The sequence below is a fragment of the Ruditapes philippinarum genome, unplaced genomic scaffold (assembly GCF_026571515.1).
Source record: "Ruditapes philippinarum isolate M1 unplaced genomic scaffold, ASM2657151v2 ctg589_1_1_1_1, whole genome shotgun sequence".
Classification (NCBI taxonomy): Eukaryota; Metazoa; Mollusca; class Bivalvia; order Venerida; family Veneridae; genus Ruditapes; species Ruditapes philippinarum.
This window is the reverse complement of record NW_026866516.1, coordinates 154,746-416,336: the sequence shown is the minus strand read 5'-3', so window position 1 is coordinate 416,336 and position 261,591 is coordinate 154,746. Positions and strand designations below refer to the sequence as shown.

At 31.3% G+C, this 261,591-nt stretch overlaps 4 protein-coding genes across 11 annotated transcripts; 2 read left to right on the top strand and 2 right to left on the bottom strand.

The window, feature by feature from the left end:
- Positions 1 to 18,175: 18,175 nt before the first annotated feature.
- Positions 18,176 to 19,858, bottom strand: LOC132732726 (uncharacterized). The gene has a single exon (XM_060719207.1). It carries the CDS (start codon positions 19,856 to 19,858, stop codon positions 18,176 to 18,178), a length of 1,683 nt encoding a protein of 560 aa, XP_060575190.1.
- Positions 19,859 to 27,540: 7,682 nt separating this feature from the next.
- LOC132732725 (uncharacterized) lies at positions 27,541 to 29,229 on the bottom strand. The gene has a single exon (XM_060719205.1). The coding sequence runs from the start codon at positions 29,227 to 29,229 to the stop codon at positions 27,541 to 27,543; it is 1,689 nt and encodes a 562-aa protein (XP_060575188.1).
- An 18,644-nt stretch (positions 29,230 to 47,873) lies between these two features.
- LOC132732723 (probable beta-tubulin polyglutamylase) lies at positions 47,874 to 165,068 on the top strand. Of its 5 annotated transcripts, XM_060719203.1 has the most exons (15): positions 47,874 to 49,092; positions 53,115 to 53,324; positions 121,253 to 121,403; positions 123,311 to 123,517; positions 124,237 to 124,426; positions 133,806 to 135,328; positions 151,780 to 151,939; positions 152,716 to 152,834; positions 155,243 to 155,443; positions 156,202 to 156,364; positions 157,220 to 157,391; positions 159,332 to 159,478; positions 160,597 to 160,713; positions 162,466 to 162,559; positions 164,449 to 165,068. In XM_060719203.1, the coding sequence occupies exons 3-15, from the start codon at positions 121,319 to 121,321 to the stop codon at positions 165,033 to 165,035; spliced, it is 3,765 nt and encodes a 1,254-aa protein (XP_060575186.1). In that variant the 5' UTR covers positions 47,874 to 49,092; positions 53,115 to 53,324; positions 121,253 to 121,318; the 3' UTR covers positions 165,036 to 165,068. The 5 variants fall into 5 exon arrangements, with proteins under 5 accessions (XP_060575186.1, XP_060575183.1, XP_060575184.1 ...); XM_060719200.1 differs by lacking the exons at positions 47,874 to 49,092; positions 53,115 to 53,324 and adding an exon at positions 60,158 to 60,494; XM_060719201.1 differs by lacking the exons at positions 47,874 to 49,092; positions 53,115 to 53,324; positions 162,466 to 162,559 and adding exons at positions 60,158 to 60,494; positions 161,553 to 161,646.
- A 4,340-nt stretch (positions 165,069 to 169,408) lies between these two features.
- LOC132732721 (protein polyglycylase TTLL10-like) lies at positions 169,409 to 215,498 on the top strand. Of its 4 annotated transcripts, none has more exons than XM_060719198.1 (10): positions 169,409 to 169,568; positions 201,162 to 201,336; positions 202,380 to 202,498; positions 203,580 to 203,780; positions 204,572 to 204,734; positions 205,869 to 206,040; positions 206,687 to 206,833; positions 208,478 to 208,594; positions 212,493 to 212,586; positions 213,862 to 215,498. In XM_060719198.1, the coding sequence occupies exons 1-10, from the start codon at positions 169,547 to 169,549 to the stop codon at positions 214,590 to 214,592; spliced, it is 1,941 nt and encodes a 646-aa protein (XP_060575181.1). In that variant the 5' UTR covers positions 169,409 to 169,546; the 3' UTR covers positions 214,593 to 215,498. The 4 variants fall into 4 exon arrangements, with proteins under 4 accessions (XP_060575181.1, XP_060575180.1, XP_060575179.1 ...); XM_060719197.1 differs by lacking the exon at positions 169,409 to 169,568 and adding an exon at positions 178,562 to 179,023; XM_060719196.1 differs by lacking the exons at positions 169,409 to 169,568; positions 212,493 to 212,586 and adding exons at positions 196,206 to 196,616; positions 211,136 to 211,229.
- Positions 215,499 to 261,591: the final 46,093 nt, after the last annotated feature.

The window sequence follows — 261,591 nt, the reverse complement described above, 5'->3', positions numbered from 1 at the left end:
TTTAAAATTAAAAAATTTTAAAAAGGGGAAATAAGCAAGAAGTCTACAAGTTACAATTCCAATTAGAGTTGTCTCTCTGAAAAAAATGTTGGAGCAGCACACTAAATGCCTTATCCCGGTATATACCGGTCAAGGCGCTGCTTAAATCTCGCCTTTTCATCCGTCGAAATGCAATTTCAAACCCCTAAATCATCTGTTCACGCCGATTTATATACGATGTAAATGTCGGCGAAAAAAGGCGATGTTTCGTGATTATGACTTCTCTGCAAGCGTCTGGAGGAACTGCACAAACACTGTAGTTAGTTAAAGCCATGATGCTGATTAGCAGCCAGTGTGCATCCCGCAGAAAGGCAGTTATAGAAGTTGACATTACATGTCGTTCTTCAACACTATTTATTGTTTAAACATGATCTATGTACAAACCATTATATAAACCAAATTCTTGAAAACTGAGAGGTCCAAAGCGGGGTATTAAGAAATTGTGAACTGAAACTGCGAATAAGGTAACAGATGACATTATAGAGAGTACAGCATTCTCACAACTTTGCACCGTCTTAAATGGTTTTGATTTTCATTTCAAATATTTGAATCAATGATCCTGTTGTACCAATTGTAATATTATCACTTATTAAAACATTAGTTCTAGTTATCTATCTATATTGTGTTCAGCGAAAAGGGAGGTGTGTGTATAGTTTTAGGGATAATGAAATGCGCAAGATCGTTTACTGAACGTAGAAGTAATTCTGGAAAAGAGAAATGAACGACTCGCATTTCTCTGAATTTTTATTATGTAATTACAGCAACGTGAAATTAAAGTACATCAATTTATTATTATTACTGATTATGTTGCAATAAAGAAATTATATCCTTTTCTGTACGAAATCTGCTGTGGTCATAGTATTATTTTTACAATAGGTTTATCTCTTAGATTTGGTTTGCTAAATTGCTAATCATGGTCATGCATGCGCAACTACATAGTTAGGTGAAGAAGCAGGCGCTTGTTTTGGTTGAGTCTATTATGTTTTGTTTAGGGGGTTGAGTTGTCATACACAAATTTACAATTTATATACATTTGTTTTTTCCAATGATTGTTATTATCTTAAATGCTTCTGGGATTGTTGTTTTATCAATTCATTTGTAAATAAGATTGTTATATGTCTATTAACGGAATAATTTTAATGAACACGAAATTAGTTCACACCTACATGTGTATTGATAACGTGATGGTTTAAGCCAATGAAAACACGTCAATATTATTATACTCAGACAGAGAAAAAGTGTGCAAAGAGTAAATCGATAATCTTTATGTAGCCAGCAAACTTTGAATTGAAAGTATTTTTGGCTTGCAGCCAAGCCATTTCATTTGGAAAACTTGTTCCGGTTAGGTGGTTTCCTGCTTATAAACTGTTGGTGCATGATTGAACGAGAAACCAGCTGCAATCGTGCCAATCGCAACTTTTCGGCCTTTTCCGTCACTCTTCTGATTAATGATAATAGCCGATGTAGTTCCGATTGCAATCGTGACAATTCGGGCGATTCAGTCATACTGCGGAATCAGACGAAGTAATATTACGGAAATCTAAGCTATTTCAAGGCCCAGTTACACAGACGGTCGGTCCCCAATCGGTCATTTAATTTTAAATTTACTCGCTGTTATGATCGGTTGTCATGCGTGATTTTATTTCTGGTCTTCTGTGTAAACGGCCATCGGTGACAGAAAGCAAACTCAAACGGGAATGGGTCGATGATTAAATGCTGAAATACTTTTGTTTTTTATCGTTTGTAAATCGGAGCTAAATCGGGCGTAACGCTGATTAATCGGTGTTTGATAGCTAGTCATCAGTTTCCGTCAGATATGGCCGGTGATTCACATTTGGTTATCTTTGTCCGATCGGCGATATCGGTGCTTAAGAGCTTGCATATCTCGTCATATAGGTTGCCGTCGGTTATTTTTAAAATATTTTCACCGATCGAGAATTTTAAACGTGTTTAAAAATCCCAATCGGTAATTTTTCACCAATGAAATTTATCTTTCCCCAATAGCAGTTGATAGGTGGAAAACAGGTGACCAATAGGTGATATCGGTGATAAATACGTTTTCATCGGTTCACTCCATAATTTGGCTAAAATATCTACCGATCAATCACCGATGGCTCTGTGTAACTGGGGTGTCAGTTACTTCGGTAATCCCAGTTTGTTATATAAATAGGATTTCTATTTTTACTTGATTTATCGGTATTAACCGTAATAAATTATAAACGAAATTGTTCCGTTTCAATTGTTTTTCAAGACGCAAAAGTTAGTTTCTTTTTTAATTGTTTTTTGTCTGTTTTAGTTTTATACAATAGAGAATGGTGACTGTATTAGTATTTCGTCTTCAAAGGGTGGTCCTGCTTACCAAATCACGCATGATCGAGTTATATTTAGATCTACTGAACGCAATTCAACTTCTTGGTGAGGTAATCTAAAAATAGCCCATGCATATCATTAACCTCTACAGATAGCGCATCGTCTATTTGTGATCGTGTAACATAGTTGATACATGCTTATTACTTGGTACCACGTAACGAAGTATTTTAGTGCATTTACTTGTCTATAAAGCAAAGGAATGATTTCGCTGCGAAAAAGGGGAAATGAAATGTGCACACTTGTTTCCCTTCAGTATCACGTTAGTTTTTTTACGATTGATCATTTTCTTTATTAGTTTTATACAATAGAGAATAGATTTCAAATCGTTTAGACAAAAAATATTCTGTTTTCCAAAAAAAAAAAAACAAATAAATAAACCCTTTATGATATACAGATACCGTAATTCAAAAAAACTGTGATAATAAATTGAAACCCAAAAAAATCAATTTTAAAGGGTTGGGATGAAGGCACAACTGTGCAAGCCTTTCCTTTTAAAAGGAAACTTTATTTCATATCTTTTCGGCAGGATAAACTGTCCGAGGATTCGTATCGTAAAATGGCTGCCATTTACAGTATCAAGTGATTATCCCAAGCACCACCGCGACTTGGCGCGGGAATTTTAATTATAGCTAACCTCGGCGCGTATACCTTTTTTCATATTTTATTGTAATAAATATTTACAAACTGTGTCTTTCGGGTTTTTTTATTAATATATAACCAATAATGATGTTAATATGAATAAATAATCATATCTCAAATCTTTGACTATGATTTACAATGAAATTCTACCTTAAGTGTATTAAAAAGGTTTTTAATTTCCTGTAATTTTATTTTGTGATTATGCTTTAAAGCAGTCAATTAACCGTGAATTTTCTTTTCATATTTTGATTTACTTGAAATCATTTTTCTCATCTGAAGGCATGCAACTTTAATATGGTGATACATTAATTACATTCCATGAAAATGTTTAAAGATATAAAATATCTCATGACATGTTTGTTCATTTTACATTACACCTTTAATTCAGCAAACATAAAGTCTTCACAAAAAGTAGTATGTAATCGTACCTATATAACATACGAATGTATGTAATATTTTTCTTGTTATAAACGTCTTGACATATAAGGAAAATATAACTAATTCTATTTACAAATCCCTTGAAAGATCTTCCTTTGGAGGTCGAGAAGGAACTGGAGTCTCTTAAATCACAAAGACACAGTCAGTAGCGACAGTTTTGCTTTAATGTAAGAAAAGGACGTCAGATGGCTCTTGCAATGCGACCCTGAGTAAAACAACTTACAATGTTCTATAAATAAACTATTCTGATTGTTATATCATATGAAAATTTATCACACACCCGTGCCGATTTTGCGACTCCGTAAATATGGTATTGCACGGCCGTGCATATATTTTGACGTGACGTCATTAGCGTTATACAAACATAGTGTAAAGACGCGCTAAATGTTAGCGTTATACTATAGGCGCGTCAATGAAAAATGGCTCTTATTTCTCTTGAAACGGTCTTTATTTTGGGTATGTGATAAATAGAATATTAATTCGTGTAAGTTCATTACTGAATTTATTGCACTCGTTGAATAAAATAATAATTATGCTCGCCAGAGGCTCGCTAATAATAATTTTATTCAACTCGTGCAATAAATTCAGTACTGAACTTACACTCAATCAATAATCCTCTATTTGTTTAACTCATAGTCTAGTCATCGTAGATTTAGACGTAGAAAAAATTGCAAAAGAAATGTTTTAATGTCTATCAAATACAACTGTCGCCAAAAAACACTGTATCAAAGTTGCATAAAAAAGTCCTTGCCCCTTCGCGGATAAACGCAAAATGAATTTATTTTTTAAATCGATATTTTGAAGATGTCCATTCCTTTCCACCATCGTGACGTATTTTTAGCAGAGCGCAGGTACAACGTCATCAAAATGGCGATTTCATGACGATATTACGGTCCGGATTTTTTTTAAACTACCCGTTTTGTAGAGAATGATTTTTTGAAAAGGTAAAAATTAATGTTTTAAATTGTTTTATTTATTTACTTTAAGCAGATATGTTTACTTGATTAGGGCCAGAGAACATTTTAAAACTTCAAAAATATGAAAAAATTTCGAGCAAACTTGGAATCATGAAGAGTCAACAGGATTTTGCTTGTTTTAGCTATTTTTGTTGTGTTTTTTAAAAGCTTTGAAAATAAAAAAACTTATCGCAACTCTTAAATTTAAGAAAAAAGAATGAGAAAACAATATTTAGAAATAAAATTCTGTCTGATTTTTTTTCCTACGGAAGCGCTTAAGGACCATAATTACAAGTATTTTTTTATAATATTTCAAACAATTTAGAAATCTATATCGAGAATTTTTTAGTTAAAAATAATTGTATACGTAATGTTTTAAATGTTAAACGTAAGAATTATTGTTTCAGGGTGATACATTAGACTGTTTTGTTTGGTACATCCAGAATTTATTGAAGGTGTGAGGCTTGATCTGTTGTTTTGTATGTTTGGGGAATAATGTGATATACACTGATTTCCAGAATTAAGATAGGTAAGATTTTAGCAATCTTTGGCAAAATGATTTAAGATAATTTAACATGTACATAATAGACGAAATGACCAAGACATTTATACCTCACTTTACTATCGAGCTGTCTAATTTGTTGTTCTTAAATTTAAAAGAATTACATAAAAAAGCGACACTTTATTATCAAAAGTAGATTTTTAAGCTAATAATTATTTATTCTTTATTGTTTTCTACACCAGGAAGGAGACTTACGAGGAGTTACCAGCTTTTATAAAGGACAATGACACACAAAGAAAGCCAGATTGGTGAGCATATAATACATGTTGTACTTATTATTGTAATACACAAATGCCAGTAACCATGAAATTGTAACAAAGTCACTGAAGTTTGCATTTGCATTATGTTTCGCAGCTTGTAGAATGCTCTAACAAAGCAATTATAATTATTATTATGGAATGAAGGGAAGCTGTTTTGTAATATTTATTTGTTTCTTGGGTTTTTAAAATTGATCTAATGTTTTCTATAGGCTTAACCTTTACTGCAAGTGGTAAAATTGGAAATACAATTAAATGACGTCAATGAACTACACCTTACTTAACTGTAACGTCTGTCCAAAACTGAAATATTTGTAAAATTCTGTCCTATTATTTCATTGATATAATAAATACTTTCAGATAACTTATACAATGGATACGGCATGTGCCATTTTTAAAAAAAGTATCGAAGACGGCCAAGACGTTTCATTAATCGGCGAGAAAGGGAGAGCAATGCAAATAAATCATTAGAGTAGCTTGAAAGGTGATAATATTACAACACAGGCTCCTGGTAAGCCCGTGCATAAAGTTTGTCGGAGGGATACATTAACAAGCGCCAAAGTGTTCTCACTCTACCTGGTAGTTTCAATCTCCAAGAAGTTTGCGCTCCAACAAATGGGGTTTCATTTGTTTAAATAAAAAACAAATCCCCTTTTTTGTTACTGAGGGAAAAAATTTTAAAAAAACAAAAAACGGGGCCAGGGTTTTATTTCAATAAGAACTTTTAGTTTTCCAAAAAGGAAAATATTTAAAAAAATTTTGAAGAAAGAAATAAAAACGGGTCTTGACTGGTTAGGTGAAAAATTATAGACTTCCCCATGTTGACCCTCAATTTTTTTATTTCAGAGGCTTAAAGCCCTTTAAAACCAAAAATTTCCCTTTAAATTATAAAATTATTAAAATATGAGTTATGCATTACGCCCCGTTTTCCCCCCTTTTTATTAAACAGGCCCTCCCAAGACAAACGCGAAATTTGGAAATTTAGCAGATGAAATTTTGGATTTAGGAGATTGTAGTTTTTTGCCCAAAAATTTCCCAAAGTACATTTTAAATACTATTAGATGGAGGGTATTTCTTGCAAGTATTTTTTTGGGCAAAAGAAAGTACATTGGGCTGATGAATGAAACCCAATTTTTATGAGGGGCCTTTAAACAACGGAAAAAAGGGGTTTACAGTTTTTTTCGTTTGGTTATTTTTTCGGGGCCCAAAATTTATCAAAGACGAAACCACATGGGACGGAAAGGAAAAAATTTAGTAAAACATTTAATTTTTTCATTTGAAACACCTTTCGGGCCCAAAAAAGGGAGAATTTTTAAGCAAAAAAGAGAAACAAAAAATTTTTTAACATTTATTTGCGTTTAAAAAAGTAAAATTTAATCTTTGAAGAGCCGCGGGTTTGTTTATAGTACTACAGCAAATTTCTGAGAGTTTAATTCAAGATACAGCAGTGATAGGTGAGGACACAGACTTACTGGTATTTATTTGTTGTCATGCTACTCTAGATTCCAACGACATATTTTTCCAGATCAGATATAAGACGTAGTGTTATCTCATATACCCAAACTATGGTGTATTCAGAAGACAAAACAAGTTTTGGACACGAAGTATGTCATTCTCTCCCATTTATCCATCTATCACAGGTTGCGATTCGACATCCCACATGTATGGCATCAGTAATTCTATCGGTATCCGTTTGTTCCAAAAGGATTCCAAATTTCGAGACTTTTGCAGGTAATATTCAGCAAAGAGATTCGTCGCGAGAAGATGTTATGACAAGTGGAGAAAATGCCTAAAGTTTTAATTATATGGAGGGTCGTATATGAAAAGGAAACTTGATATGTTGAGTTTTAGGAAAATTTTCCTAATAAAGGTTTTTTAAATACTTTCCAAACCACGTTCAAGTACATACCTTACCTCCAACCTCCGCTGCTGCCATGTATCATAGTTTACGGGTTTACTTACAAACACAAATTTGGATTGGAAACAAAAACAATTTCGCCACTGGAGTGGGATGGAAACTTAACAATATGGAAGCCTTGAACCAATTAAAACTGATCTACACAGCACCGGAACAGCATTGCTGAAGATTAATTAAGTGCAACTGCAAAAACAAAATTGCGATACAAATGCGGTGTACATGCCGGTAAACACGGATTAGAATGCTCTTCAGGATGCGGTGCATGCCATGGTGATAGTTGTTCAAATTCGCCCCCATTGACGAAAACGATATTGATGAAAGAGCAAGATGACGTTATTCCATGCTGGTGCTCCTTGTACAAATTTCTTACCACATAATTATTACGTACATACGCAATTTTATTTCGTAATATGTGTTGTCTTATTTGCTATAAAAGCACTATGTATAATATACACATGTACATGTACATTTTTTTCAGTTAGGCAGCCCGCCGTAATATATTTCTGTTGTTTTTTAAGAAAAAAAAAAGTGTATAATTCTATTTGATATTCTAAAAAGTTAAATGTCACTAATTTTTAAAGAATATGGTTAATTATAGCTTGCAGAACAAATTTTGTATTGTATAAATTATGTGTTGTTGTTCCGTCCTTTGAAATCAGTATACATGTATATTATATAGAGGAAATATTGAATTGTGTATTTTCAATTAAAGTTCCGATTTACTGAATTTATTGCACGGAGTTGAATAAAAATTATATTATGCCGGAGCTCCTGACGAGCAGAATATTAATTTATTTAACGAATGCAATAAATTCAGTATGGAACTTACACACGGAATTCAATATTCCATTTATCACATACCAAAATAAAGACCGTTTAAAGTGAAATAAGAGCCATTTTTCATTGACGGCGCCTATAGTATAACGCAAACATTTAGCGGCTCTTTACACTATGTTTGTACAACGCTAATGACGTCACGTCAAAAATATATGCACGGCCGTGCAATACCATATTTTGCGAAGTCGCAAAATCGGCACCGGTGTGTGATAAACATTTTTATGTTGAAAAACTACTTTATAGTTCTGTTGTTATAAATAAAGCACATGTTTATCATATGACGTAAATTTGTTAAGTTTGTGTATGCATTACTTTGGTTCATCGCTGTTCATTTAGAAGTCTTACTCTGAACCAAGAGTGGGTGGGGTAACGCCACCCCTCAAGTTACTATTAATGTTTTGTTATCTAAAATTGTTTAATTTTTACGGTAAAAATACAACTTAAACTCTTTATTAAACAATTTTTACTTCACATGTGGAAGGTGGAAATAAACTATGATATTTGATTAAGAATAATGTTGAGACTGAAAAGTTAATATATAATTTAAGGACCGTGATATAAATGAAAAAGATATTGAACTTCCTCTGCTTTTAATGTTAATTAGCAGTTATTCACTTATATAAGTAAGTTTGCGTATAATGTGTTTACTAAAAAGTTCAGCTGTAAATTTTTCACATGAAAAAAAATGTTAACTGGCAAAAACTTAAGATCTATATTGTAAAAAAGTGGGTGGGGTAAATTTTTGACCCCTCATTTTTAACGTAAAAATGATAAAGATTATTTTGTGTTCTTTTATTTAATAAAAGTGTTTCAGAATCACAACTACTATATTTTCTATGTGTATTATGTATACTGAATGATATCATTAACGATTATGTTTAAAGTTGTAAAACTAAGAAAATAAAGAAAATATAATAATTTGAAACGAGACACCTTCTTTTTATCCATTTTTCAGAATTTTCCCCTTTAAACAGCATTTACAACTTTTTCGCACACACCAATGAAGGATTCAAGAAAATAAAAATATAAGTTTCATTTCTTTTGCAATTACTTCTAGGTTCAGCTATTTTTTTTGCCAGATTGACTAGACTATCAATGCAGGGATTCAATCTGCATTGACGAGCAATTCATCCAAAATCAGCGAATTTGTCAGTCTCATAATATTTCATTGAATAAATATATACACAGAATTAACATTTAATAAAATATTACTTGTACATTCGTAGGTTTTGTGTGGTTGGCGGCCTGGCGGCCAAAAATTTTAATGTTGTAGAAATGTTATTTTAACAATAAAACGGCATTTAATGAAATTTTAAAGATAATTATTGTTATTTAAAGGATATATAAAAAGAAAAAATCACTTTCAGAGAACTTTTTTATTTTGTCATTTTTGTGAAGTTGGCGGCCTGGCGGCCAAAAATTTTAATGTTGTAGAAATGTTATTTTAACAATAAAACGGCATTAATGAAGTTTTAAAAGATAATCATTGTTATTTAAAGGATATATAAAAAAAGAAAAAATCACTTTCAGAGAATTTTTTATTGTCTTTTGTGAAGTTGGCGACCTGGCGGCCAAAAATTTTAATGTGGTAGAAATGTTTATTTTAACAATAAACGGCATTTAATGTAGTTTTAAAAGATAATTATTGTTATTTAAAAGGATATATAAAAAGAAAAAATCACTTTCAGAGAATTTTCTTATTTTGTCATTTTGTGAAGTTGGCGGCCCAGCGGCCTGGCGGCCAAAAATTCTAATGTGGTAAAATGTTATTTTAACAAATAAAACGGCATTTAATGAAGTTTTTAATATAATTATTGTTATTTAAAGGATATATAAAAAGAAAAAAATCACTTTCAGAGAACTTTTTTATTTTGTCATTTTTGTGAAGTTGGCGGTCCAGCGGCCTGGCGGCCAAACATTTTTAAATGTTGTAGAAAATGTTTTTAACAATAAAACGGCATTTAATGAAGTTTTAAAAGATAATTATTGTTATTTAAAGGATATATCAAAAGAAAAAATCACTTTCAGAGATTATTTTTATTTTGTCATTTTTGTGAAGTTGGGGGCCCAGCGGCCAAAAATTTTAATGTTGTAGAAATGATATTTTAACAATAAAACGGCATTTAATGAAGTTTTAAAGATAATAATTGTTGTAAAAGGATATATAAAAAGAAAAAATCACTTTCAGAGAACTTTTTAATTTTCTCATTTTCCATCGGGAACGAGCTTTTGCGTTGGGATTTCCCCATCATCTATTCAACCCATTGATTGATTATTTTTCTCACTCACCTGGACACACAAGAAATCAGTGAAACTACTTGCTACGCACATAACAAAAGCGGGGGCTTAGGCGCCTGACTTTCTATGATTAAAAAGCATTATGTACGTCCGCAGAAATTCTACTGACCAAGTTTATGTGTGATCCCTCATCAAAAAAGCAAGGTTATCATGATAAAACACATCAATATTAAAGTCGGAAAGTGTCATAATATAAGTGTTTTTATAAGGAATTCAGTCGGTTGACAAAAAGCGTTTACGTTTACAAAGCTTTTTCTACTTATTTGGTTAATTTGGCCGAATATTCAATTAAAATATATCAAAAATGAGATTCGTCATCAAGAACAATCTATTATTGAGAGATAATAAATTATAACCCCCCCCCCCCTTCATCATTTCCGAAAGAGGACGTTATCTGTTCTAATGTTGTTTGAAACCGGTTTGTACCTTAAAGATTAAAGTGATAGCGTTTGTGTAGATGAGCTACGCAATTCGCGGGTCAGTGATTTCCCGCAAATATTATGAAAATTTTCAAACAATGTTTTTTGTGTTTATTAGTTATATCAGATACATAGGTAAATGTGTTGAGTACGTTTAAGATAAGTATTTAGTGACACAGTGGTCAAGTCCACTATTAGGGTGTAAATCAGTTATCATATTGTATTTATCATCTTTTAACGATATAAATAAACAAAAACTACCAATTTGCCAACTGTCCACTTAACGCAGTAGGTAAGACTGTCAGTTAAATTTCTAGTTAAATATCAATGCAAGGCAGGTTCGATTCGCAAAAATTATTTCTGTATGAAGAATTTTTAAACGCACTACGATTACATAATATTTATAATTTGAATATATGGACCAATATATATGTACACAAGTGCATGTCAACCAGTGTCTAAAAAATTGTAACTATTGTGCATTTGTAACTATTTGAAACAAAACCGGTCAATACATTAGACAGCCAAATGTAATAGTACTTATATATATATATAACCATAATTCGACCATGAATATAACACTGAAACAGTCGCTCTGCCTACTGCGCTATCAAGGCACATACAAATCTCACGTTTTACTTTGTGTTTTATTCATAAGGCATCAGCTTGCCTTACCTTTTTTTATGAAAGCCATGGCTGTCTTATATTGTTCTTTTTCAATTTATTTAACCATTTGGATAATATATAAGTTCGCTTCGACTATATATGAATTGAAAACACCTTCTAATTTAACCGGAATCCATTATATTAATCCACAGCTACAATATATGAAACCATACCGTCAGTGTATGAAACAGAGTTAGCAATATATAAGTTGATTTTTTCGATATATGATTCCAGTTCTTCAATATATGGTACCAAAGTAGCTATGTATGGAATCAGATATCCTTATATGAAACCGAATTATCAATATATTAATTCATTTTTCATTATATGTAACCAACTATCAATTTATAAAACCAAAGTAGAAATATATAAGTTGGTTATCACATTGTACGATACCAATTCTTCAATATATGGTACCAAAATAGCCATATATGGAACCAGATATCCTGGTATTAAACCGAATTATCAATATATTAATTCATTTTTCAATATATGAAACCAGTGTATCAATTTATGATACCAATTCTTCAATATATTGTACCAAAGTAGCCATATATGGAACTAGATGTCCTGATATGAATCCGAATTTTCAATATATTAATTCATTTTTACAATTTATGAAACCAATTTATCAATGTACGGAACCAAAGTAGCAATATATGACTTGATTATCACTTTATATGATACCAGTTCTTCAATATATGGTACCAAAGTAGCCATATATGGAACCAGATGCCCTTATATGAAACTGAATTATTTATATATTATTTCATTTTTACAATATATGAAACCATTTTATTAATGTATGGAACCAAAGAAGCAGTACATAAGTTGATGTTACAACCTATGATAGCAATTTCTATTATATGGAACCAAAATAGCCTATTTTCAAGTCAACAAGTCAAAGGCCGAGGTCACTGGGTTCTGTTATTACAATGCATACACTTTTTCATGAAATTAATTATTCGACTGGTTATTTTTAAACTTTGTGAGTAGATTAACCTTGATGTGTCCTACTGGCCATGCCCATTTTTTATCAAAGGTAAAGGTCGAGATGAACTTATGTTTAAATATGTTCTTGTTTATGGTCAGTACGACTCAGTAGCTTAAATTATGACTTTGAAATTTTACATACACCGCGTACATATATAACGATAAGTTTTGCCTGCCCAGCCAATTTGAAGGCCAAAGTAATTGAATATGACGTTAAATTCAAATATTTCCTTATTTAGAAAATGTGCAGTTTGCCATTAGTGAAGAACGCTGGTCTTTTGACAGTTCAACAACGAATATTGGCGCGAAACTGTAATACCGGTGCGAGGATAGAATACAGCCTTTAAAAAAGTCCCGTCAGTATAATGACATTTTGGTTCCACGCATTGCTCATTTTGTTCCATATATTGGAAAAGTGGATTCATATTCGAGTAACCAATGACAATATATTGAGAAATTGGTGCCATATAATGTAAAAATCAAAATATATATGGGAACTTCAGTCCAATACATTGATAAAATGGTTTCATATATTGTAAAAACGATTTAATATATTGATAATTCGGTTTTATATAAGGACATCTGGTTTCATATATTGCTACTTTGGTATCATATATTGAAGAACTGGTATCATATAATGTGATAATCATCTTATATATTGCTACTTCGGGTACATACATTAATAAACTGGTTTCATATATTGTAAAAATGAATTAATATATTGATAATTCGGTTTCTTATCAGGACATCTGGTTCCATGTATTGCTACTTTGGTACAATATATTGAAGAATTGGTATCATATAATGTGATAACCAACTTATATATTTCTACTTTGGTTTCATAAATGATAAATTGGATTCATATATTGAAAAAATAATTGATATATTGATAATTCGGATTCATATAAGGATATCTGATTCCATACATGGCTACTTTGGTACCATATATTGAAGAACTGGAATCATAGATTGAGAAAATCAACTTATATATTGCTAACTCTGTTTCATACACTGACAGTATGGTTTCATATATTGTAACTGTGGATTAAAATAATGGATTTCGGTTAAAAAAGAAGGTGTTTTCAATTCATATATAGTCGAAGTGAACTTATATATTATCCAAATGGTTAAATAAATTGGAAAAGAACAATATAAGACAGCCATGGCTTTCTATATTTTTTTCGCATTGTTATCAATCTTTGTGTAAGGGAACACAGCGGATGTTGAATAACTGTAAGAACTATACTGTTGCTCTTCATTTACTGTAGAACACACTGTAGATTACGTGGGTGGCTGAGAGAGAACACGTTAATACGAGTGTTCACTTTGAGTAACAAAAAGATGCAATGCACGCGCTATATTTTCCACTTTTATTCCAGAAACAACACATAGTCTAAGGAGTATATAGTGTATCGTACAACGTATATAGCGTATATAGCGTATATAGCAGTTATCTGAAAGTTAAACAGTTATACTTTCATTAATAACAAATAAAACAACATACAAAGAATTCATACATACTTACAAATAAACAAGTCACATATATAATTCATCCTTAACAAATACTGTGGGAATCCTGCTGCTAGTAATGTTAACAAATTTATTTATTGATAGAATTACAGATTATTTACTTTTACATCAAAATTTTAACTAGGATACAGTCTTATCTATTTTAACATAAAATTGTTAATGTATTTACCTTAACAATAATAAATGTAATTATTTTAGAACAAAAAATTATTTAAACAATAATTTTCCCAAACGAAGACAAATAAAAAACAAAAATAAACTTACTGAACAATGGTATCTGTGCCCGAAACTTAATAAATAAAATACACAAGATTCGTACTTCACATTCCGAAATCTTATTTTCAACTGCGCCTTGCAAAGGCGGCAAATCTTGCATTTGCATATAATTATTATTTCTAGGGAAAGTTTTGACCAACCAAAATGCAGGAAGCGCCCTCTAAGAAAATAAAAGTAAAATTTGATTTTCTAAATATGGGGATCATTAATTACTAGGGAACGCTTAGTCTTGGCAGGGACCAAAGCGCACTAAAATAACACTGCGCTGGACAGTTGGCATGATTTATTGAAATCAAAACAATAATCTAAACATATTAAACCGGCCTCTGATAATTAAAACCAGCACCAACATTCGGAGTCTGGAACACTTTGTTATGTAAACAAAGGTTTAAGTCTAACTCGATAACGGGTCATACCATTATGATATAATGGGTTGTGCAAGTTATTCAGTTATTTCACTTTGCATTTTTATTGATATATAGAAGAATGAAAGTAGATATGGACACGTACAACTGAGCAGCGTAGTGGTTAGAGAGTTCTGATTATGAGGAGAAAGTTGGATGATATAATCTATTATTCATTTAGTGTTAAGTGTCTTGCTCAAGAAAATAACGGCTTGCCCCTGACTGGCTTTGTGCCCACACGGCGAGCGATACATAGATGACTAGTCCGACGCGCTAACCACTCGCCATAATAATACTTTAATTTATTTATTATAAATATACATGCATAATAAGTACTACAAGAAAAGCATTGATGCAAAGCATCAAAGGGCGTCCAAGCAAGAAATGCAGAAAGTGAAGATGAACTAGTAGACATATGATGACAAGATATTCTTATAAACTTTTCAATGGTAAATTGGTTTTTAGCAGAATGAACGGACGAAAGACATTGTTCATTATGAACTTTGATTGGCATGCTAGAGATTATAATATTATTTGTTATTTCTTTATTATCGTGATTATTAATAGCAACGGATATACATGTATACAATCATTTATAATCCATATGTGTAACGCATGATCAACACCACACTTGTGTAATTGTCCCTTATTATGTTATCGCTATTAGCAAAGACCCCCTCTTAAGGTATCTGTTCACACTTAGTAAAAATATGACACTGGTTATATTACCATGTTGATCATGTTGAGCATAATTGTTTATTATACAATAATTGTAATATCTATTTTAATATAAAAAAATACAGATTTTATGAATATTGTTTTCCTCTCTTTTTTTTCGTGTTTTATGTGCTATTTTAATACTTAATTTTCACGTTAAATCTTTTTTTATTAAAATTGTAAAATAAATTTTAAGAATTCAATTGTCATATTGACCGACGATTATAAGTCAAAACTTAACTGGAAAAAGTCAGTAAATTATGCTTAATCTTTCAATATATAATATTGCTTATTCTTAAACCATGTACATGTACATTTGTATTTTTCTTTATCATTTTTTTTAAATTATCAATCAATTGAATAATTCATAAAATCTAATTTGTAACTTTGAATAATTCCTGGGCATCTTTACTAAACACGAATAACAAAATAAATAAAATGTTTCAAAGTTGATAGTGTCATATTTATACCATAAAAATGTACCTTTTTCTCAATTATTGTACATATTTATTGTTTTTATCTCATATAGATAAAATGAAACATGCTATTGTTGTTGTTGTTGGGTTTTTTTTCGAATTGTATGTTTATGTATAATAATAATCAATAAATTTGAGAGTTGATCTATGTTTATTAATTATTGTAACCAAACTAAGTGACAAACATTCATTTTGGAAAAAAAGCTTATTTATCTGTAAAATATCTGTTCTGTTCTGTAACGATATCAAACATCTACTCCAAAACCGGGAGAGACCGGACAATAAACGTGTGATACTATTCGCCGGTCACTAGTAAATCCCGGTCAAAATAGACCGGGAGAGACCGGGAATTACCGATAGCAGTACATCCCTCTATAAATAGATTTTCGGAATGTTTAGGTCATCAACTCATCATTCTATTTTAACATACCATAATAACCCACTGTGTACTACAAAATGATAAATAAAAAAACCCGAAGAGACGGAAAAGGTTATTTCATGCATTGCGAAATTCTCCAGTTCGTTATTCATTGTACATATGGAGTCATTTTTTTTAATCAAGCATTCTCATACCGATCGGAATGATCGGCTTTTATTATGACCGACTATAAGGCTCGAGAAGTTGCTGTCGCCCTTTCTCATTCCATAAGGTCGCCGCGCTTTGGCGCGGACGCCAATAATTATAGTAATGATATGGTTATAAAGATATTTATTTCGTGTACAAGTTATGTTTTTATTTCTTAAATATGTTAGAGAATAATATGACCGTATGACCGTTATAAAATAAGATTCTATTCCAAATATTGGCATCATTGTAACAAAAATGTATTTTTACCATAATTCATGCGGTGTTGAGGTATAACTATTATGCGATGCAGATCGAAAATGGGTGCAAAACCTTAATAATTTTAATAAGAAAGCAAAGGTACTGTACATTTATTCTGGGAATATCCGTATATACAACACCATAAGAATGAAGTACTGCAATAGCAAGAACGATACATTGAAAACATGTGATGCATGATAATAATTTAACAATTACATACATTTACAAGCAACATACAACATATACAAATGTTGAAACAAATCAATGTTTAAAATTTACAAGTTCACGTATTGAACTTTAACAAATAATGGCGTTAAAATAACAACATGGAAACATTCAATACATTTTTCACCCGAATAACGACTAATTTACACTTGTGCTAGCAATCGGAATCCCGACCATTCAACCTTTCAGTTTCATTCAATAACAAGGAGGAAATCATTTAGGGTATGACCATAACCCCATGCTATAATCATGAGTTATTGTTAATAAATGTGTAAGCAAAAGTTATTTTGTAAAGTCAGTAAAGGATGATTACCTGACTTATACTCATGGTTGGGACGGGGAGAATAAATTGGATGGGACCCGAAAAAAAATGTTTTAAAACTTCATAAAGGACCATTCATATTTGTTACAGAAATTGTACACCATATATTAGCCTGCGTTCCAGTCTGTCATTCTTATGTGCTTCTGTTCGGCTGATCGATATTATCAAAAACACGAACAAGTATGAAATAACGCGTATGTATGTAATGAATAAGCAAAAAATATCAACGCCTGAATCCCAGGCGTACCATACATAAAACAAGTTTACGCCGCTACCTTCACAAAAATGATAAAAGATCTCTCAAAGTGATCCTTTGCTTATATATCTTTTAAATAACAAAAACTTCATTCAATAACATTTTTTTTATATCATTTCAATAACTGTAAAATTTTAAAAGGTCACCAACTTCAGAAAAATTATAAAAAAGAAGTGATCTGAAAGAGATTTTTTCTTTTTATATATCCTTTAAATAACAATAATTAAACTTCATTAAATGCCGTTTTATTGTTAAAATAACATTTCTACCACATTAAAAATTTTTGGCCGCCAAGCCGCCAGGCCGCTGGGCCGCCAACTTCACAAAAATGACAAAATAAAAAAATTCTCTGAAAGTGATTATCTTTAATACTTCATTAAATGCCGTTTTATTGTTAAAATAACATTTCTACAACATTAAAATTTTTGGCCGCCAGCACGCCAAATTCCCGCCGCCAGGCCGCTGGGCCGCAAACTTCACGCCGCCAGGCCGCTAACTTCATGCCGCCAGGCCGCTGGGCCGCCAACTTCACACATCTGTTTTTTGTTAGGTTTTGTTGTTTATTTTTATATATTTATTTGTGTGTTTTTGTTTGTTTTTTTTTAAAGTTTTTTTATAAACATTTTTTATTTGTTTGCGGAAGGTAGGGTATCACGATAATTTGTTTTTTTCAATTGTTTTGGTTTGCAATTAACCAATCAGCCAAAATGGCACCACAGAGCATTTTTTTCAGGATTTCGCATGTCTATTGTTAGGCAACAGTGTACACCTTTATTTTCCCTCCTGTTTTTCCAATGTAAAGTCTAAACGTTCTATCGCAAAAAGCAATACTTCGAGAATACGAGTTGAAGTCATATCCTTCCAGTTCTTCTAATTCGTTCGAATGAACTGTATTCTTGCTTATATCAATGTTGGATGTAACATAAACTGAGCGTTCATCACATAGGTATGCAGTACCGGTCTTGTCGGTTGCGATGCCTTGCACATTACGATATCGATTTGATATTTCACATACAACTTTAAGCTTGTCTTTGAATTCTAGTATTGAAAGTTGTCTTGCCTCTTTAGAAATGTATGCCAGTGTTGTATTTGGAATTACTGAAACCTTGTTCAGATTGTTAACGTTTAAGTCGACTTTCCGGTCAACAATTCCATCGAGGTGTAATATTTCGACTGTTCCTGGATTTGAATATGTAACGATAAGCTTTCTTTCATTTCGAATAAAATCTATACCATTGCATGCTCCAGAGACAGTGATGGATTTTTCAGACGTAACTGCATCAGCCTTTGGTAATGCAAGTGAAAGAAACTGAATCATTTTTTCTTCTGGAAGAGTAACAGCTAATTTGTCATCTGGTATCACTGTTATGTCATAAGGCGCTGAAGTAAGTAATACTTTTGACGTTATTTTGTCATTGTTTATGTCTATTATTTTCAAATTCTTGTTTTCCTTATCAACGATGGCAAGAAGTGATTCTGATATAACGCATAGCCCGGTTACCTCACATTTCTTCGAGTCATCGGTAGACATTCCATTGAGATATCTTATAAAATGAATTGTTTTTGATTTATTTTCGTTGAAAGAAAAGTTTCCAAAAGTATACGGTTGTGAAGTAAGTTTTTTGACTTCATTATCTGGTGTAAACGAGTATCTTTTTATTTTACTGTCCATTCTGATTTTATTTAGATCAACGTGGTCAGCTCTTATTTTGCTTTGTGCCCTTTTCATGGATATGAATTCATCCATTGTTCTGTTCCTTGATATCTTAGGTTGAACATAGGATTCGATAGTGTTTGCATCAAAATACATTGCCTCACATGTATTTTTATAAGACATGATTTTTCTTTCATCTTCATCTCTGATTGTTTTCAATTTCTTGTCAAGTTCGCTTTCGATCTTGTCAATGTGTTCCCTTACTTGCTGTCGAATAGATGACATCTCATGCCTAGCTTTGTCATGATTCATCGTAATTGCCTTAAGGCTTGACTGAACGACATATTGTGTGATGTTTATGTCATTTCTCAACAGTTCTGTGTTTCCTTGCAGCTTTTCAAATTCCTTATTTATATCTATTTCGGGCAAAATGTCATTGATACTCTTAACACTTTCACATTTTTCATGACTCGATCCTTTACATGAAGAGCAGCAGACCTCTTCATGTGCTTCGCAGTAATACTCAACAAGCTGCTCAGCATGGATTGGACAGGTATCGGGCTTGCACTCTTTCTTTTTTGGCATGTTGTCTTTCCCTTTTAGCACATGGTGTCTTGTTATAGAAGGACGGCAATGCACTTTATAGCAATCCTTGCACAAATATTCCTCGCAATCGACACAGTATCCTTCCACAGACAGACATTGTCCGTCGCTTTTACATGGATCACAAAATAGCTCTGCATGTTCAGTACATAGTCCAGCTTCATCATTTTTATTCATATTTTTATTTTGAAGATAAAACGTATAACTGGATGTCCTCCTTTATATCTTTACTACTATAACATCCAACTACTTGTAATGGATGTGAATGTTTCGATTTTTTTGTCAAATTCAAATCTTTCTTTTCATATATGGAGTAATTTTATATATCGTATATTTTTATACAACACAAAATACGACGCTATATTACATTATTAATCGACCAATGTCCCTGTTTAAGATAATTGGCAAGGCAACCGCATGTATATTCGTTAAATTGAACTTCGTTTTATCAGCTATCATATCCAAAGTATGTTATATGATATGTTATCTGTATTGTCAATGCAGATTTGTAACGTTTAGAATTACATAATTTTTTATAATGGAAATAGGGACATGGATGCATGATTTCATTATGTTATACAGTGTCCATAATTTCACCATGATTTCATTATGTTATACAGTGTCCATTATTTCACCAGAAACCGTACTAGTTTTGGTGTTTTAAGTGGATATGTTTATCTCTATTCTATTGTCACTTTTATTTTGTTTATGTCGTCCTTAAAATCATTGACATTGTTGTGTTTGTGGTGTTAAACGTTCTATTTTTGATATTTTTCTTGTTGGGTTGTTTCAGTATTTTCTATTTGAATACTTTTATAAAAACCTTATTTTGTAGGTATAAAATTAAAAAATGTTCATAAAAATAATTTACTGAAATCAGCATTATGATTGTTTGGTATGTAGTTTTATTATAACTCAATATATATGATTTAATGTAAAACCACCATAGGCCTATTATGTGTTCTTGCCTTCGAGGGATCTCCTCTTTTCCAGTTTTTTTCTAATAACCATGTATGCAAAGAGGAATGTTAAATGTCGATGATGATTCTGGACAAAAATGCGTTCATTAATGTATTTAAGTGGTTTTAAAGGATAATTATATAGAAACCAGCCAGCATTATTAAGTGTTGAGAATTGAGTACCGCTCAAGCCGGTGCTAGAGGGCGTAAGGGATGTTGCAGTAATTCGTTTTCCTTCATGTACAGACTCAATCAAACCGTGTCTGCAATTTTCATATAATTTAGTTGTGATTAATGCTTCCGAGGTATCATTTTGTTTCCAGATTTTTCTTATATTCCTACTGATTTAAAAGTATTCAGAATTGAAGTTTTCGTTCTTCGAAATATAAAGTTCCAATCCGAACAAAATGAAGAAAAGAATCAAAAATGACAAAAGAATAATAGACTAAATTAATAAGTAAATAAATAAAAAGTTTCCTTAATTGTCCGAATTTCTAAGATGGCACTTCCGGCCTAATTTGGTAAGTATGTCATAATAGATGGAGATAGGCTTCTTCATTCACAAAATTGTCTTATTTTAAAATTTTATTTTCTTCTGCTTAGCCAGTGTAATTTTGGTAAATTAGGTAATTTGGTTAGTATAATACGATACAATAAAATAGTCTTTATTTTGTAAAGATTGTCTTTATAACAGCAGTACTGTTTAGAATGTTTTAACCAATTAACTCAAAAGAATACATTTGACTCCATATATAACGAACTCGTTTATAACGCATTGTCGTTAAGAGCGAACTTAATCTGACATACCCGGTCGATTCCTTCTTTATTTTGTATTAAATCACATTTCACAAATCACAAATCACGCTTAATACGCACTCGCTTAAAACGAATTTTCGGCTATAGCGAACCATTTTTTGGAGCCCTAAACGACGAAAAACATGTAAATTTTCTCGGTTAATAAAACCTGTTCTAATGAAAATATCAGGATGCGCTCGATTAAGAGCAGTACATAAATACCGCTATCTTTGTCTGTTTCATTTTACGCGTTTTCCCCAACAGTATTGCAGTCATATAGGCGGGTAGGCAGGAACCATCGTACCTAAAGAGTTGAATGAATGAGTGAGTGAATGAATGAATGAATGAATTAATTAATAAATGAACGAACGAACGAATGATGCAATATACGTATATGTTTAAACAAATTGTTGAGTGTCTGTCGAGTTGAATTATCCTAAAAATTACATATTATACATTCATTTTTCTACCTATACATGTCCTGCTGTTGTTGTTTTTTATTTCAGAGGGCCGCATTGGAAATAAGATATATATTATTGTTATTGTATGTTCTTAATGTGTAATCTTTTTCAAATAAAGATATTATTATTATTATTATTATTATTATACACCAGTACTGGACTACCTTCCACCGTGCTAAACTACCAAACCAAGGGATCTAACCCACGCCAGAGAGGTAACTGGAGATTAGAAGTCATCGTCTCTAACCCCTCGGCCACGGAGGCGGTATACCGCTATCTGATAATCATTCAACAGGCTTCAGGGAATAAAGATTTTGATAAAATGCTTCCACAGCATAATTTCCTACTTGTTACAGAAAATTTGTATTTCGCACCCTCAAATGATAAACTGCAGTAAATACGCTATAATTACCAAATAATCGATTTTTTGTTTGCAATATTAACCAAACAATAATAAACAAATAGCAGAAGAAACGGTAAACACTTTAAAGACAAGTACTACATTTCTAAATACATGTACCATGTACATAATAAATTGTTCAATAAAATGCCCCGCATTAAATAACCGATACCGTAAAATACCGGTTACATTGGTAAGCAGTGACAGCTACGGCTTTTTCACGCAAATTTGGCCACCTAAATAAGTCAGAAAGTTGTAGCTTCTTCGTTTTTAGCGAACTTCAGATATAACGAACGATATATTTAAATGTCCGATTGAGTTCGTTATAAGCGGAGTCGCATATATTGGTGAAATATACAAACATTTGCATTTATGGGATCAAGATTATTTTATCATTCATTGCCTCATTTATTATAAAAAATTCCTTTTTTAAAAATGAATTAAGTACTTTTTTTGTTAATAAACTATTAACTTTGGAAAGAACAACCATAAAAAGACATTAAAATAACAATAGTTTTCAATCTAATATATGCAGTTTTCGTATTATCAGTATATAAAAAATGACATTTTTTGGTTAAATTTCACCCCAAAATTTATCTTCATTTCATATTTATTAGCACATAACATTTGAGCGTACAATATGACAATAACCAAGATGTGTAAGTTGAAATAATACTTTAAAAGAAAGTCCATCTTTTCCTTCTCCTTTAATTGGAGACAACCAAGGCAAGTCGGGCATTGTCCTTTGTTCATGGGTAATTTCCCTGATCCTGAACTTGAAATTGATTGAAAGGCTTCTGTCGTCGATGTTATCCGTATACGAATGTAAGAATATACATATATGTATAAAGTTGTTATTGAGTTTTTCGTTTTGTTTTTAAAAATGAACTTATATTTTTATTACATTTTTATTTTTAAGTATTAAAGAAAATTAATCCACAAAAATTGAAGACAATATTTTACTTTTATTTGCATTTTAATTTTTTACGAACATCAGCATGAATCTAAAACTATAACCTTTTGCACTCAGTATTATACTAGAATGCTAGTTAGTTGCAACAACGTGTGTTATGCGGAAAAGGAAGCGTAGAAGTTATTCTTACTGTACTTTAATTATGTTTCTTTATAATTTCTATTCATTCTTCTTTTTTCAAGGCTAAAGATGGTTGAAAAAAAAGTAATAAACGACTTGCATTTCTTTGTTTTTTTTATTATGTAACTAAAAAGACATTTTGGTACATTGAATTATAATTTTCAAATATATAGCTACTGATTTAAGTGCGAAACATTAAAGAGTCTAAGCAAAAAAGTGTTCCAGTTCCATGTGTTTCGAGTGGCTACTCGTTCCCTTATTTCAAATTTGAATAGTCGGAGACAATTTACTTTCCTAACAAAACACTCTCAGATATCAGATTGACGCACTTACTCAATCAAAATTAGCATAACAGGAATAAAGGACGTTTTCAGATCACTGTCGTATACAAACATTTCCATATGTATTAAAAGGTGAAATTATAGAATTAATATAAACGTCTTGAAATATACCAAAATATAACTAAATATATTTACAAATTCCTCAAAATCCTTCAGACACTATGAATGGCGACAGTTTAGTTTTACTGTTGGAATAGGACGTCAGATGGCCCTTGCATATTTCAGGTTAAAGTACGCACCTGAGTTAAAAAACTTACCTTCTATGTATCAACACTTCTGAGTGATATTTTATATGAAAAGATCATACGTCAATGAAAGGATGCAACATCGCTGCATTGAGGAGCAATTTATCCAAAATCAGCGGATTTGTCAGTCTCATAGAAATTCATTGAAATAGACATTTAATACTAAGAATAAACATTTTATAAGACATAATATGCATATGTGGTTTTATTATTGTTTTTCATTTTTATATATTTCTTTGGTTTTTATGTTGTTTTTTCCTTTATTTTCTAGTGTTTGTGAAATGAATGTTATTACGATAATTTTGTCAACACCCTTTATTTGCACTAAACCAGCCACGTAGTCACCAAAATGCATGTTTTTTCCGAAGGAAAATTTAACTTACTCATGCCACTTCGAGCTCTCAAGTTTTCAGGAGTACGCATGCGTATTGTTAGGCAATAGTGTAAATCTTTATTTTCTTTCTCTTTGTTCCAATGAAAAGTCTAAACGTTCTATCACAAAAAGCAATACTTCGAGCGTACAATGGATAGTTAAATACTTCTAGTTCCTCTGTTTTCACATTCTTTGATTGAAGTGTATTCGTGTCTAATAATCCAACATTGGATGTAACATAAACTGCGTGTTCATCACATATGTATGCAGTACCGGTCTTGTCGGTTGTGATGCCTTGTACATTGATATATCGTTTCGCATTTGATATTTTACATACAATTTTAATCTTGCCTCTGAATTCTAGTACATGTAGTGCAAACCTATGAGACATATTGCCATATTCATTCGGCTTTCCTTTTCAGAAATGTATGCCAGTGTTGTATTTGGAATCACTGAAATCTTGATCACATTGCTGGTGTTTAAGTCGACGGTCCAAACGACTTATCCATCGAGATTAAATATTTCGACTTTCCCCGGATTTGAATATGTAACGATAAGCTTTCTTTCATTATGAATAAAATCTATACCATCAAAATACATTGCCTAACATATTTTGTTGTGAGAGATGATATTTCTTTCATCTTCATCTCTTATTGTTTTCAATTTCTTGTCAAGTTCGTTTTCGATCTTGTCAATGTGTTCCCTTACACGTTTTCCAACAGATGACATCTCATGCCTAGCTTTGTCATGATTAATAGAAATGGCTTTAAGGCTGGACTGATCGACATATTTTGTTATGTTTATTTCATTCCTCAGCAGTTCTGTGTTTTCAGCTTTTCAAATTCCTTCTTTATATCTATGCCGGGCAAAATGTCATTGATACGCTTAACTTTTTCACATGTTTCATGACTTGATCCTTGGTAGGAAGAGCAGCAAACCTCTTCATGTGTTTTGCAATAAAACTCTATTAGCTTCCCAGCATGAATTGTACAGTTGGCAGGATTTGCATCTTTCTTTTTCGGCATGTTGTTCTTCTTTTTAGCACATGATGCCTTGTTATAGATGGACGGCAGTGAACGTTATAGCAATCCTTGCACAAATATTCTTAACAGTCGACACAGTATCCTTCCACGGACAGAGTATGTCCATTAATTTTACATGGATCACAAAATAGCTCCACAAGTTCAGTATATAATCCAGCTTCATCATCCTTATACATGGTTTTATTTTGAAGATGAAACGTATAACTGGATGTCCCCAATATTTAAAATAGTTGGTAGTACGTTTGTTAAATACACCTCAAAGTTTAATCAACATTTTATGTTAATTAACGCATAATACTTAAGGGTACAATGCGACAATTACCAAGAGTTGTAAGTTAAAAATATTTTAAATGCAATTCAATCTGTTTCTTCTGTTTTAATTGGAGATAACCATGATTAGTCGGGCAATGTGTTTTGTTCACAAGGTAACTTCCCTGAACCTGAAGATAGGTTTCTGTCTCCGATGTTATCCATATATGAATAATAGAATATATATAGTTGTTTTCATTGTCCAGTTTGTTGTTGAATTGAACTTATAGTTTTATGACATTATTATTCTTAGTTATTAAATATAATGAATCCACAAAATTGAACTTTAAGACCGAATTTTGTACTTATAATGGCACAAACGTCATGTTTGTCTTCTTCTGCATACTTAGAGAAATATTTGAGAAATTGTTTTTTTTGCTAGTATATTGCAATAATATATTTTGTATTTCGTATTACCTTTATAACAGCAGCAGTACTGTTGAGAAATAAGAAATCAATAAAAAAAGAATAGAAACACGGATACAAACATTTGAATTTTGTAATTCGTTCTTTTGCAATTATGAAAATCACTATTGAGCAATGAATAAAGTACCCGTTGGGTAATAATCTACGTGTAATTTAAAAAATCTTCTGTTTAAATGGGAGACAACAATGGCAAGTTGGACATTGTGTTTTGTTCATGAGTAAATTAACTGATCCTGAACTGAAAATTGAGTGATAGGCTTCTGTCGCCGATATAATAATGATAAAAATAATAAATAAATATATCTTTATTTAGAGGAGGTAACACTTTAAGAATGTACAACAGCAAGTATATTTATTTCCAAAGTGGCCTTCTGAAATGGAGAAATAACATCTTCAGAACATGCATATACGTACAAAAATGTATTAAACATGTATGATATTTAATTATTTGAATAAAATATCTCATATAATTTCAACAGACACTCAACTTAACAATTTATTTTAACATATACGTATTTTTATCATTCATTCATTCATTCATTCATTCATTCATTCATTCATTCATTCATTCAGTCGTTCGTTCGTTCATTCTGTATACTTATGTAAGATAATTATATAAAAAAAAATGTCTCAGTGTGTTGTTAATTTGTATTTATCTTTTTATTACATAAAAATTACAAAAATATGTGTTGTGTCATATTATCCGTAAATGTTTGTTATAATGAATCTTTTTGACTTCTCAATTTATGCCTTTCAATGGCTTGAGTCAACAAAACCCGTTCTCTAAATTCTTTAAATTAATCATAGTTTACTTATATCAATGTTAAATATTCGACCTGTGTTAAAAACGTTGGCTAATGATATGATGAATAAATATTTTATCGTGAAAAAAATATTTCTCATGCAACTATTTCTTCCCTTTTATATGATTCTTGTAATTGTAATTTAATCAAAATGGTAAAATTTTCCAAAGCTATTAGCCATGAAGTATAGAATTTAAACCAACAAAATATGATTAGTAATGGTAAGAAGACAAAAGTTTACTTTTAATTACATTTTAATTTTTTTAGGAACATTAGCATGAATTTTAAACAGTAAGCTTTTGTAATAATATAATATTATCCAAAATTTGTCAGTCTCATAATATTTCATTGGATATATATACACAGAATAAACATTTTATAAACATAACATACGTAGTTTTTTGTTTGGTTGTGTTGTTTTTCTATGTATATTTCTTTGTTTTTTATTATTGTTTTTTTTTCTTTCTTCTTATATTTTATATTTGTATCTGAAATGCAGGGTATCACGATAATTTTGTCAATTCGTTTGGTTTGCACTAAACCAATCAAGTACAAAAAATTACTCATGCCACTTCGAGCTCATAAGTTTTCCGGAGTCCGCATGCATATTGTTAGGCAACAGTGTACACCTTTATTTTCCCTTCTGTTGTTCCAATGTAGAGTCTAAACGTTCTATCGCAAAAAGCAATACTTCGAGGGTACGATGTGTAGTCATATCCTTCCAGTTCTTCTAATTTCACATCCTTCAAATGAACTGTATTCTTGCTTAAATCAACGTTGGATGTAACATAAACTGAGTGTTCACCACATAGGTATGCAGTACCGGTCTTGTCGGTTGCGATGCCTTGCACATTAAGATATCGAAACCCATATGATATTTCACATACAACTTTAAGCTTGTCTTTGAGTTCTAGTATTGAAAGTTTGCTTGCCATGTATGCCAGTGTTGTATTTGGAATTACTGAAACCTTGTTTACATGGCTATATTTTAAGTCGACTTTCCGGTCAACAATTCCATCGAGGTCCAATATTTCAACTGTCCCTGGATTTAGATATGTAACGATAAGCTTTTTTTCATTTCGAATAAAATCTATACCATAGCATGCCCCGGAGACAGTAAGGGTCTTTTCAGGCGTAACTGAATCAGCCTTTGGTAATGAAAGTGAAAGAAACTGAATCTTTTTTTCTTCAGGAAGAGTGACAGCTAATTTGTCGTCAGGTACCACTGTTATGTCATAAGGCGGTGAACTTAGTAATACATTTGCCGTTATTTTGTCATTGTTTATGTCTATTATTTTCACATTCTTGTTTTCCTTATCAACGATGGCAAGAAGTGATTCTGATATAAGGCATAGTCCGGTTACCTCACATTCCTTTGAATCATCGGGAGACATAGCATTAAGATCTCTGATAAAATGAATTGTTTTTGATTTTGTTTCGTTCAAAGAAATATTTCCAAAAGTATACGGTTGTGAAGTAAGCTTTGTGACCTCTTTATCTGGTGTAAACGAGTATCTTTTTATTTTGTTATCCATTCTAATTTTTTCTAGATTGACGTGGTCTGCTCTTATTTTGCTTTGTGCCCTTTTCATAGATATGAATGCATCCAGTGTTCTGTTTCTTGATATTTTAGGTTGAACATAGGATTCGATAGTGTTTGCATCAAAATACATTGCCTCACATGTATTTTTATGGGACATGATTTTTCTTTCATCTTCATCTCTGATTGTTTTCAATTTCTTGTCAAGTTCGCTTTCAATCTCGTCAATGTGTTTCCTAACTTGCTGTCGAACAGATGACATCTCATGCCTAGCTTTGTCATGATTCATCGTAATAGCCTTAAGGCTCGACTGAACGACATATTGTGTGATGTTTATATCATTCCTCAACAGTTCTGTGTTTCCTTGCAGCTTTTCAAATTCCTTCTTTATATCTATTTCGGGCAAAATGTCATTGATACGCTTAACACCTTCACATTTTTTATGACTCAATCCTTTGCAAGAAGAGCAGCAAACCTCTTCATGTGCTTCGCAATAATACTCTACCAGCTGCTCAGCATGGATTGGACAGGTGTCGGGCTTGCACTCTTTCTTTTTCGGCATGTTGTCTTTCCCTTTTAGCACATGGTGCCGTGTTATAGAGGGACGGCAATGAACTTTATAACAATCCTTGCACAAATATTCCTCACAGTCGACACAGTATCCTTCCACGGACAGACTTTGTCCATCGCTTTTACACGGATCACAAAGCAGCAGCTCTTCAAATTCAGTACATAATCTTGCTTCATCATTCTTATACATATTTTTATTTTGAAGACTTAACGTATAACTGGATGTCCTCCTTTATATCTTTACTACTATAATATCCAACTGCTTGTAATGGACATGAATGTTTAGTTGTTTGTCAAATTTTCATATATGGAGTAATTTGATATATCGTATATCCGTATACAATGCAATAATACTACGCTCTATAACAATTTAATCGAACAATGTCCCTGTTTAAGATAACCGTCAAGGCGACGGCTTGTACACTTGTTAAACGGGATCTTTTTATCAGCTTATCAACCAAAGCATGTTATTTGATATGTAATCTGTATTATATAAACACATTTGTTACGTTAAGCAAAACATAAATTATGAAAATAAGGACATGGATGCATGATTTACTTATGTTATACAATGTCCGTAATTTCACCAGTTTTTTTAAGTCTTAGCGAATCTGTTTTTCTCTATTCTATTGTCACTTTAGTTTTGTTTGAGCCGTCCTTGAAAATCATTAAGTATTGTTGTGGTTGTGGTATTTATAATTCCTATTAGTTGGTCTTTTTCTAGTTCGATTATTCTTGTATTCCTTTTTGAATACTGTATATAAATAACATTATGATAAGTATCCTTCTTTTAAGTCCCCTACCGGTTTAACCGGAGGGGACTTTAGGTTTACCCTCCGTCCGTCCGTCCGTCCGTCTGTCCGTCCGTCCGTCCGTCCGTCCGTCTGTCTGTCAGTCCGTCAGTCCGTCTGTCCACAAAACTGGATCCCGCGATAATGCAAAAAGTACTGAAAATATTTTTATGAAACTTGATATATGGATAGATGGCAGTATGGAGATTATGCACGTCTTTTTTTCTTCCTATGTTGAAAATTCTGGTTGCTATGGCAACAAAAAGCCTGAATTTCAAGATTTCTGATTTAAAATTTTCAGCTTTTTTACTATAAGTTCTTTATTTCTTAAGGTGTTTACTTCAAACTTTGAATATAAGTTTCTGGTCATCAACCACATCATATGTGACAAGGTTTACAACTCTAGCACACAAATTATCAGTATTACCTCCCTTGAACTCAGAATTTTTATGAAAAAAAATGTTGTCTTTTTTAAATAACTTCTTTATTTCCTAATGTATCTACTTCAAACTTCTCAAATATGTTTCTTATTATCACTCAACATTTTTGAGAAGGTTAAATACTCTAGCAAGACTATTTCGAGAATTATGTCCCCCTTGAACATTTTTGTATTTTTCACTCCAACTTCTTCATTCCTTATAGGATTTACTTTAAAATCCCACATCATAATAATATGACAAGGTTGTATAAACATACTTTCCTTACTGGGGAGGCAAACTAAACACATAACTGTGATATAGACAAACTTAGAACTCAAAAGATTTAAGTTCATTCATGTCATTCATTCACTGGTAAAATTGAATGGCCAATGGCCCATCAGAATGTTGCTTGGGTTCTAACCCCGGTAGTGGACTTATGGATTGCTTGCAATACTATAATAATTGCTTGTTAAATATGTCTTTCGACGCCTTGTCGTTTTGAGCATTCTTTTAGGAAGACGTAAGGTATAGAATAAAAATGTATTATTTTTCATAAAAATAATTGGCTGCAATCAGTATTATGCACTGTTTATTTTTCATAAAACTTACATTATTAACATGATTTAAGTTTGAATTTGTAATAATTATCTTCCTTGATACGCTTATTATTTTCGCATTTGTCAGGACTAAAAAGTTAATATTAATTCCTGGGGGCGGCCCTTGCCGATTGGTTAATTTCAAACCACTCGCCCCTAACTGCTGTGGGTTCGAATCTCGCCAGGGACTTTGAATACTTTTAACGCATCCGTGGTAGTCGTTTGTTTTTTCTATTTCCATAGTAGAAATAGATAGGAACCTTTTTTATAGCTTGCATTTAAAAGTGTCTAAATTTTAGCATGTCGTTCTTGTGGAAATAAAAGGTTCAATCAGACATTGTTTGAGGATCAAAAGAAAAATAGACTAAATGTGTTTCCAATATTGCCTGCATTTGTAAGATTGTGAACTATGGCACTTCCGACCGAATTTATGTACTTAAAATGTCAGAAAGAAAAGACATAGATTTTTTTCATTCACAAAATGTCTATTTTATCTACTACTGCATATTTAGTGAATTATTTGAGAAATTGGGTATTTAAGCTAGAATATTGCAAAAAAATTCTATATTTCGTACATTACAGCAGTACTGCTAAGAATTAAGAAATCAATTACTTAAGAATAAATAACATATAATGTTAAAATACAAATAAAGACATTTGAATTTAAGGGAGAAGACACATTTACATTGATTTTCTTACTTTTATTCTCTTATTTTTAATTTATTATTCTTATGTAATTATGAAAATCACAATTGAGCAATTAATAAAGTACCATTTTGTTAATAATCTAGATAAAACAATTGTAAATTTTAAAGCTTATTTTGGAAGGAACAATTACAACCACAAAAGACAGAAAATAAAAAAGAGTTTTCAAATTTTTTCTTTATCAATATTTAAAACAGATGGCATTTCGTTGGTAAAATTTCACCCCAAAATTTCTTCAATATTTTTATATTTTATTTTTATATTTTTATTAACACATATCATTTAAGGGTACACTGTGACAATTACCAAGTTGTGGACATTCAATCTCTTTCTTTTGTTTAAATGGGAGACAACCAGGGTAAGTCGGGCATTATGTTTTGTTCATGAGTAACTTCCCTGGTCCTGAACGGGAAATTGATTGATACTTATGTAAGATAATTATAAAGTTGTTTTTTATTTTCCCAGTTACTTGTTAAATTGAACTTATTTTTTAACATTAACATTCTTAGTTATTAAAGATAATGAATCCACAAAATTGAACTCAAGTATCACGTTGAAGCACTACATATACATTATATCGTTGACGCAAATCTGTTTTAAGCATTAACCTGATTAAATGATCATGCCAAATTGATTGATTACATAAAGAAGATTTTTTTACAGAGTAGAGGCATTTATAGTAGAGTTGACTATGCTCGTTAACAGCTTGATTAGATACCTAATTTATAAGCTTTATGTTAAGTTATTATACACTAGACATTATCAAAAAATTGGTCTTATATTATCTGTCAATGTTTGTTATATGGATTTGTTTGACTTCTCAATTCTTGAAGACACATTTACGCATTGCAATGGCTTAAGTCAACACAAACCTCAATCGCTTTTAAATTCCTTTTATTAATAATTGTTAATTCAATGTTTAATATTCGGCCTGCTTTAAATATAATCTAGCTGATGATATGAATAAATATGGTATCAGGAAAATAATATTTCACATATACAAGTATTTCTTCCCTTATTAAGGTCCTTGTAATTTTAATTTAATCAAAATGGTAATATTTTTCTAAACGATAAACCATTAAGTAATTAATGTGATTAGTAGGAAGTTAGGTAGGAAAACTCTGTCTATCCAAGCTTGCTGAGATTCTTGATCTTTGATATTAAGGGAAATTAATAAGTTAACATTTTTTCATAGTCTTCTTCCTGTTCAAGGAATGGAAATCCCCTTCCAGTTTCTTTTAACAAGTTAAGATTATTTAGCACCTAAATTGATAATGTTGAAATTACTTTAGAGAAGCTTCGAACTTGTTGTGGCCTAAAATCAAATGGTTCGCTAATCATATTAAGTTTTAAGCAATAAGATCACCAATGGATGATTGTTTGAATATATAGATATACATACCTTACTTCCAAACAAGCACGCACAATCATCATCAGTCTCAAAAGTCTGTCTGCCTTGTCAATAAATTGGTAGATAAGTCTAAACCGCACGATACTGACGCCTCCCTTGAGAGAAAAGGAGCAGGATTAATACCATTATAGCAATAATTAGAAGCTAATGAATGAGAGTAGATGTAAGATTGTAGAATGATAAGCAAACATAACGACCATAGATACTGAAATACATTGACAATGAAGTGCTTTATAGCAGTCTGGCAAAAGCTGAGCTTTTTGATCTTAAGAACGTTTTCACGATCAATATCTGGAAACTTTTAAGCCATTTACTTTTGATAATCATGTAAGGACTGTAAAAGTCAAACAGACATTAATGGTGTGCATGCTTGTTGTACCAAAAAACACCTACAGATTACGACAGAATATTCAGTTACTCAGTGGCCCATGTCAATACATGAAACGAACTTTATTTGCAAATAATCATGAAGCTTATATTTTCTAAGAAATCTTGTGAGTGCAGATTCCAGATGTAGCAGGTAGTCCAGTTCGTCATCCTAAAACCTTGGATGTGATGAACGTTGAAGTCATCACCATCTTCACCCCACCCCTGATATTCAAAGACATCTAAAAGATTGTTTTCTCACGCACAATGTAACTAAAACTTCGCAAAGATACTATTGCACTTTTAAATGTAAATGGTTTTATGACTCATTCTCTTGTCTTATATATTGTTTGTTAATTTTGTAGTTTAGATGTTTTTTTTATAAATGTACCTTGTATAACTTGTATTATCTGTAAAATTGTAATTTTATATATTATTATCTATGTTAAAATGAAAGACAAACGTATGTTTATTTCATTAATGTAAATAAATCTATTTTGTACTAAAAAAAACAAGAACTTACATGAACCAAATTAAATTTTAGGGGATTTTTATTTTTCAATTTCAGGATGATATGAGTTCTGATAATAATGACTTTGTTATGGATTGATTATTGAGACATATATGACGGCCAGCTCCGAATGCAGCTCCCATATCGTTATTTACTTTGTTTTATAAATTGACATATTTGATTCTTAAAAATATCTATTTCCATTGCTTTTGAAATAAGTAAAAAAATAAAATCTTCTGAATTTGCTTATTGTTACTTATTCATATTTATCTTAACATCTCAAAAGTCATTCACTTTTTTTTACAACGATGACGTCTTTGGACATAATTTGTTAAATGACGTTTAGTGTCGTTTTTTTCATGCCGACTTTCAATTATTATAATATAACACATCGTTTTGCAAAGGCACGTGTATATGGGCATTTAAATTTAAAAAAAAGTCATTTTTGAAAGTTCAGGTAAGCATAAGATACAGAAAGATGCAAATTCAATATGTTATGTAAATATAAATTGTGATTACAAAATTATGGAAGGCATCTTTTGTTTTTTATGCTCACATTATTTTTCATTTACAATTAAACTTTTGAAAAATTAGTAAGACCTTAATAGCATTCTTGCTCAATAAATATCTTTTGTAAAAATATGCAAAATTAAAACGTCTATAATGCAAACATGTTGGGGGGAATAATATACATGAGTGCATAAGTTTGCTAAAAGATAATTTTAAAAAAATCGGAATTATTATTTTAAAGAATAATCGCTGTTTTTAAAGATTAAGAAAAATTCCACGAAGCAAAGTTAAACATTTAAAGTATTTAAGAAAATGTAAGCAAAATAATTAAACTAGCATTATAAAAGTGTGGCTTGCTGATGATTTCAAATCTGAATAAAAGTTAACTGTATTATAACATCCACTTGATTAAAAAATTAACTTTACTATAACATTCACTGTGACTAAAAATTAACATTACTATAACATGCATTGTGACTAAAACTTAACATTACTATAACATTCACTGTGACAAAAACTTAACTTTACTATACCATTCACTGTGACTTAAAATTAACTTTACTATAACATTCACTGTGACTTAAAATTAACTTTACTATAACATTCACTGTGACTTAAAATTAACTTTACTATAACATTCACTGTGACTAAAAATTAACTTTACTATATCATTCACTGTGACTTAAAATTAACTTTACTATAACATTCACTGTGACTAAAAGTTAACTTTACTATATCATTCACTGTGACTAAAAATGAACTATAACATTCACTGTGACGAAAAATTAACTTTACTGTAACATTCATTGTGACTTAAAGTTAACTTTACTATAACATACACTGTGACTTAAAATTAGCTTTACTATATCATTCACTGTGACTAAAACTTAACTTTACTATAACATTCACTGTGACTAAAACTTAACATTACTATAACATTCACTGTGACCAAAAATTAACTATAACATGCCCTGTGACTTAAAATTAACTATAACATTCCCTGCGACTAAAACATAACTGTACTACAACACTCATTGTAACTAAAATTAACTACTATAACATTCACTGTGATTAAGAATTAACTTTACTATATCATTCACTGTGACTAAAAATGAACTATAACATTCACTGTGACCTCAAAAAATCACTATAACATTCACTGTGACTAAAAATGAACTATAACATTCACTGTGACTAAAAATCAACTTTACTATATCATTCACTGTGACTAAAAATGAACTATAACATTCACTGTGACTAAAAATTAACTTTACTATATCATTCACTGTGACTAAAAATGAACTATAACATTCACTGTGACTAAAAATTAACTTTACTATAACATTCACTGTGACTAAAAATGAACTATAACATTCACTGTGACTTAAAATTAACTTTACTATATCATTCACTGTGACTAAAAATGAACTATAACATTCACTGTGACTAAAAATGAACTATAACATTCACTGTGACTAAAAATTAACTTTACTATAACATTCACTGTGACTAAAAATTAACTTTACTATAACATTCACTGTGACTAAAACTTAACTTTACTATAACATTCACTGTGACTTAAAATTAACTTCACAATAACATTCACAAAGTGCCATTATGCTCTTTCCTTCGTTGCCGAGTTGGGCTTAATACGCAGTATGTATATCAAAAATATTGACTTTTTTAAAAGTCATTGACCATATATTGATAAAAATGGTTGAGATAAAATATAAAACTGCTTTAAACACGAAAAAGACATCCCCACTCTTTTTATAAAATGAATTTACAGATAAAGTCTGAAGATTTTTTTTTATAGATTTTTCAAAGAGTCACGCGGGTTATTGACTTTTCAGAATTCAATATAAAACAAATATGGCAAAATGTAAAGGCTTTTTTAAAACTTTTACCAGTGTACCTACCAATATGGGCATAATGTCACTTTAATGAAATGCAACATCATCATGGTAATTATGTAACTATAGGAATGGCAAAAGATAATCTTCGTAAATATTATATTAACTTGCTTTCATTGAGTAATTCACATGATCGCCCATGTAGGCGTAATTAATTATTTATCATTACTGGTCTTTTTTATTATGTATTTTCTGGATGCATACATTATAACTACATCATCATACTTCATTAACACCCAGTAGTAAATCTTTGTGGATCAAAGCAGCTGAATAACAATATAATGTTGTTTTGCATCATGGAAATTTGTAAGAGAGAGAAAAAAAGCAAGGCCAAGTTTCTGCATAGACGCGACATTAGATACAGAAAACCTCTTGATGAAGATTTATCAAATATTTATATGACTTCATTGCACTATCCAGTACCGTCCATGAACAGGCTCAATCAAACCGAGCCTGCAACATTGTCAATTTTGCCGTGTTGGGCTTTCTTTAGGGATTCTGTTTATCTCTATTTCATATCTAAAAACAACTTTTATTTCCCTCTTGTGCTTTGCGATGTTAAAAAATTTATGGCTTCTAATGGCTACTTTATACGTTTGTTAACATTGGCAGAAAACCAGGAAAATCAGATGTAACTCTCGATTTTTCCATGACCTTGCATCGTTGCTAAAACAAATAAAAGATTTTTTGTAATTAAACTTTTATAAAACCGAAGTACACGGTACATAAAATGTTTATTAATTCCCACCATGAGACAGCATATCTGGTTATACACGAAAGATTCCCCTAATTACAGAGCTATTGAATATGCAAATTGTAGGCGGAGTTACGCAGCTCGTAACAATATAGACAACGCTGTGATTGGTTCAGGAGAAACAAATCAATTTAGATTATTTCTTCCTATTCATGTTGTTGTGTCTGGTGTTGTTGTCTAGGATATATCTTATTTGTTTTGACTTGTTTTGATATGAAAGTATTGACAACGTAAGTTGCACAGTGGGTCCATAACAACGTGGGCGAATCGTACGAGCAAATATGCAAAAAAGATATAACAATGAAATACATTTAGAAACAAACAAATTTCAATAAAAATGTAAAATAATAAAGCCACAAACAAAATAAAATCACTAAAAATGAAAACAGTCTTCAGAAACAGATAACTGTATGCATAAATGGGTGTAAAACAAAAAAAACATAAACAATTTTTTACTAAATAAAAAATATGTTGTTCAAATTCAAATATTTCTTGATCATTATACTTTATCAAACTTGTGTGTGCTTTCCACGACAATTTTACAAACAACATCTTATATTTTAATTTCGTTATTTTTACAATTAATACGCGAGTGATGCAGTATTACTTCTAAACCAACAAATTATTTTTAATTGAGTCACATGACCTGAAATTACAATTTTAGATAATAAGTCCTTTACAAAAAAACCTTTCGAGCCATAAAAAATGTATTGGAATAACATATACAAAATAAACTTTTTTTGAAAACTTGCAAAGCATTGCGGTGGTATTTTTTTATATCTGGTTAAAATATTAGATACATTTTTAAAAAGGGTAAAAGAAGCTCTATTTTTATAAATGTGTATATTTAATAGTAATAATAGTAACATTTACAAATGTATATTTCTTTTTAACGTTTAATCTGATTGGTGTATTATTTGATATGAACATACAAAGTAGGAAAACATAATAAAGTTCAAATTATAAATTACGAAACTGTGCTTTCGTTCCCAATGTTCTATATAAGTGTATTTTCTATTTTGCGTTCATTCACCTTCAGGTACCTTTTACTCTTTTGTGTGTGTGTTTTTTCTCTATTTTTGCCACCGAACTTTACATCAAATTTCATAAATCGTTTTTGTTGGATTTTTTTTCACAATAATACATACTGTTAAGTAAATCAACGATTTTTACATAAATTTCATGTAATTCATGCCGGTTATGAATGTGATAATAAAACAATAACATGAAATTATTATAGAAAATAATAACAATAAATAATGTAAAGTTTTCATATATATTGTGTATTTTGCAATCTGTGATAACTGAAAAATAAAGTGATTTGTATTGTGTTGTATTGTTTTTTATAAGTCTCATCTCAAAACATTTTTATAAAATAATGTTATAAATAAATATTTATGTCCCGATTAAAAAATGCATCATTGAAATAACTGATATACCGAAATTAAGATAGGTATTGCCGTGAAATGTATATGAATAGATCCAAGTAATTATTATCATAATGGATAATAACAAATACGGTTGACAGGATATAAAACAGTTAACGTTTTTGCACAATTTATGGTTAAATGAACACTTTCATTACAAAATAATTTCAGGGAAAGTCACAGTAACATTATGAATCATATTACATTGATATAAAATGATAACTTACAATATTGATGTACATCGCAGAGTAAACGTAAAACATATTTTTTGTGATGTATTACTATTACTCTTAAAAGTAAACTCACTTTTTCGCATTCTTATAACATTTTAAAAGTAGTGTTTTAATTAAGAGCGCTCAACTTGTCGCCTTCTTATATCAACTTGAGCAATAGAGTTTTAGTAATTGTCGCATTCTTATAACACATTTTTAAAATGCTAATGTTCTTTCTTAAGCATTATTTTGACGAAAACAGACAACCGATTTAACGGCAATGAAATATAATGTATATTTTGATCTAGTCATGTTATGCAATTGAAAAATGTATCGTTCTTTATTTTTAATGTAATAACATATTTATAAATTATTATCCTTGAAACTTTAAAAAAATAAGTGAAAATATGAAATAGAAAATCACATGGTTCAATATTAAAATATCAATACAAAAAATATACATTTTGCATTACATCAAGGACGTTGGTTAAAGAAAAAACAATATTTTATATCCTAACATTTACATCAACGACAATAATTTTAATGAATCAAAATGCAAATTTTTTATATATGTAGATCTATTCAATATTTTCAAATACTTTCGATGAAATATAAACAGAGGTTATAATAAGTATCCACATTTGTATGTATCAATTTTAGACTCAACTACATCCCGTATTTGATTCATTTCATTTAATGTGAAAACTTCTGGTATTTCGAATAAAATCAATTGAAGATACATGTATCTCGATAGAAAGGCGGAAAATGTTGTAAAATTTGGGATTTATCTGTTGTTTTATTTTTTAAATATATTGATGATTTTGTGAAAATACATAAGTCGTGATTTCTTGATTTAACCACCATCAACAATTTTCTAAGTGCAAACAAATAAAAGAATGAGATATAAAATATAAATATCTTAAATAAAAATAGTTTATTTTATGAAAACTTTTCCCAGTTCAATATTAAAATAAATGATGAAAGTAACAAAGTAGTGTAACATTTTTTGTCAAAGTGATCACTTACTATTAATGTTATTTACACGTATAAATATTCATTAAATGCAACACAGTTATACATAATTATCATATGCTTAACGGTGACTTATAGGCCCAATGGATCGGATGTGTTTTATGTTATAAATAATTTATTTTTCTGTTACCATATTTGTTCATACACGTCACATTTATTAACAATTTTGTTTATTTTATATCTCAATACAGTAATAGCTCGCTAAAAGCGACAAATCTATTGGTGAATGTGCCATGCGTCATTTGAAAGCTCAAAATAAATTATATTCTACATGAGTAAGCAAATATTTTATTTCAGCAGCTTAATAAGCTTTATATGGGCGTTTTCTCTACTTATTTATTTAATGGCAATGTTTAAAATAACTCATACATGCATAGTACGTATTTACTGCCTAAACTTGCAATATTATTTAACTTTTGGAATAAATATAGGCTTGAACTACATCAATAAAAGTGGTAAGTCTTATTGGTTTCTGTGGATTAAAGCCACATAACCATGGTATAAAAATCATACCAAAATTATGAGAATTTCAGTTCGTTCGTCTGTACGAACGTCTGTTCGTCTATTCGTCTGTCAACTCAGGAAGAACGTCCGTCTTTAATCAGTCAAATCGTTGTCCGCTCCATAACTTGAAAACTTTTAGCTGTGCTGCTTTCCATTTGGTCGGTAGGTTCGGCATATAAAGAAAAACTATCTAAAGAATTCTAATGAATGTGAAACAAACAAAAATATACAATTTCTAAATTTAAAAAGAACTAACGAAATAATTGATTGGTACTAATTAATATAAGCAATCTTTTGAGGTTATTCTTGTAAAAAAAGTTTAAACCGGATGCCATATTTCTTTTTTTTTTCAAAGTGTTTTTAAAGTGGTGAAACAGCCAAGTTTCTGACTTGGCAAATGCTCCCTCTTTGAACGTAGACGTGCAGCTGTTCATTTGCCCTATGGCAAAGGCTTTAATGTGCATTTATCTAAATGCTGAGACTTATGGTCTATCCATACAGCAAAAAACATCATTTTGCTATTTTTCTTCCTGTTTAGTTCAGAAGGCATAAGAAACAACAAAATGATGATTTGAATAAAACAAATGCTTTGATTCATTAAAACGGTTCAATGTTTTAAAAAATCACTTTTTTCATGTTTGTTCATGTTCCAGTTTTAAAATCTTTCATAGATGTATTAACAAGTGCTCAAATGAAAAAGAAAACATCTTGCAAGAACATTCTTATCTTTTTTTTACAAAGATTTCATCGAGTTTTTGGTCATATCTCCATGTCTCGGCGGTCAGTCTACTCAACTAACCACTTCTCCGCAATGGGCGTAAAACTAATCCCACTTTAATCAGAAATAAATGATCACTGTCCAGGATCCATTGTCATGGAGAAATTTCGACTTCAGTGTTTTATATTTTTCTGGTCCATCGGGATCATTGATGCCAGCACTATTACGTGTTGAGAATTGAGAACCGCTCAAGCCGGCGCTAGGGGGCGTATGGGATGTTGCACTTATTCATAATCCCTCATGTACAGACTCAATCAAACCGAGTCTGCAATTTTCACGTAATTTTGTTGTGATTAATGCTTCCGAGGGATCACTTTGTTTGCAGATTTTATACTTCACAACTTCTCTTCAGTGTTGTTATATTTTTCTGGTCCTTCGGGATCATTGATGCCAACACTATTAAGTTTTGAGAATTGAGTAACGCTCAAGCTGGTGCTAGGGGCGTGTATCCCTCATGTACAGACTCAATCAAAACGAGTCTGCAATTTTCACGTAATTTTGTTGTGATTAATGCTTCCGAGGAATCACTTTGTTTGCAGATTTTATACTTCACAATAGCAGGTGTCAAGTGCTGTGTGGCAGCTGTAAAAAGGTGCTCGTACTTCTCTTCAGTGTTGTTATATTTTTCTGGTCCTTCGGGATCACTGATGCCAGCACTATTAAGTGTTGAGAATTGAATACCGCTCAAGCCGGTGCTAGGGAGCGTCAGGGATGTTGCACTTATTCATTATCCCTCATGTATACAATTTATTCTCTTTTTTATTCTTTTCTGATTGAGGTAAGCAAAGAAGAATACATGCGTGCTTACATCAAATGATCAAAACAGTGACCTTTTAATATTCTAATATAATTATATAAAATGTTTGAGTTTGATTTCCTTCTTAAGCAAATAAATGAAAATAATGATAAAGAATGTGTGCTTAAATTGCATCATACAATATAAATAAATATTATGTAGGTTATGTAGTAATAATTGATAGTAAACATACATTCTAACACTTGATATTCAAAGGATCAACATTTCAGTTTATAAGAATTAAGAAAACAATACACGTGGGGCTTCCATATTTGAAAAGATTTAATGTGTAAATTTGATTAAAGACTTGACTTTTCATTCCAGAATTTGAATACCTATTTAAACGGTACTTAATTATTATTCAAACTTTAAAATGAGATTTTGACAAACATAATTTATATAAAATTGTATTATTATACTTTGAACCATTGAATCATGTATAGTCATTTTATGGCAATGATACGCAATAGAAGTTTAATACTTTACTTCACCATTAACTTCTTTATGTATTTATTATAAGTAAAAAAGGTTAACATTTAAAATATTTAGGTATTTTCTTCTTTCTACAATAAATGGGCATTTCAATTGTCTTAGAAAATGAATATCAATTATATGTATATAGTTCTTTCGTAACGTTTTATTTTGTTTACTTTCTTCGCTAAACACTGATCAACATTTGCACTATGACAATGGTTGTTATAATTAAATTTACATAATTCGTCACTTACAATAGGCACATTCTTCTTAAATGGGCTTGCAGTTTAACCTTCACTCTTAAATTCATATTGAGACTTTCCAGCTTCTAATATAAGAGGAAAAAACTTGAAAAGGCGAGAAACCGAGAGAGCAATGACGAACAAAGTTTAAAATTGAAAATTGCAGACTCGGTTTAATTGAGTCTGTTCATGAGAGATAATTGAAGGTGTGACATTTCTCATATCCGCAGTACCGGCTTAAGCCATATCCAATCTTCAAGACATCAGGTACCAATCCGTGCGCCTTGCATTATTTCAGACAGGGAGCTGTTTTTAAACACTTGAATAAAGTCAATGGGAATAATATTAGAGTATGCATGAATTGGAAGATTAATATTATCAACAGTCATCATATTTTATAATTCAATTCATAAATAGTTGTCCAAATTGATTTCGTTTGAATTGCACTGTTTTGGGGATTGTTGTTATTGTTGTTGTTGTATTTTGTATTACTTTTTTGTCTTAAGAAAATAAAACAAGAAAAATACTCACGATTTAAGAAACGTTTCGAAAAAATTAATCATGATAACAAGTAATTATCAAACTAAAAAATCAGTGTCTCCAAAGATTGTACATGTATCACTAAAATGAACGTTCCAGAAAACATATATTGCTTTTCTGTTTTATGTAAACATTTGTTTTTTATCAATATGATTCGCTTTTAAAGTTTATGTAAATGTTTTTGGTTCGATTGTGTAAGAAGCCATACACTATAAATTTAAAGACTCACTCCCAAATCCGTTCTGTAAGATCTAGTCTTTTACAAACTAGTGTAAACAATGTGTCCGAACTGATCAGCATTAAACTGTTTTTCGGTGAGGTGAGTATAATGCTGAATTCCCTTACTTTAGACATGCCATTTACAAACAAAGATCAACACTTTCACAGGATTCCATTTTAATAATAATACATGTATAAGTTAATTATTCAGAAGAAAACTTATTCAGTGTTATTATATCATTTGTACTTGAGAAGACGAATAAGTATTACACTTTACATTTATATCGTAAATTGAATTTCTTTATAAAAGCACAATATTTTCTTCACATGTATTCAATGTAGTTTACCTAAATATCAATGATATGTTATTGATTATTAATGAAAGTACACCATTTAAGAATACTTAAATGTTTAAAATTATTTTATCAGATTTCAAAGAGGGTATTTATAACTATAACAAGAAAGCTTTTTCGACTTTTACTACGTGATCGACCTATAATCATAAATTTAAAGAAACTCCACACTAAATTGAATTTCTTACATAGCTGGGGCACTTAAAACAGACAAATATGCAAAAGATAATTAAAACAAATAGTTTGATAAAAATTGGAAATTGTATTTTCGTGATATGTTTTTCTTTGGCTTTTAAATATTTGGTAAGAATATATTTCCGGAAAAACGGAGTGAGCGAATTTTGGACACATTTTATTGGTCAAGACCTACATCAAATGAAACATTAATCTCGAAAAATTATTCACAGTCCTGCAATGCCAAACACTTTTAGTGGAGTCCCTTTAAATGTGATTTAAGATTGCTTTCAATTATACCTATACATGAACACCCGCTTCATATATTTGTAGTAAAATTATTTGAGATGTCATCACAAACATATTATGTCAAGTTGCAGATCAGCATGGATCCACAGACTAGCCTCGGATACGCAATTTGGTAGAGATCATGCTCGTCGCATGACAAACCTAAACAGTAATGAATGTGCGAACAGCATGGATCCTGACCAGCTGCGCCAATGCGCAGCTGTCAGGACTATTGCTGTCGTATCAGTATGTTTTTTGTAATAGAGGTCATTGTAAGCACCTATGACCTGATCAAGAGTTGCGCGGAATGCCAGGCTGTCTGTACCTGCCTTTCAGAAATCTTTTGGTTAGGTATTTGGTATGAACGCGGCTAAAGTTTGGTTCGAAGCAATAACCCTTGGTTGCGAGGTAGACACCCTTATCATCGTTCATACTTAAATGTGACAAAAGCTAGATTTATACTCTTTCCATATTTCACCTATTTTACTTGTGCAAAAAAATAAAACAAACATAGTACTATTTATAATTTACACACCTATAAATTATAAGGAGCACATCAAATACAATGTAATTGACTTGCAAATAAAGGCACACCTATTTGTCATACACACCGCTTAGCAAACTTAAATCAATAAACGCAAGCGTCTTGTACATGATAAAGAAGTGTTAGTGATATGTTTAACATTTTTATTAAAGTTTAGTTTCCAAAACATGTGCCAGCATTTGCTTCCTCGCTTCCTTTTTGTCAAGGTTTAAAGTAGTAATAAATTCTGTCCACATCTCACATTGCAATCCGTATAAAAAATATTTTTGTGGTATAACCAATATAGATCAATCAATTGCATATTTGTATCTCTTATTGCTATAGCTCATCCCGTAAACATGAATAATTCGTGAAAAAAAAATTCATAAAAAGTAATTGAGCATCGGCTTCGTTGTGAAAGAAAGCAGTCGGCCAACTTAACACGTTCAATGTTACTAAAATAGTTTTCAATCAGACTCCATACAAAGGCACCTTTATATCAAATTATTGATTATATAGTTTCCTCATTGCAATCGAAACCTAATCACATTTGAATAGAAATTCATCAGCCATGAAAGGCCCACAGACTTCATTGAAATGCAATAAAGTACAATAAGACTTCAATATATGCAATGTCTCTTAATAGGGGGAAAGAAAAAAATCTTGTTTTGTATAGTTACAAACAAACAAAATGATTAAACATTTTCCAACTGAGTCCATATATTCAATATCATGTTCGATTTCGAGATAAAATATGTAAATATTATTCGAGTGGTTACCTTTATGTGATTTTAGTTTATGCGTTTATATATTGTGCAAATATAATAAAAAGTGAAAAGGTTTCATGATGTGTCACAATTAATAGGTCTTAGGTTTCTATGATCAATTAAAAATAAATTTAAGTTTTTTTTTAAATAAAAGGAGAGAAATCTTTATACACAGATTTCGTGCGATATCTAAAACTTACTTCGGAATAATATTAACAATTCATGGGTTGCGGATATATATGTTACTTCAAGGCATTCAGGAACAACTTTTAATTACATCGTGTAATCTTATAATAAATCTTGATGCCAATCAAACTGGTGCTTTGTTGTTTTAGTGTTGTGTTCACCTTGATGTAAATATCATGGGTTCTGGCAGCAGCTCTATAGACCAGCTTGATGTACTATATGAAAATAACACTTCAAACAAAACATCGGCATCTGATGATAACGTCAAAGCAACAGCTATTTCACACCAAAGTTCAAGGTCATCTAAAAATGAACATGTTGGGGAAAATGGTGGAAATGATACCTTGAATTTCAAAAGTAAGGGCAAAGAAAGTAAAAAAAGCCTGCCAATTATGCATGCAAATAAGGAAGTTAATAAAAGTGTTAAAAATAAAGAAAGTTGCGCAGATTCAAATAAAGATGCAAACGTTTGTCCAGCAAATAACATGGAAACGGTTGTAATAAAGACTGTTAACCAAGATGATGACATCATAGAGCAGATAGCTGCAGAGAACTACACAGATCCACACAAAATAATTTATGAACTTGATACTATAGGATATTACATTGCAAATGACGACAGGAAGAATAAAACCCAGTCTAATGACAACATTGAAGAGAAGAAACGTATAAAAGCCTTGATTGAAAGTACATTGGCTAAAAAAGAAACCCCAAAACATGTTGAAAAGCAAAAAGAAACCGATGAACAGAAGATTGAAGACAGATATGAAATATTTAAGAAGATATACTCTTCAAATCGCCCAAAATCAAGAGGAAGGTCAAAAGTTGCGAACAAGCATACGTTGATCCTTGTACGAGTTGGCTCGCAGTTTAAATATGTAGCAGTTCCCGCATACCTACCAGGTCAGAAATTGTACAAGTCCAGTACCTTTGCAAAGCCTTACATAGAAAGGGCCAATAACTTAAAGAAAACAGAAAAATCTAAAGGTATGCTTTTTTTTTGTTGTTGTTGTTTTTTGTTTTTGTTTTTTTTTGTTCTTTTTTCTTCTTTTTTTGTTCTCTTTTTGCATTCTTGTTTTCTAAAACAAAACATTTTAGACAATTGTTAAAAATACACTATATATAAAGAAAAAAAAACGCGCAAAATGTCAAAACAACATCAATATTCTTATATGTCAAAAAAAATCGCGTTTTGAGTTTTATCATATCCCTTACATTCCTATTAGAAACGTTTATGTTGTTACCATTTTCAGTGTAATGTCAAGGGTTATTTTCTACATGGAACATTACACTTTTTTTTATTCACATTCATATTTTTAATTGCATTTATAATGTTAATAATTTATGATTTTATGTGTTTGTTATTGCCATATACTGCGGTGATTTATAATAGTAATTTGAAGCCTGCATACGATACAAGATGTTTGAACTATCTAGGTCAAGGTCAAACATTAAATCACGTGTTTTCTACATTATGCGAAAAGAAAACCTAATGCAATAACAAGAAAATATAAATGTACATGACAGTGAATTGTTTGTAAAATCTAACATAGTCTGATACTTTTGTACAAATTGTCGATAAGGTCGTCACTTTACAGACACGGTTAAAGAAATTGATTGCAGTACTTGTTCTTACATAATGAATTATAAATGTAGTTAGCACAACGAGAATAACAATTGCTTATTTAACCGGAATGGTAATTAGCATTTTCTGTTTAAGCACGTGTTAGTCTACCAAATCAGCTATTTGAGGACTAGGAAAACGAATCATGGTTAGGGAATTTGCACATGTTATTCGTTTAATAGAAGCAATTTGTCGTTAATATGAATGAATTCGTAACACAGCATCGTTTATGCATCGAATTAATCATCAGCAGTATTCATTCCATAACGATATTCTGTAAATAACGTCCAATACTCCAAACCTGATGGAAAATGGTGTCTTACGTATTCGTTTATCTACGAAATCAAAAAAAGATCCGAAAGTAGGTTAATCTGATAGGATAAAAAAATTTGATTGCAGTAGACCATACTTTAAACAAAATGCAAGACCAAATTAATGCCATTACATAGTTTTCATTTAAACAAAGGCAAAAGCCAAAACCAAATAAATGCCATTACGCAGTCTTATTTAAAAGAAAAGGCAAGACGAGTGTAGTTGTATTTCGTAGCGTTTGTTAACGCAAAAGGCAACACTAATTTACTGTCATCACGTAGCAATCGTTAAAATGGATGACTTCTACAATGTAGTGATTTTGAAAGTCAGTTGTGTTAATGTTACAGTCAAAACAAGATACCGTTGAGTTACAGTAAGAAGTGGTACGAATGGCATAATCATCAATGAAGTGTACTAACGATGCACTAACTTGGCAAATGGCAATAGACTTCAAAAAATGAATTGTCCTCTTTGCGGAAACTCCAAATTTCATTATTATTGCATCGCCTTTCACGAATAGGGGATACAAGATTTTATGACTACATTGTCTCAATTATTCACAAAGCTTTTATTCCTGGTATATGTTACATTATTATTATAATGGTTGCAACTGTCAATTGGAACACTGGTTAATGTTGTAACGAAGTGATTATTCTTTTATGGCAAAATGTTTTAGACAGGTAGAGTGTCCTTTATCATGTGATAGGCACATTCGTCATCACCTCTATGCAGTTTTGTCCGGAAAACGTCACTGAAGCATATCTGATGGCAACCCATCATGTAATTGTTCAAAGACTTTACAAATTTTGTATAAAATATAAAGATATAATTTATGACCAAACGTTTGCTCAAGTATGCTCCTAAAACATGGTAACATATGAATGCTAGAAGATAAAACCATGTGTTGTTTGTAATTACAATTTAAGTGTGAAATTTATAGTCTATGTAATTCAGCTTCTATAGCTGTTCCTATGCTACAAAGCCATAAAGACGATTCAGTCAGTCGAGCATAGAAATAAATGTACTTGTTTTGGATGCTCCAAGACGCTGTTTATTGTCTAACCACTTGTTAACAAAGCCTAATTTTAAATGAACAGCGCGTAGATTTTAAATGGTGTTTTTTTTCTCCAGCGGATAGCTGTCACTGCTTAAAATTAAATATTTTTAAAAATGAGGGCAAAAACACATAAAAAATCTTATCAAAGGCAAACCATATTTTGTATAGAGCTCTGCGTTATGGATTAAAACATTACTGAATGTGAAATTCACTTTTAAAGATACGAGTGTGTTAAAAGCTTGTTATGAAAAGAAAGTTTTTTTTTAAAAAAAAAAGTGGAAAGTCGAGTTATTAGAATAATATCAAACATCCTGTGTATAATGGGTGTTCACACCTTTAAAACGCCTAATGCTTCAGTAACCACATAAAATTTCTTTTAATATCGGTAAGTGCACGCTTCAGAAGGAGCCTGATAACATTGATCCATCTCACGCGGGATATCCCGCGTGCCGACTGGAAACCATGGAGACGCGACAAAACGAAGAAACCGTGTCCAAAGTATACCCGAGTTGGTTAGTATACATGTGGAAAAAACTCAACTTTGATTATAATGCTGACGTCATTAAAAGGTAGGTGTTTTTTTGTGTTTTTGTTTAATCTGATTATATTTATTGATGATATCTAACTGATTGCCATCTGTGAATAATCTGAAATATTAAACTAATACAATTGAATGTATGATTAATTGTACATGGTATTCTATTACACAATATGTTTTGTGTATAATAATTATCCATGTATCTATATATCTCTAATTAATTCAACATGATACTAATGTACATAAAACGGTTGCATTTTCTTTTTTGTAAAACAATGCAACGTTGCTAATTCATAATCCGTATCAAATGAAAGCTTTCGTATTTTTTTTTTTACAAATTTATGTAAGTAAACTATGTTTGCCAATAAGCATAATTTACTAAAAGGTGATTATATCAATATGCGAAATCATGTTTCAGAAAGCAAATCGTAAATCAAATTCCTTTACAAAAAAGGTAGAAATTTGTTCACAAAGATCATACATAGATAGATAGGTGGAGGTTAGATGGAAAAAGCAAAGAATGGGTTTTCTATTCATATCTTTAGAGAGAATTTTGACTAACCATTTGCTATTCAAATCGATTCTAATTTTGAATTAATCTAATCTAAAGCATCCACCCGTAGCCAACAGGAGCATAATTGAACTTCGATGTTTTTTTGTGATACGAGCTGAAAGGGTCAATTTTGTTCAGCAAAATGAATCTTATATTAAAATGAAATGTTTCGTATTTAAAAACAAGTGCATCTTATTTTTCAAGAAAATAGTGAAATAAATAAAATGAAATAACAAAGTTATATACATATATGAATGATTGCTAACTGCAAGAACTTGTATCAAATTCTATGTCATAATTAAATATTCCTTGTTACAAAGTAGACTTAAACTTTAACAAAATAAATGTTAAAAACGTAACTGTAATGTAATTATACGTTAATACACAAAAAAACCTTTTGACACCAAACATTGACATTTTATATTTTCTGTGATTTGATTTTAAGTAGAAATATATAAGAACAAGATGGGAAAGAATATTCTCCAATTTCTTTCTATTATTTCAAGACACTATCTGAAAACTGATTTTCAATGCCATTTTTTTCTTTTTTTAATTTAATGCTTGTTTTCTGTTTCTAAATTGTGCATGCCTAGTTCCAGGTTTACAATTTGAGACTTTACATTATAATATTATTTATTACATGAGACTAAATGCTTTTTTTTAAAGAAACAAGAAGTTATTTATATTTCAATCTGATGTAAACACATTCAAACATAAGAGAGCATTTTGTAACAAGATTAATAATTTATTAAATTTGGCAGTTTTATTTAAAAGTAAACAGTGAAATACTAACTAAAAAATTGAATGACATGTTGGTTTGAAATACGAACTTCAAACTGGATTAAAGATCAAATTAAATAGTAAACTTGTAGATTCATAACTATATTAGTTTGATAATAATTACACATGGAATGTTACTTTTTATACTTAAGTACAATAAAAAGGAATAGTTTGGAAGTAACAAATATTAAACAAGATGTGTATAGGTCTAAAAAGTAAATTTTCTAAATTGTCGTTATAAAAATCATATTCACGGTTCCATTTTGTGCTTGGTGTAAAGAAAAACTGAAATCGAGAAAGATTGTAATGTTACTTTTTGAGTCAAAATGTGCATTTTTCAAAAACATTAACTATTTTTTAATCATTGCGTGTTTTGTATACATGTTCATAATACCGTACGCGATTATATCTGTTTACATAACAAGATTTTTTAAATTTGTACATTTTTTCCTAGAAGGATACAACATTATTATAGCATGTTTCTTTAAATTTAGCTTCACACAAAGTTTCAATTGTTTACAATACATTTTTTGTCTACCACTGCACTGAAAATATAAGAATAACGCCTTACTATCTGTTGTGTTTTTTTTTTTTTTTTTTTGGGGGGGGGGGGGTGTTTTTTTTGTATGTTTGTAGATTTTCTTTTTCCTTTATTTCTTTGTGAATTAATAACCAGTTATAGAATATATTATTTTTACAATGCTTTTAGAAAATATTAAGTTCCGCAATAAATATATTGAAACTTAGAAAGTAATTTAATAAAACTCCATTTGTTTTAATAACTAACCTAAACATGTATTTATAGTTAATTTTATGTACAAAACAGAGTGAACAAATTATCATAGGTGCGAGCTATTACGCTTTGTTTGTTTTTAGCTTGATATGATTTTTTCAGTTCAGAAAGAATGACGTTAATATAATTCATGGCCTTCAACATATTTTTACAATGGTTTAAATAAAGGCACATAAACAAACACATTTTTTTTCTCTTTAATGAATGACAAATATGCGAGTTTAGTAATTGATTTAGAGCATATATATAATTTATATAATTCTTATCACTTTAAAAAAGGCAGCTAATAAACTGCACATAAATGTAACAAACGTAAACAAAATGATACTTTGACGCCTTTACAAAATACTAGATCACTATGACCTGGATGGTTCTGCTTTATGACCAATGCGTATGTTTTTAAACTGTTACAGTGCCCCAAAACATATTGTCAAAGAGAGAAAAAAAAATAATAGTAATTTTGGGACTCAGTACGTTTTTAAAACAAGATGAAATTTATGAAATTAATTTGTGTTTATATTTGTATTTCAACATATTGTACAATGAAAAAAAGTATATGGATAAGTAAACAAATACCAACTTGTACTAGAATAATTTATAGTGTTGGTAACTTCTTTAAGCAACTATTTATCAGATATATTTCTTGTATTAGTATATAATCTATTAAAGAACGTTTTTCTTAGTTTTTGACATTTGGTCTTCTTCAAAAAAAATGACGTTTATTAAATAACAATATGCTAAACAGACGTGTCGTTCAAGCGGAAATAATAAGAACAGAATATTTCATTTAAACATATCTTACTACATTAGTACAGCAAAAAGTATATATATAATAATAATAATAAAACTAGAATATGGATCAACATATGTGAGGATGCAAAATTTATCATAATTAATTACATTTTTCCTGTATAAGAAAATGCATTCGTTTTTTTTTTTGTTCTATTATATAATTACATGTACATTAATATCTGGGGTTAATTATAGTGTAATAAAATCACATATAAACTTCATTGCTTAACATTTTATATTTTTTTCCACGGTTCCGTAAAATTTATTCTAATAAAGATATATTTCATAGACAGGACCAAATAATGATTTAGAAAATATTGTATCATTTTTATTTTTACAGATCTAGCAAATTCGTCTTTTTGTCTAAGAAAGCATTTTAATATCATTCATGAATTGCATTATTTTTAAGAAACAAAAAATGAAATTCCGGAACATAACATAAAAGAAAAAAATATGTCTGGTCGGTTTTTCCAATATAAATCATATATATATGACCTTTTAGGAAATAATTAGAATAACCGTGTCATGATACTTAAATTAGCTAAAGCTTGATGTTATATTCGAAAGTTTTGAAGCATTTTATTATAAGATATAAATATAGATAGTAGAAATAAATCAGTTGTATACACATAGTTTTTTCAAATGTACAAATATTTTTCTCGCTTTTACCAGGTCTTTAATATTGGAAGGCACATGTTTAAAGATTTATATTAAGGCGGAAGGTGGATGGACAATCATTATATATCAAATTTACATCTTTAAGATGTGTTAAAAATTCAATTAGATATGCACCAACAAAGGCGATAAAGCTGGGAATTAATTAAATATTCATTGGTGAGGGGAAAAAAATAACAACCATTGCCAGGCAGTACTTTCCCTGCCGCTATTTATTGCAGAAGACTGTTGCAAAGCTTACAATTATATTCATAATTTGGCAAACAGTGCCAGTGTAAATATATAAATCATATTCTTTTTCTCTTGAACCTCCTGTTTAATCTAAAATAATGAATAAATTTCACCAAGATCCTTGCTCTGTACGGAATATATGTCGATAATACACCATCAGGATGTTCGTGCCAGGCCTATCTTTAAAGGAAACTTCTTAAATAATTCATTTTATTTTCTTATTTGGCAGGTGTTTCTTCGAGATTTCTACCATTACCGGGGCCAACGCAATCAGTTTACGACAGGTTTAATTGGTTCCAGCAGTATAGGACGTCTGCAGCGCTACAGCTTTGGGTGAAGTGATTCCTCCAGAATATTGCAACACTTTTATGAAAGAAAATATCAACACCTGCTAGAACTTATCTTCAGACGCGGGCTGCACTATCAGCTGAAGAATCAGGTAAGTTTAGAACTTTTTATTATTGCATATATTAGTTAGTTACATCATTGGCAACAATTTGTGAGGAATGCTTATCAATGCAATTTGACAAATACCCCGAAAGTCAGTGGTTTTATGAAAGAATTTTATCATTTCCTTTGATAACTTTAAAAGACATTCCCTCGAGAACTAGTTGATCAAAAACTGATTTATTTGGATGTTACATTTAGTTATATCCAAAATGCTACATTATGTTATGCCTTTTATATACATGTATTTCATTACATATGCAATACAGGATGTATCTAAATATAGCTTATCAAAGTTGAATGGTCTTCTGGTATTTTGAAATTTGATTTAAGACATTAATAAACAGCCAAACTCCTTATATGGAATAACAATTAGGGTATGAGTGTTCCGACGTTGCTTGGAACATTCTATTTTAGATATCAAATAAACAATTGCATTGATATAAATTTCTCATAGATTGTCGTTCTATAAAGTTTTGATATTTCATTTTGATAAAGATCTTTTTTGTAAAAACAAAATACAGATTTTATGATTACATTTATGTCTACACTCAAAATAAAATGAAAGGTCTAATATTATCAAAATGAAATAACGAATTTGTTTTCATGTGTTACAAATTATTATATATAGTAGAATAGACTAAAGAATTAGAATAAACTTGCAACATTATTACATATCCATATATCAAATATGTGCATCGCTTCCAGGGAATGCATCGCGTATCAATGGGCGTTCCTTTTCTGTAACTGACTTTTGCTTCGAGAATTGAAACAAAAAAGGCGGAGAAAACCCTTCAATGCCGGGGTACACGGGATGCTTAAATAATTTAGATTTAATTCAATTGCATAATTTGAATGATCTTATCCAAATATTTTGGTACGAATATTTACATGATGATTGGCACACGGGACAAATTATTGTATTCATACTATATAAAATGTAGCATATAATATCCATATTAGTGTGTAGGTTTACATTAAAATCTTTTTCCCCCTTTTATTGGCTGTAAATTTTGAAAATAAATATTTAAAATGAAACAATATGCATAAAACACTTCGTGTTATTTTTTTTTAGAAAAAAAAATATGCAATGAAATAAACACGAAGATATTCTATATCAACTAATATATTAATCAAGAGTTGGCGACATTTTTTTTAAACATCACTTACAAAATATTATTCAAAACACATATAAAAGGACAACTCTTAAATATTTCATAAGCTTTTTGAATATGAAATGAAATAACCACTTTGTATCACAAAAGCAATTTGTAAATGATTTAAATGACAGGCGGTTCCCATGTTGACTGGCACATTCTAGATGCTATCAGTCCTGTAAATGTATCTTCTGAGGAAACCGCTTTTTACAAAAGCAATAAATCATTTTACAATGTAGGAGCATCAATTAAGATCAAATGGATGTGTAATTGCTATGTTATATTCACAGAAGAAAAATATATCAAAATTATCCGAAATTTATACGAATTATGTTATGAATTATTATGAAAGAATCTGTACTCATTTTTTTTACATTTATCGTTGTTTGAAGTATGCTAAAAAATCTGGCTGTATAACAACTCCTGCCATCGCCTTCATGGCCTACATATCTAATTCCGAACCATCTTCATATATTCCATACACAAATTAAGCCATTATGTTAAAAACTGTGTATAGTCGTATATTACTATTTAATGCTTTTCTTATGCATATTTTCTAGATTGGGTTCATAACCCTTTTGAGTGTGTGTGTTTTTTTTTCGGCGAAGTTTAATTTGTTTTGGCAGTTGATTTTATAAAAGTAAAAACGCTTGTCATTTTGATACTTTACATGCAGCACAGAAATGTCTGATGTGGTATTCTGATTATGTAAGATGGGATCATATTAAATTGTAATTGAATCCTATTGGGAGTTTATTAATCAAATTTGAAACAATTCATGAATTATTTAGTTTATTGAATAAATGTGACACTACTTTTAATCATATTAATTTGTTTTATTTCGTGATCGAAACTTACCCTGTTGTAAAATTAACTAGTTCCAGGAGTATAATTGTATGTATTTTATGAAACTTGGAATCATTGAAGGTCCTTCAGTACAGTGTTGCAGGTTCTATTTGATTGACCTTGTCCATGGACGGTAGTGAAATTTTCAAGCTACTTTCTTTGAACTAAAGCACAATCAAATTAACCAGCAACCCTTTTTTTCTCTTGTTCAAAATTTTACATTTGTTAAATACCTAATTTGTTGTTTAAACATTATTTAGATATATTTATATTTTGACATTTTGAATGAAATTATTTGAGCTTCATTTAATATCAAAATTTCTATCAAAATACATTTTTGTACAGCCACACAATTCATTGCTGTATAACGTCATTTTTTGACGAGAAAGGAAAAAAACAAGCTTTTTGCTTATATTTGACACTATGTACAATGTATATACAAATCATCCAAATGAAATTAATTGTTAAACTTGCATAGGTTTCAACTTCTTTATTTAAGACCATTCAAATACATGTACAAATACGTACATGATGAAATATAAAAAGGAACTACCGGCTAATTTACAAATATGACAAATGTCTGTACATGTAAATAGGAACGCCCATAGACAACATATTTGAGCAGCATTTGCTGTAAACAATGCAATATTTTATATATGGATTAGGCTTCTAATGATTGTATACTTATTTTGATTCTATGACCACATGTGCATGCTTTGCTTGTTGTTTACTTGTTATTTTATGTGAAACGGTATATCAAATATGAGTTTCTCCGGCTATAGCACATTTTCCAAAAAAATATTCAGCATGAATTGTACGTAACATAACGTCAGAAAATGTGATTTTAATCAATGAAAGATGTGCTAGAAAGAACGTAGATTAACATTAGACCTTAATGTGTATTCATATAGTTTTGAGAAACTGATGTTTGAAACATGTGTCATTTTTTTGGTTTGTTTTGTTTGTTTGTTTGTTTCTCTTGTTTTTGGCAATGAGTGCTGTTCAAATTATATGCATGCTTTATAACATAATATACCAGAAAACAACTTCGATGATTTTTTTTAATTTTGCTAAATTATTTTCATACCTGCTAATTCGGAAGCTTCATTTCCATAACCTTATTTTCAGGAACAATAATATATTTTGATTATGATCAAAGCTATCTATTATCCGGTGGCTTACTTTGGTATCTTATATAATTGAGTTGTAACACAAGCGTAATTATGATACAAAGTATATAATTTTAAAATCTAATACATGTACATACTTTAATTATTTTGATATATTTTAGAAACCTCTCTAAAAACAATTAATAAATAACCATCTATTGCACAAAGTTGATGAACTTCTAACGTTTGGTGTTTATTTTATAAATCACATATTCACATATGGAAAAACTAAATTACCATAGGTTCAAGGTGAATGTATTAAGTTAGTTTATGACATTTTGCAACAAAAGTTATTACGGGTATTACAATATTCATATATATATTATCAAGTTTTGATCTCTTACTAATGTTTATGATTTGTTTGTTGTATAAGTGTTCAGAGAGTTTTTGAAAAATTAGTTTTTTTATGCGTATATTCCATTTTCTGAATGGCAATCGTTACTACCATTGCCCTTTCATGTGTAATACGAACAAGTACAATTTCGTGGCACATACCATTATGTTTCAAAACAAACATAGATATTCAAATGTTATGGTTTAGGTGTCAGAAACAATTTAATAGTCAAAATGTTGTTCAACGCGGCAAAAGTGAAAGAAACTGTTGCAGGCTCGGTAAGCCAACATGCCCCGCAGCACCCACTGGCTTAAGCAGAAATTTTATTTAATTATGAAAATCGGTGTTTAATTAAGAATGTAGAAACATTATTAGAAGGCATTATTATATTACATGGAGTGTAATATTTCGTGGTTTTATATGTGTAGATCTGGTGAAACTGAAATTTATACATGTATATGTATCAAACTATTTTAGTTAAAAGATCAAAAGATTGTAAAGTACATGTAGGACCAAAAAAGTGGATATAAATGGGAAGAGTGGTTACAAAAAAAAATTGCCTTGCTGGCAATTTTGAGTTTTAAACTGTGTTTAATGTTGGTGAAAATGAAATAATCTCGTTCCAACCCATCGGAGGAAGGAAAATTACAGCAATTAATCTTAAATGTTTGCTGTGATATATAGATTCATATTAACATTTTGAATATTTCGGCGGTTTCAATGACAAAATCTTGAATGTTTATGGCTTTTTACATGGCGAAAATGAAATTATTAGTAAATGTCTGCCTTCAAATCATACACATTTCATTTTTGTCGAACATTTGATAAAGTTGGGTAAAAATTACTGACTCGTGAACCATTGCAATTAAGCAAAAAAGGTGCAGGCTAGAATCTAGATCAGACTATATCTTTCAAAGTTACTTTTAAAAAAGCTGTTCTACATGATGGATGTAGAGATGTCTGCCACATATTCTAGATGTTGCAAACATCAAATGCTACTTCATCTTTTATTGATGCCCTGAAGGTGAACAAGTGTTTAATATTCGACTATTACTGCAATATTCCATTGAATTTGAAATGTCTAGTCTGGCTGCCATGTTGCTAGGCAATCGGCGATTCTTGACAACCCTTTTATTCTCTAATCTCCATAGTTTATCAGGCCACATAATTTGAAGGAGTAGAGCTATGATAACCAAACACATTAACCAGATCACCCCAGTACAGTACCCATGACAAAGTCCTTGTAAAAAAAAACACCCATTTTAATTAATAAAGGGTTCTTATAGTCTGAGACGCCGATTTTTCTGAGAACTAAGCACTGAGTTATTGTTACCGGCAAATAATTATAGGAGGAAACCCGTGTATTTTGTTCATTTAGTCTTAATAAGATAACCCCTCAAAAAAGGGCAGAAAATAATGGCAATGTGGCATATATGATACATGAAAACACTGAACAAAAGTAGTGTGTCTTGTGCAATAGTGTTCCATTTGGGGAATATGACAAGAATGCGTATTGATAACAAATGAAAATATATGTGATTGATAAGGTCTTGTTCACCTACATCGTATTCATGTATGTACATGTATTTCCTGGTTCTTTCATATTATTCAATGCTCTTGAAAAGCTAAATTTGGAAAGTTTTATAAAAATCACTAGTATTTCATGCACGACTGAGCAATATGTATACAAAAGTGTACATGTCGGCACGGGAATGGTGATCGATCATTATAGAGCCAATGAAAGCAGCGGTACCATACAGTGTCATAGCTTGATCTTATACAAAAAAGATACAAAAATATTTTAATATCATAGCAAGGTGTTGGCCTTATTTTAATGAAGAAAAATCAACAGTTTCTACATTTGCATTTATCCACAATCCATCACTGCTTTTTTGTGTTGATCGTTTCGCCAAAGGGTAGTTTCGATCCTGCAGTGTTGCTTTCGCTCGTCACCATAGAAACCCTGGTGAACGTTACTGTACGCACCATTAATCCATGCAACACGAATTATACATTATGTTTTCCTATAATGATGCTTAAAAATTCCTTTTGAGGCCGTAGTTTATCGCCTCACGCGACGATTCAATAGTTCACGGGCGCTTCATCTAAATTTAATGAAGTGATAGCAGATCTATTTAATGTGGTATCCATCTAGCCAATTATTATCATGAATACGTTCTTGTTCACAAGCATTAAAGAGTTGATAAAATGTATGTCACTTACTCTGATGTACGTGAATGTTTATTGTTGCTAAGGTTACAAGACATATATATCTGATATTATCATATAGCAATGTTCTCATTGTCATATCCTAGATATGGCGGAGGTAATTGTTGTTTGATTTTGGCGAAAAATATATATTCCTTTCATCAGATTAAGAAATGAAATGGGTTAGCATTTTGAGATGTTTTGTTTAATTGAAATACGTTTTCAAGATACCTTTTATCTACCAATATACGAACTATGTCTTGTTTTAATAAGATATACATGTACCCTAGAATTCTACATGTCAGGCATTGAAATGTCATTGATCAAATCGCAGAAAAGAATGTCTGTTCACAAGGAACTAATTCTTACAGTAAATTGTATATGTAAATTAGAAATGTGTAAGATTCATGTCCGGCTAAAATATTTCTGTACAGTTAAATTACATAAAACTAAATATATGAATATATCCTGAATTGATTGTCCAGTATGGTATTGGAGTGTGAATATTTATAATTAGGCAAGGTGCATATTTTTGTTGCTTTTGAATAGTTTATCAGCATAGGTGTTGAATTGATAAAAGGTTGTACATATCTTAAGGCCTGAACTTGTACATTTCGCTTATCTAAAAAGGAATTAATCTGAGAATTACACTTTGTTTTCTTCAATTACAGTAAAAAAATGCTATATTTTATTTTTTTATTAGAATTTCACGGCTGATACATGTGATCTGAAATGTAGTTATAGTGGCAAAATATACTATGTACTGTATATATAATGACAAATTTTATACTCCTTTAATTCAGTTTCACACATATGAAGTAAAAGCTAATTCGTTGTTAGAAACGGTCAGCTTTTTGTTCGGCATTTAATTTAGCTGCTTTAAATTCAGTTGAAAGCCCTAATCAGCTGATTTGTACGTTGATCGAATCTATTTAAAAAATCTAAAAATAGATCCGATATAAATTCTATCCATCATAAAAATATTCGTTCGATAAAGTGCCAAAGAATACAGTTGTATCATGAATATTGATTGGTTAATATACATTGTACTACCCAATGTAATAATGTGTTTGTCGTTGTTAGGGAGGTTTGTTTATAATAAAAACAAGTACCTGCTTATCGCTCGTAATAGAGACCAAGGCCAAATAAATGCATAATTTATGCTTGAAGTTATTTATTTACAAAATTAAAGAATCTTGATAAATATATACTGTCCATGTGTTCATTATTTATAAAGTTTATAGCAAATCTTAATCTACATCCGGCGTTCCTCACTGTAAACAAACAACATGGCCGACTCTGATCAGAATCTGACAGTTTCTAAACAAGAAAATGCTGTACATTTTAAGTATACAACATATGAAACAAATTACATCGTAACGGACAATAAGGCAGATGACAATATTTCATTACAAGAGGCTTTTAAGCGTTACAGAGAAGCAAAACAGGTTTGTAATTTTGTTGATTTTACATTGCACGTTTGGTTACTTTCAGTTTTGTTTTTATCAAAGGGAGACAACTTTAATTAAGCGTTTTTAAATGGGACACTTCACCGGTACTGTATGTATATACATGAGAAAATAATGATTCCTGTTCAATCCATGTATCATTTGTAATAGATGCCAGGTGTGAAACGTAAGAAAAGAAAGGTATGCTAATGACTTTTTTGAAATTTGAGTGAATTTTGAATCAGCACTGTTCTGAATATTGTTTTTCAATATTTACTGATCAGGTGATCATGTAATGTTAACCAATTGTTTAGTAATTAGTCATTCTTTGACATTTAATTAACATTACTTTTACTTGAATGTGTCCGACTTAATGTCAGACTTTTACTTGAATTTAACATGGATAGCATGCGTTTGATTATTACATAATCATAATTAAGCATCTACATGATTATATAATTACCTGGTTAAAGATATGTCCCACTGACCTCCATGTTGTGACCTACTTATATTATTAATAATTTATTTCACCTCAAGCAAATTTCACAAATTTTGTTGCAGTACGTATTTCAACTTATAATTCAGTACAATTTTTCATTTCATTATACACAAATTTAGACATTTGAATTTAAACTTTATAATGTCTTAATATATATTAATTATAATACTGTGACTCTTTGATCATGATGTTATGTAGATATAGCTATAATTTGAAACTCTTTGATTCAGCTTGAATAAATAAGATCACTTTTGAAATATGAGCTCGAACAAATAAATAGCTGAAGTGAATCTTATAATGCGATCTTACCTCACCTATTCTGATATTTGCGTTTTAAGATTTCATTATTGCTTTGAAAAAGTAAATCTCTAAAACATGTGCCATATTTGTAATATATTATTATTAGTTTTTAAATGATAATATTTAATTTTTGTTCTCAAAGATTGCTAAATCACAAGCTTTATTAAAGTGTTATCCCCTTTTAATGACTGACATTTATCCAACATGTTTATAAGTTGTATATTGATTAAAAGTGATAGTGATTTAAGAAATACAGTATTTTTCTCCCCTTGACTATGTCATTATTTTGATATCTGTTGATAAATTCTTGTAGTTTTTTTTTCTTTTCAATTATATTTAAATAAGTGGCAGAAATGTTAAATCTTATAAAACTCAATTCTTGGGTTGGAAATTAGATATTCATTAGCATCAACTTTAATAAGTAAAGCAATTATACCAAGGAAACAGTCCTACAGTTCTTTTATATTGTAATTTTATTTTATCCTGACTGCATTTATTATTTCAATTACAGTGGTTGTTGAATTAATTAAGGAAAAAAATGCGGATACTATTTGTGTCAACAAGAAATTATAAAAGGTTTTAAAAAAAGGAGACTTTAAATTAACAGAAAAAAAACATATCAGTGGTTGGAAGCTGTGCAAGATCCAGGGCCTTTTTACCTTCTTTAACAGGGGCCGGTATAGGGCTGCTTCCCCAAAGAAAATTTCTTTAAAATCATGCAGTTTTCCCCAAAAATTGAATTGACATCAAGTTTTTTCTTCCCCTTTTGCAAATATACCATGTATTTTTTCCCCAAAATTAAGGGCTGGGCTGCTTCCCCAACCTGTGAAAAAAGCCCTGAAGATCTGTAATTAATATAAAATTGCTACTTGCTTTGTATTAAATAAAAAGTTTTTGAGTACAAAGGCAGAAGAAATGTTTTCTTTCTTGCCTAGATGTATGTATTAAAAACAGTCTGCTTTGTAATACATATTATATCCAGGGAGAGGAACTTGGTATTAGTGTAATACTGATGTTCCCACGAAAAATCACCAGGGGGCAGGGTGTTATAGCCAACTTCTAAAGCAGCGAGTAAATTGCTAGTGGAATAAGAGCCAAGAATTTTTCCATAATAATATCAAAAACATGTGTTAACAGGTAATAAATACAAGTTATTAAGTTGTTACACATTTCTCGGATGTATAATGATGTTGGTTAAAAAGGCAAAATGATGATGATTATCAAAAATAATGTAACCCAAAGAGCCAAAGAAGAAGCTACATCACTTTTGCGATTAACTCTTAATTATAACTTATTATATAAAAAATGTTTAAAAAATGAATGTATGCAATCAAGGCCAGACTGATATTTTTTTCCCCGCAGATAAAAATTCCTAGCCTCACTCTCTTAATCTGAAAATAAATAAGGTTAAACAAGTACTCTGATCGTGTTATTTGCAATTAATTAGTACATACTTTAACATGTTTCCTTATTTCAAAGACATTCCCATATTGTCAAGCTAATGCATTGTTTGGTAAACACTTTAAAAGTATAATATAGCTTACTAGCTATGCAGTTAATGAGATGAAAAATGTTTGATAATGGCAGATTTATAAATACATGTATTATATCTATCCTGTTTTATTGTAAGTATTTTAAATGCATGGATGGATTTCTAATTTTACTTTCACATATACATATAGTGAAATAACAAGATTTATCATTTTATATAAAAAAAAATGTAAGTTAATATATTTACAAAATCACTGAGATTTCAACAGTTAAATCATTATAGATGCTGTAAAATTTTCAAAGGAGTTGTAACCTATAAGGTGATAAGCTAACATTTGACAGCGACCAGTGATTAAATTGCCTGCTTAATTATAATACTCAAATTCTGTAAATATGAAATGAATATTCATTTTTATAAATTTATGCTTTATTTGAACTTTTCGAGTTACCTCCCCTCTTCAATTCAGGCATTTTTTCTATACATCTTTGTGTGCTGTTTTAAAAAGATGTCAATGAAATATTTATTCTATTTGCTGACAGTTAATTGAGGTGATAAATTGTATTAAAAATGTACAATCTATTGTTTTCTGATATACAATGACAACATTTTACACATGTACCACTGATTTATACAAAAGATCATTGTAATTAGCCCCAGTAAGATTTTAAAAAACCTAAAGAAGAAAAATAAAATAAAATACAAACAATCATTATATAGCTAGTATCCTTATAAAAATGTAGAACATCTTTGGCTTATTAATTAATTGTTTATTTGAAACTATTTTCCTTGAATTGTTTTTCATATCAGTTTTATAAAGTTATCCCAGGTGTTTTTTTAGTCCAGAAAGTTATTTCAGTCAGTTGTTTTTCTTCTTCATACAAACTGAGTTTAATGACTTTTCTGACATTGTTGTTCTTAATTTAACAAAGAAAAGAGGGAATTTAATATGTTTTTTATGTTGTTGTTTTTATTATTTTGATACATATGAATTTACAATTCATAGATCATGGTATCTTAATACATTGTATATATTAGATCTATAAACAGTGTTTTTTGAATTAACTACACTAAATTTGAATTTTTGAGAGAAAAAGAATTGTAAAGAAAAAAGAAAAGAAAAAAAGTTTTTTTTTGAAATAAAAAGAAAAGCAATGTAATGAAGAATTCATTATAAAGTTTTTCTCAGAGAAGCTAGAAATCAGTCCTTAGTTTGAAGAAAGTCTTGGTAAATTGAGCTTGAAAATATGTTAAAACCATCTCAGTAGTTTTGACACATGCCTTCCAGTTTAAAGACCTGTATTGAAAACTACTCAATATTGCAGAAGATGAGTTTTCCATATGTGTTGTTGGGTGTATTTGAAAATAATGGCAAGTTTTGCAGACAATCTAAGTTATAACTGTTTCCAGAGACGGTGGAAACTCGCAGATTTGCGTCCTTTCCTTTTTATTATGTTTTCTAGTACCGTACTGCAAAATCAGCAATTTCTGTGTGAGAAAATTTAGAAAATTTTGTGTAATATCTCAGATTGTGAAAGGTCAGTGACAGTCTTAAAATATTCAATATTTATTGTTATTTTGTTTCAAGTAAATTTCTACAATTATTGCATTTAAGATACCTTGCTAAATTTTTATACCTAACAATAATGCAAAAAGAAAAAAATCCAAGTACTGCCTTTACTGGCCATATGCCAAGTCAGATTACCTCTCAATCTTGTTTCCCCTTCCCTGCAAGTTTTTATAAATTAATTTTTTGGTTTAGTTTTGGAGCAAATTTTAATTTTTTACTTGCACAAAAATATCTCAAGAAACTAGCATTCCTGGAAATTTTTTCAATTTTTATAGAGACTTTTTTAACTCCACATATTTTTTCTGTCACAAAAATATAGCTGAAATCAAAGTAAATAAAGTGTTATACAAATTTGTTTCTGACTTGATCATCGTTAAACAGTAATTTTACTCTCTTAAAGTGAGATTTGAACTTTTATTATTATAGCTATTTATGGATCGATGTTCATAAATTGACAATTTAGAATATTTATAAGCAGGGCTTGAACGTTTGCCATATCTGTCCTGTTGACATTATATTGTTCCCTCTTATCAAATGGTGAAGAAGACTATATAAAAATTATCTTATCAGACACTTGACAATTGCCAGGTTGTGTTAGTCCTTAAGATTAAAACTGACAAAATGTAAAAATCTTAAGTCGAGTACTTAAACAAAAACTTTTTTTACTAATTAACTGGTGGAATTTATTTTTGTTAAAATACAAACTTTAAAGCTAATGTTAATGGTAAAACAGTGTTGTTTTCTTTTTTGCTCATAATTTTGGAAATGTGACTAATTCCCCTTTGAGATTGGGGATTTTTAGGTGCTTCGAAATTGGTTGAAATATATAAGATGCTTCGAAATTCGCTAAAATATGTATTTTTGACATTTGAAATTAAATACCAGTAGTTGCAATTCCCTTCAGAAATTTTGAAGTTTCAATTTGACATTTGCCAAATTGTGAAAACAGTGATTATTTCTTGGAATGTGACCAGATAATCCTCTCCCTTCTTCCCGCGACCCCACCTTATTCTCCCTCATCCCCACCATTTGCTCTTCTTACAACATGAAAATACAAAAATCCTATGAAATAAATAATAATTACGTCCAGGGTGAAGCTAGGAAAACTTATATCAGGTTCAGATACTTTAAATAAATAAAATGTACTCCCTCTGATCTATAAGACAAAAATAAAGTCAATAAACAATATATATAGCACTCTTGAAGGATCAAGGGGCTTAATGCTACAGGAAATGTTCAACTTAACTCATGTAGAAAAAAGTCAATAAATCACATGAATATTTTACCAAAGGTTGAAAAAACACAGTGCGATACTTGATCTAAATTTTTCAAGTTACAACCCAACTTAAAAAAACAGCCTGTTTGATTGAAAAAAGCGGGAAAACACTCTAGATGGTCTCTTGGTAAACTAAGCCTCGTAAAATCAATGCATTTTTGTTGTTCATTGTTGAAAGTTGATGCATTTTACAGATATGAGTATTTCCGTAATATTTATAAGTATTTACAATGAAAATCAAGTGCAGCTTTACTACTATTAAGTAGACCATATAAGTGGTATTGTTTAAGGGTCAAGGTCAAATTTTGTAAGTGAATTGAGGACAAAAAGTGTTTTTTCAAATGGAAAATCCTGTATATCAGTGGCAAAGAATGCTTTAATGGTTTTCTATAATTGAAGTGGATAGTGTATGACTTTGACTTGATCTTAAAACATGTCAAATACCAGTTTTGTAGTTAAAAAGATAATTGTAGCGTTTAAAGTCTGAAACAGTTAGAAGCAAGGCAAGGACTTTGACATCATATTTACTACTTGAAATGATAATCTGAATTGAAATTGTGTGGCAGTGAGAGTTACATAACACCAATTTACATTTCATTATATTTGTCAAAAATACAAAAAAAAATCTTGCTTTTGGTTGAATCATGTGTCGATCAGCAAGTTAAAATTAAAAAAAACACGATGAACTGTACAACGTTTAATAACTCACACCGTTTTACCCCTTGAGACTTTTTCTAACTCATTTCCCCCATGAAGCTTTTTCATTCCTCGTGCAATTAATTACTGTATTCTCTATTTTCAAATAGATTTTTTACCATTTTACTATTTTGCACTGAATGCACTTACGTACAATGTTATTGATAACTTGATGTTTCATAGATATAATTGGTAAATTGATATATAATTGATATAATGTCAGCTTCTTATGTCAGTTAACACAATTCTGTCAAATGGGTATCTAAAAAACGGTATACTAAACCTTAATCCTTTTTTTCTGGTTTCCTGGCCAAATCAATGCCTGCTGACACTATAGTTAATCAATTTATAACTGCCTGATTGCCGGCTTCTATCTATTTATGGTAACCTTTATAGAGTTCAGTTAGAAATTATCTGCACGGCAGCTCAGTGATTATTAAGGATGTCTTTTGAGTCTTTTATCTTACTGCTGTAATGCTATATAATAACATTTTCTCATTTTGTGACAGATAATTAGAGGGAGATCAATTTATGATAATGGTAATGATCATCTTTTAAAGGCTTTATATAGCAATTCTATCACCATTCTATGTTTTATTACTCCTTTGAAATGTCCGCATGTTAAAGGAAAGTTGATCAGCTAAGGTAAGTTACCATAGTTCATCAAATTGACCCAGCCTGACTTCAAATTGCTGCACACAGTCTGACTTAACCAGTCTGAAATAAATTCAGCCTTTTCATTGGCTGATTTTAAATTTTTGAATTTGAAATGGCCAATCAGATACTGTAAAATTAAGACCATATTACATACCTTCCTCCCAGAAGAGTGCAAAAAAGAGCTCATGTATGCACCAGAAAACAAAACAAAAAAAAGAACAAAAATAGAACCGGTCACCTATAAATGATATTATTTACAAGAGTCATTATTTTCTAGAAATAAGTACTGACTATTAAAAAATAAAGTCTTAAAGATCATTTTCAAAGTATTGTCAGTATTTGTTCATGAATTGTTCCCTTGTGGAGATATAAGTGTCACGTAACTGTTTTACATATCAATTTGATATTTTATTGCTCCAAAAACAGAACAATTTTCAACAGAAAATCATTTATTTAAACTATTTTAAGGCAAGTTTGGTGAAATTGTGTCAATTTGAAATTTTAATTTCTAAAATAGACTTGAGAGGTATGACATATAAAACTATAAAACATATTCTTAGGAGATCTTTAGTATAAGTATCGAATCAGTTGTATATATATATAAATTTAATATGTTTTGTCCGCAGCTGCGATATTGTCATTTTTAGTGTTTTTATAGGGTGTGCTTATTAGAGGAAATTTAGTATTGGCTGATACAGGTATTTATATTGATTTTGAAGTCAATCAAGTTTCCTGAGCTCAATCACTTCCATTATCTCTATTGGACTGTAATCCCTTGACAGTGTTTGATGGTTGCCGTGGAAACAAAAAGCTTCCCAAGAGTCGAGACATTCTTTGAGTGCCTTCATGTAAAATATCATTCTACAGTTTGTTCCATAATTTTGAAAAGAATAATGAACAATAAGAACACAATGACTGAGGGTTTTTTTTCTAATATTTTTTTTTTATTCAGAATATTTTAGTGAGATTGAAATTCTGCGATTATTTTTTCTTTGTTGCTATGGATATGATACCTGATTCGTCTACATTCATATCAAAATATCCCCTATAATATTATAAAAGAAAACAAAGACATATGATCATATGATACTCCTAAAATGATACAGCCAGGTGGAGAAAAAATAAGAAAAGAAGAAAAATGATGATTTTTACTTGGTTCATTACGTGTACATGTAAATGAAACATTGTGCACCTCATAAAAGTTGTTGCAGAGAAAATTCAAATGTTGATTTATTTTTGCACAAAGTTTTTGATGTACATTTTATATGACAATTTCAGATGTGAGAGAACAATTGTTATATTTGATTTTTTTTAGCCGAAAAGCTTTAAAACGATCACTGCTGCATATATTTTTAGTTAATTTCTACTGATTTTAAAATAATTGTCCTCAAAGTTTGACTGCTGCAAGAAGGTGTATTAATACTGAGTGCTAATAAATTCATTCTAAATTTAAAAACACAAGCAAAATTTAAGTCATGTATGGTTGAGGTAACACTAGATACATTCAATATTTCAAGACATATTTGAGAAAAAAAACCAAAAAAACTACAACCCTGCTATCTTGATATTTATCTTCCCTTAGGCAATAATATGATATTTAATGACACCAAGATATTTCAGAAGAAGTTATTTTTCACATAAAATTATTATATATGGAAAGAGTTGAAAGATTTTATTGAATTGCACTATTTGGTCAGATGGGTTGAAATTTTATATATTGTAAGGATGATTTACTGTGTTTCTGAATGACATCTCTAGAGCCATGTTCAAACATTGCCCATTCACGTAAAGCATTGGTCAATATTTGAATTGTCCTGCTAGAAGCGGACCGTAGCATTAAGTAAATTATTCCACGACAATAAAACGATCTACAGAACATTACGGACAATGAAAGTCATGTTTAAGCTGAAACGATGTCATAGTGGAAATGTCAACAAAGATTTGATATCAATATGTAGCTTGATGTTAAGTGATTTTATAAATGTTTAGTATTGAAACGATTTATACCATAAACATTTTATTAATTTCGATATGACTTGTATATAGTTAAAGTCAAGTGACTACAATGCTATTGTTGTAAGTTACGATAAAAAAAAATATTGACGAAAAAGTCTGAATTGATAGCAAAGAAAATTATAGTTTAGTCCACATTCACAACAAGCTTTTAATTCTCTGTATTTCAGACTACATTTCACACTCAATATAAATGACAACTTTATAAAGCCCAACAAATAATAAGTTGTCATATTTAAAGAAAATTGATTGCGATTTGTGTTTAGAATATATTTTGCCGACTGGTTGTTCTATGATTTACAGTATATAACCTTAGAACCTAATGTAAATAAATAAACCTAAAGGATGTTGATTGCGAGTAAAGTTGACATGATTTTTGAATATTAATTACATTGAATGCACATTAGACATATAGAATAGACATTGTGCATCATTTTAATGAGAAGTTAATGATAATATAGGCAAGTTGGAGAGATAGAATGTTGACTAAGTTGGATATTAAGCTTTAAACATGAAAGGTTTATGTTGCGCCTTCCCTGTCAAAGTCATTTAGTCATCATTTTTTGAAGCATCAAAGGCTGAAACAACTATTATGCAAGCATATTTTATGGTATTATCACTGTTATTGCACAACTTGTTCTCCGACTCAGGCCTAAGACCCTAAGCTTAGTTGCTTAGTAGCTCAGAACTGATAATGTTTGGATATTCATTTCTGTAAAACAAAGGTTTTTTGCCTGCTGCCATTAATTATTGAACAGTCAACAACACCCAAATACCATGCCATATCTTAAATGGACTTGTCCATCTTTAAATCTGAAAACGATTCATCATTTTTAAGGGAAAATTCAATTTACCTGTATGTACTGTCTGAACAAGGAACAGTGCAGACTATGATCCATCTCGTGCCAACTGATCAAGGTCTATACTGGTCACATGGGTAAGAAACAGTTTCAGGCAGCAGGCTTAACGTTGGCAACATTGCAACTAGCTACCATTAAACCAACAAACATCAGGGTTAGATTGACCTATTACAAAGAGATATCTGAAAAACAATCTCCTTTGAAATATTTAAAACAAATAGCAAATTTAATCTTTAAGTTGTTGTGTATGTTATATACAGTACAGGTTAATATGAGTGGCAACTACTTATTATACCCAAATCAGTCATGTTTTTTTGAACATTTTTCAAGTAGCTTTGGTAAGATTTAATGCCACTTGCATTTTAGGGGGGCCCCCACAAGTTTAAATGCAAGGAAAATATATAAAATTGATATTGAAGTTCATTTACTATATAAATGCAAACATAAGTTGTTTAATGGCTTCTGCCCCAGGGTACAATAAATTTTTGATAGGTTGGGAGATATGTACTGAACACTTGCTTTTTGACTGATGAGCGGCACACTGTGAATGTTTAAGTGGATTTTAAGGCCAGCTTTATTTTACATTTGGTGGTTTCATATCTGAACAAGAATTTATGTGGTTTTTTTTTATTTTGTGAATTGTGAGAAATCAGTTTTATGAAAAGTTTGATTTGTAGTTCAGAAAAGATTGTCTTGCCAATGTTGGACAATATTCTAAGCTTTCTGTTTACAGTCCAATATGTAACTAAAACCATGTGCTGCCCGAATATTGGACACAGTCTTTTGTTAACAGTCCAATATCTAACTAAAACCAAGTGCTGCCAATATTGGATACAGTTTTTTGTTAACAGTCCAATATCTAACTAAAACCATGTGCTGCCAATATTGGATACAGCCTTTTGTTAACTGTTCAATATGTAACTAAAAACCATGAATACCATGGAAAACTTGATAATTTAATGAAAATGCTTATCAATTTCAGAATTCATATTTCACTTTTAAAGCCATAGTAATTATAAAAGAGGAACAAAAAAGTATAAAACTTTTGTCTCATGGGTTTGTCCACAAATGAAAATTATGCCAAAATGAATGACAATGAGACCAGGATTTTAGATCCATTTGCTGTTGGCAAAACCCATTGAAAACCATGCCCTTTAAAATGAATGGTTATTTTTATAAATTGAAAGAATATAATTATTACGTAATATTTTGGTTTAGATAGTCAATCAGAAATATTTTTCAAAGACTCCTAAAGCTTTAAAATGATTATTTTCCAAGTGATTAAACAGAGAAAAATAGCTGCATAATGTTGACAAAACAGAACAATATAGGAATCAGCAAATGTTAAATCAGCATTGCATACTTATAGCACAATCTTAACTCATTTATATGTAATATTTACTTACATTCTTATGAGATTTAGATTTTTATGCCTTGAGATAACATTTACAATAAAAATAATTTTCATAATTGACCGAAAACATTTTATAATGTTGTCTTTTCTTTTCCATTGTTTGTTATTTCAAGAGTTTATTGAAGAAACCAGGAAATTCTTATACCCTATTTCATGATATACAATGTAGTCTGAACCATATTTGATTTAATACTTATTGGCTTCATTTTTCATCACTGTTGTAACATGTTCACAAAATGTCAAGACACTATTAAATTATATTGAGCCCTACTATTTATGGATCTTTGACAATACAAGCCATGTTAAATTTTCAACATAGGCTTATGCTATTTTGAATATATAACTGTATATAATTTTCTTTAATGTGAGGAATCAAAAAGGACAATCTAAGGAAATCCAAATGCTCAATCTAAGGGAATCCAAATGCTCAATCTAAGGGAATCAAAATGCTCAATCTAAGCACAGGTTATTGGCTGGGGATCAAACCCTTACCCCCTTAAGGACCAACCAATGGTGAAGGATATTTGGATTGTTACGAGGGTAACAGGGGGAGGGCTCCTTTAGGGGGCCTTGCTGATAGCCTGGGAATCTTTAAGTACAGTCCATAAAAAGGTCTGCTGAGATCTGGTTATTATGTAACTAGATTGTTGTGAACCTGGCCTTCGGGTTAGCTCCATACTTGTGGCTTATAGGCAAGTCAATATTACAACTTTCTCTGATATGTTTTGTAAACCATGACAGAAATTCTGAAAAAGATCGAAATTTTAGAGCAGTAACTGTTGTTCCTTAAAAATTATTGTCAAGGTTTTCAATTCAGTACTATAAAGTCAATTGTAGAAGAGAATCTTTCTTGTGCATTGAAGGGCAATAACACTAATATGTGACATTACTAAAGAAATTTTCTGCTCTTTGACATATAAAAAAAATTGCATTTGGTTCGTATTTTCAACTAGTTTGCCCTTTTGTGTTGCGATATTTTTTGTATATGACAAAGATTATCAATTATATCTACAGACATAGGGACCGTATTTTGGCATACATGATTAATTTTTTAATTGCTCAGTTATACATTGACGTGCACTGGTTCTGCATGGCAAGATCTACAAAAGAAATGCATACAAATTTTCTTTAAATCAGATATATTTATTTTCACTAAAAATGGAATGCAATGAAGAATTTAATAAAAAGAATGCCATTAATACCATATTGTATTATTGCAGTTATTGTATGTAAATTGTTAGCATTTCTCGCATCAAACAATTTTGCCCATCACTATTGCAAGTGCGATTCCCGTACCTGATTTAATAAAGTGGCATATTCATTCATATGAAATTATATAGCTGAACTAGATTGGCAGTTCTGTTCAAGGATCATACCATTTTTGGAGTAACCATTTCCTGCTGAATTTGTGTAAATTGGACTAGTCATGCTATGATTTCTGGAAAGTCCATTCTGAACTTCAGGGATTTTGTTATCATCATATAAAATAACATTGAACAAGCATTGGGGTCTAAATTCTCCAGTAGAGCAAGTTTTTCTTATAACTAGCATGTTAGTACCATACTGTACTAAAGCAGAGCAAATTTCATTTAACTTTTCATAATGGTAGATTTTTCATAAGAAATTGTGATCACATTTCCATTAAAAGGGTATTAAGTTAAATTTAATATGTCATATTCCCAGTTGGCTTCCTATAGCCTAGATATATCTGCATGAGATGTGAAGATTTTAAATGGGTATCTATTTCAAAACTTAATCCAAGGTCTTACAGCCTGAAAAGATTTGACATTTGAGTGACCAATATGATAAATATACATTATTTAGCGTAAATTTATCTTCGCAAAAGTTCAATAAGTTTTCTTTCGTTCAACGTTTGGAGTATTATCCTATTTGATTGGTTGGTAGAAATTTCGTCCTTTTGTCCACGTTGTTTGCTATTAAAGCCTTTGTTTGCTGAGCTATATGTAGGAACTATACATGATATTTGTATTGTCGTTAAGATCGTCTCCAGGATAGATAACAGGGAAACAGATGATATCGGGAACATTTTCTTGACCATTCATGTTTGGGATATTTTATTTGTCAGAGTTGTTAATCTTTAATTTTGTTGTCATGAGATAATAATTGTTCTTAAAATATGTGGCACCATATTTTGAATCAAGATTTTACCTTATAATTGTGTTTAACACGATATTATTTCGTTAATCACATCATTCACAGATATTCAATGATAGCAGTTTAATTTGAATAAGAATAACTTGGTTTCAGTTTAAGGTTGTGGTTTTAATATCATCTTTGTTTTGTTATAACAAGAATTATTTGGTTCTAGTTTAAGAAAGGAAAAAAGTCAGGTGTTAGTATGTCTCCTTGCAGAATGCCAGATGATGGACAATGGAAAGATTATGATTATTATAGAATATAGTTAATTAATGTAACAGAATTATTGGAATTATTATCGATGATGTCAGACATTGGAAATAATTATGATTGATAACTTTAATATGAAAGTTTGGAATGGACTTTAACTTTATTGAGATATTGACTCAAATCAGATACTGAACTTGAAATATTTGTTTGAATTTAAGAGAAATTTAAGAATTAAAGAAATATTCATAATAATTGATAAATACAGATACCATAGATATAAACAATAAGGATCTTAGTAGATAGCAGATACTTTGTATGTATGTAAGGTTTTATAATGTTACAGCTTTAAGTTTTTAGATTTTTTTCATATTTGTTTTACAGGTTATTCATTTACAATTAAACCTTGGTAATAGTAGATATATAAAAACATATAAACATTTTGGAAAAGATGTTATTGAAAAACATTAAATAATTGATAAAATAGAAGTTTAATGAATGTACACTTATTATTAAAATAATAAATAAGTAAGTAAATAAATAAATAAATTTAAGGCAATAATGTTGTCATATGATATGTAAGATTTAAAGATTGCATTCTTCATTGGTTTACTAATTTAAAAAGTTTCTAAAAGATACATGATCTAATGGATATCAATTTAGAATGGCGGATTATGATGATTGGTCATGTTAATACAAAATTTAATTGTTCCTAATTGTTTTTCAGTCATTTGTGGTATAAATTTATTGTGTACTTTATATGGAAAATATCATGTGCACAAACAAGTCGAATCCTGTTGGCTGATGTAGTACTATCAATAGTGTTTACATTGTATTACAAAGTAGTAACTGATTTGCATAGATTTTTTCTTACAAAATTCCCCGTAAATTTGTGTTTGGGATTTACCATACCACTTGATTGTTTGCCTAAGTGATTAAATATCATTAGAATCAATTGTTTGGTAAAGTGTAATGCTTAGATGTCTAGTGGCCGCACAATCAATATTGCGTAATACATAAATTACCATTAAGTTTCCAATATAGTCTACGACAGCCATTGACCACCAGAAAACATGTTCGTTCATTCATAAAAACAGCCTTAAGGGAAAGATATTTGTGTTCGGAGTCATTGTGTTCTGTTGTTTGTATGACATAAACAAACAAAATAATGTTTATATGGCTGCAAGTTCGCAGTTTAACTTTGGCGGAACTTCCATAGTAACATCGGCTGTCATATCAATTTGTTCTCCAACGGAAGTGGTTGGCGTGAATTATTAATAAGATTGAAAAATTTGATCATCGATAAAATTACAGATAAAATTGACAAAAAGATCAGCTATTGAAAATTTATTGACAGGTTGATAATGGAGTGTATTAGAATGATCATTTTGAAATTGATAGTTGATAATTATGTGAAAAGCTCTGTATTATAGTGGGAATAGTAATTGGATCAACTCGTAATTGTATTACAATATTGTTAAGATATATTAAAATACTGGGTGTGACTGAAGTATAATGTGAAATATTTTATAAAGATGGATTATGTATAGAAATATTATAGTGTTACATACCAAGACATCTTAAGTAGAGAAGATGTCTCAATTATTTTTGGATTTCCTTAAAAATTATTGAAAGTATTTTTTAAACGCAATAAAGGGACATCACCCTGTTCTGCATTTTTATCCATGTGTCTTTTTTTTTTTTTATAAACGATAAATTTGCTTTTGTTTTTTAATACTCAGATACTAATTATTTATCGAAGAAATGTTTTTTTATAGAAGAAACCAACAAAATGAAAGTATAATTTGCTATAGATGTTTTAAACTTGTTAGATTTAAATGTGTTTTAATTTTCATCATAATTTTTTTATGCACTTTTTGATTTTTTAAGATACATTATTAAATCAACCTCTACAGAGTTGTACGCAAAGATTTTCATTGTTGCTTATATATGAGCCGCGTCACGACAAAACCAACATAATGGATTTGCGACCAGCATGGATCCAGACCAGCCTGCGCATCCGCGCAGTCTGATCAGGATCCATGCTGTTCGCTATCAGTTTCTCTACTTGTAATAGGGTTTGTAAGCGAACAGCATGGATCCTGATCAGACTGCGCGGATGCGCAGGCTGATCTGGATCCATGCTGGTCACAAACGCACTATGTTGGTTTTGTCATGACGCGGCTCAAATGTTTTTCTATAGAGGTTTAATCTATGGTTGAATGCTTCAATTGGTACTGGTGATATATAAATTGCTCAACAGTAGGCTACACTGTGCTGGGGTTACACTGTATTGATAATAATTAAAACAGGACCTTCGGCAGGAAATATTTTAATGATTTTTCTTCATAAGAAGGATATGATTGTTGCCTTTATCACTAATGATTAAAAACAAGTACACAAATATACATATTATATATATATATATATATCCTGTTAAATGCTCAATCCTTCTATGTTTGTGGTTGTGTCTTCAATCTGCAGTGCAATGATAAGTACGTAATTTTGTGGGTTTTTTTTTTAAAAAAGATCGTTTTAACTTAAAAATTTATTGGTTGGAAAAACTTTCAATTTCTATCTTAATAGCCAGAATAAGCAGAAGGAAGGAATTTTGATGTAAAATCGAACCCCCCCCCCCCCCCCAAAAAAAAAAACATCAAAAAAAAACAACAATAAACCTAAAAAACATTAGTTTTTTCCATTTATTAAAGACTATTTTTAAAGATAGAAGGAAAAACATTTCAGTTAATTTATTATGTAAACATCTTTCATTTTCCATAAAGTTGTAGGAGTTGAATTCTTCCGGAGTTAGGCACAGATGCAACATCATTATATTTGATATAATATATTTATTGTGATTTTTTTTACCTGTTTACGTAGATTCGGACTTAAGGCGTAATATATAGATTATAAACACAAGATTTTTTAAAGTTTATTATTTGAAAATAGACAGGTGGGAGTGTTACGTAAATGGTTGGTTAAAATTTGTCCATCCTTTTATATTTTTAATAATTATGGCTGAATCATGGCAAAGTCTATTGGTTGTCGAGGATCTTGTTTTTTTTCTTCAGTTTTATGAAGAATATACATTAATAGGGTGTCTAAAGAGAGGATTACTGATTAAGTATTTACATGAATATGTTGCTGCAGACAAATTATATATATATTTATTCATATGACATATAACATCCAAACACAAAGAAAAATATGGTTATGTTACAGTAGGTGATATAAATATAAGTGTGGTCCTTGTCATATTTTTATTATGCATCTATATAGTGCAGACTGGAGTCAAATAAGGTCTCTCAACCTTAGCTGACCTCACATGCCCCCAACCAGCTGTCATCAGATATGTACCTATCAATCTATACAGCCATAATGCTACAACCTTCCAACACTTCCCTGCTAAACATATTACTTTTTTCCCCCCCATATTTTTAACTCGATGCCCTGTGAGCGATCAAGATTTTCAAAAGTACTCCTCAATTTTCGAGTGAAGTATTTTCTCATCAAAGGAAACAAGAAAAGTAGAAAAAAATCATTATGACCAGCGTGGCGTGACGTTTAATATTTTACTTATAGCTGTAGGGATAAATGCGGGGTTTTTATTTGAAAGTGATGTATTACTAAGCAATCGTGGAAATTATTCGTACTCAGTCTTGTGGAACTAGAGCTGCTACATACATTTTGGTTGGGTTTCTAGTTTAGAAATACCATGTATGAGTGATTGAACGTAGCCTCGGGCAATATACTCAATTATGATGCATTTAATGTTTATTATTTATTCGGCTCGGGACTTATCAAATAGATTCTATATTGAGATTGTGATACTGGGGAATTGACTTTTAAGTTGACGTGTTATATGGGGAGACTCTTTCATCCAGTGATGACTGCATTAATTGATTCAGATGCATATTTTGATAAATATAGCTGTAACTAGCTGAGCGTAGAAAAACTGGATAAACGGGCTGAATAGGTTATGAGTTTTTGTAACATTTTGCTTTGACTACCATGTGTGAAAAGCCAAAATAGTACAGCATGGGTAACTTAACAGTATGCTAACTTATGATTAGCTCTCCACGCATGAGTTGAAGTGAGGGCGGCAAAAATGTGGAGTCAAGTTGAAATAGGATGTAGTCGCCCAGTGTTTTAAAGCCGTATGTTAATTGTTGACACGTCAACTAAGTCGATGGATACACAAATATTTAAGTGGTAACATAGATAACTTTTATACAGACTGTGACAGTGTATGCTGGATTGTAAACTTATTTTTCAATTTAATAAAGATACCTAAGCTGCTAAGTTTATTTCTTTTCTGTATCTATTTTTTTTTCTAAAAGGATTTTTGTAAACAATATGTAATTTAATATTTTTATGGTTTAAGATATAATGAAAGGTGAAACGTTTTTATGGAGTTGCGATGAGATTTTAGTTTTAATATTTTAACCGTATGGTGAAAAACAAAGAAAAACAGATCTACACTGCTTTAAAAAGAATGATTCACAAAATGTTACGAGATTTCTTTACGTAGGCGGGCAGTGAAATATGTGGTATGAAGTACCTCACTGTAAGGTTATTAATTTAACATAATGTTTATTCGTTGTTGAAGGAAGAAAAGCTTTTATTAACACCGTATTGACAAGATGCGAAATTTACACATCATGACATTCAGTTGGTTATTTTGGAAACATTTGTTACTGCCCCTGAATTCTGCTACACCTGCGTTACGATTGTCGATTCAATACAGTGAAGGATGTGCTCAGGTAATAACCTCGGCAAGTCGTCGTTTTGGAGAAAAGTTATTATCGAGTGAGCCGTACTGCTACAAAAATTGTTAGTCGTGACTTCTGGTTTAACCATTGTACCATAATAATTTTGAAACGAATCGGTTTTACTTGAATAACAAGGACTCGTAACCACAACTTTAAACCGGGAGTATAATTACACTGATAGTATACTGGTTAAATAAGGTCATTGGCAAAATATTTTATTATAGGAAATGAAATGTGAACGTTCGGAGATAGTTGAAGTGTTTGTCAAATTGAACACTGATCAGTTGAAAATTTATAACGAATTATGACAAAACTCAAGTGGCTTCTTTTTTTCAGTGAAAATTTACAGTTTTAACGAGAACCGAACAGTTTTAAAAGGGAGAAAGGATCAGTACTGAACAGTGAATATACTATATGGAAATATAATGTGTTTTTTGTCTGTTCATATTAATATTTCAGTTGATAATTTATCTTTTTAATGAAAGAATATGGATTAATTTAAACCAAATTTTAAATATATTTTGTATTTTAAGGTAAAAACAATGTTTTTATTATCAAATGTTAAATTTAATTTAATTTTATGATTCAATCAAGATAATTTTATAATTTTGTATAGAAAATGTACTGAATTTTTTTTCAGAATTTTTCAGATGATAAACAAAATTTCTCGTTATTTCATGATTTATTAAGATTTAACCATTATAATTTATAAATAATAATTAATCAACTTTACTTTGCATGTGTTTGCATGAAAGCATGCTCCGCTTTGCCCGTGACATTTTCCTTTCTATTTTGCATGTCTTTCATTACAAATACATGAATGTGAAGTATAATCAAAAACCTACTTATGGTAATGTTACAAGGCATTTGTATATTAACGATTTTCATGTCGTAAATGAATCAACATTGTTTTACATTATTTTAATGTCATTTACATATGTAAGATGAATTTTACGTACAGCTGTGTCTGTACCTAGACAACGTGACATATTTTGAAAAATCTGCGTGAAAACTTTTCATAGAAAGCTGTGATAATATTCATAAGTGATAACGTTTTTTACTCTGTAAGATACTCTGTAAGAAAATTTCATACGAGGTTTTGTACATGAAATAACTAAGATTTAAATTAGTTTTTACGATAAAGTGTACATCATTAGATTTCGTACAAGCGAAATTTTGTTGAAATACAAGAAATATTTTTTTGATTTTGAAATTTATATGTATTACACAAAGTATGACTCAGTATTGAATATTTCTCTAATGTATTGTATAACTTAGGCTTGAATTTTTTTGTTTTGTTTTATTTTGCGATATAATTATTGATGCTTTTTGTATGTATAGCTGTTGTTTTTACTTATGCACTGTGTGGCTTCATAGACAATATTAGCATAGACACCAACCTGCAAATGCGACTCTGTCGATGTGACATTTTGGCGGGAAAAATCATGTTCGAGTATTTTTTCGGGGTTTGATGCCATCTTACTTGATAGCATTAGGCTGGGACGCCTGATCTAATACTGTCAGGTAAAGATGTCCGCAGATCTCGACCACTTCGAATACAGAAAATTCAACTTCCTTTTCACGGATCGACAGACAACTTTGGCACTGCATTCACTGTACCCGACGCATGTTTTATTTTGTTGTTTAACTCTAATATTCACAAGTATATACCATTAACAGACTTTTATTGCAACAAAAACAATGGATTGAACTGTGAATTTTGAAAAAAAAATAAAAACACAGTGAGGAGTTTTCAGGAATTTTCAGAAAGGACAAGCATGGATGGAATTTGAGGATACATGTATATCACTTTTTTGGAGGCAAAAGTGTAGCATGGAACCTAAAGGATCTTGAAAAAATTGAAACAAAGGACTGTAGGAAATTGAAACTGATGGAGAAATAAAAGAAACAGGTAAGAGTTGGATAAAAGATTGATAACTTTCAAACTCAAACAAGCAATAGTTAGAAATAACAAAGACTTTGCTTTCATTTTGTATTTACAAATTGACAAGAGCAAAGAATGAACATATGGTAGCTTTTCAAAACTGTTAAAATCCTATACATATTTCATTGTGAAATACAAGTTTTCTATAAGTTGTGTTTAAAAATTCAAACATGTTAGTCTTATAATATTGTTTGACTGTGGTGAGGTTTGGAGTCTGTAATAGTAAAATTTAAAAAAAATTGGCCTTCATCTTCTTTCGATCATGTGGAAATTTGTTCCTTGATGTTTTTTAATTAGTAATCAGTGACTAATTGAAATGGTACGAGTTACCATGGCAGCGTATTTGTCATGAGGTGCTTATAAGGTAAATGTTGCACCGTTCGATAGAAATGGTCGTTTTGCGTGTAAAAATGGTGCATCTTACTAGCAGAGATGTTAGTCATTTTCCTGAATTATGCATCGAAATGGTTTAATCCGCCATTCCAGAGGCTTTTTTTATCTAATCTTATCTGTTTAATTAATTGGTACGTGGGTACAGATGCGTTGCATCAAAGCGTGCAGTCCCGTCGTAGGATATCGATTCCTGTCTGTTTAGGACTATTTATTCACAGATCGGAAGATATTTTCATTGTATATTGGTTACTGTTACCATTTGGGATTGTATTCCTAAATTTTTCTAGAATTACATTATTACATAATTAATTGTTGATTGTTGTGGTGACATCCATGGTTACTCGGAAAACTTTACTGTCATGATTTGGTCTGTGAAATATTTGGTTCTGATTGGTAATCTTTGATATCAACTTGTTTGTAAGATGATTCATAATTTTTATTGCTGAAATCTTGGTAAACTTAGCCATAAGTTGACATTTAAGTTCATATTTTAGGATACTGAAACTTGTATGCCAAACAAATATCTTTGTTCTTTAGATAAGGTGCGTGAATATTTACTTTTCGTAGAGGATGGTTTACTTAAACTTAGATTTCTTGCTACATACTCCACCCACTGTATCCATAAACAAGGCAGTAAAAAAGAGAATTTTTCGGATTAATTTTTTAAATTTTATTAAATTTTGTAAATATCATACCAGTTCTGTAAAATAAACAGCAAAAATTAGGGCAATAATTCTTTTATTTTATCAGAAACTTGTTGCAAGTTGTTTAATGAAATATTCATGGAGTCATGATTTCTCTTTTGTTAATATTACTTGAAACTTGCTTTGCTCATGATTTATTCAGTTCAAATCGAAGCCGTCGAACATTTTTAGTCTCTTTAATCAGGGACGGTTTACGTTTTCTGACATTCTTTATTCGTATTGCAGCAACAAATACCAATATTATTGTTATCCATGACAATTACAGGGTACCTTGGGTTCTTTTTTGCGACTTTGAAGCTGTTTGTACTTAGCTGCAATTTTTGTTTGGACAAAAAGGGTGAAGTATGTAATTTCATTGCTATAGACAGATGATCTGTTCATTTTTAAAAGTGCCTCTTAACATAATGGAAGTTAATTAATAAAGTGTCATATAGTAGAGTAGTATTTGATATCTCTATATATGAAATATTGAATCTAAATTGCGACTGACGAAACATTGTTGAAGCCGCATTACCTTCCATTTGAAGATTTTGTTTGGACTGTTCAAACTTAAAGATAGTATTGTTATCAACTTTATGAAATCACTTGACTCTAATTTGATAAAGTCAATATTTATATATGGTTTTTCCATTTTTTTTATGCCGCACTGAATGGGCACCACACGTACATTGTTTATATATATATCGTTGCTATTGGGGCGAATATTTTTCTCGTCTATCCAAACACTCTTTCTTTAACTTTTTGTACATTTTCAAACTCTATCTTAATTACATATCTTTGCTTTTAAATGACACGCAGTCTCGAGTTGTTGAGATTAGGTTTATTATGTCCTTCATGGCATTGATATGTTCAAGTACTGGGCGACAATCGCAAGTTTATAATGAACAAACGAACGCAACAGGCAACAGCAAGATTTCCCTCTCAGTTTTACAAGTATTGTCCTGTCACAAATATAATTTTATTACCGTTATAAAATTGGTGAAATCTTTAAGTGACTGTTACATATGGGCTTCAACCTTGTACTTCATTGTAATTTAAATTTTACAGCTGATTATACATACAATTTGCTTTAGCAGTAACAAAATTTACTGTTTAATTCATAGAAGTTATGGTATACTGTTACAACCAATAATGTGTAGAAAAATGAAATTACAAATTGTTCTCTTGTTAAAAGGATAATTATAGTAATTTTGTTCAGAGTAAAAGTTTTATGATCTTTTAAGTCATAGAAATTATAGGTAGTTTTATAATAATTTTTCTTAAGTAGATGACTTAATTGAAAGAAAAAATCACTAAGGAAGCAAAGAAAGATTGATATTTTTGTTGCTAAAGGGAGGTAATAGAATTACATTAAAGGGAAGCTACTCTATTGATGAAATTTCTGTTTCATTTATTTCGGAATTATTTTTACGTAAAGCTGAGAACAAACTGAAAGGATAAATGAACATTAATTTATATTCATTGAATTTAAAATTTATTTTTAAACATTGCTTTCCGACAATACTTGAACTTTTGTGAATTTTTGTGAATTTTTGTTTAATATACACATCTATTGACCTCCTGTCCACTGAACTTATAGAAATGGCATTGACCTTTTTAATGAGATCTTCAAATTGACATCTTATTAATGTATTAATGATAGTTTTGTATGCATCAAAAATAGCTTTAAAGAATATAACTTGGGCATTGAATATGGTTGCAAAAGCAATTTGTACCTGAACAAAGTCAAATATTCATATCCATGCAACTGTCATAGGATTAAAATTCAAGCATTTTTGTCCGTCATAATTCTCGTTTCAAAGAAAGAGATTCACATGAAAGCGCTCAAGTGACTTCAGAACTAATACTTTTATAATCTGATTTTAGAAAATTGTTTAGATTTAATTCTTAATGATAAAAATCATTTTTTACCAGCTCGAGGAAGTCCCTAGAAGTTAATTATACGCCCTTTGAAATATGGAGATTAACACGAAGAAAGTTATTTCATCTAAGGCTACAACTGTATCAAAATAATCTCGCAATTTTTTTCATACCATGGGCTCTTTCAAGCGCTAATAAAGTTCGCTTTTTATGATTATGTTTTTCATTTGAAAACTTAATTATGGGAAGTAAAGCGTTCGGCTTTGATATCATATGAAATAAGTACATAGGAAATTATATGCTTTGTTATAGCATATTTCACTCTTAAAGCATAATTTTTCGGATAGATATTCTTTTTTTCGTTGCCAGGAAGTAAATTTTGTCATTAATGATTATGATGTTTGTGCTGGTGTTGAAATTGAGTCCATTATCCTGTAAGACATATCTGACTTAGTTTTGACCTTTATGAATTTTTTTTTGTACATTTGTTACACAATATGAAAATTGAGTTTATTTTAAGACATAACATATTGAGAACCCTTCTATAGTTACTGTTTCAAACACTATATACATTAAGAACATTTTTGATAAAGTAATAGTAAGTTTCGCCTTGAAACCACAATGTAATTGAAGTCTCTGAAAATGACCCACTTTGACTAGGTAACTTATAATGTAACCCTTTTTCTTTGTTTTTTCTTCTTCAAAATTTAATTTATTTTAGCTTGATAATCATGATGATATGTTAATGATAGTATAATTATGTTGAAACTAAACTCTTAATAAAGAATCTTAGCAGTTAATTAAAGATAAATGGGCAACTTCAATAAAGAGCCCAGCATTTTTGGTACACTGCCATGGCATATTTTGGCTCCTACTTTTCAATTACGAGCACATTCAATAAATTTTGGAATTAATCTAGTTACAATTATATTTTTTTTAAAGGTTTAATTACATAAAATTATATGAGAATGTTCCCTAAGCAATGTTATTATTACCACAGCTTATTCCCATTAATTCATGCTGATTTTGTTCGGTAATGAATATTCATACCACGGCACGTTTGTCTTCTTCAAACTTATGTTATAAGCATAATAATTTTTTTTGTTCAGAATATGCTCCTATCATAACGTTTTTTTTATATATATCCTTATATCATGCCAACATTATTCTTGCCGTTGAATGTGATGCAATCCTATAGTCTAAACACAAAGCAATCTGTTCACAATTTGCAGTAGTGCTTTATGTGAAATAAATGGAAGCCAAAGGAATAAAATAGAAGCCAAAGGACTTTGCTCTAGACTTTTTGGTGCTCTGAAATGCTCTACATCTGAAGAATTTATTAATATTCAGAATGTTATATAGTGTATGATTTCTGATGAATATCACGTGAATTTCCTTCCGTTGTTAATTCAGATGGTTTAAGTGATCTAACATCAATAGGTTTTTCCGCAGGCCGCCTCTACACATATGTACATTACCTCTAATTATGTTCCAGAAAGTGGTAAAAATTACACTAGCTCGATAATTATATATCATACATGGGACGGAAAAATGTATACATACATACATATGTATATAATTTGTTCCTTTAGATATGCTTGGCAAAAATGTACAAAATTTGCCCTACAAAGTTGTATTAAGTTGTCTATGACAGAGATTTAAGAATTATAATTGTCAACATTTTGTTTTCTTAAGAAATTCACAGTTTTTGCACCTATTGCATCATTTATTTGCATAATGAGGAAAGACCACGCCCAATCTTTCAACAAGCAAAACAGTAAATGAATCCTTTGAAAATAGTTAATTGTCAAATGATTTTAGCTTATTTAGTAAGACTTAAGCTTATAATTGACCTTCAATTTTCATTGTATCTTTCATAAAAGGTTATACTAAGAAAGTAATTGCTACAAATTGAATGTTCCATATCTAGGGGGCGTGGACGGTTATTTGCACTTGACAGTACCATCCATGAACTGGCTTAATCAAATCGAGCCTATAATGTTTTCAATTTTGTATTTTTGGACGTTCTTTAGGGATTCTTATTTTCTCTCTGATTGAAGTAAGGTTTTTTGTTATGTACATAAGGGTTGAACATTTATATTTCTCATTAAAGTTGATCCTTTCTATCATTCTGTAAGTGTTCTTTTGCAATGGGCATAAATTATATGCATTTTTAAAACTGCACTGTACATTTTTTGTTATGATAAATAGCTTATAATTTAAGCATGAAGGGGATAATCTGAGGATCAAACTTTAAGTTTTTAGATAAGATTTTTTGTGAAAAGTACAGCTGATAAGATACTTGGTTACGACTGTTCGTATTTCATGGACTAGCTGTGTACGTTATTGCAAAGTGGCAAATTAAAAAGAAATTTAAGTGTTGCACTATTGTACTTAGGCTACTGAATGCACGCAGATATCGGAGCCGTTGAATTAGGCGTTAAATTAGACCCTCTTCGGCGGTAATTAATATCAATCTTTTTAGATAACCTTGCATTCTAAAATAAGCGTCGCATTTTTGTACACAAATGAAATGAAAGTGTCCCTACTAAAAATTGTTGATCTTATTTTTTATTTTAATTTAATTGTGATTATTATGAAATAGTTAAGCCGAACCTTATACAGGAATATGAAGAATCTTTGTTCGTTGAAAAAAAAGCAAGAATGTTTGTTTGTTGCTAGGAAAAGAGAAAGAATTTCATTTGGCTTTTGAACCAGGAACTTTTTATTAATTTGATATAAGTAAAAAAACTAGACATTTAAGTTATAAAGTTTTGTGTGAAATGATCAAAGTACATCAAGAGCTATGAAAGTTATATTTGTTCAAAATTGCTCATCTTTTATAGTGGTAATACATGGAAGAACATTTCTTCCTTGACAACGGGGAAATGTTTAACAATATTTAGAACAATGTGCCATTCCTAGGGTATCAGTCTGACCGATGAGCAAATATTTGTCTACCCGTTAAATTAAATCCTCTTTTTCAATGAATTTAAACTTTCGTTTTGAAATTTTTCGATATCATAGAATTCTGAATTATAATGCTATCTTTCTAAATCCATTACCAATAAAAGCATCGTTGATGTCATAATAATTATATTATTTGATTGATGATTTTTATTGAGTACAGCTTAAATTTCAGTAAATTGTCGTAACATGTTCTTTGAGTTTGACTAAAATACAACAGTTTTGCATTTAGCCTTGATGATTTTTAGAGTTATTTAAGTTTGTATGATAGTAAATAATATATATATAAGGTTATGAAGAAAAATTTTCAGCGTATTTTAGTCTGTATCATGTTTTTTTGTCAATGTTATACACAAGATCTTGTTTCACGATGGGAATGAGATGCCACGGCTTTTATAAAGTATCCCAATCTCTGTATAAAACGTGCTTTTTATCACCTAGTTTCATCTCCAATGTTAATATAAATATCTAGCCATAAAACTAACAAGGAAGACCCTGTGTGTTTTGACAATCTTTGTATAAAAGTCTTGAGTGGGACAAAAATCACCATGGTTTACTGGGTTTCACATCGCCTTAAAAATATGCATGCTATTTTAAGCTCGAAAGACAATTTGGCCCACACAGAGTTTATAATTTAAATTTCTTGTGGTATAGCCAAGTCACTGATTTTATCAAGATTGTCAGTACCTGCCTTAAAAAAGTATCAAAATTTCTTATGCTTAACTTAAAGAGGCTTTAAATTAACTTCCTGTGAAACATCCTCACAATTTGTTTAATATTTAAGTATGTCAGTGTTCAACATTGTCACCTGTTATACCTGAGGCAGCTGCGCTGGACTCAAGTCTCATTTCCTGCCTCAGTGGCAAGTGATTCTGCCCTTGCAACCAACTGTGCACACCCAAGATCAGCCGGCAGTCATTCATATCACGTCTGATCATGGTCTGCACTGTTTGCTACATTCAGAACATTTTTTGAAATTTTCCATAAAGTTTTGTCCATATTTCACAAGTCCATTTTAGATTATGGTTTAAAGTTTTTGTTTGGCTTTCTTCTGTGACCAGAAAATTTCTATTAATATTGAAAGTTGAAATTGTCTTTATTTTCTCCTGGCATTTAACAGGTTACTCTTTCAAAATTCTTTTGAAAGCTCTTCGCAGTCTATTTTTACAATTGGGTATCACATAACAGTTTTCTGAGAAAGTTTTGTATTTGTTTTCCCTGTACAAATATATCAGGTGGTTGGTTTGTTTAAGTGCATCATTTCGTCTGACTTGATTCCAAATTTTCACCTGGGTTTTGCAATACGAGTTCAATACAATTTGTTGGAGGAATACATTTTCCAAAGATATATTAAATACCTTTTCCAGGAAATATTGTTGCTATTGAAGGTCAATAATTTTTTTTTATTAAAACACTTATTTTCATTAATTTTATGTTTATTAAAACTTTACTTGACTGTTTATTTTGTTTCTGTAACATGAAATAATTTTTCTTTTTTAATTTAATAGTTAGTGAGACATAAAACAAAGTTAGTATGAGAATAGATTTAACCAGGCCCCAGAAATGACATTTTGTACACAAGAGAACAAGAATATTCTTTGTAATTGTGTCTTGGTCTTTCCTTAGATGCTGTTCCTTATTGCTTTGAATTTCTTTATGTTACACAGCTTTTAAGACTTGGTATTTAATAATATCTAAAGATTTTCTTCCTTGAAATATCAAGTTTCATATTATTTTCTGTATATAGAGATTAAATTAAAATTCTTTTGAAAAGTTTCTTGAAAATAACACATCAGTATAATCACAATGGTTGTAGAGTATCACATGACACCTGGCTGGAAATAGATAGTTGTGCCAGCAGAGGGCGTCTTTGTTTCCTTGTAGGTTTCCTATCATAGAAATTTGTCTCGTTAAAGTTACAGCAAAGAATATAACATGACAGTTATTGCATCATTACACAATTCATTTATAAATTGATATCTTGTATTTGAGAGATATTAATCTAATTATTTATAGAATCATGCATTTAAAGAAAGGATCTGCTGTGTAATATATCATATATAACCTTTCTATATGATGAACTTTATAAATAGAATAACATTCTCTGAGTAGATTATAAGAAGACAGTATGATGTCAAAATAATAGAAATGGAAAATAATTGTATCTGAAATGATGCCTTTGAAATGTTAGACTTCATATGACAAGATTAATTTTGAAACAACTGGTTTGAAACATTGTTTTCTAATTGTCACTTGTCAATTTTTGATATAATATATTGTCATTGATATATCAACTTAAGTTTTTTTAAAGGTTTTTGCCATTAGAGGTTTTTTTAGCAAAACGTGTGTACCAGTCTGAAAATGCTTTGTCATGATTGGTCCTTTTCAAAATTGTATTTGTTAACAGCCAATCTATAGCTTGATATTTCAGACTGGTCTTCAAAAGGTTAAAAAAGAACCAGGTGTTTTTATTTTTTGTAATCTAGTCTAGAAGTTTATTTACAACCCCCCATCTTGTATTTCAAATAACCAAGTTGGTTTAATATTGCTAACAGTGGGGTTACCATTGACTTCTTGGTATTAGACTTAACAAATTTGCAAAATAATGGACTGCATGGTTGTTGATATGAATAGGGGTATTGTCAGGGTGGTTTAAAATGGTTCATAGTGGATCATTTATCGTGAAGCATTCCATATGCTCCAGTAGGAAAAAGGACAGGTTGATGAAATTGATCATGTCTAATTCTCTAATATCAAGTAACATTTGTGACTTTTAAAAGGGCATAAGAAAAGCTGTATTCTGCTATTCGGATTGTTTGATATGAGGTTAACTGTTTCTATTATATTAAAAGAACCCTGCAAAAAGTTTCATAAAAGTCAGATCATTACAGATGTGTATCAATTCATTGTTAAACGGCCCACTTGAAAATAGGAAATTTATTATTTTCCCCAGTTTTTGCTACATGTGGGAGGACCTAAATTGCAAGAAATCTGAAAAATTTGTGAGTTGGTGTTAATGTTGCCTTACTCACTAGATGCAATTTAAAATTCAGCTTAAATCTCTGAAATTTAACAATTTAGTTCTTCATATTTTATATTCTTAGCTTGAAAATTTACATTTTCTTGTGCAATACACGAAAAATTAATGTTAATAATTTATATTCGTAACTTGGCCTTAAAAGGGGAAATATACTTTGCCGCCAAATATATTAAATATATTAAAGGTACAAAATCATGCATGGTTGGTTAAGTGACTCAAGGGGTGACAGTCACTTAAATGTAAATTTTATAGACACTGTTAGTTTCGGATGATATATTTCGATGCTATCATGCATCAAAATTAGTCTCCTGTTGAAACCACATCCATAATGTCAAAAAAAAAAAATTTTGAATTTATAACTATATGTCACTTTTTCCAAATTTGAAACATTTATATGAATTTTATGGAGTGTGATAAATTTTGTTAGTGCATTTTATTTGCTAATGTATAAAAGCACTTTAAATTATACCCTTGGAAAACAGACTGAATTTTTTTATTTTTTTCAAGAAAGATGCAAACTTTTTTAATTTCACTATTAAAAAAGTACTTTAGATCTTTTTTGTTCTAACTTTATTCTTAAAATGCTAGAATACAAGTAGACAGGACTTGATGTTGATTCACTGAAATTTGTCTATATTCAAATGAGCCGTGTCATGACAAAACCAACATAGTGCGTTTGCGACCAGCATGGATCCAGACCAGCCTGCGCATCTGCGCAGTCTGATCAGGATCCATGCTGTTTGCTTACAAACCCTATTACAAGTAGAGAAACTGATAGCGAACAGCATGGATCCTGATCAGACTGGGCAGATGCGCAGTTTTGGTTTGGATCCATGCTGGTCGCAAACCCACTATGTTGGTTTTGTCATGACACGGCTCAAACACTTTTTAATAAGATTTGGCTCTCGTACATGATATAATCAAGAGGTTTTTGTTGAGTACCATGTCACTGTGCCTGTTACGTTGATTAAGATTTTGCTTCATAATTTTAATTTCAATTTTTGTATAAAATTATGATTTGATAAAGTTACAAAAAAATCGAGTCCTTAAATATTTGAGATTGTTGGAGTAAATTAATGCTTTGCCTTTGGCAATAAAGATTTGGTAAATGGCAGCATGTGGGTCCGTGCATTATGACATTCCGACTAAAAATTTTGTTGCTAGGGTGTGACACTTTGATTTCAAAACCTATAATTTAAAGTCCCTCATTACCAAAGAATAATTCCGTATTAAAAGCAAGAAAAGTCCATAATGCATCAATTTCATAAGATAAGGGTTTAAACCAATGAAATGGTAAAGGTGGGGGAAAACATCTTTCTTAGGGGTTAGAGGAAGAACAGGTGTGTTGTATAAATCTATATGAGTCAGTAAATGGCAAACTTGAGTTTGTTGATGTTCCTTGACCACCTTTAACCAAATAACCCCACTTTATCAGTCATATTGTTGTCAACTTTATCATCAATCATAGCTTTTGCTGAATCAAGCATAGTTACTGAAGCAGTCACTTGCAAAAAGAACATTGTCATTTATATTACCTATAACTATTGCAATAAATGCAGAAGTAAAGCTGGCCATTGCCCCTTTTTTCCCCTGTATGTCGATCGATGTATGGTTAATTTCAGGAAACAATTTGATATTTTTGTACATTGTAGGAAAACAACTCGCTTTAAAACAAATTGACCATTATGCTTTTCATGATCTTGTTAGTGTTAATTATAATTTAATGCAGTTTAATACCAAAGATATGACAATAAAAATGAGGATTTTGTGGTTTGCAATGGATTTATTTATATCAAAGAGGCACATTTTGCAATAAATCGTCCTTACAGGACGTCGTGGCAAGTGTTCACAGCAGAATTTCAGCATGACATTGTTAAAATTAATTCTGCAGATTAATTTATAAGACAATAAATGAGCTTTTATAGCAATAATACGGCTTTAATTTCTCTAGAAATTACCTGGCTGTGTTGCTATATTAGACATCGACTTTTGCGGTCCGATATTACTTTAATTTTGTCCCCTATCAGTCTACCTCAAACAGCGTGGAAATTAATTCTAAAGTGTGCTGGTCAGCAGGTATTCCTTTGTCTACTGTCAGGTGCTTGACCGTTCAGGCAGTAATCTCGTTGACCGAAATGACACTGTAGTTAATCAGGCGCATCATACGCACAAACAAAGAGCTGTAGTATGCTTTTAATAGTATCTGAGGTTATCATCTGTTAATGACCGAAAAAGCTGAAATAAAACACCCATACCTTTTAGTAAGTCAGATGTCGCAATGTGATAAAGTCGGACAATCAGTTTTATATCTTTCTTGTATTAAATAGTGTATCTTTTTTTTAAACTTTGATAAAGAGTGTAATAATATAGTTGTATTAATTCATGAAGTCCATGCGATTTTTCAAGAAATTTTAATCGAAAATCACTCTTGTTAAAATGACTGAACAGTGTTTTAGGTTCGTTTATGTTTAGAATTAAACTTTAAAAGCTAGAAAAGTTTGGTCGTTAAAAGCCGTTGTGGGGTTTTACATTTATTTCTCAGGTATTTCTATTGTAAGTTTGATTCAATAAATCATGGCGCGATATTAATAAAGTGCGAAGTATGAAAAAAGAGGATGAAAATTTCAAATTAATTTCGGCTTTGAGATGTTAATAGAGTCGGTCATGCACGGCGTTTATTATAAAGCGAAGAAATAACGTTTTTGTTACATTCAAGTGCCACATTTGTTGATTCTGATACAGTGTTTCTATCGGGTATCAGGTGCCTATATCAAACAAATAAGTCATACCCATTTGTTATATTACTGCCCGTACTCTAAAAACGTAAAGCTTCTTATTTTAATGTACCAATTTTATTTTGTATTGCCCACATTAAAAAAGTTTTATATGGCTCTCTGGGGTAAGAAGATTGTCATGAAGATGATATTAAAGAACAAACAGTAAAGTAAGATTCTGCAAACGAACAGCATTATTGACAAAATTGTCACATGTACTTTTATTTCTTTTAATTTCGTGACAAATTGATATTCAAGATTGATATTTCATTTTTTTTTAATTGTGCAAAAACTAAAATGGTTATATATGTTTTAGAGTAGTTTTTTTAGTACATTAATGTTATAAAATGTAAAACTTCCTAAGGAAATTTTTTTTCATGTGTCACATACTGTTGCCTTGACTACAATGATATCTAAGGAGATAAGGCAATATTGATGCTAGTAGGTCTGATTAATAAAGCTGATAATCTAAATTGTCTTCTTTACTGTCATCGTCTTAATGGACAATTGTGATTTCTTTATATTTTGTTATTATTTTGATAAATTAGTGTGGTCATCGTTCTGTCAAAGTCATAGTATAAGCAATGGGTTGTTATATACAATGTTTGTGTCTTTAAGAGGGGTGTCAGCAGATTGGGTGGTGATTAAAAAGGAGTGATTGTTATAGAAGGGTGGTCATGATAAAGGGATGGTCATTTTTGAGAGGTAATCATGATAGAAGGGTGATAACAAATTTTGATGTGGTTTTAATAGAGGTGTCTTCCTTATAAAGGGCAGTTGTAAAAGAGGTTGGATAAAATACAAAATCTGGTCATTATATGAGGATGCTCATTATAGAGAGGTGGTTGTTATAGAGGGATTGTTATTTTTGAAGTATATTTGTGATTTAATAGTTGTTAAGGGTTTAGTTGGTAAGGATCAAAGGGTGGTCATACGTACTACAGGTTAAAACTTTACAGAGGGATGGTCCTCATGAATATCACTGTAGCAAAATTATCCATGTTTTTCGCTATTTTGTCTGTAAAGATTTTTTTGATTTTTTCAACCATAATTATAATATCAGATCTGAAAACTGTTCTATTATGTCCTAAACTGGAACAGAGAGTTGTTATAAAGTATTAAAGGTTTAGAGGAAAGTGACTTCTATACACAACACGTGAGCTGAGCGGTCAACTTATATGATGGATTGTATTCATTTTGTTTGTACCTGGCAGAGATATGTTTGAACTGGTCATCTAAGGCCACTAGCTTAATAACACTGGTATTCCCCTTTGGGATTTTGTACACAGTTTAAACACTTTGTCAGCTTTCATTAAACACTGGCCGTACATTGTGATTTGATCACTTGATGACATTTCACTTTTGATCATTGTCCGTCTCTCAAATTTTATTATTACCTGAAGCCCTTTTATTGACAGATATTTCATTGAACTGACTGTAGTTTAGTCAATAAACTTTAAAGTTCAGATTTATGTTAGTTCAGGCAATTTATAAAATTGAAATGGAATAAGGTCCGATTTTGTGACTTTGTGCTCTTTGGGGTGATTTGAGGACAAGTGGTTTAATTTGCTCTCAAAGGGAGTTTGAATGACATTTAAGACGGTCTTTGCGACAAGTAAACACGTTCTGATGTATGATGTACGTTGGTCAAATTACTTTGCGATTGCTAATGAGTATAAGGTTGTGTTTGGGGCAAAATGGTTTTCCCTGTTTCACACCTTTGTTAATTATACAATAATGATGATGTGGAAAGCCTATGTTATAATTAATGCAGAGTAGCTGAAATAATTATGCAAAAAAACAACTTTTAATATGTCAGGAAACATAAAGATGATGACACTTTATCTAAATGAGTAATAAATTAATAAGCATCCTCAGGACTATGATCATATATGGACTTCATGGTCATTAGATGCTTATTGATATTTCAAAGTCATAAAGAAGACTATTAGAGCCATAGGAACTCGAGAACGGGACCGCAGATTGCGGCGCATATTTTCGATCGTGTAACGGTTTTTAAAAACGTTTCTGCTTCATCTAATTATCTTTAAGTATTTTCCGAGCATATGGCCTCAAACAATATATTATCACTTGAACCCAATCTGTTACTTTTAAAACTGGTCAAATTTTACGGTATTGTAAAAAAAGACAAGGAGTGACATCCGCCATTTGCCGCAACGTTCGGCATGAGTATTCCCCCTTTGGCTACACTTGATTACTATGTTTTCAGAATTTTGTTCCCGTTATCGTTGTCAACTATCAGGTATCGTAACGGTTTATTGTTTACATGTGTTGACATGTACTAGTGTTTGACATGTATCGTCGGTATTATAACGGGCGTATTCGTGTTATGATTTGTTTACATGGAGAAAACAGACACTTTAGTAATATGGTCTAATAGATTTTGCCTAACTGAAAAAAAGGAATATTAAAACATGATCAATAGATAAATATTCAAGGCACTTGTCTGGTATTCCTTATTAGGAAATGTGAAAGATTCCCATGTATTGAGTGACATAAAGAGAGTACTGGAAAAATTAAAACAAAAATCAAGCATATCAAGGGTGATAACTTACGCCGAACGTTGCGGCAAATGGCGGATGTCACTCCTTTTCTTTTTTCAATATACCGTAAATTTGACTGATTTTTAAATGTGCAGATTATATTAAATTGAGATTAGATAATTAAAGACCACCCGCTCGCATAATATGAAAAGATATTCAAAGGTCGGACAAACAATTTGTAAAGCCGGTACGGATCCGGATTTATGCGCCGCAATATGCGGTCCTGTTCCAGAGTTCCTATGATTAGAGCATACCGGTAATTTTATTTGGGATCTTTTTTTCCCTACTGTAGTGAAAATCCCTAACACTTTTCTGATTCTTTGAGTAGTTAAGATCAATTAAAAATGTTATTGTGACAACAAAGTGCATAATAAACAAATAAACAATCCTGTTTGTATAATCATGTCAAGATAATGTTGTTTGAAAAGAGTTGGGATGTATAGTGATAGGTGAAATGTCAAGTGGCTTGCTTGATTGTAAAAGCTATCACAGCATGAGCTAGAACAATGCTCTTCTTGTTTCTTCTAAGTTGTAAATCAAGCAAATCTTATTCTGTTTCAAGTAGATTTTAGAGTATTAGTATAAAGATAATATTGTAAAGCACTGCCCTGTAAGTTTAATATTATATATATATCATCACATTAGTGTAGTAACGAGTTAACTCCTATTAAATTATATAAGGAGTTAATTCATTATTGCACTGAGTTGACAATATAAATGTATTTACATTAAAATGTTTGATCTTATTTCATTTCTTTATTGACATGTGAACTCTCCCACTTTGGGCGGTAGACTCCCACTTTTTTCAGCCATATTTTCAAAGATTTTTCTAAAAATTAGGGGTATTTTCACAAATTAAAGAAATCTCCCTATTTTTGATGTCAGAATTTCCTTCTTTGTTTTTTGCATATTCTAAAAACTCCTTTTTGAAGAAAAATCTCCCTCTTGTTCATTGAAAAAAGTTCACATGTATGGTTGACAATTGGAATCACTCTTACATTGATTACATGTATATATATGAAAATAGATTTCCTTGAACATTTGAACTTTATTTGAATTAGTTATATGTCACACATTTTCCTTCTTGAATTAAGATACTAATGGATACACATTCATGTTATTTCTTGAATAAGTGGTGTCAAAACGATCACTTATGTCTTTTGTCTCAATTTTCTTGAATCACTTATGTAAGAATGTCTTCATCTTAATGCAGTTTGAAAAGCTACCATATGTTAATTATCATGTTATATAACTTCTTTTGCAAATTAATTATCTACTTAACCCATAACCTGCGGAATTCCATATTTGGACTTGTCCAACTTTCAGTTTTGGAACTAACTATTATCAAAATTGGGAATATCAATATGAAAATTTAAAGGGTTTTGTCAGCCAACAGTATAGACCTTGGTCAGATTGCACTGATGTTCAGGCTGGCCTGGCTCTATACTGGTGACAAAGGCTGAAATCACTTTCGGTTCCAGCAGGTTAAATTAACAGGTTTACGAAGGGTTTACAAAAAGGATTGGAAAATAAATAAGCGAGGGTTACTTAATTATACATGGACACAAGGTAAAGCAACATTTGATGAATGGTGATTGTTCATCATGAAGAATTATAAGGCAAACATTGGGAGATACAGTTGAGACTGCGGGGACAAAGGAAATGATGTATTATGCTGAGACAATAGATTGTGGATGTCAAAATATGAGGGCATAAAATGACAGTACAAAGACTGAAAGATTATGATGGAAAAGCTTCGGAGAAATGGAAATATTAAATTAAATGGAAAACCACTGTACATGTGATATATTAGGAACAGAGCACTTCATAAATAGGCTTAAAAAACAATTAAAACAATGCATTCAGATATTTCATTGTCCAAGGAAAAAAGTTTGTTGGGCCAGTCACCAGTGCAAGACTTAAAATAAATAAATATGTAATCATTGAATAAATTTACAAGAAGATACAATAAATGAAAGCCTATCATTGCAAGAATACAAAGTTTAAGGTCAGCTGAGGTCAAGGTCATCAGAAGATAAATTGTGCCATGTAGAATACAAAATGTGACTGGTTGTGAAATTTTCATGGAAACCAGCCCATTATGTTACCATGGTGATGAAAATAACAGCATTAAAGGAGGAAGGACCACACAGGATGAAAAGGATGTACAAAAATAACTATCTACCAGAAGACGCCATCATGATCTTGCCAAAATGCTTTGCTTATAGATGTAGCTGTAGATATATATAGCCATTTTGTTTGCATGTACATTTTATCTATAATTATTCCCTCTGTGAATCATTGCAATTAATAAAGTTTTTTCTATGCTTGTAATTTATAATCTGTTAAATAAATAGGATAATTCTATTTCTTTTAAAAATATCATTTAATTTCTTTCAATTTTTTTTTTGCTAATTGTTGACGCATTGATAAAGGAGACGTAAAAGTGAAAAAAAAAATGGTGAAGTAGGCAAAGACAAAAAAAGCAGACGGATAAAAGATGACTTAACATTATTAAGGAAAAGTGACAATGATTTGTAATAATAAATAGATTTGTCATCTTAACATTTTGAAAAGTTGCACAAGAATTTGCCGTCGTAACATAACGAATGATAATTGATTGTCATTGTTTAGATACAGTAATTACCTTTTATGTCAAGTTGTTCGAAAATTGTTTTACCTTAAATATACAGAGAGACGGAGTTAATTCAGTTTTCTTACGAGAAGCGAAATTGTTTGATCGTGATCAATCGGCTGTCAAAAATTTTTTGTTTGCCATTTTATTTCTCTTGGTAATTTCTGTTTATTTTTGCCTGATTAAAATATGCAGTTGAATTATTAAGATTTTTAGAGACCGCATGTCTCTTGTTGCAAAAAAAATATACAACCGTCTGTGGTATTTGGTTTGAAATACATGTATCATCTGACGAACATTGCATTATTGTACTCTGAGATTTACGTACACTGTTCACTTTTAAAGTGGACTTGCCCTGAGCCGAGTTTGGAAAAGACCATTGGTTATTTAAGGTAATTTTAATATACAAATCTGACCCTTGTGCCTGGTCAGCAGCCTGCAGTCTGATTCTTCAGGGTTGGCAGCAAAACTCTGTGGATGCAAAGATTATAAGGCCTTGTTAAATGTTAGTTTAACCATATTTGATTAAGCTTCTTAGTGAAACAAGTTCTTACAACTTATTTTGATAACATTAGAGCCCGCTTCCTTGAATCAACCAGAATTTGTGTCATATGAAGAAACATGGTCGTGACCTGGGTAGGGCTCGAACCCTGGGTTGAGAGGCAGATACCTTTCCCTCTAGGCCAACGCTTCCCTTGTTAAATATTGAGTGTTGGTGGCATATTCAGGCAAGTTGTCATTAAAAGTTTTCAAAGGGTTACGATTTCAAACATGCATACATTATTACTATTTGCCACTAAGGAAAGAAATTGGATATTAAGTCAATACTAATTCAGTGAAAAAGCAAAAATTATGACACACACGATCTTGTTTAATTTTATTTTACTTTTGATTGAAATTCTTTTTGAAGTTTTATTTTTCCCATTCCAAACTATTGAAATCCTCTGTAGGTTTAATGTAACATTTTTGCCTTGTCTACATCCACAATCCCGAGTGGCGTCTGAAAAATTTTCTTCAAAGAGATTTTATAACTGCCTATATTCTTTTGCCTTTGACACTTACAGCGGAATCAGGAAGAATGATCTAAAAACTGTAGCTGAGGGCTAGATTATTCTGAAACTTGCTCCATTTATACTTGTAGCTGTTTCATACAAGTAAATGGAATGCAAATTTTATCCATTTAGTGATCTCTTTGTTCTGCCTAAAAATACACATTATTACGTCCTTTATTGTCCTTTATCGACTCTCCTTCATGAATTATTCATATTTTTTTTGATGTTTTATAAAATACATACAATATATACATTGTGTATATTATACAATATAAAGAGTTAATGTATATGTTATGCTACGGAGCATGCAGCTATTATGTGTTGTATATTAACTGTAATTTAGCACAATTATTTTTAATGCACTATATTTTTTTCCCGTAATAATTCATTGCTTTGCCTTATATATTTATATATCATTTGCATATTTTCTCTTCTCTTACTGTTCCGTCTGCTGTAACTTTAAATATTATTCATGACATGCATGTACATAATAAAAACTAACTTTTTAATGTAAATATTAAATATCAGGTAGGTAAATTTGTTGGTTTTTCCCGTGTTATTAAAAGGCGTTTTTTTTATACAATGCTCATGAAACATGCTGTTAACTTTATTGTATGTATGACTATATTATGTAAAAAAAAAAAAAAAAAAAAAAAAAAAAAAAAATACAATAAAATTTGTGAAAAACAAAAACAACTTCTCTGTCTTTTATTTTATTTGTATTATCGGAAAATGCAAGAGACATTGTTTTGCAAAAAACATAATAATATTATTATGATTCGAACAAAAGCGTAATTAAAACCGAAGCTTTACCGTTGAAGAAGACTTAAGTTCAGCACAATGGTAACTAAGCAGCCACATAAGCTTAGGCAGGCCACTGTTTATTTATTATTTCTTAAAAATGAACTATATGCCCACTATTCTTGCGTAAAAATATTTCAAGTATTCTTAACAATGTTTCAATGTTTTGATGTACCTTAGAGATTCATAAAGCGCTGTTGTAACTTTTTGAATACTCGAGGCCATTTACTAATTCACCAGTTACTGCCAGTGTGGAGCTGAGTTTTTTAATTGTGCGTTGTCCGATCCTACTCGCACTTTAAAAAGATTTGTGACATTTGCCCCATTGTAACATCGAACATATACAACAGTATCCAAATTAAAACCTGTCTCGTTATTAAGTTAAAAAATGCACGCAAAACAATGGACCTAAGATCTACTTCAATGTTTACAATGTCTACTTAATGTTATATGAAAAAAATTGAAGAAAAAAAATTACAAATGCAAAGGTCGCTACTAATATGTTAAACACAAATTAGAGAAATATTATATTGTAAACGTCAATCTTACCACAACAGATGACCAAGTTAAACCGCAATAAATGACTAAAACAAAAACCGCAAATTTTTGTTATGATGTACCAGGCCACATTATATATCTTTGTATAGTTGCAATTTGGTTGGCCTCCCCAAGCATTTCCTCTCAACGCTTTGGCCTTAAGTCTGGCCTTGTTTAACCGTTCTTCTCCTCCGCTATATAATGGACTTAGTCCTTATTTGAAATTAGAAGTGTCCTATGAAAGGTTTAGGTGTGGCAGGATAAAAAATTTTCAAATTGAGCAGCAGACGGTATGGAGCCAGGCAAACTGCACAGACATGTAAAGTCATGACATGAGGTCAGTTTGCTTGAAGACCAGGTTAAATCACTTGTCTGATTGGCTGAAAGACATTTACAAAAGTTTGATAGCCAATAGTATGACTACGTGTCATAATGTAGAAGGCTATGGATTTTTGTCTTATGACCTTCACCCTGACCATAATAAAGAGGTAACAAAATGACTTGAAATATTTATCTAGAAGGTACATGCCATTATACAAGAGACTAAGGTCAGGCTGTACATCATCCATGAAGTCTTAACCAGATACTGTGCTCTTTAAACTGTGCTCTTCATGTATAAAATAACTGTGAAGAAGTAACAGTATGGCTTGAATTATTTCATTTAATGTTATATTATCTGATCAGGTAACTTCAAGGCTGTCTGAATATGGTCTGCATTGTTTGCTATTCAGCCAGTACATATGTTGAAATGTTCCTTAAAAATGATGAATGGTTTTGTCCAGGATGAAAGATGGACTAATCCAATAAAGATATTTGGTGTGGTAAGGGATAATAAAGTTATGATTTAAAACTCAAAGTGAGGCATGTCGGCTGCACCGTTTTGTATGGTGTCTGATTTGGAATGCTTATATGAGTCGTGTTGGCGCTAGCAACAACAGGACAAAGCGCCAAATGGCGCATTGTGGCACTTTCGTCTTGTCGTCCTAATGATGTACCCCAAGTTACAGTGCGTTGTGGTGCGGCATGTTGTTGCGTGTCACATTGTCGCTGCGTTGGCGTGCTTCACTAGAGACAGGACGAAAAGACAACATCGCAACAACGCACTTTGGCACTTTGTCGTGTTGTCGCTAGCCACAAGGCAAAAAGGCGATAAAGATATAGGTTGGGTTATCGCTATTGACAAAGCAACGCGCAATGTATCAAATCAGCCACCATAGTTTTGTAATGGCAGTATTGCCCACACATACACAGTACATTATAACCAAAGTTTATGAAAAAAAAATAGTGAAAGCCATGGAACACTGAAAATCTTTATTCCTGCTTAATTCTCAGTACTCATGCACTTAAATCTATGATATTGCTTTGGTATTTATTGAGTGTATTTCAGTAAAATGTTCATTTAAATAATCTTGCCATAACTGAACTTAAATTAAATGTAATTAATATAATTACCATGACAATGAATGTGTCTTCAAATGCTACAAGTATTTAAATTTATTCCAGTTTGTAACGGTTCTTTTATTTTGAGTAACTTCCTTAGTAAAATATATCAGTTAATGATGATTTTCCATATATTAAGTTGAACAATGGAATGCTGGAAATTTTAAGATTCATATCAGAAACATTGGGAGGATTTTAATGAAGTAATGTTTATTGTAAAAAATGTCAAGTGCTAGGAATATCTAAATTGCTGATTAAAACAGTAAATCATTTTCTCTTCTCCATTCAACAAAGACAGCGCATGAAATTTTAGCGAAAGAAACATATTTGCTGGAGAAGGAAGTACCTGAAAACTCATTACATACGGAAAATACATTTAATCTGAGATACATGCATCTTGAAATCTGTGTAGAAGCAGGAAGTAATTTACTGTTCCCCCCAAAAAAAAGAAAGAAAGAAAAAAAACATAATGTATTGAAATGATGTTATAAATATACCATTAGGTCAGTAATGAGGAAACATGTAAATTGACATGCAGAGCTAGAACTTTTTGTAAATGGACATGACATGCTATAAATTTGTGTAAATGGACACGACATACTAAAAATGTGTGCACATGGATATGACATGCTAAAGACTTGTGTAAAGTGATGTGACAAGCTATAAATCTGTGTAAAGGCCAAATGTTTGGGTACATAGACATTCATGCTAAAGACTTGTGTAAAGTGATGTGACAAGCTGTAAATCTGTGTAAAGGCAAAAATATTTGGGTACTTCCAGGACATGACATGCTAAAGACTTGTGAAAAGTGACGTGACAAGCTATAAATCTGTGTAAAGGCCAAATATTTGAGTACTTCCAGGGCATGACATGCTAAAGACTTGTGTAAAGTGACGTGACAAGCTATAAATCTGTGTAAAGGCCAAATATTTGGGTACATTCAGGACATGACATGCTAAAGACTTGTGTAAAGGGATGTGACAAGCTATAAATCTGTGTTAAGGCCAAATATTTGAGTACTTCCAGGACATGACATGCTAAAGACTTGTGTAAAGTGACGTGACAAGCTATAAATCTGTGTAAAGGCCAAATATTTGAGTACTTCCAGGACATGACATGCTAAAGACTTGTGAAAAGTGACGTGACAAGCTATAAATCTGTGTAAAGGCCAAATATTTGGGTACATTCAGGACATGACATGCTAAAGACTTGTGTAAAGTGATGTGACAAGCTATAAATCTGTGTAAAGGCCAAATATTTGAGTACTTCCAGGACATGACATGCTAAAGACTTGTGTAAAGGGATGTGACAAGCTATAAATCTGTGTAAAGGCAAAAATATTTGGGTACTTCCAGGACATGACATGCTAAAGACTTGTGAAAAGTGACGTGACAAGTAAAGGCAAATATTTGGGTACTTTCAGGACATGACATGCTAAAGACTTGTGTAAAGTGATGTGAAGTTTAGCTATAAATCTGTGTCAAGGCCAAATATTTGGGTACTTTCAGGACATGACATGCTAAAAACTTGTGTAAAGTGATGTGACAAGCTATAAATCTGTGTAAAGGCCAAATATTTGGGTACTTCCAGCACATGACATGCTAAAAACTTGTGTAAAGTGATGTGACAAGCTATAAATCTGTGTAAAGGCAAAAATATTTGGGTACTTCCAGGACATGACATGCTAAAGACTTGTGAAAAGTGATGTGACAAGCTATAAATCTGTGTCAAGGCCAAATATTTGGGTACTTCCAGGACATGACATGCTAAAGACTTGTGTAAAGTGACTGACAAGCTATAAATCTGTGTCAAGGCCAAATATTTGGGTACTTCCAGGACATGACATGCTAAAGACTTGTGTAAAGGGATGTGACAAGCTATAAATCTGTGTAAAGGCCAAATATTTGAGTACTTCCAGGACATGACATGCTGAAGACTTGTGTAAAGTGACTGACAAGCTATAAATGAGTGTAAATATACACAACGTAAATGGACATGACAATCTATAAATTTGTGTAAATGGATGTAACAAGGTCCCATTATGTTGATGCTTTGATCGCATAGAAATGTAAAAGAGGGCCAGGTTGGCAACTGCTTTGTCAACTGCACACAAAAACTAAAATGAGAAAAGTGTTTTTATCTGGCTGTTTTTCATATTAAGTAATCAAATGCTAAAACTGTATGTTAAAGACTTAATAAATTGTGCTAAAATTCAGCTCAGAAAAAAACAAAAGCTAAACAACAAAAAAATCCCAAAAAACTAGAAGCATCACTCAGGATAATGCCCATCTTCCTCCTATAATAGATATAAATAAAGAATAAGCAAAAATCCTAAAAAGCCTGAGTTTGAAAATACAACTTTTCTTGTTGGCATATGTTATAATGTTAATTATTATACCCATTTTGCATATTCAAATCAAAGCCCAAGTCCTGTATTTGATAACGAGATACATTTCCTATACATCATCCTGGAAAAAAAGGGAATAATTTTCAGATTAATACTTTTAAATTTTTAACATCCGGTGACTCAAAATTGGATTAACATACATCAAAGGGAGGTAATTAGATAGTTAAGAGTTCATTATACCACATTACAGGGAGCAAAGTTTTTTTCTACTAAACAGCTGCAACTTTCCTACATTAATTAAAGCACATACTGTTGACTACAGTAGTTTTCTCTAAAAAAAATGAAACTTTTTCCTCAGCTTTCCTTACTGCTTTTATTCATGGGCCGGGAATTTAGATGTCCTTGTCTTAAATTAAGTGGAAAGAATGACATGGTATTTCTGCAAAAGGGGAAAAGAAAAAACTTGATGTGAATTGAATTTGAGTTAATACCTAAAATTTTGCATCGTCAGTTGTAGATCAGTGGTATATACCAACAACTCTAGCTTGGACTTTCACTGAATTACTTCCCTTTGTGACACCAGTCTGTGGCTCTTCTTACATTTAAATTGGGTGCTAAACAGCACCATTTTAAAATCAACCATTGGTAGAGCTGACCCTTTCTTGACTTTAAAGTTGCAAATTTTAAATCTACTTTAATAGGACTTTATCATGGCCAATATCTCTATTTACCTTTTAAATTTTCATAACCTTTGAATTTGGAATAGTCCATTCAAGTTTGAGGGATATTTTATCAAAAATAAAACTTGAGATGCCAACAGTAGTAGAGCATTGCCAGACTGAACTTGCTCCTAGCTCTATATTTGTGGCATTAAGGCACTACGTGAACTTTTATGGTGCATTCTTATTCTTTAAGAAGGCATAGGCCTATAAATAGTATCATGGCCAAGTACAAGTCTTTATGTTTTGTTAACTTTCATGGATCTTATGAATTATGCATATTTTCATGTTCTTCAAAGATCGGGAATTTGTTGATTTATACATTTTTCCAACATGAAAGCGTAGATTTTTTTAAACGATGAAACAGCGAAAGCACTTGATGTAACAGCTGTATGTATAATGCCTCGGGTTATTAACATGTGGCGTAACACTACTGTTAATTAGTCCCCTACCGGTTTACCGGAGGGGACTTTAGGTTTACCCTCCGTCCGTCTGTCCGTCTGTCCGTCCGTCCGTCCGTCAGTCCGTCCGTCTGTCCGTCCGTCAGTCCGTCCGTCCACAAAACTGGATCCCGCGATAACACAAAAACTACTGAAAATATTTTAATGAAACTTGATATATGGATAGATGGCAGTATGGAGATTATGCACGTCTTTTTCTTTTCTTCCTATGTTGAAAATTCTGGTTGCTATGGCAACAAATAGACTGAAAATATGGCAAATTTTACACATAACCTGGATCCCGCAATTACGCAAAAAGTACTGAAAATATTTTTATGAAACTTGATATATGGATAGATGGCAGTATGGAGATTATGCACGTCTTTTTCTTTTCTTCCTATGTTGAAAATTCTGGTTGCTATGGCAACAAATAGACTGAAAATATGGCAAATTTTACACATAACCTGGATCCAGTGATAACACTAAAAGTACTGAAAATATGTTTATGAAACTTGACATATGGGTATATGGCAGTATGGAAATTATGCACATCCTTTTCTTATCTTCCTATGTTGAAAATTCTGGTTGCTATGGCAACAAATAGACTGAATTTCAAGATTTCTGATTCTAGTTTTTAAGTTTTTTCACTATAAGTTCTTTATTTCTTAAGGTATTTTCTTCAAACTTTAAATATAAGTTGCTTGTAATCAACCACATCATATGTGACAAGGTTTACAACTCTAGCACAAAATTTATCAGAATTACCTCCCTTGAACTTAAAATTTTCATGAAAATACATTGTTTTTTTTTTTTTTAATAACTTCTTTTTCTGAATGTATCTACTTCAAACTTCATATAAATGTTTCTTAATATCACTCAACATTTGTGATGGTCCAGTACTCTAGCAAGACTATTTCCAGAATTATGCCCCTTTTGAACTTAGATTTTTTTTTTGAGAAATTGGTAATTTTTACTCCAACTTCTTCAATCATGATAGGATTTTAAAAATGATATATTTTGATAACAGGGATGTTTAAAAAATAACTTTAGAGTGTCCTTCAGTCCGTCTGTCTGTACATAAAAACTGTTTCCTGTGATCACTTTTAAAGAACTTTTTCAACAAATTTACTTAAAATAGGAACATAAGTGAATGGCAAATGGCCCTTCAGAATGTTGCTTGGGCTCTTACCGGTAGGGGACTTATGGATTGCTTGCAATACTATGATAATTGCTTGTTCAATTTGTTATTGAATCGAGTACATGGAAAAAGTAATTTTTTTTCGTAACATTATTCCGAAATTCTAAAGTTATGCCAAGAAGTCTACAGCCTAAATGCAGTTTGCAGTAAGTTTGTTTGGTGCTTTCCACGATGGCAAACTTTATGGGGTGATGAATATTTGGTTCTTATATCAAAAGTACTGCCATATCTCTGTACCGTTGAAATGCAAACAAAAAAGCTTCTTTATTGACTTGATTCATTAAAAGAGTTACAAGTTTTAATAATTAATAGAGTTTTCTATACACAAACTATGAATAGGTTTATAAAAGTGCATATGGGTTTGAATAAATTAAGGCTTGTGTTTGGATAAAAAGGTGTGAGAAATCACATATTGGCTTAAGAAACCGTCACGTTCAGTAAATTATGTTTTGCCATTGTTCCATATAAATGTACTTTAATGTTCAAAGAGCTCCTATTCTTTTTAATGATCAGCAAAATGTATTTTTTTCAAATTTGTTTAATTATGGTAATGTGTTGTATCGTAACCACATTTCTCTGATGCGCCACCCAGGTCTCCCCTTCTTGTGACCTCTGATTGCCGCCCACAGTGCTAAATGCCTCTGCGCTCCCCCTACCTAAGTGCTCTTTATAAATTGCCGATCATCCCCTGATATACTTAACTTAATGAGGAGAAACAATTATAAAATAAAATACATTGAAAGAACAATAATACATTATTTTTTCAACATTTAGAACTTGTGATGGAATTGCTATAAAGTTTGAACCTTTAATGTAAATTGACTGTGGCCTAGATTATAAATTGCATCCCTTGTTGATACAATATTAACCTATAGTTACCATGCTGGGGGCAATTGAATCTACCCATGCAAGCAGTGGAGACCAAGATCAGATAGTACATCAGTGCCTTCTCAGGTAACGTCAGATCTGCACTGGACCGCCTCTGTGGTCGAGGGGTTAGAGTCGATGACTTATAATCCAGTTACCTCTCCGGGGAGATGCTTTGGTAGGTTAGCGCCGAGGAAGGTAGTCTAGTACTGGTGTAACTCCAGGAACGATGGTTAGGAAACTTGTAACCAGCCTATATGACTGAAATACTGTTGGGAAAAGGCGTAAAATGAAACAAACAAACACACAAAAAGATCTGCACTGTTTAATAAAATAATTTCATTCAGTATTAACTTGATAATTTAAGTCAAATTCCCCCCACCCCATTGAAAGATGTCCAACAAAATAGCATGGCAAGAGCTAAATTTAAATTTCAAGACCTAGATAATTATGACTGTGTGACTATTTACACAGTATTAATTTACCGCTTTTTCCCCGTTCATTATAAAATATTAAAACATGATGAATCTTTGAAAGACTTCATTCATTTACTAATGGTCTCTCTTTGTACTATGTAAATAAATATTCTGATTACAATGTCATGATGAAAGTAGACATTACATGATTGCTTATTATTCAACTCCCTCTCATGGGCCTTATTAAGAGGCTTCAATCCATTAAACAAACTTGTGTTTTGTAAAACCATCACAATTCAAAGGATTTTAACTATTATTAAATAATTAAAAAAACAGCCAACTGAATTTTATATTAGTCAGATGACTATGAAGGACAAGGCTTGGTTGGCTTTGAAGATGGTGCCATATTATATATAGCTAAATAGTGTTTGAAAAGTAATTAATATATTTCATGGGTATAGCTTATAATAAGTCAAAATAATCACCCTTGAAAGGTCTTTATTATATTTTACGGGTATAATTTTCAAGTCGGTATTATTAATGTTATATAAAAAAGAACTTCCGGAAGTAATTAACAGTAAAATTATAAGTTTTACAACAGTTATAGCTTAATGAACATCTAATGTGATAGGCTTCAATTTGCAGTTATATGTTTTGAAATCAATTTATCTTTTGAATTAATAGGTACAAATTCTTCCATCGTAACCTCATTAAATTCAGCATATGAAGAGTAACTTGCTGAATTTATGTAATGTATTTTCCATGCTTTGAAGTGGGAGCAGTTCATTCAAAATTTGAAGGGATTTCAGAAATAAACGCAACAAAACTAAACTACCAACAAAATATTGGGTCTTGTCAGACTGCATGGATGTGCATGCAAGATGGCCTGGCTATATACTGATGGTAATGGTTACTCGATCACTATGATTCCAGCAGGTTCAGTTTTTGCATAGCAGACTGACGTTTCCGTAAGTTTTACCCATGCCGGAAATTTCATCTGGCATCATAACAACAATGTCATTTTAGCGCATTTTATGAATGAACCATTGAGTAAAATTGATGTCATTTTTAGAAGGGAACTATGTGCTTAGGATGATGTCATTTCGCTATTGTTATTAAAGTTGTAAATTTGTACGCTATTGTAAGAAAATAGTTCTGGATGAAATTTCCATGAAAAAAATATCTTATTGAGGTAAACCATTTTAAATATGAAAGATTTTGGCATAATATGTTAGAAAAAATATCGGACATATGTTTGCGGTTCAGATCAAAATATCTGTCCCTGAGACAGGTACCCTCCCATGTGCAGTAACTCTGCAAGCCCGCCGGTTACCCCCCATTCGACGGGTACCCTGACGGGACGGATATTATGATCTGAATGGTAACATATGACAGTTATTATTCTAGATATATCTAAATATAGAAATGGATACATACATGTAATACATCGTTTATAATGATAAAATAGCACATATTATATTTTCAAAACTACAGAATGATTTATTTATTATATATAAATAGTTATTTTACACAAAATATTTGATTTCTTTACGACACCGTTGTCTGAATAAGAAATAAATTATTATAAGACATCTTCGTAGAAAAAACAACTGTCAAAAGTCGTACACACCAACGTCATAAACTACAATCGTGATGTCAAAATATAATTTAATTCTTATTTCAAACATTTCTGTGATGGATTTAACACGGATTTAACACGGAAATGTTATGCTATTATTATGGAATTTTTTAGATCTACTAAATTGTAAAGGGGATTGAAAGAATGAAGTGAAATTGTTTCCTTTTATAACGCAGGAAATTCAAAAGAGTAGCAGGTGCTGAATGATAAAAAATATTATCATTTTCCTAGTTGAATTATTTCCAAGAACTAATTTATTATCTTAAGTATTATACTTTAGAAAAATTACATCTATATATAACAAATATCTTCATATACATCATGTTTATGTTGACATACTTGGTGTTAAAGTCATACATATTTTTCAAAGGTTTGTATAAAATTTATTGTGTTTTAAGTGGCGAACCACACCACATGACTGCTAGGTGACCGACTTGTTCACAAAATTTTAAGTTTGTACAAAGTATATTGAGAGTTCTCCTACACTTTCCAGGAAGTGGGTCGGCTTTCGTGTTCCGGTTTTCTGGTCATTAATAATTTTTTGTGCAGTAAAACATCTTTTACTATAATTATTTATTCTTTATTTCTTATCTACTTCAAATCAAAATTGTTCCCTATCATCACCCATATCGTAATATTATTTGACAAGGGTCATAACTCTAGCACCAATATTACCAGAATTATCTCTACCTTTAAACATATAATTTTCCTTAAAAAAGATGTTACTTTTTACTCTATTTTTTCTATTTTCTCAAGGGATTTATTTACTTTAAACTTCAAATTTATGTGTTATAATATTATCATCACCAACGTCATGTTTGATAAGGGTCATATCTTTAGTTTCACTACTTCTAGAATTATCTCACCATTGTTATTAGATTTTTCCATATTTTCAATTCTTCAGATATTTTCTTTTGACTTGAAATTTCTTATAATAACTAACAATATAAATTATGTGATAAGCTCATACTTTCAATTCTTCAGATATTTTCTTTTGACTTGAAATTTCTTATCACAACTAACAATACATTGTATATGTGATTAGCTCTAGCTAAGTATTTTGAGAGTTACCTCCCCCTTAAACTTAATAAATGTATTTTCCTAATTTTTGTACATGTACATCTAGAACCAAATTGCCACCACCAGTATTATAAAAGTTACCCTTATGTCTGCACATCGTTCTTTACAGTGGCTGACCACTGCTTTTACACTTTGAATTGGCTAACCACTGGTTTTACACTGTAAATTGGCTGACCACTGGTTCATATACATTGTTATTGGCTGACCACTGGTTCAGCTGACCACTGGTTTATATACACTTTAAATTTGCTGACCACTGGTTTTACTCTGTGAATTGGCTGTGACTACTGGTTCAGCTGACCCCTGCTTTTACACTGTGAATTAGCTGACCACTGGTTCAGCTGACCACTGGTTTAAATACACTTTAAATTGGCTGGCCACTGGTTTTACACTGTAAATTGGCTGAACACTGGTTTTACATTGTAAACTTACTAACTTCAACTATATATTTTCATATGTGTACAACTAAAATTGAGAATTGAAAAAGTTCTGGGCAAATCCATGAAAGAATCAGCAGATATAAAAGAGTAATTGATTAATTTGTAAGTAGAAAGTAATAAATAAGCTGATTAATTAATTATTCACATTTAATCTTAATACTTGATCCTTTATGAGAATTAAATAATTTTTTATAATTATAATTCTAGATATTTTCACTGTTTCCACAATATTAACTTGTTAGTAACTAAGTTACATAAGGGAATAGGTTTATAAATATTCAAGCATCCTTAATTGGACTGATAATGACAGTTAGTATAAAATGAGATTAAAAAATGTATATTAATTTCAAGACATTATCTCCAGAAACTGTTCTTCTCTCAGCTAAATATGTATACATTTCTTAAAAAAAAAAAAATATATATATATATATATATAAATGTATATATAATTATGTACACGCATGTCTGAAATGATACATTTATTTTATTTTCTTTCTTACTAAGGCATAACCACAAGTCTATATAAGGCTTTTATTGGATTTTAAGACTTATTAATGTATCCGATTCTCCCATAATGCATCTGTGGTATTCTAATCAAATGGTCATGTGATCCAGACATACGATCCGGAAGTGTTGGCAGCATCTCCCATATTGTGTGCGGGTCATGTGACTAATATATTCCTGGTGTGTGCTAAAAATAAAATCAATATGGTGACGGCCATTTTATTATGGATCAGATGTTGATCGCTTTGACAAATGATATTCTATAAATTATTAATATCAAGTTATTGGCTTGTTACTGTGTCCAATTGTTGGGTTATAAATTGTCCTTTAACAAGACAATTACTTAAAAATAAAGAATTGAAAGCATTGATATGAGAGAGTTTATGTAGTTGATGAGAAAATTAATGTAATTGAAGTAAGAAAATAATTATTTATCTTCTGGCTTATTACACGAAAAGAAATGAATTTTAAAAGAGACTAGGCGTTTTAACAGTTATTCATATAAATTCTGTTGATGGTATTATTTCAGTGCTTATTTTGATGCGCATTTAGTTTTTGGTTCAAAGATTATAATCTTACTTTAACTTGTAACGGTGTACATATGATTACCGGTACTGAACTGTGCAGATTCACATTGAAAGTCAGAGATTGTTCTATTATCCCTTGTTCAACTTATTTTACGATAGGTTTGACTTTGACTACACAAGACTTAGTAGACATTGGACTACCCATTTGACTACATGATGGACTAAACATTTGACTACTTATTGGACTACACATAGGACTACACATTTGACTACATGTTGGACTACACATTGGACTACACATAGGACTACACATTTGACTACATGATGGACTACACATTTGACTACATGTTGGACTATCTTTTTGACTACATGATGGACTATACATTTGACTACATGTTGGACTACACATTTGACTACATGCTGGACTACACATTTGACTACATGTTGGACTACACATTTGACTACATGTTGGACTACACATTTGACTACATGCTGGACTACACATTTGACTACATGTTGGACTACACATTTGACTACATGTTGGACTACTCATTTGACTACATGCTGTACTACACATTTGACTACATGTTGGACTACACATTTGACTACATGTTGGACTACTCATTGGACTACACATATGACTACACATTTGACTACATGATGGACTACACATTTGACTACATGTTGGACTACCCATTTGACTACATGATGGACTATACATTTGACTACATGTTGGACTACACATTTGACTACATTATGGACTACACATTTGACTACATGTTGGACTACCATTTGACTACATGATGGACTACACATTTGACTACATGTTGGACTACACATTTGACTACATGTTGGACTACTCATTTGACTACATGTTGGACTACACATTTGACTACATGTTGGACTACACATTTGACTACATGTTGGACTACTCATTGGACTACACATAAGACTACACATTTGACTACATGATGGACTACACATTTGACTACATGTTGGACTACCCATTTGACTACATGATGGACTATACATTTGACTACATGTTGGACTACACATTGGACTACACATAGGACTACACATTTGACTACATGATGGACTACACATTTGACTGCATGTTGGACTACCCATTTGACTACATGATGGACTATACATTTTGACCACTTATTGGACTACACATTTGACTACATGTTGGACTTCACATTTGACTACATGTTGGACTACACATTTGACTACATGTTGGACTACACATTTGACTACATGCTGGACTACACATTTGACTACATGTTGGACTACACATTTGACTACATGTTGGACTACTCATTTGACTACATGCTGTACTACACATTTGACATGTTGGACTACACATTTGACTACATGTTGGACTTCACATTTGACTACATGTTGGACTACACATTTGACTACATGTTGGACTACACATTTGACTACATGTTGGACTTCTAATTTGACTACATGCTGGAACCAACACCTTTTACTTCATGCTGGACATGCACTTTTAACTACATGTTCTACCATACATTTGACTAATCATACTAATAATCACATCGGACTACATGCTATAACTTTATTCATTTAAAACTACACTTCATTTGACACTCGAATGACTTACACATTCCACTACACATTTGCAAACACATATTTGATGACACAACACAGAGAGACTTCATTTTCAATTACATGTATTCCTACACATATTCAGTATGCTTTTAAAAAATCGTCACAATAGTTTGAAATATTACACTTTAAAAGCTTGACACTAGTTGTTTAAACAAAGCAGCAGGCTTCGCGATCTATTCTATAATGTTATGAAACACAGGAAAAAAGACCCGGAAAAAATTAGTTATTTTCACTTCATCAAATGAATACATTCAGGATATTAAAATATAGAAATTCCAGTTAAAAGTAATGTAAATGACAAAGTTTTTCTTAGAACTCAACTGTCTTGGCCACATGGTTTTTTTTCTAGTTTGGAAAAATTATATAGGTTATAAATTAAGTTGAAAATAAACTTCATCAGATTTGAATCATACACAGAAAGAGATATTAAAATCGGTTAGATGATGATCAGCTTTCCTGTTGTTTTGAGAAATGCTTTTAATACTGAGAATATTCCTAAAATATCATTCCGAAAAAAGAAGAGAAAAAAAATCTGCAAATTTATTGCATTATATTTTTCTATTAATAAACAAGACACAGGTTTGAGATGTCAATTTGTAATATATATTTCCTTGTTGAATATTCTTGGAAAACAAAACTTTAAGATGTAATAAAGTTTATCTTTGAAGTTTCATCTCTGCCAGTGGATTTATTTACTATGATTTCCCATGAGCAAACGAGTTTACTTATTTCAAAATATATAATTTATCCATAGAGGATATTCAAATTTGATCTTTCTGATAAAAGTCGAAGATTTTTATCTTTATTATAAAATTGATGCGTTCTTAAACTCAAATGAGAATTAGAGAATACTCCTTTTGGAATATTAAAATGTAATATGTACAGAAATTGAGAAAATAAATTGAAATTATGAAAAAAGAAAAAGTACCCCCCCCCCCCAGACACACTCCACCAACTCAAACAATTTTGTTATACTCACTGTATTCCTAGAAACTTTGGCGGCAACAATTATATTACAATAATTGTAAGCCTTGGTTTATTACAATAAACAATAATATAAAAAGAATATCAATTAAATGAAATTTCAATTAAAGTAATTTAATCGGGTGCATTAAATTTATATTTTCAAATGTTTTACGCTACATATTTCAGCCTGACTTATTTTTAGTAGAGATGTCAGTGTTAGATTCAAATGAAATATAGAAATTAAAAAGAATTGGAGGATGGAGAAGTTTAAATAATCCTTACTATACCTGTGGGAGCCTTTAATACTTAAATACTAATACTTAGACTAAAAGCGAATTATGACAATTCCCTTATTTAAAAAAAACATTACATGAAAGAATTCTTTGTATTTTATGAAAAAAACATAATGTAGATTATAAATCAATAAGAATTGCATTAAAAGCTGCTTTTGTTATCCAACATAAAAGGCTTTCATCTTACATGTATTATAAATGTTTCCAAGAATTTTTCAGTCATATGTGGACTATTTTTGTCCTTACATGTGTAAATTCATCAGCTGTTACATGCACAAATTCACACACATATGTTTCATACAATTTTTTAAAGAAAACTTAAAGCAGGGTGTTTTACTGTATTCACTGTTTCAATAAAACTGCCAACATGTATATGATTTACAGAATTAACATAAAAACTTAAGTTACATAAATGCTACCTTTTATGAAAAAATTTAGAACATCTTGAAGATAACAAATTACTTATGGTTTTTAAATGAACAAATCAAGAGCTCGGCACAAGACTTTTCGAACTTACATTTTGAAAGTTTTTCTGTAAATGAAAAAAACAAAACAAAATTGTTATAAAATAAAAAAAATTCCCATTTGAAAAAAAAATCTCCACTTGTTTACTGAAATAAAAAAGATATAAGTTATATATGTGTTCAATTTGTGTGGGTGGTTCAAGACAGACTGTGAATGCTGCAAGCGATAGTTGTTCCAATGGCTAACAACACTATTAAAGGCCAACAGGCCAACATCAGCCAATACATCTGTGCCATCTATTCTTTGTCTTCACTGTTTGCTTTTCAACCAGTACAAATCTGTTAATTTTCCCAAAAAATGATCAATGGTTTTGCCCGTTTAAGATATTTATCTAGAATGGTACAAATATCGGGGAAAAAAGTAATTCCCTCAATTTAAAGCATTAAAACAGCAAAATTACATGACAATTGCAGACTTGATTTGATTGAGTCTCAGCACACGAGGGATTATTATAAACAAAAAAATGCAACATCCCTCATGCCCCTGTACCGGCTATTGAGCTGTGCTCAATCCTTGACGCTTAAAGGTGCTGGACTCGATGATCAGACTGATCCAATGAATGCATTTATTTTACACACACTAATTTTATGAGTAGAATGTAAGGTAAAGGGTGTTACTGGGTATACATGTATATTTTACTTTTGTTAGCTTAATCTGATAAGAAAAAAATATCATCAGTTTCCTTTTACTTTCAATCCTATTGTGTAACACATGTTTACATTGTAACAGATACTGAACTTTTTTCTGCTACAACTATTGTTTTACAATCCCTCTGATGTATTCTGTGTACAATTCCATCTCATTTCCTTAAAAGCTGCTTCTTTTTGTCAATAAAATGGAGTGTTATGCATTTAGATATACATGTATTTATACATGTATATCTGTCAAATGATCTCTATATATATTTACAATTCTTAGCATTTTAGTACCTTTTTGTTTTCAATGTGAACATTATTATTTTTGTTGCATGATAATAATTAATTACTTGTTTATAATGTGTTAAGTCTACCTAAATAAAAAGTTTCAAGGTCCAAATGTGTCAATTTGACATAAAGTTTACAATAAATATTACAGGTAATCTCTCAGTTCATATAATTTTGACTCCTTTTATATCAAATTCCTATGACAACGATTCCTGAGCAAGAGTTCTTGCTGCTCCTTATGGTTTTTTGATGATTGTATATATACTTTTACACTAATTTTCCCCATGCAACCAATGCAGACCAAGATAAGCCTGTACATTTGTGTGAGCCATCTGCTCATGATCTGTATACTGTAGTACATAATTTGAAAGTTTTCCCTAAAATCAAATAGATGGTTATTCTTGAATAGTTCTAGAACATGTTCCTGAATAGTTCTAGAACTTTCAGGTTCTAAGAACGGCCATTAAAAGTTCATGAACTTTTTAGGAACTAAGAGTCTCCAGAAATGTTCAAGAGCCATTCTTGAATTCCTTGCAGGGGTAATATTCTAGATTGAAAATGAACTTCAAATCCATTTAGGATATTTGGCATGATTAAGGGCTAATATCTTAGTCAATGTGTGATATGACTGAGTGATTACGGTCGCTGGCTTTAGTGAATTACTTGAAAATCATTTGGAGTTGTCAATCCTGTTGCAGGAACGTTGAGGTCTTGCATGTTCAGAATCTATCAAATTAGGTCATTGACCACATTTATTATATGCCTGAAACTATATTGCAAAGTGGGTCATCTCCGATTTTCCTCCATTAAAAAAAGGTTGAACATAAGTTGACATCTGATGTTTACAGTGTTTGTCTGACTGTATCTAAACAAAAATTTAAAGTATGAAGCCAAGGAGATTTGACATATGCTTAAAAAATATCTAGAGCTATTTATTTACCCTTGTCATGCTTAATATCTTATCTTGACTTGTCTGTGCATCTTTCAATATGGCCAAAACCATCATCATTTTGGGGGGAAATTTAAAGATATGTACAGACTGAATAGCATTGAACAGTGCTGACCATGATCAGATGGCACTGATGTGCTTGCTGATTTTGGTATTTAGTGCATTCAGGTCGAAAGGGTAGAATACTTGTTACTGCCAGCAGGGTAAATGTCTATTAAATTAGAAAAAAAGAGGATGGAATTCAAGAATCTTCAGAATGATGTTACCTATATAAAAATATTTGTGGGAATGGATCATATTTAAGTACGGTTATACCAAACTGTCAGACAATTGGTTCACATACCATTGTCATAAATTCTCCCCTTAAGCCAATCAGATCATCATAAATAAAAAAAAATGCTGAGTTCAGCAGTTTTTTATGACTCTATAAATGTTTGCATATCTATTATATAGACTCATAAAGTTATATTGTAAATTACTGGAAGTGCAGCTAATAAAAACATAAGAACAGTTTGACTTCTTACAAGTGATAACAAATGTTGCAAGACCATAAAATTGTATTTCATTTTCTGATCAAAGGCCCTTGAAATCTGCTGCCTATTGGAAAAGAATGTTTAGATGGGTTGCTGAAAATACATTTACACAATTGAGTGAAAATTACTCTTTCTTTGATGAAGATAATAAACAAAATTGTGGCTTAATTAAACACTATGTTTCAAGTGATTAATGCTGGGAGGGGTAACATATTTCAAGTAATGGTGAATTAAGATGAATGACTATGTTACATGTATACATAACACTGTATATACAAATACAGTACAAACAGTAAGAAAAGGTGATCAAAGTTGAATAGAAATTTTATTGAAAGAACAAATTAAAAACTACAATAAAAATCTTAAAAACATTTTGTATATAGTAAGAAAATGTCGAGCAAAGGTAATAAATTAAAATAATAGCATTACAAAGTGATTGACAATAATGTCTTGTGACAGAACATGTGAATGTTGTACAATATTTTGACAATAAATTAAGTTAGATAAAATAGTCATGTTTGAAATAATATTAAGACTACCTGCTTGCATTGTAGCTCAATACAATGCAATAGGGAGAGGATTGCATTTGTAATCATGGGGTTGCTCAGGTTCAGTCCTGGGCGTAATTATGTCTCAGTGACAATTGATTTAATGGTCATTTTGCAGCTGATTAAGATTAAGCATGTCTTAAGTAACAGGTTGGACCACAACAAAAAACATTGAAAAAACAAACTAATTCATATCTTAATAAAAAAAGGACAGTAATGCTTTTGATGTCAAAGTTGTTATTTTAACTCTTAATTGGAAATTTATTTCAAGGCGTTGGATGACTCTGCAGTTTTACTAAGTACCAAGGGATATAATTAATATAATTATACTAATACTTCTATATCGACACTGCATCAATCTCAATTTGATTTAAGCAGAGGTTGGAAAAAAATCAAATACATGGAGTTCTTTTAACTTTCATAACGACTTAAAATTTAATTTCAACATATAATTGTTCTTTAGACTGTCTACATCAAACAGTTTATGGCTAATACTGCATTAATGCTACTCTGCTCAATTTCATATCACATGCTTTTAGACAGCATTCTGGGAATAATGGGTATGCAAAAACAAAGGGAAGTAACTGTAACCAAATTAATAAGTACAGTTTTATTGACTGGTAGCAGATTTGTCAATTAATATCCATGGCATTCTATGTGAAAGCTAGGGACTTGCATGTTTGTCAAACATACAAAAATGATAGAATAATGGACACAGTCTAAGTGTTCATGTCAGAATGATATATTTTACTATTGGATAACCAGTCCAGTGTCTATTTCATCTATTATGAGACAAAATTGCATGTTTAGTTCTCATAAAGCAGCTCTCTGTGGTACTATATAGATGATTTATTAGATTCCTCAATTAAAGCCAAATGATTTGAACATACTTTTTGTTTTTGCTCGAATTTGTCTTCTACAATGTTTGTTCTGTGTAATGAAGGAGCTTGAATTTGTTGAATCAAGCTTTTTTAAGATCACTGCATCAGAGATAGTCGTGACTTATGCACGCTATTTTATTATCGCACTCAGATTATGTGAAGGATATATAATCAAATTTAGACTCGGAGAGATGAAATCTTGATTAAATTTTATTCTTAAAGGCCCACTCTGATTGCCAATTATTTGCAGTATCATTGTTTATTTTTCTTAAAAGCTACTATTTGCATCAACCATTATTACAATTGTTTCTTAAAGGCCCATGATTGCATCATTATTGTGTTATATTCTTAAAAGCCCATATTTGCAGTATTACTTTTAGCTCAACTATTTGATAAGAATAAGTAGAGCTATTGTAGTCACCCAAGCATCGGTGTCAGCGTCGGAAACGGCGTAACCACTTATGTTAAAGTTTTTAAAATACCTCAAATATTTTCAAAGTCCATTGACATATTGCTTTAAAACTTTGCACAGTTGTTCACCATCATGACCCCAAACTGTAGACAGGAGATGGTAACTGTATCAAGCATTTTGACAGAATTATGCCCCTTTTTGACTTAGAATTTACGTTAAAGTTTTTGCAATACCTCAAATATTTTCAAAGTCCATCGACATTTATGGCTTTGAAACTTTGCACACTTGTTCACCATCATGACCCTGTGCATGCGTCAATTTCTTTAAACAATTTATCCTCCTAAACCACTTGGCCAAATTTGTTGAAACTTTGCATAAAGCTCTACCATGGAAAAGTTGTTTAAATAATTAAATTCCATAAAGAACTCTGGTTGCCATCGCAACAGAAATTATTTTTTACAAAAAAATCTTCTTGTAATAGACCGAAAGAGCTAGAACTTAGATATTTGGCATGAAACATCTTCTAGTGGATGTCTACCAAGTTTGTTCAAATGAAAGCCCTAGGGTCAAAGTTGGCCCCGGCCCAAGAGGTCTTTGATTTCCCTTATATATACATGTATAATTATAGTAAAAACTTAAAAAATCTTCTTGTGACAATCCAAAAGAGCTTAGGAGCTTAGATATTTGACATAAGACATCTCCGAGTGGATGTCTTACCAAGTTTGTTCAATTAAAAGCCCTCAAAGGGTCAAAATTAGTCCTGCCCCAGGGTCATAGAAAACAACAACATGTAAACAACATCCAAACCAGACTTTGACCTTTTGACCTATTTCTCAGACGAGTGATCCAGGGACCTTTGGGCCCTCTTGTATTCTTGAAGGCCTGTATGACTTAATAACTTAATTGAGGTAATATTATGCCTCTTGAATATACATGTTGGATGTAAGATATTATTGATCGCCTAGTTCTTATGATGTATGTCAAAAATTATAAAAAAAACACCTTACAGTGCATGTCAGGTAAAGAAGAAAATATTGTAGCTTTGCAGACTTAAAAAAAATTGTCCATTTAGTACATTTGTCGAAGCATTTTATGTTTTGACACAGGTGCATAAATGCTAAAAGTTATGCTTTCAATATAAGCTAGTATTTCATAATTTTCAATGTAATTTTAATAAATGGATCAAAATAGAAAATCTGGAAAGATGTGGATTTAAGAAAGTACTTTACAATCTGTTATAATGAAAGAAAAAAGATTTCTTTATTTGTGTTTTCAGTTTTGACCGACAAAATTATAAGTAGATCTATGCAAAAAAAAAATTGTTTTTATAATATATATTTCTTAGAAATGTTTCTCCAAGAAAAGTTCACATTTCAGTAATTGTTTTTCTGTAAGTATTGTGAAAATGGAAGAAGATATTTCTTTTAGCAATGATAGTGATAGAATCTATAATATATCATTTTATTATGAAATTTTGATAAAGTTTGTGGAGAAAAATATGTGGAGTCAGCTGTCATTTCAGTGTTTGTGCAGACTTATATTTGATAGATATAAGGTTATAATTATTGTCCTACATTAAATTTAAAGGCACATTTATTATGTCTGAGAAATTCCCATTTTTTAATTGTAAAGAAATGTAAAACATGATTACAGTGTTAAATAATGTTTTAGTTAGTTGGTTTAGAGTATGTAAGGTGTTTTACAACTGAAAAAAGTAGCACTGAAGGTGAAATATATTTGTCATAAAGGTAGAAAATTGTAAACAAAATAGTATTTAGACTTTCATACAAAATACTAATTCAGTATATTAAAATACCAATTGCCAACAGAGCAATTAGAAAGAAAAAGATTATTCATTGTATTATTATTATGTGCCAATGAGTATTTTTTGGAAATTGTAACAAGATATACAAAAAAGTAAAAGAATTTGTTTACATCACAAGTCAAATGGTTACAACTACTTTCAATCTGTATTTGAGCTCCGAGATTATTATGACTGATAGTTAATAAAGGTGTTCCGATTGACAAGATTGTTGTTGCCGCTGTTAAAGCAATAAGTAAACAAGATTGTTTTTGCCAAAAGTGATAGGTAAACTTATTTAAAGAAATGAGGTAACAAGAATGTTGCTGGCTATGATAGTGGTGTTGAAACTAAGTTTAAAGAAATGACAGATTGTTTTTGTTCCTTGTCTCTTTGATCATCAAATTAATAATTGCTAGAGATCGCAAAGAAATAAGTTTTAAATAAACATGTAACAAAATATTCAATGCAGTTTTGTTGTTGTTTATTTTAGGATGAATTGCGACAGGCAAGATTACTCAAAAAGCGCCAGGAGCTGCGTAAAGCTGACCCACATAAAATGGCCGCCCTGAGACAGAAGTTTGTAAATCAAGCAAAGAAATACTTCGGATACCCCTACGCAAGGAAATACTGGCCACCTGATTGTAAGTAAACTTAAAGGCACATTATGTCTCAGAAACGAATAAATATTTCATTCTTTAGAAAGGGCAAACATCTGAATTTTGTAATGTTTGAATAATGGTTTTAGAGTAACGTATATTTATTTAGTTGCTTTTCACCTGATGAAAGTAGCGCAGAATGTAATTTTTTTTTTTTTTATAAAAGTAGCAAAATGTAAACAAAATAGTATTTTTGACTGGATCAAGGCAAAATTGAAAGTGTCACAGGTTCAATTGATTGAGCTGGAGTTAACACATGAACTGACTGGACCCTTTTAAAGCAACATGCCTTGATAGGAAGAAACAATAATATATATCATATTTTTAAAGATCAAAGGAAATAAAACAGACATTTATGTTAGTATGTACTTCCTATTATTCCGATCTTACACCCTATCCTTTCCCTTTTATGTTTTTACACATTAAACTAGATCAATGAAAAAATAAATCTCTGATCAACATGTATTTTAATTGCTCTTACATGCTTGAAACAACCTGCGCTTAACATACATCGCGACTAATTTTCCTTCATTTTTTTCCATTATCCTTTAATCTCAATCTTCAACAGACAATGATTCAATGTGTACTTGAATCAAATCCTTTGTGCGTATTAAACTCAAAGATAAAAAAAAATTCAGGCCGTGGCTTTTGATACTTAAAAGGCACATAGCATGTTACGTAACTTCAAAGTCGCGTAAATTTGCGACTCACAATTACCCAATAGTTGTTACTTATAGAAAAATCAACACAGACAAAAGACCACTTCATACCAATTCAAACAGTCTTTTCATCTCCTAGAGATTGCAAATGATAAAAAAAGAACATTTTGAATTCGCACATCTACGTTATTATAATAAAACAACTCACTTTAAAGGGTATTATCTATTTAATCAACCAATCTACTTGGCCTCAAAGGGAAATACTTGGGGGGTAAAAGTTTAGGCCTTCAAGTCACAATAAAATACTTCAGAAAATTCATCGATTCATAAAATGACTTTCTTCTAGCAATAAAATGATCCATTTGTGTATATATATGCCCTTGTTTATTTGATTATGTCAAATATGGACAAATAATTGAACTTGATAATGTAACATACCTTTCCATGTTTGTACGCATAGTTTTATTCAAATAGTTTTACTCGTCAGTTTTAGACCTTGAAGGTTGTTTAAAAATAGTGGGTTCATACTGTTTATGTTTGACTTGTGTGTCAAATTCCTATGTTTTTAATCTCGATTTTTGAATCTTTTTATCAATTTTTGTGTAAATATTTGATTTTTAACTCTCTGTCCACTTAAGAACACAGCATGACTGTACGATTTTAACATAGATGTGAAAGCAGAGTCTGAAAACACCCACAATGCTGTACTGTAAAATTACATACCTAAACTTGTTATTTGATTTTATTCTTGTGTATTTGAGTAAATGCATTGTATTATGGTAAATTTATTATTTGAAGTGAAGACATGACTGGAATATTGTTGCAATCACAGATTTTCATGTCCGCTAGCTAATAGCTCAATAGGTAGAGCATCAGATAAGTAATGAAGAGGTTGCTCAGGGTCGAATCCTCTGGCTAGATGAAATTTCTCTGTAACAAGTGATCTCTGAGACATGACTTTTATAACTCGCTCAGTGGGCGTTGCTTTGGAACCACTTGCCCCTCACAGCCTTGCGTTCGAATCCTGCCAAGGAATTTAGATTCATACATGTGAGGAAGCTATAAATATCATACTATAGATTACAGATTGTTGGTGATTCTACTAAAGTGTTCGTTTGTGCCTGAAATGATACAGGGAGGGACACCTAAGGTCTTCCTACATCAGTAAAACTGGAGCAAATTGACAACAAATACTAGAAATTACATTCAGTAATAGATATGATTTTTTTTCAGCACCAGAATACAAATCCAAGCTGTTTCTCGACTGTTGCGGGTTGGTGAGGCGTGTAATGCGAGATCTAGCAGACGATTTTGGTTTTATCCTTGGTCCATGGAATCAGGCGTACATGTTTGACACCCTGCCTATAGTTGTAAAGAGTGAAAAAGACATGAAACCTGGCGATCTTGTCTTCATCTCGGCTACCTATTACAATCCTAAATGTAAGGCACAATAAAATTTATTCTAAGGCATTTCAACACTAAATCTTAGACACTATAAGCCAATATGTAAGGCAGTGCAATCAAAAATGTAGAGGACAACAAAGTGTAATCTATATACAACACTAAATCTTTGGCACTATAACCCTGAATGTAAGGCACAACTATCAGAAATGTAAGACACTTCAATCAAACTGTTTGGGTAGGTTTAACTACTTTAAAAGATAAAGGGATTAACTGGTTGATTTTACAATTGAAAATTTGCTAATCAATTGTTCATGTGCTATAAGTTTTCTAAATTTCTTATATTTCACAAAGAATTAAAGTTTTCGTTTGTCTTTGGCTGATTGGTTCAGGTCTTTGACTTTAAACCACTTGTCCCTCCAGCTGTGGGTTTGAGTCTGGCCTGAGGGACTTTGGATTCTTTATTGTCAGGAAGATATCAAGCTAGTTTATCTAACTGAATATCGGTGGACCTACTCAGGTGCCAGTTTATGCCTGAATTGATGCCTGGAGGGAAGGGCATCTAAGGTTTTCGTCTACCAGTAAAGCTGTAGCTCACCAAATGATCTCTACTGTATTGGGGCAGCTTAAAACCTAACCAAAAATGAACAAACAAACAAAAAAAGAAAGAATAAATGTTTTGAGTAAACAATGTATCCAACATGTTTTTGAAAAATTATCAAGTAACTGTTATAACATTTACCAATTATCATTTATAGCAAAGAAACAAAGGCACAACATGACACATGTTGAGATATGGGCCGGAGACGGTTGTAAGACTATTGGTGCTCGTTGGAACAATGGCAAGGTTCAAGTTTGGGATAGCTACAAGTTCACGGCTAAGAGTTACCACAGTGAAACTTACCACTTCAGATCTATAGATACTTGGCTAAAAGGACTGTGTACAAGGTTTGTATACAATCATATTTGATGATAGATAGTATCATGAATTATATCTGTTTTATATCATGGTCTTTGTTTCATGATATATCTGTTTTATATCATGGTCTCTATTTCCTTTGTTCATGGTATAACTGTTATAACATGGTCTCTATTTCCTTTGTTTCATGGTATATCAGTTTTATATCATGGTCTCTATTTCCTTTGTTCATGGTATAACTGTTATATCATGGTCTCTATTTCCTTTGTTTCATGGTATATCTGTTTTATATCATGGTCTTTGTTTCATGATATATCTGTTTTATATCATGGTCTCTATTTCCTTTGTTCATGGTATAACTGTTATATCATGGTCTCTATTTCCTTTGTTTCATGGTATATCTGTTTTATATCATGGTCTCTATTTCCTTTGTTCATGGTATAACTGTTACATCATGGTCTCTATTTCCTTTGTTTCATGATATATCTGTTTTATATCATGGTCTCTATTTCCTTTGTTCATGGTATATCTGTTTTATATCATGGTCTCTATTTCCTTTGTTCATGATATAACTGTTATAGCATGGTCTCTATGTCCTTTGTTCATGGTATAACTGTTATATCATGGTCTCTATTTCCTATGTTTCATGGTATATTTGTTTTATATCATGGTCTCTATTTCCCTTGTTCATGGTATATCTGTTTTATATCATGGTCTCTATTTCCTTTGTTCATGGTATATCTGTTTTATATCATGGTCTCTATTTCCTTTGTTCATGGTATAACTATTATATCATGGTCTCTATTTCCTCTGTTTCATGGTATATCTGTTTTATATCATGGTCTTTGTTTCATGGTATATCTGTTTTATATCATGGTTTCTATTTTCCTTGTTCATGGTATAACTGTTATATCATAGTTTCTATCTCCTTTGTTTCATGGTATATCTGTTTTATATCATGGTCTCTATTTCCTTTGTTCATGGTATAACTGTTATATCATGGTCTCTATTTCCTTTGTTTCATGGTATATCTGTTTTATATCATGGTCTCTATTTCCCTTGTTCATGGTATAACTGTTATATCATAGTTTCTATCTCCTTTGTTTCATGGTCTATCAGATTCTGGTCTTTATCTGTTTTATATAATGGTCTTTTTCTGTTTAGTATATCATGGTCTCCATCTCCTTTGTTTCATGGTTTATGTGTTATATATCATGGTCACATGATTGCTGTTTGAATGCTAGCATTCTGGATAGAAAGAATGACACAATGTTTGTTAATTTATATTATGATCACACATTAGAATTTACTTAATGGTCCCCTTATTAAAGTCTATACTATAAAACTCTACTCTAGTTACTGTATGCTTAAAGTTGTATGTATTCCTCTTATGTTTGAAATACTTTAATTTATATACTGAATTTATTACTTCAGATTAACAAAATTTGAAAATTTGTACTTTTATTGAATTGAAAAAAATCAAAAATCAAGTTTTTACATGATAAAAACACCTGGTATATAGGCGTACCAGTAAATTTGAAAATGTTTCGAATTGATGATGCAAGTTAAATATAGAATTATGGGAGTGTGATTTTACGTGTCCTTGTGAGATATGCTGTACCTTTTCAATCTGTGTAGCGATTTGAAACCTATATAAAAAGGTTTTTCCTTTAAAGAATGTATAAAAATTAGGCTATTTGTAAAAGGGCATGTGAAGTTTTCTTTTTTTTAAAAAGACATCAGCCAACTTCATCATATCTAGAATATCAAATCCATTTGAAAGCCATTGATGTATAAATCCAATTACCATAAAAAAGAAATCTTGATTTTCACCACTGAAATTTTATGGCCCAAAACATATTTTGCATTAAAATTCATATGATTTTGGCTTTTAGAAGCTAGCTAATTTCACACACATTTGCACAGAGGTGTTTTAGATTAAAGCAAATGATATATGAAATGTAATATTTATAGGGATGTTAGTCTTCAGGGTACAAAAAAGTTTAAAAAAAGGGGGGGGGGGGAAAGCAATATAAATATGTGGAAAGGGAGAAAATATTTGAAGCGTAGGCCACTTAATGGAAATACATACATGCATAAGTGGTTACTTTTGAAATTACTTTTTTTACCATCTCAGCAATAATATCCTATAATTTTGGTTATTGACACGTATGCACATATATAAAAATCTATGACCACTTATATTTCTTTTTAACAGAAGTACTATTAATTTTCTTCCCATGCAATACTGCATGAATGTTAGTATTTTCTATAATGCTTATTTTTTACTAAAAAAGATGAAAGCATTTTTTTGTAATTGAAAAATTAGCAATTTTATTCATATAAATTTTATTAAAAGTAGCTATATTTCATCAGTAAACATAATTTTTTATGACTATGCACAGATAATAGCTTTCCTTACTTAACCCTTTCCCTCATGAGCATATTGTGAAAAATGGCCGTTTTCACTGAAAAGCCTCCTGTTACAAGTTCAAACTGCTATGAAACTATGAAAAATGCTTCAATACTAATCAAACTTGGCATAAATGTTGACTGGACCATTGCCTTTGTAATGACATGTTCTGTCTTAAATTTCCTGTTACCATGGCAACGAGGGGACATCTCAAAATTGCCAAAAATCACTATTTTGCCTCGATTTTTTCCATCAAAATTTATTTCAAAGTGCTGCAACTTCTCAAGGGATTGAGATAGAGTCAAAGGCTTTTCAGTGTTGGTTACACGTTACCTTATGATCGACCTGGGGTCATTTTTAGCCTCTCACAAGTCCAAAATTTTCTTGGGGATGAGGGGGACTCCACCACACTTCAAACCCCCCAAACAGAAGGGGGCACATCCCCCTTCTGGCAACCCCCTGATGTATCTTTAGGATGGGGGGCGGCGCTGAAAAAGTGCACATTTATTTTAGCAACATTTCTCAAACGAAAACATGTGTTGGAGGCCCAAATAGGACATTATTTTTTCACTATTTCAGGCCTAAAAAGGGGGGGCGGGGGTCGAAAGTGCGTTGTTTCGCGTATATATGAGGTAAAGGGTTAAATATAAGTTTTTGTAATGAAATAAAAAAAGTAAAAGTTGTGTTTTTATGCTTCTTGGAATGGATTTTCTTAACTGACTGCATTTAGTCATCAAATTTAGTAAAAATTTAAGGAAAAAGTTAATTGTAAAATTAATATAAATATTTCAATGTATTGACTTTGTTTTAAAAACAGAATTAATTATGATGATTTATCAATTGCTGAGAATGCTCAGGTCTGTTTTTCAACCTTATTCAGTGAGCCCCGAATCAATCAATCAATCAATCAATCAATTTATCAATCAATCAATCATTCAATCAATCAATCAAAGATTTCATTGAAGAATTAGTATGTAGAATGTGTAAAATGTTCAGCACTCTCTAACTTTACTTAATATATTCACTGAAGGGAGATAACTCAATTTTTATGCTCAAATCAGAGAAATGAGGAAAAAAAAGAAAAAACTCTTTAAAATTTAATGAAAAAATTGTTTTTTTATTGAACACTTCTTTTTTGGAATTTATTTCTTATTTAAGTACATAAGCCCCTACAGATTAATATTTAGCTCTGGTAGATATAAAGATTTTAAGAAATTTTGCCATGAAAATGTTTCCATGGCAATTAACAAAACAACATGTATGATATTTTAATATTATATATTTTTTGTAAAGCAGGAATTTTAAATTGTAATAGCACTAAGTTGTTATTAATAAAAATTAATGCATAGCCTAAATTTAAATATCATCTGGTGTACATAACATAGGTATAACAATTGTTGTGCACATCATGTTATTTTATGTTAAGTTGGCAGCTGAAAATTTAATTATAATGTTAAACATGTTTATATTATGATATTGATTTGGGGGATACGAGGCTGAAATTAAGATATTAAAAGTTTAATCGCATTTTTGTGGTGGCAATAATATTAAATGATTCTGTAATTCATTTTAACATTTAACATTTAAAAGTTAATTTAGTTAGTCTTTAAGATATAGAATTAAATACAATGTATATGCCTTAGAGGTAACTATCTTTCGCACATATGTTACCAGTATATGTTTTTGATTTACCTTGTAAATTATTAAGATAGAATTAATTTATAAATCATTAGATTGTGAAAAAAATTTATACAGAAGAATTCTTTTAAATTTCCTAACAATGAGATTAAAAGAAAAATAGAGTTAATACTGAAAAAAATTGCCTAAAATGAAATTAAAAAGTGAAAAAGAAAAACAAATACAGAAATATATAGGAAAATGTGTTAATTAAATTTAGAGGGCAGAGCATCATGGTTTGCAGACAGACAGACAGACAAAAGTTTGATTTTCATGAAATATTTTGTTTAATCTGGAGGTTATTTCAGCTTTAAGATTGTCTTCCATCTTACATTTAAGACTGACAGTAACTTTAAAATGGAATATCCAACTATCATGTCAACACAATTTTAGCATTTCAAAAATTATATCTCAAAAAGAGACAGTTCCAAATGGAAAGATATTTAAGTCCATTATTTGAATTAAGCATGGGAAAAGTTAAATGATGTAACAATTTTAATGGTTTTGCCATTCAAGGTGTGTTTGTATATTTGAAAACATTTTCTCAAGTAACACGCCTTTTAATGACTCTAAAAATTAGCAAGTGTGTTGTTAATTTTGGCAATGAATATTATATAAGGAAATGAAATCAGTAAAAAATGTGCAAATAAGTTTTGACAGCAATTACTGTAATCTATGATTGGATAATTTTCCGTCCATTAAAACATTTTTTCTATTCGAAAATGTTGCAAAAAATAATTTAAATGCATATTTCATGAAGAAACTGACAGATTTTCTATCATGATTATTTGACTTTTGAAAATGAATTGAGCGATAATATTGAATCATATAGATCTGTACAAAAAAAGGGAAGAAAATGTAATTGAATAAATTAAATGAAGTGGAAAAGTAATCCATTAGAAGTGAATAATAAAATCATTTCTTTGCAGGACCATGAATATCAATTATATTGAGTTTTAATTCATTTAATTTTGAAGTTTGAAAGGCGAAATATAAAATTAATGGAGAGGTATATAAAATTTAAAATAATTTTGAATTAGCTATAAGCTACAATGCTATAAATTGTTTACTCATTGAGTTTCTGGTAAAGGCATGAAAAGGCACACGCCTTGAAGGCACTTTAACCTGATGACTGTTATAAATATTTACATTAACCCTTTCCCCGCCTGCTTTTATATGAGTATGATTCCATCCGTCTTGTTGGCCATTATGAAGTAGACTGACAAGACAGTGGAAAGTGTATGCATCCATGTCCTATGGACACATATTTAGTTCCCATAATTTTGGTTTGCAGTTGAAATACTTTTATCTTAAAAGTTTGTTCATTATTTTCCTATAAAAGTTAAGATTTTATTTTTTGAATTTTAGATTATAATAAAAAACATCCAGTTTCTGTGGTACATTCATATAATTCTTAGATCAATATACCTTGAATTTAGTAGGAGACAAGGGTTAAGTGTTCCATAACATATCTCAATTAAATTTTGCTGCCTGACCATAATATCTTAAACTGCTGCAGATTTGCTGTTTTGGATGAACTTTTACCCTTAACATACTAAATAAATTGAGCTTACATTTCTTTTATTCTGGAAAAAAAATCATAATATTTTTGGAAAATGATTCAGAATAAGTATAATTATACTGACTGAGTATAGGACTTTGCAGACCATGATCAGATATTCAGATTTCACTTATGTGACAGCTGTGACTTGGCTAATGCATTTAGGTCACATGGATAGATTCTGTAGCCATTGTACAGGCTAAAGACCCATTAAGGTTCCAATATTAGCTATTTTACATTATTCAAATGTGAATTAAAGTAGAATTTAATGATGTAAAATGCTATAGAACTGGAATTATAAAGCCTTTACCCCATTTTAACCTTAGATAATAAAGAGAATTCTTTATTTCGTAACTGTTGTAAGCAAACCTAATTTATATAGAAAAATACAGTATTTCTGCTTTAACCGGATAAACATGATGATACTTGCGATAAGATGGCTTTAACTTGTGATGCTACCTTGTGACGAGATGATTTGAAACCTTATTACCCACCTCCTCTCGTTACACCCTTCACCTTTAATTATAAAGGTACAAACACGATATTAATATGGCATATCTTTTCATACAATGTATTTTTATTTCATCTAAATGACTGTAATTCCAAATACAAATTTAGCTTTCTTAAAGTCCTGTGGTACTGACATTTTGTTTCAAAAATTAATTTGTTTAATTTATTTGAATTTGTGTTTATAATGATTTTTTTAATTGATTCATTACTGTAAGAACAAAGAAAACGAAAAAACCTGAGGTATTTTAATTTGACAGTCATCTTACTTGTTTATTGATTCTTCCTGAACCGGCCGATTTGTGCCCTTTACATGCTAAATAATGATCTTATAAATAAATAAACTGACTGGATAGCAAGCAATGCAGAACATTGGATGTGCTGGCTGATCATGGCCTGCAATGGTCGCATGGGTAAATTCAGATTCCACCTGGTAGCTTAAAAGGTTAATTAACTAGAATACAGAATTTGAGGACTAAAGTCTAATAAATGAATAAATAAATAATAAATGATACATCTGCTAATTGGAAAGATGTCAAAGTCAAAGAATACCTGCTTTGTGGAGGGCTGGTGGGGTATATATGTTTGTACCTGAACAATGTACCAAGGGAATGTTTTAACCTCTTTTTTTCATCATTTTGCCCTTAAAGCTGCATACATCCAGACGAGCCCAGTGAAAAAAAAAAGTCAAGAAAATCAACCTTGAGTAAAGTGTACTAAGATTTTACGAAAAGTAAAAATAAACAACTAACATGTTATAATGCAATTAATGACTGATTTTGCAGTGTTATCACTATTTGTCTATTTTTGCAAATTTTGGTCTATTTTTGGTAATTTGCTTAGATTTTAAGTGCTGTTTTTAATGTATAATTTTACTTTCTTTGTTCAATATTTTACTGTTTTAAAACATTTTTAAAAGATCCTGAAAATTAGCATGAATCTGGAGGCATGCTGCTTTATAATATATAATGTATTAGCACTGCTTTGAATTTGGAACAGTCCAATTAAATTTTAAGGATTTAAAGGATTTTAACATAAAAATACAAAATTCAGCTACCAACTGTATAGAGCCTGACAATTTAACTGCACAAATTGAACTGGTACTTTCAGTTCAAGCAGGGTAGGTCTCAGTTAAGATAGAGTAGTGCTATACCTAGTACATTGTAAAGCCATAACTTTTACTGAGTCTCCTTGTGACCTTAATACACCCAGAAAAAGAATTATTAAATAAAACCTTGTATTTTCATATTTGGAACACACAGTTCCACTTGTATAGCCATAACTGAGTGTCAGTGTGACCTTATCACACCAAGAAATGTAACATTTGGAGCAGACACCCAATAAGAAATTTATTAAGACTCGGAGGGAGGAGTCACAATCATGTTCTTTGGGGGATCAGCACGGTGCAAATATGAAAATGTTCTCCTGATGGTTTTTTGCTAGAGATGCACAATTTACTCTTTTGCCTTTTTTTAATGAGGATGTCACAAATTTTATGTTGCATATTTTTTGTAGCAGTTGTGCCCCATAAACATGATACTAATAAATTGCTACAGAAAATGATGTACATGAAAAAAACATGAGCAATCTAAACCATATAATCACTGAAGCATGAATTTTTGGCTGATTTTGCGATCGTATTTTATAAGGCTTGACTACGTAAATGTCTTTCCGCGTAATAACTCCAGCAATAACCAAACCCTGCCATATTTTAATGTTTATTTTTCTAATTTTAGTATCAATTATTTTTATTATAACACACAGCAGCTCCTGAGTTCTAAAGCATATTTTTTCTGTTACTGTTACTTAAAATGACACAGAAAAGTGTTGAAGAAAGGCTTGTCTTAGTGTCATAAAACTGAAGAGGACAAAGTGAAATCAGGTTTGACTATTCAGCTATGGGAATATAAACATGCCTGTTTCAATGAAATAAGTGAAAAAGTAACCAGGTATGGCAAGCAAAGTAAATGATCAATTTATGAAACAAAAAAGGGATGAGCTCATTAGTTTGACATCAAGTCTTGACAGAATTGAGTAATTTTTGCATAATTTATTGTGTTTTACAATAGTTTGTTTTTATTTGCCAATTTGCCAATTTGGTGATGGTTTTTTGTTGCTTTGAGAATATAGTCATAAAAAAGGTTAATTTTTTTGCTTGGAGGCCATTGACATGATTGACAGGGCCTTTGACATGATTGTGGTCCACAGCGAAACAGAAGGAAAAAAGAAGAATAAAAACATAGGAACAACATTTGATGAAAAACATCATGCAAATGGATACAATAAAATCATACTCTTTCTAACACACAAACAATAAATTATTATTCACATTGCATTCTTGTAATGATGTTTTTGAAAATATCTAGTTTCATGGGGATAAGAAAACCAAATTTGTTGGGTAGAAAAAAGTCATGGAAATCAAAACTTCAATATTTCTTTAACTAAAATAGTGTTCCTCGTAAGATGTTTATATGGAGCCTTCTTGTTTCATTTTAAATCTTTTCATTAGGAACAGTCCACAATGTAAGTTATTTAATTACCAGATTATGAAAATTGCCAAAACAAGCCAAGCTGATCTAGGTAACACTATTACATTTCTCTTTATAAAATGTATAACAAACTGAAAATATCTGTCATGTGTTGTGGTTTGGTTCAAATCAGACAATCCGTGCCAAGGGTTATAATCTCCCCATGTATGAATGTACAACTTCATTAGTTATTGCAAAGTGATGTCATCCTTATTACAAAGTTAATTATTCATGAAATTTTCAGCATGTATAAAAGTAAAAGAAAACACCAGTCTAATATGACAGAAAACCTATTTCCAAACACATATTAACCAAATTCATGTATCTGTTCATTAAAAGATTCAAGACTATTGCTTTTAGCATTTTGAAGAGTTGAAAAGCCATGACCTTACATCTTTCTTTGTTCCAAGCTTCTCTTCTCTGTGTCTCTTCAACTAAAGCAAATGTCTTTGTTATAATTACTTACCCACAATTATGTTTACAAGATTATTGTTACTTTCTGCAGAGACTGCCTTTTTATGACCCTGATTTCCTTTAACTTGAGGAATAGCCTTTTTGTGATTTTAATCTGCTGTAATATTTGCTTATTTGCTTACAATAAATTTGTTAAGTTCTTTTTTACACTGACCAATCTCAAAAACATTTCTGGTAATTCGGGTAGATATAAATAATTATGCAAGTTAACATTCATTTTATCCTATTCTATTATTCTATATTTTCAGTCACTGTCACCAGCATACTTGGAGACGTAGCAAGTATAGTCCAACCAAGAAGTCCATCTTTGCTCTTCCTGAACAAGTAGAAGAAGAAGATGAAGCTGCAGGTGATGATGATGATATGGTTGACAGCTTCAATATGCGTGGTAATACATTCATCAACCAAGTTTCCAGTGTCAGTAAGATGCTATCCCAATGTGAGATCTCTGAAATGAAAAGGCCAAAAACTGAATTAGATTCGCCATACAGTAGAATAAATACACCAGGTGCTTCTCTTAATGATACTGATGCTGAATTTCCAATTATAAGGAATAATATGAAAGGAAAAGGGAAAGGATTCCCTGTACGAAGAGAGAAAACAAACTTAGGCCTTGCCACCAAAAGGCAAAGAAATTATGAAGAAGTTACACCAAGGAATGGAGATGATAAACTTATTGAGAGTAACAAAGATCAGGTGCAGTTGACATTAACAAGTAGTTTAAATGATTTAGGAAGGAAAGGTTTTTATCTGAAAGACTTGGTTGATTCGCATAAAGAAGAAAGTGATGATGTTAATGATATGGAAGGAGAATTTGAAGAAGAGGATAATGAACAAGAGCCTGAAGAGTTTGACTATGATGATGATTATTTCATATTTGCTAATGATGATGATTCTGATGATGATGAAGAAATTGCAGGAAAGTCAAGTGATACACAGGAGCAATCTAGTAAGAGCACTGAGGATTCCAAAGGTGAATCTGTAGACTCTACAATAGAAAAGGGCAAAGAGGATGGTGCTATTGAAGGTGATAATAAGAAAAACAGTGCAGCTGAGAATGATAATGATCAAGATGAAAACATTATTGCTTCCTCAAATGGAGCGAACATAGTTAAAGATCAGAACAAGAAACTGGTGAATGTTATAGAAACTGTTTTGCCATTTGGCCCAGAGGAACGATCCAAGTCAGTTAACAAACTTGTGCATTTTGACAATGCAAATCTTAATTCAAACCCAAAAGTGGCTGAAAAACATCAACCTAAGGAGAAACCTCGAGGTCAATTTTTAAAAGCCAGTATTATAACAGTTGTTTCCAAGCCTGAAGTTTCTTCCCCTGCTGTACTGTCAGGTAACCAGTCATCTTGTGTGTCTGAAAGTCAGGCTAATACTGGAAATGGCTGCCGTCTTAGTATGAAAGCTAGTACTCATGCAACCTCTTCATCAGGGAGTTCCTCTAAATCTCCGTTAGACAGTCAGAAAGCAGTCCCTCAAATGCATATATCAGAGAAGCAGGCTAGTTCAGATAGTTCAACTGGTAGCCAGTCTAGCTCAAAATCTGGTTCAAGTTCATATACTGACAGCCAGGCTAGTTCCTCTGTTAGTACACAAGAACTTGTTTCAAGTAATGAGACAAGCACTTCAGACAATTGTCAGTCTGATTCTACATCGTCCAGCTTCCAGTCAGGAAGTAAAACTGACGAAGATATAGAAAACCAGGCACAGTCTAATTTAATTGGAGCCAAAGAACAAAGTTCAAACCAGTCTGTGACAGGTGCTTGTTGAAAAGTTTATGTTCAAGTTATTAGTTTTTAAAACGTTTATAAATATGTTCAATTTGTTTTGAAACACAGTATATTATACAACTGAACTAAAATGTTTCACATTCATAGATTTTACTTGTGATTATAAGTATGATGCTTTAAGATAGCATGTGTTTCAAGATAAATTGTACAAACTTGAGCATTTTCATCTATAACTATAGTTTACTTACTGACATTAGATAATGTAATGTAAAGACAGTTCAACAAAATATTATTATACAAAATGATTATGCACATATTAATATTTTAATGTACAAACCCAAAAAATATTACACTGCTACAATCGAGTTCACTTAAAGGGACTTCACTGAGATTTTTTGACATAACTGGACTAGAAATATATTTTTGATATTTGCATACCATGTGATGTAGATTTGGACAAAAATAATGCTTGTGCATAATTTCAGAGCATCAGCTCGCTCTTATTTCCAGAATGATATCATTAAAAATTTTATTGTGTGAAATAACCCAAAAATGAAAAGCATTTTGATGCTAAGATTTGCAAAAAAAATATAATGTAAGATTTAATTCTTAGTGACTATTTCTTGCTATCTTTTGCATAATTTTCTGTTTTAAGTGTCCCAAAAGATCTTAGTAAGAATTACCATTTTTATTTTGTATGTAGTGTTTTAGACCTCAGTGAAGTCCCTTTAAAAGAGCTTGTTATGTCAGTGTTGATGGTAGAAAATATAAACAGTACTGTGCAGGTTTGGTTTGCCATAATATATCCACTTGTTTTTGGTGGTGATATTTTCAGAACCATTCAAGGGAGACCAATCTTAAAGCCAACCATTTTCATTTGAAGATAAATTTTAGAGTTCAACATGCTTTAGTCAGACCTTATTCATTTAATTCATTGACTTAATTCTAACAAAGTGCGCTCAAATTATTAATCTGTAATATTTAACTATAATGGTTCTAAATGAAAATGCACCTTGTTTACTGACGTTACAGTTACTGTTATGTTTAGTTGTTTATTATCGACAGATTTTTCTACACTGACTGACCTTTTTAGAATGACATATTTAGTGATCAATTTTGTTTTGATGGAATATAGATTATTTTATTGAAATTTTTGCTTGAATCAAAGTAGATTTGTTATGGAGTGGGTGATGCATTGTTAAGAATGTAATTCAGTACACAGAAAATTTCAAAAGACCGTCTGAAACTGTCGTCTGGCAGAAACTTTTCTATTTTTATACCACTTTATTATTATTAAATTATGGAAGGTAAGATCCTGTCCTTTATTATTAGATTATAAAATATGAACTCTTGTCCTTTAGGCTGATTTCATTTTTGTATGTAACAAAATATGGAGAAAATTGTAAAAATTAGCAACATACCTCTGACATAACAATTTTCATTCTGAATTTGTGTAATGGATTGGTCCAGGTTTGAATTTGGAACTGTTCATTTTGAATGTAGGGGTATGTCAAAATTAAAATAATAAAATTGAACGACAAAGAATTTTTTATTGACATTGAAAGTACAATCTTTTGCAAAAAACTTTAAATTATGAACATTTAAAGGTGAATGTAAGTAAAAATTACAGCGCAAACTAAATAATGATGTATTTTTAAGATAAAAAGTTCTATTTGTTCAAGCCTTATTCAATGATTGACTGGAGAACTGTTGTTGTCCTTCTTTACTTCATATGATTAAATGCAGTTTTGCAGTCAACCCTCAATTTGATAAGAATAATTCTTTGAACACTTTATTGGAATAATTGGAATAATAGTGTTCCTAATAATGGCATAAGTCAGTATAAAGCATGGCCATTATGCACTACTTAATGCAGTTTGACTTAACTATATATAACTTATGATTGTTTGAAATTAGTATTTCTACATTGCCATCCCTTTAAACAACGAATTCTAATTTCAAAGGCAGGGTTCATCTTTAATTCTAACTTGGTTTCCATTATTTCCATTTTAATAAATATAGACTACAGGCTCTCGAGTGCATAAAATTTAATATACTGGTACATATAATTTATGGACAGTGTTGCACAAAAGAAGATGATATGTCAATTATGACATCAGATATGACATCATTACACCAAAATGACCTCAGATAATTTATATGTAACTTTTATGCTCGATTTAGGTCAACAAAATGTTTCATTGATTCTGGACTAAAAAAGAATGGAAATAGATATTTATTTTTCTAGTATTATCATATGCCATGGTTTAATTTGTTCAGATGGTTTGTAATAGATCACTTGGGTCTCATAATGGTCTTTATGTGATGGTATAACTTCACAGGAGAAATTGAACCATGCAATATTATATGATATTGCACTCAAAATTGATATCCATTTCCTAAATAAAATATTGAGTTTGTCAGGAATTTGGAACACATTCTAACAATGAACTTTATAAAGGACTTTTACAATATGCTTTTGTTTATGATCCAGAGGAAAAATAATTGCTTGGTCGACCTCGTTTACTAAACTTTTGATCTTAATTGACTTTCAATTTGCATGATTTATTGACGAAACTAGTACATGATTTATTGATGAACATTGCATGATAATGTGTAATTAATATTAAAAGAAGTTCATTGATGTCTTTGACATAGAATATGAAAGAAAATGCAGTTCTTTGACTATTAAATTGTGATTTAGCATTGCAATTTCATAGACCAAAGACCTTTTAATCATTTTAGACTTAATCATTGTCTCAACTTAATTTGAATATTTTTGAGGGCTGTTTTAGTTATAGTAAACTCTGCTTATACTGATATTCAGGGGACTGACAAAATTTATACTGTTATATCCGGGTATTGTTATATCCAAGAGGCAAGCAATTTGAAACCGAGAGTTGGGACTGTGGCAACAGCATCTTTTTGAGTGGTATAAGCTAATAATTATAATACCATTTTAAGTGGAGTTTATTGTATATAATATATGTTTGGTGTTAGGTATATGTAATATTATGGGGAATTTTTATCATAATTTCATAGATACCGTATGTTTGTTGGTTATATTTTGGTGCATGGACGTTTTCTCATGATATATTACCAATATAGTGCCATTACAAATATATTAGGTTTAATAGGGAAAGTATAATTATATTCATTGGGCAAGGTCATTTATAGTTTTGCGTATTAATGTTTAACTAGGATCTAATATTGGGATAAATCTTTTTTTATTATATTAAATATAATTATATTTTAGCTCTCTTGACCACTGTGTGCTCAGGTAAGCTATTGTGATGTACTGATTGTCATTATCCACAATTTGTTTTTTAACAACATCTCGTTCCAAACCACTGAGTAGATTTTCGCCAAACTTACAATTTATAAAAGTTGGTGGGTGGTCCCCTATAAAGGCTATTAACACAATTCTGGTTTATTACATATGTTTTATGTTCCAGGAGCCAATCTTCTTGTTTAACTGCATGACCAAGACTGTAAATATCTGGCATATGTGTAGTATTTCCTAGTGGTTCCCTTATATAATGAAGGTTGCGTAAGGAGATCCCCTTTGTTCAAAATTTACTCTGCTGTCCCTTTTTTTTGCATAGATTATAGTTAAAAAGTCTTTGCCTCTTAAACTAAAAGGCCCAGGGCTTCGGTATGGGGTATGTAGCATTTCCGAGTGGGTCGATCACTTAATATATATATATGTAGTTACAATGTTTTGATCTTGCCTTTTATAGAAGTCCAAGCCATGGCCTTTGGTCATTTTATATAAGAAGATACTTTTTGAAATATTTTCTTTGAAACATCAAGGGGCAAAGGCGATTAAGGATTTTTATTTTGATATTATTATGTAGAATTGTTAAGTTATGCTTCTTAGCTACCATACCACATTAGTAATATGGATTGACCAGGTCCTCCCATCTTGGGAACTTATTACCAGCTTTTCCCTTGATATATTTGGATGAGCAAATATCAGGTCCACTTTGGACTGTACTTGTAGTTTAATTTTAAACTAAACCAGGTGTAAATAGATCTAGATTAATATAGAAATTTTTAGATTGCTATTTTTTATATTTTATAAATTTTTATATCATTGCTTAATATTTTTTATAGCTTTTTGTAATTTTGTGTTCATTTTTAGCCTATTTGTCACAGTAGTTTGAAAAGTGACATGCAGATTTTAAACAGTGACTGTCACGGACATACAGTTACGGTGTTTTAGGATTCTCGTTTTATCCTATTTTAATTTAAGTAATTTCGGACACAATAAAATAGTGTCACATTAAATATAACTGATATTACATTTTAAGTATGTCACACTTAAGTATAATTTTTTTTGTACAATATGCTCTTTGTATTAGCTAAAATTATAAAATGGGATACTTATTTTATTATAGATAGCTTTTTAAAATTTTACATTATTCAAACATTTTTATTATTGAAAAATCTGTTTTTATTTTTTTTAAACTAAATGACTGATTTAGATTTGTACCAGTGATACGCAGTGAAAAATTTGTTGATATGCACTTTGTTGATTTGCTACTAAATAATAACATGAAGAACGTGCAGTGTTCCATAATTCTCAAATGTTCTCCACAAACTACTGCCAACTTCTGTACTTGGATTAGTTTTGGAGGAAAAGTTAACATCGAATTGTAAAATATTCTGAGAACTCTACTGTTACATGATTTTAAATAGTCAAAATAAGATAAATAGCCTAAATTTACATAAAAATAACATAAAATGATAAATAACATATTTAATAAGATAAGTAACATAAAATAACATAACTTTTGTTAATGACAAGTTTTAAAATTTTGTATTACATGTATTATATTATCACAGGAGCAAAATACAGAAGGTGGAGGGTTCTAATTTGCGTAATGTTTTAAAAAATTAATATCTATATACATTATACATTATTATGCGATGTACTCTTTTTGAACTGTGAACAGTTATTATACATTTTCTGTGATTATGAATTATATTTATATTATAATTATGTGATATTAACAATTCCATCCATATTTTAGCACATCTGGAGCACAGTAGCTTATAATCTGAAATAATATTATACTACATGTTTTTCAATTTAAACAGTATTATTATTTGTTTTGTAGATTTTAATTTGAAATAAAAAACATTTTCATCTGGCGAATTTGTTGCTTTATGTTGCACCAGTGAAATAATCGCACCTGTCAGTTGTGCCTGCGAGGAGTATTCTAGGCTATATAAAGATGGTAGGATAAGGGGAGATATCTCCGTGGTGCCATGTGGTTTGAGATGGTTTTATTTGTTTACAAGTGCTTCCCATACAGTTGTTGATGCCGCCGCATCCCCTAGCTACTGATCTGAGATGGTATAAAAAGTTAAAAAAATAAGCTCAACTGAACACCAAGTGCATATGAATTTTTTTTTGATACAGTGAAGGGAATATTTTCTTTGTTCACAGTGTACAACCTGTAATGCCCTGTGCAGCATAATAAGTGCTGTTATGTCATTATTTCTAGAACAGATTTGAAATAATAGGCTCATCTGACCATAAGGAGAATATTTTTACGAACTTACCACTACCATCATTCAACTGGCTCAATCAAACCAAGCCTGAAACACTTTCAAATCCACTGTTTTTGGCGTTAATGTAAGGTTCCCATATTTTCTATTTTGTTGGAGAATATAATAAATCAGTTGCTATGGCTTAAGATAAACTTAAAATTGTAAGCACCTGTCTTCATAAACAATGATGCTAAGCTTTTTTCACAGGAGGTCCACTTGAAACCAATCAAAGGGAGCTTACTCCAGTCAGTTTGTAGATCAAGTAAAATCCTTGCACGGAGTTACCATTTAAAGTTTTATGATAAAAATTGTTTTTGTGATAAATGTCCCTGAGGTAAATCAGTTTATTGGATATGTGTTATTATTTATACTTATGATAACTTCTTACAAGTTATAACTATACACTGTCCCTCTATTTGATAAAGGCGGGAACTGTTCATGAAAAGAAAGCATGAACTATGGCATTATCAGTTAAGTTATCAAGTTCGTGAACAAGTATAAGAAAAGAAAATGGCAATTTCATGAATACTTAGTTCATGAACCAATGTACATTTCTTCAGAAAAGGAAATGGCAATTTCATGAACTCTTAATTCATGAACCAATGTACATTTGTTCAGAAAAGGAAATGGCAATTTCATGAACTCTTAATTCATGAACAAATATAAATTTGTTCAGAAAAGGAAATAGCAATCTCATGAACTTTCAGTTTATGAACCAATGTAAATTTGTTCAGAAAAGAAAATGGCAAGATCATGAACTGTTAGTTTATGAACCAATGTAAATTTGTTCATTTAAACTTTTAGGAACTACCAATAAATTAAAAGTCGAGATGGTACAGCATTTACAGATTGCACCTAGAAATTCATTGGTGTTTTGCATTGGATATAATTATAGTTTCAAGCTACATGCAATTGCTCAATGTGTTCTGATAAAAACAGGAATCAGTTTATATGTACCAGTAAAATACATTATTCCCGCAATAAGTGATTTATGCAGGTAACCATTTCCTGATGTGTTTTTAGAGAAATAAGTCCATTATTGTCTAGATTTTGATTTATTAACCACTTATTGACAAATTTAAAACCAGAAAAAAACTTCTCTTATATAAGTTGTCTAGCCTCCTTTATTGTTCATATAGAATTTATTAAAGTTTACAAAGGCAATAAGTTATTTATTTTTACATCTGAATATAGACTATTTCTCTGAATATAGTCTTTTTTCGACCACTTCTCAAAATATCAAATGATTTACTAGAATCGTCTGTACAATATTATGTAAATTGCCATGTTAAGTATTATGATGCTTCTGACAAGAAAAGAAAGATTTAGTTACATGACCCTATACGGTAAATTATGTTGATCATGTTTATGTAATATTTATTTTTATGACTTAACTTATATAAAATTATCATCATAATGTTTATTTTTAGGACTAAAAGTCTTATTAACATTTGAAACGGTTTTTAAATGTGGTTTGGTTTATCTAAAAAGTAAAATTCATAAATAATGCAGCAATGTATTTTGAGATTCTTTGAATTGAAATATAAAATATGTATTAGTGATTTTTTACCTTATATAACTGAGGCCTAAAAAAGGCCACTTCTCAATATCATAAGGAAAAAGGGCAATTAATGCAAGTCTGAAGAATAACGGTTATTCATGCAAGTTAATTGGCCAGCCTTAAGAATAATAGTAATAATACATCACCAGCCTATTTGCCGGCTGAGGGAATAAGTGTTATTTTTGTCAGTCAAATGCAAGTTTGAGAAATAATAGTTATTTTCACCAGCCAATAGGCCAGCCTGAGGAATTGGGGTTATTATTACCAGCGATAATTGGCCAGTCTGAGGAATAAGGGTTTTTCACCAGCCAATAGACCAGTCTAAGGATTGGTCTGTAGTTGCATTTGTCACTTTTAGAACCTTTTTTAAATATACATGTAGATGTAACTTTTGCAATCTTAAATTGGTTTGGGAATATATCATAAGAAATGCTTAAGTTCATAATATATGTAATTGAATTCGCTATGATGACAGCTGACATTTTTAGGTATTTTGGCCCAAGTCCATCCAGACCTGTAGACTGAATTGAAAAAAAATATTCAAAGTTTTCCTGACTTACTGGCCTGTATTAACAAAGTTACAGCTTGAAAAACAAGCACAACATGTTGACTAATCTATTGTTAGTTTTAGTGCAACAGAAAACTGTAACAGTTAAAGTTTGTTTGTAGTGGGGGGATTATTATAAGGCTGAAAAAAGTAAAAACCAACATTTGCCAAGTTCCATATAACAACTATTGGCCAGTTGGGAGTTCCTGCGACTTAGTGTTTGCCTCATAGAAGTCACCTGTATCTTTGGAAAGATCATGTTTAAAAATTGTAATTTTGTAATGATTTTGGAGCTTTTGCTGTCCCCAGAATCTATAACTATACATGTATAATAGTAATAAGGTTGAAGAGTATTTTTGTTCATTCTATATGGTGTCTTCTCCACTATTAACAAGAACGGTTTTAACAAAGAAACACATAATTATGAGTCCTATCCATCTCCCTTCTATGTTTCAATAATTTTATACCACTTATTTTGCAAGATATTGATAAATACATGTATGTATTTGTCGCCCTATGCATAATTTTTTTCCTTTTTTTTTGTATTTTTATTTTTGTTTACTGTGAAATAGCACAAATTATAATATACATGTATAATCTATGTGTGTTTAAAGTATTGCTGCAAACTTTAATAGCTTTATAATGATTAAAAGAAATCATGCAACATGTGTTCCTGACATCTACGATGGTGTTCCCTGTAATAATTGTCACATAGATGTACAGTGAAACCTCTACAGTGTGGCCCTGTGTAGAGCAATAACCCATTACAACAAAAGTTTCAGTTCTTCCCAAAGTAAAACTTTATAGTTCTTCCCAAAGTAAAACTTTCTACTTCTTCCCAAAGAAAATTTTTATAGTTCTTCCAAAAGTAAAACCTTATAGTTCTTCTAGAAATAAAACTTTATAGTTCTTCCAAAAGTAAAACTTTATAGTTCTTCCCAAGTAAAACTTTATAGTTCTTCCTGAAGTAAAACTTTATAGTTCTTCCCATTTTAGTAAAACTTTATAGTTCTTCCTGAAGTATTTATATAAACTTTATAGTTCTTCTTGAATTAAAAATTGATAGTTCTTCCTGAAGTAAAACTTTATAGTTTGACCTGAAGTAAAACTTTATAGTTCTTCTTGAAGTAAAACTTTATAGTTCTTCCTGAAGTAAAACTTTATAGTTTGACCTGAAGTAAAACTTTATAGTTTGACCTGAAGTAAAACTTTATAGTTTGTCCCAGAGTTGGTCTCGAAGTAAAACTTTATATATTTTCTTGAAGTAAAACTTTATAGTTCTTCCCAAGTAAAACTTCATAGTTCTTTCTGAAGTAAAATTTTATAGTTCTTCCCAAAGTAAAACTTTATAGTTATTCCTGAAGTAAAATTTTTTAGTTCTATCTGAAGTAAGCTTTGTAATTCTTCCTGAAGTAAAACTTTAGTATAGTTAGTCTCGGAGTTGGTCCCAAGGTTAAACTTTATATATCTTCCCAGAGTAAAACTTTATAGTTCTACCTGAAGTATAACTTTATAGTTTGTCCCAAAGTAAAACTTAATAGTTCATCCCAGAGTTAAAAGAAAATTACGTTCTATTTAACTTTTGAGCTTTTATATTAGTTGACAATATAAAAGTATTCCTTGGAAACCTGAGTTGTATATTAAGGCCTTTGTATCCTAATATCTCTGCTGAAAATATGTAGGGACTAAGTTAGTTGCATAGATTTGATTTTTGAAAGTTGAAATCCAGCTCAGAGTAGTTTGTAAAGTTTGAGTCTTTAATGGTTTTGCATTGTTATCACTTGGTTGATGTCAAGCTATAATGAACTTGAGTTGGCATTATATATTAACATGCAAAAACTTAAATATAGCCCATTATACAAAACCTGGAATACTTGCTTATTCCTATGAGACACAGCTGTAAGAAAAGGGGCTCACAGTATTCTGAAAGCCATATTTTTTAAGTGTAATGTCCTTTTTTTGACTTCTAATTTTTGTCAATTTTTAATGGCGTTACAAAGTAGTATCAAACATTTCTTTAAATCAACAAGAAATTTGGAATATTTTATCATCATGTCAAGGCAAAGAAAAACTGTTGTGATTTCAAGAAGATAGCTATATTTTGTTGAAGTTATGCCTTTTAAAAAAACAAACAAAAAAACAACAAAATAAACTTTTTTGGATAATGATATTTTTAATGTTATATGCCACTTTTTCATATGGAAAATGATTAAACTTCTGTATACCAACATCTCGAAAATACAAAACAGCCATCATAACTTCATCATAACACTCTTGTATTAAGTTTTTTGTTGTTGTTAACATGTTTTTGACACATCAGAGCAAAATTGGCACCGCATGCATTGCTCATGTTGAACATTTGATTATTAGCTTATATAAATTTACAACTTTATAATGACTGAATAATATGTCATCCTTAAAGCAAACAGCTCTTTAACAAAGACATCAAGTGGAGGGGTGGCCTACTGGTTAAGGTGTCTGCCTCACAACCCAGGGATCATTGGTTTGAGCCCTAATCGGGTCACAACCATGTTTTTTCTTGTGACCCCAGTACAGGTTGGTTCCAGGAAGCGACTCAAAAATGATAAATACAAGTTGCAAGAACTTGTTTCACAATCCAGCTTAAATACCAACAAAGACATTAAGATGGCATTGTTTTATATCACATATAAATATGAGACTAGTTTATACTCTAGTGATACTGAAATTTTTAAGTTAAACTCAATATATGAGCCAAGTCATGACAAAACCAACATAGTGCGTTTGCGACCAGCATGGATCCAGACCAGCCTGCGCATCTGCGCAGTCTGATCAGGATCCATGCTGTTTGCTATTAGTTTCTCTGCTTGTAATAGGGTTGGTAAGCGAACAGCATGGATCCTGATCAGACTGCGTGGATGCGCAGGCTTAGGTCTGGATCCATGCTGGTTGCAAACTCACTATGTTGTTTTTGTCATGACGCGGCTCAATTATAGACTTCTTCATGCTTTCCCATATGAAGATTTGACCACAAAACTGCTGTAACTTACAAGGAATAAAGGACTTACAACAGTTGTGATCAACCCTCGAAATTTAATTTATTATATTGTATGATAAATGCAGTCAGCGGAGCACATATGCAGTTGGAGACTCCTGCTTTGTTTGAACTTGCAACATTTAGTTCTACTACAAATCTTAATGCTCTACTTATTTTTTCACCATATTTTATTACTTACAATTATTATCTTCAAATGTTTATATTAAAGTGATCATTCTCTTTAATCTTAAAATTAAATTATATTATCAGTCATCACTTAAGTAAATTAATAAGATTTCACTCAATTTTACTATTTTCTACCTGCCATTGAGACGCCACTCTGATGCACATAGCATGCAATGAAGGCGTCGACTGTAAAGTAACGCAATTCTATCCATTTAAAAGAATAAGATATGTCAGTTTTGCTTTATTCACAATCCAATCCTTTTTGTACCATTTATGATCTGCGAATTAGACGCAGTCAATTTCTCAAATTAATGTTGCGAATATTTATGTAAATGCATTAAAACATGTTTAATATCGCGGAAAGTGATGCAGATTTATAAAATATTACCTATAAAATATTTGAAAGTGGTTTTCTATACAAATCGTAGTATGCATACTTTGTATATATACCCACATGATAACATGCATACAAATTAAGTCAAGCTTGCAAAATACCGAGATTTAAAAATAAAATTGATTTGAATAAATTTCAAATTTTTTTCATTTTTTTTTTCAAATATAATTATTTACAGAAGATCGTTTCTTTGGATGTAATGTACGGAATTAGAATATTCATACAACTTTCTATTCATTCCTTTCTTTCTTTCTATATATAACTTATATAACGTATATATTCCTGTTTTGTACTTCTTTTTTTAAAATGTAACTTGATATATATAAGAATAATAGAGTTGTACTTGAGTAATAAAAGTAAAATATAATGTTGTGGAGAGGGAAAAATAGATGTTATCTTATTTGTATAACATTAGCTTCAGGAAGACATGTAGGATTTTTTGTTTTTATACATGTACCTCTTTACATACCCTTATTTTTGGACTTAAACAAAAGCAAAATTAAATAGTGGATAATTATGTTAGCAGTGATAGCAAATGCCACTGCAGCCTTTGTCACTGCTGAATTTCTTTAGTATGCAGAAGTACGATTTATCAGACTGCATAGAAGTGTGATTTGTCAGACTGTACTGATGTTTGACTGGTCAGACTGTACTTAACCCTTTCGCTGCCAGAGGGTTATTGTTTCATTGTTCACCTATTTGCCAGAGGATTTTCTGAGAAATTACTATATTATTAATTAATATAATTATTATTATTTGTTATATGTATTATAATAATTATATATGTTTCAAAATCTGTTAGTATAATAATAATTATTGTCGATGGCATAATTTTCTTTATATTTATTATTATTTTTATTATTACTATTATTTATTTATTATTATTACTATTATTATTATAGAAACGGCTAAAGCCGTCCATATGGCAAATACGCCGAAAATAACAGGGACGGCTTAAGCCGTCCCTATGGCAGTGAAAGGGTTAAGGTCAGTTCCCCAGACTGCATGAAAATATGATTGGTCACACTATACATTAGAGCTTATATTGTTCAGATTGCAAGGAAGTGTGATTGGTCAGATTGCACAGAAGTGTGATTTGTCAGACTGCACAGAAGTGTGATTTGTCAGACTGCACTGAAGTGTGATTGGTCAGATTGCACTGAAGTGTGATTGGTTAGACTGTAAAAAAAACAGGAAAAAACAAATTAAGTTTTAGGTACTTTCCCTATACATGTATATAAACTGTATAAGCAATATTTCATATCGAAATTTACTTTCCTTTGCATAAAGGTGGGCATTAAATATTTTCTTTTTTCTAATATCATCAATTTATGAAATTTTCGATAAAAATCAGCTTCGTACCTCGCCATCATGGAGACTGGTGAGTGAAAGTATTTGTTTGATCTAAATTGGAAAGCATTCACGGGGGAGCTTTGCAAGCGTAGATCATCAAAACGATCGTCTCTCAAACGCACATTTTTTCTCTCTGGACGGCTAAATTAAGCTGTTTGGTGACAGGTACATTTATCGTAAATTGCTTGACAGTTTTGATGGAAAATCAATTATTAATGTAGTTACCTTTTGAAACGGTCCAGCGATTAAGACTTTTTGAACATTTTAAAAGCATTTGAGCTCTAAACCATATAATTCTAATGATTGCTCATCCAACCAATGAAATATTACATTTTCGGAAAGGGAAAATATTTTGAAAATATAAAATATGAAAATTATGCTGTGAATCAAATGTGTTTTGTAGTCTATTAAAAACCTGTCAGGTTTATAATTTATCTAACACACATTGGGTTAACAGCTGGAAGTCACATTAAATTCATTCAGGAATGAAACCTGATTTTTCATATGCTAAAACATCTTGTCATAAAATGTATTGAAAAAAACTTCCTTTACAAAATCTGAAATTGCCTAAAAACCGTGGTTATAGAATTAAAAGTATTCTTGCAATATTGCAAACTTTCTATAGTGACTGAAGGTTAAAAATTGAAATTATGATTCTGACAGTACACAAAGCCTAGTTTTACAACCGCTGAACCATATCAAAATTCATGTCAGTTTTTGGCGATAATAGATAGTTCCCAATTTTCTTAATATTTACCTCCCTTGCCAAAAGTGGCAGCCATTTTTAGCATTTATAGTCTGTTATGATAATATAATTGACAAAATATGAAAAGTTTTAATTATATAAACAACTTATTTTGATGAATTGTCAAATTCTTTTGCCAGTAATGATTAAACTGGAATTGGAGAAATTTTGCCAGGAACATGGCGTCTGTTTATCATTCAAATATTGAAAGATATAACAAAAAATTAGCAAAAGCCATCAGTTACAGTAAACCAAATTGTTACCATTAACAAATGGGACATGATCATCTGTCCTGCTTATTGCAGGGGAGTGTCCTTTTAATGTGTAAGCAGTCCAGAAAACTCAGTGGGTGAGTCCTTCAGTTAACATAGTAAGATGGTATCAGGGTTACGAGTCCTCAGGTCACTGGTTCGTATCGATTTATTCAGGGAATATACATAAACACATACAATATTATCACATATATCAACTTGCATATATATAAAAACACATACATAAATGCAACAAAAATAATTATAAGATTAATTATTGAGTATGTTCTATGTTACCCTAGGATTGCCCATTAAGCTAAAAGCTTATTTCCAATGGGGTCCATTTACTGTAAAATTATCACACTTAAACTTACATAATAATAAATGAACTATAAAGAAGTTAAAATAATTGACAATTAGGTTGCATTTTTTTTTCACTCTGTGACAACAGAACTGAAATTTATATTAGCAGCCTTCAAATTACTTGATTGTGTGATACCTGGCTCTATAATACATATGTTATATATCCTGTCATACTTTCTGCTTAGTGCTCAGAGGGTTTCAGAACTTTTGTTGCTAGAGTGAATGATAATTGAAATTCAAAAATTCCTAATTTTATGCCACTTAGCTATACCCTTGTTATAAGTATTGCAGCAAATTCTTTTGTAATTGTTATTGGCATGAATTTATAATGGCGTCATGAGTATATGATGAGTAGAATGTATCATAAATGATTTTGCATGAAGTATTATTGTGCTAGTTGTTACCATGTTATGTTATTCGAGTTGTAAAGTGAGAAAAAAATAATATTGGGGTGTACAAAGGCTTGCTTCAGGAATCCTGGTCACCTGGTTGCAGTAAAGTCCCATGCCACCAAGAGTGGTTCATACTGACCAAACACAACCTTTTACCTGGCTTTATAGATTTTACTCATTTAGCCATAAACATTTTATGACGGGAATTAGGTGGCACAGTGGTTAAACCTGGTTTGATTCTCAATATGGTTACTGTGGTTTCAAGCCCTTCAGGGGTCATAGTTTTATCGAGTCACAACCATGTCCTCCAGTACAGGTAAGTATGAGAATGGTTCTAAGACATTGTAAGCTTTCATTGAGCTTGAATTTATGTTTAAATTGAAAACTAGAGAAAAAGAATCAAAATAGGTTCTTCAGTCTTTTTTTGTTTAGCGATTTAGCCCTATAGTTTGATTAAGATCCAAGTAATAATAGTCTTTTGTTTCTATGTACAACAATATTCAAATAGAATAGTCACATTCTTGAATATTGAAAGAGCATAATGGTGAAAGTAAAAGTGAAAGGGAAGTAACTGCAAGAGGAAGTTACTTGGCTGTATAAAAAGCGCAAAAAAATCATATTCAGTTTTTTTTTTTTTTTTTTTGGTTTACCGTTGCACCAACACAGTAAAGGTCATATAGCAAATTTCCATCTTTACTGGTGGAGGAAGTCCTTGCATTATTTCAGGCATGAACGGGCACCTGAGTAGAACTACTGACATTCCATAAGCTAACTGGATAGCTTCCTCACATGAAAGAATTTAAAGTCCCTAGAGAGATTTCAAACCACAGTGGTGAGAGGCAAGTGATTTGAAGTCAATGACCTAAACCACTCTGCCACTGACACCTTTTCAATTTTTACCATCTGAGTATATAGAATAAGTATAAGATAATATTGTATAGTGTCACTGAATAGTTATTATTTAATTATCTTCCCTTTCATTTTGTAATACCAGGTTACAGGCCCCCACGGTTACACATTTAAACGGATTTGTTTCGATTTTCATTCGTAAACGTTTATGATATTTTTTACCGTTTAATCGAAATGACCATAATTATTGTCTTACAAAATATTTTAATCATTGCCTGTAATCATGGATGTTACCAATTCTAATTGATTTATTCTAAAGTAAAACACGGCAAATGGGTGTTTACAACCCTCCAAACAGCATTACCGTGCAATAATCGCTCATGACATAATACATTTTTGGTAAAGTTGCAATGATTTCATCTCATTTATCGTCATATATTGATAGTCAATCCGTCTAACAAGCATTAACAATTAATTGGTATTAGGTAAAGGGAAGCAACCACATCAGAATTTGTTTTAATTTTGTTAAGAGTTGTCCTTCCATGATATACACTATAGGATGTATGATACTTTAAATTTATGTAGTTTTGCATTGCCTTTATGGGTATAGGGCTGTGTAAAAGCAAAGAATGCTTATTAACTATGTTAATTAAGCTTAAAGTTGCATGCCTCCAGATGAGCAAAAATATTTCAAGAAAATAAAACTAAAGAAGAAGTAAGAAAAGTAACACAATTGAAGATTCAAGTAATAATTTTCATGTTATTTGTGATTAAACACTGATTTAGCAGTGTTTATCACCATATTTCAACTGAGTGACTTATACGCAGTTAAAGGGCTATTTTGTATATTTTGACCACTTGGTTATTTGAGTGGTTTGTAAGTGTTGTTTTCAATATTCAAAATACTTTCTAAAAAAAAAAAAATGTTTACTTCCCAATACATGTATTTTACTATAAATTCATTTTCAAAATTTTCATGAAAATAAGCATGAATCTGGAGGCATGCTACTTTAATTTTGATTCCAGTTAAATTCTTTTCTACTGGAATTCTACCAAAATACTTCTGAAACTAAGGGTATATAATACATGATTACATGAATATACCCTGGGGGAACTCGAGAAGGAATTTCAGTTTATGTACCAGTGGTAATTTCCAGAATATCATTTTGATTAAGGAATATTATATATTTTGCATTTTCAGTTTTCAACAGTTTTCAGTACCACTTTTTTCAAGACTTTTTTGAAAAGGTTTTTATCTTTCCAGATACTGACACAAGTGACTCTTCAGAGGTGAGGAAGGAAAGGAGCAAGTCTGAAAAGGATGATGGCAAAAGAGCATCAGAGGTCAGAACTACCAAGCTCCCTATGGTATCAGCTACCAACAGACCTTTATTCTATGTTGGTAATGGCAATGGAGCATCACTGTGAGTATTTAAATTGTGTAGAAACCAAGATATTATTAGAAAGCTAATTTCAAATAACTCCCCAATTAACACTCACAGCGTCACAATATTGTTTGTTTCTATTGGCCAGGCCAAGATTGCAATGCTTAAAGAATAAACTTTAATAATACCAGTTAGACCCCTGTAAATCATTGACCAAGGTTATCCTTGCTTAGCATTGTTAAGCATGATAAACCATGGTTAAACCATGGTTTTGGAAAATAAACATTTATATTATGGCCAACCATGTATATATTTCGATTCAAGTTATGACCATGGTCATAGACATATTTGCTGACCATGGTTGGAGATTATACATTACCTTCCCTGGTTTTTAATTTATACAGAATAAATATTATTTGGATTGTATAGGATTAGATACAAATGTATAAGCATATAGACACACCCTTGAATACATTCCTTGAACCAACCAGTAGTATTCAATGAGTATAAATATTTTGCTCAAGGAAACAACAGCTTGCCCCTGACAGGATTTGAACCCTCACAGTCAGCAATTCCTAGATAATTTAAGTCTGAAGCAACCAACAGGGGTTTGGCCTATTTGTTTATCCAGTAATGATCAAATTATCTTAAAATAATTCCTTTCAATCATCAAGAACAAAACTACTATCCCTGCACACCCATTTGCTATATAGTACTTTATGTTATATACTTTAAAGTTAGTTATTTGCAAATGAGACAAATGCCTTTGCACTGACCTAGATGAGCTGCATGTTAATAGATTTGTGTATTTCTAGTGTTGAAGGTCCGTTGACTAGCCTGGGCTGGAAGAAGATAACAGATAGACGTGATGGAAGATTTAAATTAAAATGGGTACAATGTAAATCTACAATAGACTACAGTTCTTTCAGGGAAGGTATCAATATGAAATAAAAGATCTTTTACTTGTAATTTTTATATTCCTTTACCCTTAATCTGCTAGAACCTTAGCACCCTTAGTGCCATCTTGCAGTCAGACTAGGCTCTATGCTCAGTTTTTCTATCATATATGGTTATTGAAATACTTTAAAATTTGATTGAAATGTTCCAATTTCAATATGATTCTTTATTTCTTAAGGGACAGTTACACACATGGTCGGTCCCCAATCGGTCATTTAATTTTAAATACTCGCTGTTATGATCGGTTGTACATAATGGTTGATTTTATTTCTGGTTTTCTGTTTAAATGGCCATCGGTGACAAAAAGCATACTTAAACAGGGTTGGATTGGTGATAAAAATGCCCGAAAGGGCATATTATGTTATACCCCCTGGCGTCCGTCCGTCCGTCCGTCCATTAGCAATTTGGTTTCCAGAGCATAACTTAAGTTCCATTTGGCCCACAATGTTCAAACTTCAAAGAATGATTGTCCATATCGGGTAGAAGACCCCTATTGATTTTGGGGTCAAAAGGTCAAAGGTCAAGGTCACTAATACCTTGAAACTGAAAACAGTTCCGTCTGTTAGCAATTTGGTTTCAGGAGCATAACTTAAGTTCCATTTGGCCCACAATTTTCAAACTTCATAGGATGATTGTCCATATTGGGTAGAAGACCCCTATTGATTTTGGGGTCAAAAGGTCAAAGGTCAAGGTCACTATTACCTTAAAAAACTGAAAACAGTTTCCGGAGCATAACTTAAGTTTCATTTGACCCACAATGTTCAAACTTCATAGGATGATTGTCCATATTGGGTAGAAGACCCCTATTGATTTTGGGGTCAAAAGGTCAAAGGTCAAGGTCACTATTACCTTAAAACTGAAAACAGTTTCCGGAGCATAACTTAAGTTCCATTTGACCCACAATGTTCAAACTTCATAGGATGATTGTCCATATTAGGTAGAAGACCCCTTTTGATTTTGGGGTCAAAAGGTCAAAGGTCAAGGTCGCTATTACCTTAAAATTGAAAACAGTTTCCGGAGCATAACTTAAGTTCCATTTGACCCACAAAATTCAAACTTCATAGAATGATTGGCCATATATGGTAGGAGACCCCTAATGTTTTTGGGGTCACAAGGTCAAAGGTCAAGGTCACTATAACCTTAATACTGAAAACAGTTTCCGAAGCATAACTTAAGTTCCATTTGGCCCACAATATTCCAACTTCATAGGATGATTGTCCATATTGGGCAAAAGACCCCTATTGATTTTGGTGTCACTAGGTCAAAGGTCAAGGTCAATATTACCTTAATACTGAAAATAGTTTCTAGAGCATAACTTAAGTTCCATTTGGCCCACAATATTCAAACTTCATAGGATGATTGTGCATATTGGAGAGAAGACCCCTATTGATTTTGGGTCACAAGATCAAAGGTTAAGGTCATTTATAACTTAAGTATTAATTAACCTACAGCTATAAAGTTTTATAGGCTGAACAACTAATTCCCATGTCTTGCAAATGCTTCATCCTTACTAAAAAAAAACACTTTCGGGCATATAATGCTCCGCCAAGCCGTGCTCTTGTTATCGTTTGTAAATCAGAGCTAAGTCGGGCGTAACACTGATTAATCAGTGTTTGATAGCTAGTCATCAGTGGTTAAACACTTTCCATGAGATATGGCCGGTGATTCATATTGGTTATCTTTGTCAGATCGGCGATATCGGTGATTAAGAGCTTGAATATCTCGTGATATAGGTTGCCCTCAGTTATTTGTAAAATCTTTTCACCGATCGAGAATTTTAAACATGTTTAAAAATCCCAATCGGTAATTTTTCACCGATAAAACTTATCTTTTCCCAATAGCAGTTGATAGGTGGAAAACAAGTGACCAATAGGTGATATCGGTGTTAAATACGTTGTCATCGGTTCACTCCATTAAAACTACCAATCAATCACCGATGGCTCTGTGTAACTGGGGTGTTAAGGGATATCATGATAAAAAGTTTAACGTTGGTCAGGCCTGGTCAGACTGCATATTTATTGAGAGTGGCTAGACTGGTGGTAAAGACTTTGTTGTTTTTTATGTACTCATATCATGTAGGGATAAAATTTTTTAATCAGATGCACATCTAAATGCGACTTTTACTGTGTTGATGTCACTATAAAAAGAGCAACAGCAAAAAACATGAAAAAAACTTCCTCATCAGTTGTATGTGTAATTCTTTCATCATAAAATACACACGGAAAATTGGAGCGCCACAGTCGGGACATAAACCACATGTCTCTGGATTGCTGGTCCAGTATGCTTGTCACTATACCAAAATGTGTTATTTTTCAATGTTTAATTCCCACTCCTGACTTTCTTTCATATATATAATATCATTATATACATTGTATTCTTTTCCAGGTAATCAGCTAGTTAATCATATACCAAACTCACAGTTGCTCACAAATAAACTTGGTTTGCTCAACAGTTTAAAGAGTTATGAGAGGATAACTCTTAGTACCAAAGGGAGACTACCCAGGTTAAAAATGACTGAATTTCATCCTGAAACTTACAGACTTGATGATAAAACTGATAGGGAAGAATTTTTAAGAACATACAAAGGTTTGTTTGTTTGTTTGTTTTGGGTTTAACATCACATCGACACAGTATAGGTCATATCGCGACGTCACAGCTTTACTGGTGGAGGAAGACCTCAGGTGCCCTTCCGTGCATTATTTCAGGCACGAACGGGCACCTGAGTAGAACCACCGAAGTTCCGTAAGCTAGCTGGATAGCTTCCTCACATGAAAGAATCCAAAGTCCCTGTCGGAATTCGAACCCACAGCGGTGAGGGGCAAGTGGTTTGAAGTCAACGACCTTAACCACTCGGCCACAGACACCCCCACATACAAAGGTAATTGTACTTATAGTCGTTTATTTTCTTAGGGCATTTATTTAAAGTTTGCATTTAGACCCAAATGGATAACATTTTAAGAACTTCACTACAATTTTTTTGGTTTTAGTTTAAAGACATTATTTTAGCTTGATTGTATTGAGAACTTGAAGCTCATTTATAACCACTCTTAATTTTGCTGTTTTAAACAATCCTATGCTGGAGTTGTTTGATAAAACATGATTGTGGTATTTATTTTAAACTGCTAAAAAAAAGAAAATAACATTCAATAAAAAAAGGCTGGTTTGATGACCTGGCCCTAGGTATAAGTATAATTGTTGCTATAACACCTAGATAAGTCAATTATTGCTGCTTTTCGTTTTCAAAGAGTGGATATTAATTTTGTTGTTTTAATGTTATTGCTATTGAAGCTTATAAAGAAATGAATGTTTTATGATAAGCCAGCAATATATTTGATACCTTAAAGAGAGCGAGATATGGATATGTAAACCAACGGGACTAAATCAAGGAAAAGGGATATTTTTGATACGTAGCCGAAAGGAAGTAGATGAAATTTTAAATGAACAGGAACAGAAAAAGCAACAATCAAAGAAGCCAGGACTACCAGTAATGAACAGAATAGTTCAAAGGTAATCAACATTGTATAATATTATCCTTTTGCTAAGTTTGAAAGTAACTTCTTTTTACCATATTATTCTTATATAAAGTAAATGGTAAATCACTGTAAGGTAAGTGAACAGGCACGAAAAATATATGCAAATAAATAAAAACAAAATAGTTTGACATTATGAAACTGTTTTAATATGAAAAATGCAAAGCCTCAAAGCGAGCTCGATTTACTTTTACCGTGTAATAGTATAAAATAATTGTTCATTTTTATTTTACATTTTTCCGTTTTAAAATTGTAATTCGGTATTTATACACTGCTTTTGCTTATTATGGTTCCCTGTTTTATTATGGTTCCCATATAAGTGCGCAGGACACCAGTCTACGCTTCTGTTTTCAATCAGAATACCTCGGCTTTTATTGATATCTTGTAATTCGAAAAGTTGTGATGTGTCAATTCAGTACTTTGGACGGAAGTTTTCAAAACCATCACTATCTAGCGAGGTACTCTGGTTACCGAAAGCTCGCTTTGCGAGCAGGCCCTTCGAGCTCGCTTAAAATATGAAACATAATTTTTTATTTAAAATCACAAAATTCTTCATTTCTGGTTTTTGAGAGCGCTTCTGTGGCCGAGTGGTTAACATATCTGTAAGGTTAAAAAAAGAGGCATTGGATTCTTTTATACGAGAAAGCTATCCACCTGGCTTACAGAAGGTTGAGGTTCTACTTAGGTGCTAGCTTTTGTCTTAAATAATCCACTAAGGGACACTTTAAGTCTTCTTCCATACAAATAGCTGAGAAATCTCCATATGACCTTTTTACCTCAGACTATTATATTGTGCTAACTGTATGATATTTGTGTCTTTGATGTTTCACAGGTATATAACAAATCCATTGTTATTGGAAGGTAGAAAGTTTGATGTCCGTGCCTACATGTTGATTGCCTCCACTGTGCCTTTCCTTATCCTGTTTCATCAAGGCTATGTTAGATTGTGTTGTCATGAATATGAGGCTGACAATATGGACCTTGGTAGACATCTAACCAATCAGGTAATTGTCAGACAGTGTTGTTATAAATATGAGGCTGACAATATGGATCTTGGTAGACATCTAACAAATAGGGTAATTATCAGACTGTGTTGTCATGAGTATGAGGCTGACAATATGGATCTTAGTAGACATCTAACAAATCAGGTAATTGTCAGACTGTGTTGTCATGAATATGAGGCTGACAATATGGATCTTGGTAGACACTTAACAAATCAGGTAATTGTCAGACTGTGTTGTCATGAATATGAGGCTGACAATATGGATCTTGGTAGACATCTAACAAATCAGGTAATTGTCAGACTGTGTTGTCATAAATATGAGGCTGACAATATGGATCTTGGTAGACATCTAACAAATCAGGTAATTGTCAGACTGTGTTGTCATGAATATGATGATGACAATATGGATCTTGGTAGACATCTAACTAACCAGATAATTGTGAGAATGTGTTGTCATGAATATGAGGCTGACAATATGGATTTTGGTTGACACTTTACCAATCAGGTAATTGGCAGACTGTGTTGTCATGAATATGACACTTACAATGTGGATCTTGGTAGACACTTAACAAATCAGGTAATTGTCAGACTGTGTTGTCATGAACATGAGGCTGACAATATTGATCTTGGTAGACACTTAACAAATCAGGTAATTGTCAGACTGTGTTGTCATGAATATGAGGCTGACAATATGGACCTTGGTAGACATCTAATCAGTCAGGTAATTGTCAGACAGTGTTGTTATAAATATGAGGCTGACAGTATGGATCTTGGTAGACATCTAAAAAATCAGGTAATTATCAGACTGTGTTGTCATGAGTATGAGGTTGACAATATGGATCTAGGTAGACATCTAACTAACTGGATAATTGTGAGAATGTGTTGTCATGAATATGACGCTGACAATATGGACTTTGGTAGACATCTAACAAATCAGATAGTTGTCAGACTGTGTTGTCATGAATATGACACTGACAATATGGATCTTGGTAGACATCTAACAAATCAGATAATTGTCAGACTGTGTTGTCATGAATATGACGCTGACAATATGGATCTAGGTAGACATCTAACAAATCAGGTAATTGTCAGACTGTGTTGTCATGAATATGACACTGACAATATGGATCTAGGTAGACATTAAACAAATCAGGTAATTGTCAGACTGTGTTGTCATGAATATGACACTGACAATATGGATCTTGGTAGACACTTAACAAATCAGATAATTGTCAGACTGTGTTGTCATGAGTATGACGCTGACAATATGGATCTAGGTAGACATCTAACTAACCAGATAATTGTGAGAATGTGTTGTCATGAATATGACGCTGACAATATGGACTTTGGTAGACATCTAACAAATCAGATAGTTGTCAGACTGTGTTGTCATGAATATGATGCTGACAATATGGATCTTGGTAGACACTTAACAAATCAGATAATAATTATCAGACTGTGTTGTCATGAATATGACACTGACAATATGGATCTTGGTAGACATTAAACTAATCAGGTAATTGTCAGACTGTGTTGTCATGAATATGACACTGACAATATGGATCTTAGTAGACATTAAACAAACCCTGTAATTGTCAGACTGTGTTGTCATACATATGAGGGTGACAATGTGGATATTGGTAGACATCTAACAAACTAGGTAATTTTCAGACTGTGTTGTCATAATTATTAGACTGACAATATGGATCTAGGTAGACATCTAACAAATCAGGTAATTGTCAGACTGTGTTGTCATGAATATTAGGCTGACAATATGGATCTTGGTAGACATCTAGCTTATCAGATAACTTTCTGACAGAGTTGTCAAAAATATTAATTTCTGAACATGACTCTTTCATTTGAGTTAAATGTATACAATTATAAATGCTCTGTTTTCATTTTATATATGATTAACGTCATCAGCTTTAAATTCACTTGTAGTTTGTACAGAAGAAGAATCCTAATTATGAAGAATTGAAGGAGAGTACAGCATGGAGTATGGACAGATTTAATCAATATGTTAATGAAAATGTCCGCCCAGATTGTCCAGTAGAAATAGAGGAGGATTGGGTCTATAATACATTTACAGTATGTGAAGATATATATGTTTGTATTTGAAGTATGAAAATATCAAAAACTAAATACATATGTACCTTGAATAATCAATATACTGCCACAAATTATTTTTATTTTAATCATAGAAAGGATTTGTTCAGTGTTATAGATTTATCACATCAACTATGGTGCAGGAATGTAATAAAGCCATGTAATAAAAATGATATTATACTACTGTAATAATACTTTGACATGAGGTTATTTGCGTTATATACAAACATAGCAATAAAGTGCGCTAATGGAAGTGTTACACTATAAGCGAGTCATTGAAAAATGGCTCTTTTTAGCGGTCAACCATTGTTATTTTGAATATGTGATAAATAGAATATTATATTCATGTAGATTCAATGCTAAATTTATTCAACTTGTTGAATAAAACAATATTATACTCGCCAGAGGCTTGCATAATATGCATTCTTTCAACTTGTTCAATAAATTTAGTGTAATTAAACCTACACACAATCATTATTCTTTATATATATATTGTAAAAAGATTTTTACATGTTACATATATATTGTTGATTGCTTTAAAAGCCACAGCATTATCAGCTCCCAATATGATATAAACTATTGATGTTGATATTGTTGTTAACAAAACTTAGTGTCAATGGAAACCTTCTAGGTCCACCAAAAGCACAAAATAGAGAATGTTTCAGACCCAGTTTAAACGAGCCTGTTCATGGACAGTAATGATACAAACTACCATCCATGTCTAATGTTTTTGTGCATTATGTGTAAGCTTCAATTAATTTATAAACATGCAAAAGAAAATGCATCAAGGGAAATAAATGTATTACATACTGTTTATATAACACCTGCATAAGTTGTCTCCCTTGTCAAAAGAGATTGTAAAAGGTATATATTAAGCTGATAAATAAGGATTTTGAATATCACCTTTACATCATCAATGATTTGATGCATGTGTTTAGTGTAACAATAATTCTATTAAAATGCACATTTATGATATATTGGATGCTTAGCCTTCAGTTGCTTAAAAACTGAGATTTGACCAATAAAGTCCTGAGGATTTATCGCTTGGTACAGCCTTCATCTTGATTTTTGATGTTATTATCAACCATCTATGTTTGTAGAAACAGATGCAGAAAATAATGATCCACCTTTTCAACAGTGTCAAGCATAGGTTACAGTCACGTATTGGTTACTTTGACTTGTTTGGTCTGGACTTTATGGTGGATACAAATATGAAGGTATTGTAACCTGTGTTTTCAATTTCACATTTTTTTTATTACTGGACAATTAAGTTAATAATAAGACTAACTTGATCTGGGACTTTCATAATATTTGAGTGAGTTTTACTAGGTTTTGAAGATCACAAGAGGCACTGGGTGTGATCCAATTACTAGCAAGAGATAATTATTAAGAGATGATGCTTTTTTTTTCAAGCAGTTTTATTTTAATAACTTGTTTGGTTGCGCATATTGCGAAGTCCCTGAAAAGTTGTTTTGTTTTGGTTAGTGCACCAGTGCAGCAGGCAATCCTGGTTCTCTCACATACCTGGTGTAGGTGTTAGTGCCAATACATGGAGAACCTCAGTTTTTAACATATGAGCCACGCCATGACTAAACCAACATAATGGGTTTGCGACCAGCATGGATCCAGACCAGCCTGCGCATCCGCACAGTCTGATCAGGATCCATGCTGTTCGCTTACCAACCCTATAACAAGTAGAGAAAATGATAGCGCAGGCTGGTCTGGATCCATGCTGATCGCAACCCATTATGTTGGTTTTGTCATGGCGCGGCTCACATAACCCTTCTTAGTAAATTGTGGAGGAGCGGGCGATTAAACCTGCAACCCTTGAATAGCTAGTCCAGCACTTTACCATTACCATTGGACTATGGATCTGCACCTGAAATACAGGCTCATGAATGAGTTTATCTTTTATAATGACTTTATGGAAGCAGTTTTGTTTCTCCAAAAGAATCCATTTCAAATGTTATCCCACAAAACATAATATACTGTTATTTCTTAATGCATTATTTTATCATTTGAATAACTATATGACACTTTTTATAATTTACGATAGACTTGGCTGATTGAAGTTAATGAAAACCCATCACTCGCGCACACATGCCGCTGTCAGAAAGACATTTTACCAGATCTTATTGCAGAGTGTCTATGTATGATATCTTGTTTTAAACTTGTTTCGTTGGAAAAAAAAGAATGCTTTTTGGAAAAGGTTTTTTGAGAAAGTTATGATTAAAAGAAATTGTTTGGAAAAATTATCGTTACATAGAAAAACTTTGTTTTCAAAATGTAAAATTATAGTTGTGTTTAAAGGAAGCAGTTTAAATGTGATATTATAATTCAAGAAATTTGTTTGGAAAAGTTATGGCCAAGGGATGTTGTTTGGCAATGTTATATTTCAAGAAAGTTGTTCGGAAAAGTGAAAAGTGAAGTAGAATTTGCTTGAAATGTTATAGGTGGAGAAAGTTTATAGCTAATGTTATGTTAAGAGAAAATTGTTAGTTTAAATGTTAATATGTTAAGTTGTTTGGAAATGTTATGTTTAATGACACTGGTTATTGAGAACATCTTTGTTCTAAGACAATTTTTATAAATTTTTGTTTGAGAGTGTTATTTTGAAATTAGTCTTGACATTTGAGACAGATTATTTGATGTATGTTTGTTCTATTGCTCTTACATTTTGTGATAAAATCATTGAATATATATTTAAAAGATTTGTTATGCACCCATGATGGTATACAGGGCTTTGTTTGGTATTTCTATCATGACTGGCTATGCCTAATTTTTTAATTTTTACATGTTCAATTGAATTTGTTTTATAACTTATTGCAATCTTTTTAAAATATAAACCTTTTATAGGTTATATCTTATTTTTTGTTAACTTCTCAAGGTTAATATTAAAAATCAGAGTGAATGTTTCCTTTTTTCTTTCATTAAAACATTTTCAAAACACAATTTATATTTCTATACAGATATATGTTATTGAAGTCAATACAAACCCGGCCCTTACTTGTAATTGTGAGGCGCTACAAGGGGTCATTCCAGGGGTCGTTGAGGAAACATTATGTATGTAAAATGCATGTCATGTACCCACATATAATCCTTTTTGATAAAATATATCATGTGCACCTGTGTATATTTGTATATATTTATTGCTTGTATATTAACAGTGAAACTTTCCCTGCATGCTACCCAACACAGTTTCTTGTATACAGTACAGTCACACCTGCTTACTCCTTCCACCTTTATAAATTTTGTATTTTCATTCCTATAGTATAGAAATACTTTCTTCTTATTTTAGCCCTCACTATCATAAATGTGGAGGGGACTATACAGGAACTTCTTTGTCATGTCAGCTCATTAGTCAGTCATTCGGAGATGACTTTATCTTGTCCTTTTTATAAACTTTTTATGGATATATTTTCAAACTCAACTCAAATGTTCAAAATTGTACCATTCGTTAGCAGTTTTGGGAAAGGATTCAGTGTCATTCATTTGAAACTGTTTTTTAATGACTGTGAATTTTAGGATAGTTTGATGGCCTAAAGTACAGCAGTCAGGAGATGGGTAAGTTAGGACTGCAGTGCCTGAAAGTGACACCATAGCATGAGTAGGTGTCACATAAGTGCAAATTTAAGTATTATAATCATTTTAAAGCTTCAAAGCACTGCCAATTGAAAAACATTTCTTTAGCATTTTCAGTTAAAGCTCATTGGTCTAAGGAATCTTTCTGAAGGGCTGGTTGAATAATGGTGACAGACACACTTTAAAGTGAATTGGTCTATAATACAAATAAATAATTCACTTTAAGGATGACATTTAAGAATGTTTAAAAAAAAATTCTTTCCTCTTTATTTACATTAATTATTTTACAGTATTGTTTATTTAGGCTTTGTTTTTGCAACACACACTATTTTTATAATCATTAGCTTTTTGCAGCAGCTTACAGATTGTTCTATTTTTTGTGAGACTGGTCTTATTTCTCTTGAGCAAGATGTTTATTAATTATGTTGAAAACCAGTCTATCCCTATGAAAAGTTTGTACTTCTTACTTTAGCCCCTTCTGCAACACTAACTGTTTCTCATAGCAACTTCATTTATAATCTAATGTGCTAAAACAGTTTTAATTAGTATGCTTGGCCAAAGATAAAATGCACCTAAGTAAAATTGTATTTGAAATGACCAATGGACAATCCTGAACAAGTTTGTTCTAAACTGTGGTTGATATTATAGTATAAGGCCATGGTAAATCTGTAAATCTTCTAAATTATGTCATACATTTATATATGGATCAAAAGATTAAACCCCAGCCCTATTATTAGTGAACTATGATTAATCTTTTTACAGATAATTGATCTTGTCGTATCAGGTCCTCTAAATATTTATTTTGAAGACATTGCATACTAATGAATTAATTTTGCTGCTATTTCAATTAGCACTTAAATATGTTATAACTTTAGATAAAACACATTTTATGTAAAAAAATGCCCTGTCAAATGGTGATTGTGGCAATTGGTGGCTTTTTATAATGTCATGTTATTAAAGAAATCTTGCAGAAGTTGACTGACAATACATTTATCTCTTCCCAAAAATAATTTATAGCTCACAGCAGACTTACTCATTTATTAAGCAATTTCTAAGACTTGTTTCACATAACATTTAACCTGTTTAAATTACCAAGATGGAATTGTCCAGCTCCCATTATTGGAACTGTCCATGATTTTGCAGAAATCACAGTGAAAATTTAAAATTAATTGGCCAATAGACAGCATGAAAGTTCGGGCTCCGGCCTGACACTATTCTGCGGTGGCAAAGGTTAATCACTTTTGGTTCCGGCAGGTTAAGGGTTAAATATATTGATATTATTCTATAAAAATAGACCAATTATTACTTGTATAAGACTACCTTTTACTTACTTAAATGATCTAATGGTTGCCATCTGTTTATATTTTAAGACCTGGCCATAGAATGTTTCGAGAAAAGCAAGAGGAACAAGCCGCTGTTTCCACTGAAAAGTTTAAAGGATTTCACAGTTTTATACTGCGGTAGTGACCGGCAAACTTCACCAGAGAAACCTCAATTGACGAGGAGCGCAACACGCATCCAAGAAAACAACAGCCCTGAGAAACCGAAACTGGCCGGTCAGAGTTCGGAAAAAGTGCCGACCCTACCGTCTCTCTATGGGTTAAAGAGGCAATCAACTCAAAGTATGAGTGGTCATACGTCAGCTGATAAAAGACAATATTCAGACAAACAAGATTCTGCCGCGAAGAAAAATTTGCAGGTTCGGAAAGAATCCAATGAGCCATTGAAAAATGAAAATAGTGATAGTGAAAAAAACGGTAAAGAACATGATGTTGAAAATTATCAAAAATCGAAAGCGAGTGATAAAGAACGTATAGAAAATGATTCAACTGATGTTCATTCTGATAAAAAACTTCCAGATATTGCAGAAGCTCAATTAAAAGTGACTGAAACTTTAGATGATCCAAAAAGTAAGACTTCAAGGGGTTCAAGAGGCAATTTAGAACGTGGAAATTAATAACTGGCAAAGGTTTTTAATTTAGAACAAAAACATCAGTATTTTAAAGAAGCATTTTTAATATGCTGTACTGTGATATGAAAAAGTTTATTATTTTATTTTTAGATGTTCGCTATTTATACACTTTTACACAAGGCATTGTATTTTGCTTGATTGTTTATTTATTTTACATGTAAATGTATTAAAATTACACATAAAATTATTCTTTGCTGATGTACAGAAAAATCTGTGATAAAAGATATTTTGTTAGAATTTTATTTTAGTAATACAGTGTAACCTATGCCAACCTTTGAAAATATAGGCTAAATTCAAGGGGTCAACACAAACTATCCATGACATTTAACATATTTAAGAATAATGCTGTTGTTCATCTTCAATATTCAAACACACTCTGAAGCTCAGTAACAATCAATGTCAAATATGTACATTAAATAATCTATGGTGACCATACACATAAATGTACTAGCTCCACATCTTTGCAGGGGAGTAGCAATAATTTTAAAACCCCAAAGTGTCCCCAAGTCATGCATTGCAAGTTGGATATAATTATTATGATATTTAATCAAAACCACTGCATTAAATAGAAAGATAAAAACTTGGCTCATATATACCCACTGCTAGGGGAAGGGCAGGGGGGAGTTGGAGGGTTACAGCTGACCAGTGCAACAGATAGCTATCTTCCATTTTACACTTTCTACATTGCTAGTCAGAATGATATCTCACCATGACAACATATTCTGTTTTTCACCTTTTGAATGGTAGAAGAAGGTTTTCACCATTTTAATGTCAGTTGTTTTTCACCTTTTGAATGCCAACTAGTGATTTTTTAACTTTAGAATGTCAATAATGTTTTCCACCTTTTGAATGTCAGTTGTTTTTCACCTTTTGAATGCTAAAATGTTTCACCATTTGAATGTCAGCTGTCTTTCACCATTTGAATGCTAGAGGGTTTCACCATTTGAATGTCAGCTGTTTCTCTTCTTTTGAATACTGCAGGGTTTCAACTTTTAAATGTAAGTTGTTTTTCACCTTTTGAATGCAAGAGTTTTACAATTTGAATGTCAGTTGGTTTTCACCTTTTCAATACCAACTACAATGTAGGTAGTTTTCACCTTTAACATGTCAGTTATTTTCCATGTCAGAGGCCCATGCCACATACTAGGTAATGATTTATTTTTATGTACCATGACATGGCAATACCTTATTTCATTCATTAGCAGCAAGATTTGAAAAGAACTTTAACCAAATATTTCCTAAAATGACTCAATGCACACACATTTAATTTATGATCCAAAACCTGATTGTTTGTTATGATAATATTTTATTATCAATCTATCTGTCTATCTTTTGATCAAAGATCTATAAATGTATATTTTTATGATTCTGTTCTCTATTAGGTCCTAAAAGATCATTCTGTGATAATTGTTTTATTTTTAAGTTAAAACTGAATTGTATAAAAAACTATTAAAATTTTGTCAAAGAATCAGGTTTTCAGTTTTAGATATACTAGTATTTGATGCTTTAGACTTTAGATTTCACTATAAAAATATTCTTTTGAACATCCATATGGTTCCTATGGAAATGAAGAAAATGGTCAACATATGGGAAATAATTGCTATAATAAGTTGTAGGAACTTGCTTCACTGTTTTGTTAAATAAATATATTAAAGGAACTCACCGTGAGGTTCAAAATTCTTAAAACATATAATGTGAATTTCTTACAGAAAGATATGCTAACAATAATTAAATAATTAATATAATCAGAAATAAATTGAAATCATATTTTGTGCCTGGCGAATCTTGGCCCGCTTTATGTACACTTTTCAATTTTTGGTCATTTTTCTTAAATATAATAATGTAGTAAGCAAATAATCTGAAATTTTTGCGCACAATTTATTGGTCTTGAACAACATAAATCTCAGAAAAATATTTCCTGTCTCATCATGTCCAAAAGCCCCCAGGGGAGTCCCTTTAAATAAATGTTTCAGTAAGCTCAGTAAAGCTCAAGTTTATAATTAAAGCATTAATTGTAATAGTTATCAAAGAATCCTAGGTTCAACTACCAGATTGTCTGTGGTTCTCATAGTTGAAATTTTCTAGACGGTTTTTTAAGGCGCCCAGGTTTGATCCCATGCCTAACTGCATAATCCTCTAAACCATGGATATATTAGCTCATTTTGGAATTTACACATAAAAAAAGTCGGTGAACAAAAGTTATTTTTTGAGGCTTTTGTTTAAATCTCTTAGCTATATATATAACCTTGGACCAAGGTGGAAAGTGATATTTTATTGTGTATTTGTGCACATACTCAAAGCATGTTTATAGGTGTTTGTTGTAAACAATTTTATATACAGCAAATACAACTTTAAGTAGGCATTTTTCAAAGTTGTCAAATCTTTATATTGTTGATTCAAACCATTTTTAAAGCTTTTATCAGATTAAGTCTTATAAATGTATTGCAATTCCAAAGCAGTATTAAAACTGCCACAACTGTAAATAGACTTGACAGAGATTTGCTTGTTTTTTTTTCTTCCAACTACCGTATTTCCCCAAATGTGTGAGAGCATACTTTAATTGGATACTTTATGATAGTTTAAAAAGGTCAAATTTCAGAGAAGAAAGAAGTAAGAAAGTTTTCAAGGTATGTTTATATAATTTATTTGCTAATTTTTGTAGATATTACTATATCACAATCTTTTTTTCCTTCATACATAAATTCTTCTCTAGCAATAAAATTTATAAATAATGTATGCAAATGAATATGAATGTTATGTTTTAATGAAAAAAAAAGAGAAATAAATATAAAATCATTTTTGAAGTATAATTAATGGTCTCCATTGCCAAATCATTAAATTTTGATATGTTTTATTAATGTTACCCTTCCACCAAGGTCAAAACATGTCTCAGCTCATTTATACCCTAATGATCCTGTGTAATGGACCTGTTGAGCTTTTACTTTTGATTCAATTTTAGTGTTTTAAAAAAAGTACATGTATGTTTAATTCCATATATTATATATTTACTGCAGTGAAATATTTATATTTTCTTTATGGATATCATAAAGGGGTATTCATATTTTTCAGTAGCATTATATTTTAACATACAAAGTTTATTGCAGTCAGTTTAAAAAAAAAATTGCTTTCATTAAGATATATGTCATTGTTTTTGTTTACTGTCTTTACATTGATATCATTGGTTATAAAGATTGTTGACAGGTTATAATTTTATGACCTTTCACCTCCTGAATTATTTAAATTGACTTGTCCTGCTTTGAATATGAAACAGTTCATTCAAAGATTAAGGGATTTCAGTGTACAAATATAAAAAGTAAGCAACCGGTAGTTAAACCTCGGTCAGACTGCAGGGATGTGAAGGCTGGCCTGGCCAAAGGCTAATTACTTTTGGTTCCAGTTGTTTCAGGAATAAGTAATTGTTAGAACATATAACCAGAGCTCTTACGGAGAGTTATATAGAAAATAAGCAATTAAATGTGGACATATAACAATTTAAATATATGGTAATATAACCATTTAAATATATGACCATATAACCATTTAAATGTGGTCATATAACATTTTAAGTGTGGACATATAACCATTTAAATATAGTCATATAACTACCAGTATTTAAATATGGCCATATTATAATTTACATCATGGACATACATGTATAACTATTTAAATTTTGACATAACCATTTTAATATGGTCATATAACATATCAAGAGTCTTTATAAAACAATAAATTATTGTTAGAAATATATTGTTAGTTTGGTATGATTTTTTTTAAATTAATTAATTTGATTTATGAAAATTGTGATAATGTGATTAGATATATATGCAGATGAATACAATGTATATATGCAGATGAATATATAAAGATAAAGACTTATTTTTTAATGTGATATAGAATGTTAAGTTTATTATTTACTTTAGATTTTGTTAACATGTTTATTACATTTAGTTTTTGTTATTGTTTAAGTACACACATATTTTTAACAAATCCAATATTTTCCTTTTCATCTAGTTTGAAATGTAAACAAGATGAAATTGTTATGTAACTAACAGTTTTAAATACAAAGACTCTACTGTTTGGTTTTGTGTATTCTTTGCTGTTTATTATGCAAATATTTTCCTTTAACGTATTGATTTAAAGCTTAGGAATATTTATTTATATGAATTAAAAACTATGAAAAAATAATTCTTTTTTTTATTTATTATTGGTTTTAGTCTATTGTGCTTGTTATTTGGTTTAAATATGTTTCAATATCAAGGTGTCTTTATTTGGGTAAATACCATATTTGGAAATGGCTTATCTATATCGCTACCTGTCTAAACAAGAAAGGTAACTCCTGAATGCCCTGTTCAATATCATGATATTTCTGTTGATACTATTGAAGCGGTGTGTAGGTCTATTCAATAAATAGGGCTAGATTTATTTGACTTGTGAAGTCTTAAATTACTAGGCTACCTCTGGGAATAAATAAAAAAAACAGATATCAATGTTAGACGATGAGTAAGAATGAACAAGAAGGTTGGTGAAAAATTTTTTTCTTCAAATTTTCTTATTTCTGTCATTTTAAATGAATCAAATTTCAGCGTTAGTTTCAGTGTTACTATAAATAGATGTAATTATTGATTGACAAGGTGGAATGACAGCTACCTCTGCTTACATTGGTTGCCTAGGAAGCTTATTGTTAACAACCAGTGTAAGAATGTACATGTTTGTTTATTTTATAAGATGCTGGTTAAAAGACAAGTTTAGTTGCTGGCATGGGGTGGTAAGGGTGTGGTAATTGGTTTTTACAACATCGCTATTGATGTATTGGGGCAAATACTTTATTGAGAATTTTATTACCAATTTGAAGTGAAATTTGAATCAAGTGCTAGCAATTTATTGAATTTGTTGAAAATTACTCCTATTGGCAATATTTTAATGACACTTAAAAATTCAATAGCCTATTAGCACTTTTTTAATTTTTCTTTTACAAAAATGAACAAACATAGAACAGGACAAGATTTGTTGAAATTAAATTTTCTTTTTTTTATTAACTTAATTTCTATCAATGACATTGTCTCTATACATGTATTATCAGTGTATTGTAATACATGTACATTATAAATTCTGACATATTCAATTTTCACTTGGGTGTATAGTTTATTGATATGGCAGTGATTGCCCTCAACCGGGCTCAAGATTGTTTCTGTTCTGTCCATACTTTTCAATACTTACAAGTATATATACATTGTTGCATTTATATTTATCTGTATAATATACATGTATTAGTAATATACCTACATGTATACAGAAAATCATGGCTCTGTTTCAATGAATTATTTATGATAAGAAACAAAATACTCAAAAGTGTTCAGGGAAGTTTTTTCTCTGTGCATGTTATACCAAAGACATAAAGACAAAAGTAAATTACCAATAGCTTTAACTTTTTGAGGATTACTACAAATCAACAAAAAAACAAACAAACAAAAAACAGAATTGTATTTAATGTAAATCATTAAAAACTTGTATTGTTCTTAACAAACATTAAGCACTGGAATTTATTCATACAAATGAATAAGAACTTGTTTGAATTGAAAATCGAATTATGTTTGATGTCAATGCTCAAATGCTATATATATTTATAAAGAATAAGATTGTTTCACTTATTCTATGGAAATCTTTATTTCATAAGCTGATAGTGTTCAAATTCATGAATCAAGACCAAAAATAAGATCAATAAAGTTTACCACAATAGTAAAATGATGTAACATGATACATTATTTGTATATAAACTGATTTAGGGTATTATAACAATAAAAATTGATTTTCTATCAAATGTTTTTCTTAAGAAAACTCTTAGTGTATTGAATATTGAACCCTTAGCTTACCAAATTTCACAAATGAACTTGTCCACCTATCATTTTTTACAACCTGAATTTCTGGATGTTCAATCAAATCTTCTCCAAATTAGTATGATTTTTTTTTATTTGTATATATTGAACAATATCTACAAATATTAAAAAACTGACCCTTTTCTAAACACTCATCTTTTCACTCAGGTCTGAAGGTAATTTCATATATTTTGAAGATTATACATTTCAATGTAACTCAAAAGAACTTACCTTCATAATTGTATAACAAATATTTCACTATATACGCATTTCTTTCATCCTCTAAAAAATAACATCTTTGAACTGTTTATTAAACATCTTTTATAGAACACAAGTCATCCTCACAGCAGGTAAAATATAACATTTATTTATTATGTTCTTGCTTCTTGGAAATTAATAGGAAACAATCATTCATAAAGTTCTTTGTATTTATCTCGGCAAAACTTGATCTTATATTCCCTGGTATTTAGATTACTGTATGAGCATAAGATATTCAAATGTCAATGATCGTCCACATTTATGCCTGTGTGAATTGAATAAAATGTAAAACAAATAATGTATCGTCACAGGATGAGAACAAGAGCCACCGCCAGGCGGGGGCAACGCTCAACGTTTTACTTTTTCTAAAAGCAAACAAAGAAATGTTTAAACAAATCTTAATGTTTCCTTTTAGAAATTTAATTGGTCTGTCTTGTCAAATTAGTTTTGTCAAAGTATGAATCCTTTCCATATATATCCGCATTTGTATTAAAAGAAATCAGTGAAAATTCAGTAATTTAACCTTCAAGGTCAAGGTCATTAAAAAGCCCAAGTCAATTTGAGTTTGATAAACATGAAGGTCTTGTCCTTAAGAATGTTCTGAGGTCAAGGTCATTAAAAAGCCCAAGTCAATTTGAGTTTGATAAACATGAAGGTCTTGTCCTTAAGAATGTTCTGTCATAATATGAAGTCAATCCATTCAATAATAGCAAAGCTACAGCCAGTTACAGCCAAAAATATGAAAATTTCAATAATTTGACCTTCAAAGTCAAGGTCATTTATGAGTGAAGGTCAAGGTCTGTCTGGTTATTTTAAAGGGCTATCCTTGAAGATTATTATGTTCATGTTTGAAGACAATCCATTCAAAACAACAAAGTTACAGCCAATAATAGCAACAACAAGCAAAATTTGGACTTGAAGGTCAAGGTCATTTATCAATAAAGGTCAAGGTTAGTGAGGTCTACTGAAAGGTCTTGTCCCAAGGGTTGTTGTGGCCAAGTATGAAGACAATAGACCCAGAACTAAAAAAGTTATGATCCAGGTTTGTTTGTTCTCAAAATCATGAAAATTACCTACTCAGTATTGGTTTTTAATCAGATTGGTAAAATGGCATAAGAAGACATGTCTGGTATTATATGGCATAAAGTCTTACAAGTAGGCATACAGTCTGGAAAATTTAGGGCATAAAGTATTTTAAGAAGGCATACAGTTTAGTAACATGGAACTAAGTATTTTAAAGGCATACATTCTGGTAAAATGGCACAAAGTTTTTTTTAAAATAGACATAAGGTCTGGTAAAGTGGATTAAGTCTTGTAAGATGACATTCATTTTGGTAAAATGGCACAAATAATGTTACAAGGCATACAGTTTGGTAAAGTGGCACAAAGTGTTTTAAAAAGGCATAAAGTATGGTAAGTGGCATAAAGTCTTGTAAAGAGGCAAACAGTTTTGGTAAAATGGCACAAAGTGTTTTAAAAAGGCATAAAGTGTGGTAAGTAGCTTAAAGTCTTGTAATGAGGCAAACAGTTTGGTAAAATGGCACAAAGTGTTTTAAAAAGGCGTAAAGTGTGATAAGTGGCATAAAGTCTTGTAAGGAGGCATACAGTTTGGTTAAATGGCACAAAGTGTTTTAAAAAGGCGTAAAGTGTGATAAGTGGCATAAAGTCTTGTAAGGAGGCATACAGTTTGGTTAATTGGCACAAAGTGTTTTAAAAAGGCATAAAGTGTGATAAGTGGCATAAAGTCTTGTAATGAGGCAAACAGTTTGGTTAAATGGCACAAAGTGTTTTAAAAAGGCGTAAAGTGTGATAAGTGGCATAAAGTCTTGTAATGAGGCAAACAGTTTGGTTAAATGGCACAAAGTGTTTTAAAAAGGCGTAAAGTGTGGTAACTGGCATAAAGTCTTGTAATGAGGCAAACAGTTTGTTAAAATGGCACAAAGTGTTTTAAAAAGGCGTAAAGTGTGATAAGTGCCATAAAGTCTTGTAAGGAGGCATACTGTTTGGTAAAATGGCACAAAGTGTTTTAAAAAGGCGTAAAGTGTGGTAAATGGCATAAAGTCTTGTAATGAGGCAAACAGTTTGGTAAAATGGCACAAAGTGTTTTAAAAAGGCGTAAAGTGTGATAAGTGCCATAAAGTCTTGTAAGGAGGCATACAGTTTGGTTAATTGGCACAAAGTGTTTTAAAAAGGCGTAAAGTGTGGTAACTGGCATAAAGTCTTGTAATGAGGCAAACAGTTTGTTAAAATGGCGCAAAGTGTTTTAAAAAGGCGTAAAGTGTGGTAAATGGCATAAAGTCTTGTAATGAGGCAAACAGTTTGGTAAAATGGCACAAAGTGTTTTAAAAAGGCGTAAAGTGTGATAAGTGCCATAAAGTCTTGTAAGGAGGCATACAGTTTGGTTAATTGGCACAAAGTGTTTTAAAAAGGCGTAAAGTGTGGTAAATGGCATAAAGTCTTGTAATGAGGCAAACAGTTTGTTAAAATGGCACAAAGTGTTTTAAAAAGGCGTAAAGTGTGATAAGTGCCATAAAGTCTTGTAAGGAGGCATACTGTTTGGTAAAATGGCACAAAGTGTTTTAAAAAGGCATAAAGTCTGGTAAGTGGCATAAAGATTTGTAAGAAGGCATACAGTTTGGTTAAATGACACAAAGTGTTTTAAAAAGGAGTAAAGTCTGATAAGTGGCATAAAGTCTTGTAATGAGGCAAACAGTTTGGTAAAATGGCACAAAGTGTTTTAAAAAAGCATAAAGTCTGATAAGTTGCATAAAGTCTTGTAAGAAGGCATACAGTTTGGTAAAATGGCACAAAGTGTTTTAAAAAGGAGTAAAGTTTGATAAGTGCCATAAAGTCTTGTAAGGAGGCATACAGTATGGTCAAATGGCACAAAGTGTTTTAAAAAGGCATAAAGTATGGTCAGACTGCATAGATTTGAATGTTGGCCTGGCCCTAACTATACTGGTGGTAAAGGCAGATCACTTTCACTTCCAGCAGGGTAGGTTGGGAATGTTATTATGCCATTTTTGGAACATTAAGTAAAATATTATCTTTTTTCATACAGTATGTTTTGACGTGCACTTGACATAAACTTTGGAATGAGGTGTAAGGATAAGATTTATTGTATGTTTAAACTGTTAGTTATTAAGTGCTTTTTTATATCATCCCTTTGAGTTTGCTATAGAAGTGAAAGGTAGGGGACTCAGTATTTATAACATGTTTGATTTGAAAGTAACAAAGCAAAATATGACTTTTATAGAAGATACAAAACAATTTTCAAAAAGTGTATACTAAGCTATGTGTCAAGTTACATACCTTGTGGATATCTAATTGCTGAAAGTTTGCTTGCAGTCAAATTTCTTTGAAGTAATATGTATTGTGTATATTACTTGGTAAGTTCCTTAACTCTAGCCTTTAGATTTTGACTGAATTATACCCCTTTGTAAAATTCATGGTTAGGAGATTTTATTTAAGTTTTGCCCTAACTGTGAACTACTGATTTAGAGGAAGTTTATTTCAAAGTTCACAAATTTATTTGTTGTCAAAATAGTAGAATTGTACATCATGCTAATAAAATTTATAAAATTATGTTACAAAATTTAATGGTTTATCAAAGCTCTTGGGGAAGGGGGCAGGAGAACACTAAGCTATTAGAAGGTGAAAGCCTATATTTATCATTTCTTAATTAAAATCAAGCAGACATTTTTAAAAAGTTTTTCAATCTGAAAATGTAGGATGAGAAAAGCTGTAGCTTTATTAATTCTAAACCCACAAAATATCTTACATAGACTTGTCCATCGTTCAATCTGGACAAAACCATTCAATCATCCTTTGAGGAGATATTCAAAATATGTACTGATGGAATAGGGAGAAGTGCTGAACTATTTCTGGCTTCCAAAACTCTGTAATTATGCTGCTTTTTAACAATATTTTTTCCTGTCACAGTAAAAAAATATGTACATTGATAATTACACTACATGTACATGTTAGCTTATCTTTGTCTGCACAGGTCACGGCTAAGGGTAAATCCCAATTTCTTGGTTTGTTATTTTGTTGGCTTTTACTAGAACTTTTGGGGCGTCCGTGGCCGAGTGATTAAGGTCGTTTATTTCAAATCACTTGCCCCTCACCGCTGTGGGTTCAAATCCCGACAGGGACTTTGGATTCTTTCATGTGAGGAAACTTAGACCAGCTACTCAGGTGCCCATTCGTGCCTGAAATAATGCACGGAAGGGCACCTGAGGTCTCCCTCCACCAGTAAAGCTGGAACGTTGCGATATGACCTATACTGTGTCAATGTGACGTAAAACCCAAAACAAAACAAAAAAAACTAGAACTTTTATGATTATTTTCAAGATTGGCTTGGTTTTCTTAGCTGTAGGAGACCATTAGAGTGGCCATAAGTATAATTCTAATAAAAAAAGAAGTCACTTTTACATTTAGCCTGCTGGCAACAACAAAATCTACCCATGCCACCATTGTAGACTTACTGTTATATAATGATGGTCTGCACTGTTTGCTATTTGACTGCCATACTGGTCTGCAATGTCCCATATTCAGTCAGTAAATGTGTTGAAATTTTCCCTACAAATGGTTAGGTTGATTGGTTATGATATTTGAAATGTAAAAGGCTTAAGATGGAATCAACTTCTTTATTTTCTGTTTGCAATGCAAATATTACACAGGAATTGAACTAAAAATGCCAATGGGTTAGATGTCAACATGATTCACCTTTCACCTGTGGAATCTGAAAGTGATAAGCCTTACCCACGATTATATAGCCCGGCCAGCCTGCACTTCTTTGGAATCAGCCAAGGCTCAGTACTGTTTGTTACTAGCTTACATTTTGTATTTCCATAATGAAATTCTTTAAAAATTTTATAGACTGTTCTACATTTAAAGCAGGGCAAAGCAATTATGCAAATTTTGTAGGTTAAGGGTTAATTGTTAATGAAAATTAGGGCAGAATGAGGGTTTATAGAAGAATGATGACTTGTGCTTATCAATGAAAATTTAATTGAAATTTTAAATTGAATTAAGATAAGATTGATAAGTCATACACATACAATAAAAGAATCTTTCAGAATATTTAAAGGCTAAGATAATGCCAAATAGAAGATAATGTTATAAGGTTGATTAAATTTTGAGTTAAAACAACAATGAAAAGTTCAAACTGGGTTTAAAGTTATAAGATTGGGCTTATGGTTACATTTTTTATTGCACAATTTCAATGAAATTATATTTTAAATGCACCTGGTTTAAAGCATTTATACATGTCTATAGGTTTTGTCCCCTAAACAACTAAAAAAATTCACCCACATCAACTTACATTATTTTCTTCAGTGTCATATTACAAGTCACTGGTCAAGATCCACAACCCTTGCATTTATTTTTACTGAGTTGTTTCCCCTTTTTGAACAAATTGAAAATTTCTGAAAATGTATTTAAAAGTATAATATTGTGAAGTATTTACCTAAAGCTACAGTCTCACTTACATCTCGGCAGAGCCCCGGCAGAGCCCCGGTAGATGTCCGGGGTGATCCGGGAACGACCGGGGTACGCCCGGGAACAACCGGGGTACATCCGTAACTCTGCCGGCAACGTCCTGGATGATCCTGGATGATCCGGGAACATCCGGCATTCGACTCCAGATGGAATAAAATATTTAATATCACCGGGGTGGTCCGGGATGATCCGGGAAGGTATAGCTTTGCCGGCTTCATCCTTAGCTCTGCCGGGAACGACCGGGGTTATACCGGGAAAGCACCGTAGCTCTGCCGGCACAAACCGGGGATGATCCGGGGTATGATATAGCCGGTAGAGCCACGGTAGAGCTACGGTAGAGCCCCGGTATATGCCGGCAGAGCCCCGGTAACTACAGGCAGAGCCCCGGATGATAAAGGTAGAGCTACGGTTGATCCCGGTAAAGTCCCGGCAAAGCCCGGATCATTTCAAAAGAATAACGACAATTTGCGATGATTGCACTTGTTTGTATTAAAAGCCTTCCCATTTCCCTTCTATCCAGTATGGCATAAGGATTTTTCAGAAAATCATCATGAATTACTATTCTGGAACAATAGAATCTGATATTATATTAAATAAAAATTATTATCAATGTTATTATTTTCGGGCGTTTTCAAATCACCGGGGTTCTACCGGGGCTCTGCCTGGATCGTCCTGGGCTCTGCCGGGACTCTGCCTGGATCGACTGGGGCTCTGCCTGGGTCAACCGGGGCTCTTCCGGCCTCATCCGGGAACGACCGGGGAAGCACCGGCATGAACCGTAGCTTCACCTGGGCTCTGCCTGGATGATCCGGAGCGCATCCTGGGTGGTTAGTAGGGAACTACCGTAGTGCTGCCGGGGTAAGTGTGACCGCAACAATAATTTCATCCCGGATCGTCCCGGATCATCCCGGTAACTTACCGGGATGGTCCTGGGCTCTGCCGGGAGTAAGTGAGACCGAGGCTTAATGGAAGCAAATTATACATTACCGGGATGGTCCTGGGCTCTGCCGGGAGTAAGTGAGACCGAGGCTTAATGGAAGCAAATTATACATTATCAATGGCACTTGCAACCCATGTAAATTACCAAAAAGTGTTTAAAATATGCAAAAAAAGCCTGTACTGTGTTAGTAACGCAGTAATATAATACATGTAAAATAACAATATAGATACTGAAAAATCAGTCATTAATTATTACTTGGATCTTAAATCTCTTTACTTTTCCTAAAATTTTAGTTCATTTTTCTCAAATTTGATTTTCTTATTGAAAATAATTTTTGGCTTAGACTGGAAGCATGTAGCTTTAAAACTACAGATATTAATTTGTTTCTTTTGTGTTAATCAACATAATTATTAACACTACTTTTATATCTTATTTATATTAGTAAAACTATAATCTCCTTAAAAACTGTAAATCATGTTTTCATATCTATTCTGTTAGTCCAATGAAATTCAATAGTCACTATTGAAACGTAGCGGATTGTAGTTTTTGTATTCAACAGATTATATTTAGCTCGACAAAGACATGTATAATTACACTAAAGAAATTTAAGACAGGTTGACAATAAAAGAATACTGAATACAAGTAAAATTTAAAGTTTTATTTACCTGTTGTAAATAAGTATTATAAAGACTGTTAGTCATATTATATTTAAAAAAAAAAAAATCCGATAAGTTAAAATCTTAAAAAGAGGCACTAACTGATTGACCTGTATGTAAATTTGATATGAAAATTTCAGATCAAATGACCTCTACCTATTCAAATTCACTATATTGAATTTTTAATTTTCTTACAAGTATTTAAGTTTACTTGTTGTTAAAGAAGATTAAATTCAAGTACCAATAGATTATATTGCCCAATGATCAGTACTATTTTTTTTTTCGGTACATATTGACACGGTTTTCTTAATAAGCCGATCGTCGATTGTTTCAAGGATATTTAGATATTTGGTTATAATCTTTATCATGGCTCGGATCGTAAATAAATCAGAGGGGTAAAGAAATACTGCAACGTTTGACCTATTTCATTTGTGTTAAATTTGGTCGTTTATTATATGCATACTTCCAAAAATAACCACATGAATTAGGGGAAAAAAATCGTAAAGTTAGAATGTTTTAATGCATAGAAATTTATTGAAATAGGAAATGATGGCTTATTGTTTAAAACTTTTGAAAAGGAGTTAATAATAAAGAAAGGAAGATAATTTAAATGTACATACAGTGACAAAGTAATACAGCAGTTAATAAGTGTGTTAGAGAGAAGCATGGACATTAACATTTCATAATTGCAATGGATCATTAGAAGACAAAAAACAATGGGCAGGAAAAAGAGGAAACGATCAGGTAAATCAGAGAGTACAATTGTGAAGAAAAAAAAGTATAAAGCGGTTAATATAAAAAGCAAAAAAGCCAAAAAAAAAACTGCAAAAAAAAAAGGTTCATCATTTTTTGGGAAATTATCGAAAAAATTATACTGAATGAATAGAAATTAGTTCAGACCATGATCAGATGGCATAGATGTGCAGGATAATGTTGGTCCACACTGGTCGACGGGCACCGTCAGTTACCCACAGTTAATATTCTGTACATATTACATAATCTACACTGAGTTACTAAGTATGTAAGGAATATATACTGTGGGTAACTGAGGATGTTGGGTAGAATTTGTTAATGTTATCTAAGGAAGGTTAGGGTTTAAAGATGGACAAATCTGTAAAGTGATGACCAAAGGTGCCCATGGACGCATTCAGATTTGACCTAAAATATGTTTTATGTTGCTATTTATGTAATATAATATCCTTATATATATATATATAAAAAAATAGGAAAAAGAATTGATTTATAAACACTGTGAATATAACAATTTTTTGATTTTTATGTGTTTCTATTTTGAATTCTTTAACATATGGATATTTTATTACATGAATAACAAACTTAAGATAAAACATATTTTAGGTCAAATCTGAATGTGACTCATGATTATATGTTACAGATAATGAGATATCAATTTTTAACTTAATAAACTAGGTTAGATAAGATTTCAGTCAAATGTTTACACACAAACAGATTAAACTTTAATTTAAAAATCTCTGGTTTACATAATGTTTGAAATTTACCATAAATGTATAAAACAGTTTGATCCCAAATCAAATTGTTTATACCCCATTGTATAGATAATAACTTTTTCTCTTTCTAATTTGACTGAAGCTGTTACAGAAGTATCCTTTTATTATGCTCCCCAAAAAATTTCGGGGGAGCATATAGTCGTCGGGTTGTCCGTCCGTACGTACGTACGTACGCACGTACGTACGTACGTATGTCCATCTTGTCCGGCCCATAACTTTGTTATTTGAAGTCGGATTTTAAAACTATTTCACAGAAATGATCACCATATTGAGACGACGTGTCGCGTGCAACATTTGGGTCACTACCTTGAAGGTCAAGGTCACAGCATGACCTTGCAGCAAAATCGTGTCCGGTCCATAACTTCATTATTTGAAGCCGGATTTTAAAAATATTTCACAGAAATGATCACCATATTGAGATGATGTGTCGCTAATAACATTTGGGTTGCTACCTTGAAGGTCAAGGTCACAGCATGACCTTGCAGCAAAATCGTGTCCGGCCCATTACTTTGTTATTTGAAGTCAGATTTTAAAACTTTTTTCACAGAAATGATCACCATATTGAGACGACGTGTCACGCGCAACATTTGGGTCGCTACTTTGAAGGTCAAGGTCACAGCATGACCTTGCAGCAAAATCATGTCCGGTCCATAACTTTGTTATTTGAAGTCAGATTTTAAAAATATTTCACAGAAATGATCACCATATCGACACGATGTGTCGCGCGCAACATCTGGGTTGCTTCCTTGAAAGTCAAGGTCACAGCATGACCTTGCAGCAAAATTGTGTCCGGCCCATAACTTCATTATTTGAAGTCGGATTTTAAAACTTCTTCACAGAAATAATCACCATATTGAGACGATGTGTCGCGCGCAACATTTGGGTCGCTACCTTGAAGGTCAAGGTCACAGCATGACCTTGCAGCAAAATCGTGTCTGGCCCATTACTTTGTTATTTGAAGTCGGATTTTAAAACTTTTTCACAGAAATGATCACCATATTGAGACGACGTGTCACGCGCAACATTTGGGTCCCTACCTTGAAGGTCAAGGTCACAGCATGACCTTGCAGCAAAATCGTGTCTGGTCCATAACTTTGTTATTTGAAGTCAGATTTTAAAAATATTTCATAGAAATGATCACCATATTGAGATGACGTGTCATGCGCAACATCTGGGTCGCTTCCTTGAAGGTCAAGGTCACAGCATGACCTTGCAGCAAAATAGTGTACGGCACATAACTTCATTATTTGAAGTCGGATTTTACAACTATTTCACAGAAATGATCACCTCAATGAGATATTGTGTCACGAGCAACATTTGGGTCGCTACCTTGAAGGTCAAGGTCACAGCATGACCTTGCAGCAAAATCGTGTCCGGCCCATAACTTTGTTACTGGAAGTGGGATTTAACAACTATTTCACAGAGATGATCACCATATTGAATCGACGTGCTGCATGCAACATTTGGGTCCCTACCTTGAAGGTCAAGGTCACAGCATGACCTTGCAGCAAAATCATGTCCGGCGCATTACTTCGTTATTTGAAGTCGGATTTTACAACTATTTCACAAAAATGATCACCATATTGAGACAATGTGTTATGCACAATATTTGGGTTGTTTTTACACTTTGAACTTTGTCTGTGCAAAACAAGAGGTATACCTTCCTGTGTCCAAAACCTATTCGGGGAGCATCACCCGGTTCAACCGGCTCTTGTTTATTTAAGAAATAAATGTTGTTGATTCTTTTGTTGGTGGGGCAAGGGGGGTGTTATGTTGGGGCAGCAGTGTTTGTATGTTGGGTGGCAGTTGGAGGTTACAGGATAATTTTTAAATAAGGGAAAAAATATAGCTTACGTGATTTAGGCATATCTTAACCAGGGTATCCCGAGTACAATCCTACTGATGCACATTCATGCAGCCATGTGTCCTCATAACATTAACACTAATTCTGATATTAATAAGCACAATTTACTTGGAAGCAGACTTAATATAAAATTAATATATATAACTGCTTCAATGGCCTTAGAATAAATATACATGATTTAATGTAAGAAAAGAATGAAAAATGCTGGGCAATCAAAAGTAAATAATCTGGTCAGCTCCTACAGGCATGCAGTTTGTACTGCCTGATGGGTCTACTGTGACTCACAAGGTCAAAGAAGAGCTCAGAGGCTTTGTTTTTCTCTCACTGGCCACCCAGTGAATATTAAAGATAAGTGTCAGTGTTTTAGCACAATGCCAGCTGAGTGGCAAAAGTATCAGTTTGAAATTTAAAAAAAAAAAAGATTGAAAAGACTCATCATATTGTATCTTTCTTTTCAAAATAATGATATTTTTAAATGACATAATTATGTTTGAATGCAAACAAATTCATATTTATTTCACCCACTTTATATTTAAATATAAATCCAAGGCTTCTTGAAATTTGACACTAAATGGACATAAAGTACTAAAGAAATATTTAGCAATCTTTGAATCAAGAATGATAAGGCAAATTTATCTTTAAATATTTAACCATCTATATTGTGTCAAACCACTAAATATGATCTTAATGATTTTGATTTTAAAGATTTTCAATAGAAATACATTAAACTGAAATACTGATATCTCACCAGATCAACAATTTTTAATGATCCGGTGTTTAAACCCTTTACTTGAGCTTAATTGATATAATGGTTTTGCCCTTCTGTGTGTGTGTTTAGAAAAGTCTGTTCATTTTAAAATTGTATTTTAGTTCCTGTTAAGACTGCATGGATGTACAGGCTGGCCTGGCTGTATAATGGTGGCCTGGCTCTATAATGGGTACAAAGGCAAGTCATTTCCAGTTCCAGCAGGCTCAGGGTTAATCTTGGGCAGGCCAATTCATTAAGTCTTACACTTCTAGCTTGAAACTTTGGCATATTTTTTAGGCATGAGTGTCTGACCTCAGGCTTGAAAGTCCACCCTCAGACATTGGCATCAGGCATTGGTTTTTTGAGTATCAAACCTCAGGCATTTGACTTATAACAGCAGACATGAGTATTTTTAGCCTCAGTATTTGTACTGAACCTCTGGGATATCAGCTTTGTACTGAACCTTGTTATTCCCAAGTATTTTCATTATACCTCAGACATGATTATCAAACCAGACTTGATGGATCTCTGGGTTTTCAGTATTGAACCTACATGTCTTTGTCAATTGTCCCTCTGTCTGAGGAATGAAAATCAATCTTATTACCGGTAATATTTTAGACTTTGTACTGTAATGTTCTGCACCTAAGGCATATTAAGTTAAATACCAGTATTTTATTAGACCTATGGCATGGTATTAAACAATTCTTGGTGTGTACTCCAAGACTTTGCTTTGGACATTCTTCTAAAAGATTTATCATAAGTTGTTAAGATAAAAATGATGAAAATTTGCCAGAAAAAAACAGAAAAAATCCTACTTTTTGAGAGTTTTGATTACTAAATTAATATTAGGCCGGTGAATGTATGGACTAGACATGGTTCCATATTGGATGTTAGGCAGGAATGTTAAATTAATGTCTTGTATTGAACATTATATATCACAATGATTGACATCAATTAATTAATATTTGTTTTGTATTAAACAATATAAACTTCAAGGGTTGGTATCACAAACAAGTTTAAAACAAGATAAGTAATCTATATCATATTAAAATCGTTGGCAGGAAAAATTTCATTCATTAATTTGGTCCAAATTTTAGAAAAAGCTTAAAGGGACTCCACTGAGGTTTTTTTGGCAAAATGGGACTTGACATAAATTTGAATGGCCTATTTGATGTACGGGTATACACCAATAACGTTAGTGCAATTTTTATGGTCATTTGCTTAGCCAACTCTGTTTTTCCAGAATGATTATATGTATCTTAATTGTGAAAAATAACCCAAAATTGAAAAGCATTGCAATGCTTTTCACTCAAATCAATCTTTAAAGAATAACACAAAAATACTCTGTGTATAGTTCTTCAATATCTGATCTATGTAAGAAATTCAAATTTTATGTTTTTAGGCTTTAGGACCTCAGTGGAGTTCCTTTAAGCATTTAGGTATTAAAAGGGGGTAGTATTCTTTATAACTGGTTATAACAATAATAAACTTTCCCTGGCAACTGTTGAAGTAATTGGTTCTGCATGTTTAAATTTCACTAGCTTATTGTTCCAAGGGTGATCCTATTTTAAATATTTCCAATTTAGTTTTTCAATTAACTTATTATAATATCAGATACTATGAAAGATAATTCTCGGAGATTAGAATGATAATTAGTTGTAATTGGAGTATAAATTATCGGGCAAGATGTTCAGTGCTTTGAGGTGAAACAACTTAAGATTATTAAGATTATCTTATATGATAATGAATATAATTTTTTCACTTTGTATTGATTGGTAATTGATTGTTTTAAAAGGAAATTTTTGTGTTCGTTGAATTATTGAACTGCACAACTGAACTACCTGTTGGAATGAACTAGACTACTTTATACATCACGGTTATTATATAATGCACTTGTCTTTGGAATGTTTGCAGTATCTATGCAATTACACCATATTTTTGTCTCTATAATGTCTGTAATTTGTCTAAGTGACAAAATGTGCTGTAGTTTGACAGCTTTCCTTTGATTTTATTAGGCCTTCTTATAGTCTACTGATCACACTTGGCAAATAAATATCTGTAATAAAATTTTGTCACAATTTGGGAGATTAAATTAATGCAAAAAATGTCACTTAAAAAATGTATCGATTGTAAAAATATATTGATCATCTAGTACATGACAGTGTTTATATTCATTTACCTCTTGTTACGAGCCAGGCGTAACGAGAAAGAAAAGCCAGCAACAAACTTGTAACAATAACAAATTTATTACAGAAAAATTATTAAAGAAAAAATAAAATAACAAATTATCTTTACAAATACCTGAAGTCCAAATAAAAATTACAAATGTCTAGTCTGATCCTGGAATGATCCTTTTTTTAATAGCACAGTTAAATCCAAGTTAAATCCAAGAACACTTTAGAATAAATTCCCACAATAAAATCCACAAGAATAATTAATAATCCAAGCTCCAATAAATCACTTAATTTCCAAGTTGAATAATACTCCAAATATATTGATGACTTAAAAGATCACTGATGACTAAAAAGGTAACTGATGACTTAAAGATAAGATTAATGAAAAATGTCTCCTTATATATATATTAACTAAGAAGTTTCCAGAAAGGTCTATTATGTTCTCAAGTAATCATAATCTAGCAACTTCAACAATAAAGATCATTCCAGAAGTTTCTATCTAAATATAATGCATGAGTTTTCTACAACAGTTAAGAAACTTCTAGTACATACATGTAGTTTATGTTCTAAAAATAGAACAATGATAATATTGGAAATACCAACTGGTCAGATATAAATTATATACATGTAATATGTTGCATACATAACACTTCCCCTCTTCAAGAAAAAGAAATATGAATGAAATGAATATTTCTTTTACATAAATTCAAACAATGTAACTTACAAATAACATAGGAGAAATGTAAAACAATTTTATACATTCATATATATGTGTATTACAAACAATAGCAAACAACAACAAAAAATAACCAATCATATCATATAAATGCTATTACAAACAATAGCAAACAACAACAAAAAAAATAATCAATCATATCATATAAATGTTAAATTTAAAATACTGCAAATAACAGTTTTAGACACGTGAAAGTGCATCAGGGATCAAATTATCTTTCCCTTTAATGTGTCTAATGTCAAGACTATATTCTTGCAAAAATAAGCTCCACCTCAACAACCTTTGATTTTTGTTTTTAAGTTTATGTAAGAAAGTGAGGGGATTGTGATCACTAAAGACAACAACAGGCAACTTTGAAGAAGTTAGATAAACTTCAAAATGTTGAATAGCAAGAATAAGAGCAAGGCACTCTTTCTCTATAGTAGAGTAATTTTTCTGATGTTCATTAAACTTTTTAGAAAAGTAACAAACAGGATGATCAACACCATTGTTGTCTTCTTGGATCAATACACTTCCAGCACCTATGTCACTAGCATCTACAGCTAACTTAAAGTTTTTATTAAAATCTGGTGCCAAGAGAACTGGTGCACTCTTAAGTATGGCTTTAAGGCTGTCAAATGCCATTTGACACTTGTCATTCCAAATGAATTTGTTTCTTTTCTTTAGCAAATTTGTCAATGGTTCTGCAATAACCGAAAAATTATTACAAAATTTACGATAATACCCTGCCATACCAAGAAATCGCATCAGTTGTCTTTTACAAGTAGGCACAGGAAATTCAGAGATAGCTTTGACCTTAGCTTCTATTGGTTTTACTTTACCCTGTCCCACTACATGACCTAAAAATGTTAAAATTGCATGACAAAATTCACTTTTTGCAAGATTAACTGTCAATTTAGCATCACTAAGTCGGTCGAAGAATGCTCGTATAGTTTTGAGATGTTCCTCCCATTCATCAGAGTAGATGATTGCGTCATCAATGTATGCGTCACATCCGTGTAAACCAGATATTACCATGTTTATTAGCCTCTGAAAAGTTGCTGGTGAGTTTTTCATACCAAATGGCATAACTTTATATTGATACAAGCCGTCTGGTGTTACAAAGGCTGATATTTCTTTAGCTCTATCAGTAAGTGGAACTTGCCAGAATCCTTTTAGAAGATCAAACTTTGTTACATACTTTGCTTTTCCAATTTTGTCAATACAGTCATCAATTCTTGGTATAGGAAATGAATCAGTTTTTGTTACAGAGTTCACTTTACGATAATCTGTACACATTCTATATGTTCCATTTGATTTCGGTACAAGAATACATGGAGAGCTGTAATTGCTTTGACTTGGTTCAATAAAGTCATTATCCAATAAATACTGAACTTCTTGTCTTAGGTACTTTTGTTTCACAGGATTTGTTCTATATGGATGCTGTTTTATTGGTTCAGAGTTTTCAAGAATGACGTCATGATGTATTTTGTCAGTTCGTGTGGGAATATCAGGAAATAAGTGTTCATATTCATAAATAAGCTGTTTCAGTTCATCTCGTTTCGACGATTCTAAGTGAGCAAGTTTTTCATCCAGATTTTTCAGAATATCAGAGTTTTCAAGCTTTGCTGAACCAGGATCAGACTTTTCAAAATTTTCATAACTATTAGATTCAACTGAACATTGATTTTGTGGAACAGAGTTTACAAAAGATATAGGTTTACTAATTTCGCTATCTCTGTCAAAATATTCTTTTAACATATTTATGTGACACATTTGTTTTTGCTTTCGCCTCCCAGGAGTATTAATAATATAATTAAGGTCACTGACTTTCTTCTCAATAGTATAAGGACCAAAGTATCTTGCCTGTAATGGTTTTCCAGGTATAGGTAAAAGAGCAAGTACTCTATCACCAGGGTTAAAACTTCTTTCCAGAGCATTCTCATCATACCTTGATTTCATTTTACTTTGTGTTGATTTTAAATTAACCCTAGCTAACTCACATGCATTAGTCAACCTATTTCGAAAATCTGATACATACTGAAGCAAATTTAAAGATATGTTATTTTCAGACAGGAATTTCTCTTTTAGAAGTTTTAAGGGTCCTCGGACAGTGTGACCAAATACTAATTCAAAAGGGCTGAAGCCAAGAGATTCCTGAACAGATTCTCTTACAGCAAATAACAATAAATGGATGCCTTCATCCCAGTCTTTTTCAGTGTCAAAACAATATGACCTTATCATATTTTTCAGAGTCTGGTGAAATCTCTCTAATGCACCTTGACTTTCAGGGTGATAGGCTGAAGACCTATATTGAGTAATTCCTAACTCATGCATGACCTGCTGGAAAATACCAGACATAAAGTTTGACCCTTGATCAGACTGTACTGATTTAGGTAAACCAACAAAAGTGAAAAATTTCACAAGAGCCTTAACAATAGTTTTGGCTTTAATATTCCTTAAAGGAATAGCTTCAGGGAAGCGCGTAGAAGCACACATAATAGTTAATAAGTACTGAGAACCTGATTTAGTTTTTGGTAATGGACCTACACAGTCAATAATAACTCTACTAAAAGGTTCATCAAATGCAGGAATAGGCTGTAAATGAGCTTTAGGTATTGTCTGGTTAGGTTTTCCAACCATCTGACAAGTATGACAAGATTTACAGTACCTAGATACATCTGCTTTAAGGCCAGGCCAATAAAAATGACTGAGAATTTTATGGTAGGTTTTATTAACACCTAAATGACCTGCCATGGGTGTTTCATGAGCCAAGCTTAATATTTCCTGGCGATATGATTTAGGGACCACAATTTGGTGATTAACTGTCCACTCCTCTTCAGCAGGGACATCGGGCGGTCGCCATTTTCTCATTAAAATCCCATTCTTTTCATAATAACAAACAGGGACTTGTAAAGCTTCATCTTCACTAAAAGCCTTTTGAAAAAGGACAGAAATCTCAGGATCATTTTGTTGTTCCTGGATAAGCTGTGACCTTGACAGCGTGTCATGACCTTGATCTTTAGATCTTGGAGTAGAGAAGTCAGATATTGAAAAATCTGTCTGAGTTTCAGGCAGAGTAGGAGTGTGAGAAAAATTTATTTCATCAAAAGACTGACCTATAAAAGTATCAGCTAAGTCAATATCTGAACAAAAATTGTCTTCTTGAATGGCCTTCTTAGCCATAGCTCGAGTAACTGCACATGAAGGGTAAAGGTCAGGAATTTCCTGCTCAATGGGATCAGGTATCTGATCCACACAAGGAGTGTCAGTTACAAGTGGATTAACCACTACCTTATCTCCAGCTAAGTCATTACCTAGCAATAAATGAACACCTTTAAAGGGTAAGAAAGATCTTATACCTACAGCCACCGGCCCAGTTACCAAATCTGAGGACAAATAAATATTATGGAGAGGGACATTAGAAAAACCACACTCTACACCCTGAATAAGGACACTAGATCCAGAAGAAGTCTTCTCAGAAAAAGGCAGTGTATCTGCTAAAATAAGAGATTGAGAAGCTCCTGTGTCTCTTAAAATTGTAATAGGAGTAGGTGGGCAAGTATCACCGATAAGTGACACGGAACCTTCCGAAAGGAATGGTTCATAAATCTCCATTATAGAATCAGACTTGGGTTCTTTGACCTTCAAAATTGCATTGTTATCAATACAAGACTGAGGTTCAGACCTTGAAGTGGTAAGACCTGTGGGTTTGGCCTCATCACGTTGCTGTTGCCTCCTTTTTAAGGTAAAGCAATCAGAAATAAGATGTCCAGTTTTCTTGCAATAATTGCATGTAGGACGAGATAAGGGATTATGACCTTTATGTTCATCAGATGACTTTGGTTTGGGAGTATTTGACTGACTAGATGAGCCAGATAAATTACCAGAACTGAACTTGGAATTAAAATGTGAGGGTGTGGACTTCCCTTTATTTAAAAATGAGACTTTGTGGGTTAAAGAATAATCATCAGCTAGACGGGCAGCTTCTTCCAAAGTTTCTACCTGTTTTTCATCTAAGAAAGATTTAACATCAGAGTGAATGCAACGTTTAAACTCTTCAACTAACATGAGCTGTCTGAGCTTTTCATGATTTTTATTAATTTTCTTAGATAGACACCACCGATCAAAAAGTTGTTCTTTTTCTCTTGCAAATTCGACATGGGTTTGACCAATTTCTTTCTTAGAATTTCTGAATTTTTGCCTGTAGGCCTCTCTGGTACTAACTCATAACCTTTCAGAATTAATTCTTTTACATTATCATAATTAGAGCTTTGTTCGACAGTAAGTTGTGTATAGATTTCACGAGCTTTACCAATTAAGACGCTCTGTAAAAGTAATGTCCAGTGCTCTATTGGCCATTTTAAATTTTCAGCAACCTTTTCAAAATGAAGAAAATACTTATCAACTTCTTTTTCTTGGAAAGGTGGAACAAGCCTAATATTTTTAGTGACATCAAATTTTGAATTTATTCTATGTTCAAACTGATTTGTTCTCTCTTTGATTTCTAATTCTCTCATTCTTAACTGAAATTCTCTCTCTTCTCTTTCTTTTTCTAATTTTCTCTCTTCTCTTTCTTTTTCAAACTGCCTTTCCCTATCTTTTTCTTCCCTTTCTTTTTCTAACAGTCTTTCTTTTTCTTTTTCTAACTGTCTTTCTTCCCTTTCTTTTTCTAACTGTGCCTTTCTTCCCTTTCTTTTTCTAATTGCATTTTTTCTAGTTCAAATTTAAATTGAAGTTCAAGCTCTTTTATCTTAATTTCTGGGTTTGTTTCAACAATCAGAGAAAGTGCATCTTGTCCAAAAATATCCTCATCCACAAAATAATGAATCAGAAGATTTTTAATTTCTTGTTTACGCATTGAAGATTTAATTTCTAATAAATTATAACTTTTTTGCAAGATCGAGCAAATCAGTTTTCTTTAGCCAAATCTAATACCTCCTGGGAAGGGTCAGCTACAAACTTTTCTAAATTAAAAGACATGACTGCTTGCTGCTGGTTTTAAACTCAGAAAGTGATGTGTTTCAAAAATTCAAAATGAAAGGTACACTTAATAGAACAACTATGATATCTACTCAGATGAGTAAATACGGTAATAATAAAATGTAGAATAAATGGTAATAATTTCCAATAATGTAGCCAAAAAGAAATATTCAATCCCGGACGAGCCCCCAATTTCTGTTACGAGCCAGGCGTAACGAGAAAAGAAAAAGCCAGCAACAAACTTGTAACAATAACAAATTTATTACAGAAAAATTATTAAAGAAAAAATAAAATAACAAATTATCTTTACAAATACCTGAAGTCCAAATAAAAATTACAAATGTCTAGTCTGATCCTGGAATGATCCTTTTTTAATAGCACAGTTAAATCCAAGTTAAATCCAAGAACACTTTAGAATAAATTCCCACAATAAAATCCACAAGAATAATTAATAATCCAAGCTCCAATAAATCACTTAATTTCCAAGTTGAATAATACTCCAAATATATTGATGACTTAAAAGATCACTGATGACTAAAAAGGTAACTGATGACTTAAAGATAAGATTAATGAAAAATGTCTCCTTATATATATTAACTAAGAAGTTTCCAGAAAGGTCTATTATGTTCTCAAGTAATCATAATCTAGCAACTTCAACAATAAAGAATCATTCCAGAAGTTTCTATCTAAATATAATGCATGAGTTTTCTACAACAGTTAAGAAACTTCTAGTACATACATGTAGTTTATGTTCTAAAAATAGAACAATGATAATATTGGAAATACCAACTGGTCAGATATAAATTATATACATGTAATATGTTGCATACATAACACTCTTGCTTTTTTTTTTAAAAAAGACTGGTCCAATATTGAATTTAGACTTGTTCATTATTGATTTAAGGAATTTCAAAATAAAATTGATTACAAAAATTTAACAATCAATAGTGTGTGTTTGAGCCACATGAAAGTTCATGACAAGCTGGACTGACTGTTACTAAGTTCCCAGGTTTCCAAAACATTATAAGCCACTTTTTCAAAAAATTTTCTTTAAATGTCTGACTCAGCATAATGATTATTAAATTATTAATACATGTAGATTATATATAATATATATATAGTTTTAGCACAAGCTTCACTTTACTCATTGGCAACCAAACTTAGGATGAGACCCAGACCCTAAGGGAAAAATTAATACAGCCAATTTATTATTTTTATGATAATCTTAGATCTATATATAGTCAATATGGCAAAATTGTGTTCGAGTTTAAAGCTGCATGCCTCCAGATGAGCCTAAAATATTTCAATGAAATCTTTTAAAAAGATTTTAGTAAAATTAAACCAACATCAACATTTAAGTAATGTGCAATTAATGATTGATTTTTCAGTATCATGCATAACCATATTTTACATGTAAACAATATATCTTATTTAGAAATGAGAATTTAGAGTGCAAAAAATTTAGGACCTATGAAAATATATTTTGTTATATATTTTTCATTGTCTAGTCTAGGAAACAAAATTCTATTCCTCACTTATTTTCATATTAATGTCTCACTATGGAACTAACTTCATGTTGCTGAGGATTTCATTTGGGTTATTTTCTATTGTGCAAAGAGGTCTTAATGGAGATATTCATACCTGTCATTGTTTAAATTTGCTAAAAATGGAAGCCAAACTCCTTTTCGTGGACCTTGTAAAACCTCATTTATTCAATGCATTGAACCAATAATCCTATTGGTTCATTTTTCATTCAATATTTATTGAAACGTACATGTATATTATTCAATATATTGGTCGCCAACTGTGCTCTAACAAACTTAACAAGCTACTTATTGGTTACTATTTAATAATTGCTTGTTGTACACATGAGAATTTCCCTAGTTAAACAATATCTCTATTCATAACCCCATTTAAATACCCTTCCTTTTTTTCATAACAAAGCTTGAAATATGGATTTTAAAAAAACCCATAACATATGCAGAAAGTTCAACCAGTTGTATATCTTATTTAAAGAGAGCTTAATAGTTAGGGTTATTATTGAATAGACAAACATTCAATATGAATAACAAATTCGAATTTTTAATATCGCAGACCAATTTATAAATTTGTAAACATTGTCGCCCCGTTGAAAAAATAATATTCGCCACTTGTCGAATTCATACATTAGTGTTAGAGTAAAGGTGTTGGGTCGTAACATAAGTTTTTTTAATAACATGCAAATGAAATAGAAAATTCATACGAGGGTTCATATATACATTTGTTAAAAAGAGGCATAATATATAACATGGAATATATACAAGCCGAGGATATTACAAATTCGTGTTAATCCGAAGGTTTTTGTATTGAATAATTTTAAAACTTGCATTGTTTAATCTCTGATTAGTCGGGATCTCTGATTTGACGGGGGGTTAATCAACTTATTAAAATGAAAGGATATTATAGTGACTCTCAATAGGAGCTAAAATCTGCAAGCCTGTTATGTCTTTCTACAGTAGGAAATGGTGGTCGTTGTGTACTCTTGGTTGACGCAAGGCATTCAAAGGTACGGAACTCTTGGATTTTTCAGCTTTTTCTTCTTCCTATTGATAGCTCTCTCTCTCTCTCTCTGTCAAAATTCATAGGGCAGTTATTGTTTTTATGGAAAAGAGTATAGACATGATTTTAAAAATATTTTTTTCGGGCATGCTGCCTTAGGATCAGTCAGTTTTACTCTTTGATGCGACAATTTTTGCAAGGGCGAATTATTCAATATGGGCACTATTTATTTATTCTTATGTATAATGAGGTGGCAATTAATTGTCTTATTGTTGAGTGCGAAGTATCATATGCCAGGTTAACAGAGTGAAGTGTTCTTGTTTGCTTGGATTTTTCATAATAGGTATCTAAGTTTAATATGTATTTGGGTATTCACTGGTAGGAAAGTTTATCTGAAATCTGTGAGTAATCAATTTTTATACTAGTTGATCTTAAATCTGTGAGCAATCAATTTTTTTACCAGTTGATCCTAAATCTGTGAGTAATGAATTTTTATACCAGTTTATCTTATATCTGTGAGTAATCAATTTTTATGCCAATTGATCTTAAATTTGTGAGTAATCAATTTTTATACAAGTAGATCTTAAATCTATGAGTTATCAATTTTTATGCCAGTTGATCTTTAATGTGTAATCAATTTATACCAGTCGATCTTAAATCTGTGAGTAATTTATTTTTATACCAGTTGATCTTAAACCTTTGAGTTATCAATTTTTATACCAGTTGATCTTAAATCTGTGAGTAATCAATTTTTATACAAGTAGATCTTAAATATGTAATCAATTCTTATACCAGTTGGTCTTAAATCTGTGAGTAATCAATTTTTATACCAGTTGATCTTAAATCTGTGAGTAATCAATTTTTATACAAGTAGATCTTAAATCTGTGAGTAATCAATTTTTATGCCAGTTGATCTTAAATATGTAATCAATTCTTATACCAGTTGGTCTTAAATCTGTGAGTAATTTATTTTTATACCAGTAATTGATCTTAAATCTATTATTTTTATAAGAAATAATTTTTTAATCAACTTATTAAAATGAAAGGATATTGTAGTAATTATCAAAGGAGTAAATCTGCATAAATAACGCTAGTTATGTATTCTACAGTACCGAAAAGGTGGTTGTGTAACTCTTGTGACGCGAGATTAAGTATCGTACTTAGATTTATTTTCTTCGAGTCTTATATTGATAAAAGTCTTGTGAAATTCATAGGACTTATTTTTTATGAAAGGTGGATGTCAGCTCGAATGATTTTTAAGATTTTTTTCGAAATGCTTCTGGGATATAACAGTTATGGCTTTGAGAAATGTTTGCAAGGACAATTTTTAATTGGCAATGTTTTTTTAGATTCTATTATGAGTGGCGAAAATTCATATTAAGCGAATATTATCCATACAAGTGGAAGTGTGCTTGTTTCTGGATTTTTGAGATCTATCTTCATAATGGTATCTAGTTAATATTTTTACTACGCTTAATCTTGAGGTAATCAATTTTATACGCAGTTGATTTTAAATCTGTGAGTAATTAATTTGATACCAGTTGGTCTTATAATCTGTGAGTAATCAATTTTTATACCAGTTGATCCTAAATCTGTGAGTTATCAATTTTAATAATAGTTGATCCAAAATCTGTGAGTAATCAATTTTTATGCCAGTAGATCTTAAATCTGTGAGTAATAAATTTTTATGCCAGTTGATCTTAAATGTGTAATCAATTTTAATACCAGTTGGTCTTAAATCTGTGAGTAATCAATTTTATACCAGTTGATCTTAAATGTGTAATCAATTTTAATACCAGTTGGTCTTAAATCTGTGAGTAATCAATTTTATACCAGTTGATCTTAAATGTGTAATCAATTTTAATACCAGTTGGTCTTAAATCTGTGAGTGATCAATTTTAATACCAGTTGGTCTTAAATCTTTTGGTAACTATTAAATTTTCATACCAGTTGACCTTAAATCTGTTATTTTCATATTAGTAATCAATTTTTATACCAGTTGATCTAAAATGTGTAATAAATTTTTATTGAACTTAAATCTCCGAGCAGTCAATCTTTAACCCAGTTGATCTTTAATGCATAATCAATTTATTAAAATATTAACTATATACTTTTCATTGTTACATAAATAATTGTATCATTGCTAATTGCAAAACCACAAAGTTTTGGTGAAAATGGACATGTATATATGTTTAAGCTTAAGAAATTATTTTGACTCGAGTCTTATAGTCGATATAATTTCTGAAAATATAGTGGCAGGCTGAATTAAGTGCTAATATTAGTGTGATTGAGTGTACCAGTTTAATAATAACTCACCCAATATTGCAACTTTACATGTTTTGATGCAGACTTATGAATGATTGCATGCCTTAATGTCGCCTATGTAAAGCTGATGTCAGCCTGACGGTACACCCATAATGTCTGATCAGACACTGCACTGTTTGTTGTGTATATTCTGTCAGATACAAGGCAATATTTATTTTGCATAATGATACATTACACTTAATATCATTTTACATAAAGATACATTGCACTTTAATTGTTTTACTTAAAAATGCTTTGCACTTTATTATTTTAGATAAAGATACATTACACTTTATTATTTTACATAAAGATAATTGCAAATAAAAGTACAATTGCACTTTATAATTTTTATACATAAAGATACAATTAATGCACTTTATTATTTTACATAAAGATACATTGATTGCATTTTATTATTTCACATAAAGATACATTTCACTTCATCATTTAACATAAAAATTCATTGCACTTTTTTATTATTTTACATAAAGATACAACTTGAGACACTTTATCATTTTACATAAAGATACACAATACAATGTATTAATTTATATAAAGTAACATTGCAGTTTACTTTTTTACATAAAGATACATAATGCTCATTATCATTTTACATAAAAAACATTGCACTTTATTATTCTACATTTGTTGATTGATATAATTATATTACAAAGATTAGTTATGCAACAATCTATTTATTTACTAGTAAATTGTAAACCCCCTTAATGATAAGAATGAACAGTTCCAAATTCAAAACTGGGCAAGTCCATTTTACAGTTTACAGGGTAACAATTGTATAATCTTTATGTGCAATTCAACACTCATAATTCAGTGGAATTTCAACTTTAATTTTTACTTTTATAAGCAAATTAACTAGTATATAAAAGAAAACACCCAAGCATGGCATAATGGAAAACCGTTGGAAATTAAATGCGGACTAAGCTATAAATGAAAAATACAGAGAAGCTCTCGGGAGGCATACGTATAAACGCGTGTTATTTAACACCATTTATATATGATTGTTAAATCAATTATTTGCAATAGGATAATATACGGAACCCTCCGTCCCAATTCATTAGCGTGCTATCTGATATTTTAAAACCAGTCATTTGACAGTTGTCATAAATTGTTTTCTTTCCTATATTTCGCCTCATGGTATTGAACTGATTTGTTTTTCAGTGTTCATGAAAGCTGGTTATTGTAAGAATGGTGTTATGTTTGTATAATTCACAATAATGGCATTTCGCTTTAAAAAGTGAAATATTTATTTTTTGTGTTATTGAATCTTCTGCTTATAATCTAATGGGGTTTCTAATGAAATTTGTTCGATAGTTGCTATGGATGAGAGGATAGGTGTTTTAAAACTACCGCTAATATGGCGGGTGAAGACCGTTTGTCCATTTAACGACAGGCTTATGGTGAACGGGAAAAATATGCGGCGTTATTTAACGGAAAGGGGAGTTTTACCAATTTGCAATGATTTAGGTAGGCTTAATAACATTTCTTGTTTGTGGTTTGCTTTTTTTTCTTTGTTTTGCTTTTATGTTTAGGTATAATTGTTTAGAGGTAATATTGTACAAAAAAAGTATTTAAATTGCACAGAGCATCATGATATAGTTGCTTTTCAGAGAATTCTTGTGCAACAGAGAACTGATTTCATTTATTTGTACTATTAGCACATAAGAAATCGTGTTTCAAAGTAGCTTTGAAATTTGCTTCACATTTTAAGACAATGATTCTAAAATATCATAATTATGTTTTGATGTTACTAGAAATTGAGCAAGATTTGTACAACCTTTAAGCTACAGTCTCACTTACATCCCGGCAGAGCCCCGGTAGACATCCGGGGTGATCCGGGAACGATCGGGGTACGACCGGGAACAAATGGGGTACATCCGTAACTCTGCCCGCAACGTCCTGGATGATCTACCGGGGCTCTTCCGGCATCATCAGGGAACAACCGGGGAAGCACCGGCATGATCCGTACCTTCACCTGGGCTCTGCCTGGATGATCCGGAGCACATCCTGGGTGGTTAGTAGGGAACTACCGTAGTGCTGCCGGGGTAAGTGTGACCGCAAAAATAATTTGATCCCGGATCGTCCCGGATCATCCCGGTAACTTATCTGGATGGTCCTGGGCTCTGCCGGGAGGAAGTGAGACCGAGGCTTTAAGTTAAAATGAATATACATTTACATGTAACTTGATCTGTGTTGTAAATGAAATTACATTCTATTTTAATGGACCCTCTCTGTCACTGCAATCATGTTAAGGTTGCCTGCAAGGGATAACTTAAGATCCCGTCACTGTCCAGTTCCAGGGACTTTTGAATTTCTGCTATATGAAGAGATGTATCCAGCTACCTGATATAAAGTCTTTTGCTCTACTAAGATGGCCCCTTGCTTGACAGTGCAAAGAGGTACATTTGAGGTCTTCCAGTCCTTCACTAAAGTTTGGAATTTAAGGCAGCTTAATGACCTTAATTTATATTGTTAATGGGGCTTAAAACCCAACAAAAAATAATGATAATATCATATATTTTTGTTACAAAGAAATCCATTCATATTTAGACTTAAACCTCTAGATAATGTAATAAACCATTAAAAAAGACCCTGATTAAGTTTCAAAATAATTAACCGACAGAAATATTATTGATAACTCATACTCTCAAGGTTTGATAAGAGTAAAACTTAGATAAATTACACTAAAAAATTATGGTAAAATTCATACAATGGTCTTGCCTTGCTTTTAGACTGGAACTCCTTTTTTGCATAACAGTGAGTTAAATGTTTAAACAAAATGTTTAAATAATTGTCCGACGATATTAATTTCAAAATGCAGAAATATTATAATTCAGCAAACAGCAGTTAAATGATTTAAGTGTGGTCAACTTCATTGATATACAGACTGACCATCATATAAGTTCTAAACTAGATTAGGGCGAGTCATTCTTGGTACCAGTGTAAGCATTCACAGATTCTGACTTTTAAAGGCTCATTATGCCCCAAAATGTGTTTGTTTTTGTATCTCAGAAGATTTTTATTTTTTGTGTTCTGGACCTGTTAAAGTTTCCTAAGTAATTTATCTGAACCACGTTTTGCTTCTGTTGCAATTTCTGGCAGTATTTAGTAAGGATATAGTGATTTTTTATTTTATTTGGAAGTCAAAATACTATTTATGGCTACATTTATGACAAATTATTTCACATTACACACTTTTTTCTTTAGATAACAAACCTGAAACATGCTTTTAAACTATTATTTAAATGTTGTAATATTCATCTGTGTACCCTTCCTAAAGAAGGAAAAAAAGAATAGTTTCTGAGGCATAATGTGTCTTTAAAGAGGTCCTAGTCATAATATAAATTTTAATAATTTTTAGTCAACTGATACCAAATAATATTGTGAGTTTAGTTCTAAAAGATAACATTTAAAAATATGCACAAATATCAATTTGAAATTTATCTAAGGCTTTAGTGCTAAAAGTGGTTAAAAAGCAGATGAAATGTTGGAGCACATACAACAGTTTTGCATCATGCCCTTGTTGTTTATGTTTTTTTAATCATAGAACTATACATACATAACAGAAAGTAAAAAGGCTATTGAACTTGGATTAAACTTCAAGATGTTAAGTTTGACCTTCTTTTATGTACAAATTCAAAAGAATATTTGGCCTTTAGAGAGTATTTATAAATTATTAGTGCTTAACTTTTATAGAAATGTACAAGAAGTACAAATACATGTAAGAAAGTACCATAAATGTACTGGATAACATGAAATATTCATTAAGAGCTTGGCATTCTTCTATACATTGAAGTAATATAGTCATAATTACACCATGCAACACTGTTGTAACTTTATTATTCCTTTGAATTCTACTTGTGTGCCTTTGCCAACAATATAAAGCCTTGCCCGACTCTTGTAAATTTGTGTACTTTACACTGTTGGATCATCTTAACTTTTAGTCTCCCAGACTGTCATATTGAACAGTTCAAAATCCAAATTTCACAAAATTTAAGAATTAAAAAAATAAATCCACTATCAAAACTATTGTTATAGAAAGGTGTTAATAATAACAATAGTTTTGATAGTGGATTTTTTTATCAGTGGTCTTGTAGTACTTAGCCCTCTAGTAAGGATGGATGCTGTAAATTCTAGTTACAATGTTATTGCATTAGATAGTTACAATAGTATTGCGTTAGACACTTAACATAGTAAATGAGTGCAGAAACAAAGTATAATGACACCCCATTGGGAACAATATTGTATTGTAAATATTATTATATTATCAATAAGTTTCATTGGGTTTCTCTATTTTTCCAAGTTCATTTACCAGTATGATACATACATGGACTGGTTGTTAAGTTATTAAAGCTATCAATAATGTAAAAGGGAACCATTCAATACCTCATTGATTGATGTCCGATTAACTCCACTCAACAACGGTGCTTCATTTTTAATTAAACATATCAGATTTATATTTATGATTAGGTAGAAATTATATATGATTTAATAATGAAGGGTGATATTTGATACAAGTTTTCAATAAATGGTAAATAGTTACTTAAAGAAGTTAAAAGCCCTTGTAACTATAATAATCACCAAGAAAGATAGATAATGCAAGTCAAGTTTGAAGGCTTAATTGAAGAAGTATTATATTCTTGCTTAAGCTTTAACTGATTCAATCCATTTGACCAATGCAGTTAATTTTGATATTTTCCCTAAAAATAATTAATGGTTTTGTGCTGAGATTGAAAGATGGACAAGTCCATTAAAGACATTTTGGTGGAAAAGTAGCAACTGCCTCTTGTGATAATTCATGCTGATTTATTACTGTAATATGCATTATACTAGTATTTGAAGATCATGTAGAGAGACCCACAGTTATTTTTTCAACCATTTTAATACACATATTTGTTGTAACCCTGAAATGTTAGGTGGATGAAATTTAATTTTTTTTCACATTCAGTAACTTTTGTATAAAAATTTAACACATACATAAAGTTTTTATCAAATAAGAAAATTCCTAATCATTTTAAGCTTGTCTGTTCGGAAGAAAAAGTCAAACTATTGTGATCGTTGCATTGCTGTTGTTGACATTGTGATGCAAAATGTAGCCTAGCATTGAAATATTTTTAAACTTACATTACGGAACTTGGAATACCTGCTTACCATGACAAGGTGCAGTTGTTTAATACATGTAAGGGGCATAATTCTGAAAGCTATATTTTTAGAGTTATGCCCTTTTTCACTTATAATTTTTGTGAAAATTTGTTGCACATAAAAGACGAGGGCTAACTTCTTATGCACATGTGGTACATACTCTTACCAGCTATGAACAATGAGCAATCTTTTGAAGAAATATAAAATATTATATAAACACAGAATACGTGCTGAAAGTTCAATTATTCGTATTTGTTATCAGCAATAAATCATGTGCTTGACATTATTGTAAGATACTTCTCTTTTGTTTAAATAAACAAAATTCAAGATTGGATTTTTATATGAAGATTATTTAAAAACTTTTTTAAAACAAGAGCTGGAATGTAACAACAGTATAGAGCCAGGCCAGTCTACACACCCTTGCAGACTGTCCAAACTGTATTGCTGGTAACCAGGCTCATTTTTTTAATTTTAATATTGAAATCCCTTAAACTTAGAATGGACTGTTCCAATAATTCAGAGAAGGGCAAGTTCATTTCACTTATTCAGCTTAATAGCAGTGAGCTTAGTTGATTTCATGGACTATCCGGTACTGATGTGATAGTAAGTGCTTGAACTTTGCCAATCCCTGGTTTGATAAAAAGTATAATAAAAAATGAATGAACTATATTTTTTTTAAATTTAGTTTTAGAGATTTTGTTTTTAAATTTTAATGTTTTTAAGATACATGTATATATAAAATCATGCCAGTAATAAAATTTTGTTTGTGTGAGAAAAAGAACAACACAAAAAACAACAAAATATAACAGCAACTTAACAAACCATTAAACTGAGGCATTTATAATATAATGTTTCATTTTTTCATTACAGGGGTAGAGACAGACACCCCTTCAGAAACAGTTGAGGACATCAGTGGGACAGATTCCGGAAAAAAAGGACGTGGTAAAAAATCTCCCGGTGTTAAAGTAACAAAACTTCCGTCTTGTAGTTTACCAACCAACATGACTCCTACATTCTATGTTGGAGGAGGAAATGGTGTTTCTTTGTAAGTTTACAATGTTGTTTACTGCTGAAATTTAAGGAACAATGTCACCACTTTTAAGGCATATTACTGCTGAAATTGCCACTTTGCAGCCAGTGGTTCAAGTTGTAGGTGCTGAAAATATGAAAAAAAAATCTTTTATGCTGCACTACCAGCCCTGCTCAGTGCTAAAGTAGCCATCTGCTGCTGAAATATTAAAACACATACTACTGACAGTTTATTATACTGCGAAATGAACCGTAACTGTTCATGAATAATTCATGAAAAGTTCATGAACTATTCATGTCCATAATTCATAGTTTCTTGAAATTCCTTGAACTGCAAATGAGACAAACTCTTGATAGGTTCTTAAAAATTTGGTTCATGAACTGTCCTTGAAATAACCATGGTGTCTTTGAAGAACTGTTCAAAGACAACTGTCTGTGAACTGTTCAAGAACTTTTCAAAGTATACAGTTTCATTGCCAATTCTTGGGCAATTCATGAACTACCAAAATAGTTCATATACATATTCAAACACAATTTTAATGTCTCATTTGCACTACACAGACAGAAAATGAACAGTTCATGAACAAAAGTTCATGAAGAGTTCATGTTAGAATTAAGAATCATTGAAATTACCTAGAAATGACAGCTTAAATATTGAGCTGTGAATTATCATCAGGGCTGTATGCTTAACATTTCTTCCAGAATGTGATAAAATATAATTTCATAAAAACTACAAAGTTGTAAACAGTTCATAGCGAAAATTTTGGAAAATTCTGCTGCAGCAGTCTGTGATTGAAAAAGTCAGCTGCTCATATTGTTCCCAATTTACTAGAGAAAAATGTTTCTGGCTAAAATTAGCAATGATTAAATTAAAATTTCTGATTAGTGTGTAATCATTTAGTTTTAAATTGATATGATGTTTTATATGTAAGAAATTTTCTTCATTCTACTTCTGAAATTTGATTGACAAATTTTTCTTCTATTTGACTGTTACCAATGTAATTTATTTTTGAAACATCATATGAATGCCAATTGAATATCTTAATACTACTTTTTCAGAGTTGAAGCACCACTAGTAAATCTTGGTTGGAAAAGAATAACAGACAAGTATGATGAAAGATTTAAATTAAAATGGGTCGAGTGCAAAACTAGAATCAACTATGGTGCTTTCAGGGAGGGTATGTAGAATCTTTTGTCACAATATTATGTAACATATGAGTTGTTTTATAATTAATAGGAATATACAATGTATGTAAAAGTTTCAAATTATTTTTCCATATAAGTTGTACTTTCTAGAACACTATGTAACTATGTTCAAAATAAATACCTGAATTCAGTTCTTCACATGATCTATCATTGATAATTGGAACTGTACATTCAAGTCATTTAAATTTATTAAAATACTAAGGCAATTATATGCAAAATTTATTGTTTTGGTCAAAAATTGATTGTACTACATTGCTTTTATATGCTTTCATATATGTCATACTTTAAAGCTAAATATAAACTTCATCAAACGAAATTGCTAACAGCTGTTATATATATATGTACATGAATATGATGTTTTTGATATGATTTGTATGATATGGTTTATAATTTTTAACATATCATTTATGATAGCATTTAATTAATGATATTATGCTATGGATCATATTATTTATAATATGATGTCTGACATAATATTTTATTATCTATATTCTCATATACTTTATTTTGTATGATGAGATTTCTTATATCATTCAGTTTGTAATGCTAAATAATGAAATGATTTATTATATGATCTATGATATGATAATAATGCTTTATGATATGTTACATTATGCTTTATGATATTATAGGATTTATGATATGATATGACTTATATGATATGATTTAAGAATGATATGTAGTGCTATATAAAATGAAACACCTATTGCTATTGACTTAAAGTCTGTCTTGCTTTTTATGACCGCCTCCGTTGTCGAGGGGTTAGAGTCGATGACTTCTAATCCAGTTACCTCTCTGGCGTGGGTTACGATCCCCGGGAGATGCTTTGGTAGTTTAGCACGATTCAAAAGGAAGGTAGTCTAGTACTGGTGTAACTCTCCAGGAACGATGGTTTGGAAACTACCCGCCTATATGACTGAAATACTGTTGGAAAAAGGCGTAAAATGAAACAAACAAACAAACAAACTGTCTTGCTTTTTATATAGGTAATTATGATAGAATTAACATTTTCACTCAATGAAGGTACACATTTTTTTCAACATAAATTTACAGGTGATCAATTAGTGAACCATCTGCCAAACTCACACCTGCTCACAAATAAACTAGGTTTGCTCAACAGTTTGAAGGAGTATGAGAGGGTAACTCTGAGCACTAAAGGGAGACTACCCAGGTTAAGAATGTCAGATTTTCATCCCGAGACATATAAACTTGATGAGAAATCGGACAGGGAGCTGTTTCTTGAAGTTTATAAAGGTATTCAGTCAGGTCTTTTTATCATTATTGAAATGAAATTATTTTGAGAAGCGAAGTTGTTAATTCAATAAGCTTATAATTATAGTTTCCAACACATTCAAACTAAAATAATTGCATATAAAACTAATCTAAACTATTGCAATTTAAAACAAGCTTTTATTTTTTTTTATTAGTCATATATATAGATAAACAAAATGGCACACTCAAATTTGAGAGTGTGCTTATAAGCTTATAACAGAAAGTTCTTTTAGCCCTTAACTTTTAATTTTTAAATAAATATGAATGATATAGCTGAATCAATAAACTTTTGATCTAGGTCTTGTTTCAAACTGTTTTTTGACCTCAAATTTCTTTTGCCAACATATTTTGCATGATTATGCTGGTAACATAAACCTACTTGTAATTGCTTATTGAAAAAGAAAGAATCAGTTACCTTATATTCCTTAATTATCCCCCTACACTTTCTTAAAGAAGAAAAAGAAAACTGAGTTATCAAGAAGACAACAGCAGTTTGTCATAAATCCCAGAAAAAACAACACAATTTAAACAAAGGTGGTGCTCCCATTATACTTAATCCAACATAAAAATAACACATCAACAGTACTGTACTGTGTAAGCATTCATTTCATTTTGAACATATTTATTTTTTTTGTACTTTTTTGTTATTACATTCTTTAAAAAATGCCTTCATTTGAAATTGCAAGGGCATTTATTAGACAGTTTACTGTATCTTTTTTTATTTTTAACAAAAGTAATTTTATAACTTTATTCTATAATTGTTACCATTTCAGACAATGAGATGTGGATATGCAAGCCTGTAGGTATGAATCAAGGAAAGGGAATATTTATTATACGTTCCCGAGAGGCCATTAATCAGATTCTCGAGGAACGAGAACAGAAGAAACAGCAAGCACAGAAACCTGGCCGTCCTCTCATGAACAGAATTGTACAAAGGTATCTTATACTGTAGTCATAAACAATGTTTGTTTGTTTGGTGGATTTTAAGTAACAACAACACTGCAAAGGTCATTTGGTGACATTCTAGCTTTATTGGTGGAGGATTTAGACTTCAGGTGCTTGGAGTGCCTTTGTGCATTTCTTTTTAGCCATGAGAAGGCACCTTAGTAGAAACACCAACTTTTTGTTGCCAGCTTGCTTGGAAGTTTCATCACATGAAAGAACACAAAGTGCCTGACAGGATTTGAACCCATCTGAGTAGAAACACCAACTTCCCTTAAGCCAGCTAGGAAGCATCCTCACATGAAAGAATCTAAAAGTACCTGAGAGGATTTGAACCCATCCTGATTGGTTTCAACCCACAGGGGCGTGGGGCAAGTGGTGTTGTGAAGTTTGCAACCTAAACCATTTGGCCATGAAGCCTCCCCTGTTTTCAGAAACAATGTGATTCTTATTCAAATACCAAAATAAAAAAAGACAATCAAGTTCTATGTCTTTTACATTAAGTTAAGAGAAAAAAGAATCAAAATAAACTGTAAATATGATAAAGAATATGTTTTTCTCACAAATATAAATCATTACTCAATATTACATGAGAAATTAACAACAACAATATGCTGTTGCCAATCCTCAGTTTTAACATTACTTCCAGATAAATCTTCCTGGTCAGAGTCAAAGTGCATTGTCAAAGAAAACATAATTAGCTGATAAATTAGCAAATCAGAATGATGCACCTTAGTGAAATCACTTTTACATCCATTGGTGCAACATAAAAAGATTATGTGTGTTTAAATTACATAGTCAAGGGGTGGCCTAGTTGTAAGGTGTCTGCCTCTCAACCCATGGATCATGGGTTCAAGCCCTAATCGGGTCACGACCATGTTTCTTCACATGACTACAGTACTGATAAAGTCATTAATATAAGTTGCAAGAACTTGTTTCGCATTCAAGCTTAAATAAATATGTTTAAACCAATTACATCGTCCATTTATTATATGTCTTTAAATGAAGCAAATGCTTTTCTTCAACTTAATACCAATTATTTAGACTATTTAATTTATTATTGCCTTTGTTTCTGTTCTTATAAAGCTGTTTTTTTCAGTCATTTTAATTCTACTACCCTTGTTTCAGATATATAACAAATCCACTATTACTGGAAGATCGGAAGTTTGATGTACGAGCCTACATGCTGGTAGCCTCTACTGTACCATTCTTGATTTTATATCATAAAGGATATGTCAGATTATGTTGTAATAAATATGAGGCTGACAACATGGATCTTGGTAGACATCTCACTAATCAGGTAAGTTAGCTAATTGAGGATCAGTTAGTATAAATTGATTGGATGACAATATGTGTTTAAAAATAGACACATGTATATTGAAAATATTGTTTTAAATCTCACAGTTATAATTAAAGGCTAACACCAAGGGCCTTGGTGTACTTGATACAAATGTACACCTATCTTGTGAGACTGTGGTTAAGTCTGGCAGTATAAGTTTTGGAAGGTATTGTAGTTATGCGTGTAATCCTGATATGCTGTTAACATAAATCTAAAGGAAATATAGGTCCAGGCCAAATAAGAAGATAAAGGTCAAGGCCAATACAGTATAGGCCAAGGTCAACACCTTCTTTTTATGAAAGTGAGACAGATCATTTACTTGTCTGTCTCCGAATTGTCCCTCACATCTTTATTCATAGTAAGTTTTCTCCAAAAACCACCTCCCAACAGTCCTGAATCAATAAAGTTTCTTGGGGGCAAGCCCCTAGGTATCCTATTTAGCCTTGACATATTATAAATTTAATGGAAACTTCATCTCTTTTATATCTCAAATTTAACAACATAGATGTTTGGAATCATACCTTTACTTGGAAGTTTTGCTCATTTCATATAGTCATGCATCCAGTACCAAAATTGTATTTGATATATCACCATTTCTATATTACAGTTTGTACAGAAGAAGGACCCCAATTATAAAGAGATGAAGGAGAATACAGCCTGGAGTATGGACAAATTCAATGACTATATAAATCAAAATATTAGACCAGATTGTCCAGTTGAGATAGAAGAAGATTGGGTTTATAATACATTTACTGTAAGTATGATCCCACAAATGATTGGACCAAAAGTAGTTAGCCTTTGGGACCAGAATAGATCCAGCCTAGTCTGCACAAATGTTTAGTCTGACCATGCTCTGTCCTGTTGACTAACTAATTAAACTTCAAATTCTCATCTTGATATCCCCAAAATTGATAATGGATTGTTTCAACAATGGAATCTTGACATGTTCAAAGAAATTCAGCAGGTTAGGGGTTAACACTTTGAATACTTTTAGCAGAAATAAATTGCATATGCATCCAGTATAATTATATGAGTCTGGGGCAATCTTGCACATCCATGCAGTCTTACTCTATACTGTTATTATGCTCAGTTTTATGATGCTTAAAGTTAGAGTTTTACATGTTTAAAACATGGCAACTGCATTTGCAGGCAAATAAGGTCATTTGTAGTGCCAAATGTTGAATCATTGATTACAACATATGTGGGTAATTACGCATAGATAAAAAGCAATGATACTGAGGTTTTCTTATATTCTCATAGAAATTCATATAATAATGATACCAACCTTATTTCATAGTAGTTGCAAAGTACATGAAGACATTTGTTAATGAATAAATAAGTTACTACATAATTGATTTGTTACTATGACACATTCATTAACATATTTACAAATTACATGATTAGATTATAACAATAATTATGATCCCTAGAAAAACAAAAACAACAACAACAACAACAAGAAAGCAACAACAACAACAAAAAACAAAATATAGAAAACAAATAAATACATGTGACATCATTTTAACAATGTTATGGGTTTGAAAAACATGCTTATTATTTTGTGTCTGCTATTATTGCATGTATTGTTTAATGGCCTTGAAATTTCAAGTTCATGAAGTTGAAACAAAGTAAATAGGAGAGTACAGTGTTACTTTTTGTAATAGTATAAAGTGAAAAAAGTAGTAATATATGAGTAACATGTTAGTCAAGCAGTACTTCCTTAAAGAACAATTTTTGGCAATAACCCAACTTTAAAAAAAAACATAATTAAAGGGAGGTAACTTCAAAAACAATAAAACAGTCTTTATGATTATACTTCCTTGCAAGTCCTTAAAACTTATTCATTTTTTATCACTCAGATTCTCAAATTTCAAAATCATAAACTGCATGAATGGATTCTTAAGAGATTGTTTGTAATATATGTTAATGATTTTAAAACAAAGTTGTTTCATTTTCAGAAACAGCTCCAAAATTTACAAACAAATGAACATTTATATTTAATACAGAATTTATTTGATTTCAATTATATTATATAGAAGGATCCTTTAAGCTTTAAACACTCTTAAATCTGTTCTTTGAACCAACTGTAGTACTAAGGAATGGGTGTAAAGTTCCTTAGTGAATGAAACATTAGGGCTTGCTCTTGTTTGAACCAGGGTTTTTTAACTTTAATGCAACCAGCAATCTTTTTTGTACTTGTCTAACATATTTACCACTCAGCCATCCACCACTTCAGACTTTAGTTTACATATTAGCATTCTTCAAGTCTATTTAATTATTTTGTTAGTTAGTTTCTATCATTTCTAAATAGATTTCTATTGTTATAAGACACCATATAATCAATTAATTAATTAATTAATTAAATAATTAATTAATAATTTTCCTTCTTTTTTTACAGAAACAGATGCAGAAGATAATGATACATTGCTTTAACAGTGTAAAACATAAACTACAATCTCGTATTGGTTATTTTGATTTGTTTGGCCTGGATTTTATGGTGGACACAGATATGAAGGTATGTATTATATATTTTCTCCGCTTTCTGCCCGTCTTAGTGTATCTTAAGTATAACGTTATTTTCCCTTAAAATCAGGAGAATTTATTACGAAATTTAAATTTTTGATTATTTATTTAGAATTTATTACTGATTTTATTTTATATTTATACATACAATGTCATATATCATTAAAAACATACAAAGTCTTCCTTAATCACTTTACTAAATGATTGTTTTTCAACTGCTACAACAGATTATGTACACTTATATATTGAGCAAATGTTAGATTATGAAAATATATGAAATTTGTAAAATTGTTGTTTTAACATTGCTTTGCTTTCCCCTTTTTCTTAGAAAGTGATTTTAGAGATTTAGGCATATAGTGATAGTAGCAATTATGACCTAGCTATTTATAAAGTCTCCAGTATAGTATGATACCAGTCTTTGGCTCTTTGCATTAGTTTGATAAGACTTTATTTCACATCTTATAATATGTAACCATTAAACTTCCAACATTTGCATCATGTGATGTTTAACCCTTTCACTGCCATAGGGACGGCTTATGCCGTCCCTATTATTTTCAGCGTATTTGCCATATGGACGGCTTTTGCCGTTTCTATAATAATCATAATAATAAAAATAAATTAATAATAATAATAAGAATAGTAATAAATATAAAGAAAATTATACCATCGACAATAATTATTATTTATACTAGCATATTCGGAAACATATATATTTATTATTATACTAATAACAAATAATAATAATAATTATATTAATTAATAATATAGTAATTTCTTAGAAAACCCTCTGGCAAATAGGTGATCAATAAAACAATAACCCTCTGGCTGCGAAAGGGTTAAATAGAAATCAATTCGGATACAGATTTATCAGTTTTGCCTTGTTTTATTTTACCTGAGTCCAAAAAAGCCATATCAAATCCATAACTGTATATTATCCATCTAGCCTTGTTTTGATTTTTGAGTGATATTGTACTCTGTTTATCATTGTTTTCAATTTCCAAGTCCAAAAATACATTTTCTAATTTATATTGTACTTGAGGTATCAAAATTCTGTCAAAATGTACAAAAAATTGGTTGCCTGTAATAAAGATGTCATTATGCAATGTTGAGTACAATACTGATTCAATTGCATAGTGTCTGGTCCAGTATAGGTCTGCCAGCCGTGAGTTTGTTTAATAAAATTCAGTATTGTACTCTGCAGTATAATAAATGTCTTACTATCGCTTAAATGAATCATGAACTGCTCTGAGTTCAAAGCTGGACATGTACATTTTCATAAATTGTAGCAGAGAAAGGGTTTGAAAATGGTTAAAGGCACATTATACCTCAGAAATTCATATTTTTTATTTCTTTAGAAATGTCAAAAATGTGTTTAATAGTGCTTAGATAATGGATTAAGAGTATGTTAAATGTTAGAAAAAAGGTAGCACTGTATGGAGTTATGTGGCCAAAGGTAGCAAACTGTAAACAAAGTAGCACTTTGACTTCCATTCAAAATACTTATTCACAATAATTATACCAATTGCCAACAGAGCTTAAGATGCAAAAGCTAAATCATGTATTATATAGCAAATAAGTATGTTCTTGGAAAATTGTAATCAGATACCAAAAAAAAAACAAAAAAACAAAAAAAAACAGGTTTTTAATAATAAAAATGATAGCATTTCTGAGGCATAGTGGGCCTTTAAGGATCTTTTGGAGGATATTACTATATTTACTTTGTATTATGGCTTGCTTTTATTTGCTTTTCATTGAAGTTTTGTTTGGTTATACAGATTGTTTTTGCTGTGATTTGTTTTATGTTTTCAGATTGTGACTATACCCAACTTCAGATGACAACATATAATGTGCTATGTGCAAACGTAAATGTGAGTTGTCACAGTAAAAAACGGGCCATCTTCTTCAGATTTAACTATCTGGAACCTTTTGGACATATTTATTTAACTTTTTATCCATAAAACATTATGTGAACACATCATGTTCGACAAGAGTAGATCTATATATAATTAAAAACATGTATGGCAAATTAATTGCAAAAATGTTAAAGATCCTGTAACTCATTTTTTATGGTTTTATCTAATAATAAATATGATGCTCAAATAAAGATTAATTTATAAATATTGTAAGTTCCAAAAAGCATTATTTGTAAAGATATTACCGAACTTATATTTCATGTAAATAAAGGGAGGTAATTAAAAATTCATATTCAATAAAGTCTAAGCCAAATTTTTCAAAAAGAAATGAATGCATATATCTTAACGATTACTTATAAAGTGCATAAATTTGTAGTACATATTTAACATATTCTTGGTTGTTTGGAAATTGTTTTAGAAGGATAATTTGATACATTTAAATTTTTTTACTTAATTAATGTTACATCCTTAATAACAACATACAGGATCTTTAACAAAAATCATTAGAAACCTCAAATTTACAAAAAAAAGAAGAAACAGATCTGGTCCCATTTTCGTGTGGCAACTCACAAAGATATTCAAATATCATTCTAATTAATACAAAGTCTTATTACTTTCAGGCGTGGCTACTAGAGATGAATGTGAATCCGTCAATGTCACGAAAATGTCGATGTCAAAAAGAAGTTTTACCCGGTTTGATTGCGGAAAGCTTATGTATGTTAATGTGTAGTAGAATTGTTTGAAAGTAGTCCAAAAATCTGTCTTGTTTAAAGCATTTCCAAAACTGTGTAAAGATTTGTTGATTGGTAGATGAATTGGTATACATGAGCATTTCTTATATGTCAAGTAGAATAACAAGTAGAATAACATATTTTAAAAAGTTAAACAATAAATTTGATATGAAAAAAAATAAATAAAGCAAATATGTAAGAGTTATTTCAAAGAAATCATACAATTTCATTGACAGTGTGAACACAATTAGTGAATTAAGATATTCTGTATAAAGTTTAACAGATCACAACTTATTGCATAGTTTGAATAAGCCATGCCTGAAATAAAGCTCAGCATTGAAGCATTAAATATGTCCAATGACATTAAGCAATTCTTATTTATATTCATAGCGTGTCAAATATAAAGTTGATTCTAACAATAACCTGCTACAGTAATGAAAAAAATGCAGTTTTAAATGTGATAATGCAATAACTTGCATTATATCCTACAAAGGAGTGCATAATTTCATGATATACTGAAAGAAAACCTCATGATTTGGGATAGTACTAACATTTTTTTTTTTTTGACATTATCAGGATATTTTATTCTATACTATATGGCCTATGCCCATGCATATCACTGGCAGTATTAAGTTTTCCGTTACCCACCCTAACCCCCAAGAAAGAAATAACAAACAAACAAAAAAACTTAATAGAATAGGTAATATGTTTTTGTATCTTTAAATGTTTACAATGGTTTCATATTTACGACTATCCAAAGTGTCTGTCGTATTATTTCAATAATTTATCCCTAAATTTTGTGAAAAGCGTTATTATGCTTATGAATTTGGAACAAAATGAAAGTCTTTTGGGACTGTTGTGACTCTGATCGAAATCTAAATTGAAGCAAGTATGATGCTTCTCACAATAACATGAATGCTTGCTTGTATACCTTTTCACTATCCACAATAAATCTTTAGACGGTTTTGCTAATGCAGTTTGCGTTCAAAGAAACTTATGTCAAAAGCTAAATACATAAAACTGTTTGCATGTACATGTTTTAGCTATAAAAACTTAAAAATATACATGTAGACGTCAATCTAACTTGATATTAGTGTTACTAAAATCAACAATTAAAGTGTTCTCATCTCATAATTGCTCAGCTGCAGTATTTATTTTGCTTTTGACATCAGTTTTTTTGTTTTGTTTAGAAGGTAGGTTAATTTTGGAAGTGCAATCTTGACATTGAAATGGTATATTTTAACAGGTCCATTTAATTGAAGTAAACACGAATCCGGCTCTGCACTGTAACTGTGAGGCTCTAAAAGAGGTTATACCAGGGGTGGTCGAGGAGTCACTATGTATGTAAAAATGCACGAGGCATATATATATTGTATATCTATATATTTAGAAATTGTAGGCATGTTTTAGGCAATGTTTGTGTTGGTGTAAGAGGTAAAGGCACTGACCGGAGGCTATGGTAGTCGGCTCTATAATATCACTGTTGTCATAAGCACATTGTTCGTACATATTCAACATTTCCTTACTCTGAGAAGCAAAAAAAAAACAAACCTTATACACAAGATATATTAATTTTATTAAATATCTTTATTATGCTGTTAATCTTTATTATGTGTGATTTTACTTTATTATTTGATATAAACTACTTTTCTGATGTCTTGTAACTTTGTGAGACAACTGTTTTAGTGCATAAAATGTTCAAACAATTCAAAAGTGTATGATAAATAGGTATCGCAGTATTCAAATACTGGAATAAGTTTAAAAATATTCTCCACCTTCACACAATTTGCTATAATATCAAAAGATCTTATTCATTTCCCTTCATATGTTTGCATGGTTAATACACCTCATCATTTATTAGTTAGACTCATGTATCCTTGATTTATTCCGCTAGCATCGAGTGCTATCTAGTCAGATATATCTTATATCTTTTCCTTTTATAATTTATAAAATGTGTACCTTAGATCAACAAAATGATTATAAAGAATATATTACTTTCTGTATTTTTAAAAGAAGTCTACTGTACATCATCAACAATAAAAGATGTAAAATAATAAAAATAATAAATAATTTTGATGATAAAACCTTAGATCATTCAATTTGATGTAACTCATATGGTCATTATTTCTTTTAGTAATTTTGAAATTACTGCGTTCAAATAAGATAACATACTTCTGCTTAATCTTTTGTAACCTAGCTTGTTAATATTTTAACATTATCCTTATGTATTTTATCTGTTAATTTAACTTAATATTTTTAAAGACCATGCTCGTCTTTGCAAGCCAAGTTGTCTAGGTCAAGATTTTTACTTGTATAAATTGATAGCACACAGATAAAATTTTAGAATAAGTTATAATGTTAAAACACAAGAATCATATCATATATGTGATGAATTGATTTCATTATTTCCATAGCTCAAAGTTTAAAAAAGAGAGGAAATATTTGTAACAGCTGATGTCCGATTAATTATTTTTATCAAATAAACGATTAATTTTGTCATGAATTCATCTTAATAATATAATATAAAATAACAGATTTTTGAACTTATTGTTAATAAACTGTGCTAAATCATTTTCTATTTCACTTGATTTGCACAAAACATTTTTACATTCCAGATGTGGCCATCGAATGTTTCGAGAAAAGCAAGAAGCATCTCCCATTGATGCCGCTACAGAGTTTGAAAAACTTCACAATACTGTACTGCGGCACACGTCCAAACACGATCATTCCCCGTCAAAGTAGGAGTGTGTCACCAGTCAAAGATAATAACACTGCCGAAAAACAGAAACCTGCCTTACAAGGATCTGTGAGACAAGGCACTCGCTCATTAACACAAAGTACACCTCTATATGCAGCAAGTCAGAGGCGTGCTTCAGAGAAATTAGACTCTTTATCAAATGCAAAAGATACTTCATCAAATTCACAAGCATTATCATCTGCTTCATCAAAAAGTGGAAAAGTCAGTTCAAATTCAAAACCATCTGCAAAATCCAAGCTAGGAAAGGAAGGGAGTGTGGTTTCAAATGAAGAAGAAATTAATGGTACAGAAGAGTCTGTACAAAATAACAAAGACAGTGATAAAAACGAACCGTCAAAGAATGAACTGAAAAAAGAAAAAGTTGGTACTGTAGTTATTGATACATTATCAAAAACTACTGATAGTTTAAATGAGGCAACTTCAGCTCTAGGACGTTTATCTCTCACACTGGATCAAGGTGGACTGACAGATTCTCTTCTAGAAGAGGTCAGGTTAAAAATGACACATGCTGAAATTGTGAATAATGCAACAAAGCCCACTTCTGCAAAGTCCACAAGAGAACGTGAAAATTTAGAACGAGGAAGCTGATATGAGGCTTAGAATATGTATAGTCTGTATCTATTTCTCTTTCTTTATATAGTTTTTTCTCCTGATGTAGTCAGTGATCAGTCATAAAGTCAAATTGTCATTAAGATCTTGTATTACATGATAGGATATCTATTATATGTAAGAACGAACGTATCTGCTTTCTTAAAAGTGAATTGAACCGTGGCATCTTTTATTAGTTTGCCAGTAATAAGCACATAATTTAATAGATTTTGTTGTGCTTTCAACACGATGAATGACATTCTGTGATTATTAATTCAGGCTAAATATGATATATGATAATTATGTAAACTTCGTAGAGCTTTAAGTGTATAAGAACATTTGTGACTCTAAATATAAATTGTTATTTGCTCTCTTCGTGATTATGCTTTCATCTTATATCACAAAATGAAATGAATTTTTTTGCTTTGGTCTTTGACAGAAGCTTAAAAAATATGTTCTGTATTAAGCATTATAATATTTATTAAAAATGTAGTCCGATATAGAACTAAGTGGTCAAGTAAACTTTATATTTCATTCAGAGTTTTCTTATTTAGATTGCTTCGTTTTTTCCAATTGAAACCAATTATTTGACTGATATAAATTGATGATTGGGGTTTGCTTGTAACGTTATAAGTAAATAAGTGATATTATAAAATATGTGCATCTCATTTGCTGTTGAACAAATCTGCCAAATTTACAACCATGTCTAAGAGTGCTTGAATCTCTTACATAACTGTAGCTTTAGTGTTATATTTTTTTACGCTTGTGCTGTATATTTGCTAAATGTTTATCTTCTATTACAAAGTTGAGAAAATATATTTTAGAACAGATATTTATATGATAAGATTTATATTGTTGTTATTATTCTTTTTGAGAGAATGAAGTAAAACGATATTACATTAAAAATCTATATGTGTTGTCTATTGTGTTCGTGTCCATCAAAGTGTCTTAACATTTAAAATTTATTGTGAATGGCCTTTTTTCAAAATATTTTCTGAATCAAAGTCAGCACGTTTACAACAAAATATATATTTTTTTGCGTACCGATTGCAGGCCTCCATGAATCCATATAATCTGAGATGTGATCCTTGTTTCACATGGCAGAATGTTGAAATTGAAGTAGCTTTCTATCACACTTTTATAAGCTAAGCTCGATCACAAGGAAATACCTTTGTAAGTGTAATTGAGTGGTTAAGATGTGGCCGAGATCTTAATAAAATCTAGCTGTTTATGAGCTGGGAGAAAGGTACTATAACCATTTAGGTAGTATCCATATAATTATAATGTCCTACAATAAACAACGAATAACTACCAGTTTCTTACGATGAAATGACCACTTAATTGATATATCATAGCATCATTTTGTCACCCAAATGTGTATCAGCAATGAGGAAATTCAGTTAAGTTTATATATTACACTAGAAATGCAAACTATGCAATAATATTCCTAAAATATAGATTTATTTCAGTAAAAGTGCATTTAAAACAAAGCAATCAATCGTATAGTTTATACAACAGATCAGGCATGTTTTATATTGTCATACCGTGTGCCATAAAATACCAATGATGCCATAAAAAGGGCAATAAAGTTCCCAGTACTTCCAGTGTAGACACTGTCATTGGTGGCATGGCAGAAAAGTCATGTACAATATAATTAGCTCGAATAACGAAAAATAGGCTTTTTGCAATACATGAAATTATAATTTTTATTTCAAAACTATCACAATGTAGTTTTCCTTATGTCAACACAAATGAGAAGTTTTACATTTTATTATAATTATACAGTCAAATAAAAACAGAGTTTTATCATACACCGTGTCCATAGCAAAGAAATGTAAAAAAAACACAGGAATTGTGCAATGGTAACGACCAATCTATACAACATAATGGCCGAAACAAGCAACACTCTATGTACACTGACCACTTTTACAGTTCATCGAACTGAAATAAACGATTAAGCGCAAATGATAGCTAAACACTTGCATTTTAACCAATATTATAATGTTTTCAAGGAAAACGTTTACTTTTTAAGGATAATGAATACATTGCTATGTCGAAGTCAAATTTTGTGCTTGATTGTTATTTATGAGTATCAATAACGCATATAAAACGTTCTAGCTATACCTACTTGAGTTATATCGTACTCAAAGAAAGCAAATAAAATGTGCTCATTTTGACCATAAATTGGACAAATGCGGCGTTACTTTTGCATAAGTTTAGCGTTATTTTCACATTTCCGTCTTAGTCTTTGATTATTATGATTTGAGTCTTTTGAAGTCTTTTAGACAAGTAATTCGTTAATACCAGAATAGATACTAGAATAAGAGAAAAAATGATCAAAATGACAATGAATTAAAGCCCATATTACCATTCTAACGAAGAGGACGTGTGCAAAATATCTAGACGGGTATTGTCATCTGCTATTTTAATTTGAAATCATACACCCTGCAATAGCATTACATAACCGAGTTAGGACAATAACTGCAACAAGACCGACTACGAGGTCTTAATAAACATGGTTTTAGACACAAAGATAATAAACCTGCAGTGGCAGCCTATTGTCAAAAGATCAATTCCTAACACATTCTTCAACTTAAAAGATAAGACAATATATGGCGATATAATCTTCAAGACACAAGTAATCCATTATCATTAGCATATAATGAAAAAGCTTTCTATTTTACAACGGCAGACACATCATTGACATAAATTAAATTTAAAGCAGGTATCCTTGAAGAATCTCTCAAATGACCTGAAAGTAAGAAACCCCAAGTACATCAACTAATTGTTATCCATCAGAAAGGTAAAACTAGAACCATCTGACAGTATGATGACAAAGGCCGATACCATTTTGTTTCATGAGGAAAATGATATAGTTGATAGTTGACGCACGCGTCAAACAAGCAAGCAAGACCATGCCAACCACATTGCCTTGTTCGAACTCAAATTTGCTATTATCAGACAAAACTGTGTCTGTGGTACTTCAAAGCGTAAAATCAGACATATTTTTATCCTTAAAATGATTTTTTAATTATTTGGTAACGTACTAAAACATTAAGAATATTATACATAAAATGGAAATGATTAATTTCAAAATGGTTCATATGTTTTTATAACATGTTTAAGCCGACGTTATATACTATATCATATTAATTAATAAAACTTTGATATGCTATTAATCATTGCATGTACACAGTCTAAAATAATTGAAAAAGCAAATGTCTTGTCTAAGAGTTATATTAAGCCCTCAACAGACGAAAGCAATTAGAAGTACAACACCAAGTATATAAACTTAGTAGTAAGAGGGAGTAAAGAGGATGTTAAAAAACTCTTGGGGAGCCTCCGAGTTGTAGAATGTTCGATCCCAAATTACTCAGATAATAACTTAAGACTAAAAGGTTTTTAAAAATGGAAGAATTTCCGTAATTTCTCATGAATGAAATATAATATGTCTTCACCACAAGACCAAACAAAATTAAGAACATGATTTATGTTGTTCAGTTATTACATTCATTCCAGGACATGGTAAGCCTTTATGCTATCAACGGACAAACCTTTTGATCTACATTTTAAACAATATCCTTAACTGGAAAATACCAACAATTATAACGTTTACACACATTTTATAATAATAGTAAATTCTGCAAGGGATGCATTTGAATTCTATCCATTTGTTAATACATTCAAGTATATTTGCAAATAAAAGTCATAACAAACTAAAAATATAACAACATTCAGTAGAATTTGTGGTATCTGTTATCGGCCAATAGAACAGTCTTTAGCTTACAGATTTTAATGACGTTCGATATTAGAGACGTACTTTTGTTCTAAGTGACGATTGGTTTTTAAGTTTACCCACATCATTGTTTTTTATGATTCATCTTAGATATACTTAATTCATCTGCAATAATGTGAATAAATTAACTTTGACACTTATGCATATTTGTGATAGTATCAGTTATTGCAGATCATTCCGTCATTTCTCTGACCAAAGCTTCGTTAAAGCTTGATATATTAGAAATAGAAGTCTGGCTTTAAAAAAAGTTTAAAGATTAAAACTTTTCAAATCATTAGAACGTATTTTAGTGATTATGATAAGTATATGTTTCATTATGGAATGATTTGTAATGAATAGTATTTTCACATCCAATTTCCTACCATGGAATAACCTGTTTCCCGTCTTCTTTACTACTTTCATTTTGTCAGACTTATTATTATTATTTAAAGTTATTATCAACTATATCATTCATTTACTGTCTGAAGTAGTTATACAGAAAATTGTATACTACCTATCCTTTCTTTATAACATTCCGTCCATGTGATTAAATTGTGTCAATTTTGCATTTTGATACATACACGATATGTTTTGCACATAAACATCACTTGCAGCAGTAGATAAAATTGACAAAAGAAAGGAATTAAAGGTAAAAAGAAATGCGAAACATTAAATGCCTTTCTTGTGCGAACAATTTAACAATAATCGTATTATTTCTATCTATATAGAGTAATATTTGTTTTTTTATATATTAATAATGTCATACAATTATTTTATTTATTTAATAATCCTATTATTTTTACATCTATATTTTGACACTGTTTGTTGTCTTTATACCCTTGACATGTTCGTGAATATATTTTACACCTTTTAAATCAATGTTCTAAAGCTGCGGTCTCACTTACTCCCGGCATAGCTTAGGACCATCCCGGTAAGTTGCGGTCACACTAACCCCGGCAGCACTACGGTAATTCCCAACTTACCACCCAGGATGCGCTACGGATCATCCAGGCATTTATGCCGGTGCTTCCCCGGTCGTTCCCGGATGACGCCGGAAGAGCCCCGGTTGACCCAGGCAGAGCCCTGGTCGGTCCAGGCAGAGCCCCGGCGGAGCCATGGACGATCCAGGCAGAGCCCCGGTAGAACCCCGGTGGATTGAAAACGCGCGAAAATTGATACATAATTTTTATTTAATATAATATTAATTGTTCCAGAATAGTATTTCATGATGATTTTCTGAAATATCCTTATGCAAGACTGGATAGAAGGGAAATGGGAAGGATTTTATTACAAACAAGTACAATCATCGCAAATTTTTGTAATTCTTTTGAAATAAACCGTGCCTTGCCGGGGCTCTACCGGGATCAATCGTAGCTCCATTGTCATCCTCCGGGGCTCTGCCGGCATTCATCGGGGCTCTACCAGCATTCACCGGGGCTCTACCGTAGCTCTACCGGCTATATCATACCCCGGATCATCCCCTGTTAATGCCGGCAGAGCTAAGGTGCTTCACCGGTGTAATCCCGGTCGTTCCCGACCGAGCTAAGGATGAAGCCGACAAAGCTATACTTCCCGGATCCACCCGGACCACCCCGGTGATATTAAATATTTTATTCCATCCGGGGTCGAATCCCGGATGTTCCCGGATCATCCAGGACGTTGCGGCAGAGTTAGGGATGTACCCCGGTTGTTCCCAGTCGTACCCCGGTCGTTCCCGGAACACCCCGGACGTCTACCGGGGCTCTGCCGGGATGTAAATGAGACTGTAGCTTATTATTCGATGTCCTTACTCATTTAAGAAAAGATCAGAAGTATCAAAATGAGAATTTAAAATAATCCTCCAGGGACGCAACTCTTTTAGCCTTATTGTAATCATGATCAACCATGCAAATTGCCACTAATAAATTATGTTCTCCCTTTAAATGTCAGGTCTTATAAACACTGTAATAAACACTGTAACATGAGCCCCAAGTTTAATTTGAAAAGCGCACTGTTATTTGACCTTAATTATAAGGTGTCGGCGGCTGTCAAAACGAATTTGTTAAAGCTTTAGCGAGTGTTGCTACTGAATTTTATATGGATATGTGCAGCTGAAAAATAGATTAAAATACCATTTTTTGTGAAATGAATCATTTAGCAAACAATGTTAAATTATAAAGTCACATTATGCCTCAAAAATTTAATGAATATTAAGTTATTTAGAAAGGTCAAACGTGAGTTTTATAAACGTTAAATCAAGGTAATAGAGCATATTAGATGCTAGTTTCCTGAAGTAAATAGTGCTATATTATAAAAGGAGTGAATAGTAATCAAAGTTGTATTTTGACTTCTATACAAAATACTAAACCCCTATATTGCCAAAATGAAAGAAAGAATAATACAGTTAAAGAAATTGGCCAATGAACAATGAAAGAATACCAAAAATAAAAAAAAGAAATTTGAGAAACAAACATTAAAGCATTTCTGGGGCATAATGGGCCCTATTTAAGTTCTTAAATTACAATACATATTTAACTTCATGGTTATATCTGACATATTTAATGGGCATTAGCTGTTCTGCTTGACTGTAAAGCTATCTAAGAATATCTAATTGAATAAATAAAGACACATGTGTGAAAAGCAAAGTTTCAAACTACTATTTACTAGTCTTGTATACAGGCTTATTTACAGTTTATAATTTATTTGTATCTATAGCATCATATGAAATGATGACAAGAAATAAATTAGGGGTATCTTTAAAAAACATTTTGGCTAAAAATGGGTGCAACTTTATATGCTTTATTCTACTTGATACTATCTTTATTTTGTTTGTAAAACAAATAAAATTCATCTGCCTATCTTCAAAAGAGTGTAAATAATTAGATATTTTTGTCAATATTGGAAAAAGCACGAATCAACCATTTAACCTACTGAATCAAGTTCTCTTTCATCTTCTTGATAACCAACCTTCATCTATAAAGAATATCACATCATATCATATCATTTCATATCATCATATCCTCTTCTTTTTAAATTTGATATTAATGTTACTTTAGTTGTGCAGACAGACAAGAAGTGCACAATCTTAAGACATAAATAATTTCTATTTCTCAACTTTTTCAAATAATGGTTTAGAAGATAGGATTTTGATAACAAACCTCTTCATTTCTTTTATGTACAAATAACATTTTTGAACTGTTACCATCAAGAAACAAGATGGGGTGATTTTTATCTTAAATTTAGGGACGGACCGATTTACTTATGTTATTTGAACTTGTGGTCAAACCCTTTTTCTTTCAAAATGTATTTATATATTTTTCTTTCTATATATTTGCATTGTACATATTGTAAAAATTGAAAAGAATAAAATATGTTTAAACTTAAATTGGCGCTTGATAAAGATATAATTCAATATTTCTTTTTATTGCAATAATATTTTCTATAAAAGTAAACATTAACTTACACACCAATAATGTAATTGTATCTTTTGATTGACTTTATAAATTCTTTTTAAATGGAGTTTTAGACCAAATGTTTGTTTTCTTAGTATATGTTATTTTCATCTGCATTTATGATTTGTTATTTGTGATTTATTATTTGAAAGAATTGCTTAATGCTTTTGAACATAACTTAATCATAATCAATCATTGAATATTAAAAGTATAGACTGCTCAATTTTCAAATAAAGATGAAAATAATTAACTAGCATAACTGTATGGTTAAAAGTTAGAGAACATCTAAAAAAAAAATTATTGAGATTACATGCATGCATTCATAAAATGTAAAAATAAATACTGAATATTAACCATATAAATAGTACAACTGAAATTTTAGCCAGATTCAATCCAATTATTTTTCTAAAATAAGGTTTAAAAATGTTTTGTATTTTGTTGTATACTTAGGAAAGGGTATTCAAAGAGAATTGGCAAATACCTGTTAAAATCATTTAAAGAATTTATCTGAGTCTTCAAATTCATAAGAATATTAATATCATGTGATGTTATCAGAGTTCTACTGTATCACAAAGTTGTTTGAGAGTTGTTTGAAAAACATTCATATTGACAGTAATTATTGATCTTAGAAATGTATTCATGTATTTGCTTAATATCATATTACAAGAAAACCATTATTCACCTGCTAAGGGCACGTAACCTCTTTAGTCTTGTTGTTAAATATTGTACAATAAACCACTACAAGATTTCGTAACCTCCCTTTAAACAGTTATTTCTACATCATGTAATTTGAAGCTTAAAATATGTTGAAAGAGAGAATTGTGTTAAAGTTGTAATTTGAACGTATTTATGAGATGTCAACTAGTGAAAGGGATTTGCATATGAATACCTTTAGAAATATGATTTTCAGTTAACAAAAGTAGCCCTTTATACTAAGATTTGAAATGAAAAAAAAATTATGTAAGCATACAGTACACCATTTTAATGATGTTTACCTTATTCTGCTCACAAGCTATATGTTTTTTGTCAAATACATATTATCAAATATTTAGCAATATTGGTGTGTCCCATTTTAGGAACACCTTGCATCATTTAAAACTTTTAAATAAGAAAACTCTATACAGAACACAAACATATTTGATGAAACAAAAACCTTCATCTTGTCTACTAATGAAATAAACAAACAATCTAAACAAGACCTTTTGTGAGTAGGTATGGAAATACAATCACATTTATTTTACACGTTTGGGTGTACAGAATATGTAACTTCGGATCATGATATATTCAATTTAATACAAACATTATTGTTACAATCATACATGTATAATAAACAATTATGATGATATACTTAATTTATCATATTACAAGTGTATGTAAACATTCATTTCATCTGTACTGTACAGTGAATATATGAATTTGAAAAGGAAATCCTTTTGGGAAAATTAAACATTTCTGTATGACATACAGTTCATTTTTCTTTTGCTAAGGAATGTTTATTTGCAATATTTTAAACCAAACCCTCTTAGTATGATATACAAGCACAAAAACATACTTATAATTCCACCTACATTTTTACAGAATCCATATTAAATCACAAGGCCTTCCCTTTAAAAGAAAAATTATAATAATTGGCATTTTCAAACATATTAAGTCATGAAATATACAGTTTTAGTAAGCACAAACTCATAATTCAAAATATCTAATAACATTCAAAAGGAAAATTAGAATTAACTAATCAAATTATGCAATAGAAAATGTTGTATCATTTTACTTGTAATAAAATTGAGCATCTACTTATATTTCTTTTTGATATAATATACTGTTTATAAAATATCTACAATAATACAGTCAAAGAAACTTGATTTTAGTTGATATTTGATACACATGAAACATTCTTCTTAATATTATTATTGTGATCTTTCAATTTCTGTAGAAATTAGCAAAAACAGAGTTATCAGTGGTATGCTTTTGATAGTTGCTTTGTAAATTTTTAATAAAACATTTGCTTGACTAAATCAAAATTAAAAGCTAAGAAAACCAGTTCTTCATGCCAATCATATTGCATGTTATAACATGCTGCCTAGAATAATTGTATTGCTCTATACATTTAAAAAACTATTTGTATAATAAGCTTTGAGATGCCCAGCCCAGTGATCACCAAAGGCATGTAGATATTGTAAAAATATTCTTTGATTCTGTACATTTGAAAAAGACAAATATAAGCTGATTTCATAAAGAAAATGCTTGAGATGTAGCTGGATTTATGTTGCTGTTATCCAAATCAAGAGCTAGGTTAGACCGTATTGCCAGAGTTGCACTGTATTACAAAATTCCTTGTCATATCACGTGAACAACGTACTTATCGATCTTAAATATTTCTTCAGGTATGTGTTTGCCATATCGTATGACAAGAACACGCAAATCATTGTTTAAAGTTAGGCAACCTACATAACCTACTTTCATATAGGGGTGTTTTCAAGATATATAAATATCATATGAAGTTTTACAGAGTTAAAGTATTTTAAGAAATCAAAATTCACAAAATAATATTTAATACTATATTTCAGAGAAGTATAATACTTCTATTTCGCAAAAATGAACCAAAAGTGGTAAACGTTCGGTTGCCTAGAAATTAATAGTAATCTTGAGAAGACCCAGCTTTGGTCTGTCGCAATATGGTTTTACAAAGTTAGGTAAAATCAATACTTCCTCCTCTAGCGATATTTTATGATTGTTTGTTTTCTGACAAGGTCGTCGTGTCTGGACTATTCAATTCACATACCAGGAATTCTATTTTTAGTTTGGTTTGTTTCGCTTCCTCGTTGCATTGCTTTGTCATAGTAGTCTGCATGACGACGATGTAAGGTAACCATAATAGGAATACCTGTATGGGTTTTTCAAGGTGATTGCCTTGATTTCAAGATAAATATGGGTAAAACCCTTCGTTACCCATTGAAAAATAGCAGGTAAGTCGTAAATGTCAGGTGAAAAAATATGATATACCTGAAACAGATAAAATACAAACATAACATAAAAGGTATACTGAAAGTTTTAGAAATGTACTCTCCAAATAAGACGCAATTCGAAAATTGACTGAAATCGATGTGGTTATTTTTAAGAAAAATCAAATGTTACGGTTCAGAACCGTTCACTATAAAGGGTAGATGACGTGTAAGCGGCCGGATAGCACATTTTTCTCACCCTGTGACAACTGATAGAACCCCGATTGGAGAAGAGAGTTGTATAAACATATGAACAAAATATTTTAAAAAATACTACTGACATTGGCCTACTATGAATAAATTAGATAGTATCTTGTCGTTAGACTCAAAGAAAACTATATGTGCCTTAGCTAAATTTTTGTATTGGGCAAATCATAAACGTATATCTTAATCTGATATTTTTTTCTGAAAAACTATATTGTTGTTAAGTTCAAGTCTTATTTGTTCCCATATTAACTTGTATTCTTTAGAAAACTTGTGCATAATTGTTAACTACTATTTTTTCTCACTGTACATGTGTATCATTGTTAATTGGCTATAAGCAATGTATTTTGTTTTATGCTTAATAAAATTCGTATTCGTATTCGTATAAAGATTTAACATGGGGTACCTAATCCGGAGACTATTTGCTCGATAAGATTCTCTTTCGACTTCCGTAATTCACGCATGTAAAATTAATGGTTAAGACACAAAAAGCAGTCATTAGGTGTGACTCTGTAATTTGATTGCTATGTCTTTGTTCCCAAAAGGAGGGTTTATATTAGTGGCAAAAGAACACAAGTCAAACATGAACTAGGTCATTTTACAAAACCCATTGATTAAGTTACCCCTGTTGAAAAGAACTATTCTTTTTATTTATCGGATCGTAAAATTCTAGTGTGAATGCAAAAGGAAGTTTAAGACTGTAACTAACGAGGCCATTAGCTACCTTAAGAAAGACTTTAAAAATGATAAATTGTTTTGAAATTTGAAAAAAAAAGCATCAGTTTTTTTAAACATGCAGTAAATAAAAAAATGGATATACTTTTTTGCTTTTATTTTTATAGTATTTAAGTGTTCAACATTAATTATACACTTGTTACTCGCACCTTTATAAAACATAGACATGAACACCTGATAAAAATGTGAAGATTGTGTAACACTGCTTGGGGTAGACATAGACGTTTTACTTAACTTTGATATACAGGTCATCAGAATGTGTAATAAGCAGCCAATCAATTAGTTGTGCTTTTAAGAATTTGGAAAGTGTCTTATTCTTATTTACAAATCTTTAATCATGTCAAATTTTAATTACTGTCCCCTTTTTTGACATTTTGCTCTAAAACAAACACAGAAAAGCTTGAAAAACTCCAGCATAGAGCTCTAATTCTACATATGACACACTTTCAAAAAAGTAAATATGCCTGCTTTACATTTATCAAGAATTAAAACTATAGCCAAACTAAATGCCTGTATAAAAATTTACCACCATATATAAAGTATTTAATTCAATTTAAAACTCCAGTTATTCTTTTAGGTGTCAAACAAGTGTAAATATTTCAAGGTTCAAAACAGTAACATATATGGTAAGAAGCCTTTAAGGTTTGAAGGCGCCCTAATGATATCCGCAAGGTTGAAAACTACAAAGAGTTTAGGAGACTGATCCGGATCTGGAGAGGCCCAAGTTGTAAATGTGCTATGTGTTTGTAAATTTGCTATGTGTTTGTTAATTTGCTTAGTTCTATGTAAAATGCTTAGACTGCTTGTTTGTTTGTTTGTTTTTGGTTTTTGTGCATCCCCTTTTAGTTTGCTTTGATTAAATGCTGTATATTATTTTTCCTTTAAACCCATATCTTTATGCTTTTTGAATCTTTGCTGTCTGGCTTGTATTTTTGTTTCTAATTAAAACTCCTTATATTCCCTTCCATTAGACTGTGCATGCAACTTAATTTGAATTAACTTTCTTTGTTATCCTGTATGTGCTTTAACATTTTTTTCATGCAGTTTTAGTTCTATTTTAAAGCTTTTGTAAGTCATTTTATTTTATCATTATTTTTTAGTAATTCTTAAATTATGTCTAAACTCTAGATGATAACTATTACTATTTTAATTAATTAATTTTTGTTTTATTAATATCTTTATTTATTTCACTTTGCTACATGTATCATACTCAAATTGTCAGCTCATTCTATACTACAGTAGTTTATTACTTTTAAATTCAATATGTACTTTAATTCAATATGTACTGTGCATGTCATAATACTTTGCTTTAATTTGTCATCTTATTGTATAGTTTGATCTTCTCAATCTTGCTATACCTTTTATTTCATGCCTATATATGCTACTAGTTTTATATGTTTTTACCTTTCAGACCTGTAATATGTTAGTAAATATGTTTTATGTCTTTGTTGTTGTTGTCGGTAAATAGCTTATTAGCTAATGTTTCTTGTAATTTGTAAACCGACTTAAAATAAGGTTTCTTGTATCTTGTACAGACACTTAATAGAATTTAAGGTACTCTAGCCAGATAACATGTACATTTTGTTCATTAACTGTATACGATTTTAATTGCTCATATTTTCAAACTATATACATGTATCTGACAATACAAAGTATAAATGTTTCTTCTCTTATATTTATGTGTGTTAGTTATTTATTTAATCATTTATATAATTTCTATTGTAGTCATTTAAAGTCTTTATTTTACAGATTATTTTTTAAAACCTAACTCTGAGCCTATTTTGCATTGAAATTTGTATAATAATGGGTATTTAGATATCTTCTCAAAACGTCCATTATGATTGAAACTTAGTATATCTTTTAACATATTAACAATGAGTCTAGATAGGCGAACAATACAAGACAATAACCAATTTAGTCAGACCGCAATGAATATCAATGTCTTTTAATCAATCTATTATTTAGGTGTTATTATGCATACCTTTTATATTTATTATTAAATCTAACCTTGTATTGTATTGTTAAAGTTGGTGAATTGAGGTATGACTTCAAACATGCCATAACATTGTAGTTATTATGGTATGTTTGCGTTGTCAATTGCACTCTAAAACGACACCTACCGTTAATTTAGTTGTTTTTCAGCAGATCGTGTCACGTATACATTACTCAAAGTTAGGCATTGATTTACAAATGTTGGCCATATATCATGTATACTATTATTATACAATTGTGCAATAAAAATGTAAGAATGGCTCAAAGTTAGGCATTAATTTTTAAACAAGGGACATATCAAGCGTATATATTTTATGTATACCATTATACATTAAAAATTGGCAATCATTTTACAGGAATGTTAAGCAATTTCATACATTTGCAAAACAATGAAAAATAAGCCAGAAAAGTAATTATACATTGAAATAAATTGAAAGAATAATTAGCGAGAGTGTCTTTGATAATCATGAGAAATCCCTGCACAAAGTATGTCGCTTTAAGTTAGAACATAGTTAGGCATTTCTTTCTAAACTTCCTTTTTGATAACCTTTCCCTCGTGATTATATAAAATTTTAAATAGATGACATATATCTTTTTGGGGGACCGTTTTTGGCCTTATCATATTAGGTGATCACTATGCTTATTCATCAAAGTTTCACAACTTCATCTTCAATCTCATTCACTGTTTCTTATATTATGCACACTTGCCAATGTCAAAAAGTCGGTTTATATTTAATGTAAACATTTCAAAGCGATGAATGCTGTCATTATCGGTGTTATGTAAGATAACCTTCATGCTTTTATCGGCTCTATTGGTATCAAAAGTCCATATTAACATGTAACTAAAATGCTAAAAAAGTGCAGTCGTACTAACCGAATAATATAAAACAAAAGAATATTTTATATACAACAAGATATTGAAACATTTTTATAGTTTTAACAATGAAGAATATATATTGATCTATCATTAATCATGAAGAGATAACCACTTAAAGTTATAATTTATATATATGAATTGAACAACTGCTATTTCCGCTCTTAACATTGTCTTACTCGATTGCTCATCAGATGTATTGGTTTGTACAGGCTTTGTAATTATAAGTGTAAATACCGTAATAAAACTAATGATTTTTTGTCATGTCATATATTATTACACAACGATTATAAATGCTTGTAACGATGGGTAAAATATTATTATTACACATTGATAATAAATTTCAAAAGGGCGTTTACAAATGGGTTCATAAATGGGGTTTACAAATGGTTTTGTTATTGTTTCTTTGTCGGTTTCTATTATTTCCTATCATGTATTATTCAAGTAATCATCCCGTCCGTTCTTTGTCTTGTGCCCTTTCCTGTTTTGTCCAGCTGGGCTCCCGGTGGTCCTATGTTGCTGGATCGTGTAGGGGTTGCGTTCATTAAACGCCGCCTTTCCTTGATGATCTTTTTTTTTTATACATGTGTATATTGTAACTAATTTGCGCTTTGAGAAAATCAATGATATTTCAAGTATTAATAGAAAAAATTTCAATGTTGTTCAATGTTTCAACTACAATTGGTCATTATGTAGCTTTCTTTGGTCTTCTGTACCCACCCACATCAGACATCAAAAGGTAAGAAAGTGGAAATAACGTTGCCAACACTAAACATCACACATTAACTCCCAATGTGAAAGACTTATGCATTCAAATCATAACTTTATTATGAAAACTGGCAAGATGCCGACAAAAACCCTTTGATAGCAGAGTCGAAAGTAGGCCCTTTGCTCATATATATATGACAGATTGTTTTCATTAACCGTCAATAGGTCCAATCAATGCCAAGATCAGCTATTGCTTGACGCCTGGTCAGATCTGATCTGAATGCTATGCCTATTTGGCCAATATTTTTAATTCAAACGAATACTTTCAATTTCTCTATGTGTTAAAAAGCAGGAACTATCCTTAACCAAAATAATACTTTTTTAAAAGCATTCTGAAGATATTCATAGTTCAACGATTATATGTAAGCAGACATAAATTTGTCGACCATCGATCAAAGCTCAGATTTTAACCAATGGATGCTCATTGAGCACTTCAGTTGAACTGAGTTTGTCACAGAATACAAGTATACAACAACTTCATTCTTTAGACTTGTGTTATGTATTTAGAGGTACAATTTCGGAAAGAGCCGTACACTTTGTATTCACTTTAATCATACTTATTTCAATATTTCGCCACTTTTTACATTTTATATGTGTACAAGTATGACATATTATTGAAAGGGATGAGTTCGAAAGAGAACCTTTATGGTTCCTCTCCCTTTTATTGAAGTGATATATAAGGCAGAGTAAATCCAAAGATCGTTCGAAACCTATCTTAAATATTTCTTTTCATCTGTAGTTTATTCTTCTTTTTAAAATGACTTCTTGTTTAATTTACTTTGCAAACGTTTATTTTAAACATGCCGGTGCTATATTCTGATATTTCAGCTTATATGTGCATTCTTTTTCACTGCATTATTTTGCTAAACTTCCTTCTAGTAAAAACGTCCGGGCGTAAGAAATATCCCCTTTAATTTCAAAGTTTTTAAATATAAATCGACACACAAGGAAAATAACACAAGAAGAGAATCAAAAGCAAATGCAAACAGTGTTTTCGATGATATCATCATTGTTGTCTTTTGCTTGTTTGTTTCAGTACGGTAATAAAAACTTGTCATCTAGGTCATGTCACTGTGAGTGCGCATTTGTTCATGTATTTTCAGTCAACCCCCACCCCCCACCCCAAAAAAAACAAAAACAAAAAAAAACAAAAAAAACAAAAAAAAACAACAAAGACAAAACAAAACAAAAAAAACTTAATAATAAGGCTTTGATTTGAAACGAGTGGTTTTGGTTATATGATACGGAATGAAATACAAAGAACTATTTTATTGTACATAATGGACCCACAATTGGTGTCCTTTACAATGTTAAATAAATGAGACATAGATTTAAACCTGTATATGGATAGTCAAATGTAAGCCTTTTGATACGATGCACCAAGTGTCTAGGTTTATGACAAATATTTTTATTGTTTTGGATATCGGTGTGATTCTATCTTCAATTTTAACCGACTTGGTACAAATTTGTACTGCAAAAAAAAATTACTGTTGAAATAACACTAAAACAGACGATGATTTTAGTTAAGATAAGTTACGTGTAAGATAATAGTATTTTAATGACAGTCTTCTTCCACCGAGTTCTTTTTTCGTATTTTATACCAGTAAATAAATGCGATTGTTCTGAGCTTTAGTTGTCAGATAAACACGAGCAGTGATGTAAGCATGCTCACACAATTCTATTTACAATATTGTCAACATTACTTTGTCTGCTCGTTAGGGTATCGTGCTCTTCTCACTCATCAAGCACATGATCAGATTTCTTGATTGTTCAAGGCGTGTTATGAATAGGCAAAATGATAATTATATTTAATATGTTCAGCATTTTAACTCATTGGTTTAGGAGAAGATGTTTAAAGAAACCGTTCATTTCTTAGCATTCTGTTGTTTTGATCAGCTGAGATATAAAATTTGCAATGCAACCAGAAATGTACAAATACAGATTAAGTATATGATGAGAAATGCGCATTTTGATGTAGGCAAGTTTTCTATATACTGATTTAACTGAAATCTCGATTTTATTTGTTTTATTGTATTCTGTTTTTGTGTTATTTTTTTGTTACACAAATACGTAAACAAACTTGGCCCCTATATAACTATAATAAATTTTTACTGCCACACTTACACCATTGATGGTAAGCATATATTCGTCTAGGTGAGGCCTTCAAGTGTTTAAGTAAAGGAGTATATACTATAATTTCATAATTTAATGCATTGAAAAAAAATCATCGTTTAATATCAAGTGAACATTTTGATAAAATGACCAAGTAAGAGATCCTTTTTACTAATTTCTTTTAATATTCATATAACAAATTTCACTGTAGGGCAGCAGGCACAAATTCATTAGCTTTATCTAAATACAATTTAAATACATAACATGTTGCGACATCTTATGTTATGTGAAAGACGACATGATTGATCATATGACGACTTAATTCATTTTAACTCAACGCTATATATTCATGTTGATTCGTATGTTGTCCGATTTAACAAAATAAAGATCTGTCCTTATGTTCTTTTCTTATATTTATTTATATCATTTTACTGATGAACAATTATTTACAATGAAAATATCTTTATGCAAGGGCGCATGAGATTCTTTTATATAATAAAAGCATACGCCAGACTAGACTTATGACGCAACGATGACAGTCTTCGATTTAAGGCGAAGATTGTGGTCGATTCCCCATCTTGATCCGTTGTGATGTTTGCCATCGATTCATTATCTTCACCAAGCCGTTGACTTTTAAAAAAAGCACTCAAAGAACGTTGTTAACTTACCGAACGATGGTTGTAAATTGATAGTCCATAAATCACAATTTTTTAAAATGGTTACTCTTCTATCGATATGATACAGTTATATTTCACTATCATGGTAACAATAATAGATTGTTTCGGCTTACCTCATTAACTTCGAAATGATCTGCTGTTAATCTGCAGGAAATTTATTTGCTGATAAGTTCTGTTCGAAATTCACTATTTGAAATGTCAGGTTTGAGTTAGATCTTAGGGCTTAGGGTATAAGGGTGTTACAAGATTGATGCATTGTCTGACTTGTCCATTGAGGCGATTATAAATGAGTTATGCCGTCTGGATATAATAGTTTTAGATAAAATAATTACATACGCATCTGCCCGAGACTAACGACCGTTTTTCGGCCGGAGGCGTCTGTTTTCGGTTGAACTTCCTGTAAAATTTACAGGGAAGTTTTGAGTATATGTAAACATTTTATTGGTTATTTAAAGATTACAATCTGAAATTTCGGAATCTGATTGGCCATTGTAAAATTAGTAAAATATCATAAATGATTTTTCTGACATAGTATACGCCTCTGATTTTAAGTGATCTAAAGGAGTTCTGGAAAAGAACTATCTACATTCATAAGTTCTGTGTAACCATGCCTTCTACACATGATTAGTTCTGCATTACCATGCAACTTTCTACAGATTATTTTACGTTGTTTTAATGATGTATTAACTTTTGTTAAACATTAACGAAACCACAACTTACAATTACGTCCACGATCCTGTTTACTCATGCGCATGAAAATAGCGAAAAGCACACAAATAAACGAACTTATCCGGTAATCAGTTATTTATGTGAAATGGATACAGTTGATAATTTTCATGTATCTTACATATTACTGAAGTATTAATATAACTGCTAACGATTAAATGGTTTGTTTATTATAAATGTCTGTCAAAGTATTTTTAGGTTACAAATTTTACTTTCGGTTCTATTTTTCGGATTTTAGATTTCTTTTGTTATCTCCAAATTGTATGCAAAGCAAATATGTTGATTCGGGTATTTCGTATCAACAAAACATTGTCATTTTTAAAATTTCTATTGAAATTTCATTTGATTAAACTTCATTACTTAAATATTTTTCTTTGAGATAAAACGACTTTCACAATAATTAATAAAAGTAAAAGAATAACATGACGGTACAAATGAACTGAGATGAAAAAAAAGAGTACAAAAGAAATTGTTTTGTTTGTAGTTCTTATTTTTTTCTTTTTTACTTTTAAAGGATTTACTTCAGACCTTTGTTTCTATTTTAAAATACTGTGTCAACATATCCATATAATTTTAATATTTCAAATATTTAAACGTAAAATTCAATAATAGGCTAAATATCATAATCTATATCATTCTATCTCTATGTTTCCTAGGATATGATATGCAAATAAACCAGTTTAGTTCGGCCGAGTATCTTTTTTAAAGATACTTCTTGTTTAGATGTTTTGTTTAAATGTTTACAGTTCCATACCAAAAGCATTTCACAAAGGATAACATTGACAAAATAACTAGTACTGCAATAACTCTTCAATAATAAGTTACCCGATAAGAGAAAGTTGAATGATGATTTAGCCAGGTTTTACGTAACTAAGTGATCTAATTTCAACATGAAAAAATCTAAAGTATAATTAATGTTTCTCATTTTAATCTAACGGAGGTTATGCAACTTTTACCCCTAATATAATTACTTGTTCGATTGGAAAGAACAATATCAACTGCTTTCAGTTATTTAGAAATACATACAGTGTTAGCATTAACCTTGTACCATTGTTTCTATGTCAACATAAGACCTTGCAATCGAATAGTGAAAGTTGTGTCTTCTTGAAGATATTGCCCAAAGGGTGCCAAGTAAGAAGGTATTTTTCATGGGATAAAAAAAATGACTAAGATTGAAGTTTCCGTCCGGCAACTGCTGGCATCGGCAACGTCAATTTTACCGTGACTGTTCCAATAGCTCTTTTTTCTTCTTCGAAAAAGCGAGCTTAAATGAAAAACGACTCTTCAATGATGTATTTTCCAATTCAATATGTCCATAATTATGATATAAAATGAGGGAAACACGTGAAAATTCAAAATTGAAGTATTCTAAATAATTTAATTCATGGTATACAATCATTAAAGTCAACATCATATTATCATAATCACTTACAAACAGACAAATAATAAAAAGGGTAATCAAATAAATTTCAATAACTTTGATCCTATCAGTGAAAAAACAAACAAAAATTATCTTTTGAATACAAATAATACAAGGCAATTCAAATCAGTGAGTTAATGTATATATAATATATATATATATATATATATATATATATATATATATATATATATATATATATATATATATATATATATATATATATATATATATGTACTAATATATCTTTCCTAGTATGTCTATTATTGTTAAATCCCCTGAATTAATGTACTTATTTAGAGCCTGGCTGCCAATCATGTTATTATTGGAAACTATTTGTCATACTATTGTGATATATAACCTCATCCGATTTGACGCCTTTATACTTTTTTAAGGATGGGGTCCGTTGCTATTAAAAATGATCATATAAAGTACAATCTCACGCAATCTGCGTTTTGCCGAAAAATCGCCACTACACAGAGATTTCTAAGGCGCTTCTTTAAAGCATTAAACATTCTGAAATACGAAGCGTCTATTTATTTTTTCTTCAAATATTTCAGACAACAGACAAAAAATAAATAAATGAAAATATCAGAGATTTATATAACAATATGTAATATGGCCTTTTGTATTACGTATACAGTTCCCAAAAATATTTATAGGAAACACATGCTGCGAAGTTTAATTATCAAAATATGTAATTATGCATATACATTTTTGTAGTTTTTTTGGTTTAACTTGAGTATATCTCTACACATTGGAAAATGAATGCCACATTTTGTCAATTCACATATTCAATTTCGAGATATTAAAATTCAAATTGGGGTTAAGCCGTGTCACAATTTACGTTATCAACAACGTCATGGTACAAAAACGCCCAATTTAAAGTTCTAACTATCTTACTATCGGATGATATTGTTAACTACCGGTCACATGTCCATCTGTTTGACACTTGCAAGCTTGGCAATCCAACTGCTGTTTCAATAAAAATGTAGTCTTATGATAATTTAACACAGCGGTTATGTTGCTTTAAATAAAATCCTACTGAATCAATTTCTTATATCTGTTATCAACATATTGTTTAGGTACTATGGAATAACTTACCACTCATGCCAAACTACTATCTGTATTCTATGTGAAATAAATTGAAATCACAATAGCCTTTTCGTACGAGAGTAGAACGAAAAAATAGGCCATAAAACTAGCACTTACGACCTCTACATTAGTGATTCAATGCGTTAATTGTGACACTAGCTAACCTCTATCAACCTTAATCGAGTATTCATATAGTACGATATACCTGGTTACGCATTTCATCGCTAAAATACAAAGAATGGCGTCAATGTCTGTTATGTCAGATTGGGATGCATCTGAATCCTTTTAAAGACTCTGAATGAAAGTTCCAATTAATTACATATAGTCACCTTTGAATCAATTTTGGCTTCTAAACTGTCAATTTATCCTATTAAAAAGATCGATTTCTTTTATTCAATTGTTATTGCTGATTAAATTTGTTCTTTTAGTAATGCATTTTTGGCTTTTGCATGAGCGAAATGCTACTTCAGTGCCAAAGGAAATATTTTTAAAAAAAATACTCTATTCCTAAAATAAAGTCACTTGCCCATAACGTAATGTTAGTATGTCTTTTGTAAAACGGTGCTATATCTATATCTTTTATTATTTCAGACATTTAATACAGTGTGCGCAGATTTTAGGAAATGAAAGAGAATATGGGGAAATCCTGTGAAATTGATAAATGTATGATATTTAATGGCATTTATAATATTTTTAAAATGTGTCAGTTAAGACAACAATTACTTTACAGCAGCTCTAATTAACAATTAGAAGTTTTCTTTTTCGTAACTTTCGTAAAAAAGGAATTTCTGAATTTAAATAAAATATTTTTTCATGTAATCTTTTTCACTGAAAAATGTTCATAATCTCATTATTGCTATCTTGTCTTTAGGAACGTACCATCAAGAAAATGTTATGGATAAAATTTGTATTTTTTTTGATCTGACAAAAATAAATCAAACGTATTTGATAGATTCGCTTTTATAGCATATCTTTTTAAACACAGAATTTAAATAGATAGATGAAATCTTAGTCATGAAAAGTCTTTTTCTGTTTCGCATTTATATAACAAAAATACTTAAACATACTGAAAACTTGTAAAATAATTAATAGAAAATAGTAAAATAATGTAATTACAATACTTGAACAGTATAGAAAGGCAAAAACACGTGGCCCTCACACATCGCACGGTTAAATAATGTCTTGTAAAAATGGGTCTATAAGAACTTTTATTAATTGCGTATGCGGATGCCAGCCTAAACATGAGAATTTATATGAAAAAAGTAAATATCATTTTTATGGTAAAAATATCTGTTGTCTGTTGACTAATTATAGAAAAGAAATAATTATAAAAAGAAACAAATGCGAATCAAGTTTTTTCATCATCAATATTAAAATAAATGAGTAAATGGTGATTGAAATCAAAACAACACAATCGTATAAATAGAATCAACATACAAACACACTAATAGACATATAAACAATTGATTGAGTAAATATCTAAAATGAGGTCAAAGACTTTACTTGCAGCCAGATCATCATAAAAATGTCGTCTTAAACACTCGGAAAACATCTCCTTCGATTAACATTTAAGTTCTCTGTTCGATTTGGTATAAATCGTTTTGAAGATACTACTATACCAACGTGTGTGGTTCGTAACTATTGCCTGAAAAGTAAGAGAAATTATACATCATAAAAATACACTTTCATTTAAATATTCTTACATAGTGAAAAGCGAATAGCATCATTTACGAGCCTTAGTGTCAATAATGTCTGTCTGAAACCTTTTTGATTGAACAATTAGTACAAATGATATCTTTTAAAATTCACTGTGTTTCTTGTCCAATGATATAGCATTATTTCACTGATGTGTGCAAGCTGAAACTACATATTTGTAGCCAAAGAAATCAAATGACGTGATTTTATATTGTCAATTTGCCCTACTGATTTAAACAAGATCTTTCAAATAGAATTTATTTGAAAGACGCTAATTTAAATGAGTAGAAACCGATCCACAACTTGACAACTTATATGTTATATAAAAAAGTGACTTTATTGATAAAGTTTTATGTCACACCGGCACAGTATAGGTCACATGCCGACGTTCCAGCTATAGTAGTGGTTGAAGACCACCTCAGGTGCCCCTCCGTGCATTATTTCAGGCGTGGAAGAGTGGATTGACCAACATTCCGAATTATGTATGTACATATATTAGAAGAAAGCCATGAGCGAGAAACTACTACACGAAAGTCACACGAAATACCGAAACCTGTAAATTGCAGAAGTTTACTTATCAACACCTACAGTAGATGTTAATAGTTCTGAAATAGATATTGTCAGAAATCAAAATGTTTCACATACTTAAAAGTAACTTTAATGGCATTTAAAGTCAAAATACTCTCTATTTACTGATCTGAGAAAGGGTACATGGAAAGTTGTACTGTGACTTTAACCCTTGACCTAATAATCTTAGAAAAAAGATTCCAAATCAATATAAAATGCATGTGTACTAACTGTTACAGCAATGTTGAGATCGCATATATATATGTATACAATTTTTTTACCAACGTCCTACGCTTAACATGCGCATACAATTATGAATTTATTATAGAACTAGAAGGGTTTTTGTCACAAGACATATGTCTCCTTCATATGTACTCTAAACTAAGAATGGAACAGCGACATGTAAATCCCGCCAGCAGTTTGACCTTTGAAAGCCAGACATTTTTTTTAATTTTTAGCAATGGCAGCCATGTTGTGATGCGAAGCAGAACGTACAGGCGGCTCGGTACTGATCACTCCTGTGACGTTTCATTTATATACCCCAGCAGTTTGACCTGAGAAAGCCGGACATTTTTTTTTCTATTTAAAGCTATGGAAGCCATTTTGTGCAGTGAAGCGGAACATGCCAGTGTTATGCACAGCTATTGTTGGTACTCATCCCTCCTGTTAAGTTAGTGAAAGCCGGACAAGATTTGTGTTTCTATTTTAGCTCTGGCGGTCATTTCATTTTGTGCAGCCAAGCAAAATGAGCCCGCGATATGCACAACTAGGTATGGTACTGATCACTCCTGTAAAGAAATATTGAAATAACGCTAGCAGATTGACATGTGAAATCTGGAACTTTTTTTTTCTATTTACGATTCTGGCGGCCGTTTTCTGCAACAAAGCGGAACGTGCTGGCGATATGCGCAAGAAGGGATGGTACTGATCACTCTTATGAAGTTTAAATGTAAACCTGACAGCAGTTTGCCTGTGAAAGCCGAACAAGTTTTTTTCTATTTTTAGCTCTGACGGCCATATGTGTATTGAAGCAGAACATACCGTCGATATGCACAAAAAGGTAAGATACTGATCATTACTGTGAAGTTTCATTGAAATATCGGACAAGATTTTTCTGTTTTTTTTCCTGTTTTTAGCTCTGGTGACAATTTCGCACAAATTGGGTTTGTACTGATCGATCAAGTGAAGTTTGTTTAAAATTTCCCCGGACAGTTTCCTGTGAAAGCCCGACAAGCTTAATGCGAACGGACAGATAGACGGACAGAGAGACGGTGAAAGGAAAAACATTATGTTTCTCAAAGTAAACTATTTGTACTTTAAGTTTCACAGGCATTTCTTTTTTATTCTCATGGGCGTCTTAGAGTGAAGGTAGATGCATTGGTTTTTCGCAATTGTTATTGGTGAACGTTGTGCCAAGTTTATTTAAAATCCCTTGATGTATGGCTGACTAAAATTGACCAGACACGAAGTGTTACGGACGAAACAACACACTGGCAGACAGACTATGTACACGTTTTTTTTTCTTGACAATAAACAACATGACTATATACGGCAATACATGTTTTACATTTATTATAATTATGTTCATGTATATCATGCAGTAAGAAGAGCCGTCAGGAAGAAAATCTGTGCCACACTTTTTGTGTGATCCGGTGTCGCGCTATAAGTATTAGACGGCGCAACAACAGTTTCTACTTGCTTTTGACAATATGCTTCGAAAATTGTTAATAATCCTTCAGGAAGGAAAGACTATTTTTGTGTTTAATATAATTATTTCAATTCAGGCACAGAAAGGAGAAACAATTGTCAAAACGCAAATACAATGGTTAACTATATAAGAAGTTTTAAATAATAAATTTACAAGAATGAACTATTTTTAGTACTAAACTATGGTTTTCGTTCAACGCCCTATGACAAATGCAAAATGACGGATTTGCTCAATTTCTCGCTTACATACTGACGAAAAAACTGAAAATGGCCAATTTCTGGAAAAACTTGGTAAAATGTACAAAACTGTTCCCCAAACGCATACTACAAATGTAAAACTTGTCATTTATAACAATACACATTTACTGATAAAAGTAACAAGCAATAATCAAAGTATTACAAGCAATATAAAAGTCCCCTATCGGTTAGAACCCTAGGAACATTCTGAAAGGTCATAGAAAACATAAATGAATTTAAATCGTGTTGTCTGTTTATCTGTATCATAGTAATGTGTTAAGTTTCCCTGCTTAATAAGAAAATTATGTTTATGCAACAGATTATCAAAAGATCTCAGGATATATAAGTATAACAATTGTTTCCACTTTTCCCTATTTTCAGTTAATTTGTTGGAAAAGTTCATTCAAAGTGATATCAGGAAAGAGTGTTAAGGGACGGCCAGACAGACGGACTTACAGACAGGGGGCAAATTTTTAAACAGCATGGTTGCAACCATAAGATCACATATTTAACAGAAAGTGTTAAAGAAGGAAAATTAAAAGTTTATGGGGGCGATTTTCCTTGAAATATGGACGCTAGATTTATAAACCCTGTCACGTTTTTATGATGTGGGAGTTTGAAGTAAAATCCTTTAAGAAATGAAAATGTTTGACTTAAATATTATAATTTCTAGAAAAAAATCTAAGTTCAAGGAGAACATGATTCTGGAAATGATAAAGATGGAGTAATAAATATTCTGACACACAATTAAGTGATTATAAAGAACATATACTTGAAGTTTGAAGTAGATACCTAGAGAAAGAAGGAAGTTATAGAGAACAAACAACATTTTTTTCATGAAAAAGTTAATAATTCTTGTAATATAGGTGCTAGAATTATGAATCTTGGCACATATGATGTGGGTGATGATAAGAATCATGTATTTGAAGTTTGAAGTAGATATATTAAGGAATAAAAAAGAAATGACAAGGCAATACCTCGCCGCGATAGATTTGTAGTAATACAGCTGACCATTATCTAGCACAGTTGAAGGAGTTCTTATAGTACAGATTAAGAAATTTAGTGTTTTAACCTTTTATCGCATATTGTGAAAAGTGGCCGTTTCCATTGAAAAGCCTCCTGTTACAAGTACAAACTGCTATGAAACTATGAAAAATGCTTCCATACTGATGAAAGTTGTTCGATATCTATGATAAAGGTAGCACACTTGGTTTGTCAGCAGACGGAAAAAATGAAACGCAGGCAAGACAGTGTAAAGATAAAATATACACCATTGAAAAATTGACCTATTCTTTCATCGTGTATGCTTCAATTGACACTGCTTCTAACCTCAATAAAATATGAGATTTTTCATTACATGTGGGTAATTAGGGAATGCGCAGCCAGGCAAGGTGACTTGACTTGGCAAGAATATGACGAGTAATTTCGTTTAAGGCAATCATTGAAACCCTCACCGTAGGCACATATTAATAATGACCTATGGTGGAGATGTGTCCAAACTAGACCAAATCATCATTTCCTAGTTAACAATACACAAGCACCTCGTACTCCATCATCAAATTAATTCAACGAGGGCAGGTGTAATTGGCCAATGTGTAAATTTTCTCACATATGCTCGAAGTGTTGCGCTTTTCACGCCGCTGTGAGTTGTCCTAGTGATATGCAAAGTCAAGAATTCTCTGGTAATTATACTAACAATTCTAGTATCTATGAAATTATTAGTTGAAACTGTAGGGGAAGCTGAGGGCGAGTATGGACGTTTGGACGATAAAGCTGCATTTAATAAAAATGTAAATATATTTTTCCGTCGGCTAAAAAACCAAGCATTCGATAGTACCGTTAACGTTTTTAACAGTATTGTAGTAAATCTCAACAAGATATGTTTGTAAAACATGTACCCCCCCTTTTTCCAACCCAAAATTAGTATGTAAATCGGGTTTTATTAGCAGATTTCTGACCTAGTGAATTTAAAAAATTTTAAAAAAGGGTTATCTACGGGTCATGAAAAGGGGGGTTAATAAATTTATTGTACCGCATAGGTTTGTTGAAAGCAATTTAAGTTATTAAAAATTTTTAAACCAAATAATATAGCAAAAAATTTTAATGAATCATATAGGCCTAAATTTAAATGACACCCAAAAGTTGTTGTATTACAAAAAGAACTAAAAAAATGTGTTTTACAAAAGCATTTTAATTTTAATTAAAAAAACCAAGGAACTTGATTGTTGAGAAATTTGGGTTTCAAAAAAAACCCCCTTTGGGTACAAGGCCCAATATTACACTGCCCCCCTTGACCAAAAAATCAATAGGGGGAAATCTACTGGCCAAGAAAAAGCCCCTACAAAAGTTTTGAGGGCCAGCATCTATGGTTTGTCAAGTTTTAAAAGATTTTAAAAAATCCCTTTTTGGGACCTTTGACCCCTTGCCCCAAAAATCAAAAAAGGGTAAATTTTATTGTCAAATCTAATGCCCCCAAACAAATTTTTGGGGGCCAACAGCCAAAGGGTTTTAAAAAATAATGTTCGCCCAACCTTTTTTTACTGACGCCTTGATTTTGACCCTTAAACCCTAAAATCAAAAAAGGGGTCATTACTGGTCATGAGCAATAATATCCCAAAAGTTTAAATTTTGGCCTAAACGTTCTTTATTATTGATCTAAAAACTTTTTTTTTTCAAGGGGGTTTCAATGTGCCCCTTGGGAACCCTTTGACCCCCCAAATCAATGGGGGTTTCATCCCGCTGGTCAAAAACCCAATCATAAAACCATGTTTGGGAATTTTCCCTTTTGTTTTTGGGATCCGAAACCTTTTTTTCCCCTTACAAAAATAAATTTGTGCCTTGCCCTTTTGGGACACCTTTGCCCCAAAATCAATAGGTGTCATCTGCTGGTCAAGAACCATCATCACATCAAACTTAAAGTTCCTAGGCCTAAGCGTTCTTTAGTTATTGATCCGAAAATGTTTTTACCTACAAGGTCAATATGACCTTGTCCTTTGACCCCTCGACCCCAAAATCAATAGGGGTCATCTGCTGGTCATGATCAATCAACATACCAAAGTTGAAATTAAAAGGGGTAAGTGTTCTTTAGTTATTGATCGGAAACCATTTTTACCCCTACAAGGTTCAGTTTTTGACTTGACCTTTGACCCACCCTGAACCCAAAAATCAATAGGTGTCATCTTGCTGGGGGGTTTTCCATGACCAATTATCATACGAAAGTTTGAAGTTCCTATGCCTAAGGTTTTCTAAGGTTATTGTGATCAGAAAACCGTTTTTTACCTACAAGGTCAATGTGACCTTGACTTTTGACCCCTTGAAAACCCCAAAATCAATAGGGGTCATCCGCTTTTCATGGCCAATCATCGATACAAAAGTTTGGACGTTCCTAAGCCTAAGCGTTCTTCAGTAATTGATCGCAAACTGTTTTTTAAAACCAATAAAGGTCAATGTGACCTTGACCTTTGACTACTTGACCTAAAATCAATAGGGGTCATCCCGCTGGTCATGGCCAATCATCATACTAAAGTTTGAAGTTCCTAGGCCTAAGAATTCTTTGGTTATTGATTCGGAAACTGTTATTTTCCCTACAAGGTCAATGTGACCTTGACCTTTGACCCCTTGACCCCAATATCAATAGAGGTCATCTGCTGGTCATGGCTAATCCACCATACCAAGTTTGAAGTTCCTAGGCCTAAGCGTTCTTTTAGTAATTGATCAGTAATCTTTTTTGACCTACAAGGTCAATGTGACCTTGACCTTTGACACCTTGACTTTAAAAATTAATAAGGGTCATTCGCTTGTCATGGCCAATTACCATACAATGTTTGAAGTTCCTAGGTCTAAGCGTTCTTTAGTTATTGATCGGAAACCGTTTTTACCTACATGTTCAATGTGACCTTGACCTTTGACCCATTGACATTAAAATCAATTCATGGTCAATGCTGGTCATGACCAATTACAACACCAAGTTTGAAGTTCCTAGGCCTAAGCAATCTTTAGTTATTGATCGGAAACCCTTGTATTACAAGGTCAAAATGACCTTGACCTTTGACCCCTTGACCCAAAAACAAGAGGGGTCATTTGCTGGTCAAGAACCATCATCATACCAAGTTTGAAGTTCCTAGGCCTAAGCGTTCTTTAGTTATTGATCCGAAAATGTTTTTACCTACAAGGTCAATATGACCTTGTCCTTTGACCCCTCGACCCCAAAATCAATAGGGGTCATCTGCTGGTCATGATCAATCAACATACCAAAGTTGAAATTAAAAGGGGTAAGTGTTCTTTAGTTATTGATCGGAAACCATTTTTACCTACAAGGTCAGTTTGACCTTGACCTTTGACCACCTGAACCCAAAATCAATAGGTGTCATCTGCTGGTCATGACCAATTATCATACGAAGTTTGAAGTTCCTATGCCTAAGGTTTCTAAAGTTATTGATCAGAAACCGTTTTTACCTACAAGGTCAATGTGACCTTGACTTTTGACCCCTTGACCCCAAAATCAATAGGGGTCATCCGCTTTTCATGGCCAATCATCATACAAAGTTTGACGTTCCTAAGCCTAAGCGTTCTTCAGTAATTGATCGCAAACTGTTTTTACCAATAAGGTCAATGTGACCTTGACCTTTGACTACTTGACCTAAAAATCAATAGGGGTCATCCGCTGGTCATGGCCAATCATCATACTAAGTTTGAAGTTCCTAGGCCTAAGAATTCTTTGGTTATTGATCGGAAACTGTTATTTTCCTACAAGGTCAATGTGACCTTGACCTTTGACCCCTTGACCCCAATATCAATAGAGGTCATCTGCTGGTCATGGCTAATCACCATACCAACTTTGAAGTTCCTAGGTCTAAGCGTTCTTTAGTTATTGATCAGTAATCTTTTTTGACCTACAAGGTCAATGTGACCTTGACCTTTGACACCTTGACTTTAAAAATTAATAAGGGTCATTCGCTTGTCATGGCCAATTACCATACAATGTTTGAAGTTCCTAGGTCTAAGCGTTCTTTAGTTATTGATCGGAAACCGTTTTTACCTACATGTTCAATGTGACCTTGACCTTTGATCCATTGACATTAAAATCAATTCATGGTCAATGCTGGTCATGACCAATTACAACACCAAGTTTGAAGTTCCTAGGCCTAAGCAATCTTTAGTTATTGATCGGAAACCCTTGTATTACAAGGTCAAAATGACCTTGACCTTTGACCCCTTGACCCAAAAACAATAGGGGTCATCTGCTGGTCATGACCAATCATCATACCAAGTTTGAAGTTCCTAGGCCTAAGCGTTCTTTAGTTATCACTCGGAAACCATTTGGTCTACGGACCGAAGGACTGACGGACCATCCGACAGACAAATGCAAAGCAATATACTCCCACTTCTTTGAAGGGGAGCATAATAAATATTGTTCACAAGTTATGAATATAAAAGGAAAACCCGGCGGTAACACTTACGTTCGTATACGAATTTTAACATGCAAATGAAGACTATAATTAGCTATGTGTACGCGCTACGTCACATAGTTAAAATCAATTATTACTATGTGGATCACAGCAAATAAGAGATATTCTTGTGCAAACCAACCTTTACCGTTTTAGTGTATTAGCTTTATGGTTCACATAAAATAATCATCTCATAAAAAAGATCGGATATGAAAACAACCATAATATAATGCGGAAATATACCCTAAAGTCGGACTTATATGTTTGTTGATCTTCTATTGATGTTCAGTTGACCCAAAGGTGTAGTTTATCACACAAATAGAAAGTGTTCTTCCAATTTCGCCCACAATGAGTTTTCAAATTTAACGCTTTTAAAGCTGATTTTGGTTGTCTGGACACCAAAATAAGAATGGGAGTCGATATCAAACACATTTAATTAACGAAATGTAGCTTATTTTTTTATGAAATTTATTTAATACAGTTCTAAAGGAGCGAAGTGGCGATTACATTTTATCGGGGAGCATTTGGACCTCTTATTTTATTTTCTTTGGTTTAGCCTGTCCATATATAGCTTCATTCATTATAAGATTGATTTCGTTAATAGAGAAACTTCAATAAGTGTAACGCGGACAAATTACGGCTTATTGAAGCTGTATTTATATATTCATCCATTACTAAGCTTAATATATGCTGACTTACCAATTAAGAGGATTTGGTTGAATGTAAGTAGTGAAATAATAAACCAAAATTTCATTAAAAAATGTGTACAATATTGTTTGATAACAGAGTCTTTCATAAAGAATGTTCGTACGTTTTTTTCTCAAATGTAAATTAGAGTTAATGTAGTTAGGTGCACTGCAGTTGTTTCCACCTTTATTATCTTTTACAAGCATAGTCACTTAAAATAAACTCATTCTTGTATTTTCAACATTTTGCTTATAACATTTATCTCGAAGCGAACCGGTTGCTCAAATAAAATATTATATGGCCCTTAACAAACATGAGATAACTGAAATTCGTATTTCATTGCCTCGAGTCATTTTATTAACTGTTGCAACAAAATTACAACAAAAGTAAAAATTTATCTTTCACTTGAAAACGTGGATAAATATATAAAATACTTTTAGAGAACGACAGTTCTTGTAATCACAGGGAATTTAAGCAAACAAAAAATGTAATTGTCATTAACAAAGTCATTATCAGAGGAGAAATTTATCTTGATACACAATACATACATAATATGTAAAATCTTGAATGAATTCCTTTCTCTGGCGAAAATTGTCATATACTTGTATTTATTATGATAATATTTATAAACACATGGAATGTTTTAAATTTTATTAATATATTATTTTTAATTAACGATTTGTACCTACCGGCACAGAACGGAGAATCAAGATCCGAGAGGTTCTGGAATAAATAAAGTCATTTATTCAAACTGCAACTTAAAAAATAGTTTTTATAAACAAAATTAGAAAAGAAAACAACAACAACAATTTGTTTGTTTTGATTGGGTTTTACGTCACACCGACACAGTATAGATCATTTGGCGACGTTCCAGCTTTACTGGTGGAGGTTGACCTCAGTTGACCTTCTGTGCATTAAATCAGGTACGAACGTCACCTGAGTATAACTACCGACGTTCCGTAAGCTAGCTGGATAGCTTCCTCACATGAAAGAATCCAAAGTCGGGATTCAAACCCACAGCGGTGAAAGGCAAGTGGTTTAAAGTCAAAGACCTTATCCACTCGGCCACAGACGCACCAATTACAACAAGATTCCTGAAACCAGTTGCAATCGTTATTAGAAAGCAAACATTTTGATTGACTTTTAGAATGCCTTTAAGTGTTTAGAAAAAAATCTTGCCACAATACAGATAATAATCTTTCATTTATATTCTAAACTATATAATTATGTTTAATGGGATCACCAAAATTATTCATTACCAAATTACCAAAGATTTCAAAGAAAAAACTATTACAAATGTTTTAGATAATTTTAAATAAATCAGTAGTCAACTTGAAGAAAGAAAGCAGCTTTTATGTACAGTAATCAATTGCTTAAAATCTAAATAAAATGGCAAACATGAGGTTACTGTAATTGCATTTAAAATTGAGGTTATGGTGTAAATGTTATGTCAAAAGTGTCCCTAAAATATCAACATGGTTAACCATAACATAGCGTCTTAAGGATTTTAGATAAATTATCATCTACATTTTGTGAATGTCTGGTACATGTTACTTTAATCTTTATTCAACCAATCGTAAAAGCAAACTTGTGTTGGCTGCCTAATAGTTTGAAACAAAGTTTTTTTTAAAAAAAAGTTTTAATATATATATTTCTAGTGACCTTGATCCAACTTTTTAATGGTAAAGAACATTTAAAGTTATTTTCCTTTAAGAGATAAATAAATCTCTTTTTTAACATCAAGGTATTTGGTTTGAAAAGGGTTTATCGGCAATAGTGTACAAAATATTTTATTTCAGTGAACTTTACATTGATCCGAGTGACAAAAGATTCTTTTAAACATTAGAATACTTAAGTTATATCAAACCCACTGGAATAAGTTAACCATATAAAGCCCTATTTGCAACGTAATAAAAAGGGAAATAACCCGGGGTGGGAGAAAATGACTGCCACAATTATGTAATCTGCCAAGATCATATATTTTTAACTTGTCGATGGCCCGGACGGAATAATACACGATCAATGATTATATGTCCGTGGGGCAAAACAATACATCTGTATAAGACTACATCATTTTTCAATCACTTTGCCAAAGATTCAATAACCTGACCAACTTATCAGATTTGCTTTTTTATCTGTATCCATAACAAATACTTTTTCGTATTATTTTACATTGATTACAACCAATACATTGTTTTCATTCAAAAGATCGATGTTACACATGCCTTTTAATAAAACAACTTAACTTACCATTAATGGAGGAGGGGTAGTGGCCCTCGGTTTTACTGAAATATATTAAAATTTACATGTCAAATGTTATAAAATTAGAAACAACGACAGAATTCGTTTAATTAAATGTTGTACATGTATATTATTATAATTAGAATGTCATCTTCTATTTTGATCGAACATACAAACAACTAATAGTGTAAGTTACAAACTCTGATTGTGTAATGTTAACGGTCAATAAAAAGAACAAAATAGTTCTGACGGTAAATAAATGATTGTTTGAACACTAAACATAACGTACAGTTTGTCAACATGATACAGTGCACTACATAGAGGATATTGAATGAGTGTAGGTTTAATACTAAATTTATTGAACGAGTTGAATAAAATCATATTATGCGAGCCTCTGGCGAGCATAATATTGTTTTATTCAACGAGGTTCAATAAATTTAGTATTGAATCTACACGAATATAATATTCTATTTATCACATATTTAAAATAAGACCGATAAACTGTTAACAAGAGTCATTTTACTTTGACGCGCCTATAGTGTAACGCTAACATTAGCGCGCTTTAACGCTTTGTTTATAGTGCAAATGACGTGACGTCAAAGTGTTATTACACTAGTGTAATATCGTCTAGTGTAATATCGTTTTAATTAAATGGCTTTATTACACTCCTGCGCCGCGGTTTATGTGATAAAAAAACTTTTATCACTGATTTAAATTAAGAGAATTTGACTACTTATATGAAAAAGAGGCATAGATTGTTTGCAGCCCAATGTAAAATGATATCAAAGGTATTTACAGGTATCTATCGTTAAGCCATGCTGATCTAAAACATTGTTAAAATTACCAAAATAAATCAGTAAATATTTTGTTTATCTGAGCCATCATATAAACACTTGAAAACTTCGATGTTCAATACTGTGTTCATGATGACAATGACAGCTGGACCGTAAAAGATTATGAAAACCGATTGTCAGCAGGAATTACATTCTATAAAATTCATAAGATATTTGGCATTAACATGTACTTGCAACCTTTGATCATCTATTTAAAATTATTCTGGTCTTTTACATAACTTCACAATATTATACTTTAAGATACATTTCAAAATTTTCATGAAAATTAGCTTGAATCTGGAGGCGTGCTGGTTTAATTAGAAAGGCAGAAAAAGCCGTACCCAAAGAGAATGTCGTTTAAAGTGGATTTAACAATCTTATTGATCAGGCATGGGGAATTTACCAGAGACATACAAGATTGCTTCGCTATCAGCACAAGCTCACGTGATATGGTCCCTTTGAAAGTTCCTTGTAGTATTCAGTAGGTCATTGCAAGTTAGTTCCAGTAGACTACAGGCGTGACATATAAAATGTGATTTTATGGTATTTGATATTTGAAATAGTTGGATTTAAGTCGTTGTGTTTCGAACACATTTAAAAGTACAAATTTTAACATAAACTTTGCAAATTATAAAAAGGGTTATTAAGATAGAATAGAAAAATTTAAGATTTTAAGAATAAGATAGTGACAGTATTAGAATGGCGTTGGAAGGTATCCTGCAAAGACTGGGAGGATTGGAACTCAGTATGGAAAAAATGGAGGGGGGGGGGGGCAGTAAGTCCTCCCAGACCATGACTGGAAGCGATAAGTCTTCTATTTCAAAGTCCACAGCTAGTGGCGATGATGCAGGGAGCTTGGCATAAGTGGTAGGCCATTAAAATAGAGAACAACAGAATCCCTAAAGAAAGTCCAACACAACAAAATTGAAAATGTTGCAGGCTCGGTTTGATTGAGCCTGTTCATGGACCGTACTGGAAAGTGCAAGTTACCGTCCACGCCCCCTAGCACTGGCTTAGGCAGAATTCAACATTTAACACGAAAATGGTGAAATTTTGAATCATCCGAAGATTTTTTCATACGGCGGTTATCATGGAACCTTCAATGTGACACAGTAGCGCCATTCCATGAAAAGCGGCGTATGGTCCCCAAGTAAAAGAATGCTTTTGCCCTAAACGAGAAAACAATGGGCGGAACTAAATAAAATGGAATTTTGAAAGGGGATCTGAGGTTATGAAGCCTGCATATCACAGATAAGACGTCAAAAGACAAATTTAAAAAGCAGGCAACATATCCTAAGGGTGATTATACAGTATTCAAGTAGGAATACTGGAACCACCCTACATTAAGCCCTACATGTACAGTGAATATTTCTGACACTGCAAACATAGAATTGTCAACAATCATGACTTTTCAAAACAACAGACTGAAATGCTGAAAATCTTGATTTCTAAATTTGCATCAATGAAACAGACAATATGCCAGATTTCTGGGAATATGGCGGATGATGCCAGAGAAAATGAAGAGCATGGTGGAATTTCCTCAGAAGTTACTCTGCTGACCGGTCAAAAAGTGACCCGCGTCAAGCTCAAAAAGGTGCAGAAAACAACGAGTGCTCCATTTTGGGACAGTGTGCAGTCTCGCTTTCACTATCAGAGGTGTACCGGAGAATACAACATCTCGTATTACCCCGACAGTCAATCCTGAAATATGGAGGTTGTTATGAGCAGAAACAAGATCAAAAGATATAAAACTCCAAAACTTCAATAAATATTTTTAAAAATACAAAATAAACGCAAAGCATTTGAATATAGAGGAAGTTGGAACTCTATTAGTGGACAATCTGGGATTAATCTATTCAGCCAGTAATGACATGAAGAAGACACCAAATGCGAAAATAATTGAGTCAGGATTACGCATCCCTTTCTTCTCAGCACAATCCTGTCACTGAATATTTGTTTGACGACAACATCGGAGGCCAACTGAAAATATTTCAGAAACAAACAAAGTTGGGCAGAAAATGAAACAAAACAGGCACAGTACGGGCCATAGATATCAACCAGTTGATGTGCAGCGGCGTAGGCGTTTTTTACAACATGCCTTCCCCTTGAGTTCCGAATGTTCAAAAAGTCAGTTATTTACACTTATGACTCCTATTTACAAGGTAACTATTATCAAATTTTTTTCATAATGTTCACTGTACAAGAGATCAAGAGATCTTATTTCACAGTTAGGACTTAGTATCGATGAAAATAAATCAGTGTTCCAACCAACGCAAATGTTAACATTTCTAGGGTTTATACTTCTGCGTATATATTTGACTGGAAGAAAATACAGGAAGCACTTGCTATGCAAGGGGTATAACTAAAAGCAAAATCGCAGAACTCATAGGAACTCTTGTTTGTTGCTATATCGCTATTCAGTTTGGAAAGAACAAGAAAAATCAGCTCCTTTAAAAGGAAAATTAAACAAGATTTCCCTTAGGAATAAATTTAAATCAGAAGCTATGTCTTTTTCGATAGAATTTTTTGCATTCGCAAATTTTGCTTTTTTATAAAATTTAAATTTGTGCCCGGAAAACCGCTTTTTAATTTTTAATTTAAAACAAAATCGGGATTTAAAAAATCAAAATGGTTTTTAAATTTGATATCTGCCCCTATTATTTTTTCATAAAAAATAATTAAGGATTTGGAATAATAGATTAGTGCATGCTATTAACATTTTCTTGTCTGAAATGTAACTGCACATTTTTTGTGCAATGTGTCTCACAAGCCTGGGTTTGTCTGACAAATCAGACCTGTGCAAGTGCAAAAGAAAGACCTTATCAGGGACATTGTTTTTGTGTCGCCTCTACGGAGAAGTGGCGACATGTAGGGATCACTTCTCCGTCGTCTGTCTGTCCGTCTGTCTGTCCGTCCGTCACAAAACTTGTCCGGACTACTCCTCATAAACTACTGGTGCAATTTCATCCAAACTTTACAGGAATGATCAGAACCAAGTCCAGTTGTGCATATTGTCAGCATTTTCCGGTTCAATGATTTTTGTAAGAGTTATGGCCCTTTAATAATTTTCATTTTTTTTTAAGATTGTCCGTTCTACTTCTCTTATACCACTAATATAATTTCAATGAAACTTTACAGGATTGATCTGTAGCTGAAGTCCTTGCGCTTATTTCACGAGTTTTCCGGTAGAATGATTTTTGGCCGAGTTATGGCCCTTTGATAAAAAGGTGTTTTTTTTTCGGTGTGTTGCCAGATACACAAAAGCTTGTCCGGACAACTCCTCATAAACTAATGGTGCAATTTTATCCAAACTTTACAGGAATGATCAGTACTAAGTCTAGTTGTGCACTGTCTCTCTGTCTGTCCGTCTGTCACAAAACTTGTCCCCACTACTCCTCATAAACTACTGGGGCAATTTGATCCTAACATTACAGGAATTTATGTCGCCACTACTCCGATCACTTCTCCGTCTGTCACAAAACTTGTCACAACATGAAATTGGCCATCATGAGGCGACACATGTGATCACTGATCGCTCTTGTTATGTTATAACATATATCCTGTCAAACAGAATGTGTGTTAGTCATGAATACTTTTCACTTTTAATTCTGATTACTTTATATGTTTTCTTAGTCATCACTAAGGAAAGTCTATCTTTTCACGTGTTTCACATGACCAGATCTGTCCAGCAATGCCAGACCTGCGATCGTTAATTAGAAAGACCTCACTACGATTTTCTCATCTCCGAAACATATCAACCAGTAAAAAGAATATAAGTGTCACAAAAAATATCAAACGATTCAGATTGGGGAATTCTTCCACAACGGTCTATGATGACATTTATATAAAAGCTCGTAGTTTGAATGTAAATGGTTTTAAAAAGCGCACTGATTACCAAGATTGCTTTGAATTTGCTAATTCCTTTGATTTTGTCTGTGCTGTTGAAACTCGTTTTGATGATAACGATTTGGTAGACATTGAAGACTATGTTTATTTAGCAAAACGTTGTAATTAAAAAAGAAAGTTCGGTGGACTAGACTGATGTATTAAACAATAGTGTTATAAATTTGCAAAAGAATAACCCGGAAATAATAATTATATTAAGTAGGATTCTTTAGACAAAAAAAATATTTTACACATTAAATATTAGTGCAATCGTAGTTTTAAAATAATATCGGTTGCAGAGCTATTGGAACGTATTCAAAATTCAAGGGAAAACATGAGATGAGGCTATAACTATTACTTAGTATATATCTTTATTTTCTTTCAATATCATTGGCAACATTTAATTCCTAAAACATGTGATATCAAATGCCATGATAAGTTATGTTCCTGATTGTTTAGTAAAAAAGCAGACTTTAACAACCAACTAAAAACGTATAAAGTAAACATAACTAAGGTTGCAGAATGGACTATGTTCACATTTGTCATACATTCCTTTTTTAAAATTTATAACTGAGTTTCAATTACTTTATATAATAAGTCAGTTTATAAATATGTCCAAGTTGCATCCTTATATTAATATCACTTATTTGAAATAATCGTAAAAGCGACATAAGGATGTTATCTATTTATATTACACTTTTTACAACAACTGTATTTCCTTTACTCATTCTTTTGTCATAATTATGCCTAATATACTATCACGAATCGGGTATCTTATTTTAAAATATTTGTTTCACTTTATCATTGGATTATTTTTTGGTAATAGTAATAATGAATTTTAAATCTAAGTTTTAAAAATGAAAAATTGTATTGACACTTATTTTTGCTTATGAGTTTGACATGCATTATAATTATGTTAGTTAATACTTATCATGCACACTAAACAAAACACTTTTAAATAACTCGGATGTTAATGACAAAATGCACGTTTTCAGCGTTGAATGTTTCTTAAATGATGGCATTTATATTTTTGTTAGTGTCATGTTACTACTCTTTTCATAACACTAAAATTGTATAAAGTTATATATCGGCTGCACAAGTGGGTGAACCACATATCGATCTCGAAATTGACAATAGTAAATACTATATGTGAATTCTCGCTGATCTAGATGCACGTTATAACATTAAAAGTGAAGAAGAACACTAGTCAATCACAGGGTAAATTTCAACTTTTAAAAAATTTATTTTATTTTCTATGAAATCAAATATTTTTTTTATGAAAATCGAACGGTGATTCTACCCTCCTGACTTTTCTATATATTTGCCCCTTTCCGGATTTTTATGCAGTCTTAGTCGAGATATTCCTTCCGTTATGGGCTCTGGTGTGCCCAAAACTGCCAACGTGTATGCATAACATGTCTCTAAACGGACTAAAAATACAGCTTTCACAAAATCGTACCATTGAACGTTGATTTACATATGGAAACAATTTATTGGGATTTGGCTCATAATATAGGAATCGCCGGTCAAGATTTCATCTAAGTTCCATATGTTCTGAAGAGATCCATTGGTGCCGGATATAACAAGAAGTATGTTTAGAATATAGAAATGTTATCAATGATTGCATACTTATGACATAACAATTTCTTGTAGCTTATTTATTATTACTTATTTATAAACAAAGCAATTAAATTATAAGCAAATTGATATAAACCTTTTGTCAAAAAAGAACAACTTCTACTTTATAGTTATAATTAAGGTGCCCTTATTTTTTTTTTACATTTGACTTTTGTAATCATAATATTGCGCAATATTGGCAGTATAATTAAAAGAATCACATATAAAATGTTGCAAGTAGAATAAAAGGACGGCAATGAATAGTATAAAATCAAGAAACTTCTTATAAATGTTATATCTTTAACTTAATGCAAACAGCTATGATAGAAAAGCAAAATATAAAACATTGTTAAAACTTCGTAAGGCGGCCTTGGTTTCACAAACAAAACAATTGTGATAACAAGTCCTTATAGTGAATCATAACCAACCTACCACATTAATTATGTTAAACACAAATATCTCCGAAATAGTTAGGTTTATATGCACATAAATATGAAAATTACAATAAACAGAAAACATTATATCAATTGAACACAGCAATGATCGTATAATATATTGGACACTCATTGAACATCATAACATGAGGGTACCTGAATAGTTTGGATTTTTGGTAGTTTTTCGATATTTATATTTGCATTAGTTAACTGATAGGATCGTGAATGTTTTTAGTGGTCTCGCTACTTTGACAAAATATATAACTTAAAAAGTTTTTTTTTGTAAAATGAGCGCACCTGTGTATTACAAAATGAAATGATATCTCAACGCATTGTAAAATGTTTTGTACGAGAAAAGTATAAATAAATGGAACTTAAATACAGAAAAATAAAGAATTATTCTGTACATTTCAGTTTAAAACTATCTTTTACATTTAATTTCAAAATGTCATGAACTATTCTTTACAACTTATTTTAGAACTATCCTAACAATTTTATTGAGAATGGCAATAACTATCATTTACAGTTTGTTTTAGAATGGCCAATGAGAGTCCTGGATTTCAGTTTGTATGTTTAAAATGACTTATAAAACTTTTTCTTATATTCACTTCTTCCCTGTAAAATTTACAGGAAGTAAAACTGATTTAAGACGGCCATCAGCCGAAAACTCAACATTATAACAGATCTCTTCCATAAAGCAATAAATATTTTAATATTTTGTGTACCATTCTGTAATTAAAACTAGTATCCGGAATATACAGATTGTCAGCTTGAATAACATCATCAGCATACTAAAGGCATTGATTATAGCTATGTTTAGGAATCCGTGATTATTTCAAACGTATTCTTATGGAGTTTCTATATTGTCCCTCATGCCGACGTTTAAAACGGTTGAATTGAAGTGTGAGGCGATAAAAAATCGTTGTCATTTCTATCAAGAAAAATTATTTTGAAGTTTTTCACGCCTTAGTACAATTTTAGTATTAAGCATGGATCGTTGCCTTTAAAGAGTAAATTTATTTTGTTAAGTTATATATTAGTACCATTAACAAAAATAAAGCCAAACGGAAAAAGAATATCGACTTATATGACACGTTACTTCTATTTCAATAAAAATCACAACAAATAATATTTATCGGTACGTTGATGTGATGATCATAAAAATATAATTATGAAACAATTACAGTGCGCTGGCTAAATTATTAACAAATTTAAGTTCATGATTTTAAAGTTACCATTGTCATATTAAATCTATTTGATTTTACGTTGTTGTGTTTTTACTCGACACAGAAGTAGAAAATTTCTTTTAAGGGCAGTTTATGAAGAAAATTACTTGAAATTCATTGCATGACAATCAATATGAAAATACTTGTGCCTGTGAAATGAAAATCTATTGAAAACACACCAGAAGTTATATTATTTATGGAAAAATAACTATAATACGATAGCATGACGAAAATTTGGTAAATTTCATTTGTCAGATGTTAAATATATAACAGTTTGGGTTGTTCAATTTACGTTTCCTCAGAAAGAACTATTTTGATTATACGGGTAGTATTCTCTTTGTGCCAAAGTTTTTAAATACTCTGTATTTTCAGTATTTCTATTTCTAGCATCAAATGGTTAGCCTATTGATGTAGTTGCCAAAACACACAGACTAATGGACTTTTAACCAAAGCGATGAAACTAATTTTTTCCTTAAGATTGGCTTTTTAATGATTGCATGTATATGGAAGTTACCTGTAGTTTCGTAGATAATTTTCTTTGAATCTTTTCAGCAAAAGATGAACCTCGACTTTAATTTAGACTAAAACAGCAATCCCCTTATTTTGAGCCAAATTGCAATAAACGTTTCAAAAATGGTTTGTTTGAATGTTAAGCATGGTTCAATTGTAAAGCTTTGTGAAAACATTTTAGTCGATTTACATCAGAACCCTCGACGAAGACTGTATAAAGATCCGATACAAAGTTTGTTTAATATAGAGAATACTCATGAGGCCAGAATCACTTTTCGATGTTCTTGAAAAAGCTTAAGATTTTATATATATGTTTAAAAAGTTGAAAACCTACGCCGTGATTGACTTTTTGTCTCCCTCGCTTAAGGTTTTATACCATACATCTGGATCAGCGGAAATTTACATATATTTTTATTTACCGATACTCAAACACCTCGTGTGCCCGCTGTTTTCAAAATTTGTATTTCCAATTCTCTAGAAACTATTGCAAACCGCTTTGTTCTGTGTACTATCTGTGTTGTATTTTTAATACACGCCTTTATAGTGTTTGTGAGCTAAAGCATAATTATACGATTGCTTAATGCCACAAAGAGTTCCGTTGAAGAATACTGTAATGAAATTAAAATATATGTTAACGATTTCAAATTAATTTTTGCAAGTTAATTAAAAAGAATTCATAACGTGATGTCGGTAAGGAATCGAACCAGAGACCTTCAGATCGATAGTCCGACATCTATACCAATACACCACACCTCACTGACCAGTGAAGTAAGCAAATACATGTATATCGATTATTTTATATTTATCCATTGAATATGGTTCAATATCAGTCAAATATATTTCATATTTGTTAGAAATAAATACGAAATATTAATATCAATGTGGGCCCAGTCAAAAATCATAATTATTTTAAAGAACTTCATATGCAATTTTGTTTGAAAATTTTGATAAATAAAAAAATCAACTTGAGTTGGATTTTGTTTTGAAAACTATCTAGAATATTAGCCTAACTGTTATATATAATGGTCTAACTAAGAAAATAAATCCGAACACCAATATCTTGAATTCAGTCATTAACGCTGTTGTTTACGGGACGTCATTGTAACGCAAAACAGCGCGTGCAAAGCAGTCAAGACAAGACCGCTATTTTAATACCGCAATCCAATGAAATTTCACATTTATTTCACCATAAATTTTCTGTATATAATCTGAAATAAAATAAACACACAAACATTGTATTTATAGATCTATTGAACCGCGTCGCGCATCTATAAATTAAGAAATAATATATTTTATCGCTCAATAACATCACTGTTTTCAGTTCGGACGCGACGAATTATATCACGAGGGCGTAGCCCGAGTGATATAATGATGCGCACCCGAACACAAACAGTGATGTTATCAAGCGATAAATCACCGATTTGGATAAATTATTTCGTTTCTAACGCGACATCAACAAATAAATGCTGCCGTACCTAATATGTATTAGTGATAGAATATATACGAGGACTTTAACGGCTGGTATCAGCGCATGGGGCGACAACAAGGGTCATCATAGGAAATTAATCGAGACGGAACGTCGAGATTAATTTCCATGATTGACCCTTTTGTCTCCCCATACGCTGATACCAGCCGGTGAAGTCCGACTGTTTATTCTGTAACTGTTTTATCGCATGACCATCACGAGAGATTTACGCTCTCTCGTAATATTTGCTTTATTTAAACATATTTTAGAAATATACATAGAAATACACCAATTAAAGTAATAGTGAACTCCTGGAAAAATGAAAGATTAACGTTGTTTGCGCTAAACCTTGCAGTTTTCCTTATTCAGGGCAAAATTTTTGTCTTTTGCTCTGCAGAACAAATATGGACAATTTGGATACTACGCTAAATAGTAAAAATGTTACACAGGTTGATTTGTTCCTTTTGCAGACATTAAGTGAAATTAAGCGTTGTGGTATTTAATGAGATAGGTGAACTAATAGGTAGTCAAATGGATAATATTGTCAATGATGTACAATCGGACTATTTCGGCAACTTCCAATTGTTCGACTTTGACTAGATTTTTATAAGGAAGAAAAACCTTTAACTGATGAAAAGAGTGAACATTTTGGAGAAAGCTTGTCATACCGACTTAAATCTAAACTTGCTAGATCAGAGAACACGGACCGTTACATGAAATGGGCTTACAATATATTTGAGGCGCGCCTGCCTGGAATACCAGTGTTGAAAGAACTGGACATAAATAACCATTTGATGTGGTAAGTAAATGCTTTTTTTCTTAATGCGAAAGATTAATCACCTTTCCAGCTCTTTTTCCAAAATATAATCTAGGAGATATTGTTCAATATCCCGGTGTATATTTCAGAGATATTTCTTGTACGCGTATTTTTATAACTTAACGACAATGTAGTGATTTTTACTTAACAATAATAATTACGCTAGAATATTATGTTCACACGTGTAGTGACAGTGATTGGCTTACTGGTCAGAATCTCCTTTTAAACGAAGGCATTGGTTAAAGCAAAAAATAAATGAATAATTTGATCATTTTTTCAGATTTGTCGTCCAGGTCAGGATACAGAATGGCGATTACTTTCCACTGGAATGAACATCTTTATAATATCTGCATTTCCAAGTTTTGAAGAAGAAAATATGATCGAGATGATATGTAAATATTTTCTGAAAAAGTTTTGTTAACTGTGTAATGTTTTGTTTTGCTCTTTTTCAGGTAGATCTATGCTTATTTTATAATTTGAAACAAAATAATTAACTGGGCATGCGCGAGAAAGTGTACTGATACCTCATTTAGAACACCCCAAAGCGTATGATACCTCATTTAGAGCACCCCAAATTTTCTTATACTGATATTTAGAGAACGCCGATCTTCAAAGAAAAGTTGTGGCGGTCATGCGATAATAAGCAAAATTGCGCATGATTTGTTTCCGTGCTTGTTTTCAGCGCGTCGGATTCTTTTAGCAGTTACGTCACGTGTATAATGATTACGTCACATATCTAAATATAGAACGTCAACTGTTACTTTATTGCATAATAACACACACTTTTGGTTCTTCTATATCAAATAGTGAAAAATGCAGGTCGTTTTAGAATAATCAATATAATACTGCGTGCTGTACAATTGCAGTTACACAGTTGCGTAGCAAGCAAGGTGATTCGTCACCATTTTCCTTTGAAATAATGTTTTCGTTTTTCGATAGATACTGGTCAGTATTATTTCAAATGACCTTTACGAAAGTAAATGAAGAGCCAGGTCAATATTTCTGGACAATATAGAGATCGATTCAATGTATCACGCATATGTGTTGTTGAAATAAAACATGTTCCCGACAAGTATAATGAATTGTCTTTTCTCTAATTAAAAGTTTATATTTATTAGTACTTTAAAAATTTAATAACTGTAAACTATTTTGTTCTTTTCATGTAATAAATTCGATATTTAAAGGCACATTATGTCTCAAAATGTCCTACTTTTTCAATTCTTCGGAAATGTCTAACATGCGTTTTATAATGTTTTAACAAATGTATTTGAAGCATATTCGGAGTTAAACAAAAATGTTGCGCTGACTGTAAACAAAGTAGTAATTTGACTCCCATACAAAACACTAATTCACTTTGCTTATAGCCATTGATAACAGAGCAAAAGAAGTAAAAGGTAATTCATCTACGCGGAGAACGAGTATTGTTTTGAAACTGTAACAAAAGGGCCCAGAGGGCCCTGGATCGCTCGGCTAAGAAATAGGCCAAATAGGTCAAAGTGGAGCCCTTTTTCACCGAAAAAGCACAATTTGATAACAAGGGACAGCTTAATCTGACGATTTTTGTACACCCTCACCAAGGAAATTTTTGTGTAAAATTATTTCAAATATGAACCAGTGGTTTAGATGTTGTTTGGATGTTTTTGTTTTTTATTTTAGCTCTGACAGTCATTTCATTAAACAGTTCAGCCTGTCACTAAGTGCTTGTAAAGAGATGACAGAAAAGAGAAGAAAAACAAACATTTGACCTTGCTAGAGATTGAACTGTCGACCTCGATCCCCTTGGGTAGTGCCAATTTTAACCCTAAAGGGTTTATTTGAACAAACATGGTAGACATCCACTAGAAGATGTTTTATGTTCTATTTTTTCCACTAGTTATAAGTTCTACTATATACATATGAGTAAAATCAACAACCCACTATGGCGGGGTCAATTTTGCCCCTAGGAATTTTATTTGAACAACCATGGTACACATCTACTATATCATGTTTCATGCCAAATAACTAAGCTCTAGCCCTTATAATTTTTTTTAAAGAAGGTTTTTAAAGATTTTGTCGTAAAATAAATTCGTGGTTGCCATGACAACCGGAATTCTTTATGTAATTGAATTCTTTGAACAACTTTGGTGTACTTTATTTAAGGAACATCCCTGCAAAGTTTCAACAAACTTGCCAAAGTAGTAGGAGTAGAAGTTGTTTAAAGAAATTGTTGAAGCAAGCACGCACGGACGATGGACGACGAACAATGGGCCATCACAAAAGCTCGCATTGAGGACACTGTCCTCAGGCCCCATGTTCACAAAGATTTAAGGATCAGGATCAAGATCAGGATCAAGTTTAAAAACTCCAATATTCTTCATTGTTTATCCTTATAGATTAAATGTCTTATATTAATTTGATAAAAATTGACTTGCAATAGCAAGTTTATGAACTTTAAGAATAATTTATTGCTATTTTTGCAAGATATGGGTTTTTGTAGTTGATCCAAATATTGATCCTGATCCTAAAATTGATCCTTATTTTGATCCGAATATTTTTGCATTTGTTTTGTTATTTGTTGATTTTATCCCAAAATAGTTTTGTTTCTTTGCAAATCAGTAACTTTTTACATTTTGAATATTTACCATTTAATTCTAGCAAAACACAATTAATTTTAAGTAACATAAAAAAGTGAAAATAAAATCAGGATCACTTGATCCTGGTCCTGATATTTTCTTAGTGAACACGGGGCCAGGTGTTGTAAAAATAAAAAAAAGAGAAATGGTTATGATAGCATTTCTGAGACATAATGAAGTCTTCTGTCTTGATATAACTATTTTCTCT

What these genes read in the sequence shown, in the direction of transcription:
- LOC132732726 (XM_060719207.1), bottom strand. Translation starts at nt 19,858, where the DNA reads ATGAATAAAAATGATGAAGCTGGACTATGTACTGAACATGCAGAGCTA.
- LOC132732725 (XM_060719205.1), bottom strand. Translation starts at nt 29,229, where the DNA reads ATGTATAAGAATGATGAAGCAAGATTATGTACTGAATTTGAAGAGCTG.
- LOC132732723 (XM_060719200.1), top strand. Translation starts at nt 60,336, where the DNA reads ATGGCCGACTCTGATCAGAATCTGACAGTTTCTAAACAAGAAAATGCT. An exon ending in TACCTATTACAATCCTAAAT is followed by an intron (nt 123,518 to 124,236) that starts GTAAGGCACAAT and finishes TATCATTTATAG; the next exon opens with CAAAGAAACAAAGGCACAAC. An exon ending in GGGTCTATAATACATTTACA is followed by an intron (nt 159,479 to 160,596) that starts GTATGTGAAGAT and finishes CTATGTTTGTAG; the next exon opens with AAACAGATGCAGAAAATAAT.
- LOC132732721 (XM_060719196.1), top strand. Translation starts at nt 196,469, where the DNA reads ATGGATGAGAGGATAGGTGTTTTAAAACTACCGCTAATATGGCGGGTG. An exon ending in GGGTTTATAATACATTTACT is followed by an intron (nt 206,834 to 208,477) that starts GTAAGTATGATC and finishes CTTTTTTTACAG; the next exon opens with AAACAGATGCAGAAGATAAT. An exon ending in TTTGATTGCGGAAAGCTTAT is followed by an intron (nt 211,230 to 213,861) that starts GTATGTTAATGT and finishes TTTACATTCCAG; the next exon opens with ATGTGGCCATCGAATGTTTC.